Source organism: Mesoplodon bidens (assembly GCF_964165515.1).
Source record: "Mesoplodon bidens genome assembly, chromosome: 18".
NCBI classification, from domain to species: domain Eukaryota; kingdom Metazoa; phylum Chordata; class Mammalia; order Artiodactyla; family Ziphiidae; genus Mesoplodon; species Mesoplodon bidens.
In genome coordinates, this window is record NC_138175.1 from 28,888,652 (window position 1) to 29,177,009 (window position 288,358).

Sequence of the window (288,358 nt, forward strand, 5' to 3'; positions counted from 1 at the left end):
AAAAAAAAAAAAAATCAAAGGAACAGAGTCCATGCAATCAAATCCCTAGGCCTCTGAAAGGGACTCAGATCAAGTCAGTACATCCCTCTGAGTATCTCAGTGAGTTTATTATGAGCCACTCAGAAGCAGGCACCGACCCTGTCAGCCTCCAAGTACCCTTGATTTTGTTAGAAAGATTGGAATCTCATCCTGGGAAGATGAAAGACGCCCAGGGCCATTTTCTCTCAGTTTCTCTGGGTAAATGGTGAAGTCATGGACCAGTATCAAGGGAAAGGATTTAGCTCCCTGACCGAGTGAGCTAAGGATGACTTTTAACCTAATAACCTATCACAGGACCATGATTTCTGGGCACAAGCTGTAACCATGAGTACATGGGAACCTGTTGATGCTGTGGCCTTCTAAACTCGGCCTCATGTCTCCTGCATCTCTGCACCCAGCAGGCTTTGCTTTACCACAGAATCTGCCGACAGGACAAGCCCTGGGTTTGCTCCATGAGCCTGGCCCAGCCCTTCTGGTATGAACCGAGTTACCTTATTTCTCCTATAAATGTCTCTCGCTACGCAAGTTCTCAAATGCCAACCAGGGACTGCGTTCCTCTCAACTCCACCCAGCACCCCCTTCAGGGCAGCTTTCTTCTCCCTTCTGTCCAAGGGTAGAGGACCTCATCCCCCTACGCAGGGCTCACGTGCAGCTCTCCTATTTGGAGCTGGCAGAACTGCATGACGCAAGGAAAGGGAAAATTCACAATTAATTCTCACAATGAGAATGATGAACAAGAGGTGAGCCAGGGAGCAAATATATATTTAAACACCTTGCACCTTCTCTCTTTTATGGCACTGTTATATTTCTATCTACAAGATCTAGTATCAAAAAAAAAAGAACCCTAAATCACACTTTATGAAAAGTCCTCAGAATACTCTTTTTAAGGCACTGTTAAAGCAAATTGTTGGTTTTGTTTAAAATATAATCAACACATATAAATTGGGCACAACTTGCTAAATCAAGTCCCCTGCACTGCTTGCGTTCTGAGACTTTCTTAGTAAAGCCCAATTGAAGGTGAATAGATGGGACTAGAGGAGGGAGACAGCCCCTTAGGCTACATCCTTAATAGATATAAGGGGATCCAACTGATGAACAGCAGGTGGCCCCATTATCTATCTATTAGCTCTTTACTACAAGGAAAGGCAACAATTAGTATTTTTAAAACCAGAGGATTGTGAGGGTAACCATGCCCTGTGACAAGAGAGTTTCCTCCCTAGAAGCAAAAAGTACCTTTGGAGACTCTGGGGATCTTAACATCCTCCTGGGAGAGCCCGCCTCAGGAGCAGTCCATAAAACCGGTAGAGCCGACCATACCCAATTTCTCGTAGCCCCAGCTGGTTCATTCAGGAACAAACACTCGTCCTCACGTCCTCTCTAGTTTAGTCCAAGGCTTTGGGAGAAACAGGGCCAATGATGGGGGACAACCTCTGCTCAGGGACCACACATCCACGGTGCTGATGCCCAATGTAATGAGACCCATGAGCTGGCCCGGCCAACTGGCTTCATGAGTGGGAAAGGGAAGGAGAGAGGAGGCTGTCCAAGCAGGAGAACCAAGCACCAGAGAAGGGAAAAGAGGGGCTTAGAAGTCCTCTTGAAGAGGAGAGTACACAAGGCCAAGCAGTCACCTCGCAGTGCTGCAGCTACAGAGGGAGAAGGGGCCAGGTCTGCCCTCCCTCGAGCTCCAGCTGAGACCCTGACAAGGTTCATTTACCAGGCTATCGTTTCCTAGGCCTATGTTTTCATCTCCAGTGGGATTTCAACAGAACAGCAAACCAATTAATCCTGGGATCAGAGCAAATAATTTGGAGGATGGTCTTGGACCCCCGGACACCAAGGCCCACCTTGGTGAGATAAGAGGGAAGAGGACATGGAGTGCCTGGTATTTCACACACAAATCTTAACTTACCAAGGCTGAGACTGGCTTTCACATTCACATAAAAATGTGAAAAGCAAACTGTGACCCTGCTACAGGGAATGTTATATCTAAATAAAAGCAACTCCCAAAGGCTTCATTTCCTTGCTCATTTTGGGTGAATTTTTAATCATTTAAGGTCAACTTTAACCAAATCACAGATGCCTATATAAGCCTATAATTTTCTGGCCCAAGCACTAGTGAAGACATTTCCTCCCACACAAATAAAAATTTGAACAAAATTTCAAAGGAAAAACAAAACAAAACAATGAAAATAAAAGAATGTGAAAAGAAATACAAATCAAAGAAATTTATTGGTGTTGACAAAAATACATAATACAAAAAAACAAAACAAAACTAACACAACAGAAACAAAACCAGAAACTCCCCCCACCCTGGTGAGCCCACAGGCCTGAGGTACTGACAGCGAGCAGCCCCAGGAGCCCCTTGGAGCATCGCACTTAATTCATGAGGACCTCCATCTGCACCAGCCTCGCGTTGGTGTCCCCAGATGTCCGGTAGGGTATCATCCCAGCAAAGGTAATCAGGGCTCGGGCTTGGCTGCGGAGTTGCTGAGAGAAAGGAGAAGAAGAGAAGAAATCCAGTTACTTTCCGAGTCAGGGCACTGTCCTGGGAACCACCACCCCGGCCTTCCATTTTCTACCCCTTGGGGTCAGGGCAGATTCCCGGTGGGTGGATGACAGTCTCACCCTCCACTACCATGTTCCTCCAGCATGGTGCAGAGTTAGCAAAGCTCGGCTGCCGGGGCCTCAGTTCCAAAGCCCTTCTGCTTAGCAAAAGATGGATGGGTGTGCCGGGCAAGCTGCCTCACCTGACACGTCTCACCAGCTGCTGACACGGCCCTGTGCTTCAGACTGCCTGCTCTACTTCTCTGAGCCTCTCTCTCTCTCCTGACTGGTTTCTGTCCACCTGTTACCACGGGGTCCTGAGTTTCTTTCTAGGACCCTCATGAAGCACCTGCACTACCAGAAGCAACAGTCGTGCCTAAGTGAGGCCCATTCCAACTCTTTCCTCTCCTGCTTCTTCCGCTTTCCTTCCTTTCACTCCTTACATTCCTTCCTTCCGGACAGAAGTGCTTGGCCCTCTTTTCTCAGGCAACAATATTTATGAGATTCCTAGATTGCTCCAGGAAGGAAAAAGATTTAAACTCAGGTGTTTCCAACAACAAAAATAGGAACCTTCACTCCAATTTCCAACTGATAAATTATTGAATAAAGAATAAAGAAACGTAAGAGAACAGCTTCAGGTTGCCCCACATTGAGGTGTGTTGGATGCCTGTACCAGCAGGAAAGGAAACCATATCTGGAATAGAAAGGGAGGGTCTACATACATCTTTTGGACCAGTAATGAGATTTTTAAGAAAAATTCAAGGGTCACTTACTAGGCTTCTTAAGGACCATTCAAGAAGAGAACTGAAAGGTAAGTGCCTTTTACCTGATATGTGAAGTAAACTGGCAAGTAAAGGTCCTAATTAATGTCCAAACCAAAAGAAATTTACTTTATGATGAGAGTATCCATCAGATTTTCCTTGAAAGTGCAAAAATGTGCTTGGGTTCTCCTGCCTAACTTGCAGCTACTTTACGTAAGCTCTAGGGGTATGCAGGCCAAGGGACCCATCCATTCCCTGGCAACAATGCACCTTAAACCATGAGGCCAATTCTTGGGCAGGCAGCTTTTACACATAAGTCTTTCCTTGACTCCACCCATCCCTTCCTTTCATTACAAAGGAGAGCGGTGGGTAAGAGGAAGACAGGAGAGTGGCTTTATCCATCATATGTAAAAACTAAGTGCCTAAAAAAGAGAGACTAAAACACACAGCGTGTGAGTCCAGCTGGTCTTCAATCAGTTCCCTTCAGATGTGGAAAATGGACCTGCCAGGCCGCCAGCTCTGCTCTCTGTGAGCAAGCCCTGCTCTGACCTGTAGGCAGTTCAGAGAGTATCAGAAATGCCCACCACTTCAGTAGTTGTATTCACAACAGCACCGCTGCCAAGGCCCCAGCACAGCGAGCCCACTGCTGGCACATCTCCGACGTGGGCTCTTGCCTGTCCAAGGGCAGATGGCAGACCTGCAGCTGCCTCTCGTGCACACACGGATGGGCCTATCACGTCGCAGGACCACTTCCGAGCACTGCTAGGTATGCTGCTAAAAGTGAAAGTTCCCACCATCCCTCACAAGGCAGAGGCTCTGACAGTGACAATGCCTGTAGGGGTCATAGCGGAGAGAGCCCTCAGATATCCATGGAGGCGGGAGATAGATTTTCAAGGCTCTAGTTTCTTGATTGCCAAAATCAGGTATGGCTGTCATACACCATACTGAGAGACTCACCAAACATTCAGTGGAAATGTTAAGGGAAAGGTAATTCTAAAACACCGCCTGTTTTAATGGTTTAATTGGGTCAAACACCTTTCTTTCCCCTTTTGTCAAATCAACTGTACACCATAAGCTGTTGGAATCCCAGGGTTCTATCTACCTGGACTCTGCGTGACCCAAGCAATGCCGGAGGCCCCACAGGCAGTGGAAAGGGCACTGGCCCTGGTATCAGACAGGGCTCCTTCACCTACCACCTGAGGGGCCCACAAAAGCAAGACGCCTCCTGACCCAGGCCTCAGATCCCTCAACTGTAAAATGGGGATAACGACTGTCCTAGGCACCTCTCTGGAGCCACTGTGAGATGGCAGTAGAAACAAGGGTTTGCACCGAATTGTTGACCAAAAGTAAGTATGGTTTTCGGGAAAGTGCTGAACTGAGACTCGTAAAATGACCTTCTATTTAAAAATGGGCAGGAATTCTTGTGGAATCAGTATAAATTAGCATTTTGATTGCTTTAAAGGTGATATTCGCTGACTTGGCACATCTTTGTTTTTTAGCTTGAGAAGAGTAGCAACCCCATTAATGTTCGATTTCTTCCGGGAGCCCCCGACACAAACTTTACCCAGCTGCCAGGTAGTAAAGAAACGAGCAATTTAGGGTCATGAGCAGTGGTCTCATGAGGTGCAATGGACAGAAAACCAGAAAGGTGGTTCTCAGCGATGGTTCTGGCCAACCATCTGGCTGGGATCTTACAGAATCACGGTCCTCGATGACTCGCTGCGGCCTGGATGCCGACGATGGACTTGTCCCCTTGAGCCTCTTAAACTGTGTGAACAAGATGTTCATGGTGGCGAGAAGCACTTCTGAGAGGTTGTGCCTGACCTGCACAGAGGGACACACATGAAGTAAGGAGAAAGAACCAAGCCCTGGGGCCGACCACAGGTTGGGGGAGGGGGGAGCAGTGCTCCAGCAAGGCCTGGTCACATCATATCTCCACAGCTGCCAGGTGGAGCGCCACACAGCCACCAAAAAGGAGCTGATGGCATTGAAATGTCAAGCGTGAAAGCAAAGCTCAGGCAATGCTACTCAGAAGGTCAGGTAGGTCACTCTTCTGCTCCCTTCTTTACGCCCGTCCTCCTAGGCAGGGGTAGTGAGCAAAAAGCATGCCGACTACGTCTGGCCAGCAAGAGTGATTAGCAAAAGCCTGCATTTCAATGTCAGTAGGCAGGAACGCACACACTGGTTCTCCAGTCCCTACCACTCTCCACTATCTCAGACCCGCCAGACTGTCTCCATGGGACCAGCACAGCCCAAGCAGAGTCCTTGGGAGTGTCTATGAGGACGGGCCCTGGTACAACACTTCAGTCCATGAAACACTGAATGATGTAACCAGGGGAGGGCAAGAAACAACAGAAGGAGTGGCTAGGGGTAGAACTGCACCAGGTGTGAAGGGACGGTTGGCGAGAGGTAAGACCTCCTGAACTGTGTGTACCACAGCAGGCAGCTGCCTCACCACATGTGCAGAAGCCGGCCTTCCTTCTTCCTCTAGAACAGAAACATGCTTTCATAAAAGGAATGCGCTTACTAATGGTTTTAAATTGAAACACTGTTAGGAACATCCCGGAACCAGGCAGCTGGCCCTCAGTGCCTGTGGTTTTAGAGAAGAGTCTTACCCTAGCTGCACATGGGAATAACCAGGGGGGTTCTAGGCTGCAGCTCAGATCAGGGAAACCAGAATTTCTGGGCCTGGGCACAAAGATTTTTTTAAAGGTCTCCTAGCAATTCCAGTGTGCAGCCCAGTTGAGCACCCTTGGGCTAAGCAGTGGCAACATGCTAGAAACCCTGCAGAGAGACAGTAGCTCTGGGGCTCTTGGGCTGATAACTGAGTCCATGGTCACTGCACCTGCTTCTTGAGACAAAATGGTTCAGAGAAGGGAAAGAAGGACGTGAATCATGATGCATATTTCATGTACCCAATGGAACTACTTAGACAAGATCAGAGTTAAGCACTGACACACCCTCTAGAACAAGTGCATAGTAAAGAATCAAACCAGATCCCACAGGATCAACAAGAAACCTGTTTCTCCCAAGAATATGTCTGGTCTCTAAAGCGAGTGTATTTTCTGAGTCAGGAACTCGGACAATAATCTGATGGGGATATGTGTACTCACAGAAAAACCAGCCCAGGATACCTGAAATTGGACTCGTCTTAGAAAACTCAGTCTGGATGGTGACTGTAGTAGGACTGTTAAAGTTATTGGCTACGTTAAAACAAAAGCTTTCAGTAGAAGTGGGGGAAAAAAGAATTTTATAATTCAGGAAGAAAAGGACTCACCTCATCACTGAAATTTCTGAAGGCAGCCACTCTCTCTTCCACACTTTCCTGATTCAGGGGCACCAGCTTCAACCGATCAATTATCTATTTAAAACAAAACCCATCGGTCCCATACGACACAACCATCACAGTCATTTCATCTCCTCAAACACAAAGTCAGCATCTAACACATTCATAGTGGGCTTCTTAATAGGAAATGCTAATCCCCTTATTCAAAGGCTTTGATTCTAACTTGCTGACTGACTCAATTCCTATCCTCATTTTCTGAGGCAGTTTTACAATTCAGAGATTTCAAATTACTCTGAGAAACCTCTCTGTTTTTAGACTAAAGAAGAAAGGAAGAGAAAAAAGAAAAAGGAAAAAAAGAGCAACACAGGAAATCCCTTTTACATTCACAGGATCATACTTGTCCTTCTTCACTTAACAGGCATACTGGTGACATTTCCTTTGTTTTAAATGAATCTCACGAAGTGTTTTGATTTTTCAAGGGCATACATTAGCCTGCACTTCAAACACCCCTGCTGAAACTTACATCAAAGGCTCTGTCAATATGCCCACTGTGATACTCGTCAAAAAAGGTGATCAAGTCCAACAGAAGATAGAACGTGGAGTCCACAAATTTATTTGCACTGATTCCCTGAGCCCTATACCTGAAGGACAAAAAAGAAGGAAGGGGGGTACATTAGGAATTTCTGTGCAATCTATAACTTGAGGATAGCATCTAAAAAATGTCAAAACCTCTTAAACTCTCTAGATGAAGTGAACTAAGGAGTGGAAAATAGTGTTTCTTTTGAAATGGCCAAGCATTTGATGGCGGGTTTGACAGAAATCCATCTATAAATGTTCTGTGTGAAGCACAGTTCTCTTGCCTCAGCCCCCATCTCAGCAAGCATCTCCAACCCAGTTTTCACTGGGTCACTTTATTAGGCGTATCTGCAGAGGGCACACAAAGTGACAACTATTGCCCCAGCCTGGGAGTTACACTGGTTAAAGTATGATAACTCCTCGAACTCATGGGAAGGAAGGTAGCTTCTGAAACACTGGCCACTACATCTCTAAGAATTTCCCCATCCATCCATCACTAGCTTTGTTCCAAAATGCCTTTGAGATGGCTGCTAATGACATATAGATGAGTAAAATGCCTAGAATTAAACCTCATGTACAGGATTAAAATGTTGAGATACCCTTTCATACTCTTCCTTTTGGCAAGAATGTTCACCAAGTGACAGTGCCAAGTGACAGTTGGTTATGACGTGGAGGAACAGGAACTCTCAAACTGTCAGTGCTGGTGGGAGGGTGAGTGAGTAGAGCCATGCTGGGGAACTCTTTGGTGCTACGGTAAAGCTGAAGATGCGTCTGGGTGGGCGCTGGGAGCCCCGGGACCCCCCGGAGCCAGCCCCGGCCTTACCGCTCCGCGACGGAAAGCGCCATGTTCTTCAGCCTCTCCTTGTTGGACTGCGGGGCACTGATCTGGGGGACGACGGGGCTGAGCAGTTTGTTCATCAGCTCCAGCACCTTGTCAGCATTCTGTTCGGTTTTTTAAATTAAGAAAGGAATCAATTAAAAATAATCAGTAAGAGGAAAAAAACTAAACAACCGAAACCGAAGAGGGAACTTTTGTTCTGTATCTTGATTTGGGTGGTGATGACACAGATACATACCCGTGGGAAACCCATCAAGCTGTTCACTGAATATGTGTACATTTTTCTACTTTTTAATTAGACCTCAATCAAAACACTTTTAAATGAAAAGAAAAATGAATTATAACCCTCTTTTTGCCCACGTTGGTCAGTTGATAAAAGGAGAGAATGTACTCTTCTTCAGGCCCTAACAGTCATCGGTATTCCCCGCATGTTCTCACAACGAGCTACTTCCTCCAGTTCTCTCAGAACCCCTCAGCTGTGGTTTTATTCCCTGACACACACCGGTCACAGTGTGTGTGCGGCTGCCCGGAGGGTGAGCACCAGGCATCTTCATCAGCAGCTTCACCACCCAAGCATGATGGGCACTTCCTCTGCTGCCAAGGGAGACTTTGCTCAGTGCCCGCGGGACAGCCTTTCAATATGTCACTCTTGTTTGGCCAGAAAGACCTTATGGGCAGAAATAATTCTGTAAAATGGGAATTTCACCCTAACTGGACTATTAACTGCCTAAGCACTAGGAGAAAATGCCTCAGCAGGGAGAGGGGGACAACAATGGCACCATCAAAATGTTTGTGCATTTAATGCCGAAACGCTGATGACAGATCTATTAAGTGCAGAAGAAAGAAAAGAGCACATTTTACCTTGGCAAGGTCATAAAGCTTTGCTGCTTCTTCAAACAGTCCTTTATTTTCTGCCACGGAAGCAACTTTGTTGATAATAGGCTTTGTGTCACTAGTAAACTTATCTATGACTCCAGGCTGACAAGACAAATTATGGAGGGGAGGAAGAGAGAAATGGGGGGACAGAGCTGTTATTTTAAACACAGAGAAGCAACTGAGATCCGAAAACTACTTTAACTGAAAATACTTGCCCTGGGCAATGCACGTATTTCATCAGCTAGACTCTGGCTTTCTTGAAGATATAAGGTCCTATTAAACATATGAAAAGGACCAAGGAAACTACCCATGAAGAGGCAGACTCAAAGGCAGCACAGAGGAGTCACCAGGAAGACTGTGCTTTCTAATTCTCCAAAATGACCTAGAGAATTGGTGAAATCACCAATGATTTTAATTTTGCTGATGAGTAGGCACTAGGGGGAAAAACCAGGAGGCTCAGAGAAAGTATCTGAAAGATGTAGATGGCAAAAGAAATCCAGTTCTGAAAAACTATATGGCAAGTGGTGTCAGGATACTTAAAAAAATAAATAAATAAATCTGCAACATCACTCAACAGCAACCAAATGGTCAAGAAAGTATGAGAGAGGCCTGAGGTACCGCAAAGAGGGCAGACTGTGTGACGCCTGACTGGCCATCTGATTCTCCATCAGCCCTGGACCAAGTCGGTGCTCCACCACCCTGGCAGCACAGGAGATCAGTGAAGAGCATGGGCTCTGGGGTCAAGAAGGACTGGACTCAAATTCCAGCTCACTTCCTTACTAGCTGTGTGATCTTGAGGAAAATAACCTCTCGTCTCCACTTCCTCCCTTGAAAAACAGATGACGGTTCCCACTGTGTTGGGTTCTTGTGATGATTAAGTGAGAAAATACATGTCAAGCATTCAGCACAGGGGCCTGGCAGTTGTCACTGCTCCATAAGCATGGCCACTGTCACCAGCACTGTCACTGGTCTTCTTCTTCTGAAGAATGCCACTGGTCTTCTTCTGGATGGTGTGAGCAGTGGGAGGTCATCTTGAGACTGCTGGCTCTAAACCACCCATTTTTACAAATGAGGAAAGTGAGTCCCTAAGAGAGGCATGTGGAGAGTGCCCGAGTGGGTCAGGAGGGGTCTCTGATACCAGGGCCTCCGCCCCTTCTACATTGCCCAATAGCCATGATGGGTCTTAGGGAACTGCTAAGGCTCATGGGAGCAGCTGCATCTCTGGGGTCAGTGTAGAGTTCTGAGCCCTCAAAAACTATCTTTTGAGAGAGGTCAAGTGCATTTGTAACTTTCCCTTCTGGGGAGAATAGGTGCGGTAACCAATTTCTTTCTTGCTTATTTTCTGAGCCAAGAATGGCAGAAATGTAGCCTTCTCAGCTGAAAATATGGCAGGTGTGAACAGATGAGTATTCTGAACATAATAAAAAAACTATCTAACCACAAATTTACATATTTTAAGGAGAAATGTAAGTGTATGTAAAATCAAGGTCATCATTTGGGGCCTGTAATTTTCATTCTTTGTTTTTAAAACGAAGCAACTTCATTCAGATTTGCATCTTCAGTACCTTGAATCCTAAAATCTAACTATTCTTTGGACAATTATAAATCCCCAACTGCAAACGAACACACCTCTGGGGTGCACTTAACCCACCTTTCTACTTCCATCGTTCTCTAGTTTCCCAAGAATCATATCGAACTGCAGAGAAAAAAAAAGTTTACTCAGTTTATTGGACGAGGATATACACATAATCCACAATTCTTTGAAGACAAGAGAGGAATAGGGGAGGTGGGAGAAGTCTTGCACAAACTAGAGAACAGTGAGACTGAATCAACATTTCCATTATCAGAAACCAAAGGAAACTCTAACACCCCCCTGCCCCCAGCCACATCCACCGAACTCATATTGAGGTGACCATCCAGTATCACATCAGCATGAGAACTTGTACACTGGAAATCATGGGGGCGTGGAGAAAAGTTAACAGGCATACCTCTCGACTTTCTATCACCAGCTCGCTCACACAACGCAGAAACATGTTTTCTCCTTGACTGTCTTTCTCATCTCTAGAAGGGGACAAAATCAACCTGGTTTCTGGTGTGGCCCCAAGGTCTCTCATTCTCACAGTGGCAGAAATCAAAACCAGCTGAAGTAAATGGTCAAAAGCCAGTCTAACCTGAGGAAGTAGAAGTACTGAAGGGCCTCTCTCGGGTCCGTGGATTCAAACTTCCGGGTGTAGAGAATAAGTAGCCGCACGAAGTTCAGCCTCCGCATGCACGGAGGGTCGCCAGGCTCATGGCTGACTGCACCGACGGGGACAGAAATGGTCACCACACTGCCCTTCTGACCCACGCAACCGAGAGCTATGGGAACTGAGTCCAAAGACCCAGTGGTGGCACCTACTCCTGCAGCCCAGCCAATGTTTGCCAGTGTGAGCTTAGGCCAATCCCCTTCACCACCCTGTCCTCAATTTCGTCCCAAGTACAGATTGGAGAAAGTGGCATTTTTTAGTAAATCACTAGTATGCTGGTCTCTGAATGAAAAGATGGTGACAACTGACCATTACGGCATGTGCTCTGGAGTGAGTCTGCTGTGCTACTAAGGAAGCTGCAGCCATTCATGCACAGGTATCTTCTCTCCCTCCCCAGACTCCCACCCCATGCAGGTAGGCACACAAGATGGCTGGTTGCGCCTTCCAATGTCTCCAGTTAGAGCCCTAATGGGAACCAGTCTCATGACTCTAGGGACTGTTTCTCCTGAACCACCCTCCAGGCGACCTGACTCACTGGTCACAAAACTAGCACTTAGCACAGCATTTTATCTATTAAACACCTCAGGGAATACTAATGGAGGGGGGGAAGGCAAGAACCCTCATACTAATCATCTCATAAGCCCAACCGTCTACAACACTCTAAAATGATTGGTACCACTTGCCCAAATCCCTGCAGCTATGTGTCCACTGCCACCCGATGGGGGGATGTGTTATGGATGTGCCACTGCCAACAAATACTCACGGAGCTGAGCGCTCTGTCCCGAGGATTTTAAAAGCAGCTTTAGCTCAAAGAGCACCAGTGCCACGTGGACAGCATGGCAGCGCAGCCGCTCCATGCGGAAGAGAAAGGCAATGGCAGCTTCGAACTGCGCGGTCAGGAACAGCACTTGGAAGTAGAGGAAGGGCTGATGGTTCACCGTGAAGTGGGACTCGCCTGCCCGGGGAGAGGAGGTCAAGCTGATTCAGAAAGAGCCGGCCTCTGCTGGGAGCCCTGAGCCCAGAAGAAGCCCTATGTGCTCAAAGGACTTGCTGGGCGGGACAAAAGCACCAGCCTGAGCCTGAACGGATGCGGGGGCTCTGGACACAGTGGACGCCACTCCAGCCGTGGCCTGCTTCCACGGCCTCCGGACCTCACAAAACAACTGGTGAGCAGGGGGCTGTGTTGTAAAACCCAAACTGCTTGCATTAGTTGGGAGAGAAACAGAGCACAGGACCTTAAAACGGAATATAAAAGGGGCTGTTTCTCTCCTTTATCCTGATAAAAGTCACTCAATAAGGACAGGAATGATTTCAAAGCTTTGGTACACTCAGATTCACAGATATCTGCGTTCAACACTGCGGACCACTAGTTGGAATCTCCTTTTCTTCCCCCAATTTTTAAACAGTGAGAGAAAGAAAAAAAGAAAAGCTATTTCTCCCTTGTTTGTGCTCAGATATAGTCACTGTGAGGTCTCTGAGGAAGCAGTAGCCAAGTCCTCTTATGTCTCTCCCTGAGCCAGTGTCTGCCAGAGCAGTTCAAAGAACTAGTGGAAAGAGTTTACTGTCAACGACCATGTAAGTCACATACTCTGTTTATGGCCACGTGCGTGGCCTCTACCCAAATTTGAACTTGTTATTCTGTTGTGTTGTGTTTTGAAGATCCAGAGGGTTCTGAAGGAGAGACAGAGTTCAGAGATGAAGGATTTTCCCAGAAAAAAGCTAAGCAGTGACCTTAGGTGGACAAGAGAGGGAAGGTAGTTATGTTCAGGGTATCTTACCGTAGTCTTCCAACAACTGTTTCTGGAACTGAGAGAGAGTGAGCCTGTCTTGTGGGGAGCTGGTGCCGTCATCATCGAAACACACCTGGTTCAACTAAACCCCCAAGAGAAATACAGGCATTGGTACAAGCTACTTCCTGTGCCGGGTGTGGACTTGTAGCCGGTTAGCTGCCACGCTCGAGGCTACGCTAATGGCTGTGTTACTGGTTGCGAATATTACACAATAAAAATGGGCCAGGAGGGCTTCCCTGGTGGCGCAGTGGTTGAGAATCTGCCTGCCAATGCAGGGGACATGGGTTCGAGCCCTGGTCTGGGAAGATCCCACATGCCGCGGAGCAACTAGCCCCGTGAGCCACAATTACTGAGCCTGCGCGTCTGGAGCCTGTGCTCTGCAATGAGAGAGGCCACGATAGTGAGAGGCCCGCGCACCGCGATGAGGAGTGGCCCCCACTTGCCACAACTAGAGAAAGCCCTCGCACAGAAACGAAGAGCCAACACAGCCATAAATAAATAAATAAATAAATAAATAAAATTAAAAAAAAAAAAGAAAAGAAAAAAAAAAAAAGTTTAAAAAAAAAAAAAAAAAAAAAAAATGGGCCAGGAGACAGGAAATCCACTAGTCCAGTCACCTTACTGGCATTATACATTAAGCAGTAACATCTGTGTACAGTGTGTGAGCAGGGGGAAGGGGAGAATGCCCTACTGGGCAAAGGAAGCAGCGCCTGCCTTCAGCCACAGGTAGTCCTCAGTTTTGTCGGCCACCTCGCTCTGGTTGTCGGTGATGTCACATCTGCCAATGATACAGTACACAGCCCGTTTGTAGGGGTCCGTGTTGTTCCTGAGGGCCCTGCGGTAATGCAGTCGGAGCTTGTTCTCCGTAGCTGGGGACAATCTAGAGACACAAGGGAACACACAGACACATATGCTAAAGATCCTCACGGGCATCTGAAAGCACCTAGGTCCCAACCACACAGCAGAGTCACGAAGCCTTCCTTCACAGAGGGTAACACTGTCCCACCCATACCCACGGGCACCATCACTTTAACCAGACTTGCAGCTACCAGCACCTGCGTCTCTGCCCACTGGCTTCCTCAAGTAGTGGCTGGCAGAGGCATGTGAGAAGGTCTGGGGAATTAATCCTCCACCCACCTCCCTGGCAGCCCTCAAGCAGTGATGGGCAAGAGTGAGTCATCCCTTAAGTGCCTTAGCCCTGCTCTGGCTTCTCCACTCCCTTATCCCTGTGAGATCACCTCCCAAATAAACTCCGTGCACTCAAACCCTTGCCTCAGGGTCTGCATCTGGGGGAACCCTAAAACACTGTCCCTACTTTACACTCTCTTAACATGAGCAAGACAGGGCTTATGGTTTAAGACAATCTCTGGACATGGCATTACTGACACTGCCAAAAAAGTAACCCTGGTTTTCCACATGTATAACTGGGGTAACCACCATTATTTCTTCTACATACATATATGTAAATTTAAACTGGGTTCGAATATGAACTTAAGTCCCATTACATTAACAAAAACCAGAGAAAAATGAATGCTTAGCAGTTCCTTAATGCAAGAGAACTAAAAAAAAAAAAAAACAAAAAAAAAACTTACTGAATTAATTCAATGATTATATCTCAAGATTGCTAACTTCTAACTCTGGCCTTTGAGTATGAAGCATATATTGTCATTTGGGTCAACCAGAAAAGCACTAAATGTGAACAAGTGAAGTGTAATACAACAAAGTTTCATTTAATAAAGCATCCTTGATGTGCCTGGGACTTTGTAAGTGTACACATGGTGTCAGAATGGGGCTCTTTTAATGTTTTCAACTGTTATTCTACAGAGTTCTACTTGCTTTCTAAACTTCGTTTTTCTCCCAAGCAGAAACTTATTTGGAGCCATGCACAAGGAAAAGAGAGCAACGCCAGTGGGGGCCACCCTGCTGATTCCACGTGGCTTCTTCTGGATGCACCATCTCATTCACCGTACCTTCTGTCCTTGCTGTTCATGTACTCCTGGAACCAAGTTTTAAACTCTCCCAGCTGGTGCTGCGCTCGGTTGACCACCTGTGAAGCGGCAAGCATGTCTCCACAGCGCAGGCAGTAATAAATTAACGCCCACACAGGATGGCCTTCCACCTCTCCATCCTAAAAGAGGAAAGGTTTAACTGATGACTTTTGATGTGCTGGCCCTCAGCTAAGCCCTCTTCTTGTATTAAGTCACTTAATCTCACAACTCCACTAGGCAGGGACCATGAATGGCCTCCTCCTCTCTGTTTTACAAACCAGGAACCTGAGGCATGGGGATGTTAAATAATTTTTCCAAGGTAAGCTGGTAAGTGGCAGTCTGGCTCGAGAGCCTTTCCTCTACAGCACTGTGTACACAGGCTTCAAAGTGGGTTCTCCGTGGAACCCCAGTACCCACAGCAATCAGGTGACATGTTCTTCTGTGATAATTTACAGATGTGTACTCAGGCTAAGGACGTTCACTGACCAATAAGAGACTATCATCATATTTGAGTTTATAAAATGTTAACCATTAATGATTAACTAAATGGATTCTGGCACTTCCATTCACCTGTTGTTAGTTGTTCACTCACTTAGTGAGTATCTTTGTTTTGGACACCGTGCTACGTTATGCACTGGGGAATCTAAGAAAGCAGCTCTGTTCCCACTCTCCCAGCACTAGAGCTTCTCTCTCCTAAAAGTGGCTTTGTCATCACCTACACAGCAGCCCTGTGGTTACTCCTCTCTCTGCTTCTCCCCAACTCCTTCAGAAAAGTAGACCTCAGACTTCCTTTCTTGGCCCCTCCACCCTTCCCTCGGCAGGACTCTTTCTTAAGCCCAGATCTGATCGTGTCACTTCCTCACTTAAACCCCTTTGAGCAATTTACATCCCAAGTGCTTAGCCTGGTGCTCAAGGCCGTCACCAGCTGGCCCCAAGCTGGTCCAGCCCTACCACACACCCGATACACCAGATATTCTTTCCTGCCTCCACGCATTTGTTCACGCTCCTCCTTCCTCCTGGAATACCCTTTTCCCAGACCCCTGGCTGGCAAGCCCTTACTCTTCAAGCACAAGTGTGGGCCTCACCTCCTGTATGAAGCCAAGAGCCTGCAGCCCACCACCCTTGGTACACAGCTCCAGTTCAGCACTTTGCACAGGGTCTGTATCTGACTGTAACTACACTGTGAGCTGAGAAGGAAAGGCACGTTCTAGGACCCATATCTAACTCTCTTCTTCCAGCTGTTTGAGCCAACAATCTCAGAAGTCAGCCCTGACTCTGCCACATCCAAGTTCTTCCACAGTCCTATTGGGTCTACTTTCAAAACATGTCCAGAACCCAATGACGTCATCCCCCTGCACCCTCCTCCACCCTAAGCTGAGCGACCACCATTATCACCTGGACTCCTGCACCACCAGTCTCCCAAGGTCTCCTAGCTTCTCTCCCTGCCCCCTCTGGTCTCTTCTCCATATAGTAGTTCCCACACATAACCTCATTTAAACTGAAAACGCCTATCCGAGAGAGACTGCTCTGGGAAAGTAACTGATCACATAGAGAAAGATGCCAATACCTGAAGTCCAGGCAAGGGAGCTGGAAGTTTAATGTTCAGGAAACTTCGAACCAACTGGTAAGTCCCAGGTACCCCGCCCAGCTGGGCCTGATGCAAGTTGCCAAAGACAGTCACAAGGGTGTAATTCTTATAACTGGAAAAAATTTAAAGGCAAAAAAGGGAGGTTGAAAACACATATTACACATTATCTATGTCCATACCCACAACAGTAGACTGTGAATTCCACAGGGAAGGGCCTGGATTTCAACCTAACATAGAAGAGGAAACAGTGCATGCTTAATGAAGCAAACTACATTATTTATTCATTGGGCAGTGGACCACTGTGAAGATTTCTCATCACTGTGGATACTCAAAAGAATCCCTGGAGCAATATAATAGTGGACTTCAAATGCATTAAGGGCTAATGTGCAGAATAATAATTGCTCCAGCTCACAGCCTAATGCTCTAGTGGGATCTTTTCAAATTTTTCATTTTGAAAAGTTTTAAGGAATGCTCATATATCCTTTACTTAGATTTGCCAATTGTTAATATTTGTATGCATGTTTTTTTCTCTCTATATATATGTAGATATACACACATACACAAACACACTTTTTTTCTGAACCATTTGAAAATGTTATAGAAATATAGAAATCAGGGGCTACCTCATCTGTAAATACTTCACCGTGTATCTCCTAGTTAGGACATTCTCCTACCTAACCTCAGTACTATCATGACACTAAAAAATTTAACATTAATGTACTGTTATTACCTAAAATATAACACATATTCAAATTTCTTAATAACATCCTTTATAGTTTTTCTTTTTTTTTTTTTTAAATCCAGGATCCAGTCAAGGGAAAGCATGAAATTTAGCTGTCATACCACTTCCATTTCCCTTAATCTAGGGTAATTCTAACACTTTTTATATAAAGACACTGACCTTTTAAAAAGAATCCAGGCTACTAGCTACCTGGTAAAATGTCTCACAAGCTGAACAGTTTCTCATGACTTGATTCAGGTTCAACTTTTTTGCCAAGAACCCTACCTACAGAGCTGATGCTGGTACTGCCACAATGAGGCAGGTAATACCATTTTGCCCTTCTTGGTAACATTTAATTTGATCACTTGGTTAAAGGTGTTGTCCACCAGATTTCACCGCTGTAAAAGCACCTCCTTTCCCCTTTGTAATTAATAAGTACTCTATGGGGTAATACTTGGAGGTCATGTGAATAATCTGTTCACCAATAATCTTTCGCCCAGTAGTTTCCACTGGTGGTCCTTGCTGAACCCATTGTCACATTGGTGGTTGCAAATGATTTTCTATCATTTCCTGTTTATTTATTTGCTAGCAGGCTTCTTAAAAACCTTTACAGTGTTTTAAAATTGCTTTTATATTAAGATTAAATGGTTCAAGTTATAGATACCCAAACATGAGGTTAATACATTGAAGAACTTTCTAAATATGTTTCTTGTCCAAAACAAAACAGACTGCCTCAAAAAGTCAGGTGCTTCATATGTTCAACCACATAATAATATTAATATCATACCACATTAAGTATAATAACCAACTGAGAGAGACAGGGTGAGAGTGAGAGAGAGAGAAAGAGAGAGACACACACAGAGAAAAACACCTAACTGTCAATTACAGAAAACAGACTCAATGGAAATTGATGTAGTCATAAAAAATGATACTGACAAAAAATTTTTAAAGCTGTACACATTTGGATCATAAGCTGTGTAAAAGATACATAGCAAACAAAATATTCATATGTCCAAAAAGGTGGCAGAGGTGGTGTGGGGGTAAGGAAATACAACAAGGTGCCAGGGGCCTCTGGGCGGGGGAGAGGGGACTGCTCCCTTTTTCAGGTCCTCTTTTTGGCATCTTCCAAAATTTCTATAACAGTCATGTAGTATTTTCATAATGAAAAATGAACACAATTCAATTTAGCAAATGTAATGAGTTCGCCATCACTGGAAGTATTTAAAAGCAGAGGTTGGAAAAGAGATTACAGAAGAGTCCTGTAGCAACCAGGACAAACAGATGCCCACTATGGTCTCTTCAAACTTGAATGAAGACAACTCACATGCTGGAAAGGGCCTCAGAGCCTAAATTCCTTGAGAGCTAAGAAATGTGTACCTTGCTTCAAATTTGGAATGTGGCAGGAAACAGACCAATGCTATGTTTTCTCAACATTTTCAGCCTTATACCCTGAAAATAATTTGGGACCAGGTCTACTTTGCCACCTGGTGTATTACAACACTTGAAATACTGTATGTACGTTACACTGTCAGTGGATTAGCATCAGAAAAAAAAATTTTTTTAGTGAGTACAATTATCTGAAATATTCCCTTTATCAAAAGGGACAACAAATCTTAAAAAGGATGCCATCAGAGAGTGATGCTACTAGAGTGAAAAAGAAAATAAGCATACAATAGTTGTGCACAGGAAACTCCCAAATAGCTCCAAGTGCTGCTAAAGGAATTAATGGAACAACATAATTCCAAAAAAACTAAATGGAAAGAATAATAAAAGAAATGGGATAGCTTACATATATAAAACCGCAGCCTAGTACCACTGGTGAAGTCAAGCAACAACGTTAAGGATGAGGTTTATTGAAGAAAAAGCAGTCATGAGCAGTCATATACGTACACACATTAAAAAATAAAATCCTAATGTTTTTTATATACTGTAAGAACTTCTGACTCATATTTTGCTGACTTGTAGCAAATAAATACCACTATATACATTAGGTTCTTTGTGGCTGAAGACTTAGAAATTTACATTACAAAAATTTAGTGAAAGCCTGATATAATACTTTATGAACTCTTTGTGCCCTGTGCCAGAAGCAATAAAAAACCATTTGGAGCTCCAGATTTTTCTGAACAACAGAATGGAGGCTAGTGAGTTTAATATGTCTGATGGTGTTCATCTCATGTAGCTATAATATAATTAATTTAGTATTTGGTACAAAAACCTGTTCTCTCTCTCCTGTACCAGGTCTGAATTACCTTGACTTCCTAATGAAGTATTATTTTGTTGACAGAGGGTGACCACACTACAAGGCCATTGGCAGCTGCATGGGCTCAGCAGCAAAGAACTGCAATTGAGCAAGTGTATTCAGCTTGGCTTTCTCTTCTCACGCTAACAGAGAGAGGCCCAGCACCCTGTCTCTGAAATAAAGAGGGTCTGTTGCACGCTCATGACAACCCCTGCTGGCCAATTCAGAACAAGGAGTGTCCACAGGGAGTGGATGAAAGGCACGGGCCCTACCAATGAGGGGGACAATAGTTAGGGCACAAGGGCACAGCCACAAACCCCTTGGTGACCAACTCCAATTAGTGAGGAGATGGCAAAAAAAAAACCCAGGCACATATCAGAGGCATTAGCAGCTGGGAAGGATCTGGACTCACAAGGATTAACCAAGTAGAGCCAGAAGGAAAACAAAGGATCAAGGGGCCTTCCTAAGGTTTGAAGGTGGTAATGCTGGGTGGGAAAATTAAAATGCCTAGAGAAAACAAAGAGCCTAAGCAGTAATGGCTGAACCACAAGAGGGACAAGGATCCTGACCCAAGGCATCGTGCTCTAATAATCGTGACTCTGTACTGAGGGACAGAGAGTGGACAAAGAGAAAAAGAAAAGCCTAACAGTGCTCAATGCTCCCACTCAAAATGATTTTATATCGGTGCATAAATAGATTCTGGTAGAGAAGTGTTTCTGAAAACAGTCTAACACCTCTCAGACTTGCTCAACCTTGTTTAAATTATACCAGCTACAGAGCACTTAGCTTGAGGACTACTTGAAACCCAAGAACGGCTGCCTCCGGGGGATTTTAAAGCCAGCCTCTGTGCTGCCGTTGCCTTACCTCTGCTCGAGGTATCCCAAGGCCTGCCTGACGAACTCCATGCGCACTTCCACGCTGTTGCGGCTCTTCAGGGCATCAGTCGCCGGTGTCAACAACACGTCTGTCATTTGTTTTACCATGGTCCACATGTCAGAGATGTTCTGCACATAAATGAGACCGCATGTGACAATGCTGTGGGGCCGGAGAAATTGCCTGGTTCTTCACGGCAATCCGACTCAAAGGCAGGCAGGACATGGAGGGGGAAGAGGTTAACGTCCTGTCTGAGGCCCTCAGGCTCAAGCCCAGTACAGAAGACGCACCTCTTCCCGGCCAGCTGCCAGGCTCCCGTCTTCCCTGCGAGCAGCCCCCATCCCGAGCTGGTTTTCAGATCAATTACTATTCCAGGTCTGACATAACCACCTACATAACTAAGACAACATAAAACTAACAAGAACACTGAATCTCAGTGGGTTATCCCTTAAGAGAGAGTGAATACATTTATAATCATCCAAAGCTCTAGGAGTTTAAACTCAAGTAGCTGCATTTCAGTCCTTACAAGGTCACTGGAGTTAAGGCTTAAAATAAGAGTTTAACCTAAATAATACAGGTTCTGTCCTCCCAGAGGCTCTCCAGGGGCCACTGCTCTTACCCCACTGTGTGAGTGGCACAGCCTCCTTTTCTCCTGCCTGTTCACTCCCTTCAAAAGACGCCTTCCTGTGGCCTCCCAGGAAAGGCACTGGTGATCTCTCCTGTGTGTTACCACCACACAGCTGGACTTCCTCTTCCCAGAATCCTCCTGGCTGTAAACCTCTCCTAAAAATGTGTTCCCTGAACCCTTTGCAAAATATAAAGTTAAGAATCCTTGGAAGACAGTAGCGACTAAAGAAAAAGCAGGTTTACACCTTTTCCAAAGAAAAAGAGAAAATCCCGTTTTCACTGTTTCTCTCAAAAATTAAAAACTGTAGAAAATCCACCCTAAATGTGACCCTTTTTAGGTGGTGAGATGGTAGATAAATTCTTATTTTCTTTAGATTGGTTTGTATTGCCTTATATTTACTATTAAAAAAAAATAAAGCGGTTTTGAAGGAAAAAAAAGTATGTACGAGTGCTTGCTTCCATTATAGCCTTTTCTCCTTTCTCCCCTCCTCCTGGCCACCTACCAATCTATCCATCCCCTTTTTAATTTTTTTCCCCCAGCGGGAGAAAACTGGCCAAGGATAAGAACTGAGGGACAGGAATAAAGATGGGGACTCAGAGAGGAACAGAACCAGTGGCTTTTAAAGACCCCACCTGAGTCAAGTTCAAGGGGCTCACTGGTGTGAAAACCGCACCACCTTTACAATTCACATCTCATGAAAGAGCCTGTTAGTCTGTCTAAGGAGGGAAACTGGCAGGGAGGAGCTGGAGCCTGACAGGACTTCAAAGCAAACACAGCTTTGCTGGGCCTTTTGCAGATGCATAAAGATACGTATATTTATATATATAGGATCATCATCAAAAAACCACCCCAAAATTATGTAAAATAAAACTCTGAAGAACAGTTAACATCTTTTTCCAGGGCATAGAGTTTCTCTTCAGCACATTTCTGCCAAGTCAGCAAACTGCTAATCCCATTGGAACACCAGACCCCACATGTCTCCTCGGGTCAGCTCTGGGCGCTACCTTATCATCCAGCTCTGTGACGGAAGCACAGAGGTCCACAAGGTTAGGCTGCAGGTGTCCGTTGACAATCTTCTCGTTATAGATATAAATCTGAAAGGAAAAGCAAAGTAAGTCGCACAAATTCTATTTTCACCTTTTCTTTTTAGAACCCCTTGAAGCAGTTCTGAAACCAGCTTCTGCCCAATGGTCAGAAGTTTTCCTTCCTCAGAGTGGCTGAGCTATCCACACTGCCTGGAGGGCAAGGCCTCCGGCCAGCTTCCCAGTTCTGTGCCTGAGCTTCAGACAGCAGCATCAACTCCCACCAAAGCTAGCCGCTAGCCCAGCCTTCCTAACATCTGAGGAGTGGGAGCAGGGTGGTCCCGGGGGTGGGGTGGGGGGAGTCCCATGGGCAGTTCTGCATTGCTCTGCCCAGCAGACCTTTATCAGTCCCAGAGAGCAAGGACCAAAGTGGAAGGTCTCCTGCTGCTGCTTCCTAGGAACCCAGGGAAACATTTGGTAATCTTTCTGGCAAAAGGACTGAATGGCCCCAGGCCCAGGGCTTGTGGACTTAGTAAGGACTGTCAGGTCGCAGCCCTCCACGTGTTTTAGAAGAGCAGTTGCTGCCCATCTGCAGTACCCGTTTCGAAAGAATCCCAGCTCCTTAGTAAAATTTTCTCAAGAAAAAGGAACTATGTGACATTCAACAAATGGAAAAGCCAATATTACTTTGGATTTTATTTTTAAAAAACCAACACAATGATGGTAAAAACTAGTCAGTTCTACTCTTTGCATCTGAAGTCCTTGCTCTACCGAGGACTGAACAAGGTAGTGATGTTAGACAAGTCAGGACCCTGTCGAACCTTACCTCCCTCTACTCTAAATGGGGGAGAGTATCATGCAGCCTTCAGGAGTGTTATAAAGATTAAATGAAACGGTTTTTAAACCAGAACGTGGTGTTTATTCCCTCAATGAGCATTTATGAGGAGCCTTCCCTGGGGTACTGTGTCCAACATGGGATATAAAGATTCGCTCTCCACTGGAGGGGATAGCCATGTAAACAGATACATGACATTCCAGTGTCCTGAGTGCTAGTAAACCTTAGTTTTATGAAGTTTTAGTCTCCACAGACACAGAAGATACATGGTTTCTCTCCTCAAAAGCTTGTAATTTCATTAGGCCTGAATTCTGACGGTGCCTGTGGCAATGGAAGTCAGTCACATAATGAAAGTGAAGTTTAAACAAATGTAGATGTAGTGTGGGAGAAAGAGAGAGATCTAAAAACTGGAGAAAAAATAAATGAAGGCCAGTAGTAAAACATGAAGGAGTTGGAAGGAGGGGGACTTATGTGAGGGAAGCTGATGTGGCTGGTTTCAGATGCCTAGAGTTAGAACTGGCAGTGGTACGCTGAAGGAGAGAGGCTTAAAAAGAACATCTAGAACACTTTTCTCAACAAGGGGTACACGAAGGATCTCCGATAATACCATCAGCTCACCAAATAATTCAGTTAAGGCACCCCCCCTGACAAAAGCACAGGGTCTAGCAGTTTCTCCCCTCCCCCTATTCACCTCTATAGCCACCATGTGTTTCTGTCTCCACCTACCCCACCCCACCCCACCCCAGCCCAGGTTGGACGGAAGAAAGGAATTGGGTGATGCTGAGGGCCACAGTGGCACCAATCACGGGAGGGCTTCCCTGGTGGCGCAGTGGTTAAGAATCCGCCTGCCAATGCAGGGGACATGGGTTTGATCCCTGGCCCGGAAAGATCCCACATGCCATGGAGCAACTAAGCCCGTGTGTCACAACTACTGAGCCTGCGCTCTAGAGCCTGTGCTCCGCAACGAGAGAAGCCACCGCGATGAGAAGCCCGCGCACCGCAAGAAGAGTAGCCCCTGCTTGCCTCAACTAGAGAAAGCCATGCACAGCAATGAAGACCTAACACAGCCAAAATAAAAAAACAAAGAACAAATGAATAAATAAATTTATTAAAAAAAAAAAGAATCACAGGAGTTGGTCATGACAGAACAGATGTTCCTTGGTCACTGCTGGTGCAGGACAATTTAAAGAGGATGGAAGCCCACTACCCTCAATTCAAGAAACAAGACTGTTTTCCCTTCTTGATACTTTGTGCAGCAAAGTGGCAAATTAGAATAAAATATACAGGTGGCCAGCACTGCTTTATTCAAAAAGTCAATTCCAGGTATGTACTGTCCTAAGGGCAGTTTCAGTCAACAGAGTCCCTGAGCTTTACCACAAAGTGTCTCAATCCATACTCAAACTATTGCATGGTCATGATATATCACAAGAACCACAACTTTCCAAATATCATAAGCTTCTCCAGGACAGTAATATCAGGTAATGGTGAGTACACTATGCTTACCAAGGCAGAAAAGCATTTAGAAAATTTCTCTTTACAACAGGGTGAAGAAGCATTTCTGATAATACCATTCGCCGACCAGGTGATCAGTTAATACAGAACTCCATTTACTCAGCAGTGCAGTTACTCAAAGCTTTACTGTACATGGGCTGTTGCCAAATGCAAATGAGATGCCTTGGTCAGTGTGTGAGGCAGATTTCAATTTCCCTAAGTCAAACCTGAGTCATTCTATTACCCAATTTGATAGACTTCTCCAGGGACCTAGATGGTAAAATATTAACGTATCCTCTGAACGAAAACCCAACTTGCTTTCAGGGTTGGACTTTCACATGAAGTCTGTGTTCTCTTTTACTTCCCAGCGGGCTCATAGAGGATTTTCCTGGATTCGACCTTCTTTGAGAACACACTCACCTGCCGGGCATAGGCCATCTCGATGCTGTCCAGAGAGCTTCGACCAGGGGGTCCCGCATCACTGATGTAACTTGGCTGCAGAGAAATACACATTCAGAATTGGTTCAGAACAGCATTCAGTCATGTAAAGAAAAAAAAAAACTATAAACATATGTTTGTCTTTAACAAAGCTGTTTCTGTTTCCTAGTCAGACTTCCTCAAAATGATGATTTTAGGGGCTTCAATAGAAGGCAACTCCCTTACCATGATCACATGAGAAGGGAGCAGGCATGGGACTCAACTCAAAAATAACAGGAGGCTGGAGAAGCTGTAAGGATATCTCAGTAACTGTTTCTGGAAAGGTACCTCTTTGTAACATTCGGTTTCAATCCCCCAGTCCACCTCATCTTCCCCCTCCATGTCTTTACACCAGTGAGGCTGTGGTGTATGTGGGTCTCCTGTTTCCATCACTCATATCAGACAGCTGAGGAAATGGAGTTTATAGGGTCACAATACCAGGATTCAGACATTTCCTATCTAGAGTCCACACTAAGACAACAGCTACTGATGAACTTTATGCATCTGAAGATATGAAGCCAGTCTAGTTGGGCATTCATTCATTCAGCGAACATCTGCCAAGTGCCTGCCTGCCACATGCACAGTGTGTACACATCCATCTCCACAGGGATGACAAGACAGCCCACAGAGGCTGTTCCCAAAGAGCTTACCATCTGATGGGGAGAGTTAGACACCAACATATGGAAAAAATTCTTAGTCCCTTTTAAGAAAGACTAAAGTTAATTTTTAGCTAAGTTTATTCCCTACTGTAAAAAAATATGGATCAAAATCAGGTATGTTCCAATTAGGTATATTAGGCATATTCTTAAATTTCCAATATTAGTTTGTACTGTAGCAAAGATCAAATTCTTCAAGCTTCTCTCATTAAAAAAAAAAAAACCAATGCTCTATTCTCTAAAATCTAAAACAAAGCAGTTTAAAGTAGGTTTCCTGGGAGACACATGGCAGATAGCAGCAAAACTTCCTAGCACCACCAAAGCTGGTAAAAGGGATACCAGCATGAGCATGCACTGGGGCAGGACAGAGAATAGGAAGAAGCAGGAAGCAGAAAGGTGGGTTGTAAACCCTCAGGTTCTGGAATGAACACTGGACTGTCAGGACACCTGACAGGAGGACTGCTCCACTCCCTTGCTTTGGCGTCTAGGCAACGCACATATCCTTGGAGCCTCAGGTTCCCTTTGGTTGATGAAGGGGCTGTCCTAGACAATCTCGAGAGGTCCTCCCCAGCTCTCATTTTCTGCAATCATTGGTATTAAAAGAGCTTTAAACAGTTTATTGTTCAAAATATCGAATTTGATCTCACTACAGTACAGTAAAAACCAATGTATTGGAAATTTAAGAATATAGCTAATATACCTAGTAGCATACACCTAATTTTGATCCATACTTGTTTATAGTAGGGAATAATCTTAGCTAAAGGTTAACTTTAGTCTTTCTAAAAAACGGACTAATAAAAACTTTTCCATATGTTGGCATCTTACTCTCTCCATCAAATGGTAAGCTTGGAAGATGCTGCTGCTTGGCTGACCCAATGACCATTTCACACCCCCACCTCTCACTTCTACTTGCTGCCACTTCCCACTCTGGCATATGGAGTTAAATATATCCAGTGGTGTGCTGGTAAATGTTTAACAACTGGCTTGGGAAAGGGGACTTGATTTGTAGCGTTTGCTGGTTTCTGGTGTAAATATTCCCAGCATGGCAGAAATCAAGCTATTCCAAGTAGTAGCAACTAGACGGCAAATTTCCTGAAACTCTAACAATAGGTCCTCATGAGCTGACCCCTACACACTACCCTTTCCCAGCCTCTACTGCAGCTAGGAGTGGCCATGAACCCTGGTTCTAGCCAACCGGATGAAAGCACAAGCCTGGTAGTACATTCTGGCTTAGTGCAGCTTCTGCTTTTCCTGATAAAGGGAGAAAAAAGAGCCTGGCATGGCCTTTCAGCTTTCTCCCCTGAATGCAAACAGGCTGTCTAGAGCTGCAGCAATCAGCTTGTGAGACCGAAGTAAGTGGCCGTGCTAAAAATGGTGGCATACAGAGACAAGGAGGTGCCTCTGATGGCACTGCAGAGCTACTGAATTAAGGCCCATACTCTCCACACCTGCAGACTTGTTAGGTGAGAAAAATAAATCGCTATTCAACCTATAGAAACTCCAGTTTTCTGTTACTCACAGCTGAAAGCATTCATATCTGAAATGATAGAAAACCATCAGGTTATAGTAACAACAGCCACACTTACTGAGCAACTACTATATGCCAAGCACTGTCTTAATTTCTGTGTATTCACTCCACAACCCTATGAGATACATACTTTTATTACAACAATTTTACAGAAGAAGACACCAAAGCGCACAGAAAGCACCTTGCTAGAGGTCACTCCAATAGGAAGTAGTGGAGCCGTGGTTTGTGCCCACAGCCTGGGGCCACACTGCCAGCCAGGGCAGCCCAGGGTAACTGCCTAAGGATGGCCATCGAAGAACAAGAGAGAGTAGCAGTTAGAAATCCTGGCTCCATTACTCACTAGCTACGTGATCTTGATTGAGTATATTGCTTCTTTTGAGCCTGGGTTTCTTTAGCTGTAACACAGGGGCAGCAATGGTATCTACCTCATAGATTTGTGAAATTATCTTAAATTAAATGGGAAGAAAACAGTACTTACTTCACAAGGAGTAAGTAGGAGTAAGTAGAAAGAGCTCACTGTCCAACATTTGACCGGTAAACGCTAGCTGTTACCACTTTTTAAATAAAAAATAAACTATAATGAACACGGGACTAAATCAGATGTTGAACAGTGGATAGATATGGACACTACAGAAACATAATCTAAGATATTTTCTTTGTGCTGGCTGGAAATTCTCATCTCACTCCTCTACAATGAAAACATATTCCTTGTAGGAAAAGAATCCCCCACCAGCTCATTTTCCATTTCTGGACTAATTCTGAGTGTTCTCAGTAACACTGCATTTGAGGACTGTTCTATAATGTGGCCATCTTTCTGGAACAGAACTCTCTGAAAGCTGATGATCCCCAAGTCTTCTGAAAGAACAGAGCACTAAGCCTGTTAGTTCCAGTAACCTAACTGGGGGGAATAAACGGGGAGGAGAGGGGGAATGGCACTCAACACTTCTGCAAGGACACAGCTGTTTCAGCTAAATATACATAAACAGCCTTGAGAAATATTTTCCAGTACTACTAAAAACCTAATTTTAAAAAGTAGTTGGTTTTTTGGCCTTCAAATTTCCATTTAAATTAATTTTGCTTAATGCCCTTGTTTTCAAACATACCTTTCCTTCATTTGCCCTTGGCCGAGCCTCTATTTCACCACACACAAAGTCAGTTATCCATCAACAGGATGTGTACATGCACATTCCTGAGCAGAGGAACCAGCAAACATTCAATGGAATTTCAAAGCCAGGAGCTGCTAGAGGGCTGGGAAAGGAGACGCCGGTATGCTGTGTGGGAATAACATTCCAAACTCTTCAGGTTTTCTCTGTATTGGGGCCTGATCGGAGCACAGTGGGGATAACAGGAGCACAGAATCAGAGACCAGAAAGGCAGGGAAGATGGGTAGGCAGGGCCAGAGAGAACAACAAGGGGCTCACCCAGGAGTCTGGAGATAATGTGGAGAAACAGCAGTCTCTGGGAGCACAGACATGAGAAGGGTCTTCTCAGTGTACCTGGTGTTCCCCAAACAGCCATTTTCTAAGTGAACATTCCTGAACAGGCAGGATGTGGTTGGAGAGTGGCAGGAGGGAACTGCAAGCTTTTATTAAGCAACTACTTTTGTACATAACATATCCAGGGATAAATAAATCTCTTTTCCCAAGGAGAGCACATTCTAGGTAGGGAAAAAGGAATGTAGCGCTCACTTCTAGCAAAACAAGTACAGAGTAAAAAGAAAATGTGATGATATTACAGAAGGAAGAGAGTTTTTAATTTCCAAGTGGAATGTTTTGGCTTCATGTAAGCAAAACAGAACCAAAGTAATTAATGTACAATAGTTGGCTACAGTATCCGTACATAGAAGCCCAGTACTACCAGAAAAAACACCGACTGGGTACCAGAAGACCCAGGTTCTAAACGCAACCCAACTGTGTGACCTTGGGTAATGACATCTAACTTTTCTGGAGCATGATTCTCCATGGATAAAACGGGAAGAATACTTGGGTCATTTATACAATGAAATCTATTATGGCCACTAAAAAATGACAGACACCTACATGTACTAACCTAGAAAAAGCTCCAAAATAAGTTAAAAAAAATCAAAACATAATGCTAAGTAGTAGCATTTATTATATAAAATGGTGCCATTTATGGAGTAAATTGATAATAAACTGATCAGATGGACATATATGTATAAATGTGACATAAATACCTGAGAGGGAATTGGAAGGATAGAATGTCAGAGGTTATGCTTGGGTTGGGGGTAGAGGAGAGCAGCTGAATTTTCACAATCTCTATCTCTATCTCTACCAGTAGAATGCTGTGCTCTCTACCAGTAGAATGCTGTGCAAGAAGGTGTTCATGTGACATATCCTGATGTCAAAATGAAGGGCCCGTTGAGTTGGGTTCTTTAAACTTCTTTTTGAAAGAGCAGCTGAGCACTTTCTATACTTGAAATCCTACTCAAATTCCAATATGTGAAACAAATCAGGAAACTACCAGGGAGCCATAAAATACAGCTTGGAATCATCTAGTCTGGGGTTTTCAAACTCATACTGTCAGTCTATATTTTTACTGTATTCCATCAAATCTAATACACCATCAACTGTAAGGCATCATGTTATTTATGTACCATTAGGAAAGAAAAATGCGGACAAACTATGACACACTACTGAATTTAAGGCACATCTTGATTTCAGAGATGTTAAAATATAGAAAAGATGTGTAACTGGGAATTGGTGAAATATGGTATTAAGTCAGTGATCAAAATTAGAGACTACATTCAACACACGCTGTTCACACATCACATCATTATCTGTAATGATTAAGCTACAACTTAGCTTTTCTACTGAGCCTATTGCTTGCTAGGCTGAGCCATTTTCCAGACAATACATTAAAGCAACATCCACTGACTATGTCTAATATCAGTACAGCCACGACACACTGAGGCTAGATAAAAATTTACTTTTAAATGTTGCCTAAGATATATCAAGGATTCTCAACGATGCTCAAAGCCCGTAGTGTCGTGCAAGGAGCGCAGACTGGGGGTGCTCTTCCCCACAGGCCAGACGCAAGGACTAGGGTATGGGAGTTCTCAGACAGGAGTCTCTTTCTTGCTTCAAAGCACATCATTTTTATTCAGACTACAACCTGGAAAGTTATTAACAATCTTTCGATTCCTACCTTTCTTTAAAAATTATACCTTTTTCTTCAATGATATCCTAAGGAAATTAACTTCCCAAATTGAATTTATGCTACTGAAGCATCATTTCCCTTATTAAAACTTGCCAGGAATAGATATTACTAATGTGTTGTTGCTCTTCTGTTATTGGAAGGCTTGGGGGAAAAATGTTTCAGGAACCACCATCTCCTAGTTCATTTTTGCTTAAAAATAAAAGCCTCAAGCCTCTCTTTATATTAAATTAACCAAATTTGGACATTTTCCTTCAAATATAAGGTCAGCTCAAAATGACTGGAAGCCTCTTTCCTAGCTAATGACTGTCTGGATTCCAACAACCTTATTCTTTTTTTTTTTTTTTTTAAAGATGTTGGGGGTAGGAGTTTAGTAATTTATTTATTTTTGCTGTGTTGGGTCTTCGTTTCTGTGCGAGGGCTTTCTCTAGTTGTGGCAAGCGGGGGCCACTCTTCATCGCGGTGCGCAGGCCTCTCACTATCGCGGCCTCTCTTGTTGCGGAGCACAGGCTCCAGACGCGCAGGCTCAGTAGCTGTGGCTCACGGGCCTAGTTGCTCCGCGGCATGTGGGATCTTCCCAGACCAGGGCTCGAACCCGTGTCCCCTGCATTAGCAGGCAGATTCTCAACCACTGCGCCACCAGGGAAGCCCCCAACAACCTTATTCTTGACAATAAAGTGCCCAGGAAAGAATGGTTCAGATGGCAAGTCATACTTTAATTATTTCTTCTACTTATGTCCTGAGATTTTTTTTTCATTCCTAGTGACTTTATAGGTCAAGGGACACTTAAAAAGGGGTAAATCCATATTAAAATGATAAAAATAAACGTAATAGTGTGTAGCTTACCAAATACCAGCCAACCACCATAAACAGTGCTGCAGTGTGCTAAGCGTGCACTCTATACCAGCTCTGGGCCAGGCACCTTACACACGTTCTACGTTCCTTCCAACGGTTCTTCAAGAGAGGCCTTTTACAATGAGGATGAGAACAGGGAGGTTCCCGGGAGAGGCCCGGGAACTTAGGCCTGCCGAATTCCAAAGCCTGTCTCAGGCCTTCACACTCTGCGGTTTCTTACAAAGAGGGTAGAGAAGGTGCCTGCCCAAGTGGAGATAATACCACCTTTCCATCATTTTGAAGAAAATTACATGGAAAAAACCTGTAAAAACACATGGTTCTTCCACATATCCACCAGAATGGTTGAATTGAAAAAGACAAAAAATACCAAGTGTGGCAAAGGTATGGAACAAAGAGAATTCTCATAGTGCTGGTGGGAGGGTACACTAAGACACCATTTTGGAACAGTGTTGAACATATGTGCACCCTCTGCCCCAGCAATTGCCCGCTTAGATGTGCCCAATGGATGTGCAAACGTATGTTCACCAAAAGACAGGTACAAGAATGCTCTCAATAGCACTCTTTATAAAAGCTAAGAACTGGTAACTATCCAAATGTCCATCAACATCAGAATGGATAAACAGATTGCAGTCATACTATTGGGCCATGAGAATGAATAGCCTTCAACAACATGTAACAATATACAGAATGTTAAGCAAAAGCCAGAAACAAGAGTACATACCATATGACTCCATTTACACAGAGTTTAAAAACAGGCAAAATTAATCTATGACATCAGAAGTTAGGACAGTGTTTCTCTTGGTGGTGGTGGTGGTGAGGGGTGGTGAATGAAAAGGCACAGAACGGGGGATGCTGGGGTGCCGACAATGTTGTTTCTTCATCTGGGTGTGTTCCCTTTTGGTATATTCATTGAGCTGTATACTTAAAAAGTGCATACTTTTCTGTATATATGTTATACTTCAGGAAAAAAGTTCAAAACAGAAACAAACAACAAAACCTACAAGGTTCCAGAAATGGCAATTCCCTGGATTATCTGAAGAACCATCTGCATCATTTGTCAGCTTTTTCAGCAAAGCTATCCACTCTGCTAGGTGTCACAACAGAGAACAGCAAAAGTATCAATAACTCCCTTCCAAGAGGGAGGACTCGAGGTCAAGGAAGCAGAGTCTACTAAATAGACTAGTCTATTTTTAAGACAAGAGCAATCAAGAAAGAATATCTCATTAGCAGCTTATAATTACTTCCAAATCCCAATACAGACTACAACCTATTAACACAATTTTAAAAATGAAGTTTATAAAACCATGAGCTGTTCTACTTATCTGCCCAGACTCACAAGAAATTGAGAAAGAAACATTAGGCTGGCCAAGGATTTTATACATTAGCTCTTTTTTCCCAAAGACTCTCCTCTTCTTTGAAATCTTTGAGTCTAAGAAATGTGGAACAGGGTCATTAATGAGTAATTTCCTAAGATAAATGACTTTAGCATGTATTTATTTTGCGGGCTAATTTAATAGAAAAACTGGGTTTTAAATCAGGAGCACATTTGTGGATACAGGATGTGTGAAGTTACCCTGCAGGCATGACACACTGCCAAGCAACCCACCTTTGACCCAGACTTCAACAGAACGATGGTCTAGAAGCCAACAGTCCTGGATCTCACCAGCACATTACACATCTCTCTGAGCCTTAGTTGTCCTATCTCCCATGAGAAAAGAATGCTAGCTAGTTAAGAAACAACTTCTGGGGAAAAGATTTATCAGGAAGCACTGGCAATATTACTTGAAATGTCTAATGCTATAATTTTTGTGACATTATAATTTTTAACCTGCACCTCCAAATTATCTGAAACTACTTACTTTAAAACAATAGTAAGGGGCGCCCATTATGGGTCAGGTGCTTTATGTTATCACTAATCTTCCCAATAATCCCATTTCACCAATGAAGACATTAAATGTCTGCAGGGTTAAATAACTTGGATGAGGTCTCAGAACTAGTCAGTGGTGAAGCTAGAATCTGAACCCCAGGGCTGTTCTCTCCCCAGCACCAGCGTGGTAAATGTGTGGTTAAGTCACAGCTCCCACTGGCACAAGGGCAGACATCACTAATCAAGCTAGACACTCTTTTCTGCTGATCCCAAGATGCAGCCTCAAATCCCTCTCAGGAAAGATCTCCAGGATAAATAAGTGAAAAAAGCATGATATAGAACAGAGCATATAGTAAAATAACTTTTGTATAAGAAGGAGGGAAGATAATATATTGCCTTGTATTCATATAAAGAGACTCTGGAAATATTACACAAGAAAGTAATAACAGTGATTACTTCCAGGGAGAGGCAAAGCGGGGAGGGAATGAGCTTCTGGGGACAGGGTACTTTAGTTCTCGAGTCATATGAATACACTGCCTTTAAAAAAAATTAGATTTTAAAGAGGAGAAACCCCTCAACTTAGCACCACCACCAATCAATGAACACTGGCAATTAAAATAAACCCTATTAAACATACCCACTCTAAAATCACACTGTTTCAACATATCCCTAATACTCTGGTTAGCACAAAGTTAGCTAAGGCCAAATGATTTATTCAACAAATATTTCTAGAGCATCTAATATGTTCCAGGGACTCTTCTAGGCACTGGAGATATGAGTAAACACAACAAACAAAAATCCTTACCTTCATGGAATTTACATTCTACTGTGAGAAACAGACAGTAAGCAATATAAAGACATAAAATATATACAATGGTTTAAAGTGAAGAAGTGCTAAAAAGAAAAATATAGCAAGAAAAGGGGATATAGAAAGTGCTGAATGGGGAAAGGCTGGTTTCAGATATCAAGGCCCTGGAAGGCCTCACTGAGATGGCACCGGGTAATATTTGAAGAAAGTGAGGGAGACAGCCATGCAGTTATTTGGGGGAAGAGCCTTCTGGGCACAAGCAACAGGAAGCCCAGAGGACCTGAGGCAGGAGCAAGCCTACACGGTTCGTTCAAGGAACCTGTGACAAGCTTGTCTGGCTGGAGCAGCAAGAGCAACAGGGAGAGCAGAATAACTTGAGCTGCGAGAGGCAACAAGACCAGGTCAGGTAGGGACTTAGAGGTCATGGTAAAGACTCTGGCTTTCACTCCAAATGAGATGGGTGTCACTGGAGGATCCCAAACAGAGGAGTGGCATGATCTAGCCTGTGTCTTAATAGCGTCACTCTGGCTGCTGTGCTGAAAAGACTGTACAAGGGCAAAAGCAGGGAGAACAGCGTGGTTGACAACCTCTAAGATGACTCCCAATAATCCCCACTTCCTGGGATCTGAGCCCTCGTTTAATCCTCTCTCCTTGAGCATAGGCTGAATTTAGTGACTTACCTTGATCAAAGTAAAGCGACAGGATATTACTTTCAATATTAAGTGACGGAAAGACCGTGATTTCTGTCTTGGGGGGCCTTTAGCTCTTCCTTGGATCCCTCACTCTTGCTCCAGGGGAAGCAAACTATCATGCTGTGAGCAACACAAGAGAGACCCACATGACAAGGAACTGACGTCCCTAGCCAAGAGCCAGGGAGGACCTGAGGCTTGCCAAGAGGCACGTGAGGTAGCCTGGGAGTGGATCCTTCCCGAGTTTAGCCCTGCAATGAGTGTTGCCTCAGCCAACGTCTTGACCGCAGCCTCAAGAGACCCTGAACTATTTCTGGTAAATGCAGCTGAGCTAAATGATTGTTTTCAGCCACTACGGTTTGGAGTGATTGGTTACATAGCAATAGATAATGGAAATAACCAGTTAGGAGGTTAGTCCAATAATGTGAACAAGAGATGATGGTGACTTGGACCAGAGTGCTAACAGCAGAGGTGGTAAGAAGTGGTTGGATTCTGGGTATATTTTGAGAGTAGGGTTAAGTGGATTTGCCAACATGTAAGAGAGTCTAGGTGAGAGAAAGCGAGGACAAAAATGAATCTGAGGTGTTTGATCTGAGCAAGTGAAAAACTGCAACTGCCCTTTATAAAGATGATAAACTCTGTGAGAAAAGAAGGTTGATGCCAGGAGGGAGTTGAGGGCAGTTGCTACCATGACTCAATTCTAAACATGTTTAGCTTGATGGCTCTGAGACATCTGAGTACAGCCAAGAAGGCCACTAGAAAAATGAGTCTGGGGGTGTTTGGGGCTGTGATGTAAATTTAAGTCTTCAAGTACATAGATGGTATTTAATACCACAAGCCCAGATGAGATCAATGGGGCAGTAACTGAGGAAAAAACAAGAACAGGCCAAGGACTGAGCCCTGGGACACAAAAACACCTAGGGGTCAAGGAGTTTGAGGAAAATTCAGCAAAAGAGGCTGAGCAGAAGCAGCCAGACATGTTGGAGGAAATCCAGGCAAACATGGGCATCTGGAAGGCAATGAAGAGAGGGCTTCAAGGGGGAGACAGTGATCAACCGTGCCAGGACTGTCAGTAGTCAAGCAGACAAGCATTCTCTGACCTCACAGTTTTCATCGCGGTTTACCTTCTGGACTCAACCTACCTCGCTTTCTTGAGTAAAGTCAAGGGCATCTTCTCCCGATGCCAGCAGGGTGTGGAGAATCCGCTGTTTCACTTGCTCCCACTCAACCAGCATTGACTCTCGATGGTACTCCTCAGCCATGCCAAAGGTCTGTTGGAGAGGAGCAGAGAGAGATGACCCAAATGAGAAGACAAAGAACACGGTTTCCCTGGAAGCGCAACGGAAATTCAAAGCCCTCCAGATCTGCCATCTTTCCATAAGTGGAGCAAAAGCAATCTATTTTAAATTATCCTTAAAGAATTTACTGACAACTGTTTGCAACATGACCTATTTCATCAAGTCTAACACATTAAATTTTTTTTTAATTGTGGCAAAATGCACTTAACAATAAAACTTACCATGTTAACCCTTTTTAAGTGTACAGTTCAGTGGTATTAAGTTCATTCACACAGCTGTGCAAACATCACCACCATACATCTCCAGAACTCTTTTCATCGTGCAAAAATGAAATTCTGTACCCATTAAACAATAACTTCATTCCCACCCTCCCCCAGTCACAGGCAACCACCATTCTACTTCTGTCTCTATGATTTTGACCACTTCTAGGTACCTCATGGAAGTGCAATCATACAGTATTTGTCTTCTTATGTCTGGCTTATTTCACTTAGCAAAATGTCCTCAAGATTCATCCATGTTATAGCATATGCAGTCTTGTTCCTTTTTAAGGCTGAATAATACTCCACTGTATGTACACACCACATTTTGTTTATCCATTCATCTATCCATGGACACTTGAGTTGCTTCCAATTTTTGGTAATTGTGAATCGTGCTACTGTGAACATGGGTGTACAAATATCTCTTCAAATTCCTGCTTTCAGTTCTTTGGGATACATACCCAGAAATGGAATTGCTGGATCAGATGGTCATCCTATGTTTAATTTTTTGAGCGATTGCATAATGTTTCCAAAGAGGCTGTACCATTTTTCATTCTCATCAACAGTGCACAAAGGTTCCAATTTCTCTACATCCTCTCCAATACTCACTATTTTCTGGGTTTTTTTGATTGTAGCCATGCTAATGGGTGTGAGGTGATAATTCATGGTTTGATTTGCATTTCTCTAATGAGTAGTGATGTTGAACATCTTTTCATGTGCTTATTAAGATAAATATCTTCTTAAAACCTCTGAAATTAGGCTACATATTACAATTGATAGCATGTCAAAAGCTTAAATTGAAGTACTTTTTCTTTGTAGTACATAAAATAATGACGGATTATAAAGTCAATGGTATCTTAAGATTTAACGAGCCTCTAAGATAAGACAAAAAGTAAGATTCTCCCAGTGTCTATTTTTTTAAGAAACAGTAATATTTTCATATGAGGAAGCAAATCAGTAAAAGAAAAAACAACAGAGCCTTTTGCAATTAGGTTTCCTATCAGTCTTCTCAAAGTCACTACTGAAATGTCTGGCAAACCTCACTTCTATCTGCTGGTGACACAGCAGGTTGCCAAAACAAAGGCACTCAGAAGGAAAAGAAAAAAGAGAAAGAAGGAAAACAAAGAAGAGGAAGGGGGGCTTCCTTGGTGGCACAGTGGTTAGGAATCTGCCTGCCAATGCAGGGGATATGGGTTCAAGCGCTGGTGCGGGAAGATCTCCCATGCCTAGGAGCAACTAAGCCTGTGCACCACAACTACTGAGCCTGTACTCTAGAGCCCGCGAGCCACAACTACTGAGCCTGCGTGCCACAACTACTGAAGCCCATGTGCCTAGAGCCCGTGCTCCACAACAAGAGAAGCCACCGCAGTGAGAAGCCCGTGTACCGCAACAAAGAGTAGCCCCACTCACCACAACTAGAGAAAGCCCTTCACTGCACGCAGCAACGAAGACCCAATGCAGCCAAAAATAAATAAAATAAAACTAAAAAAAAATCTAGGAGTGGTCAAAAAAAAAAAAAAAAAGAAAAGAGGAAGGGAAGAGGGAGGAAGGGAGAACACACACACACACAAAACAAAAAAACAAGAAAAAAAACCCAAAAAAACAAAAGCAAAACCAAAACTCCTCTGAGGAGGAGATTAAAGCAACTTACAGAGACATACTGAATCATAACCATTCTTAGCCTATTATTCTTCAATTGGCAGACCAGGTTTCCCATCAGCTTAAGCCCACTTCTCAAATACAATCAGATTGGCATCTAATTAGGCAGCACCAAGGGAATGAGTATTTAGTAATGCCTGCTTTATTTTGGCAATGCAGATAATTTATACTGATAATATTCATATATATAAGCTCTGGGAAACTATCAGAAAAATCATATACTCCTTCTACAAATGGGATGTTTGAATGTGGACCAATATTTATTAAAATGTGAAAAAGAGAGCAGACACCCACAAAAATGATTAGGAAGAGGGTTGGCACATCTTGCAAATTTGATTTGGTCCATCTATCAATGGATCTCTTTTCTAATATGTATTGTGAAGACAAAAAAAGAAATGACTATCAAAAACTTTAAAAACAGTCTTTCATCTGGTTTTCTTCCCACTGAAGGTCAGGCAGAATGGACCACTCCAAGTAGCCTGGATCGAAAAAAACACCCGGAGAAAAATCATTTTCTCTTGCTACATTAGTGACCTTAAACACGAAAGCTATGCATTTTGAACAGAGAAAAGTATGCTGGAACAGAGAGGTGGGGTAGAGGGGAGGGGAAGAGGTAGTTTCCCTAGAAGCTATCCAGAAATAGTGCACATGTTGAACCACATTTCTTCTAAAACTCTTCCATTTAGTGGGCATCCACCTCCTTAACCTTGAACCTGTCCCAGAAAGGGAAAATAAAAAGAGGGCCATGGGGCAGGAGGACCAGGGCGGGTTGAAATAAGGAGGTGGAGGGCTGGTATACCATACAGCTTTCCAAACTTGCAATAGGAAGTGAGGCACTGACTAAGCGCTGCCACTGACCCAGGACACCACAGTGTCACAAGAATTTTTCTTAAGAGTAAGTCCTCTGGCTGATAAAGAATGGCAGAGCACTAAAGGCAATTGAAGAAAACACAATCTGTCTCAGAGACACTGTTGATGAGGATGCCAGGGGCAGGCTTCCAGCATCACGTAAGGGTCAGGGCGACAACAGTGGGAATTAACCATCCCCTGTTAATCAAGCTGCCCACCTGTGTGCCAAGAACTCCTGCTTCAAGAACACAGGAAATACTCTGAAAACTGGCAGCTTTCTGAGCTCAAATCCTCAGATGTATCTGAGAAATATGCCAGGCTACTCATTTAGAAACAGCTCCACAACCTGAACAAACAGCACTGTCGTTCCATTCATCGTTAGTGTGATAAGGAGCTTCAAATAAAAATAAATGGTCCAACATTAAAATTCTCTTCCCTTCACCATGCCACCCCCAGCTTATCTTAATTACATTAGAGATAATGGAATATCCAATTTGTGGGCTAATCAGGGATGATCAGCCACCCATCTGCCCTCTTCCAGTCTATTCCCTTTAGACCCACATCTGAACCACCAGATTAGGTGCAAAGAAGAATGTCAACTAGAGGAGCTAATGAGAGAGAATCAACAGAGCTACTCAAAAGAGCTAAGAACTAAGAGAAAAGGAGGACAGTGAGGGTCTGAGACAAGGTGAGAGACAGGAATAGCAGGGATAAGGAAAGACAAACCACAGAAAATGACAAAGCAGTGGAGAAACTATTATAAATTAAATCCGGGGACTTCCCTGGTGGCGCAGTGGTTAAGACTCTGTGCTCCCAATTCAGGGGGCCCCCAGTTCGATCCCTGGTTGGGGAACTAGATCGCATAGGCATACTGCAACTAAGAGTTCGCATACCACAACTAAGACCCAGTGCAACACCCCCCCCAAAAAAAAAGATTGTCATTGTCAAGACAGGCAGACCTCAGATATATTAAAAAAAAAATTAAATCCGAATCTTTCAAGTTATGTGGGGAAATATATCTCTTTGAACATAGTTAAGAAAGGAAGGCAGGGAAAGAACTGGGCAACTGAATTAAGAACAGGTGGGGAGCACTCGAACCCCATTTTCATAAAGGGAAGAGGGCAACCTGCTTTGACTTCACACCCACTTATTATTGAGCTGTTGCTGGCTTTTAGAAACTCTACATATGTTCTGATAATGTTGTTCTGTTTTTGCTGGGATGCACCAAATGGGAAAAGATAGTCCACATTTGTGGTTTTGTAGCTTGTTTTCTTGGCATTTCAGCAGGATATTGGCAAGTTATTCAAACGTGAAATTACCACCAATAATGCCAAAAAGCTGCTCACCTTTTTGTTTGAAAATGATTCTTGTTCAGCAGCAGCCTCTGGTGTCCAGACAGGTGAAAGGTTCCCCCCACCCAGGGCCAGCTCCCAACACCGGAACATCTCCCTCACAAACACACATGCACACATTTTGCACTGTGGTATGTCACTTAAATGTTTTGGCTGGCTGCACATTTAGTCTCAATATGGCACAACGTTCAGAGACTGCCAATTTCAGAAACACATTCCGCAGGGTAAATGGATTAATAAGGCTCGGTGGCATTCGACAATCCTAATTTAATTTCATCGGTCCTTTACAGCAGGAGAATCAATGTTGGTGAGTAACTCACTCCAAGTGTGAACCAAAAAAAACCTTAAAAAAAATATTTTCAAATCTGGATCAAGTGAATTTCTCTATTTCTAGGAATAAGTACTATTGCCAAAAATATAATTAATTAAATTTTAGGGAATTTTACTCTGATAATTAAACATATCAGTCATTTAAATAATGTCTCTGAAACATATTCTTATAAATTAGAGCTGGCAAACCCCCCTGCTGCCCTATCTCACTCATATCAGCCCTACTTAGACATTTCCACCTGTATGGAATATTCTAATAAAGCACACTGAGAAGCAGCATTTTTTTTTTACTTTCTTATTTTTTGAACCACATAAATAATACACAAATACATTTCACTTGATCTAAGGCTTACATAAGTAAACAGCAAAACAGAGATTCCCTTCACCCCTACTCCCTTGCAGAGACAGCTACTGCTTCCAGACTAATGTGAACCCTCCAGCCTCCTTCCTGGGAAAAGCTGCATTTTTAGAACCACCTCCACATGATCATTAACCTTCCTCCTCCCTCCCCAAAAGACTCTGGGGGCCTGAAAATCTTACTCCATAATGGAATGTATTGGAAAGATTTTGATCTTTTGTTTTTTTTTTTTTTTTTTTTTTTGCGGTACGCGGGCCTCTCACTGCTGTGGCCTCTCCCATTGTGGAGCACAGGCTCCGGATGCGCAGGCTCAGCGGCCATGGCTCACGGGCCCAGCCGCTCCGCGGCATGTGGGATCTTCCCGGACCGGGGCACGAACCCATATCCCCTGCATCGGCAGGCGGACTCTCAACCACTGAGCCACCAGGGAAGCCCAGATTTTGATCTTTTAATCCTTGTCAAACAAATGAAGATAACTCACATTAGTAAAGTAAATGATCTTTGACTGTCTGGAGGGAATGTTTGTTGCGAAATATTGCTGCACATATAATGGCTGTTCTGGCTGACTTATTTACTATCCTCTCGAATATCAAGATGTTTTTTGTTTGTTTGTTTCAAAGAGCTTGGAGAAACTGTTAATTTAAGAGGTGGTGTAGAAGGTCAAATTGTGTGATAAAAGGAAAAGAAACTGAGGAAAATTATCAATATCATAATTGCTTTTCTGAACTGCTGATTCAGTATAAACCAAAATACCATTTATACTGTAACAATGAAACCAAAGAATTGTCTGGCCCTTCCATTTTATGATTAACTTAATAATTAACCGACCAGCCCAGTGTTTCAGATGCAGTCACTAAATACACGTAGAGTTATGAGCATGGTATTTTCCTCAAAAATGGTTCCTGTAGGGCTTCCCTGGTGGTGCAGTGGTTGAGAATCTGCCTGCTGATGCAGGGGACACGGGTTCGTGCCCCGGTCCGGGAAGATCCCACATGCCGCGGAGCTGCTGGGCCCGTGAGCCATGGCCGCCGAGCCTGCACGTCCGGAGCCTGTGCTCCGCAACAGGAGAGGCCACAACAGTGAGAGGCCCGCGTACCGCAAAAAAAAAATGGTTCCTATAGAACTCCCTCTGGTGAACTATCAAGAGAGCTGGGCCTGGAACACAGAAACCAGCTTCTAGAACCTCCACGCCCCAGTATACACTGCTGCCCTCACAACAGTATACATATACATTTGGGTTCATTTCTTACCCTCTTGCGGGACTCTTCGATGGCAGACAGCAGGGCATTGTCCTTTTCATTCTTTAGGAAGCCCTAGGAAGGAGGAGAGAAATGACACAATTTAGGTTAAAATTAACAAAATTAACCTTCAAATAATCAAAAGCACACTGTAGGAAAAAGAAGAAAAACACCCGTAAGGATATCTGCTACCCTGCCTACTTTCACCCTCACAAAACTCTCTCAACTTGAATATGGCCCATATTATAGATACAGCTTTGGCTATGCAGCCAGTCACAGTGCCTGTTAACTGTTCCTCGGTCTATATTTCTCTGTTGTTTTCAGTTAATTCTTCAATTTCTTCCTAACATTGAGGAAGGCATCAGCCATCCCTTTGTTTGGGTGTTTTTCACTTGTTTGTCAATGGCTGGGATACCTGAAAAATCATTTATTTATGCTTTTCTTCTGGGGTTGTGCTACGTGCACTCCCTATTTCAGGCCTGATGACACCTGCTGCTTATTTAATACAGGTGGGGTGAAGAGGAACTGGCCCACAAGGCTGGTTTAATACACACAGGGTTAAATGTCTGCAAAATGCAACTTCATGATAACACAACAGACCTAGTTTTACATCATGGTTCCCCCATTTACTACTTGCATGGGTGACGATTTTAGACAAGTCATCCAGATTCTCTAAACCTTAGTTTATTCATATGTAAAATGAATATTAAATGAGACAATGTAATCAAGTGCTCGGCCCAAGGCTCAATACATGTAGCTCTAGCATTAGGATTGATTAGATCTGTTGGCGACATTAAAGAAAGATGCCCAGGGTGACTTCCTAGTTGCTATTCATTGTCCTCATTGCTCAACCGGAGATCCTGGGGAGGAGGACAAGGGACAGATGCAGACAGAGTGGGCTTCCATGCTGATGCCTTGCCATTCACACAGGGGTGAAGCTTTCTCCCCACAGCCTGGGATGTGGGGGCCAAGTAGGAACAAGGAAGATGATCCATTAACTAATAAGTAGTGATCGAACTCTTGGTTGTAATATGAAAGATTCTGAGTGACCCTATACATTAGATCCACCTACACTATGGAATGCAAGGTACCTGCGTGTCAAGCACACTATGGGTGTATTTATACATGTCCCAAAATCACCTGTTTTTTCAGAATCATGTTTTTGCTCTTTTTGTTTTAGGAACTCTTTGGGGGAATATAATACAAAGTAGAATTAAGCTAAAGTTTTTAAAGTGACATGCTAAATTTTAAAACATCTGACAGTTTTCTTGAAAGCTTACTGTCATGGTTAATTGATTAATTTATTGATCACTTATTTATATTTCAACAATTATAACATTTTAGTATATTTTGTTCAAACAGTCGCAGATAAGGCTGTGATTCTTAAAACAAAACAAAACAAAACAAAACAGGGGTAGGGGGCTGGATAAGAGTGGGGACATATATTTAAATAAAATATTACTAATCTTCACAGGATTCTCCACATCTGTTGTTACAGCCCAACCTGGGCAGTGCACTGGAATGGACAGAGACAATGGCCAGCAGCTCGGGGAACAGTTCCCTCATTGGCTCCTCCAGGGCAGTCCCTGAGGCAGCTCTCAGGCAGCTCTGAGGACATGACACAGAGGCTGCTCCAAACACCTCTACTGATATTCGGTGGTGGGGGTGAGGGGGTGGAGGGAAGCATCTGCCACTTGCTTCTAAAATAATGGCCTCAATAAACCAGAGCACATAAAGCTAGGACCCCACGTAATCCAATCAGAAGGGGGCAGCTTCTCACCACGTGTCTGTTTCTGGCCATTGCAAGGGAGCCAGACACGAAATCATGGGAAGGATTTTAATGGACCTTGTTCATACCCTTCGCAGCAAATGATTACATCAAGTCAACAAATCTTTATTATGATTTCCCTTTTCCTGAGCGGGTCTTCAGTGGCTAAAGCTAAAGGTTTTAGTGTCACAGTTTATAAACAAAGCTATAGAACTATTATCTTCGACTGCTGTTCCTGAACAAAGGGCATAAGATTGTGCTTTGTTGCACCTTTTCATGGCTGCTGCTGATTGTCAGGGTGGTGGTGATAACCACTGACTGACAAGGCCTGGTCTCATTTTTTTCTTTTTGGCTGGGTTGGCAAGGAGTGTGCCAAGTGCCCCACCCCCTCTCTGGGCTTCTCTGCTCGTCCCAGTGACCAGCCCATCCCATTCTTTTAACTGCATCTGCGTCTGCGTATAACCCATATACACATACACACAATTCAAACACAAATGCAAAGCAATAATCAGACACATTTGTTTAAAAGCAACATAATATTCTGTAAGAAACACAATTTCAAAATTTGTAAGAAATGAAATTTCAAGTAGTGGTTAAGAAAGAAAAAGAAGAAAAAAAGGCATTGCTTTGGGGGCAGATTACTCTCTTCTTTATAAACCTACCTTCCAAAATCTCACTTAATAAATTAAATGAAGTATTTGTGCATGAGAATCAAATTACAGATATCACCTACATATGAACAAAGATCATGAGCCACTATGCACCTCTACAACTGGGCTTTCTCTATAGCACAAACCAAGCCCACAAACTATAAAGATTTTGAATTTTAATTTTTCATCCTTTATTCCTTCTTTCATCATTTATTCCTTATGTAACCTATGTAACCTATGTAAAATAGTCCCCTCCTATCATATTTTATTTTTAAAAACAACGTATTAGTGACCTATCTTTTTTTTTTTTTTTTGCGGTACGTGGGCCTCTCACTGTTGTGGCCTCTCCCATTGCAGAGCACAGGCTCCGGACGCGCAGGCTCAGCGGCCATGGCTCATGGGCCTAGCAGCTCCGCGGCATGTGGGATCCTCCCGGACAGGGGCACGAACCCGCGTCCCCTGCATCGGCAGGCGGACTCTCAACCACTGCGCCACCAGGGAAGCCCAAGTGACCTATCTTTTGAAAAGAATCTTAAATAATATACAGTCAGAACAGTGCTGGGATCCGTGTGCCATCTAGTGGCAGTTAGTTTCTTGTAAAGAATATACACCTTAAGGAAGAATAACAAATTAAAGAACTAATAAGTTGGGCAAGAAAATACCTGCCTCAGCCCAAGTTTCCCACGGATCTCTTCTACTTCCCTTTTCCATGTGTGTGTTTCCTTTCCTTCCAGCTCCTCCTGTGAGGCCCCTCTCAGGCCCCTCATCTCAGAGACATATTTTTATAGTTTATCAGAAAATGGGTTTTCTATAGAGGTGAGCTGGGGTGAGAACAGTGTACTAGGAGGTGCCCTCACTCATTGGGTGGGGCTCCCTGCCACACTGAAGACTCCTGGTCAAAGCGAAGGCCCAACAGCTCACTTCCTACTTGGAGATGCCAGCCATCTAACTGACCCTCAGAGACCCTCATCATTAATATCTCCTCTTTTTGCCAACAAGTGCTCCCACCCAGCCCTTCTACTGCTGGCCCACTCAATAAAGAACATTCCGTAAACATCTGCAGGCCTGCTAAGTAAGATAACTACCCTTGACTTACCATCTGTATACTGCTCCTCTCTGCCAGAGTCCTGGAAACAGACCCTCTTCTAATGGGGTTTTGGTTTCAAGCTTTCTGTAACATATAATAGCTCCCATTCAAGAAGCAATTAAGGGCCAGACATTGCTCCAGGCAATTCAAAGACATTATTGCTAATCTTTTAACAATATGAAAGAGTAGACATGATCACTCCATTCTCCTCCCTCCCCCGCCAATCCCATTTTACAGGTAAGAAACAGATTTCAGCATTCAACTAACATGACAAGGGTTTCCGACCAGGAAGAGGCAGAGGCAGAATTCAAACACAGCTCTAACTCTCAAAAGACCAACTGTTTCTGAAATACTTAGGGAATAGTAAACTTCTAAATTTAGAAAATAAAGATAAATTTCCTTTTATCTCTAAAAGGATGGGAGTCCAGGAGGGGAGCAAAATATCCTTAAATTTGTTTTCTTCATCAGTTATTAGTTCCCCTTTATAGATGATGAAGTTGAAGGCTCAGAGAATACTAATTCTTATATCAGTACTAGTAAGAGCTAACACTTATATGGATATGGTGATTACTTTGTGCTAAGTGTGTTACACACATTTGGTTCATTGGTTTACTTTTAACCCAATGCTAAACTGCCTCTCAGTACTTAACTGGATGATCCTTTAAAGTATGTTCTTAAAGGGCTGTGTGAGATGGTTTCCAGAGCTTCTATCAACTCTAAAACACTGTGGTTTCATATTAAGATCACCTGGTTCGTAACTAGCCAAGTTCAGACTTAGAATAAAAATTTTCTGACCCCTTTTCTACCTTTTTCCACTCTACCGTGCAAGTCAAGATGAGCTAGACAGCTATTTTACACTTGCATATTTATTCCTTTCCTCCCCTACTTCACATAGTTAGGTGAGGAATGAAACAAGTTTGGGGCATTCCTTTAGAATGGTGTTTTTCAAAATGTGCGTCAGAACCCATAATTGGGTTATGAAATCAACCAGCATTTTTTAAATGAAATAAAATGTAATAGAGATATGTGGTATGGGTAAATACTGTTTTGTGAAACATTCTTTCAATTATATATACTTATTTGTACGTATGAAGTGGGTCATGGTGTTAAATGTATTTCTTACTATGGATCACAGACAAAAAAGCTGGAGAAATCACTGTTCTAGCCTGCCAACTCTATAGTGTTCCAAAATATTATTATTATTTATTGCTGTGGAACAATAAACACTGTACACCTGCACAAGCAATATCTCCAGCCACATGTTCCATCTTTAACAGAGGAAGTGGGCTGCCTTGCAATGTATGCTGTCTGAGAATAACCCAGAATGTAACTGCAAGGTAAGCCAACTCTCCTATCAAAACTGTAGTCACATCTCAGGGACCTGGCAGCCAAACTGGCTTTTAAATGGCTTGGGTTGAGAAAGACAAGTATGAAAAACTGCCTTATTTTAATTACCACGAAGACTCTGGGTTTCAGAATATAAATGACTGTAGAAAAAGTGAGTGGGCAAAGGATGTTTGTTTTTGTCAAATGGCCAAATTCTCTTCACTTATTTGCCTTCCAAAAGTGAAAGCTGTAAGAAAGAAGGGTCTCTATGAGAAATATTTTAGTATCCACTTTAGCTAGGAAAGTACGATGGCAAAAAGAGCCTGCATTGATTCTTTCACAGTTCTTTGCTTTCCACCAACAACAAATAAGTGATTTACTGAACAGTTATGTAAACGGTTTGAATTGAAGCACACACAGACTTCCTAATCATTAAAAAATAAAACAAAAAAGATAAAATAATTAGTCTAAGTTGGCCCCACAAAACAAAAGCCATATTTTACATGGCCCTCAAAACACAAAAGACCGTTCTAGGTCTCTTCCCCTTCAACAGACCAACTGGTGATCCACCCTGTCAAAATTTAAAGTGAGGCAGCCATAGCAGGCCTGACTTTCTATCAGAAGGTATCTGACATGAGACAAAAACACATGGTGAGTGCTATAAAAAATCTTGTCTCTTCTCTCATTTAATACATAAAATATATACAAATTTATAGGAAGTCAATAACCAACATTCCAAATCCAAATAATATTAACACAAGTAAGCAGTGACCATAGTTAATGGTCACTGTGGTTGGAAAAAACATTGCCAAGACACAAGCAGGAGCTAGGAGGGCAATGAAAAAGGAAAGAAAAATAAGCAGGGCAAAAAATAAACTTAAAAAACAGAATAATCAAGAGGGTCTGTTCCAAGATGAAACAAGAATTCCAATAAGCACTACAAGTATTCCTTAGAACTTTAGATAGTGAAATGGAGAAGTGTCCACTTTCTGTCAAGACAGGACTATGAGCTGTACCCATTATTTTGCTTGAGCTCATTCTGAATAAAATACCACTCCCTTAACCTCTCCCAAACCTTCTTCCCAATTTCTGAACGAATGACCTCTTCTGAAGTCTTCTCTTGGATAAAATTTTTACAAAGGTAAAACTACTACTAAAGGAGAAAGTGAGGAAGGACAAAGCAAGATACTGTTTTCAGATGAGCACAACAGCAATCCTGCCAGCACTCGAGCTGCTGGGCTTATCAGATGGTGTGGACATGCTTTTCATTAGCTCCCTTTGTGGTGCCTACAGAGAACCCTCAAGGAATTTTTCAGGTGCAAAGAGATATTCTTTACTGAAAGCCCAAAAGATGAACAGAGAAATTAAAAATTTAGGGCATTTTCAAAATTTGGGGAACATTCATATGGTTTTATAGCATGCCTGGTTATTTTATTAGATCAATATTTAATGCATTAAAATAAGAGTATATAAAACGTCAGCTTAAAAGGCCCAAGAGAGACTGAATCTACCTTTGTAAGAAATACAGACTAAATAGCAAATCCAAGCTTTATTCTCCAACTCAGATATTCAGAATAAGTTCCACTGCTTGTTTTCTACCAAAATTTTAATATTTTAAATTGTTTGTTCACAGATTGCATTAAATAAAATATTTTTTCAGACTGCATTAAATTTAAAAGATATTTATCTCTTTAAAATTTAATTTTATATATACATATATATATATCTTCAAAAAATACCCCTGCAGAAAGCAGTGCTAAGCTGGCAGATTTGACATTGTCAATTGTCACACATTTTTAATGCTGTTGTATGATTTCTCACTGTGCATTTATGCAAAAGCCTAGCCACCCTCATTCAGCAGGTGGCAGCAGACCCTGCAAGAGTGGCTGTGGAGTTTGTCCCACCATTTGCCAGTTCAGCAGACCCATCGGCCTACAGGCAGCTCTGGAGTCACAGGTGGCAGACCTTGGTGCTGTGTGAACACCAGGCCATCTGTCACTGTTAGGCTGCAGCGTCCCATTTCATACATGGTTTCTGCTACTGGCCTAAACAAAGGGTCACATAATTACATGATGGATTTGGGCCCATTAAGGCAAAGCAAATCACTTGCTCCCATATAATCCAAATTGGTTTACAAGATGGTCTACAAATTCTCACAGGCTGAAGAGAACTCAACGTGTGCAAAGAGATTCTAAACCCAAGAATACAGAGCTCTGAGCAGTGCTTCCTCCTGGGCCCACCTAGGGCTTTACCGGCAGCATTCTGACTCAAGTGTACTGGCTTGCTTGATCTCTTGCAGCCATGCCAACATAACTGTGACACAATTCCATCTCCCTGTGCCTTCTGGAAAAGCCACAAGCCTTCGAGAGAGCCACTCATGTAAGTCCACCTAATAGCCTTTGTGGATCCCTCCCTATTATCCTCTCCATCCCACAAAAGAACAAAAAGAAGGGTGGGGGAAGTGGAGAGGGAGAGAGAAGAGGAAGGGGAGTTGGGAGAAGAAAAGGAGCAAGGACCTCAGGCCTACAGCTTCAAGTATTAGCCTTCCCATCTTAGGAGAGGGAGAGGGGGAGATGGGGGAGGAGGAGGAAGAGGAGGAAGGGGAGGAAGAGAAGGGGAGGTGAGGGAGGAAAGAAAGGGGAAGGGAAGGAGGAGGAGGGGGAGGGAGGGGGAGGAGGAAATAACTATCATATAACAAACACCCAAACTTCCAAGATTTTCATCACTGGGTAAAGAAAGGATATAAGAAGTAGGACTCACTATGATCCAGAAGGAGAAGGTCAGCTTTGAGAATGGGGACATGTCATTTCTGTAGGGCACTGGTGAGGGGTGCAAGGATGTGCAGCACACCTCCCCCGCCAACACAATGTAGGCATATAACTACTAGATGCCTCTTCCTACTTCTACACCAAGGCGTCAAGCTGGGGCTGCTTAGCACATCTGGTTGCTGCACTTGGAGAATAAGGCCAAGGTTAAGGTCTGCAATCCTGTGAGGGCCATTTAAGTCTCTTGTACTGCAAAGCCAGTTCTGTCCCTTTTAGAGGGCCCAGGGCATCCCTGCTATCTATCTCTGGCCATCAAGGAAAGGAAAGCATCTGTCCAGCTCAGTTATTGGGAGACTCCATGGAGAGGGGGAGCAAGTAGTAAGGGCATAATATAAATGAGTAAAATAAAAAATGATGGCCATTTAGTCAACTAGGGAGAGAAAATGCTTTTCAGCAGAAATGCCCCCTCCTCCCAAATCCAGCAGAGCCCTGCAATAACCTTTCGGGGTTGTGTAAGCAACTTTCCCCTGCTGGTCACAAGAGGTCTGGGGAGGATGTGATTTGCTCACCACTGATACCTCACCACTTCCAGAAAACTAGCCAGAGCCTGCACCCTAGTGATGCCGCAGGATGTGCCATGCTGCAGTCGCTGGACCTCTGCTGGCCATCCTCTCTCTCCACTCCTGGGAAGGGGGCACAGGAGCAAGAAAACTAGAAACCGAGGGAGGGAGGGAGAGCAGCCAGCCAACTGCTCTCAGAACGCCGAGGTGGCCCCAGAGGAGAAAGCAAGGACAGCAACTCTGAGCATTTTATCTCCTCTCCCTGCCCCCCAAACCCGTACCCCTGCCCCACCCTGCCCCAAACCAGCATACTTATTAGAGCCACCCTTTGGGGACACTAGAATAGGGAGGATTCTAAAGAGAAAACTTTTCAATCTAGCTTTGCAAATGGAATAAACAGTGTGCCAAAGTATGTGTGGCTTCAAAAATCAGCTGAAGAACCCTCTCCTTACCCAAAGGTATGAACAGATCTAAAAAATATTAATCCCATAGCCACTCTTAGGTGATGGAAAGATAAGATAAAGAGGATACACTAAGGGATGATAAAAATGTTTTAATATGTCTTTGGGGAACTGATTTCCATCTTGGAGATGGATTAGTCCATGTTCAAAGAACTTTGAGTACTAAAACCACACTGCAATATAAAATGGGAATGCATCAATCACAGCCTTTATCATGGCCAAAGTCCCCTCCCACTGCCCCCCAAAACCACTCTAAAAGAACTTATTAAAAGAACCCCGTATTATTTAAAAAATATACAGGTTGCCTGCTTTGTCAGATCTATTGTCTTTTCCCTTTGGAAACAGGAGACAAAAGCAAGATTGGGGGGCCATGAGAAAGACAGACAGCAGAGTGTGTGTCTCTGAGGCAGTCAGGTGGGAGCTGAGTGGTTTTTGCCAGGCTGGTTTCCACAGCACTCAGGATTAAGCCTGAGTTCTACTTAGCAAGCATAAGGAACACCGTTAGTCAAGACAATGTTTGGGAACCACGTGTCATATTAATTCCCTGCTGGTACACGGTGTCAGTCATTTACACTGCAGTCGAAAATCACAGCTCCTCCCGCTATGCAGCACTGTTTATGCTGATGGGATTGGAGCACTGATCATCATGGCTGTCACAGAAAACGGAGCTTTGGTTTTGCTGCAGTTTCTTCTTATTCAGAAATTCTTTTTCAAAAATTCATTTGTCTGGAGACCACTAAAACAACAGACTTTCTCTTTTATAACTTCCCGTTGCCTTAAATGGAATTTGTCATGGTACGCCTTTGCTAACAGTACTTGGGATTTCACACTCTAATTAAGTTTGGAAGCGTTTTGACTTTGCCTTGTCAGAGCTGAGGGAATACTGCAGGATGCACTACCACTGTCACCATGGGTACAGAAAACATAAAACACTGCTTAGCTAAAATGGCAAATACAAGCAACAGGAAAGGAGAGGGCAAGATCACTTTTCAAACAGAAATTGGCCCAAACTTACAGGGAGCTAAAACCTTTCACCCAGCTCATGCACACTCGGAGGAGAAGGGGCAACCCTGCACTGTGGGACCTAGAGATAAAGGAGTGATCTGCTGGGAGGACATGTCAGAATGCCTGTGCCCATCCCGGAAGACAAGCATTTCGCCCTTCATGTGGAGCAACACAGTGAACCTAAAAAGCTTGACTTGCAGGATATATCTTGTTTTAATTGTTTGGTTATAAATGCATATCATCTACAACAAAGGACCAGGAGGACTCCAAGCACAGCTCAATAAGCCATTTCCAGTAAGACTGCGAAGGAACATCTCTGTGAGTAGGTTGCTAAAGCAAAGACAGACTTTGCTGTAAGCTCAATCCATTAGATCCATCACCAACCAGTAAGCCCACAGAGAGAAAGAGTCAAATGCAAGCAGAGGCACAGCACAGATTTCGAGCCTGATGGCCTAGATTTAGGCAAAATTGACTGCTTTCCAGATGTATGACCTTGAGAAAGCTGTTTAGTGACAGTAAACCTTGCCTTACTTGACTGTAAGATGAGCTGACTGCACCACATAAACTCTAAGGCCAGCTCCAGAGATTCCAACTCCCTGAGAAGTGGGAGCAGGTAAGAAATCAGCATTGTCATGACTATAGTTCACTTCTGAAATAATCCATACCTTCAAACCACACAAGAAATACAATAAACTTTGGTTTTGAAGGCAGCCAACATATATTTAATATTTAAAATAACCAAAGCCCACAGAGAGCTAGAACAAAAATCAGAATCAAAGACAAAGTATTTTCACAGGAATGCTAGTTTCATCTTGCCATAAAGGAGAAGCATACTGTCCTGTTTTCTGAAAATTCATCCTATATTGAAAGGAGTACATTTTCACAATCAAAAAAAGAAGACAGCAAAAAGCAACGATATTCAGAAGTATTAATAGAAAACAGCTATTTAAAATTTTATTTTATCCATATTTTTCACCAATTTCTTGAAAGCAACAATCAGAAGCTATCTAGATATAAGTGCTAATTAAGTCTTTTGTTCAGGAAAACCTCAAAATTTCTATCTTCTAACAGAATAAAAAGTAATTGTAAATTGGCAGGGCAGTGCTGCTAGAGGTATCTTCAAATTTGATTGAAGGAAAATGACCCGTGCGGTCCACCTCTTATCACAGTGTTCCTGGTGACGCCATTTTACTCCTTCCTCACTGCCATCTTAGTGCCACGAACGTCTCCTAGCGGGCTGGCCAACAGGCTTGCTTATCTACATTTTGGCACTGCCAGAGCATTCAAGGGTTTGGTATGAATATATTTTTTGCAGCAAAAAGAACCAACCCCTGACTCTTTACTACCAGCCAGGCTAAAATTTCAGATTGAAGAGGTTTAGGAATCCCCTACAAGTACCAGAAAGGAGAGCCTCTTCCGAGTAGCCAAACTTGAGTAGACCATGATGGGGTCAAACAAAATGGGAAGCAACTGGGTCTCTGCTATGTCCTCAGAGTACCTGGTACACAGCTTACAGAAAGCCAGAGAAAGAAAATAAGACCAAAATCTTCAACCAAGTTTTACTTTAAAAATTTCAAAGGAAGGCTCTGTGATACCCTTTATGTCATCCAACCAAACATGTATGCAAGCAAAGATGCAGTTAAAATGGAGTTCTAATTTGCTGCCCTAAAAGTCTTATTTCAAAGTGCAAGCCTTGTAAAAACCAAAGGAAAAGAATCCCTTTACATTCCATTATATAGTAAACAATTAATATATTAAATGTCCTTCTCAGGATTAACAATTATATGGAGATCTAGGCTCTTATGCTACAAGCATAAGATTAATGCAAGATTTACGGAATCTTTGTGGGATTCTAAACAGGGCTTAGGAAAACTGAGCCTTCTTATTTCAATGAAAAGACTGATGTGAAAATCCTCCTCTCCCCTAGTTTCAAAGACATCTCCTAATTAGAGAAAACAGCATTCAGTGAGCAGGATGAACAACAGCTAGTGCAACAAGACTTGGAAGAACAGCTGGCTTTATCAATTTGATATCAAGTTAAAAGGTATCTAGTTCTGTGAAGATTCAACTCCTGAAACAGCTACTAAAGCATTTTGGGCAAATTCTTCATGGTACAGTTTACTGTACTTACTATAAATTCCTCAGGGTTAAGTGCCTTTAAAAAGATAAACACACAAATCAAAGTTAAAATCCACTTGTTTCCTCTTAGTAACAGCATAAAGGAACAAAGGAATAAGCTGAGTCAAATCCAATTAATTTTAAGAATCAAGATTTCTAAGCTTACAATCACAAACAAGAGTTTTCCACAAGTAGCTTTGAAGTCACAACTATTAATTAAACAGAAGGCACTAAAAATTATCCCCATTAATGAGAATGAAAGCCCTCAAAATCTACTGATCTTTTAAGATAAAATCTTCTTTTGTTAAAACATTTTTCTTATATATTTTAATCAGCCATTATAGATCATTAACATGGAAGCATTTTCTTAAAAAAAACCCCAATAAAATCCAGCAATTTTCTTCATAAATGGAAAATAAACTATAAAAGACAGTGAAAAGAAGCCTGGACTCTCTTAAATATACCATATTTAGATTTCTTTTTTCTCTCAAGTGTCATTTTCATCTTTGACTACTGATAAATTCATACCTCTCATTAATTTAAATTACCAATGAATATTTAATTAAAAGCATGTATTAAAACCACTCACAAAACCTATATTTCAAGTATATATACATATATATATATATATACACACACCCCAATATATATCACACCTGGTTTCTAACACATACATTAAAAAATACATCTAACAATCTCTGTATTATACCTTTAATATTTGCAGCGTTCACTTTAAAGTCTATTTTGCCCATTCAACCAAAGACAAATTTTCAACCTCCCACCACTTTATGAGTATGAGAAATACTTACTGTAGACAAAAGGATTCCATTTTCTTTCTGGGAATGCTCTCCACCCTCCTACAGAACTCTTTTATGCAGTGTGCAATTTCATTTTCTGAGTTTTACAGTAACAAAGCTCTCGTGCCACAGAACCTAATGTAAATGAAATGGCCCTGCAGCTGCCTTCAGAACCCAGCTCACCTCAACCATGATACAGCTAATTGTTAAAAATGGTGGCTGAGACATTTTCCATACATTAAATTAAGGAGCTCTGATGAAGGCACTGGCATCCTCCCACTTCAGACAAAGGAAAATAATTTGCGACTGTACCAAGGCACGGATAACTGAGTCATCTCCCATACAGGGTCAGTGTTAGAGGTTTCCTCCATCTTTACAAAATGCAAACCACAGCTCATTGTCTCATCCCAGAAATCAATTCTCTGTAATGCTGCACTGGGTCAGAGTTTTAAAGGAATCTTAGTCATGGGTAAATCCAGACCTCCAACGCCGAGACAAGTGAAATTCTCACAGTTCCTCTCCCTTCCCTGAGCAGCTCTCTTCTATTCCCCACTTGACAGCTCCTCAAGTCTTCCTATTGTTAAGAGTACAGAAAGTCCCACACCTCTGAAGGGAGCTAAATCTCCCAACTAGGTGAGCAGTTTCCAAGTCCGTGCTTCGGAAAGAAGTCCAGACCCTACAGGTCCCATGATACAAATACATTCCTTGGGGTAAAAAGCTATACATCACTGTCTCTTTTTTTGTGTGGGGGGGGTACTTGTTTTTAAGGGAAGACAACTATCAAGCTGCTTTTTAATGCTGAATTAAAAGTATTTTATCTCTGATATTAATCAAGGTATTAAAAGTGGTATAGGCAACATTTATAATTTTATCACCCTCCAGATAATGCTTACGTGACTTGGGAAGTTTTTCATTTCACTTACACAAATCACATTCTCTGCACCAAAAACTGGAAGTATACTTAAAGCATTCATATCACACTCTTTTGAGGATGAATTTAGGATAGGAAAAGTAACTATCTTAATTTAAATCACCTACATTTGATAATACTTAAGAATCCACATTTTAAAGCCTTATGCTAAAGCATTTCTTGTGAGATAATTCCAGATATATCAAATAGCACTTTTTCCCTATAACAAAACATAAATGACTGAATTCCTTGGTAAAGCATTCTACGCACACACACACACTCACCTACAATCCCAAAGAAGGATCTGATTTTAGCAAAGAAAAATTCTATTTTAATATTTTACCTCTTGTAAGAATTCTACACTTCGTATGCATCTTTTCAAAAAAATCCTAAAGAAAGACCACACTACTTACTACTTAAAGATGAAGCCTGCAAAAATCCTGAATAACCAACTATTTAAATCTTTAAGCAAATGCTTCTCTGCCCCACCCAAAAGATTTTTTTTTAAGAAAAATGTAGAATAACAGGGCACAAATCTGAATAATTCTCAGAAGAATCAAGTACTTTTTCTATTGAATGAGTTAAATGCTTCTGAATTCATCTCAAAATTTTAAGCAAACCGAGACTTTGTCTTTCAGAGGTACTGCAACTACATGTTATCAATGTATTTACTAGGGCACAATAATCTTAATTTCTTTACGAAACATAGGCAATCCTACCTGCAGCTCTCAAATTTAAGGAGTTACAGACCAGTCGATGCTGTTGGTCACGCAGCTCTTCCATACCTTCTGTGTGGGATGAGCTCTGTTGGAACCAGTGCTCAAGTTTTTCCCACTTCGAACAGCCAGAATTGAGGGTGGGGGGAGGATGGGAGAGGAGAGAGAGGAAAGAGAGAGAGAAGAGAGAGAAAGAAGAAAATGGAAAAGAGAACACCCTGCAAATGCTGATATGACTGAAGAACTAAAGAGTCTAATTAGACAATGAGATTGCAGGGTCCCCTTAAAAAGGGTGCACACAGCCCCTGGGCGCAGCATCATTATTTGTGCTGCTCCACACAAATTCAGAGAAGTCAGCCATCAGTTTGAAAGCACAAACTGATGCGAGTAACAGTTTATAGGTTACAGGAGGGTATTTTATTGTTAACGGACTGTACCAAGTTAAGATTTAAGAGGGGGAGAGACAACATGTAGGCAAGGAATGCTATGATACTTTTTTTTTTTTTGACCCAAGCCACTGCAATTACTCTGATGTGAATTTTTGATGACTTCCGACATCTTGCATGGTTAATAATCGCTTCAGCTGTCATGTTTGGTTAATGTGGAAAATGCATTTGCTGCATTGTGATGCAGTGCTGTGGCCACAGATTTTAACACCAGTTGTGAAGCTGGTCCCTTAACTGAGCAGCAGGAATTTGCACATGCCATGATGCTAAAATAAATGGTGGTTAAAAGATTTTATACAGCAGCAGGCAGATTCTGCCATTTTAGCCTACAGAATTTGTAGATCCAACATCCACAAGCATCTCAGATCACTGTACCCTCATCAAGTGCACTGTCCTTCAAATAGAACAGTAAATTCACCATCTTATATGTTTGGCCTCTCAGTAGTTAAAATATTTCGATACTGTTTAAATAACTATTCAGATTAACTACAGCTTTGAACAGAACCGAGGTTATTTGCATTTCAGGAATATACAGCCAATGAAACTGTCAGTGACACAGGAAAATGCAGACCTTTTATTAACATATGCTCAGCTCAACTGTCACTTCTCTGTATAACATCTAGGGAAAAATATATGATGTGTAAATAATGAATATTCCCATACTACCGTAATGGTTTTTTAAAATGTTCCTCAGAAAGGGATTTGTTTTCCTCAGTGTTTTAATGTATAACCTGAAAATTAAAGACTACATCAAAATACTAACATGTGTTTTTTATTGTCACTAAAAGAAATTCAATGCAGCAAACAACTGTGCAATTACAGGAAAGCTTGTGCAAAAGCAGAGATGAAACCGCACTGAGAACCAGGCACCAGATGATTAAAGTCAGGCCAGTAAGGTAGTGGACAGTCATTATGGTACAGATTGCAAAAGAAAAATCGAGAAAAAGACCCTTCCATCTTCAAAAACAAAACCCACAAACCCTATGATGCAATGTGTTGGCTGCAAAACCCATACCTATACTGCAGAACCTGAAGGACACATGATTTGCCAATTTCACAACACATTTTTATACAAATATTTACTTGGCTACTTAGTATCTAGAATTTGGCTACTTAAGGTTCTTATTCATCTATAATAATCATTCTGGTATTTAAAGAAGCAGAACCAGGTTACAGACTTTGCTGCTTTAAAAGATAGATAACTAATATAATCAACTTGTATTTCTTACATCAGAACATTTGCCAATTAAATGTTCATAGTTGAGATATTTCAGACGTTTCTGCCCTGAACAAAATAAAACTAAAGGGAAAAAGAATGAACATAAGAACACACTGGTGTCTGAACAGTGAATAACAAGGAAAGAACGTATGTTACTAACATAAAAATCAACCCATGATTTCCTTTGTTTTATTCATTGTGATAGCACCAAATGCATAATTTGGAGGTGCATGTGTTAACAAGAGCTGTAAAGCTGAAGAGCTTTCTAGTTTTGTTTCTTCTCCTAACTTAAAATTAACTGCACCAACAGTGCTATTTGGTGCCACAGCAGATGTCACAGTAGTTGTAGCTAACATTCAACAACTCAAGCTTTTTTGTTCCAGACCCAATACAAGATAGCACTAGCAGCTCAAAACCGCACAAGGAGGGAGAGAGGGATTGTGTTGGGGGTAGCTTTGAAATTAACCAGGCTCAGCTTATGCTCCAATTACTGAACAAAAGACAATCCTGGGGGACCTCTCTCTGAACCAGTGCAAGAAGCAAACTCTTTTGTTTCTGATCAAATAAATACAGCATTGGAACACAGCGGATATGCAGCAATAGGAGTCTCTGCCTGGGGATGGAAGGGGCAAGAAAAAAAAGAACTCAAAGACCCCAGTCTGGTTACAGTCAAACCACTTCACTGACTGTTAAAACCTATTCCTGAGGGAGACATCTGAAGTTCACTACATGGGACTGAGAAAACCCCCTTCAATTACTTAAAAAACCCATGTCATGGAGCCACATTTTTCCATGCCACTATGGCCGAAGAAATACATTCAGCGGATAGATCTTTATGCTAGAATAAACCATAAACCAGCTCAGCCTCAGTCTTCCCCAATCTATGAATATCCCAAGGAGACCAGACGACCTGCAGAATATTCTGACTGCAAAGGACCTCGGAGCTGAGACTACTGAGAAGTGTTAACTAACCTGCCTCAGACTCCAAGCCCGAATAAGTATGTGGAGGTCATTAAAACGCTGGACAGAAGCCACCTTACAAAGGAGGTACTTTTCCAATTGATTTATCACTACATGAATTAATCCATTCCTAAATGCCTATTTGGTAGTACATTGTTTAATTCTGTGTTTTGGCTTTATATAGTCCTAAGCACCAAAAACTAAAACAAAGAGAAAAGGACAGACAAGTAGTGGACTCAGCACTTATTAATATAAGGGACATAAATGCGCCTGCTTATACAAATGCAAAGATGATGTCTGAGTCTTTCTACCACAGGGGATCGATACGATCTTTTCAAAATCCTCTGTACACTGCACCATTCTGAACCACAACGGCAGCTAATTTGTACATCAGATACACACACACTCTATGTAAAAAATGTAGACACCCAAGTGTAAAGACAGATGGATCTTACTACCACAATGACCAAAGTGTATTAGGTCTTTGTGTAGTTGAAAGATCTCCAAATTTCAGGTGAGGGCTTGAATTTTTAAACAGTATTCCATATAAAATTCCAACTAAGTATGCCTTTAGATAGTTCCTTAGAATTCACTGTAATGAGAATCATTAATAGAAGTTTCAAGTTTGTTGTTTTTATTTCCATCTCTCTACAGATTCTCCCAATTAGTCCATTAAAGAACTTCTTAGCAAAGTACAGGTATAGGACCAAGAAAGAACGAAAAAATTTTCCGAAAATAGTAGGAACACTTCCTCCAACTTAAGATATCCAGGTTCCAAAGACTCTCAGACTTTCTCCCTCATGTAGTTAACTGGTTTGAAAGATCTGAGAAGGTAAAAAAAAAAAAAAAGGAGGGGGGAAAACAGTTCCAATTTCCTTAAGCCCATGCTTGAAACACACCAAGGATGAGGAGACATTTTTTAAGGGGTGGCATTAGTACTCCTTTAAAAAAACAAACAAACCTGTTACCATTAACAAATAAGATTATAGAATAGAAAAAGGAAGCCACTGAAATTCTATGGTTCAAGTAGAATTATAATAATCACTAGGTGGGGACTTCCCTGGCGGTCCAATGGTTAAGAATCCATGCTTCCACTGCAGGGAGCATGGGGTCAATCCCTGGTTGGGAAACTTAAGATCCCGCATGCTGCGCGGTGCAGCCGAAACTAACTAACTAAAATAAAATAAAATAAAATAAAATAAATATCACTAGGTGAAGTTCAAGTGCACAACTGTAAAGCTCTAAAGTACATTAACAATATGCAGGGCTCTACCCAGAAATCAAACTTTTACAGAACGCTGGTTAGCTGTGTTCTGCCTTCTGCCAGGCTCACTGGGCTGCTGGGAAGATCAAGTAATATCACTGGTAGGTAAGTGCTTTTAAGTGTTAAAAATGAGAGGCCACGTGAGGTCGGGCAGTCACTGTCCCCTACTTGCTAGTCTTCTGAGGCACAGCTGGCTCCCAGTTCCCTTCCCAGCCTCCATCGCCAACCTCCTCCCGGCTCCTCTCTCCTTGCTGAGACCTTGGTCCCTTGCCCCATGCTATATGCTTCCTGTCCTGTACAGTCATTTGCCCTGCCACAACTCTTACCTCTAGACCAGTGGCTCTGGAAAATTCTGTCTGGAGCTATTTTCTGAGCCGTGTTTCTTATCCTACCTTTAAGTGTTTGAGGAGCATTTCCATGGTGATGTCTTGCCAGAACATCAAAAACTGAAACAAAATCTCAACTCTCAGTCTAGTTAACCTTCCTAATTCCTCAGCTTTGACCAACAGCACCAATCCTTCTCTTGCCACAAACCTTGAGTTATTTCTGAACATCCTTCTTAAGCCCATCAGGCACCAAGTGCGGCAGATGTTTTATTCCAAATGTCTCTCACACATCTTTTCCTCTCCGTTTTCTCAGCCACCAACCTGGTCCTGGCCATCATCACTGTGCCTGGATTACTGCAACTGCCTCTGAACAACACCGCAGCAGGTATCCTTCCACTGGCCATGCTAACTTCCATAAGTGTTTCCACACCCTCCCTCTTTCCGTGTTGACATTTACCTACTCCAAAACTTTTAACAGCATGTACTGCCTACACTCCACTGCTTGGCAGTCACTCCTTTCACATTTGATCCCCGCCTCACTGACAGACTTTATTTCTTAGCACATAACTTCTATTCTCACCTCCCTGACCTTGTTCAGGTTATTACTCTCATATCTTCTTTCACTTCCTGCAAGCTAAGCCCATTTAATCTTTCAAGGCCTATTGGGATCCTGACTATTCCAGGGGATCTTCCCCAATCACCCTTGAAGTCATTTGTCATTACCCCCTTCCTCTCCTCTGAACTCCGTATGGCATGTAGAATCTCATGTCATTCCCATTCAGTTTTGCCAGTCACTTTACACTGTCTTGGACAGTTTGACCCTATTATAGGAATGTTAGTCTGGGCTCTCCAGGTAGAAAACAATGAGCTTCTAGGGGGCAGTATCCAGAATTTATGTTTATTCTAATTGTCATCAGTGCCTACCATAGTGCTGTCCTTAATGGGCATGCAACAAAACCACTTCATTGATTTTCATTAGTGTTCACTAGGCCCCACCCAGGGAGATGGAAGCATCTACTTAAAGGGGAGCTAAATATTACTTTCGCTTATTGTTTGTTCTTTCAAATCTCTTCAGCTCCTTGAGATAATTGCAGCCTTAGGTACTAAGACAGATGCTGAGGTGGTTCTTGGCCCATGTGCAGAGGCACCAAATTCTTCTTTGTGACTAAGCAATATTACCAACAGTATTCAATTCCCAAAGTCGGCTTCCTTCTCAGTTGCATCTAGAGCCAAGGAGGTTCCGGGAAAATGAGATGGTCCTAGCCAAAGTCAGTGGTGTGGCATTCACAGCTGATCTGTCCTGACAAATCAGCTGAGAATGAAAAAGCAAACCTGCTAATTTTATCAATGACATTTCGCCTTAAGTATTAAGTGAGGACCACTAGATTTACGCAGCCACTAAAGAGTCAGAGGATGTCTGCACATCTTTTTTTAGCAGTAAAACAAATTAAGGTCCACTCTCTGTTGCTCATATGCAAACTTGTCTGCTCAGGGGTCAAGAAACAACAGGGAAAAGAAAGCTCTCTGCCTGAGAAGTTGATGAGTTCCTGCTGCCCAGAGCAGGGTTCTGCTTTGGTAAGCCTATAAGCCAAAAGGGGTGGGAACACGGTTTAGAAGTGGGCCAGAAACTTTAAGGCAGGTAGGTGAAGGTAATTTCAGAAGTAAGATTTCCACTTTAAACATGTTTTTGGGAAGTAGTTCCTCAGTAAGTGCAGTTACTAATGGGAATGGGCTAAAATGGGAGGAGGAAGCAGCTCTCCTCAAATATTCCTCCAGGGCAATTCACTGCAGTCCCAAGTTTCAGAAATTCAGAATGAAAGCTCTCTGTCAGTCTGGGTCTGGGTCTGGGTCTCTCTCTCTCTCTTTCTCTCTCTCTCTCTCTCTCTTTCTCTCTCTCTCTCTCTCTCTCTCTCACACACACACACACACACACACTCACAGCATCTAATCAAGCCTTAGTATTTAGATAAAGGAAACAAGAGATTTTGGCAAGAACTTGTAGACTATATGAAGAACTTCTACCTCAATAATAAGTGAAATAATACAGTAAATACAGACTCATTTTCGTTGTAGCCATAAAATTTCAGGGGTGACTCATTTCCCTTGTGGCATAGATTAAGAAAATAAGGCACAGAGAAACTCAGATTCTCACAGGTCCAGGTCCTGGGTTCAGGGCCTGAGTTCTCTGCACAGCACTATGGGACACTGTACCAACAAAACCTGGCCGGGTGTGTGCTTGATGGACTCTATTTCATGGAATCTGAAGTTCTTACATGGAGGATGATGGTGGATAGAAAAGAACAGCTTCTGGCTTGCTAGTTTTGTTACCAATGTACTTTACACAACAGATGTATTTCTTACCAGGTTGATTGTAAATAGAACTCTTTTAAACAACTTCTATTTTAAATTCAGTAGGGAAGCTGTTATTTGAAGAAATACTAAAGCTAAATATCACCCCACAATTTCTTTAATAAATGCAGATATTCAGAGTTTGGATTTGCTTCCTAAAGCAAGGTCTATCTTATTATTACTATTATTTTAGAGAAAAGACACTAAAACCTCAATTTTCATGCAATTTTTTTGCTGCATATTATTTACCATTTGTTATTAACTAGAAAACACTGATGAGGCCAGAAATTGATTTAAAAAAAAAAAAGACTCCTCAATAGAAAAGGATTACTAAAATTACTCAATCCTCAACGTAATTTAAACAAGGGAAAACCCGTATATATTTCATTATCTGGTCAGAATTTCAAATTCACTGACATATAAAATATAAGTTCCTGAAATTTTTCTATGAAAAATTTTCTATAAAAAAAAGAGAGCTAAAAATTATATGCAATATAACAACAAAATGAATTTGCAACAGAAAACATGGTGACTGATGTCCCATGGGATGTTGGTCCTACATGATGGGGTGGGAGAGGTGAGAGGAGGCCCTGCCTTTCATCACCCACCACTTTTAGGTCAGGACAGACAACCAAGGCAAGTTGGACAGGTGGCCTGGTCTAGGCCCCAGGAGCTTATGCTTCCCTGTAAGAACCTCAGCTCACGTTTCCATCTCAGTACTGCACCCTCCACATCTCTACAACAGGAACAAGAGGATCTGCAATTCTAAAACAGTTTTTTGAAAACTAGGCTGATTTTAAAATCTGCTCTTCCCACACCATTCTCTCCACCATCCTTCCAGCAGTGACACAGGTGAAAATCATTTAAAAAACAATGGTCCAGTTTTACTAACATGCTTCTTACATACTAAATCCTCCAGCAAACTACTGAGGTGATTAAAACATTTCCAGTTCTACTATTTTGCCATCTCACATCCTTAAGTCGATACTGGGACATTTCAAGTAGCTGAATCCCCTTCGGTAGACCTAAAACACTGAAGATCTAATAAAGATGGGGACTATATTATATCCACTTACAGTGCTTAACAAAGCATCATGCACAGGGTTAAGTGCTCAAATATATTTATTGATTAACCTATGAGTTGTTGAAGGTTATTATTCAGATGCTTGAGAGATGTTTACAGAACTGCAGCTTGTTGTCAGCCTTCTCCAACTGTGGTGCTTCTGGGCAAACTCACATTTAGAATTTAACCTGAAGTGTTCCTGCAAAGCTACCTATATATTAGTCACACTTAATCTAATTAAGTTCTATTTAAGCCTTACGGGTGAAAAACCATGTAAAGCTACCTACATATGATTTCTAAAGGCAAGAGGTTATTAAACCTAGTGGAAAGCATGCTGAAGTTGGGAGTCAAAAGAACTGGGTTCTAGGTAACCCTACACAGTTATTCACACCATGCCTCAGTTTCCTCATCTATAAAATGGGAAAATACTACCACACCTATATGAAGAACACTGTGTATATCTTCAACTGCCTATACAACAGGATTAATCTTCAAAGCAAAGAGAAGCCATTTCAAATGATTTTTAAGACACACAGGCTGCACATTTTAATACATTTTTTAAATATTCAGACTGATTTAGACATTTCCAAGGAAATACTTATTCTGCCTCTGTGCTTTCTCTCATGGCATCTGTTGTTACTAGCAGGTAAGGAAAAGTAAAATCTAATGTCATTAACAGTAGACCCAAGATCTTTAGTGCTCACTCAATGCAGGAGGGGGTTACAGAGAGAAGCAAATGAAAAGGTAAACAAAATGAGGATGAGAGGAGCTGAGGAGAAAGGTAGAGAAAATCAGGTTAATGAATAAAAACAACAAGTCCATCTTTCATCTCTCCTGGCTCCTAATGATGGCAGACGGTGTATTTAATCTGCTGAGAGACCAGATTTAAGGCCTTCTTTTGGCACAGTCCATCCATGAATTATTAACATTTGCAGAAGCAATAGCACATCCGCTCACAGTGATCAGAGAGGAAAGTGATGATTAACTAAAATGGGATTATTAATCCCTCCACTTCCCTTTCCTCTATCCCCCTCTCTTCTCATTCCCCACTGGGCTCTGACTGCTTTTTAGGCAGTGTATTTTAAGCTACAGCCTCGGTATCAGAGTCAATACCTCCACGGTAAAAAAATAATCAATGACCAATTATAAGTCATAGGTTTTTAATATATGTAAGTTTTTAACATATCTTATTGACCACTGTGTCCTTCATGAGTGGTTACAAATTCTTTATGGACTCAAACACTTAGAAGATAAACACACTGCTTTGCAGGCTGAAAGCTCAGGGTTGGTCCACAGGTGGACTAAGTATAAAAGTTGGCAGAGAGGGCTAGAAAAGGGTTTACTTATACTAACTAGACTTCTGTAATAACTTAACCCAGTGGACCTCATGCTGGAGGGCTTGTTCAAACACACATTCTGGGCCCCACCTCCAAAGATTTGGATTCCGTAGCTTTGGGGTGAGGCCTGAGAATCTGCATTTCTAACAAGCTCCCAGGTGATACTGATGCTCCTGATCTGTGCACCACACTTTAGAATCACTGATAAAGATCTTCTTTCCTGTTGTCAAATGCATTCAGGGCATGAGAGGAATGGAGAAGGAAATTAAAACCAACCTGAAGTAGAAAGTTAATACAAAGACAAAGGTGAGATTTGTAGCTCCTTTCCCCTCCTAACCCCCAAAGAAAATCCTGGAGGCCTGAAGGGCTCTGCAATGTTTGCTGCTCCAAAACAAACCCTATTCCATAACACTCCCCCTTTCCCCAAAATATGAGCTAGTAGGATGAATAGTTAACAAACGGTGAAGAACATATATGAAGTTGAGAGCTAGATTAATTTATAACTTCATTCCTAAAACATGAAAAGCAAAATCAAATGTGCCCTTTTCCTTGGTCATTTTCTTCCCCATCATCTTCTCTACTTAGGATTTGGCTTTAATGTATGATCAATCCTCAAAAAACAAATAAGTTGAAACAGCCTCACCCAAAACAGCTATGTACTATAACAGAAAAGTCTTATACACCCTCAATATCAAGCTGAGTCAGGCACCAAAAAAGTAGAATATTAGCAGAGGCTTTAGGCAAGGGCCAAAAATAAGGAAATGCACTTCAGGGTACCCATTAAAAGAGCAAAGCATGAGCAGGTTAGCCAGATGGATAAACTAAATTCCACCTCTTTGGGGTTTGCAAAGGCAGAAAACACAAGTAACAAGAGCATGTGAGGAAGAGGCCCACCTCTGGCAGCCAGTAGATCCAGCCTTTCCACCAGGCCCAGCCCAACCCCACACCTAGACTCACTCTACAGAGCAAGACAGCGTTGGTGGCTGCACGCTGCCAGGCTGCAGAAGCCATTCTTGACTGGCTTCTGAAGCCAATTCTTGAAGCCAGCCATGATTTCACAGCTGCCACTTGACTGCAAAAAAGGAGGTACACTCCCATTAGCAATGGCTGCTCTGGATGCCAGCCAGTCTAAAAGGCTGGGGGGGGGACGGGTGGTGGGGGGAAAGAAAGAGGGATACAAAAGACAGAAGGAAAGCAAGAATGAAAGGAAAAAAGGAGAAACGACAAAAAGAACAGACAAAAGAATGAAAGAAGGGAGGATAGTCCAAAGGAAGGAAGGAATCAGGGAGGGTGAAACAGAAAGCAAAAAACTGGCAAAAACAAAAACAAAAAATCTCCCCCCTAACCTGCTCTGATCCCTGACAGCCTAGTCCACCTAAAGTTTCAAATATGATATTTGTTCTGGTTTGCCACTTTGCATTTGCTTGGCACCAGTGACCTACTCAGCACAAACAAGGCTGATAGGCTCTAGTGTGACAAATCTCAAGAAACCCTGGGCCCCTTCACATAAAGGGCATCTGTAAAATATTATCAGCAGCAGCAACACTTTTGTTCAGTATCACTTTTTGTTCCAAAGTATATCCCAGATGGAAAAAGTGAGGTTTGTCCCCATTCAGTCTATAGTATTACCCTTCTAAGTAGCATTTTCATACCTACGACTGATTTAGTTAACCAGCAAATCTTTCACATGGAAAGGAATAAATGGAAATGTCACTTCAAAGAAAACAAGTAAGAAAAGGTCTAAGGGGAAAGACAGAACCAAAACATCAAGAAATTTGACCAGTGGCAAAAGAACTAGCTTAGCATCTTTGTGGTGGTGGTGATGATGGTGATGATGAAAAGGAGGAGGAATTTATCCAACCAGTCCACCCACCCCTTGATGCCTTCCTCAGCAAGGCATGATGATAAGGATACAGGGCAAGGTATTAAGAAGCATTGGGTTCAAGTTCCACCTTTGATAATAACTAATCTATCTTGATCTCGGTTTCTTCCGCTTCTAAATAAAGATGATGCTAACACCCATTCACCTCACCTCAAACACTGCAGTAAGGGACGAGACGGTGATGGACAAAGCCCACTGCAAAGTATTATATGAATGGAAAGATTATTATGGTGTGTCCCTCAAAGTTCACATAAAATTACTAACCTGTTATTTCCCCCCTAAAACTTCTAAATTAGGACAAAGTCATAGAGCTTCTCAATAACTATTTTTCCCAACAGTTTTTTAAATAATTTTTTAAATTTTTATTTTATTTATTTTTTTTTGACTGCGTTGGGTCTTTGTTGCTGCGTACATGCTTTCTCCAGTTGTGGTGAGCGGGGATTACTTTTCATTGCGGTGCGAGGGCTTCTCTTCGCGGTAGCTTTTCTTGTTGCAGAGCACGGACTCTAGGCGCGTCGGCTTCAGTAGCTGAGGTGCGCAGGCTCAGTAGTTGTGGCTCGCGGGGTCTAGAGCGCAGGCTCAGTAGTTGTGGCACACGGGCTTAGTTGCTCCGCGGCATGTGGGATCTTCCTGGACCAGGGATCAAACCCATGTTCCCCGCACTGGCAGGCAGATTCTTAACCAGTGTGCCACCAGGGAAGTCCCTTCCCAACGGTTTGAGGGGGAGAGTGAAATGACATAATGGTTGCTCATAAAATCTGCACATCTCAGATCCCTTTTCACACATTAGGAAGTTTTTTCCATTACAGAATAAAGGAAAAGACTGTATATTACTTTATAGGAATTGACCAATTCTGAACTATATGAGGGCCATTCTTATAGACTACCTCTAACACATGCTTCATGGACTAATTCCTCACTGCCCTGTTAAAATAAATCAATTTTCCTTGTCGTTTCCAAGATGTTCTACAGCTACAAGTACCTGGTCCAAACAATTCAACACTCCCAAAATGGTGGCAGTCAAGAAAGTACACTATGGAGCCATTTTCCAAGTTCTGTGAACTAAGGACATCTTGTTTTTGTAATTAGAGGGAAAAGTGAATTTTCCCTTCTAACGCCATTCAGTTCTCATTCACACCCTTAAAATCCCAAATTTAATGTTTTCTTGTCATCTAACTCCCTCAGCCCTCACTCACCCTCAATTCCAGTCAAGAGGTGTCCAGGTTGTGAAAAGGAGGGTAAGTCTTTCATAGGCAATGATTGTTTCCCTTCCAATCACTCTGAGCCCAGCTCCCTCCATAAGCAGGACACTGTACCTGCCCCTCAGCTAGATTCTAATTTCAACTTCACACTGGGAGAGTGGCACCAGGCACACGCTGAGGACCACTTATGTGGGAGTGCTTGCTTAGCTGGGCCCTACTCTTTGCACACCACCACCCCTGCCCAGTTAGTTCCCTGCTGGTCTTCTCTTCAAGATTCTGTTATGTTAGTTTGCATTTATTTCTAAGAGCCAGCTAGTCCAAAGAGTACCAATTTGCATGACTTAGGTATTAATGTTCTGCTGAATGTCAACTCCTCACTTTTGTGCTATCTCCTAGAAGTGAGTAATTTTGCTGTGCAGAAATTCCTTCCTGTATTCTGGAGCACACACCAAGTTGAGGGCTCTGCCTGTGTCTTTAAAAGCCAAACACACATAATACCCATAGGCAGCCAAATCACATTATAAGATGCAAGATTTCAACATTCCGGCACACTGCCAGAGCTTAATGGCCAGTCAGACGCTAAGTAAGGAAATGGGTCTGCATTAAACCTACAAATAAGTCAACAATCAATAGTTCAGGATTACAGTAGAAATTTGATGTGCCCTTTAAATTGCTTCTAGCATCATCCTTCTAACTCCAGCTCAGCTTCAGAAGCAAAACAAAACAAAGATGATCAAGCAAGAAGCTGAACCCAACCTATTTTTACAAGCACAAAGCCTTGGCATTTCAAAACTAAAAGCTGCTCCAGGATTTCACAGAAATCCTTTACAGTGTACCTGTAGGGCAGCAAAACTGAGAAATAATAGGCTGGGCTTTAGACAGTAAATTAAACTGACAGCTCAGCAAGCAGAAAACTATGGCAAAAAACCCAGCACCTGGAGATAAACGGAGGAAGCACGTTTGGCCTTCCTGCAAAACTCATCTTCCCCCCAAACCAGCAGTGTTTGTATTAAAGTTTAGAAAGCACATTCCAGCTTCTCCCTCAATCAACATTATTTTACTACTAAGCTTATATAAGTAAGAGCGATGCCCACCACATCCATTCTCTGTGGGCTTTGTACTCTTTATTTTGCTCTAAATGAGTGATCAATTATACCTCTATTTCCTATTTCTACCACCTTTCTCCTTCAAATATAACGTGGAAATTAGTCTACAATGAAGCTTAAAACCTAGAGGAATAAGGGAATAGTACTGAACTCAAACCCACAGAAGGGACTTCAAGTCTGGCATAATAGCCTTTTAGGCCTTAGGCTCCTCCTTGGTGAAATGGAATTAACAATAGCAACTGCCTCAGAGGGTTACTGGAAGGACTGAATGAGGAAACCCAGAGAGTGCTCAGTACAGTGTCTGGACACAATAAATGTTCAGTAAACCTTAGCTTTGCCTTCCCTATTTTAGCTGGGGTAAAACAGAAAACCGGAATTCAAAATTGTCTTTGGAGCCATGTTTCACTGTACCAACAAGTAAACTAAACAAAAGAAAGGAAGGGAGACAGGAAAGGAAGGGGAGAGAGATGAGGAGGGAAAGTGGCGGGGGCGGGGGGGGGGGGCGGAGAAAGGAAGAAAACATAGCTACTGAAACTAGTACTACCCAAAGTACAGCTGAAGAAGCACCCGTCCACAAGTAGTTTGTTCCCAGTCTGCAGCAGGTAAGTACAAAATCTGAGAATCAGCATTTAGAAACTTTTATAGCAACCTGACAAGAGTAATTCTATGTCCACTGAATTTAAAAAACTAAGGCTTACAGGAATTCCCTGGCCCTGGCAGTCGTTAGGATCCATGCTTTCACTGCTGGGGCCCTGGCTGGGGAACTAAGATCCCACAAGCCTCATGGCATGGCCAAAAACAAACAAACAAACAAAAAACAAAACCTAAGGCTTATATTCTGCATGTCTTTTATTTCATTTTTTTCTAGTAATTCATTTTTGCTGTATTTTATAAAAGTATCTCTCAGTCTGAGATAAACTGGGAAAAAAGAAACTTGAGAAACACGGATTATGTAAGCACCTTCTGAATACAACACCCATCACCATATTCCTTCAACAGGAAGACATGTGGGGCAGTGTGGGGCCTCATCACAGAGCCAAGTGCTACTGTGAATGCCTTAAACCTTCAAGGATTCACCAGGCCCTGCTCATTTAGAGACTGCTTCTGCTGAGACAGACTCATATGCACTGTGGATAACAGAGAACCGAGTAAGAAATGAGAAAGCACTCCCAGATAATATCATACAAGTATATTTTGGTACCTTGAGCAAATCAAGCATATTATAACCTTCCATGGCTGTCCCTAAGATAGTAAGACAGCTTTTTCTAATTAGACAATTTTTTTTAAATAGATAAAGGAGGAATGGAGAAAACTCTGCCCCACATCCTTGTGCTCATGTCATTCAAAGAAATAAATCAAATCAGGTAGTAATAAAAATCAGCCAGTGAATCCACACTCCCACTTACGTTCTGCTGACCTAATCCTCCCATTTGTGTTACAAACTAAATGAATAGCCTGGCTCTAGTTGTAAATGTGTTTTATAAGACAAAGGTTCTTTTTGTACAGTTTCTTGGAAGCTGTGTCACGCCCAGCCCTGCTCAGCAGATTCTGCTGCAGTGCTTCAAGTGCTGTGGTTTTCTGAAAAGCACAGGCGCGATTTTGCTGATGGTATCTCGGCCTCACAGCCACTCCATGGTGAGAAGCGGGGACTAGCCCTTCTGCCCTCCAGGATAACTGAAGCAGCGCGTGCACCGCTGCTCATCGTTAGCGTTGGAGACCAGGAGCTGCCTTCACCCTGAGCATGGGACTCACTCAACCTCTCCATATCTGAAGTGCAAGATGGAAGCCAACCATTTGCAAGACAGGAAAATGCTCAAAAAGGAAGCAATACACCCTGGTTCTGGGAGCTCTGCAGCAAAAGAAATTATAGTACTGGTCTTGTCAGTAGAGGACGTTGTTCATCCTACCTCCCAGCTTCTTTTCCTGGTCCCTGCCAACCAACAAACAGAAAAAAGCAAAACCAGGAGTATCTCCTGTCTGAACCCCTCTCTCAGTTCCTTCACAGAATGCAGATTTTTAGTGGAGACAAGGAGAACCTGGGCCCCAAAGTTTTATAACTAGGGAGCCACACTTTGTAACCACCACCAATGGAAGGAGCCACATCAGGCTGCTGGCCTGGGAAGCCATGGACTGAACACTGCGAAACAGAAATAAGAGATCACAGGGCGCTGTGGCAAGCAGATCAAAGTGGTGCACAGGGTCAAGGGCTGCCATCTGGGAATGACAGACTGGTCTACCGTAGTGCATTCGATATTTGACAAGGTTTTAACCCCCATTTAAATCAAACAGTTTAGCCCATTTCTGATTCCTGAAACCAAGCAATTTAAAGATACCAGAGTGAAGATAACAATATATGTTCCCCATCTCCGGAGTACTGGAGCATCAATAGATATCGGCAGGTTAAGAGAAGCTGGTAAAGAGGGAGGGGATGACTCAACTCCAGTTCAAAGGCACCAGGGCCTGGCCAATACTTGAAGCTCTATTAAATTGTTAGATAAATATTTTAGCCGTGGGCTTCTTCCAAAATACTCTTACAGAACCATTCCAACTTCTTTCTTAAGTTGGTAATTGATATTCCCCTGCTCACTACAGGATATAAGAAACCTCTGAGAAGACAAAAAAGCCTGTCATTTCCTGCCTGCACAGAATGCATTCAGCATCCATTTACTTGCTTGTTCTGAAAGCCCTGCATTCAGGAGTAAGTGTGAATGGTTAAGTAAAAAAGCTGAAATCTTATATCCTTGGCTCACATAAAAGCAGTTTTTCACATTTTCCACAGACGATGCCTTTAACAACCATTTCTATTCCAAAGTTACCATTTTTAATTCCATTCAGAGGACACTTTAATACAACTGCATACTTTGCCACCATACCATAATGTCTACCTTTCCCCTTATCACAAACAGGCAGAAAAATTAAATCATTTCAGTACTTACCACAGCAATCAGCATTAGACTACCTAATTATAAACACAAAATAGGATGGCACATTAACCTGCCTCTGTGAAGATACTATTTTTTCCTTTTTACATGTTTACTGGTTTTTACCAGCTCTGAGATTTACTCTGGGTCAGGGTTTAATGACAAGGAACAGCAAATAAGTGGGGGTGATGTGGGCACCGCAGTGTTTACCCAAGAGACGAAGCCTAGCACAGCTACTGCCCTGAACAAGAACACAGGACACAGTGTGATGTGTGTCTTTTCCACACGCACCTCAGCCACTACAACTGAATTCTGGCCTAAAATGTACCTGGTATTTGTTCTAGAAAAGGGTTTCTCTCTAACTAACGGGCTTTGGATCCAGTGGGAATTGGATTCATTTGCTAGTGAACCCAAGAGCATTACCTATAGCTTGTTTCAAGTCCAGGATAGGCAGCTGTTACAAGCTGGGAAAGGGCAAGATTCAAATATCCATTAAAGTCCTCTAAAAATTCATAAGAAAGGTTACCATGAACTTCCCACTGACTCTCTTAGGAGCAAGAGGAATATAACAAAGGAGGTCAATAAATCAAATGCTTAACTAAAAATCTTCACACTGTTAGATTCCATGCAACAGTCTCTTACATTTTTATATTATGTGAAAACATTTGAAGAGCAAAGTTTTATTCCTTCAGAGTCCATCAATTCAAAATTTCTAATCATCCAATTTGGGCTAGATCACTATTATTTGCAGAAAAGACTGCTCAAGCATATTAAGAGCAGAAACAATAAGGAAGATAAGTATGTTTTGCCTACTTAAACCATTTCTCAGAATTGCTATACAAATTATCAGTATGCAAATAGATGCAACTCTTATGAATGAACCTCATCTCTTCCTTAATTTACTAAAACAGTTTTGGTAAGACCTCTCCTTGGTACACACACTTAGCAGTTGCAGTTTCTAGGAATAGATGAAAATGACAACTACATTTCTTTAAAAATAATTCCAGAATTAAGATATTGTTCACCCATTCAGAATGCACCCTCCCTCAACTAATTCGAGCTAGGGAAAGCTTACTGCACCTTTCCCTCAATATTAATACTTTGCCAGTACTAATCCTGAAGAACTGCTATTAGCATACTAATCACTCTAAGAAAGTCTGAACTTCTTTTCAACAAACTGCCACAGGATTTCTGGAACCAATTCCCTACCAACAACTTGCCAGTACTACAAACACACAATTAGCACTCAAGACAACTACTTTTCCTCTTGGCTGTAATACACAGCTGCATTTAATCAGCAGTACCTTAATTCTGAAGGTATAAAATTAAAAGATAAACTATGAAAATAACAATTTAGGTGATATGGGATTATACCACCAGTGATTCATTTTTATGCTTACCAAAGCCATTTAACTTCTTCTGATTATTTGAAAGATAAGCTAAGAGTGGTTTGAGTATACTCTACGTTACCAAGGACAGAAAAAGGAAGGAAACAATGAAAATTTTATTATAGATATAGTGTGGTAAGTAGAACGAGTTTTTAACAAGTCAATTATTATTGCACCATTTTCTTATAGTTATTTTATCCTCTTTTTAAGACTTCTTTTTCTCTTTATTCATACAGGACAGATTTCCATCTGGAAATTGAGCATATTATGAAGACATTTAGTTCCATATAGGGTTTTTTTGTGTGTAGAAGGGACTACATTTTCATTTATCATGATTTAAATTGGTTGCTAAGTCAATTCCAACAACATAAAGTTGTTTACTTTGTGGGGGAACATTCAGAAAGTTTTGTTTTTTCCTAAGCAGTAAAGCCAACATGCTATATTTGGAGGCCATGGGAAGAGAGATCTGAGACTATGAAAGAGGTGGCATCTAGGAAAGCCTTAAGAGGGTCAGACTGAAATTATGGCTCAGACATTTTCAGAGGTGCTACTCCACGCTAAAGGAAGGGGGTGAGCAAAGGCCTAAAGTATAAAAGGAAAATGAAAGAGTTTGGTAACCTGGTTAGCTGAAGTAGAAATCTCTCTCTCACACACCCCCCAATTTAATCCTACCTATACTTACCCTGTAAACTAGAGTACTTAAAAATACTTAAAAAAAATCAGACTGTCTCTAGTTGGAAAATGTCTCTTGAGAAATCTCTTAAATACATTATAGAACATTAACCTGTTTGGAGAGAATGACTATGACTAAACTCTGGAATCAGACAAGGGTAGTCAGCCTCACTTTCCAAAGGCCTGAAAGAGAGTGCTGAGGATGAGATCAGATACTTGGTTGAGGTTTGCAGTCCCTGGAACAACTAGAAATAGACGTCTTATCCTGAAACTCCTCCATGAAACAGAGTTACGATTTGAAGATGTTTCATTTATTACAGTTAATTGACAGTTTTAAATTTTCTGGCACTGTAAGTATAGTGGGTTGAAGTGGGTACTGCCAAAAATATATGTCTAAGTCCTAACTCCTGGTACCAGTGAACGTGATCTTATTTGGAAATGGGGTCTCTGCAAATGTAATTAAAGTAAGCATCTCAAGATGAGACCACCTTGGAGTTAGGGTGGGCCCTAAATCCAATGGCTGGTGTCCTTATAAGAGAAGGGAAAAATGGATTTGACACACCTGACAAAAAACCTATGAAGATGGAGGCAGACTGGACTTATGCTGCCACAGATCAAGGAATGTCAGGAGCCACCAGAAGCTAAAAGAGGACAGTCTCCTCTTGTGCCTTCGGAGGGCGCTGCCAACACCCCAATTTCAAAGTTCTGAGCTCCAGACTGTGAGAGAATGCATTTCTAATGTTTTAGGCCACTAAGTTTGTGGCAATTTGCTGTGGCAGCCATAGGAATCTAATACAGTAAGTTCAGCAATAATATTATTATATTTTGGTTTAATGCCATTTGGAAATATTACAGCCTAACGCCGAGAAACTGCAGCTCCCATTTTTTATGGCCAAGCCAGGCTGTTTCTGCAGAGCCTTCTTGAAAAATACATGTAATCTAGTGAAAAAGCCCAGAATATAACTGAACTGTGTAACTGTGCACTTTATTACTCTATAATACACATCATCCATGGTACATTAGGTCTGTTCAGACCACAGTAAAAATGTGCAGTCTGCCCTCTATATTTTTTTCCAAAGACGGAAGTGAGCAAGTGGATCTCTGTGAGAGGAACCATACTTGCAAGCACCACAAAGTCACTCAGAATAGAGCAGTACAGTTGTTTTAGTACCATGTCCTCTTAACAGTTATGGCTCTTCAGCTCCATTACAAAAATGTGTAGGCCTTCTTTATGACCATTTCCAAAAATTAAATCAATAAACATTAAAAAAAAATCCACTAGCATCAGCCATACATATATTTAAGTGGGTTTATTTAAATATGTTACTTTTGCTGGCCACAGCAGTCTTTTAAAAATGCATTATCAATGCATGCCAACATCACTGTTTATGACAAACAACAAAAAACCTGTATTAATTTCAAGCTCCATTAGAAAAAGAAGGAAATACAATCAATGTTTACGAAACAGAAAAGGACAACCTATTCATGGGAAAATGTCTTTCCAAGCTTATAAGTAATGCAAACAATGGATGGTACAAAGTCTTGGACAGCACCTGTCAAAGGATCCTTCAGCATTTCCTTTTATGGATTTATAAGCTGACATAATAAATTCACTCTGACTGATACTCAGTACGTGGGATTAGGGTACGTTCTCATCTCAAGAACTGCACTGGTTGGAAAACAAAAGCTCATACACAAAAATCGATCAGATTTATGGTATGTGAATTATATTTCAGTAAAGCTGGTAAAAATAAATGAGAAAAAAAACGTCCATCAAAAAGTATATCTGGGGCTTCCCTGGTGGCGCAGTGGTTGAGAGTCCACCTGCTGATGCAAGGGACATGGGTTCGTGCCCCGGTCCGGGAAGATAGCACATGCCGTGGAGCGGCTGGGCCTATGAGCCATGGCCGCTGAGCCTGCGTGTCCGGAGCCTGTGCTCCGCAGAGGGAGAGGCCACAACAGTGAGAGGCCTGCGTACTGCCAAAAAAAAAAAAAAAAGTATATCTGGCCTTTTTAAAAACAAAAAATTGAAAATGTCCAAATTAACTCTTCCTGGACAACCAACACATTAAGAGAAGAATTAAAAGGAGGACCACTCCATGCTAAGGGCGAAAGCTGGCTTGGCTCCTATATTTGACTACTACACAGGAAGTCAGGGAAGGACATGATACTACTATGGGTACAGGAAGTTTAGGCATAGATCAGCTGAGCCACACAATACAACTTAAAACTCCAATCTCTATCAATCACTAGAGCTATCTCAGATTAGGCCAAAGACTCAGCCCTTTAGAAGTTAAATTTTCTCCTTTAAGCCTTTGCTGGCAAGAAGATGAAGTCAATAGAGGATTTTATTTTGAAATTAGTTAGTCTTAAATCTTTACTTCAGGTCTAGATGATCAATTCCCAATTAATCAAAACTTACCTTGGAGTGAACCACTTCACATTTTTAAAGCTATTCCAGAAAAAGCTCAACTGAGAGGTAAAATTTTGAAATGGAGGCATCCTTCCTCTCAAAGTTCAAAGGCTCCCCAGTGGTGCAGGACCAAAACTCTTAGCCATGCTCATTCCAAATTAAGAAACTCTCTTTCATGTGACCAAGCATGCATTGCTAGGAAGCCACCTAATGGGGCTATTGAAGGACAGTGTTCATGCATAAAGTAGAAGGTTAGAATAAATGATCATTATGACTCAATACATTTATAAACCTGTCATTAATATCTCAAAGCAAAAAATGTTGTACCACATCAGTTGGAATTCATGAAGTGCATCACTAAATGTTGCTGGGTATTCCAAATATGTATTACAAATATGCCAAAGAAAATCTAAAAAGCAGTTTTTAAAATAAACAACTTATTTGGCATTTTAAACATTAAAAACAACTCAAACAAACAAATAACCTTTCAGCAAGTGCCATTTCTTTCCACACTATTAGGAATACTTCCCCACATATATGGTGATTATTCAAATTATTTGAGCTGTATCTCATTCACTCACCTGTTATGGGAGTAAGTATTTGTTTCTAGGGCATCAAGCAGTTGAAATAGAAGGTGGGGAGAGCAACAGCTAAAACTTAAAAACAAAAAAAAAAGAGGCAAGTATACATGCCATTTTGAGATTACATGGAAAGGGCTTCCCTGGTGGCACAGTCATTAAGAATCATTCGCTTGCCGGTGCAGGGGACACGGGTTCCAGCCCTGGTCTGGGAAGATCCCACGTGCCGCGGAGCAACTAAGCCCGTGCACCACAACTACTGAGCCTGCGTCCTGCAACTACTGAAGCCAGCATGCCTAGAGTCCATGCTCCGCAACAAGAGAACCCACCACAATGAGAAGCCCACGCACAGAAACGACGAGTAGCTCCCGCTCGCAGCAACTAGAGAAAGCCCACGCACAGCGATGAAGACCCAATGCAGCTAAAAATAAATTAATTAATTAAAAAAAAAAGATTACACGGAAATAAGAAGGCATCTATAAGGTGACAGGCAAACATAATTTAGTATATAAAACTGGAAAAAAACTGGATTTTCATACTCTGGGAACATATCAATAACAGGGAAAATAATGAATATCTATAGTTACTGAACTCTCAACTCAAAGTTGAGGGTTTTAGGTTTCTCAAGTAGAATAAACGCAGTAGAATTATGGCCATTACTATAGATGGATTAAAACAGTTCTCGGAAGGGTAGTGGAGTAAAGAGCATTAATTCAAATTGAGCTCAAATAATAAATAACAGATCCATCTGTACTAGGATTTGCCTTTGTAGGACCTGCATCCTTTCATCTCAAAGGTAAATCAATGATAAAAATGGTATCCCACTATCCTTTCACTCTAACACAAGTCAGTGTTCCAATTCCTCAGAACTAAATGGATCACAGGACTTCCCTGGTGGTCCAGGGGGTAAGACTCTGTGCTCCCAATGCAGGGGGCCTGGTTTCAATCCCTGGTTGGGGTACTAGATCCCACATGCATGCCACAACTAAGAGTCCATGTGCCACAACTAAAGAATCTGCATGCCATAACTAAGACCTGGTGCAGCCTGAAGGAATGAATGAATGAATAAATGAATAAACAAATATAAAAAAAAACCCAACAACTAAATGGATCACAAGATTTTTCCTTAACAATTTTGAACACACACACACACACACACACACACTCACACACACACACAAAAATACCAGTTTCTGATTAGATTAAAATAGCAATCAATTGTGCCAGTGGCATGCTAGGTTAAATGAGACAGGAGTGCTCTATCAGACCATTTCCTGGTGCCACTAATGGAGCCAAATACTTCCTAGAAATCGATGAGTAGGTTTCAGTAAATAGTACTCTGTTTCCCCAGCTCTTTGCCAAGCCATACAAGCAAGATGTAGAAGAGAAATGTGGAAGACGAATAGTAAAATTATTTGAGATCTAGCAAAGAAAGCAAGGGAAACTTACAACTAATGTCTCCGTGCCTTGGATTAAGCCCAAAGAAGGAAGAGGAATCTGTGCTCATAATTACAATAATTTAAAAAGTGCAGGTCGGTAATGCTTTCCTAAATTCAGCCTTACAGAGCACCCTGAAAATAATCCAATGTTCCTCCAAAGCTGAGCCTCCCATTCTCTTAATATCTGAGGAAGAAGAGAATTAACAAAGAAATGTGATATTCCTAAACCAGCTGGTGAACAAAAGGCCAGGGTCTTCAGCCTGGGTTGCATGCTCAGGGTTGCACCTGCACCAGTCCTGGTACCTGGCAGCCCTTACCTGAATGTCTGTGTCCTTCACAGGCTCAAGAGGCTCAAAGGTGGTGGCTGCACTCAGACTCTCCAATCGCTGGGAGATGTGGGATATGTCAAGTCCCCGAGACCCGAGGAGAACTGACCTATATGAGGATATAGGGCAGGGAGAAAAAAGTAGAATTAGAACATCTAATATGCTTCCTAAAATACTAGAGAGTATTTTTAGTATGAAACTAAAAATTCTTATATACTGCCCAAACACTTCTGTATGGTTGTTTTATACCTTTCCAAAAAGATCTACCACCTGGGATAACAGACACAACGTTGCATTTGGTAGTAAGAGAGAGTTCTGATCATGCCTAAATTAGAGTGAGGGACCTGTCTAGGATAAATTGATAGCATATCAATAAAATTACAGGCTAGACTGCTCCAAACACTTTACAGTAAAGAAAATCGTGAGGTAGATATTATTCTCAATCCCCGTTTTACAGATGAGGTAACCAATGTGCAAAGAGGTTAACCAACTTATCAAAAGTCACAGAGCCAGGAAACAGCAGAGCCAGGTCACCAAGCTCCACAGCACAAACTCTTAACCACCATCCTATATTTACAGCCTCTATAAAGACAGATGTAGTAAACCACAAAATTTTAGAAGCTTCAGGAGAACCTAGTCTAAACTTCATTCATTAATTAAGGAAACTGAAAGTCCAGGGCAATCAATAACTTGCAAAGGGCAGGGAAACCAGAATCCAAGGCCAGTTCTCCAAAGCTTCTCTTCAAAAGCCAAATACCATGTGCAGTACATCTTCAAATTCCCTCTCTGCTGCCCAATCCAACAGTAGAGGAAGCTGTCACCTGACTAATAAATGCTTTTGAAGAGAGATGGGAACACTACAGCTGGCTTTATGTCTACTCATCTGGAGCAATATAACAATGGGAGAGCAAAAAAAAAATTATAGATTCTCACTAATATCTAGAACATTCTCTGGAAGAAAGAAACTTAGGGAAATTAATTGTTTAGACTGTTGCTTTTGGATTATGATTTAGTACCACCAAATCCCATCGATAAAGTCTGTGCTCATTCTTAGTAACTTAGAAGCTAGACCACCTGGTGGCATAAATAACCCTAACACCTATGGGTGTTACACTGAAGATGACCAATTCTGAACTAACACACTTACTGGAAAAAAGAAAAGACTTCTCATGCTTATTTCCATTCTACTTAGTACCACAGGAATAGATAATGTGCACCCAGAGGGCTCCACACTGTAGATTTTTGTCTCTTCCGTGCAGACTGGTCAGCTATGATGCCATCCCTGAGGCTTCCCCTCCAGGCTATCATTTCAAATAGATAATCTTGCCTCTCTCTTCTAACAATCCTTGATGGCTAACTTTCTAGTACAGTGGTTCCCAGTCCTGGTTGCACATTAGAATCGTCTAGACAACTTTCCTCCCAATGATTCTGATTAGTGTTGTGTAAGCCTGGAGCACGGGTATCAGTATTAGGCTCTCCTTCCCTTTTTTATAACAGCTTTACTGAGATATTATTCACATATCATACAATTCACCCATTTAAAGTGTAGAATTCCATGGGTTTTAGTATATTCACAGAGTTGTACAACCATCGCCACAAGCTGTTTTAGAATATTTTCATCACCCCTCCCTGCCAAAATTTCCCCCACTCCATAAGCAGTCATGGGAATATATCAATAAAATGCTCATGTCTCCACAAATCTCCCCCTAACCACTAATTTATTTTCTGTCTCTATAAATTTGCCTACTCTGGACATTTTCTATAAATGGAATCATACAATATGTGGTCTTTCATGACTGGTTTCTTTCACTGAGCATAACGTTTTCAAGGTTCATCCATGTTGTAGCATGTATCAGTACTTCATTTCTTTTTATTATTGAATAGTACTCCATCATATGGATACGCTATATTTTATATTAATGAACATATCATCATTTGAAGGACATTTGGGTTGTTTCCACTTTTTGGTTATTATAAAAAATGCTGCCATGAACATTCATGTGCAAGTTTTTGCGTGAACGTATGTTTTCATTTCTCTTGGGTATACACCTAGGAGTGGAACTGCTAGATTATATATTGACTCCCTGTTTAACCTTCTGAAGAACTGCCAGACTATTTTCCAAAGCAGCTACACTATTTTATATTCCCATGAGCAATGTACAAGGGTTCTAATTTTTTCCACACTCTTGCCAATACCTGTTACTACCTTTTTGATTATAGCCATTTTAGCCAACTCCTTTTTAAACTATTATAGAAAAAAATCTTAATATGAAATTAAAATAATAAACCCTGTACCTATCACCCAGCTTGAAAAACTAGCGTGTCGTAGCAAACTCTATTTTCATCTACATCACTACCTACTTTCCTCTCTCTACCACCCAGATTATTTCGAAGTAAATCCAAAATATTCTCTTAATTATTTCATAACTTTAAAATGTGTTTGTTTGAATGGAATACAAGTAAGTTCTCTACCTGCAAATAATTGATATGCCTCCAAATGTCTTTTAATATTTGAGTTGCCCCTCCATCTCATTTTTTTTTCTTACAATTTCTTTGTTGGAGACTCTAGATTATTTGTTCCATAGAGCAGTGCTACTCAAACTTGAAATGTGCATGTGAATCACCTGGGAAGCTTGTTAATACGCATATTGTTTCAGTAGGTCTGGGATAGGGCCTGAGGGTCTCCATTTCTAAAAAGCTCACAGCTGATGCTTATGCTGTTGATCTATGGACCAGACTCAAAGCAGCAAGGATGTAGTTTCCCACATAACAGGTTTTACTGATTGCATCCCCATGATGTAATTTAACATGTTCCTCCGGCCCCTCCTATCCAATTTCCTGTAAATTGAAAGTAAGTGCTAATGGTTTGATCAGATTCAGGTGGCATTATTATTATTATTTTTTGGTTCAATTACTTCAGACTTTTATCAAGAGGTATGTAATATCTGATTACCTCTTTTTGGAATGTTACCAGACACTGATGATCATTGCTTAGATGCATTAATTCCTTAGAGGTTGCAAAATGGTGGTATTCTGTCTCTATTAGCTGGAATATTTCCCCTCAGAGACACTCTTCATCAACTATGTGGTTACTCTGAATAATGAGTTGATTCTCTAGCATTCTCCAAAGGTGACTGATGAGTTTCGCTTGAGTATCATTATGAACTCATGAATTTAAACATATCTGATGTATTTCAATCCACTGCAGTTATTATCCTTATCATGGCCAAAATCATCTCATCTTTGGCCAGTAGAAGCCTTTTCAAGTTGGTTTCTGAGTTCTTTTGACATGACTCAAGTTGACCTACATAACTTCCTTGCCATCTGGTATGACAAGACAAGTTCATCTTGCCCCAGACCTGGAATCGGTCAACTCTCCAAAGAGCCCGTTACTTTTTATTACGAAATGGATTTTTAGAGACCACTATCTGGGCACTAAGATTGCTCATTGCTACGCTGTTTCTAAGCCTTTCAGTAAGCAGAGCTACAAATAGAGTTTTTACTTTTGTTTCAGTTTCCTTAAGATAAAATACATCACGAGTTCATACTGACATTTCCAATTCAAAATTAAAAACATAAAGTTTGGGTTTAACCTCATAGATTTTCTATCTGTATCTCCTTTCTCTCATACCCAAAGTCCTAGTTCTCAGCATCACCACCTTAACTACTTATTTGCTTTATCCTACACTATACACACAATAGTCTCAAAACAGCAGTATCAATCCCTCTACCAATAATATCATTATTGAAGACCGATTAAGATATTACTTGGAAATGTTCCTCTCTGAATGATTATGTCACCAACTGAATGAGCATTTATTTTCCTTCTTTAGGAATTCTTTTTTTGAAATTTAATTTTGTTTTATAATTACACAAAATATTTATACAATTCCAAAGTCAAATCTATAAAAAAAAGTCCATCTTCACCTTATTTTTTCCCTTTTCCTATAGATAACCCTTTGTTTGTTTGTTTACACCATTTATATATATATATTTTTTGTGGTACGCGGGCCTCTCACTGTTGTGGCCTTTCCCGTTGCGGAGCACAGGCTCCAGACGCGCAGGCCCAGCGGCCATGGCTCACGGGCCCAGCCGTTCCGTGGCATGTGGGATCTTCCTGGACCGGGGCACGAACCCATGTCCGCTGCATCGGCAGGCGGACTCTCAACCACTGCGCCACCAGGGAAGCCCACACCATTTATATTAATCACACCTTTTTATTTCCTGTATTTGTTGCTTTGACATCTAGGGCCTTGCAGGCACTGGAGTGACTGCCTCTCCCACAGTTAGCTAATTCCTAGAGGCCTGTAAGCGCATATAAGAACATATGCACACTAATCAATCCAGAGCCCATACCTCAACCACCTCCTTCATTGGGTCACTATCCCCTGCCCTAATCATCTCAGGGTGAGGTACCAGACAACTAGAGACAGCGCCTTTACCCTAGAGCCCACTGAGGCTATTCAAACTAGCCAATCCTAAGCCTGCTCACCCTGCCTTCCCAGAGAAACCTCAGTAAAGGCTCTTGCCCAGGTTTTCCCCTTGCTTCCTCTGCCCCCTGACTGACCTCAGTGCTCCCTCAGTGGCCCTGCATGGCATGCCCTGCCTCCTGTTTCCAGAGAAATGTGAGTAGAGGGCTTCCCTGGTGGCGCAGTGGTTAAGAATCCGCCTGCCAATGCAGGAGACACGGGTTCGAGCCCTGGTCAGGGAAGATTCCACATGCTGCAGAACAACTAAGCCCATGCACCACAACTACTGAGCCTGCGCTCTAGAGCCCGAGCTCCACAACAAGAGTAGCCACTGCAATGAGAAGCAGGTGCACCGCAACGAAGAGTAGCCCCCGCTTGCATCAGCTAGAGGAAGCCTGCACACAGCCATGAAGACCCAATGCAGACAAAAAAAAGAAAAAAAAGAAATGTGAGTAGAAACTTCTTCCTTCATGACAGTCATGTCATATCCATGTTTGCATGTCTTACCAAACCTGATTATAGTAAATCTCAGCTACTTTTAAACACCTTCCTTCTTTTTTTATTAGCAGTTAGGTATATAAGTTTTAAAAACAGCTTTATTGAGCTATAATTCACATACTATACAATCACCCACTTAAAACGTATAATTCATAGATACATTTATAAATGAATCACTTTGTTGTACACCTGAAACTAACACAACATTGTTAATCAACTATACTCCAATATAAAATAAAAATTAAAAAGAATTTTAAAAAATGGCAGAATGTTGATATGATAGGTGATGGGTACCTGGGAGTTTATTATACTGTTTTCTCTACTATTGTGTATGTTTTAATATTTCCATAATAAAAGTGTTAAAAGTAAGTGTAATAAGAGGGGAAAAAAAGAATCTCAAAAAAAAAAAGTATAATTCAGTGGGTTTTAGTATAGTCACAGATTTGTGCTACCACCACTACAATCGATTTTAGAATATTTTCATCACCCAGAAAAGAAATCACCCTACCCACCAGCAGTCACTCCCTATGTCCCCTAATCTACCCACTCCCTTGGCAACCTCTAATCTACTTTCTGTTTCTACAGATTTGCCTATTCTGGACATTTTCTATAAATGGAACTATACAACATGTAGTCTTGTGACTGGCTTCTTTCACTTAGCATAATGTTTTCAAGGTTCATCCATGTTGGAGCATGTATTAGTAGTTCATTCTTCTTTATTGCCAAATAGTATTCCATTATATGGATATGCCACTTTTATTTATCAATTCATCAGCTGCTAGACATTTCAACTGTTTATACTTTTTGGTGATTATGAGTAATGCTGCTATGAACGCTCATGTACAGGTTTTTGTGTGGACAACTGTTTTCATTCCTCCTGGGTATAAACCTGGGAGTGGAACTGCTCAGTCATATGGTAACTCTATATTTAACCTTTTGAGAAACTGCTGGACGGTTTTCCAAAGTGGCTGCACCACTTTACATTCCTACCGACAGTTTACGAGGGTTTCAATATTTTCCACATTCTCACCAACATTTGTTATCCGTCTTTTTGATTACAGCCATCCTAGTGGGGGTGAAGTGGTATCTTATTGCGGTTTTGATTTGCATTTCCCTGATGGTTAGTGATGTTGAGCATCTTTTCATTTGCTTATTGGACATTAATATACCTCCTTTGCAGAAATGCCTATTCAGATCTTTTGCTCATTTTAAAACTGGGTTGTCTTTTGGTCCAGCCACTAAGTAAAACAATATGGAGGTTTCTCAAAAAACTAAAAATAGAACTACCATATAATCCAGCAATTCCACTCCGGGGTATGTACTTGGCAAAAATGAAAACACTAAACCAAAAAGATACATGCATCCACAGCAGCACTATTTACAATAGCCAAGATATGAAAACAACCCAAGTGCCCATCCATAGCTGATAAAGAAGATGTGATACACAAAGTAGACTGTTACTCAGCCATAAAAAAGAATGAGGGACTTCCCTGGTGGTGCAGTGGTTAAGAATCCACCTGCCAATGCAGGGGACACAGGTTTGATCCCTGGTCCAGGAAGATTCCACATGCCACGGAGCAACTAAGCCCATGTGCCACAACTACTGAGCCTGCACTCTAGAGCCCGTGAGCCACAACTACTGAGCTCACACGCCACAACTACTGAAGCCTGCATGCCCTAGAGCCCACACACCGCAACTGCTGAAGCCCGTGTGCCTAGAGCCCGTGCTCCACAATAAGAGAAGCCACCGAAATTAGAAGCCTGCACACCGCAACGAAGAGTAGCACCTGCTCACAACAGGTAGAGAAAGCTCGTGCAGCAACGAAGACCCAATGCAGCCCAAAACAAAAAACAAACAAAAAAGAATGAAAATCTGCCATTTGCAGCAATGTGCATGGGCTGAGAGAACATTACGCTTAATGAAATAAGTCAGACAGAGAAAAACAAATATTGTATGATATCACTTACATGTGGAATCTAAAAAATAATGCAAACCAACGTACACACAAAACAGAAACAGACTCATAGATATAGAAAACTAATGGTTACCAAAAGGGAGAGGGAAAGGGGGAGGGGCAAATTAGGGGTATGGGATTAAGAGATACAAACTACTATATATAAAATAGATAAGCAACGAGGATATACTGTATAGCACAGGGAATTATTATATCCATTATCTTGTGACAACTTTTAACGGACTTTAATCTGTAAAAACACTGAATCACAATGCTGTACACCTGAAACTAATATAATATTGTAAATCAACTATACTCCAAAATAAATTGGGTTGTCTTTATTATTGAGTTGTAAGAGTTTTTAATATGTTCTGGATATAAGCCCCTTATTCGACATACATTGTAATATGCAAATATTTTCTCCCCATTCTGTGGGTTGTTTTCTCTCCTGATAGTGTCCTTTAAAGCACAAAAGTTTTTTTAATTTTGATGAAGTTCAGTTTATCTATTTTTGATTCTGTCACTTATGCTTTTGGTTTCACATCCAAGAAGGTCAGGAAGATTTACACCTATAGTTTCTTTTAAGAGTTTTAAAGTTTTAAAGCTTTAAAGACAAATACCATATGATTTCACTTATATGCAGAATCTAAAAACCAAATCAAATGAACAAACATAACAAAACAGACTCATAGATTCAAAGAACAAACAGGTGGTTGCCAGAGGGGAGGAAGGTGGGGGGAATGAGTGAAATAGGTGAGGGAGATTAAGAGGTACAAACTTCTAATTACGAAATAAATGCATCACTGGAATGAAATGCACAGCATGGGGAATATAGTCAATAATATTGTAATAACGTGGTACGGTGACAGATGGTAACTAGACTTATTGTGGTGACCATTTTGTAATGTATAGAAATATCGAGTCAGTATGCTGTGCACCTGGAACTAACATAGTGTTGAAGGTCAATTATATTCAATTAAAAAAAAAAAAGAATTGTTTCGGTCATTCTAGGTTCCTTGAATTTCCATATGAATTTTAGGATCAATTTACAAATTGCTGCAAAAAAGCCAGCTGGGATTTTGATACGAATTGCAGGTAATCTATAGATCAATTTGGGAAGTGTTACCATCTTAATAATATAAAGTCTTCCAATCCATGAATATGGACTTTCTTTCACCTGCTTTCTTAAATAAATGATAAAGTACTATACCCTTTCCTCCACCTTGCATGTTTATTTTACTTAACGATATGGCCTGGAGTTGCTCCATCCATGGCAGTGTATATTCTCATTCCTTTGTGCTACTGAAAAGCTATGCACATGTACCAATATTCAACCAGTCCCATATTGATGGATGTCAGAGTTGTTTCCAACTTTTGCTATTACAAATAATGCTGCAAAGAATAACCTTGTGCACACATCTTTTCATACTTTTGCCAGTGTATCTTTGGGAGAGATTCCCTGGAAGCGGGACTGCTGGGTCAAGAGTAAATGCACTAGCTATTGCCAAATTCTGTGCCACAGGCACTCTATCTCCACCAGAGATACATGAGAACATATCCAGTGCCCAGTGATTTTAAGGCATACCAGGGTTGGGAACCTTGGCATTTAAAAATTAGCTATTAGAATTATGAGAAGAGAAAGGATATCCAAGTGGCTGGTGCCTGGAGGAACTGTGGGCCTGTGCAGTGCATATGCAGAACTCCTGATGGGGGAGGGGGAGGGAGGAACGATGAAGGAGGCAGGGAATCTAGGGTAGGGATGGTTTTACAAATAAAGGCTGTACCAGAAACTTTCAGCTTCTAAGGGTGGAAAAATCCAAAGGTTCCCTGCCCCCAACCTGCCCCAATTTTTGTAAGCCAGGCAGCTTCTCTTGAGCACAGAGCCAGAGAGGCTGGAGTCAAACAGTGCAGTCCCAGGAGAACAGGAGGACAAAAGCTGTTCTCAGTCAGTATACATGGGGAGCAGAAAAAAAGTCAAGAGGCTTGAGTTAGTCCCACCAGTCACTTACTGACTGAAAATCCTGGGTGCATCACTTTTCCAAGCTTCCTTTTTCTCCTGCTAACATGTGAAGGAAAACCCTGCCTCTCTCACGTCTCAGGCTTGTGAAGACCAGTCAAGAGAGCACCTATTATATGCCTATGGGAACTGAAAGTGCCTTACAAACGTGAGGGATTCTCACTGCCCAAGCTGGATTTGAGTGCTGGTGTGACCGACCACTTGCTTATCTGACTCTCCTCAATTATAAAACAGAGACAGTAACACTTATTTCACAGGGTTATTTTAAGAGGAAAGTATATAATGCATGTAAAGTACTTGGCACAATGTCTGACAAACAGTAAGTGCTTTAAAAGGTAGGTTAGTACAAGCATAGTAAAGTTATAATCTGCTGTTTAACTCTGGGCAAATAAATGTTTATACATGCTTTGCTTGAACATGAAGAAAAGTGTGAAAGAATAAGTAAATTAAAAACACTGATTACCTTGGAGGGTAAAGTTAGAGAGAGAGAATGATTGCTGCATTTTTCTTTGTACACCTCTAGGTTGTTTGGTTTCTGAGCTGAATGGAAAAATCCAGTGAGGCATCTCCAATGAGAAAAAGGGGGGATGCAATTGACGATGTGTACCCAGGGAGGGCTTCACAGCTAGTGATAATATTCCATGTCTTAACTGTGCCATGTGCACAGGAGTATTCATTCATTTTCCTATTATTTACACCAGGAGTCAACAAACTTATTCTGTAAAAGGCAGACAGTAAGTGCTTCAGGCTTTGCCGGCCATACAGTCTCTGTCATCACTACTCAACTCTGCTACTATAGCACAAAAGCAGCATAGACAATACATAAACAAGTAAGTGTGCCTGTGTTCCAATAAAACTTTAACAGGCAGCAGGTTGGATTTGGCTCCTGGGTCTTAGTCGGCCAACCCCTGATTTATACCTTTATATATGTTATGCATATTCTTCTTTATGTGTGAAGGTATTTTACAATTTAAGAATATCACACATGTAAAAAAGCCAGCAAATCTGTTCCCTAAAATGAAAAATCCAACGAAGTCTATTTAAACAAATGAATTTCAACACAGAACAATTCACTCTTAGGTCTACAAGCTAATCTTAACTAAAATCTTGAAGACAGAAATTTTTTTTCAAAATTTATTTCGTGTAAGAAAATTTTCCCTATTCACTTCTCTCCTCTGCCCTCATCCTGTACTGAAATACTCACATCACACTTTATGTCTCTGCCTATCAAGGAGATGGAAAAATACAGTCATCAGCCCTTTGGTTTCTTTTTGAGCACCTGCCCCACCCTATATCCATTCTTTCAATGTTCCAACTTCCTCCTCCCTAAAATGATGAATTTAAGGTAGAAAGAGATGAGGAAGAATGGAAATTTACAAGAAAGAGAGCATGACTGATAATTGTTCCCAATAAAACATTTTCCCTTTTTGCTCTTAATAGGCTGTAAAGCTAATGTAATTAAGTTATAACTATAGCAACTCAGCTGGCATCACAGTCCTTTCGCTCCAGCAGCATTCTTTCACACAAGCAAAAGCCTGCAGGCTAAAGACCCGGGGTAACTGCAGGCAACCAGCAGCAGCAGCAGCAGTAGGAGCCTGCAGGGAGGGAAAGTTAGCAGAAATGTCTAAAGGCTGGATGGGGTGCTGGACGAAAAGGGTAGTGGAGCAGTTGGCTGCATTTAGCTACAAGGCTGGATAGTGAAAAATCCCTGCCAGGGTTCCCCTGATTTGCCTTTACCAATACCAACAGAACAAAAACTAACTAGTATTTTAATAAATAAAATTCTGGGGAGGCCTACATAAGAATTTCTACAACATCCTTACTGACTCAGCAGAGCAGCCAAAACATTCAGCTCTCAAGATTAGTTGGGAAAAAAAAAATGTAGCCCTTATACTCACCCCCTGTGACATTTACTATGTATCCAAAACAATGTCCCCACGTTAACACCAGCACTTAGGTCTTATCAAGTTTAAGGAATGAAGACTGAGCAGATGACTGACGATTCCCCATACAGTATTTCCCACAGAGAATCTTAGCCACTTTCCAGACCCAGCAAGGTCACCAGTAACAGCACCTCTGCATCCTCCCATGACCCTTCCATCAGGGCTAAAGGAGCATACACTCTGGAGTCAACCTCACTGGGTTTGAATCCTGACTCACTATTCACCAGCTGTGTGATCTGAGAGAGTTACTTGTCCTTTCTGAGCCTTAGCTGCTCATCTGTAATACAGGGACCACATTCCTACTATTTGTTGTGAGGATTAAGCAAAATCTTACTGATGCATAGTAAGTAATCAGTAAATCACATTTCTTATGAAAGAGGCGAGATGTTTTCCTGCCTCACCAAATAATAAGCTTCTTGAGGGCAAGGACCATGTCTAATTCATGGTTGTAGTCCCAGAGACAGCCCAGGCCTGGCACAGTGGGGATCCCAAACACATGTCTGTGGAATCGACAACCCAAAGCACGTTGTGAGGCAGCAGCGGCCACTGGCCAGTCAACCTGCACTTTTCTCCCGCTGCCCTCCTCTTCTACAATCAACTGGCAGCCACTGCATTTCCAAGGCCTTTTAGAAGCAGCCTCTGGGGTCGCTGACAGTAAGCAGATAGGATCACTCCTCACTTGGATGGCTTCTCATCACTAACTGCTCATCAGTTTCTTCCAAGGACTCTTAAAAACTGTGCTCATCACTGGGCCCTCTCTGGCTTGGAGGGTAACACTTATCTGTGTGACCCACATTTACCAATGTACTACGTGAGCCATTTATGACCAACAGTCAGTGAACCCAAGCAGGAACGACTGGGACGGTTTCTCTATGACAAAGCTCTTCACCCTTTCTCACCCTGATCACCTCTGCCTGTGATAGGGGCTCACAGCTTGGTCAGGCAGACAGGCTGGAAAACCCAGGAGGCAGGGAGACAAAGCAAGGCTGCTGACCTGTTTATAAAACCTCTCTTGAATTCCTGAGACTCTGGCTTGTATCTGTCTTTTACAGACTACATCCAAATTCAAGGCAGGAAAGAAGCAGATCCTGCCCCCGAGCCACCAAGCACCAGTGCTGCCTCCCCACCAGTACTCACGCCTTGACATCTGCTGTCTCCTGGGATGTGCGTGTGAGGGTACGGGAACGCAGGCGCTCGCCCGCCTGCTGGATCTCCTGTAGGTTCCGTTCCACATGGGGAAGCTCCGAGATGCCCTCGGTCTCAGCGGCAAGCTGTTCAGCTTGCTGAAGGAGCTCACCAAACCCCTCAGTATCCATTGGAGATGCAGCTCCTAGGTGGGGGAGAAAAAGGAAGAGACCCAAATCAAGAGGAAAGATAGGCTTCAAACACTGCCTGAACCTGTCACAAGCTTAACGAAACACTAGGACTTTTTGTAAACAGACAAGGAGACAGCTCATCAACAAGCAGGATTTGTTCCTGAACATAGCCCAAGAACAACAGTCCTGACAGAGAAAATGAGTCAGACTGGGAAGAAATAGATCATTTTTGTCCATACTGACAGCCCCAAGATTGATTTCTGCCACCAGAACAAATGCAAAGATATTAAGGCACAGATCAGAATTCCTGCCTCACTTCAGGCTCAAAGCCGACAAGGCAACAGAAGCCATGGTGGCAACCCCTGGGAGACGTAAAGAACCCTCACTCAAACTTCCTCTCCCTCCACCTGTCTTAGACAGAAAAACACCTCCACCCGCAGACGGCTGGCAATTTATATGGCCATCTCATCTCATATGATTCCCAAACAACTCCATGAGGATCCTGAGAAGACAGAGAAGCAACTCCAGTCCACAGAGCTCAGTTCTGTGCCTAGAATACTCTCTGCTGCAATGAGGCTGAACTGAAAGCAGAAGAACACAGGTCTTCTGACTAATCCCATTAGTCTCCTTCGCTAACATAAAAGACAGTCTTTTAAAATTCATGTCCAAGTCTCCATTCAGTCATTCTTCAGCTTTATCTCTGAGAGCAGAGATCCATGTCTGCTTATTATATATGACATGCAGAATATGACTTGTTAATATACCTACTACTTTTAGAGATACTGTTGCAACTAATAATTATACTAATTTAAGTAGCAGCTGGCTTCTAGATCATGAATATTATTAGCAAGATCACCTGTTTCTCCAACAACTGAGAAAAGCTCTGTGAACAATGTTGATATTTAATGCATACTACACATTTATGAATCTTCTATATACTGTACCATCCTTGTATAAGGTTCATAACTAAGAGAAGGAATTTTTACCTCCTACCACTATTTAAGTCAACAGAAGATAAACAGTATCAACATCATTTTTAAAAATTACATTGCTAAAAGGTTAACAAAATTATTTATTAAAAAAAAGAACAATATTCTTTAAATAGCAGCTCTTGATTATACTTCTCCCCTTTGTTTTAAACCCATGGCTTCTATTGTACTTTAGAAATCCCTGTGGTCTAGAATTGTAGTTACAATGTTAATGTAATATATAATTATATCTCAGCTATGAAGCTCAGGTTAATGTTAAAAGGGCATGGTTTCCACCATAAACCCACAGCAGCAGAATAAGGACTTTTAAAAATGAACATTAAAGGACATTAACTTTAAAGGCAAGGGCACAAGGTTAAAACAAAAATAGCTCAGCTGGAGTAAACATGAAGACATTTTGGTATTCTTTATAAAGTGCCAAGCTGACTTTAATCTTTAGACAAAAAGCCATATACACTATAACTCTTTAGAAACTCTAAAGTTTCTAGATAATCATTGTCATTTTTTTATTTTACCTAATAGAATCAAGCTGTAACTGGCCACCTCCACCTGTGAGAAAATGTGGATCACAGAATGAGAAGGGTATTCTCAGGGACAAGAAGAAAGAAGCAGAGAGTATAATTAAACGACGGCTCCTGCTTGATGGAGAAATGTTTTTCCTCAGAAACCTATAGGGCCAATGATGTTCTATGAACTACCAGAAACATGGTCACTCACCAGAAAGAGGAAAAAAAAAGAAATATGCTGCCTCTTACCCCCATACTTTTTTTTACTCTAAGATAAAAATAATTTGCCTAACAGAGCCAAGGAGAAGGAAATACATTTTTTCCTTCATAAGGAAAATTCTGGAACTCCCTGAATAAAACAAAACTTTTTTATGTTCAAAAAAAGAAGAAAAATAAAGGAAAAAAATATATTTATCATTTCACGTAACATTTCCATGTCAGACAAATTCAGACAAAGGAAATGCTCAACTTCTCAAATGACTTGCCCATACAAAGATTTAAAGTGATGGATTTGAGGGTAAGTAATAAATGCAAAATAAAAGTCATGATTTACTTTAATATGGTCCAATAAACATGATTTTTAAAAGTTAACTAAATAGAATTATTTTGACCATAGTAAAATAAAGGCTGAATCTCTAAACAACATCCTAAACTTAATATGCCCCAAACTGAGCTTTAACCTTTCATCTACAAAATCTGCTCCTTGGCCTGCTCCAGTCAGTTGCTTGGGCCAAAATCCTTAAGGGCCTCCCTGACTCACATCCCACATTCAAATAGGCCAACAAAGCCTTTCAAATCTACCGTCAAAATGCACCCAGAATCTACCTCTTCCCACCACATTCCCCCATCCAAGTCACTCTCACTTCTTCCTGGCTTCCCGGCTTCAGCCCTTGTCTCCTACAGTGTCTTTTCAATCCAGTGAAAGTCTGATCACATCCATCCTGTTTAAACTTCTTGTACAGTGAAGCCCTACAGAAGCAAGCCATCTCTTCTTACCTACTAGACTCATCTCCAGTCCTGTCCCCCTTCCTTTCCTGGGCTCCAGCCACCCTGGGGCCTCCCTGCTGGTCCCCCAGAGGGTCAAGCACATTCCTGCCCTAGAGGCTTTCTTTGTACTCCTTATTTCCTCTACCTGGAACGCACCTCTCCCAGATATGATCATGGCTGATTCCCTATCCCTCTCAGCTAAACTGCCAGCTTGCCTCTGATGCCAACCTAGAGCAAAATATTTAAGAGTGCAACCTGCAACCAACCACCCTCAGCACTCCCCCCCACCCCCAGCTAGAATGTAAACTGCACAAGGATAGGGTTTTTTGCCTGTTTTGTTCACTGAGGTACCCCAGGTTCTTAGAACAGTGCCTGGCACATGGTAGGTTCTCATCTGTTGAATGAATGGGAGTTTTATTCTTCCGTTTGTGGAGACTGTTCTTCTTGAAGGCTTCCTACACACTCTTGCCAAATCAGCACCCACTGGCAAGCAGAGACCAAAGCAAAAACATTTCCTTCCGACTACCAACTGATACTTAACATTTCTGAGGCTGCACAGCATAAGGCAGAGACAGTATAAATGGCAGGAATTCAGATCACACTTGGTCCAGACTAGTGCTTTCCCTCTAAATACCCAGACAAAAACCCAGTGATATTTTAGAAGAAACAGCCCAGTTTTCAGGTGAACAAATTCCAAACTAAAAGAACAAATATACATACAGGAAGAACTGTGCTATATAAGTTTAGAGTAGAAAATAAGCTTGTTCCATGTCTGTCTGAGAGAAGAGAGAAATGTATATGATACCATATTTGGGAAAAACTGGATCTGTCCTGCATTATAACTCAACCAGTGGAAACTGATTTACAAAAAAGTTATTAAAGTTTCCAAATGTATACTTTGATGTAGTCATCATCTTATTAAAATTTTTAAACGTATGGTTAATTTTACAAATTTAAAGATGATTTTTAACCCTTCTGCAAAATAAATATCAATTTAGCCACAAAACATAGGGGTTAAACCAACCGAATATCAATTTTGACCCAAGATACTGAAAACTGATCATGAAAATAACCTCACTAGCTTTGTCCAATAGTGAGAACCAGAATGATTAGCGGGAGTGGAGGTGAGAGGGTGAAGTCCAAGCTCCGTGTTGGGAAAAAAATCTGGCCAAGACACACGCAGAGACTGGATGCCAGCTGCACCCCTGGGGAGCTATGGAGGAGCCAGGAAGAAGCCACATGGAGAACCCACAGAAGTGGGATGTGCAACAGTCAATGCAGCAAAACTGGGGCTGGACAGGAAATGGCCAGCAAGGACAGACGGCATTAAGGTTCCTCTCTGTCAGCATGACTCTGAGCCTGATTGTTGAGAGGCCTCTGGAAACACCGAAAGGTGCTTCAGAGAGCATGGCAGGGTACCAGGGCCCTGAGCAACAAACTGCTCTCCGTGCCTCTTGGCAGAAGTCCTACTAAGCCTCCAGAGACCTCCTCAAACACCCGGGTAAGCCTTAAAATGAAGGGCAAACTTATCACTGCTGTTAGAAGGAAAGACTGGTTATCCTTTGGTGGCGGGGGGGTGGGGGTGGGGGACAGGAGGAGGCAGAAAGGAGGCTTCTGGGGGGCTGGTAACTTTGTTTTTTTATTCTGGGTGCTGCTTAATAGTGTGTTCATTTTGAGAACATTCATTGAGCTAGACTCATGATTTATGTACTTTTCTGATTGTGTATTGCACTTCAATAAAAAGTTCCCCATCAGGGGCTTCCCTGGTGGCGCAGTGGTTGAGAGTCCGCCTGCCGATGCAGGGGACGCGGGTTCGTGCCCTGGTCCGGGAGGATCCCACATGCCGCGGAGCGGCTGGGCCTGTGAGCCATGGCCGCTGAGCCTGTGCGTCCGGAGCCTGTGTGTCCGGAGCCTGTGCTCCGCAACGGGAGAGGCCACAACAGTGAGAGGCCCGCGTACCATTAAAAAAAAAAAAAAAAAAAAAGTTCCCCATCAAAATGAAGGACAACGACCCACTGTTTTTCAGAGGTTGCAAACACCCTGCTATATTAGAAATGGTGGGACTTCCCTGACGGTCCAGTGGTTAAGACTCTGTGCTTCCAATGCAGGGGGTGTGGGTTCAATCCCTGGTCTGGGAACTAAGATCCCACATGCTCCGCGGTACAGCCAAAAAATTTTTTTTAATTAAAAATAAATAATAGGGCTTCCCTGGTGGCGCAGTGGTTGAGAGTCTGCCTGCCGATGCAGGGGACACGGGTTCGAGCCCTGGTCTGGAAGGATCCCACATACCACAGAGCAACTGGGCCCGTGAGCCACAACTACTGAGCCTGCGCGTCTGGAGCCTGTGCTCCGCAACTAGAGGCTGCGATAGTGAGAGGCCCGCGCACCGCGATGAAGAGTGGCCCCTGCTCGCCACAACTGGAGAAAGCCCTCGCACAGAAACGAAGACCTAACAGCGAAAAATAAATAAATTTTAAATATATATATATATTAAAAATAATAATAATAATAATAATAATAAATAAATAGAAATGGTGAATGCTCTTAGTGGGAAGTTCCCAAGATCCAGACCTCTTCACCACACCTAGAGGATGCTGAGAAATTAACTAGGGGAAAAAAATTAAGGCCCACGGCTTTAGAGAGACAGCTCTCACCTAGAGCTAAAACCAAGGACTGGGCAGACTTCCATTTCCTCAAATTAGTCAGCATTCACCTGTCATTCAGTGTCCAAAAAAATGTCCCTTCCAGGCACATAAACATTCTTAACAAAGAGAAAAAAAAAATCTCCAAATGGCATATAGGATGAAATGAACTTAAAAAAAGGGCAGAGCAAAAATGCATCAAATAATTTTGGTTCACTTGCTATTAACATGTGTCTTAATTATGAAAAATATGACCATTTCCACATTCCCAATATAACCATGTTAAATATTTAATCAAGCCAAAAAAGAGTAGTATATTATAATAAGAAATATATTTGGTCTTTGTCCCTAAGTTCCTGGCACACAGCTTCTAAAACCCTTGGAATGTCCTCAAGTTCTGAGTCTTTTGTAATTCACAAGGAACCCCTTTTAAGCACACCTGAATTTATGCAAATGAGGTAACCTGGAAAGGCTAAACTAGGTGGCCTCAGGATGGGGCTGGTCACCAGAAAGACCAAGTGATTAGAGAGTTGGAACTTTCAGCCTCACCCACCAATCTCTGGGAAGGGGAAGCAAGGGCTGCAGATTAAGCTCTATAAAAACTCTTGAATGAGATTTGTTGAGTTTCTCAGTTGGTGAATGCATCCACACACTGGGAGAATGGTGCACCCCGGTTCCACAAAGATAGAAGCTCCTGAGCTAAGGGCTCTTCTGGACCCCGCCCTATGTACCTCTTTACCTGGCCATTCATCCTTCATAATAAATCAGTTGATTTACCCCTGGGATAAAACCCAAATCTCCCCTCATAATTTCCTCATCTCTAAAGAGGAGATGATAATGCTTACCTCCTTCAAGGGGTTGATGATACACAGAAAGTATTTTATTAACTCTCCTGATTTATGTCACTGTAAAATGCTATTTTAGCTTTTTCCCAAAGTTGCCAATTTGGCAACATTTTGTCAATTATAAAAGTCTCTGCTTCAAAAAAATCTTCTAGCCAATATATGATACTAAATTATGACTTATTTAATCACAGCTTCATATCATTCAGTAAGAACTTCTGGGAGACAGCTGCAATTTTTAAATGTACAATTTTTACATTCCCCACTATCAAATATGGTTTTAATTATAAATCCAAATTTCCACAATGAAGGTGTGATTCCAAAGAAATTTAGCATTGAATTTCAAGTGGAAATCTTGCCCTCAAACTTATTATTAATTAGACTGTAACAGGATTAAAACACAAGAACAGTGTTCAATGTCCAACACCAAGATTAATGAGGAAAGCCTCACAGGAGGTGTCAAAAGCTGAAGACTGGTCCTGCCCTGCTCTCTTCTTCTGAATACATAGGCTATGGTGAAATGACAGCATCGCTCCACTTTGTACTGTACCTGTCAGCTGTCAATTACAACACACATCCTAACAGACACTATTGTTTCAGATGCCTCTAGAAGAGGAAAACGATGAGTAACAACAACAAAAAAAAGTGCTGTTGGATAACTCTTCATAGTCCTGTGAAACTAAGTAAAAGAGTTAGACCTAATCATTATTCAGAAGGTAGACTTCTGGAGAAAACAAAGAACGACTTTTGCAAATATGTTCCTATAAAAGGGTTTCATCTTCAAGGAATTCATGGAAAAGACTCTGACAAGTACAGGTTTCTCGTAACTGACTATACTGCTGAACTGAATGAATAAGCATTTTCAGAACTCTAATGGAAAACTGATGAATTCATAAAAGTGCTAACAAAAGATCAAGATGAAAAAAATTAATTACATGGGACTGAGTGAACGGATGAGGATGATTATAATTTTTGTGACTTTCTGTTTGAATAAAAAAAAAATCCCACAAGGACTCAGAGGCAAAAAATATACAAATCAATTTTCACTGCAAAGTAAAGGAGCTGTTATAGTGGAGGATTACTGGACTGACCGTCAATATTATGACATAGTATGAGTGTGTTTCGTGTTTGGTAAATGCAATCATTGTTGCTTTTGTTGTGGTCATCTATTTACAATGCTTGGTGTCAGTTTATTTATCTCTTGTAAAAATAAAATACAGTGTGTGTGTGTGTGTGTGTGTGTGTGTGTGAAAAAAATTTTCTTAATAGCTGTTCTCTATTTTAAGTAATACAGATTTGTAAACATGTTGTAAATAAATGCCATTGGTTGAAAAAAATAAATTAAATAAATCTTAAAAAACACATAAAAAAACAAAGAACTAAAATAAATTACCCTAGACAGAAGAGAAGTTAAAGACCTGGGTGATTCAGTACAAGTATGGGCCTGGATGACTCAGTGTTTGCAGTAAGGAGTGTTTAGTATCAGCTTTCTTGATACATAAAATAACACTTGTATTATTTCACCTTCAATGAGCAAAGAGAAGCAATCTGGCATCACACAGAAACATAAAGTAACCACACAGCCTACCTTCTGACAAATTCTTGGAGTAGAACTGTGCACCCCATCCTGGCTTTGCCCCGCATCATCTCTCTGACCCTGGGACCGGCCCTTCCTCATCTCTGGATCCCAGTTTCACCACCGGTGAGAGGAAGGGGTTGGCTCAGGTGATTTCTAAGGTCCTGCCCGCCGTGAAGAATCTACAGACGTGGGATATTTTAATTCAGTCTTTAAACTCACTTAATGAATGTGTCCTTGGAAGGAGCAGCCCCATTTTAGCGGTGATGAAAAGTATCTGTATAAAGAACCTGAGGAATGATACAGGCCCCATATTACAGCTGCATAAACAGGGGCAGATCACCAAGTCTACCTCCAAAAGGCTTTGGCTCTGGTTCGTCTCTCGAAACCAACGGTTCTCAGTTGGGGGCAGCTTTGCTCCCCAGGGAGCACTGGCACTATATAGAGGCATTTTTGGTTGTCACAACTGAGAGAGAGAGGTGACGTGCTACTGACATCTAGATGGCAGAGGCCAGGGATGCTGCTAAACATCCTATGATGCACAGCACAACCTCCACAACAAAGAATTATTCAGCCTAAAACATCAATTGTGTCAAGGTTGAGAAACCCTGCTGTAAACTAAGGAAGGCTTCTTGTCCTGAGAGACATGACACCAGCATCACAGGCACCAGGAACCCCGGGAAATATATGCATACATTTTTTTAAAAATATAAGAGAAGCCCTACAGTTGTTATCAGATTCTAAAGTCTGAGTCCCCTGCCCCCGCCCACCGATCCCAAATAATCTTAAAACACTGTATATACAGAATTATACCATTTGAGTTTTTAATGGTGGTAGTCATTCCCGGGTATACCACACAGCAATGGAAAAGATCAAACTAAAGCTACATGGAACAATAGGGATAAATTTCACAGACATAAAAATGAACTAAAGCAGCCAGACACCAAAAAAAGACACTGCATGATTCCATTTATATGGATTTTAAGAAGAGAAAAAACTAATCTGTGGTGCTAGAAATCAGAACACTGGTTATCCAGGGGGTTGGTGGGGATGGGGAATGACTGGGAGGAAGCACAACAGAACTTTCTGGTACTACAGACTGAAATGTGTTCCTCTAAAATTCGTATGTTGAAGTCCTAACCCCCAATGTGAAGGCATTTGGAGAAGGGACCTTTGGGAGGTAATTAGGTTTAGATGAGGTCATGAAGAGGGGGCCCTCATGATGGGATCAGTACCCCCCTAAGAAGAGACACCAGAAAACTGCTTCCTCTATCTCCCACCCCTACTCCACACACACATTCACCCAGGAAAGTACATGTGAGCACACTTGAGATGATGGCCACCTACGAGCCAAAAAGAGAGAGGGTCTTCACCAGAACCCAACCATGTGGCACCCTGGTCTCGGACTTCCTCCAGAACTGTGGAAAAATAAACTTCTGTTGTTTAAGCCACTCAGGCCATGGTGGTTTAATATGGCAGCCGAAGGTAAGACACCAGGGTATTGGAAATATTCTATATCTCAATATGGGTCATGGTCACATGATTGAATAAATATATAAAAATTCATCAAGCTATACACTCAACATATATTAAGTGTATATGTTAATATATATAATACATATATTAAGGTTTGTTCACAGAGAGAATTTAGAAGAAATAGCAAGAAACATAACATTAGCATAGCAAGAAACTTAGCATTATCTCCAGAGAGAGAGCAAAGCTAAGATTTGGGAGATTTCTACTTTTCGTTGTATAACCCTCTGTCAATCTGAATCCTTTCCGTAAATGTATGTGACCTTTTCTGATTTTTAATAACTTGTTCATTTTAAAACTGCTCTAAACTCCCTGCCTCAGCATGTTTGTCTCACCACTGCCCCTGACTCCTTGATGGCAATGAATGTCAAATCCACACTCCCATCCTGCTTCTTGAACTCACGCTCCAAACCAGGAGCTTCCAGGCACTGCCTGTGCATTTCCACTCAAACCCACAAATGCCACACCCAGTGCACCTCAAAATGCAGTTATCCACCCATCACCACCGCCGCCACCAGACGTCCTCCCAAACCCCTTCACCTGTACCTGGGCTGCACTCTCTCAGGTTCTAACTCAACCTTCTCCTTGCATCTGTGCATGACCTCGGACTGTTTATTTATAGCTATTCTCCACTCTCCAGACTCAGAAACCAAAACAGATGCAGACACATTTTTGAGAGAAAGCACGCAGGTATTCCTCATTATCCACACTATTGCTCTCCCTGACAAAATCTCAGGAAACAAATACTACAGACTCAGATAACATGACATCCCTCACTCTCCACATCTCTCATTACCTAAACAGATTTAGAGAGCAAGAGATACTTTATTTTTGCAGCATCTTCAGTTGCTTTTTTTCCTTTTCCAGCTTTATTGAGATATAACTGACACACAATATTGTGTAATTTTAAGGCACACAATGTGGTTTGATAGACATAAATACTGTGAAATGATTGCCACAATAAGGTTAGTCTAACTGTTGCTTCCATCTTCATCACCATCACTTAAGGCCAGACTTCCCTCCCTTTAAGCCCAAGTTCTTGCTAGATGCAAGTTCCAGCCCCTCCCACTGCACATCACTCTGCTCACTGCGACCACGTTCCTCTTTCCACCATCACTTTCCTTATGTTGCTCCTGAACAAAAGCCCTCAATACCTTCCACTCACGGGATCCAGAGGAGGCACTGTTTTTGGAGAAACCCTGTGTACCAGTAATGTGATTCACTCTGTCCCTGACCGTCCTCATGCATACCCTGCTCTGTGCTCATGCCATTTTTCACAACCAGGAACATCTACTCACCTTCTACCACACTCCTGAGATCCAGCCAGGAACTGTACCCTCTAGCTGGGTGACCTTGGGCAAGTTAATTACTCCCTCTGGGCCTCACCTGTGAAGTGCAAAAATAGACGTACCTTCCTCGACTGCCACACAGTAACCACTCAAACATCAGCTATCGTTTTACCACGAATTCAAGTCCTACTTACCAAAATGCTTTTCCTCAATACCCATCTCACAGGACTCTCCCCTCATCTAGATTCCTCTCTACTCCATTTATTTATTTGCCTTACACGTTTCTATGTGGCCAGCCATCTGTTTTTGTGCTCCACAGGGTTTCTTTTTTCTTTTTAAAATTTTTATTTATTTATTTATTTATGGCTGTGTTGGCTCTCCGTTGCTGCGCGTGGGCTTTCTCTAGTTGTGGCGAGCGGGGGCTACTCTTCGTTGCGGTGCGCGGGCTTCTCATTGCAGTGGCTTCTCTTGCTGAGGAGCATGGGATCTAGGTGCACGGGCTACAGTAGTTGTGGCTCGTGGGCTCTAGAGCGCAGGCTCAGTAGTTGTGGTGCATGGGTTTAGTCGCTTTGCAGCATGTGGGATCTTCCCGGACCAGGGCTCGAACCCGTGTCCCCTAGCATTGGCTGGCGGATTCTTAACCACTGCGCCACCGGGGAAGTCCCTCCACAGGGTTTCTGCAGCCTCCTTACTTCACTCTGGAGCTCTCACAGAGCTATTTTCGTCAATATATAGTTGTTTATTTGCTGTTTTTGTTGTTTTTATGGGGGGACAAAGTGTTAGGACCTGTTAGTCCACCACCCTGCTGACATTCTCATTTACCTTATGTTATCATCTATTAATACCTAGTTTTCTTCTCCCCCAAACAGCTTAAAATTTAAAGTATTTTGTAGCTTTACCTTTTTTTAAAAAAATATATAACTCTGGGCTTCCCTGGTGGCGCAGTGGTTGGGAGTCCGCCTGCCGATGCAGGGGACGGGGGTTCGTGCCCCGGTCTGGGAGGATCCCGCATGCCGCGGAGCGGCTGGGCCCGTGAGCCATGGCGCTGGGCCTGCGCGTCCGGAGCCTGTGCTCCGCGGGGGGAGAGGCCACAACAGTGAGAGGCCCGCCTACCACAAAAAAAAAAAAAAAATATATATATATATATATATATATAACTCCAACAGTGCCCTTAAACAGTAGCTAGATCCACAATACAGTCACTAACTGCCAGAATAACCTTCAGCAAACCTTTCCCAAAATGCCTAATGACTCATTTTCTAAATTCCTGTGTTTGCCTTGTAAAGTTCACCAAAGTTAGAGCCCCATGTACGTGTGAGCACACTCGAGACGGTGGCTACCAACAAGCCAGAAAGAGAGAGGGTCCTCACCAGAACCCAACCATGTGGCACACCGGTCTTGGACTTCCAGCCTCCAGAACTGTAGAAAAACAAACTTCTGTTGTTTAAGCCACTCAGGCCATGGTGATTTATATGGCAGCTTTCCTTCATTCATTTAACAAATACTTATTGAGCATCTACCACATGCTAAGTACTGTTTGTTCAAAGCAATGGGGATGGAGCTATGGGAAAACCAGACAAATTTCCCCAGCCTCAGGGAGCTTATGTCTATTAGGAGACAGACAATAAAAAAGCATAAACATATAGACACATGATGCCAAGTATTGATAAGTGCTATGAGGGAGGTAAAACAGGGAAATGCGGCACAGTGGATGGTGGGACTGCTTTAGCTGGGGTGTTCTGAGAAGCTTCTTTTAAAAGGAAACCTTTGAGCAGAGACCTGATTGAAGTAAGGGGGTGAGCTATGTAGAGATTTGGGGGATGAATGTTCTTGCCAAGCAAGAAAACAAGGCAGAAGTGTAGTTTGCATAGTTGAAGAGCAGGAGGCCACGTGGCTGAAGCACATAATCATGGGGAAGGGTGGTGGGAGAAGGGGTTGGGACAGGGTCAGATCATGTTGGCTTCCCAGCACCAATGACTTTGGATTTCAGCCTACTTATGATGGGAGCCAGTGAAGGGCTGAGCCTTCTCTAAGGCTCATTCCCACTGCTGTGTGGAGAACAGACAGGGGGTGTGAGGGGACAAAGTAAGAACAGGGAGACCAGTCAGGAGGCTACTCTATCACTCAGATGTGATACCTGAGACCCGCGTGGACCAGGGTGATAGTGGCGGAAGAGACAAAAAGTGGGTCTGATTCATGGATACTATATTTTAAGAGTAGATTTAGTGTAGACATGAATTGCTGATGTAGAGTGTGAGAGGAGAAAAGAAGTCAAGGACAATGCCAAGGCTTTAAGCCTGAGTAACTAAGACCATGAAGGTGCCATTTACTGAAACAAGGGAGACAGGGAAGGCAGTAAGCCTGACATCACAGGGCTGACGTGAGGATGGCATTAGATTATAGAAGTAAAGCCCATGGCAGAGACCTGCGCACAGCCAGAGCTCAGGAAGTGATGGTTGTCCTTTTATTCCACTGTCATTGGTTCCTTCTCCTAGGATTTAGGTCTCTCCTTCCCTAAAATAATTCCTCATCAGTAGGGGAAACTGGGTGAGGGGCACAGAGAACTCCGTACTATCCTGCATGTGTTCTATAAATCTAAAACAAATCTAAAATAAGAAGTTTATTTAAAAAAAATTCCTCAACCCCATGTCCTCCTCTGGCTCCTACTCCCTTCATAAAGAGACGGCCATCCCCTGTCCCGCGTCATTCATTCATCACCACTGCCATCTAACTTTTGCTTGCCTGCCTCCCATTTCCTGAACTCCCTGGCAGTCACCACTGACCCAACTGCCAAATTCAATGGACTCTTCAATCCTTCCTTTCTCGCAGCCTTTGACACCCTGACCACTCCTTCCTTCCTGAAACTCTCTCTTCCCAAGACGTGGAGACTCCACCTTCTCCTGGTTCTCCTCCTCCTCCTCCCTCTCTCAGCCTCCTCTGCTGTGCTTCCTTCACCTACCGACCCCTCAAATGCCGAGCTTCTATCCTTGGACCTCCTCTTCTCACACTATATATTTCTCTGGATAACATCCACTTGAACTTCAACTACAATTCCTACCATGCCATTCATCTCCCAGATGGCTACAGACCTCTCTGAATCCGTTCACATACACATGTGCATCCAAGAGAACCACACACACACTCTTGAGCAGGCAGTGCCAGGAGGCTCAATGCTGCCCTTCCATGGACCTCGGAGGTCTATCTGGGCCCAGGCAAGGACACTGACCTATCAAAACAAAGGTGACTTCCGTATCTCTATGTCCAGCCCAGCTCTCCCCCAGGGCCAATATTTCCAACTGTTCACCTGACATCTACAGCTGGCTGACCAGTGGATGCCTCAAACTATACATTATCCCAAATGCTTCACTTCTCTCCCCTCTTAGCTGCCACCGCCACCACCACCAGCACCACTTCCTCCTCCTGCATTTCCAGTCTCTCTTGATAAAACGATTAGCACCAGTCAATTCAGCCAGAAACCACCTCAGGCTCCCTTTCCTCTCCAAACATCCAATCTCCAGGTCTATCTCCCAAACCTTTCGGAAAGTCGAACCCTCATCTCTTTTGCCCCCACTCTAACCTCACGCTTTTCTCCTGATTACCTCAACAGTCTAAGCCTTCTTGTCCCTCTAACCTACATTCCCCTTGGCTAGAGAGGTCTTTCTGAAACGTTCCCCTGGCTTTATGCCCTCAGCAACACCTTCCATCTCCTACAGAAGGAAGTGCTCGTGCGTTGACACGGCCAATAGGGGCAGCCTCCAAAGAATGGGCACTGCCACCCTTACCATCCTCATCTCTTACTGCCTCCCCACAAAGATACCCCAGCAATTCTCTACTCCTTGGGATGCCTCATGCTGTTTCCTCCCTTCACACAGTGGCACATACAGGTGTACACTCTGCTAGAACACAAACATACCCTGGCACATGGGAACTCCTGTGTACCTTGCAAAGTCAGCTGGGACAGTCCTACCTACCTCAAACCCCTCCCACACTATTCTCAACCATCTATTACTGTTCTTCCCCGGCCAGGTGAAGAGTTGTGATGATTTTATTCCCAAGTCTGTTTCTCTCTCTACATGGAGAATTCCTGTAGGGTGAGGTCCACCGACTGCTCAGCTTTGAATCCTCAGCTGCTAAGTTTGGTACAAACTTAAAAAAGTTACCGAATAAAATGTCTGCTGAATTAAAGTGACCTGTTCCCTGAACATACCTCAGATCCTCACCTCCAGGTCTTTGCTCTGACCCCTCCCTCTCGCTGGCACATCTATCTTTCTCTCTACCTTATTTTCTACTTCAGCCCATCAGGAAACAGGTTTAGACACTCAAGTTCACCACATCTCCAATGTTCCCACCTCAGGGTATTTGCACTTGCTGTTCCCCTTCCAGGAATGCTCTTGCCAGAGATACTCCCCTCTCTGATTTCAAACAGGTCTCTGTTCAGACATCCTTGTCCTCTTTTTAAAAAGGCCCTGCCACTACATGCTACCCCTGCAGGCTTACTGCTGGTGATGTGCTCCACAGAAACAGCAGCTCAGTGAGCACAGGTCTATCTCAGTCACCACTGGATCCCTAAGCCTCTAACAGTGTCAGGAACATGGATTTATTTTCTATTTGTTGAGCACCTACTGTGTGCCAGGTCTAGGTGCTGGGGATACATCAGGGAACAAAACAGATAATGTTCTAGAGGGGGAAAACAAACAATACACAGATAAATGAGTAAACTATAAGAACAACTAAAGCAATAAAGGAAGGTAGGAAGTGGGGAATGTCTCACTAGATGACCCTTGAATAAAAACCTGAAAGAAGTGAGGGAGCGAACCATATGAATATTGAATCGCAAGCACAAAGGTCCTGAGGTCGAAGCATGTCTGCCATGTGGAAGGAGAGGGTAGCAGAAAATGAAAGTGGGAAAGTAACAGTGGGTCAGATTATGTAAAGCCATATAACTCACTGTAAGGAGTTCATCTTTAAATGAGATGGGGACCCACTGGAGGGTCCTTCTATCTGCTGTGCTGAAAACAGGGGCCAGGGCAGAAGCCAGGAGACCAGATGGGAGACTATTTCAATAATCCAGGAGAGAGGTGATGGTGACCTGGCCCAGGATGCCAAGCATTGGACGTGAAGTAAGAAAGAAAGAGAGCAGTTAAGGATGACTCAAAGGTTATTGGTCAGAGCCTTTTACGTTACTGAGAAAAAAAAAAACAGCAAGAAAAGCAGTCTGGGAAGAGAGGTGGAGGGAACCTTGCTAGCCCTATCTTGAAATGTTCAGGTTGAGTTCCCTACAAATCATCACAGTGGAGATATTAAAGTAGGCAGTTGGATATAGGTCAAGGGAGAGGTCCAGGCTGGAGATATTCATGTGGGATCTGTTAGCCTAATAAACAGGTATTAAGAACGATGAGCCTCGAGTGAGATCACCACGAATAAAAAATGAAAATGTCCCAAACACAAATGCACAAAGAATAACTGAAAGAAAGAAGAAAAGATACGATGCCCAAGGGCACACTCTCACAGCCCCCAAACAGAACAGAAAGGTGACCCTTGCTGAAAGACATTTTGGTCTAAACAAATCATAACCTCTTCTCACACCCGACAGAGGGGCAAACCTGGACCAGCAGCTCTGTCAATGAGTCGTCCAAACTTGGAACAAAGACCCCTGCGGTCGGCTCCGTAATTTTTAAAAAAGAGACCCAGTAAATAAATGCAGGCATTGCCTTTGCAGAGGATGGGGTGCTGTGGGCCCAGAGAAAGTGCGGGCCACCTCCAGGTTCTAATCACTAGCATCTCCCTGCACGGGAAGGAGCATTCCGCTGGATGCAGACAGAGGAGATAGGCCAAGGCTCACAGGGTAGCCCCCCTCCCGCGAGGGAAACGCCTCCCGATAGAGTATCCCCGAGGAGCGAGCGAGGGAGCTGACAGGGCGCGGTCAGGAAGATATCAGGCGAAGTGGTGGCGGGGAGGGGTACCGATACAGCCACGGGTGGGCTCGCAGGGCAGGGGTGGGCGTGGGGGCGTGGCGCGCCGGCAGAGCGCTGTAGTGGGGCAGGAGGGTCGCCAGGGGGCCGAAGCTCCGCATTCAGAAAGAGGGCAGACAGAAAGCACTCCCGGAGCCCTACGCTACAATGGGGGGCGGTTCGACAGGGCGCTGTGTCGCTGGCGTCAGGCGTGCCGGCTGCCATGAGGCGAACGGGAAGTGTGAGCAGCACGGCTCCGAGCACGTGGACCGGGCTCCGCCCAGCCTCTGGGCCTTAGGTTCAAGGACCTGCCCCGTGTCGGAAGGACAGGGCCACAAACACCCTTACCTGGCGTTGCAGCCGCGTCAGCCGCTCAGGTCCGGGTGAGAGAACGCGGCGGCCGCGTCTCGCGCCGCTCGCCCGCCTTCCTGATTGGCCGAAACCGGCCTTCCCAGAAGCCCCCGCGCGGCGCGCCGCCAAATGAACTTTATGGAGACCCGAGGAGGAGGACACGGACATGGGCGGGGTTTGGGCGGGGCCTTCGACTGAGCTGTCGCTCCCCACACGCACCCAGCCACCGCCCTCACCCCTCCCACGCGGCTAGAGTCGGCTCCTGCCGGAGGAGATCCGACAATTGCCTGCGCGGATTTCTTACCCTTCATTGAACACCATTCGAGTGCCAGGCACTATTCTAGGTACTGGGGGCACAGTGGCAGGCACGGCAGCAAGATCCCTGCCCTAATGGAGTTCTCAAGCTGGTGGGGTAAACAAAATATAATAAATCACCTCCAGTTTGTAAGGAGGGCAATGACGAAAAAAGCAGTGTGATGGGAGAGAGAATGTGGTCAGGGAGGGCCTCTCTGAGGAGGTGCTGGCTGAGCTGAAACATGAATGATGAGAAAGGGTCAGCCTTGCAGAGTCTTGGCTGCAGAACATTCTAAGTAGAGGGAACAAATCTGAAGGCTCCACCGGGAAACAAGCCTGGTGTTTGAAGAATAGAAAGAAGGGGAGTATGACTGCTAGAGGATGATCCAGCTCAGGTGGGATAAGACTCACAGTTGGCTGGGGCCAGACTTTGCAGGTCCTTCAGGCCACAGCAAGAAAGTTGAAGTTATTCCTCATGCAAATGGAAGCCACCGGAGGATCTGAAGCCGAACTGTGACATGAGCTGACTTACCTTTATAGACGATCTCTCTAGCCCTCTGGGTAGAGAAGAGGGAAGCAGAGAGGAGCTGGGAGGCTATTTCTGTGTCCAAGACATAAGGAGAGTGGACCTTGGATTGTCACAGTGCCCACTCATGCAACATACATTAGTGCTCACAATATGCCCAAAATGAATGAGACCCAATCCTTACGATCTGGTGAGGAAGCAGAGTGTATTTCAATGTAATGTGCTAAGTGCATGACAGAGCTATATAAGGATGCTAAGGGTGTTTAACCCGGTCTGGTGGGTTGAAAGTCAAGGAGGCCTTCCCAGGGGAAGTGACACCTTAACTGAGCCATAAGGATGAATAGGGCTTAGAATGGCAGAGAGAGAGGAGGTTTTTCCTGGCCTAGGGAATGGTGTAAGCAAAGGTAGAGAGGAGAGAAATAGTGCTATTTCCACCCTCACCACACCTTTCCTCGCACTTCTGACAGATTCTCTCCTTGACAGAACTCTAGCCAGGCTCCTCTGAGCCCTGTTCTCTTCTAGGGCCTCAACCTCAGCCTGTAACAACTTGAGCAAAACAACCAACATAGTTTCTAACAGCTCAGGGCCACATCCTTAGGGGACCCTAGCCCACCAGAGAAAACTTAAGGCTGCCAAAAGAATTTAACATTTTTTCTTGCCAACACCTGAAGATAGGGTCCCTGTCTCCCAGCATCTGTGGGAGGTCAGGAGCCTAACCTCAGTGAGCACCAGTTAGCAAATCCAGATGAGTTTCACATGGACTGACACCTCCTTCCCACTTTTGGTAATTTTCCCCTAACTCAGCAGACCTCAACCCCCTCCCTATTCTCTGATTCTCCCTTTGAAATGCCCAGTCACCTCTGTACAAATCAAAGTTGAGTTCCATTTATGCTGGACTCTGTTCCTTACTGCAATAGTATATTGCTGATTAAAATATGTCCTTACCACTTTAACTAGTGTCCAGCTTTGTTTGTCTTTAACAGTTCACACCAGCATATTGTGGGTTCTGTATAAATGACTGATGCTGATTGACAATATACATGGGTGTGGCCTTTGTCTTAAAGCTATTAAATATAACCAGATCCTGCTGTGGTCAGACAATATCCACAAATATAACAGCATCTTGCACCTTAATAATGTTTTATCCTTTTACCTTGCTTTTTTCTATTATGTAAAGAAGAATTTTTAATACCATAGACAAATACTCATGAAACATTGCCAAACGGAAAATCAGAACATTTACCTTTTGGAGCTGAATACTTCCATATTGTAAAACCCAGCAATTCCACTCCTCGATACATGCCCAAGAAAAACTCTTACACATGTGCACCATGAGATATTTGCAAGAATCTTCACAGCAGCACAGTTCATAACAGGAAAAAAAAAAGACAAATGTCCATTAACTAACTAAATAAATAAATAAATTGTGGGTGTTATAACAATGGAATATTATTCAGCAGTGAAAATGAGTGTGCTATAGCTACAAACACAACATGGGTGGATCTTGGAAACATAATGTTAAGTGTGAAAAACAAGTAGCAGAAGACTATTAGTATAGTATGAGCTCTACCCTGGCTAGAGTGGCTGGTTCAGGGATGGGCTTATGACTCAACAGAGTCAAGAAAATTCATTCTCAAGATGTTCTGCTCACACAGTTGCTCTCTTTACCACTGGAATTGGAACTGTGAAGGAGTTTTCATAGGAGTCCTAACTCCCTGAAATTAAGCTTTTAGAACTTTAGTTATTAGCCATGAGGAAGAACCTACCTGGGAATGAAGCCATTACAAAAGAGAACAATGTAGTGATGGAGAGAGAGGTAGAATCCAATGACATTATGTGAGCTTCTAGATCAAACTAAAGCTAACCCTATCCCTGGAATGTTCTGTTGCATAAGAAAAAAAAATCCACTTTTTGCTCACTTTCAGCTAGGTTTTCTGTCACTTATAATCAAAATAATCCTGAAGGATGCAAGATTACTTGAATCCTTGCAGCAGCTCATCTAACATGCTTGTTACAAGGTCAGCAGGCCAGAATTCAGTAAGCTTTTCCCAACTGAATGTGGTTGTCCCTCACATGCTATATTTTTTTTTGTGGTGCACAGGCCTCTCACTGTTGTGGCCTCTCCCGTTGCGGAGCACAGGCTCCGGACGCGCAGGCTCAGCGGCCATGGCTCACGGGCCCAGCTGCTCCGTGGCATGTGGGATCTTCCTGGACCGGGGCACGAACCCGTGTCCCCTGCATTGGCAGGCAGACTCTCAACCACTGCGCCACCAGGGAAGGCCCAACAAAAACTCTTAAAATTTGTATGGAGACACAAAAGACCCCGGATAGCCAAAGCAGTCTTGAGGGAAAAAATCGGAGCTGGACGAATCAGACTCCCTGACTTCAGACTATACTACAAAGCTACAGTAATCAAGACAATATGGTACTGGCACAAAAACAGAAATATAGATCAATGGAACAGGATAGAAAGCCCAGAGATAGATCCATGCACCTATGGTCAACTAATCTATGACAAAGGAGGCAAGTGTATACAATGGAGAAAAGACAGTCTCTTCAATAAGTGGTGCTGGGAAAACTGGACAGCTACATGTACAAGAATGAAATTAGAACACTCCCTAACACCATACACAAAAATAAACTCAAAATGGATTCGAGACCTAAATGTAAGACTGGACACTATCAAACTCTTAGAGGAAAACAGAGGAAGAACACTCTTTGACATAAATCACAGCAAGATCTTTTTTGATCCACCTCCTAGAGTAATGGAAATAAAAACAAAAATAAACAAATGGGACCTAATGAAACTTAAAAGCTTTTTCACAGAAAAGGAAACCATAAACAAGACGAAAAGACAACCCTCAGAATGGGAGAAAATATTTGCAAATGAATCATCAGACAAAGGATTAATCTCGGGCTTCCCTGGTGGCACAGTGGTTGAGAGTCCGCCTGCCAATGCAGGGGACACGGGTTCGTGCCCCGGTCCAGGAAGATCCCATATGCCGTGGAGCAGCTGGGCCCGTGAGCCATGGCCGCTGAGCCTGCGTGTCTGGAGTCTGTGCTCCGCAACGGGAGAAACCACAGCAGTGAGAGGCCCGTGTACCACAAAAAAAAAAAAAAAAAAGGATTAATCTCCAACATATATAAACAGCTCAGGCAGCTCAATATTATAAAAACAAACAACCCAATCAAAAAATGGGCAGAATACCTAAATAGACATTTCTCCAAAGAAGACATGCAGGTGGGCAAGAGGCACATGAAAAGCTGCTCAACATCACTAATTATTAGAGAAATGCGCATCAAAACTAAAATGAGGTATCACCTTATACTGGTCAGAATGGGCATCATCAGGAAATCTACAAACAACAAATGCTGGAGAGGGTGTGGAGAAAAGGGAACCCTCTTGCACTGTTGGTGGGAATGTAAATTGATACAGCCACTATGGAGAACAGTATGGAGGTCCCTTCAAAAACTAAAAATAGAATTACCCTATGACCCAGCAATCCCACTACTGGGCATATACCCAGAGAAAACCATAATTCAAAAAGACACATGCACCCCAATGTTCATTGGAGCACTATTTACAATAGCCAGGTCATGGAAGCAACCTAAATGCCCATCGACAGATGAATGGATAAAGAAGATGTGGTACAAATACAATGGAATATTACTCAGCCATAAAAAGGAATGAAATTGGGTCATTTATAGAGACATGGATGCATCTAGAGACTGTCATACAGAGTGAAGTAAGTCAGAAAGAGAAAAATAAATATCGGATACTAACACATATATGTGGAACCTAGAAAATGGTAGAGATGAACCGGTTTGCTGAGCAGAAATTGAGACACAGAAGTAGAGAAAAAACGTATGGACACCAAGGGGGGAAAATGGCGGGGGTTGGTGGTGGTGGTGGGATGAACTGGGAGATTGGGATTGACATGTATACACTGATGTGTATAAAGTGGATGACTAATAAGAAAAATAAATAAATTAATTAAAAATTTAAAAACATTTTTAAAAGGAAGGAAATTATGACATATACTACAACATGGATGAACCTTGAGGACATTTACTAAATGAAATAAGCCAGTAACAAAAAGACATATACTGTATGATTTCACTTAGAGTAGCCAAAATCATAGAGACATAAAGTAGAATGGTAGTTGCCAGGAGCTGGGGAGTGGGGGTGGGAATGGAGTTATTTTTTAATGGGTACAGAATTTCAGTTTCACAAGGTGAAAAGTGTTATGGAGATGGATGGTAATGATTGCACATTATGAAAGTATTTAGCACCACTGAACTATACACTTGAAAATTAAGATGGTTAATTTTACGTTATGTCTATATTACCAAAATTAAAAAAAAAAAAGTTTTTAAGGTTGTGGAGCAACTGAGACCATCATATACTGCAGAGGAATTGTAAATAGGAACACACACCTTGGAAAACTGGCAAAATACATTAAAGCTAAATATACACATACTCTGTGATTCAACAGTTCTATGTATGTATATATGTATGTATGTATGTTTTATCTATCTCTTGCATAAATGTATACATATTTTCACCAAAGCCATGCACACCAATGTTCATAGCACCATTATTTGTACTAGCCCAGAAGTGGAAACTACCCAAATGTCCATTAAAAGAATAATGGATAAATAAATTATGGTGTGGTCACAGAAGAAAATATTGCAGTAAATAAAAGAATGAACTACATCCACATAAAGCAACATGAATGAATTTCACAGCCATAATGGTAAGCAAAAGAAGCCAGACCCAAATGTATGACTCCATTTATATAAAGTTCAAATGAGACAAAACTAATCTATGGTGACACATTGTCAGATCAGTAGTTATTCTGAAGGGAGGAAGGATTGTTGACTAGGAAGGGAAATGAGACAATCTTCTGAGGTCTGTTAATATTCTGTTTCTCAATCTGGATGCTGAGTGGATGGATATATTCACTTTTAAAAATTCATTGAGCTGAACATTTAAGATTTGTGTACTTTACCGCACATATATTATTCATTATACTATAATAAAAGTTTAAAAAAAAAGTAAAATATTCTCTTCACTGTAGAATATTCGATATTTTTGCTACACAGAATTCATATCACTTCCCTTCCCTCAACTATTTGCAGTTTAGAACCTTGTTTTATTTCTTTGGTATTCCCCCACAATCCCTAGCATGCGGTCCATGGAAAGAAAGCTAGAAATATTTCTTAACTGACAGAATTCAGCTCCACAATTGCGCCCTATCTTGAGCTGCTACTGCCAGAGATGGGTTCTTAGTGGGTGGCAGCAAATTGCATAATGCTTTGTGATCTGTGGCTGAGTGATTATCAGTATTCTTTAAAAGTCATTAAAAGCTTAAAAGGGAAGCTTCTTACTTTGCTCTTCAGATGAATTTAATTTCAGCTGCACAAAAGGCGACTTGACAGTATCAGACATGGCAAACAGGCTTTGACTAGAACACTAGCTCCTGTGTGTTCACAATCAGTTGGGTCTATATCCAGAAATCCTGTGCTAAGGATGCTGAGAGCAGGTCCAGGCTCAGTGGAGGAACGTTGAGATCATTTGGTGTATCAGTCAAGATGTTTGAGCTCCAAATAACCAATTGAATTTGGCCTGAACAATAAGGAAATGTGTTATTAATCTAATTGGAAGTTTGGCAGTAGATTGACTGGTTGATTCAGCAGCCCACAGTCTCCAGGGACTTTCCATCTCTCTGCTGTGTCATCCTCGGTGTGAACTCCATCTTGGAAGCAGTAAAGATGTTGCTGATCAAACAGGATAGACAGTTCTTACCCTATAAGATGGCTCATAATCCTTGGGCTCTGTCAGAGCTCCTGAGAGACACGGAACATTGAAAGATATTCTCTACAACTGGGATCTGTTAAAGAGTAAACAAAGGAAATTAAGACCACAGCAATCATTAACTGAGCTGTATGCAATAACTGTGCTAAGGGTCTCTGCGAGACTTTGCTCAGTTAATCCTCACAGCAACCCTTTGAGAGAGAGGCTACTGACAGCCTCATTTAAGATGCAGAAAATGAGGCTAGAGTTAAGTGGCTTACTCAAGGCCATATGGTGAGCTCAGCACAGAACAATGATTCAAACATGACTCCAGACTCTATATTCCATATTAATTCCTACACTTATCTCTTCTCTCATAGTAATAACACCCCTGTCCCTGTAAAAGGCACCATAGTTTAAAGGTGACAAGCATGGGGAAGATGTAAAGCAACCAGAATTCTCCTACATTGTTAGAGGGAATATAAACTATACAACCACTTTGTAAAACTAACAATTTCTAAAAAAAGTTAAACACACACCTACCCTATGACCCAGCCATGCTACTCCTAGGTATCTACGCAAGAAAAATGGAAACATTTGCACAAAAGCACTTTTAAAAAATGCTCATAGTGGCTTTATTCATAATAACCCCAAACTGGAAACCAGCCATGTGTCCATCAGTGAATGACACACCTGGGGTATGGCTGTAGAATGGGATACTATTCAGCAAAAAAAGGGAAGAAACTACGATTCCTGAATTGATATAAATGGATCTCAGAAACCATTGCCAGCTAATAGCCAGATATAAAAGAATACATACTATGCCATTCTACTTGTATTAAGTTCAAGAACAGGTAAAGTTAATCTATGGTGATAGAGGTGACAGTAAGTGTTCCTTGGAAGTACTGACTGGCAAAGGCACAGAGAACTTTTCGGGGTGCCAGAAATATCCTATCTTGATCTGAGTGGCAATACAGGTGTACACATATGTAAAAATTTATTGAGCTGTACATTTAAGATTTGTGCACTTTACCAGATGAAATGATCTCTCAATGAAAAGATCAATAATTTTCAAATTACAGAAAATGTGATTCACATCTAATATCGGCCTTGAACCTTGCAAAAATCCAGGGCAGGGCAGGGCTGATTATCATTGTGTGTCTTGTGGGAACCTAAACTCCGGGAGAATTAACTGATTTATCCAAGGTTACAGAGGGAGGTAGTGGCAGACCAGAGCCTACACTCAAGTCTTCTGATATCAAGGCCAGTGTTTTCTAGTCCACAAAAGACTCAGAGGTGAACTTAGAAGACTTCATGAACTATAGGAGCTATCCACTGGACTATTAAATGGACTTTCCTGCCAAGTTTCTGAATTGGGAAGGGAATAAATCCCACATTCTCATTAATCAGCAGCTAACACTCCGATGACATTGTGAAGGTGGTAGCATGTTTTAAACACCTGGTTGTTTTATTTGTTATTAAACAAACTGTTGAGTGAAAAAAAAAATCCTACACATCTCTTCGTTGCTGCTGTTTCAAAACAGCTTTGCCGACATCTATCAACTTTGTTTATGTCAAACTGCGCAATTTGTCACTGATGCTGAATTTGCCAAAAGAAAAGTGAATTTGATTGACAAGTCCCTAGGGCTTCTCTCTCTTCCTTTTCAACGTTCCAGATGTCAAAAAAAAAAAGTTGGATCCACCCCCAGGAAAGCTCATCTGCGGGTGAAAAATGCACCGAAGGAACTTGGGGGATATGGTTACAGTTTCTGTAGAAACTTTGCCTCCTAGAGACCCCATCTTCTTGATTGGTTCAAATTACCCTCCATTTTCAATTTCTGCCTTTCAATGGAGCCATCTGCTTTGAGGCCCATCTGTCAGGGGCTCTGTTGTGGTTGATTATTAAATGCATTTGCAGATGGAGGTTCAGGAGAAAAAAAGCCTTAAATGACAAAAGAAAATTGTCCCCAAGAATGAACTAGAAAACAGAAGCAGACTTCTAGCTATTACCACTCCTAGACATCAGAAGACTTAATCCTTCTTTGAAAACCCAGGAGTAAATTAACATCAGCAAAGGAGCATGGTGGACAATAGTGGATATTGGGTGGCATTGGGGCTTTCCACCACACCTTCTCCCTTCTTTGGTAACTATACCCAAGAACGTGCAGGTTAACTTTGGGGGGAATTACCTTTTTCACATTGTGACTATTCTCATAGGGATAATAACCATCTACCATGAAGGGTTGTTCTAAGGATTAAATTCGTTAATACATGTTAAGGGCTTAGAGCAGAGTCTTATATAGAGTAAGTGCTCAGTAAAGGTTACCTGCTTTTATTTCTGGCAGGGCCTGTTGCCACAATGCTCTAGAATTGAGTAGAGGTTTCTCCGACTCACCAGAACAAAGCTACCCTCTGCCCTCACCCCATGCTACGCATCACAGGACATAGCAACTGTCCATAACTTTCACCGAGGGCAGCAGCATGGCATGTTCCACTTTATGTCCACCAGGGGGCGCTCAGTGAGTGTTAGTTGAAAAAGGACCAGCCTGACCCCCCCCCCTCCCCGCCCCAGAGCCCGGACTCTGAGAATAGAGGCTCCAGCACCCACAACTGATCAACTTTGCTGGAACTCACAGAGTCTGAATTTCTCAAATAGAACTGGCACCCTCAGCATTTGGTCCAAACTAGGGCTAACAGTGGCATCTGTGGCATAGTGAGGCAGAACCAGCTCCTACCTGTGGCCCTATCTTGGTGGTCTGTGGTTCTGTAACATTCCTGGGCACTGGAAGCATTTCCTGAAGCAGCGATGTGGCCAGACCTTATCTTGCCTTGAGATAGAAGAGTGCTGAACACTTAGACTTCAGTGAAGCAATGCTAGAGTTTACCCTTATGAAAACCATTTCACACACACTCACCAGGCTACTGACCCTGACTGAAGTCTGTCTTAGATGTCTCATTCTTTTTTAGAGCAGAAAATAAAAATTAGTCCTCAAAAAGTCAGGGAAGAGGGCATTTAGGGAAGAACAAAACTTTCTTTATCCATCTGGCTGATAATGTAATTTTAATGGAAAATATGTTTGTTTACCTTTTTAATCTGTGTCTTCACAGCATTTACTTTTTGTAATACATTTGATTTTAAATGAGAAGGCTGCTCTTCAGTTTCAGTTTAAACTGGAAGGTTTGAAGGGAGAGTTTTTATCCAATATAGTCTCAGTTTTTCAAATCATCCATCAATTTCTATGATGTTTTTGTAAAAATGTATCCTGGCAAGAATCAACGTTTCTGTTTGTTTTTTTCTGAAATTAATTCCTGAAAGTAAAATTAAAATATGTTCATTTCAATGCAAGGCCTTGTATAGAATAAGTACGTAATAAATGTGTCAAGTGAATGAAAGAAATACAATGACCTGAGAAGAAGTGGGATAACTTCTGTGTTGTGGATTTGACTGGGCAGGACTCAGCACATTGTTTCATTTTACCCACAAAGATCTATCAGGATCTGTTGGCAAAGAGGGCTCTTTGTTTTCTGTCTCCCATTCAGCAAGCCAGGAATGGGCGTTTGACAACCAGAAAACTCCTTACTTGATAGCTGGATCAGGGTTGCTTTATCTCTACCTGATGAATAACCTTAGCATCATACTTTATACCCAGAAGGTGTGTAATTGATAATGATATCAATTATCATTATAATGAATTAACAGTTTCTCGATTCTCTGGGACTATGAAGCTGGGGAACCCTATTATCATAAAGGGAAGGTTAGGGGAAAGGAACTCATATGACAGACACTTGAGTTATGCTGTTTAATTTAATCCTTCCAACAACTCTTTCAAAGTATCCTTGTGTTTTAGAGCAGACAGGGAGCTGAGCAGAGGAAATTGTCTAAGGTCATGTAGCTAAGGAATCAGAAAAGGATTTGAACCCAGGTTGGTCTAATGCCACAGCTCAGGGTCTTGCCACTGTACCATTCTCTTTGTAGAGGAGCAAGGGGCTGCTGTTTAGAGAGAAAGAATTGAGCTGCACATCCCACAGCAGGGACTCAGAGGCAAGAGAGGGATGGAGCGTCATGCCTGTGGCACCTGAAGTGGGCACCCCCTTGCCTCACCCGAGCCCTAGCCCTGGCATACCCCACTGTCATTGGGGGAACAGGATTTCACCCTGCCCTCTGAGATGCTTCATGTCCTGGCCTCCCTGTACCATCATTGTTCTCAGACATTCCCACAGTGCCCTGGGCAAAAAGTCAGGGGATCCCAATGCTGCCTTTGGCCTGTTTGGGTCATGGAGGGGGGTGGGCAAATCACTTGCCTTCTGAATCTGAGCCCCATCATGTGTCAGGGAAGTCAATAATGCTTGTCTAAGTCCAACCCACCTGGCAGGATGCGATGAGACTCCATGGAAAGATGTGCATGGAAGTGCTTCGAAGACATTAGAGGCCGTAGGAATGTTCCAGATTCCTCAACTTCTTTCCAAACAAGATGTGATAGGGTGAGTTCCTGATAAATTAATTCATGTCTGTTTTTTTGTTGTTTTGCTTTGCTTTTTTTTTTAATTTGTCAGCATCCACTAACAAAGGATGAAAAGATGATTTGTTCCTTCTCCCTCAAAGGAAAACAGCGTAGAAGTTTGTATTCAATTCAGCTGCATAAAACAAAAGCCAATAATGATAACAACACCAACACCTAGTGGCCTGAACAAGCTAAGACATTATTTCTCTGTCACATAAGAGAAGTCTGAAGGGAGCCCATCCAGACAAGGTAGTGGCTCCTGAGTCATCAAGGACCCAGGCTCCTTCTACGCTGTTGCTCCACCATCCTTAGCATCCTGCCTCACTGTTCAAGGTGGTTGCTTAAGATCCAGCTGTTATGCCCAGGTTCCAGCTAGCAGAAAGGAAGTCAGGGACCTGAAGCAGCTCCTCATTCCCTTTAAAGATATATTCCTACAGTTTTATATCCACTTCCACTTACAGTCATTAGACAAAATTTGGTTACCTGGCCATCACTGGCTGCAAAGTAGGCTGGGAAATGTCTTAGCTGGATGTCCATGTCCCAGATAATTGCTGGGTTCTTATTACTAAGAGGAAGAGGGTGGATACTGGGGGCAAACCCATTGCCTCTGACCCATCATATCTTGGGTTCTTAAGTTCCAGATTCCTTGTCCAGGTGTCAGGTGTGTGTGTGTGTGTGTGTGTGTGTGTGTGTGTACACGCATGCATGTATTAGGAGGAAGGGTGCCAGCAGGGGAAAACACCCAACAGTGTACCATTATCTGAGACCAGTGGACCTCAAATTTTAGTGCAAAACAGAATCACCTGAGAAACTTGCTAAAACTATAGTCAGTAGGCAAAGAGTCTCGGGCAGAAAACTAGCACTGATCAAAAAGGACAAAACAAACTGGTTTTCATCAAAAATTAAAATTTCTGATCATCAAAAGATACCATAAGAAAATGAAAAGGCAAGCCAGAGACTGAAAGGAAATTTTCCTAATAGTTATCTAGGACAAAGGACATATGTCCAGAATTGTGCACTGGTCTCAGACTATCAATAACCAGTGTTGTGGATGGACCAGCCCTTATGGTTCTTATTATGACTGAAGACACCCTTCAGCTATAAGCATCAGGAAACTTTGAAAAAAAGAGGGTTTTTTTACTTACAAGATCTAGAAATTACACAGCACATCTGGGGCCACACAGAAATTACATAGCACATCTAAGATCAAGGTTAGAGAGAGCGAAAGCATGCATGGGCCTGGGGTTCTGCTTTTATTGGGCTTGGGGGTTGGGAGGTCTAGGTTTTCTTGAACTCACTCTTTATTGGTGAATTTTAAATATGCAGGCGGGAATTTTAAAGCACAAGAAGAGGAAAAAAACAAGTAACCCAAAGGTCAGTTGTTGAAATCAACCAAGATCTCTAAATATAAAGGCACCTTGGTAGGGGAGGCAGCCTGGCCATTTATCTTGCCATGCGGGTGGCAGTGTGTTTACTCTAAATAGTTGCCTTCGAAGAGTATGCCTCTTTTTTTAAAAAATTAATTAATTAATTATTTTATTTTATTTTATTTTTTTGGCTGTGTTGTGTCTTCGTTGCTGTGCACGGGCTTTTCTCTGGTTGTGAGTGGGGGCTACTCTTCATTGCGGTGCGCGGGCTTCTCATTGAGTTGGCTTCTCTTGTTTGTGGAGCACAGGCTCTAGGCGTGTGGGCTTCAGTAGTTGTGGCACATGGGTCAGTAGTTGTGGCTTGCAGGCTCTAGAGCGCAGGCTCAGTAGTTGTGGCGCACGGGCTTAGTTGCTCTGCGGCATGTGGGATCTTCATGGATCAGGGCTTGAACCCATGTTCCCTGCATTGGCAGGCGGCTTCTTAACCACTGCACCACCAGGGAAGCCGAGGATGCCTCTTTGAAATGGATTCCTGAGCGATCAAAGTTTGTCAGGCACTGTGTTACAAAAAAGAAAAAATTGTCAGGGCTTACACTACAAGAATATATAAAAGAACTTCTGAAAATTAATAATTATGAATAATAATTAAAAAGATAATCCAATGTTTCTAAATGGCCAAAAGACTTCAATAGGCACTTCATGAAAGAGCATATAAAAATACCAATAAACATGAAAAAACAGTCAATATCCTTAGTCATCAGGGAAATCTAAATTCAAACCACAATGATCCACTTCTTCATACCCACTAGAATGACTACAGTTTAAAAGCCTGATAATACCAAGTGTTGACAGAAATGTGAAGCAACTGGAACTCTCATATTCTGCTGGATGGAATCTTAAAGGCTACAACCATTTTAGAAAAGTTTGTCAGATTCTAATAAAGACCCAGCAATTCCACTGCTAGGTATTTACCCAAGAGAAATGAAAGCATATTGCCCACAAAAAGACTTATGTAAGAATGCCCATAGCAGCTTTCTTCATAGCAGCCCCAAACTGGGAACAACCTGAATGTCCATCAAAGAAGAATGGATAACCCAACTGTGGGGCATGCATACAATGGAATACTAGTCAGAGATGTGAAGGAATAAACTATTGATATACACAACAATATGAACGAATTTCAAAAACAGTGGGCTGAGTAAAAGAAGCCAGAACAAAGTATTGATATTTACTATAGGACTCCATTTAAACGAAGTTCATGAATAGATGAAACCAACATGGGATAGAAATCAAACAGTGGTTGTGGATGGGTGAGAGGTATTGACTTGGGGGGGCCGGGGAACTGCTAGGGTGATGTACATGTTCTGTATCTTGACTGGGTTGTGGGTTACATGGGGTTGTACGTCTGTCAAAACTCATCAAACTCTGCAGTTGAGGTTTTGCTCACTTTACTGAATATAAATGTAATTTAATCTCAAAAACTGAGTGTGTTTATGAATTGCCAGCCCTAGTCTCAGAGACTTTGATTCATGGGATCTAGGAAATTGACACTTTTCAGCTTAGGAATTGGCATTTTTATCACCCCCCTTCCTCAGGGTGCCCTGATGCCGGTGGACAGGATAGATGTGAGTTCTGGAACTGGAGAGGGAGGCATGATGGCCGTGTGGCTTGGAAGGGATTGGCTCCCTGAGTTCCAGAGGACCATAAGGTGTGGAGTGGAGGTGGGAAGAGGGGCCTGGGTCCACTGCACACAGTGCCCTGCTGGGGGGCGCTCGGGTGGGGAGGTGCAAGAATGCTCAGGACGTTGGTGCCTACTGCAGGGGCTCTGGGGGAGCAGGCAGGGCCCCATCACAGAGGCCTGTGGCCAGGGGTGAGGGTAGCTGGGAGAATATCTTTGTAGCTGATGGCCAGTGGAAGCACAACCCAGGGCTAGTGTTACCAAACCAAACTTGGGTCTGCTCACCTGCACGCAGTAAAGCCCATCTATTGACACCAGGCTGTGGTGAAGGAAAGTGCAGCGTTTATTGTAGGGCCAATCAAGGAGTCCAGGCAGCTAATGCTCAAAAGGCCCAAACTCCCAATGGCTTTCAGGGAAAGGTGTTTAAAGACAGGGTGAGGGAGAGGGTTGCAGGGTGTGTGATCAGCTCATGGACATTCTTCTGATTGGTTGGTGGTTAGGTAATCAGGAGTCAACATCATCAATCTTCTGGTTCCAGCTGGTCTGGGGTCTACGTGCTTGTGGGCAGCATGGAGTTAACTTCTCCCACCTGGTGGGGGTTTCAGTATCTGCAAAACAGCTCAAAGGATTTGGTTCAGAAAATTATCTATAGCCCTTGAAGAGGAATTGAAGGTCCTTGACTTTAATGGCTAAACTATTATTTTGTCTTGCTTACTTTGTTTCTGCATTTTCTCACTTCTCTGATTAAATTTATTCTTTGGAGCTCGGGGGAGGCCAAGGTGGCTAAAGTTTTTCTACAAACAGGAGGCAGGTAGAGGACATGGGGGTTCTGTCCCAGGAAGGCCCCATAGAGTCCTGCTTGGTTACAGTTTCCTCAACTGAGGAGGAAAAATTACTCCTCAATCCTGAGGAGGAACAGGTGTGGAACAAGAAAGGGAATAAAGTTTTAAATAAATAAATAATAGAGAGGTTAATCATAAACTCGGCAGAGGAACTCAGTTTTAGGGAGACTCCGTTTCACTAGGAATCACAGTAATAGTTAAGATATACTGAGTGCTTTACAAGTGCTAAGAGCTTTATATGCATCTATTCATTTTGTTTTCCCCATATTATAGATGAGAAAACTGAGATATCAGGGGAGTCAGGATTTGAACCCAGATAGCCTGGTTCCAGGGCTCACATCCTGACCCTCTGTGCTGGTCTCCCCCTTCCACTGACCCCCCACCACCACCCCACCTCTGTATCATTGCTTTCCTGGGCAACAGATAAATTGCTGTAGTAAGAGGTAGAAATATGGAGCCTCAAGAAATGACTGAGGAAGAGAAAAAGATAACTGAGGTTGGACTCCTCAAAGCCTTGGTGAATGGGAAGCCACAAGCCGCTGCAGGGCCAGGCAGGTCTTGCAAATGAGTGAAAGGTTGACACATTAGGGAGTGGTGGGGATGGTGGCACGACCACTTTAAAGGGGGCAGCCATTACTGAGATGGTCCCATCGGGGCCATGCAGGAACACTGGTCCCTGGAGACTCAGAGTTTTAAAGATTTTGATCATTCACATTCCAGTCAAGTGAAATGTGTGTGGGTGTGATGCAGCCCCAGGGTGAGGACTGCAACGTCTGCTCTCCCCTGCCTCCTGGGTCTCCTGGAGCAGGATGGACGGCAGGCCAGTGACCTTCAGAAGGTCAGGCCTCGGTCTTCTAAGGATGAGGATATTTAACTCCTTAAAAGCCCACCCTCTCCTGCATACTGAACCTGAACTTTCTGAGGCATCCAGGAGAGTCCCACACTGCCCTCCTGTCTGTGTGCACCCTTCCTTCCTGACAGTAAGTAGCTCCATCCCAGAATTTAAGCACCCTCTCCTCAGTACTCCTTTGCCCCCTGCCAGCTTTTCCAAAGGCCCGCATGTCTGCCAAATCTTAGGATTATCTGCCTCCCACTTTGTCCCCCCATGTCCCCCGCTGCCTCCTGCTCCATTTATTGGCTGATACTTTTTTTTGTTCCTTTCTTAAATTCCATTTGCGCCATCACGTGGCCCAGTCTTTCATCTCGTTCCATATCTAGCTGCAGCCTGAGCTTGGGCGTCTGTGGGCTTTGCCGCCAGATATGAAAAGAGGAGAGTTTAGCAGCAGTTTATGTTATATACTAACTTAAAGAAAACCAGGTCTCTGCATCTCCACATACATTTCCTGCCCCCTGCCTCTCCAACCCTGAGTTTTCCAGTTTAATCCAAGAGCTCTGCAGATATTTTTCTTTCTGGCGTAAACAACAGACATTTATTTTCTCACGGTTCTGGAGGCCACAAGTCCAAAATCAAGGTGTTGGCAGGGTTGATTTTTTTCTGACTGCTTTCTCCTTCGTTTGTAGATGGCTGTCTTCTCCTGTGTGCGTGTCTGTGTCCTAATCTTGTCTTATAAGGACACCAGTCATATTGGATGAGGGCCCACCTTCATGACTTCATGTTAACTGAATTATCTCTTTGAAGACTATCTCCAAATACAATCACCTTCTGAGGTATTGGGGGTTAGATTTGCTTTAACCTCACACATGCTTCTTATGAAACCTCGCTCATCAGTAGGTGTGAGCCAGGGTCTCACGATGCAGGATGTGGGCGTGTGGGTGTTCCAGACCACCCTACAGGCTGTCACCATCCTCCACCTGACCCTGGGGCCTCTGCCTCCCCCTAAGATGCCTGGCACATTGCACTCCACCCCTGGGCAGATGTGAGGGAAAAAAGCCCATCTCCTTGCACATAGCAGGACAATTCAGTGGTATGAGCTTTGCCCCAGAGCACCCCAGGGGGAGAGGTCAAGGATAGAGAGTCCCTGACAACACATCAGTGCTGGGCCCCCTTCTTCCCTGTTCTGTTTCCCTCTCGCCTTCAAAAAGTCACGTGCACAGAATTCTTGTCTCCAGCTCTTAATCAGAGAAGCCTGTGGGCAGAAGAGGGTCAGTGCTGGACTGAGCAAGGAGCAGGGCAATGCCTAAAACAGGATGGCAAGAAAGCCCTCTACTCCCATCACTAAATTCAAGACACTAAAACCCCATTATCATGGTGAAAAAATAGTCTTAATTGTCCAACAATAGAGACTAGGCTTGATAAATTACAGCACACACTTACAATGCATATCATGCCATCGTTAGCAGTGTCATACAGAGTCTGGCAAAATGTTGACATTTGTTGAAGCTGGGGGATGGGTACATTTCATTTTACTATACTCTCTACTTTTATATATGTTTGAAATTTTCCATAATAAAAGGCTTATAAAAAGGTGGATAAAGAAAATGCTGTTGTACTTGGAAATTATTCACTGTGTAGTTAAGTGAAAAAAGAAACTGGCTACAACTGCTAATCCAACTATTTAAAATAATAAATCTATACATACATTTTTAAATATTAAGAAATTGATAATTAAGAGAATTATATTTAAAAAAGAAATTGAAATGTACATACCCAATGACCCAGCAATTCCACTTCTGGGTAGAGAAACACACATGAGAAAGGAAATGGGTAAACAGCCTAAGTGTCTATTAATAGAAAAATCATTTATAAAATGGTACTATATTTGCAAATGAAGCAACTGACAAAGGATTAATGTCCAAAATATACAAGCAGCTCATGCAGTTCAACACCATAAAAGCAAACAACCCAATCAAAAAATGGGCAGAATACCTAAATAGACATTTCTCCAAAGAAGACATACAGATGGCCAAGAAGCACATGAAAAGCTGCTCAACATCACTAATTATTAGAGAAATGCAAATCAAAACTACAGTGAGGTATCACCTCACACCAGTTAGAATGGGCATCATCAGAAAATCTGCAAACAACAAATGCTGGAGAGGGTGCAGAGAAAAGGGAACCCTCCTACACTGTTAGTGAGAATGTGAATTGGTACAGCCACTATGGAAAACAGTATGGAGATTCCTTAAAAAACTAAAAATAGGACTACCATATGACACAGCAATCCCACTACTGGGCATACACCCAGAGAAAAACCATAATTCAAAAAGAGTCATGTACCAAAATGTTCATTGCAGCTCTATTTACAATAGTCAGGACATGGAAGCAACCTAAGTGTCCATCAACAGATGAATGGATAAAGAAGATGTGGCACATATATACAATGGAATATTACTCAGCCATAAAAAGAAATGAAATTGAGTTATTTGTAGTGAGGTGGATGGACCTAGAGTCTGTCATACAGAGTGAAGTAAGTCAGAAAGAGAAAAACAAATACCATATGCTAACACATATATATGGAATCTAAGAAAAAAAAAAAGGTTATGAAGAGCCTAGGGGTAAGACAGGAATAAAGACACAGACCTACTAGAGAATGGACTTAAGGATATGGGGAGGGGGAAGGGTAAGCTGTGACAAAGTGAGAGAGTGGCATGGACATATATACACTACCAAACGTAAGGTAGATAGCTAGTGGGAAGCAGCAGCATAGCACAGGGAGATAACCTCGGTGGTTTGTGACCACCTAGAGGGGTGGGATGGGGAGGGTGAGGGGGGGGGAGACACAAGAGGGAAGAGATATGGGAACATATGTATATGTATAACTGATTCACTTTGTTGTAAAGCAGAAACTAACACACCATTGTAAAGCAATTATACTCCAATAAAGATGTTAAAAAAAAAAAACACCTAAAAATAGAACTACCATATGACACAGCAATCCCACTACTGGGCATATACCCAGAGAAAAACCATAATTCAAAAAGACACATGCACCCCAATGTTCACAGCAGCACTATTTACAATAGCCAGCTCGTGGAAGCAACCTACATATCCATCAAAAGAGGAATGGATAAAGAAGATGTTGTACATATATACAATGGAATATTACTCAACCATAAAAAGGAATGAAATTAGGTTATTTGTAGAGACGTGGATGGACCTAGAGACTGTCATACAGAGTGAAGTAAGTCAGAAAGCGAAAAACAAATATTGTATATTATCACATATATGTGGGATCTAGAAAAATGGTATAGATGACCTTAACTGCCAAGCAGAAATAGAGACACAGATGTAGAGAACAAATGTATGGACACCAAGGGGGAAAGGGGTGGGGTGGGAGGAATTGGGAGATTATGACTGACATATATACACTACTGATACTACATATAAAGTAGACAACTGATGGGAACATACCGTATAACACAGGGAACTCTACTTAATGCACTGTAGTGTCCTAAATGGAGGGAATATATGTATATATATGGCTGATTAATTTTGCTGTGCAGTAGAAGCTAACATAACACTGTAAAGGAACTATATTCCAATAAAAATTAATTAATAAAAAAGGTACGATAATCATTCTTTGAAATATTTGGCAGCAGACAAAAAGAAAATTATCAGAACACTTAAGTGCAGGTACCCTTCTAAATACTTAGGCACATTAATGTAATCCTCACCCTATAAAGAAGGTATTATTGTCAAGCCATTTTATAGATAAAGAATAGAAAAATTAAGAAACTTGCCCAAATTTCATTGGGCCAATGGTGATCCTGGGGTTTGAACCCAGTGAGCAGTCATCCCGGCTGCAGAGCCCATGCTCTAAGTCATTATGCTGTTTCACCACTTGATGATGAGATGGTCCTATAAATATCAACAAATTTATCAGACCTAACATTTAGTTGCAGCCCTTCACATGGCAGGCACTGTTTTTAATAGGTGACATGTATTACCTCATTTTGTCCTCATGACAACTTTTTTAGGGAGGGAGATACTAACTTCTAAAATCTCCCTTTTACAAAGGAGACAATCAAAGCACTGAGAGGTTAAGTAACCTGCCCACGGTCACACGGCTAAGAAGCAGTAGAGACAAGATTCAAACCTATGTAATCAGGTTCCAGAGCCCACTCTCAACCCCTCTGCCCTAAGTCAATAAATCACAACAGTATGAGAAATACAGTTCAAACAAATTAAAAAACCCACAAGGGCTTCCCTGGTGGTGCAGTGGTTGAGAGTCTGCCTGCGGATGCAGGGGATGTGGGTTCGTGTCCCGGTCCAGGAGGATCCCACGTGTCACGGAGCGGCTGGGCCCGTGAGCCATGGCCGCAGAGCCTGTGCGTCCGGAGCCTGCGTATCCGGAGCCTGTGCTCCGCAACGGGAGAGGTCACAGCAGTGAGAGGCCCGTGTACCGCAAAAAACAAACAAACAAAAAACAAACAAACAAAACCCCACAAAACAATGTTTTCTAGAAGTCCATGTGTAAGCATATATTAGAGTAAGTACTCAAATGTGAAGTAGAAAAATGCAACCACAAAACTGAATTAGTGATATAAAATATATGCTAACTTAAAGAAAACCAGGTCTCTGCATCTCCACATACATAGAGAACTGTCTCGAATGATATTTATTACCCTGATGAGTCGTCATCTGGGAGGCAAGGGCTGCAGCCAGCTCCAGGAGTGGGGCTGGCTGTCTAAGGGGACTTGAGACCTATCTGTAATGTTCTAATTCTTTTTACAAGAAGAGTATATTCCTGTATTATGCATAATTAAAAATTAATAATGCCCCAAAGAGTCTACATGGATATATACTAAAATGGTACCAAGAACCATCTCTGGGTGGTAAGATTTTCTTAGTTCTTTTCTATAATTTATAAATTTTCTACCAAGAGAAAATATATGACTTCAGAAATCAAGGCAGCAGAGGAAGGAAGGGAGCAAAAAGAAACAAATGTATCATTATTGCCCCAAGATCATGCCCCCAACTTCTCCTCCTGGTCATCTCCAGTTCCTTCTCCCAGATCCACCAGGATGTCCTGGTCCCCAGCCCCTTCCCCCAGAACAGCTTACTTACTCCCCACTCACTGCTCTCTGAGCCCCACAGTGGTGCAGACTACATTGCCCCGTTTTGGATGGATATGTGGGCTTGGCCATGAACTTCTCCAGGGTGGGCCCTCCGTGCTGGCCTCTGACCTCCCTGCAGGCTTCACTCCAAGCCCTGGTCCATGGGCATCAATCAGTGTTGATGGAATTTACATTGTTCAGAGTCCTTCAAAATAGAAGAGGAGAGGATCCTTCATGTCCACCTTTCCCTCCCCACCTGGGAGCCCCTGTGAGTTCCAAGGGTCTTCTGACTACCCCTCCCACCCCCATGTGCCTCCAAGGGTGCATTGCCAAGTCCACTGAGCACCTACTATGTGCCAGACACTGTTCTGGGCACTGGGATTGGCCCACAGTGACATGCCCAGTAAATAGCAAAGACAAGGATTGACCCCAGCCTTCAGATGCCATATCTGATACTGACCCCAGATCCTCAGACCCCAGACCCATCAGTGATTAAATTCATGGTTTTATTAGAGTCCCCACAGCACTCACAGTTAATTTCTCCAAAGTCTACAGCAATTTACTTCACAGCCACCCTTCACTGTTCTTGGTTCTTCCTTGACCGAATAAACACTTAAGGTAACAAGCAGAAGAAATGAGGGAAAATAGGTCAGATCTCATCTGAACCTATAAAGCCAAGATGGGGATTATTATATTACTTCATGGGCTAAGTAAAAAAATTATGTATTTTAAACTATAAGACATCTTTCATGATAAATATATAATGGCTTATGAATGGTTTCCTTCAAATAATGTCCCTGTTTCCAAAGAGATAGAACTTTAATTCACAAGTTTGCTTGTCTGACTTTCTAATGTACACACCCTGCCAATTAACATCTGCAGAAAGCAAGGATTTTTCCGTTAGTAAAGTCCCTGGCCCCATGGAATGTGCATTCTGTTAGGGGAAGTTAGAAAATGACAGGTGCTCAGGAAAAAAATTAAGCTGGGAAGGGGGATGGGGTAGGTTTCTGAGGGGGAGAGGATGAGACTTGAAGGAGATGAGGGAGGGAGCCACTGACAAAGCATCCCAGCCAGGCACAGGGGACCAGAAGTGCAAAGGCCCTGAGGCAGAACATTTTTGACAGTCCTGAGGTACAGGACTAGGCAAATGGAACTGGGGGGGAGGGAGTCATGTAGGGCCTTGTAAGCCAACATAAGTACTTTGGTTTCTACTCCAAGAGAAGTGGTGAGCCATTGGAGGGTTTGGAACAGATGACATGTTCTACCAGGATTAGTCCGACAGCTGTGTTAGGAACAGACCAAGGTTCTAGCTGCACTCACTTGAATTCTCTTGAAGCCTCTTGAAACATTGTTGTTATTGCTATTAAGTATTATTCATATTAATAACAGTTGTGGAACTTGGCTTCTGTCCAAGACTGAGCTCTGAATAACCATTTTATCTGGGCCCAGAGGGACAGGGAGGTGGCACAAACCTGGAAACCGAGTTTTGGGATTATTCACCATCCTCAAGGTCAGCCAGCATTCAAAGTCACCATAGCAACAGCTCCGACGCTTCCTGACACTGAGGTCCACAGCCCTCCTTGCTGCTAACAGTCGCTGGAGGGCCCTGCCTTGGGCTTAGTGTATCGCTTTGTTTCTTCTGTCAGACAAATTTGGAAAATACTGCTTTAGTACAAGATGTTCCCATTTTATGGCATCCTACATATGTCTAATTATCTCCAATTGTACTATGAAATTCTCAAAAACATCTTCACAAAATGAATTCAACTGTGCCTGACTGTAACTTATAAATGCATTCCAAATAGGACTTTTGGTAGTAGGGAAATTGGGGACAAAGTCAATGTCCTAAAAATTCAAACTAAGGCTTTAGAAAAAAGGGGGGATCACTGCTTATAGCAGTTCATGCTAACCCCGAATTGTTTTCCCAAGGGCCTGTCTGTCATCTGTGAACTTAGAACTACTTTCTAGGATCTGAGCAAAGCAAGTCTGATTGTCTTAACTTTTTGATGCGCTGGTTGGTTGACCAGTAAGACTAAATTGGGATTTCCCGCAGAGTGCAATGAACTAAATTACCACCAGATGGCAGCAGACATCCAGTAAAAGTCAATCCCTTTTTAAACTGTAGTCCTCAGACTTGCAGCTATGAACCACAGAGCTGAGATCTATGGCATTGGGAGGGGGAGTACTTAGAATTCTGGGTAACCATAGCTAAATTATGTTGCTGATTTTTAAAAAACGTATCCAGCTTTCAACGTACCTACGATCCCCTGCCCCCCAACCCCTTCCCCCGGGGACTTACTAATGAACCAGTTCTCAAAAGGGGATTATTTTGTGCCCCAGGGGACGTTTGGCAATATCTGAAAATATTTTTGGTTGTCACACTAGGGGAGCGCTACTGGCATAGGGTAGGTGGAGGCCAGGGATGCTGCTAAACACCCTGCAATGCACAGGACGGCTCCCACAACGAAGAATTAACTGACCCGAAATGTCAGTACTGAGCTTGAGACACCCTGGATTACATAACAAAGTCCTGCTTCTGATGAAGTGAGACTGGGCTCCCTGGGTCTCTACTTTTCTGCAGCCTGGCCCCCTGTCCAGGGAGGAATCACTCAGTGATGCTGCAGCACTGAGTTGTGTGAGGACACCGGAAAATAGATCCCATCGCTGCCTGTCTGATCTTCTTGGATCTTTGCCTTTCATTATTCTGGAAAATTCTCAGCTATCTTCTTTTCAAATATCTTTTCTATCCATTTTTTTCTCTCTTCTCCTTCTGGGATTCCAGGTACACATATATTGGACATGAGATATTGTCACACATCTCTTGGATCCTCTGTACTGTTGTTCGTTTTTCTCCACTACTTTTTCTTCTTATTTAACTTGGGTAATTTATATGGCCCTCTCTTAAAGTTCACTCATTCTCTCCTCAACTGCCTCAAATCTACTGAGGAACCCATTGGAGTTATTCTTTTTTTTTTTTGGACAGTCCTATTTTTATTTTTATTTATTTAAAAAATTTTATTAAAGTATAGTTGATTTACAATGTTGTGTTAATTTCTGCTGTACAGCAAAATGACTCAGTTATACATATATATATTCTTTTTCATATTTCTTTCCATTATGGTTTGTCACAGTATACTGAATATAGTTCCCTGTGCTATACAGTAGGACCTTGTTGTTTATCCATCCTATATATAATAGTTTGCATCTGTTAATCCCAAACTCCCAATCCATCCCTCCCCCACTGGCCTCCCCCTTGGCAACCACAAATCTGTGGTTCCGTTGGAGGTATTCTTCATATCTTACTATTCTTTTTAATTTCTAATATTTCCATTTGCTTCTTTCTTAGAGCTTCTGTCTCTCTCCAGAAATTACCCATCTGCTCTAGTAAGTTTTTCATAGAGTTATTTAGATTCCTACTTTTGTAGTTCTAACACCTGGGTTATCTCTGAATCTGGTACTACTGACTGCTTTGCCCTTTTAGTGTGTTTTTTCCTCTCTCCTTTTTTTGTGTGTGTTTATAATTTCAGATGAAATGCTTGACACCCTGTGTAGGGGGTAAGAAACTGAAGTAAATAGTGTTTATGACTGAGGATGGACATGCCTCTTCTACTAGACTGGGGCTTGTGTGTGTGTGTGTTTGTGTGTGCATGTGACTGTGTGTTGGGGGACTTGAGGAATTTAGTCAGGAGTTGAGCAGAGCTTGGGTTTTGGTGTTGCTATGGTTCTCTTAAGTGCACCACCTGCTTCAAATTCTTTTTGTACTACCTTGTGCTGAGGGGGAGGGCTTGCTGAAAGGTTTCACTCAGTGTTCCTGTTTTGCCCTCAGTTTTGGGCCTGCCCTGTGCACCTGCCCCTCAGGGTGTCTCTCTCCACACGTTCTTCCGCCCCCAGTGGTGGATTTCTGCTGCTCAGTACTTACTGCTTGATAACTTGGTGGTGGAATCCAGGGGCGGGTTCTTGTGTCCTGGTCCAGCCGCAATCTTAGGCAGGCCCCCTGTCCCTTGGTCATGGACACAGAGTTTTCTCAGTGATTCTCCCCTCCCCTGCAGTAAAAGACCTTTAATGATTGGGGCCCAGGATAGTGTCCTGTCCCTTTCCCAGTAGTAGAGGGTTTTTAAATTTTCCTTTCCCTCAGCTTCAGTAGGTCTTCCCCAGGGCCCAAAGGGGAATGGGTTTGCTGCCTTTTCCCAGTGGTTAAGGGATTTTGTTTCTTAGGGGGAGAAGTGTCTGGGCAGGGCTTCAAGGCTGCACCCTCTGGTCTTACTACCTGTTCCCAATATTTCTCACAGGTCCCTGATAGAGGTCCATGGAGAAGGGCCTATAATGAGGCCCTGTACTCTCCTGTGGGTCCGTGGCTCCTGACGATTTTATACTCTCATACTCACCTATATTTGGCCTCTAGCCCTTGATTCGAGTTTTTAGAGTCATTGTACTCACACATGTGGTGGCTCCATCTTCCATCTGTCGCCAGACGGGAAGCCAGTGTTCACTTCCCATCTCTCCTCCTCTGTCTTCCCTGAGATTTCAGGGTCATTGTTGGCCCTGCAACCTCTGTGAACGAGTCAGAGAAAGTCAGGATTTTGAGGATAATCCATTTTTTTCTTTCTGTTAAGGTGGGAGTGGCATTCCTTAGAGCTTTCTATATCCCCGGAGGCAGAAGTCACCCCAGGGATTCTGAAAGAGTCAGTTTTCAGGTGACACTTCAGGGACTCACTTCAAGGTGGTCCCTGCTTGGACCTGATGTGGTCCAGGCTGCAGAAAGGGTTCAGAGGAATTGCTGGAAGAGACGGCCTCAGGGAGGGGCCTGGGAGGATACTGTGTAAGTTGAAGAAAGAATTGTAGACCTGTGGGAGGGTCAGTAAGGGCCACACAACAGTGCCACAGTGTCACCATGGCAAGTCCTCCTCTTTCCCACCCCAGGTACATCCTCGGTCTGTGCCCCCTCCATGTCTACAGGCGGCTCCACATGGAGGAGAGGGACACTGCACTCTGGTTCCCTCACATCCACTTACTGGAGTTGTTGACGGCCCAGAGACATGGAGCAGATGCAGTGTCCCCCTCAGCCCCTCCCAGGGCCCAGTCTACTGGACTCTTCCTGTCCAGAGGCCAAGCCACAGCTGCCCGAGTCACCTTCCTGCCAGTGGTGCCCTCTCTCATCCTTCTCTCGCTAATGAGGATGACTTAATTCCAGCCCAAGACAAAGACACTGACTTGGTCTCCAAAAGAACATTTATTTCCAAAATTGAGGCCACAGAAACAGAAATTCCCCCTCCCTGACCTCTGCTACTCCCATCAGATAATTCCCCAGCCTCCACAATAAGATGCCTCTTTGGCCCACAAACACCTTCTATAGAATACCCCTGTCTGGGGTCCCACAAACGTCCAAGGCCAGCTGAGCCTCTCGTTCACAGCTCAGCATGTTTTAACTGGGGTGGCTTCTTTGCCGCCTCCTTGGACAGGAGCTCGTTCCAGAAAGCCACTTCCTTGTCTTTCAGCTTCTCGGCTGCCTGGGTGGTGACGCCAATCTGAAGGTACCCTTCTTTCTGGTCATACAGTGGCCAAGGGGGAAGCCCCTCCCCGTTGGGATTCCTGGGAACAGAATCACATAGAAATTCCCCAAAGCTACTGTGTGGCCCCAACAACCCCCAGAGATTGTCAGGGATCCTCTGGCTTCACCTCTGCCAAAGGCTCATACGCCTCCAGAGACAGGAGGCTGACTATCTCCTGGGCAGCCTGTCCACTGAGGGAGCTCTCACGTCAGGGGTCACAGGGCAGGGAGTTTGCCCAGCACACGTTGAAGCTCCTCCCACCCAGCAGACACGCCCTGCCCCTTCCCAACCTTGCTCCGTCTGTGCCACCAGCTCACCCGTTGCGAGCAAAGTTGGCCCAAAATTTCATCACCATCTTGCTGAGATTGGTCTCCTCTTCTGAGGCACCATCTGTGGGGAGGAGACAAAGCCATTGCTACTCAAAGTGTGGTTCAGCGGCAGCAGCAGCCCTTGAAAACTTGTTAGAAATTCAGAAACAGAGCCCTTACTCCAGACCTACTGAGTCAAAACCATATTTTAAGAAGATCTTGGGCAATTCAAGTGCACTTTAAGCTTGACAGTTACTGACCTAGGTCGGGCTCAGTGAAGGGCTGTAGTCAATCCATAAACTGGCTGGGTCACAGGGCCACACCTCAGGGTTTCTGCTACAGTAACCCCACCTCCCAGGATACTCTCCTTTGGGTCTTTTTTCAGTCTCCTACACCTACACACATTTTCATAGAATCTGAAAAATAACCAAGCTGCAAGGCCCCCAAAGAGTCACCCAACCAGAAAATGCCCAGAGGCACTGCCATGTACAGTCCTGGGTTGTGTCACACACAAGTTGTCGGTAACTGCTGAGGGTTAAGACATTGAAGACATCTGTGAAAAGTCTTTCTTTAAAATATTATACTCTTAAGTGTATTAAAATATTAAAAGATATGAGTTTTAGATAGATAGATAGATAGATGGTTGGATAGACAGACACATATTAGTCCTGATTCAAGGTTAAGAGCAATTCTAACCTTACTCTCACATACCTTCTGATATGTTCTTGTGAGTGCGAAGTGAATGGTGGCTTTCTAGCCCTGAGCAGGGCCCTGCAGGTGACCCACCTCCTGTCTTACTGATGCCCAGGTCTGGATTCTTAGAGTGACCATGGATGAGGGCACAAGGATACACATTCTCCATCATGCACATTAGAGCAAGAGAAAGGTTGGGACTCTTTGTCCTTCAACTGTGTTATGGTGAATTCAGGAAACTAAGACCTGGAGAGAAGGAGGAAATTTCCCAAGGCCACCAAACCAAGACTTGAACCCAGATCCCCTAACTCCAAGTCTGTAGTCACCAAAGGGCCATCACCTTTCAAAAATGGAGCCCCGAAGACCGAGAAGAGCTCATCCCCATGGTCCCCTATCACCGTCTTGGGTTCCATGGCTGATGAGAAGCTTGGGTGATACTGAAACTCATACATGTAAGTGGGGGCTCCGGCATCTGGAAGACATGGATTCATGCACAGTTCACTTCAGCAGACGCACACCTGGATGGTATCGAGGGCTCCAGAGGTGAGTGGGAGGGGCGCTGTGAGCAATCAGGAAATTGGGGGCATGTCTGGTCCTGAGTGAACAACAATATTAACAGAAGTTGCCCGTTGTGAGAAGCAACTGTATGCCAGATCCTGTGTGTTCCTGCAGGAAGCCCCTGGTTATCAGCATAATAGAGAAAAAGATTTTTGGAAAAATTTCGTGACTTGATTAAGGGTGCATAGTTGGGGGAGGTGGAATAGGATTTGAGCCAGGTATTCATTGAATGAATAAGTGAAGATAGAATGAATGAATGAATGAAAGTTGAAACCTTGGGTAGATCCATTCAAAATAACTATAGTGGCACTAGTTCAACTCACATAAGCCCCTTCTGATGCATTCATACACAAGGACGTCTATATGCACACACTTTACACTATTATATTTCATTGCTAACAGGTTAGTCTTCATTCCCTTGGAGAATACCTGCAGCCTGACAGGTGTCTTCTATTATGCCCATTTTTGAGCGTTTCTGGTGTTTTTCACATGTATTCCAAGAAGAGTGAAGTAAATCCAAGTTGCTAGTCTGAAAGTGCAGATATTTAAATACAAGCCTATGCAGAAAGGGGACAGTCTATTCTTTGTGTCTCAGGAAACCACAATTCAGCATTTCCTTTTCCTCTGTCATCTCACAGGTCTTGCTTCCTGCTTGGCCCAGGGAGTGATAAGGTAGTGGCAGAAGGAAGAAGGGGCCGAGGGAGGGTACAGCTCCTCCCTCCTCCTCTCCCCTGCCCCTACGCTCATCACCCCCTCTCTAAGCCCCAGGAAGATGTCAGTTTTCCTGCTGATGCTTCAGCAGCGTTGCCCATCTTGCTCCTTCAGGGCTAACTCACGGGCCACCCGCCCGGGGAGCTCTGTGCTTTGCACTGATCATTATGCCCAGAGTGAGTGACTCTACCCGGGAAGGGTCAGGCCCCAAGTCAGACTGGCGGGGAAATATCACACTTTTTCCTTTCCTGGGGACAGAATCACATTTGGAAAAGGCAGAAAAAAGGAATAAGAACAAAAAGATCACATCTAATCCCACCGCTCAGAGAAACCTCTGTTAATATTTTAGCACTTATCTCACTTATGTATATAAAATTAGGATACTATTGTATGTTATTCATATGACTATAATAATTGCTTCATATCATTAAATATTTGCCCACAAAGTAGCTTAACAATATATGCCATCCCCACAGGAGGATGTAGAATAATCTATTTAATTGCCTCTCTCACCCCCCATCATTGCACTTTGGTTTAGCAAGAGGTGTTTTTTGGAAGAAACAATCCTTCTGTGGTCCCATAATCCACTTATTAAACAGTTGCTTCAAGGTCAAGCAGAAATTGCTGTAAGGAGGGGTTTTATCCTTGGCTCTGCCACTCAGAATTTTTAGAATGGAACTCACAACCCAGCCAGAGAGGAAAGACCTTTTGTGAATGAGAGAACTTAATTATGGCAGCATGCTGCCCAAAATATATTCTCCTTCTTTGTTTCCTTTTTTTTTTTTTAACTTTCTGCCTTAAACCTCTGAGATTTATTAAATTCCTACAACCACAACACAAGTCTTCAAAAGAAAGTAGGCACAGAGGGGCTTCCCTGGTGGCGCAGTGGTTGAGAGTCCGCCTGCCGGTGCAGGGGACACGGGTTCGTGCCGGGAAAATCCCACATGCCGCGGAGCGGCTGGGCCCGTGAGCCATGGCCGCTGAGCCTGCGCGTCCGGAGCCCGTGCTCCGCAACGGGAGAGGCCACAACAGTGAGAGGCCCGCATACCGCAAAAGAAAAAAAAAAAAGAAAAAAAAGAAAGTAGGCACAGAATTGAATAATAACATTTAAGAACAATAAGAAAAGCAGAGGGAAGGAAAGCTAGCGATCAAAAATACGCAAATTAAAAGTGTAATTTTCTTTTTGGTTAGGAGGGGCTTATGAAATTAGCAGCATTATTTTTATCTTTTAATTTTTTAAATTAACTAATTTATTTTTGGCTACATTGTGTCTTTGTTGCTGTGTGTGGGCTTTCTTTAGTTGTGGCGAGTGGGGGCTACTCTTTGTTGTGGTGCACAGGCTTCTCATTGCAGTGTCTTCTCCTGTTGTGGAGTGTGGGCTCTAGGTGCAAGGACCTCAGTAGTTGTGGTGCATGGGCTCAGGAGTTGTGGCTCACAGGTTCTAGGGCACAGGCTCAGTAGTTGTGGGGCACGGGCTTAGTTACTCCGCAGCAGGTGGGATCCTCCAGGACCAGGGCTCGAACCTGTGTCCCCTGCATTACCAGGCAGATTCTTAACCACTGTGCCACTGGGGAAGTCCCTATTTTTATTTTTTAATCTGTGTCTCAACTGAGAGAATTAAGAAATCCACACTCTTAGAAAAGGGAAACCCCCTGCACTGTGGTGGGAATGTAAACTGATACAGCCACTATGGAGAACAGTATGAAGGTTCCTTAAAAAACTAAAAACAGAACTACCATATGACCCAGGAATCCCACTACTGGGCATATACCCAGAGAACGCCATAATTCAAAAAGACACACGTGGGCTTCCCTGGTGGCGCAGTGGTTGAGAGTCTGCCTGCCAATGCAGGGGACATGGGTTCGTGCCCCGGTCCGGGAAGATCCCACATGCCGCGGAGCGGCTAGGCCCGTGAGCCATGGCCGCTGAGCCTGCGCGTCCAGAGCCTGTGCTCTGCAACGGGAGAGGCCACAACAGTGAGAGGCCAGCGCGCGTACCACCAAAAAAAAAAAAAAAAAAAAAAAGACACACGCACCCCAATGTTCACTGCAGCACTATTTACAATAGCCAGGTCATGGAAGCAACCTAAATGCCCAGCGACAGATGAATGGATAAAGAAGATGTGGTACATATATACAATGGAATATCACTCAGCCATAAAAAGGAAAGAACTTGGGTCATTTGTAGAGATGTGGGTCATTTGTAGAGACGTGGGTGCCTCTAGAGACTGTCATACAGAGTGAAGTAAGTCAGAAAGAGAAAAACAAATATCGTATATTAATGCATGTATGTGGAGCCTAGAAAAATGGTACAGATGAACCAGTTTGCAGAGCAGAAACTGAGACACAGAAGTAGAGAACAAACGTATGGACACCAAGGGGGGAAGTGGCGGGGGGTGGGGGGGTGGTGTGATGAATTGGGCGATTGGGATTGACATGTATACACTGATGTGTATAAAATGGATAACTAATAAGGAAAAAAAAAGAAAAAAAATAAACATAGAAATAATATTCATGGGCTTCCCTGGTGGCGCAGTGGTTCAGAGTCTGCCTGCCGATGCAGGGGACGCAGGTTCGTGCCCCGGTATGGGAAGATCTTACATGCTGCAGAGCGGCTAGGCCCGTGAGCCATGGCCACTGAGCCTGCGCGTCTGGAGCCTGTGGTCCGCAACGGGAGAGACCACAATAGTGAGAGGCCCGTGTACTGCAAAAAAAAAAAATGTTCATGGTGAGTATCCAAGGAAAATGGGACTGTGAAAGACTTTCTGTTTCTTTGAGATTATCTGTACTTTTCCTTTTCTCCACTTTACGAAATATAAAATCATTTTCCTCTGAGTGTTCCACTATGAAACCAAGATATGCTTTTAAAATGCAGTAATAGCACTGACCCTCTGCTCAACTGTGAGGCAGCTGGAGGGTTTCTAACAGCTCCCAGCGCCTTCTAATCTGGTTTTCCACCTTTGCTTCCCTCGGTGTCTCCCAACTCCCATTCCCACATCAGGCTCCCAGGTCGTGTCTGTGTTCCATTTCCCGGGTCCCATCCCCCCTTCCATCCTCCTTCCTCTCTCTACCCCTCCTCCCCCAGCCCAGCTCCATCCTCAGTCCCAGAGGCTGCTGCCCTCCTTCCTGAGCATGAACAAGCCCTCAGACCTCCTCAGAGGAGGGCTCTGACCTGTTCTTAGTGCTCGTGTCCCCTTGAATTGTAGATCTGGCTTCAAGCCAAATAATGACATTGCACCCAACTTCATGGTTGCCTCTTTTTATTCAGAATTTACACCCACCCCTACTTCCCAAGAGGAGCGAGGTGGGTACTAATGGTAAAATGATAGGAAGGAGAGTAAGAGCTCAACCAACACAGGACAGGAGGAATGTCTCCGTTGCAGCCGTGGCTGGAGATATGGCCCCAGGATGCTAAGCTGAGCTCTGAGCTTCCTGTGGGCCAAGGAGAGTTTGGCCATAACTTTCCACCATCTGATGCTGCACAGAGTAGGGTCAGTCTTGAATCCAGGTCCCATGACTAGACTGGCTGGTCTGCAAGGGGTCCCATCGGTAGCCACATCAGGGCCAGGAACACTTACAAGAATAGAGACACTTTCCCCTCCTGCTGACCCTCCACAGATGGTCACAGAGCCTGGATCCCCTCCAAAGTTGGCAGTGTTCTCCTGGACCCAGTGCAGTGCTGCCAACTGGTCCAAGTGACCCCAGTTCCCCCGGCTGTGTTCATCCCCTGTGCTGTAAGAGGACAGGGTGGGGTTGAAAGCAGAGATGTCACAGCAGGGCCCTCAGGACCACAGATGGGGCTGGGGGGTCTAGGTGAGCCTTCTGGAAGAGACTGGGCTTCCACAGCCCTGACACTGGGGTCTTCACCTGCCGCCCATCCTGCAGCATTGTTCCGCTGTAGTGCTCTATACATCCATCCCACATCTATTCATTGAGCATCTACTATTCTACAGTTCCAAAGGGAATTCCAGGAAGAAGACACAGCACGTGCAAAGGCCCCAGGGTCCAGTGAACAAAAGTGTGAGTCTAGGACATACAGCTACAGAGGGCCCTGAGGGCCTTAGTAAATCAATGTCATCTTGAGTAAGTTAGGAAGCCACTGCAGGGATGACATGATTCCGTTTATGTCTTAAATGATCACTTTGGCTACTGTGTGGATCAGACATGGTGTAAAATAGCAGGGTTATAAAAGTAGGTGTTATTACAACAATCCAGGGGAGACACAGAGTGCTTTGAACAGGGTGACTACAAGGGAGGAGGTGAGAAGTGGCTGGATTCTGAATATATTGTAAAAGTGGAGCCAAGAGGACTTGCTGGTGACTGGATGTGGGGTGTAAGGAAAAGAAAAGAATCCAAGTGCCCACAGGGTTTTATCCTGAGTAACTGGAAGGGCGGAGCTGCCTGCCGCTGAGCAGGAGGCCCTGTGGAGAAAGGAGGAGGGTCTGGGGGGAGGGGCATCAGGAGTCAAGGGTTAAGTTTGTCAGTGGAAGGGAGAGGCGCCCTCAGGTGTCCCATGGGGATGGCAGGAGGTAGTTAATGATGTACATGCTGGTTTTAAAGGAGAGAACCAGTGGGACAGAGAAGAAGATGCACACAGAGGCTGAGACGGGGAGGGGGAGGGTCCGGGAGGGGCCGAGAAGGAGCAGCCATGAGGGAGGAGGTGGCCAGGAGCCAAGAGAAGGACATTTTTCAAAAAGATTTGAGGGATGACGTGTGGTTACTGCCAAGGCTGGGCCACTGGTGACCTGGACCAGAGCAGTGTGGTGTCTGGTTGGGGTGAAACCCTGACATGGTAGAGGAGAGCCTGGGGGAGAGGAAGGGGGAATGTACGCAGTTATACTGTAACTGGGAGCAGCCGTGGGCCGTGGGGGAAGGAGATGAGGAGTCTCAGTGAAGGTGACACATCCCGGGACATGACTCGCCTGGGACAACCCTCCTCCAGCCCATAGGTCTTTCCAGTGAGATGACCACCCCTCCCCCAGCCCACCCACCAGCCATTTGAGGGTAAGAGGTCCTGGGGCTGGTATATTCAGAAAAGGCTCAGTAACTGTGCCTGCAGGAAGTCCGGTTCCTGTCCCCACGGAGACTCCATGGAGGAGACTCAAGCCTTCGCTCACGCATGTGCCAAACTCCACGAAGGAAATGGGGTGAGTGGGCCCTACACTCCTCCCCGTAGACGTGTCCACTGGAGTCAGGTGCTCGTTACAGCCTCCAAGTTCCAGCCGCCCGTTCCTCCACCTACAAGACTTTACGGAGCTCCCACGTGAGTCCGCTCCTTCCTTACTTCCCCGTGAGGTAAGACGTATAAGCCTCTAACTGCTGCGCCGCATGTTAACTGTCATCTTACAGGTATGCAACATGCTGGGCAGCACAGGTGAAAAAGAGATGAGCATTTCAGACGAGGTAACATTTGGGTTGGGCTTCGCAGGAATAATAGGAGTTTGTCAGGCAGATTAGGCATTTTACATGCAAGTAAGTGGACCAGGGTGGCTGGGGAAGGAGAAGGTAGGTAGAGCCCAATTACGAGGGGACTTGCATGTCTTAGTAGGGAACCTAGCAAAGATCCCTTTGAGGGCTTGCAGGACCAGAGTGGGGTCCTAGCACTCCCACACTGAGGGTCAATGGGCCATGAGGAGAGTCCAGTGTCTTACCTAAAGAATCCCCAGATGCCCAGGTGGTACTGAATGGTCACCACCACCACGTTTTCATGGGCAGAGAGGGCCAGCCCATCATAGGTTGATGCCCCGCCCAACATCAGACCTCCTCCGTGGATCCACACCATCACCTGGATGGGGAGGAAGCAACCGTACAGGGCATAGGAAGCAGAGCTGGGAAAGACCTCAAGAGGCTGTCTGGTTTGGTCATCTACCCGTTCTCCCAGCTGTGGCCCAGGCCACCACCCCACTCAGTGCACCCTGGCTGCCCCTGCCGGTCTCCCCTGCCTCAGTGCCACCTCCTGCCAGTGCTCTTCATGCTGAGAACATCATCATGGGAACAGCCAAGGCTAAGAGCATCATCTTCTCTCCAACACTCCCACCGTCCTCACTCCTGGACCCCTCACGCAGCTCAGCACACTCTGCATGCAACAGCCCTTGGTTAGAAGCTTATTTCAGCCTCACCTTAGTTACCTTTTGTGTGGTGAAATAAACTTCTCACGTGAATGGTGACCATGTCAAGAAGCACACGCCCCGGGTGGTACCTCTTCTTAATAGGCCTTTCCGCTGCCTCCTCTGTTCCCCAAATCTTACCCATCCTCCAAAGCCCAGCCTAAAAGCCACCTCCTCTAAGAAGTCTTCAATCATCTGATGAATATGATCTGAAAACCTACTAGGTGCCAGGGACTGTGGTAAGAATTGAGGATGAGAGTGGACATGACAATTCATAATGCATGGTCCTGAATTTAAAGAGTTCACATAGCAAGAAAGTGAGAATGGCTAAAATAATAGTATAATGATTTTGTTAATAAAAAAATCAAAGAACTCATACATGAACTATGTGTCAAGTACTGCTCTAAGCATTTAAAAATAAACCATCCACGAGATAGGGACTACTATTGTCCCATTTCACAGACAGGAAAGTTGAGGCACTTAACCACCCTGAGGTCACGCAGCTAATAGGCGGTGGAGGCAGGACTTGAACCCAGGCAGTCTGGCTCCAGAGTCCACATGTTGAGCTGCCCAGCACACGGCAGCCAATGGCCACGGTGCAGTAGGCTGGCTGTTGGGGCAGGAGGAGTTTCTTCCCTTCAACTCTAACTAATGCATCAGCAAGACTTGCCTTGTGTGCTGTGTCAGATACTGACATAAATCTTGATATTCATCATTGAACACTTGTGTGTGATTATCCCTGATTTGAGGAAACAGAGCCAGGTCTCTCAGCTAGTAAAAGGCGGAACCAGGACTTACACCCAGACCCTGCGGTTCCAGAGCCTGTGTCCACAGTAGAGGTTCTCCAGCTTCAGGTTCCTGGAGCCCCTGCTCCTCCTACATCTCTGATCCCTGCCCACCTCCGGGCAGAGGGACTGAGTGTGCAGTCACCTCTGAGTCCAGGCTGAGCCAGTGGCTGGCCAGCAGTGATTTGCTGAAGCAGCTAGTCCAGCTCTGTGCAACCCAGATGCTAAGATCCTCGAAGGCAGGGGCTGTGTGGTCATGGTTTTATGTTCTTCCTTTCTCTTAACCCCCAATTCTAGCTATGCATATGGGGGCGTTGAGTATGTACTAGGGGAATGAATGAATGCATGAATGAATTAATTAACAATTGTCCCCACCTCTTTGAGCCCAGTATGTGCAGGGCCACCTTCTAGTCACAAGTTCGCAGATGCCCTCCTCCACATCTGAGCACCATGCCAGGGGTGTTCCTGGGAGATGGCTGGGTGCTCACACCCCTCCTGTCTCTACCCCACTGACCCCTCCTTTCCCAGCAGACCAGCCCCACCCTCCAGCCTGAGTCTGGAAGGCTGCCCCATCTCTGGGCTTCCATTTATTCTGAAAATGCTGACTCACTGGGTCATCAGCTTGTGCCAAAGACAATTAGGAAGTAAAATTATCTACAATAAAATCTTGATAGTTGGCAAAGGCAAAGGAAAGTGCTTCTCTGTTGCTCCAGGCTCAGCACCCTCCACCTGTGACACTGAGACACTGAAAGTTTGTCAGAGAAGGTCTTTGTGTGCTGAGGAAAGGCCACACACAGGCTCCACTTGCTAGTGTGTGTGTGTCAAAGAGCGTGACTTGAAGATCAGGAGACTGGTGCTCTAGTCCTGCCAACCCTACTCTATGACCTCGCCTTCCCCTCACTGGGCTTCAGTTTCTCTATCTGTAACAGAAGGGTTGGGTTGTTGGCTTATCTCCAAGATTCCTCCCAGCTCTGACTTTATGGGAAATTATGTCTTAGCCACCCGGGGTATCAGATTCCTAATCTAACAATTAAGAGTAATCCTCTTGTCCATCTATTAGCATGAGAGACCTTAGACAAATTAAAATGTTCATTACAGATGTACAGCAAACTCCCCCAGAGGCCCTATGTCTGTCACTATGGGAAACTGAGGTGTGGAAAACCTGTGTTCCCCGATGTCAAGTTTGGCTGTGGTGGTAAAGAAAGCCCTGGGGCCCCTGGGGAACAGCCTGGGGACCCTGGAACAGCGTTGGTCCAAGACGCTCCAACCCAACACTGTCTTCATCCCCTTCCAGTCTACACCAGCCTTGACCATTTGTTCCCACTGCTTACCGGCAGCCTGCTTCTCTTCCTCAAGTCAGCAGGAGTGTAAATATTTAGGTAAAGACAGTCTTTGGAAAACGTGAGGTTAATGTTCTCCTTTCTGTTGGTAAAGAGCTCTGAGATCCTCAGCCCCGCCACTGGGTCTTGGGAGCACCTGGGAGGGGCAAGGAGAGAAAAGAATTCTTGAAGTTCAATCAGAGCTGACCAAGGAGATGTCTCCTGCGGTCAGGCCAGGTCTTGGCCCAGGAGAATTAAGCCTGTAAATAGAGTTGTTCTTACCAGATTCCAGACACTGGAATGCATAGGAGGCTACCTGGGGGATCACGATGGAGGGACCTGGGGCTCACCAAGGTCTCCCGGGAGAGTGAATAGTGAGAAGGCCTGGCACCTTCCCCTTCCAGGAGCCTTCAGGATGCCTTGTGTCAAGAAGAGGATGCTGCTTATATGCCTGGGAATGGATCGTTTCCTGCATGTCCTGGTCATGGCTGACTCTCTGCTGGGCTCTGCATAGTGAGTGCGGGGTGACCACGTTCCTCTACCAGGTAAACCAGGTGTTCCAATCCATGGGATACTTCCAAAAACCATGAGAAGTCACTCTATTGGTAGACATTTAAGGCATGCAACAGGTCAAGGACAAAATATTTGTGGTGCAACATTAGGATAACTTTATTCTAGTCCTGCCTCAGCCACTTATGTGCTGGGTGATCTTGGGTGAATCCCTTCTCGGCTCTGGGCCCCAGTCTGCCATGTCTAAGTGAGGGGAGTGATTTCTGTAAGGGTCTTGCAGTACTGACATGCTAAGATTCTATCATCAACCCATCTGGTCAAGTGCTATTTGTTGCCCATATAATGGATCTTAAAGATCCAACAGAGATAATTGGTAATATTTAATCTTCAGATCAGCTCCATGATATAGGTTCTACTAATATCCCCATTTTACATTTGAGAAAACTGAGGCACAGAGAGGTTACAGAACCTGCCCAAGGTCACACAGCCAGGAAGAGCCATTCTATGTAGTGCTTATGTTTCTGAGGACATTATAAGCAACACTTCCAGATTCCCAGAAAGCAGGCATGACTGCACCCAGTATGTCAATGAGGTAACTGAGGCACTGAGGTGTTTGGATGAAACAGCTGTCAAGTGGCAGAGTCAGAGCTGCAAAGACAGCCTCTTGATTTCCATCGTGGGGGAACTTTCCCCAGATCACCAAGGCAAAGGGCATATTATTCATATAAGAAGAAATTCAAAAATTAAAAAAGGGAAAGAGAGTTCAACATCACTAGTATTCAGATAACTGCAGAATAAATTTTTAAATTATATAAATAATTATGATGATAATTATTATTATTTTGCCTATCCAATAGTCAAAACAATTTTTTAATAATCCCAAGCATTGGCAAGGGTCTGGTGAATGAACGTTTTCATATATTAATGGAAGGAGTGTAGTTAGAACATTTCTGGAAGGAAATTTAACAAAAGGTGATACTCTTTTCCTCAGAAATGTCATTTCTTGGAACTTATCCCAAAATACTGTGAATGTGCATAAAGGTTTGGCTACATGATGTTCATCACGGTGCTAATTATATTATCAGAAACATCAAGAACAACTTAATGATCCCAAATAAGAGATTGGGTAAATAAATTATTATTCAGTACCCAGTGTAATATAATGTCAGGCTGTGATATTTAATGACATATAACGATGTTCATGATACATTTATAAATGAGCAAAGCAGGCATTCAAAGTATCTGTATCCTGTGATATAATAAGAAATATATTTTTGGTCTTCTTCTCATTTCTGGCAGAGCTCTTAAAACCCTTGGAATTTCCTAAGTGATGAGAGTGATAAATGTGTCTTTTGTTGTGTTAATGAGGTGATTGGGACCTTACCTAAGGATGGGAGCTGATTATCAAAAGAACCACATGTGGCTTCCCTGGTGGCGCAGTGGTTGGGAGTCCGCCTGCCGATGCAAGGGACACAGGTTCGTGCCCCGGTCTGGGAAGATCCCACATGCCGCGGAGCGGCTGGGCCCGTGAGCCATGGCCGCTGAGCCTGCGCGTCCGGAGCCTGTGCTCCGCAATGGGAGAGGCCACGACAGTGAGAGGCCCACATACCGCAAAAAAAAAAAAAAAAAAAAAAAGAACCACATGTGATTCCAGGTTTGGAATATTCAGATCCACCCCCCTGACTTCTGGGGAAGGGAAAGGGGCTGGAGGTTGAATCAATCACCAATGGTCAATGATTTCATCAATCCTGCCCATGTACCGAAGCCCAAAAGGCTAGAGTTAAGAGAGCCTCTAGGTTGGTGAACCAGAACTCTTCCAAGTGCCAACGTGCTGGGACCAGAACTCCGCAGGACAGGAGCTCCTTTGTGCCTCACATTATGTATCTCTCCATCTGTCTGGTGATTCATACCCTTTAATATTCTTCATAATAAACCAGTAATCTAGTGAGTAAACTAGCATCCTGAGTTTTATGAGTTGCTTTAGCAAATTAATGGAACCCGAGGAGGGGGTCATGGGAACCTGTGACTTATAGCCATTTGATCAGAAGCAGAGCAACAACTTGGACTTGAGATATCATCTGAAACAGAGGGCAGTGTTGTGGGACTGAGCCTTTAACCCATATAATATGACGCTGTCTCCAGATGGTTAGTGTCAGAATTGAGTTGAATTGTAGGACACCCAGATGGTGTCAGAGAATTGTGTGCTGGTGTGGAAAAAAGAAAATAAGCATTGGAATTGTGTGCAGAATCTTACGTGGTTACATTTTAAGGGATAAAATATGCAATAGGTAAGAGACTACAAAAACAGAATCTAAAATATGAACAGCAGTTCTCTCTAGGTAGTAGAAGTATATATAATTTTCATTTTCTTACCTTTACTTCCTCACTTTTTTGTAATAAGTATGTATTACACTTGCAATCAGGAAGTAAAAACAGCGAATATTATAAAGAAAAGAAAGAAGGGAGACAGGGAGGGAGGGAGGGAGGATGGCAAGAGTAGAGGAGAGAAAAGAAAGAAAAGGAGAGGAGAGGAGAGAAGAGGAAAGGAAAGGACAAGAAAAGAAAAGAAAAGAAAAGAAAAAAGCAGGAAGAGGCGGGACCCTGGAAATTCCCAGAAATGCCTTGCTGAGATGAAAAAGGTCTGAATCCATGCACGTAGATATCCCAGGTGTCCTGGGGGATGACTTCAACATCTTGGCCCAACATGGCCAGAGTGACCAGGGTACACCAACCAGTGCTCCACTCTTTACTAGGTAACAGTCACACCTGGGAGTTAGGAACGTGACTGGTCAACACCCCAAAAACTCCCCACCTACACATCTGGCTCACCTCACTCCTCAACTACAGCAAAGTTCAAGACAGGAGAATAAATAGAATCATTACTTCTGATCCCCCTCACCTGCTCAACTCTTTATTTTATTCCAAAGCACTTATCCTACTCTAACATATTACATTACCTATTGCTTTGCATATTTTTCAGTGTGTCTCTCCCTGCTAGAATACAAGCTGCATGAGGGTGGGATCTTTGTTCTGTTCACTAATGGATCCCAGGAAACTAGAACACGCCTGGCACACAGGAGGTGCTCCGTAAATATTTGTTGAATAAATGGCTCTAGAATGCTGTGAGAGTTCTGAAATGTTTGTAAGGATCTACAATATCTTGAGGATTCCAGAACAAAGTATGAGCCACTCATAGGATTGCCTTGGCTCCTTCCTGCATCCTTTTGAGGCTAACATCCCCACTGGAAGATGCCAGAGTCACACCTTGACTTACATGGGAGGGTAAGAGGTGGTATTCTTCACGAAGATCCATGGTTCTGCAGGCTGCGGTGGAGCAAGCCTCAAGGCTCCAACAGGGGGCTTGGCAAAAGGGACTCCCAGGAAAACGGCCACAGGCTGTGCAAAACCTTCTAAGCTGACATATTTCCCCAGGACTCTGCCCTGCGTGGTGTCCACAACAGGCGGTGAGGGTGGTTGCCCTGCTGGACATTGAGAGGAAATGAGGACATGTCAGTGGTGAAGGTGTGAACTGGACTCTGGGTGAATTTTGTTACTTTTGCCACGTGATCTTGAATGTCCCCTCAACTCTCTAAGCCTCAGTTTCTTCTTATGTAAGAGAGAGTGAAGCTAACTGTCCTTCTTAACTCACAGCGCTCTCTGAAGGAGCGAATTGGAATTGGAGGTATAACAGCATCCAATAAGACATAAATGCAAAAAGAAGAGCCACTGGGAATGAAGAAGGCATTCAGTTTCCACACTTAGCAGCATGTAGAAACAATCACTGGACGCTGGTGCCGAGCTGTACGCTGGATGAGAGGATGAACAAGAGCAGGCTGCTCTTCTCAGAAATCTGGCCTTATGTGGAGGATGAGCCACATACATAGCTGACCCTACTGCTGGGAAGAAAGTGGTCCATGTCCTGAGAGAGGTACCAAGTAAGGTGCCATAGGAGACAGAAGAGGGAGCGAGGCCTTCTGCCTGGTGGCTTCATGGAGGCAGTGACCTTGGAGCTGGGACTTGCAGTAGTGGAAGGAGTGACAAGGGGAGGTGGAAGAGGGTGCTTAAAGGTATAAACAGAGATGAGATTGTGCAGAGGTGAAGCTCTGCGATAGCAAAGTGCAAGAACTGCTTGAGGAAGAGCGATTGGCCCATTTGGGTCAGGAAGAGTAATGGGGGAGGAACATAATCCCGGATGAGACAGGTTCATGTCTGGGAGGGTCTCAAACGCCAGGCCAGTGATTCGGGCTTTATTTAGTGGGTAAATGAGCAGCAGTGAACCGTCCTGGAGTAAAAGAGAGTGACACAATCAGCTTGAAGAGGCTCCTTCTGCTGGCTCTGAGCACGGTCATCCAGAGGGAGCGACACTGGGGCTCAGATTCCATCTGTCCCTTCTCGTGGAGCAGACAGTTCTTCCTCACTGAGCTGAAATGCATCTCCCTGCAGCTGCCACATCAGTCCTGGTCCTACCTGCTCTGGGACATCCTGCACCTTCATGTGACAGGCAGCCTTAGTGACCCATGTTCATACCCATCCCTCAAGTCTTCTCTTGTCTGTCCTCAACAGCTTCAGTTTGTTTAAACATCCTAACAGGAAACGATTTCCAGCCTCTCATCCTCCCAATTGTTCCCCTTTAGATATACACAGAAGGTCAAACTCTCTCTCAAAGTATGTGGCCAGAACAGAAGAGAATAACCCAGATTTGGTCTTACAGACAAATCCGATGATAACCTTCAAGAGAGATGAAGTGGACAGATGTCCAAATGGCAAGGGCGAAAAAGTGGGCGATTGGCTGAGAGGTATAGGCAATCCTGGTAACGGCAGCAGTTACCACTTGTGTTATATGTAATGTTTGTATATTGAGCACTTACTATGTGCTGCATGGGCATTCCAGTTCCTTTAAACTAATCTTCACAAAAGCCTTGCTAGGTAGACATTAATATGTCCATTTTACAGATGATGTAACTGAGGAAATGGAGGCAGCCAGTATGGACTTTCTAAAGGTGGAATTGGCATGGCCCTGCCAGGGGGTAAACAGCAGTAAGGGAATAATCTGCCCCTAATTTGGTTCTTACTCTGCTCTTACCCTCAGTTCCAGGCCTCTCACAGTGTCATAGGCCCAGGAAGAAGATAAAACCCAGTGGAGCCTGGGCTGTCAGTGCACTGACAGCCAGAGCACTGGCTCTGGACTCAGGAGATAGAGAATTCAGAGCATGATTTTCCGGTTGACCTTGGCATGTATATTTCCCTCTCTGAGTCTCAGTTTCTCCATCTATAAAATGGCACAGATGCACTCTGAGGTCTCTTGCCGCACCCTTGTATTAACCAGATCTTTTATGTTCTGTATTCTGATGCCTTGACATCTGGGGCCTTGCTGATTCTGGAGGGATTGCCCCTCTCAGAGTTCGCCCATCTCTAATGATAGGAATGAACTTCCCCTTCAAGTGTGCCGGAGCCTATACCCCAACTACCTTCTTTACCAGGCCCTCCACATCTGGCCACTGTCATCCTGCCCTAATCACTCCAGGCCAAGTACCTGACAACTGTGGGAACTCCCTAAGCCCCAGAGCCCATTGCAATCGTCTGCCAATCCCAAACCTGCTTATCCTGCCTCACCTCTACCTTCCCCCCAGCAACCAAGATGAAGGTTCTTGCACCCAATTCTTCCTTCCTTCCTCTGCCTCCTGATGCACCAGGTGCCTCATCTTGTGGCCCACCATGGTGGTGTCACGCCCCCTCCTCTGGGGAGCTGTGGGTAACAAACTATCTTTTCAGTGGCAGTTGGCTCCTGATCTGTGGCCTTACCACACCTCAGATTGTCTATTAATACACTATATCTTAAAGCAACCCTTTTATTTATGAATTCATTTGTTTTTCTTTCTCCATTCCAGGCACTCTTTAGAAACAACAACCCATTTCAACCTTACAACAGCCCAGTGAGGTAGATACAGTTGTCACCCCCATTTTAGAAATGCAAAACTGAGGCACAGAAAAGGGACATCCCTTGTCGAAGAACACACAGCTACTAAGTGCTGAACTGGACGCGAACCCACACACTCTGACTCCAGAGTGGATATCAATATTCTGCTAACCCACTTTTGGCCATATCTGGACTAATAATCAAGGGGTTGCCTTGATATATGGAGCTTGCCAAAGTCCTCAACTGCCAGGGGCAAGGTTAGCTGGTTGCCCTCCTGCACGTGGCACAGCCCAGTTATCTTCCTCTCTGTCTCCTGTCGCTGGGGCTGGCTGGGCAGAGACTCAGAGTCCTGATAGCACGTGCTACTGCAGAACCCGGCCTGTCACTCCTTTGCCCTGTACACATCTCCTCTACCTTGTCCCCCAGGAAGATTTCCAAAGATGCCCCCGCTATTTGCATTTCAGAAGGACTCACCCCAAGCCATGGAAGTGGCGAGGGAGGTCAGGACCAGAAGGAGAAGCCACATCGTGGAAGGACAGCAACTTCTGGGCCTGCAGGTCTCTGTGCCAACAGAGGGCCTTATGAGTCCACCCCCCAGTTCCCGCCCCCCTCCAGCTCCCACCCCCAGCTCTGCCCCCGCCACCCAATAGCCTGATGAAGAGACAACAGAAAAGCTCTCCCCCTTCCCAAAGATGCAACGGGCGGCTGTTGGTGCCTCCAAGTTCCGCCCACCCAGAGTTTACCCTCTTTTATCAAGAGTCTGAATTAAACTCTCTGATTACAGGTAGCCATCTACTCATTCAACAACTTGTTTCATAAGTGTTTTTCCCTTCCTGGACTCTAACCTTAGTGTGCTGTGGGCTACCCAAGGCAGACACCAGCACACAGAGGCCTTTGGACAAGGGGAGGCTTTGGCCTGGGGTCCTCAGAACAACTTGAAAACTTTCAGAGTGACTCCTAGCTCCACAGCTGCCCAGCTGGAGAACTTAGGGCAAATCTCTTAGCTTCCCTGAGCTTCTATTTCATAGAGTTCCATGCTTTCCACTTTGGAAGCATCTTAAATTTCATCCCACTTCCCTTTAGATGCCTGGATTAACTTTTCAATATTCCTGCCAATTAACTCAGCCTCCTGTTGCACACCTCCAGGGTCAGGGAATTCATTACCTCTCCACGCAGGGATCTTTGGACAGAATGTTCTTATAGTAAAGGAACTCCATCTCTTCATAATCCCTGGCTCTAACCATCCATCCTTCCATTTATTCATTATTCCCTTTATTTATTCATTCTTCAAACATTTATCAAATGCCTGCCTCTGTGCTAGGTAGTATGGATACAAAGATACATTTAAGACATGTTCTAGTGCCCAGAGGAGCTCACCATGTAATCGATAAGATAGAAGGGGGAAGGGGTGGCTTGCTATGCAATGTGAAAGCACCAAAATAGAGGGATACAAAGTGCTCTGGGTATACCTGGAAGAGTGTCATTTACCTGATGGGGATGCAAGGAAGATGCTCAAAGCCTGTTTCATTGAATCATTAAGTGTCCAATAAAAGAGAATTCTCCAAATACACTGTGATATTGATACTTAGCTGGCTAAGACAATACTACACATTCACTCAAACTAGAGATGCATACCTCTACATATGGACAAGGGAATACAGTCATGATCCATTGTGAAGGAAAATAAAACAGGTTATAAAATAGTTATGGCTGCTTCGGGACACAGTTCGGCAGTTCGTCAAAAATTAAACTTAGAAAAAATAAAAAAAATTAAACTTAGAATTACCATATTTCATAGCAAATTCACTCCTAGGTATATACCCAAGCTAACTGAAAATATGTCCACTCAAAAACTTGTACTCAAATAGCAGCATTCTTCAAAAAAGTCAAAAGTGGAAACAACCAAAATGTCCATCAACTGATGAATGGACAAAGAGATATGATCTAACCACACAATGGAATATTATTCAGACATAAAAAGAAATGAAGTACGGATACTTGCTACCATGTGGAGGAACCTTAAAAACAGTATGCTAATGGGAAAAGCCAGACACAAAAGGCCAGATATTGTATGATTCTATTTATGAGATGTTCACAATAAGCAAATCCATAGAGACAGAACGTAGATTAGAGGTTTCTATGGGCTGGGGACGAGGGGAATAAGGAATGACTCCTAATGGGTATAAGGTTTCTTTTAGGTGTGATGAAAATTTTCTGAGATTGGATACTGGTGACAGTTAAACAACTTTGTGAATATACTAATATCACTAAACTGTACACTTTAAAAAGGTGAATGTTATGGTATGTGTATTGTATTTCAAAAAAATAAATATTTTAAAAATCCCATCATGTATAACATCCCATGTTAAAAAACAAAGTTCTACTTCATAAATTTGAAGATCTAATTGGCTTTTCAAATGATTCATGAACCAAGCGGCATCCCATCTAGCAAGAAGAAAAGTTTTTAAAGGCAGAGAGGAAGTAGGACAAGAAGTCATAAACAAACAAAAATGATGATTTCAGGCAGGGATTCCTGGGGAAGGTTGAAACTACAATTAAGTTAGGTACTAAATCTTCATTTGGTGGCGAGGGCTTAGCAAAAGTGACTGCATTTGGGGTCTGTTGTTTCTTTTTTTTTTAACATTTCCCCTCTTTTGATCAAATTCTTGGCTTAACTGAGAGATGTGATCAAAATTTAAGGCATCAGCACCACTCTCAGCTACCGGTCACAATTTTTGTGGATCCTTTGTGTGGTATCCATAGCTCATCATGTTTTTGTCTAATCCCTGTGACGGTCACAGGTCATGGCTTCAGGTTCATAATACTTAAGTGGTTATTCTCTTTCCTTCTTTTCTTTTTTTTTTTTTTAACATCTTTATTGGAATATAATTGCTTTACAATGGTCTGTTAGTTTCTGCTTGATAACAAAGTGAATCAGTTATACATATACATATGTTCCCATATCTCTTCCCTCTTGCGTCTCCCTTCCTCCCACCCTCCCTATCCCATCCCTCTAGGTGGTCACAAAGCACCGAGCTGATCTCCCTGTGCTATGCGGCTGCTTCCCACTAGCTATCTGTTTTACATTTGGTAGTGTATATATGTCCATGCCACTCTCTCACTTTGTCACAGCTTACCCTTCCCCCTCCCCATATCCTCAAGTCTATTCTCTAGCAGGTCTGTGTCTTTATCTTAGTGAGATCATTTTTGTGGTAGTTAGCAGCTGGGAACATGTATTTAAAACCTTTGAGAGAATACAATGCACCACAGAAATGATTACGATTGTAATTAGCAGGATAATTCTCAGTGTTTGGAGTGCACTCTAGAGCCATGGTCCCTAAGACCCAAACCAATCAAAATCAAATAAGTCCAAGAAAGACTCATTGAAGAAGTCACTTTTTTAAGACAAGTGGCTTGCTCAGTGATCTTACATAACTGTTCTTATGTAACTAAGTTACTTCCCCAGAAATGTTAATCCAAGTGCAGCAAGTGGTGTTGGCCAAAGCACAGATACCTCCTTGCTCAGCTAAAAGATAATCAAGGGTTATCCTATTATCAAAAACAACTTTGTAAAACAGGAATAAAGACACAGACCTACTTGAGAATGGACTTGAGGATATGGGGAGGGGGAAGGGTAAGCTGTGACAAAGCGAGAGAGAGGCATGGACATATATACACTACCAAACGTAAAACAGATAGCTAGTGGGAAGTAACCGCATAGCACAAGGAGATCAGCTTGGTGCTTTGTGACCGCCTGGAGGGGTGGGATAGGGAGGGTGGGAGGGAGGGAGACACAAGAAGGAAGGGATATGGGAACATATGTATATGTATAACTGATTCACTTTGTTATAAAGCAGAAACGAATACACCATTGTGAAGCAATTATACTCCAGTAAAGTTGTAAAGAAAAAAAAAACAACTTTGGCCAGAGTCTCAGAATTTTTCTGAGCTATTGCTTTAGTGGCAGATTCCATAAAACTTTCAAGAGTTAAGAAGAGGTTCCTGATCACAGCCTCATTTACATTTACTCCTAACCAGGGAAGTAGGGCCTTCCTTCAAAGGAAGCGGAATCTTGAAAATTGAATGCCTCCTGGTAATTCCCATTTAAATTTTTATCTCAGGATTGGAAAGGTGACAGCCATGGAGGCCAGTAAAAGGGTCTGAAGACCACACAGGCAGTTTTATTCTGGTTACCCTTTCCTCATGTACTTTTCTTTGCATAGAGCCTGGACACAAGGTTTCCCAAGTTTGGGGCTGTTAACCAGAGATAAGGAAATGGACCAGGGTGACCCTGGCATCACGGACAGATAAGAGTTTTTTAAATGACAAATCCAGCAGTCTGAAAACTTACCCCCTTTAGCAATGGTCTTGGAGATATGGATAATGGCATCATCTTTCTAGGCCAATGCCAGAGTAAAGGAAAGAAAGAGAAGAAAAAAAAGTTTTCATACTTAGTTAAAGTATGAAGTCCCGATCCTACATCTTTGGTGGAAGAAGTCTACCTTGATGTCAGCTGCTCCTCTCCAGTCAGTTTGATTTGGTGGCCTCCAGCATTTGTACAGGACCAGATGACAGGTGGAGCCTTTTTCAGCTGTGGGATGTATATCTAAGGTTCAAGTTCCTGAAGTTTGGCTGCTGTCTGAGTAGTAGGAGGAAGACCTGGGTCCTTCCAAGGAGATCCAAGGGCAGTCTTTGTTCTTAGTGATTCTAAATCATAAGGGTGGGAGATAATTGGAAACATTAGTTTGGAGATTTGTAGCCAGATATTTGAGGAAACTAGAAGAATTCAAGATCCAGTCCAATTAACAGGTATATAGCAAAACCTCAAAGGCAATTATCAGGATTATGCAAAAATAATTTTTCTCTCTACAACCATCCACATTTCTTATTTTCCAAGGATAATCACAGTAAAAGTTAATTTGTTTGTATTAAATTTGGCTTGATTATTTACATAAGTGCAGCAAGAATAGTTGACCATATATGTTCTTTTTGAGACTGCTTCATTGGCACTTTTCGTAAGGAATCTCAGACTGAACTATTAAAAAGCCTCTAAGGCCAAGAACTCACCATCAGTTTTTACCTGCAATACCTATAGTTTGGGTAAATTCCTCTCTTCTTGAGGTTCCTGGGTCTGCGAGGAAGTTACCTGCCTTACTCACCTAGTAAGGTTGCTGGGAACCCTGTAAGCAAGGTACCAGGCTGATTTTTTTAAGCAGTTCCTTAAAGTTGTCTGGTCAATTTGAGCCTTTATACATCTCTCTCTTTTTTTTAAAGGGAGCTGGGGATTTTTTTTTAATTTTTAATTTATTTTCTTTTATTATTTATTTTGGTTGCACCGGCTCCTAGTTGTGGCAGGTGGGCTCCTTAGTTGCAGCCCGTGGGCTCCTTAGTTGCAGCTTGCTGGCTCAGTTGCAGCACATGTGCTCCTTAGTTGCAGCTTGAGGGCTCCTTAGTTGCAGCACGTGTGCTCCTTAGTTGTGGCCAGCAGGCTCCTTAGTGTGGCATGCAAACTCTTAGTTGCGGCATGCATGTGGGATCTAGTTTCCCGATCAGGGATCGAACCCACGTTCCCTGCATTGGAAGGTGAATTCTCAACCACTGTGCCACCAGGGAAGTCCCTACATCTCTTTTAAATATGACATTCTAGTCAAAACTTTGGTAATATGTGACTTCCCTGGTGGTCCAGTGGGTAAGACTCCACACTCTCAAGGAAGAGGGCCCAGGTTTCGATCCCTGATTGGGGAACTAGATCTTGCATGCATGCCTCAACTAAGAGTCCACATGCTGCAACTAAGAAGCCTGCATGCCTCAACTAAGACCTGGTGCAGCCAAAATAAATAAGTAAATTAATTAATAAAAAAACTTTGATAATCTATCCAATGTTATTGTGTTCTGTTACAAGGAGAACAGACTCTTATTGAACTTACTGAAACAGCAAACTATATTGGCATGGAAAGAATACTCAAGGGTTTCTGAAATTTGAAGGGATTGGGTAGGGAGAAAAAGTAAAGGTTTCGTTTTTGTTCACAAAGGTATAACTGATTTAACTTGTCAATAGCTTCAAGAGAAAGAAAACAGGTTTCCTTAAATCTGGAGAAACAAAACATAAGAAAACCAGCAATGTTTCAAACAAAAAGTCATCACCAAAAATTATAATGATCTTTATCAGTTCATTTAGTCCTATGTAATTAATTATTGTTGACCTTGATATTTTGTTAGCAATTTTATGAATCTAGTTTTTCCTTAGAGTTCTGAAAATTCTTACCCAGTTTTGTGGTATGATCTGAAAGTTATCAGGAATCTGTATTCTAGAGTACCTGCCAGAATCCTTTCTATGAATTCCTCTGAAAATGAAACACTTTTGTAAGAATGCTTTTGCAAAAGCATCAGAGTAAAACAATAACTATATGTAAATAACAAAAGACTTAAAATAGCCATGGTTAAAGATCTGATTAGAGTTCATTACAATGCAATTGATATGGAAATTTGGTTATTTCTGTGACACACACAACATTTTAAGATGATAACTGGAATTACAAGTGATAACATACTAGGACATCTCAGATTTTAGGAATTTCATGCAATTTCTGGAACACTGATAATACATACCAACATAAATGCAACATTAAAAAGTTTAGTATTACTTCTTTTCTGACAATGCTTCCCATGTAACTTAACATATTAAATAAACTGAATTAGTTTAACATCTTTCTTTTTTTAAAGGAGAGAGAATAGATTTTTTAAGGTGTTCCAGGAACCCTTCAAAAAATCCCAAAGTTAGTTTGAGGTCAAAAGATTTCATTTAGAATTTGATTTTGGGGAAGTTTGTCAAAAATAACAAAAGGTTTAAAAACACTCAGTCAAATAGGATCACAGGTCACTGTGACACAATACTTAGTTATCTACGTAACCAAAGTGACAATTAAAGACTTCTCAGGCAAATATAGAAGGTGATATACTCTGAGCAAAACTTAGCTCTTTTAATACTGAGAGGACTAGTTTTACCTAAGTAATCAAAGACAACACAGAAACATAGGTAGATTATTTTAACAAGCCTCAAGATCTTTGTTTTCTAGGCAGATTATTTTAAAAGGTAAAGAAAAACCTTTCACAATCTCTTATGAAGAACAGACCAATAGTCCAATAAGACTGTCCTTTTAACAGTGAGAAAACCAAATTTTAATTTTGTGCCAGCTTACTTTTGATATTAAAACTCATTCAACTTATTTAAACATTTTAATATACATCTAATATATTTTTTAGGAACATAAATTTTCATAGTAAATTTCTCAATGTGGCACAAGTTATGTTTACTAACAATCCCAATAAACTTAAACTAGCTTTTATTTACTAAAGATTATTTTAGATCATATGAATTTGAGAAACATTTGGGCTAGTTTCTATTATATTTCTGAGAGTTTGACTTATATAAGCACTTAATTTTTCTTAAACCAATTAAATAGAGCTCTTTTTACAAATTAATTTTGGAAATGCCATCTAGAGGTAGAAAATACACACACATCTACAGCAAGCATATTTACACACATAAACATACAGACAGATGCAAAGAGACTTTATAATTTCATTTTTAAATTTAAGTCAGGCCAGCACAGTAAGAGGCAGCTGTATCTTCCCTATGCTCACACTGCTTTCACAGTTTCATTTAGCAAGCCTGCTTTTGTCCAGGCCAGACCAATATTGATATCAGAGGGAGTTAAGCAACCAGCATCTATAAAACACAAGACAATCCCAGAAAAGCTCATGAGTTCTTGGCTAAGGGCATAGGTTATAGCTGAAATGAAGCTGCTGGAGACCAAAATTCTATAAAGGATGCTCATTTTCACTCATTCTAGCCACTATGGCAGGCCAGTAAGGGGGAGCCCTGTGTTAGGAACGGGGACTTTGTGACAGCATTAGAGTTAGCCCTTAGAGAAGATTGCTTCTATGAAATTTGACTTCTTCTGGGATTCTTCCCTTACTTTTATCTGGGAAAGAATCATGGGCCATAGGAGCACCCTAATAAAGAGCACTCCTAATTCTATCCACATGGGACAATCCAGGTGGTCCTCCTAAGCAGAAAACAAGGCTGTTTCTAATCACTAACCACACCACATATACACTCAAACACAAATTCACACACCTGTCAAGGAATAACCATCCAGCCTTTTGCCCTGGCCATCTGGCCTTTCTAACCTAGGAACACAGCCCTAGTTCTTAGCCTATGAAGACTGTAGGATGCTGTCTTAGCAAAATACAAAGAGAAGGGATGAATTATTCTCCTAATCTCACTGTTCAATCACATACCCAATTGTGACACCCATAATTTCAAAAACAGAGGCAGCCCCTTCCATACCTTGCTGTGAATGGCTGCAGTCTGGATGCCCATTCCTGGCTCATAAGGACTCTGCAGAAGTGGGTGAGGCTGAAGCCTACCAAACCTGAAGCCAAACCTCAGTTTCACTTAATGTGTATAATCTTTTGGCATCACATTAGCTATAAGTAATACAGCTCTTAGGTTTCAGTGGCAGTTGATTGGGATTATCACTTTTCCTTTGGGGAACTCCCTAAGGTTTCCCATATGAAACTAAATGATCTGGAAAGTAAAATCCTAGGAACTAACCCTAACTCCTAAGCAGTTGGGCAGGTCTTAGGAGAGAAGACACCTGTGGGGCCTCCAAATTAGCTACCCCCAAACCTTTCCATCTCCATCAATTTACTCAAAAGCTATATGGAGAGCATACACCAAAACAAGCACTGGACAAGTATGAGCTTGTGTCCTACTAGGCCCATTACTGGGCTTTGTCTATGATGGAGAACACTGCACTGGGAGACCAGAAATCTGGGAACCCCACTGGGTGACATTCGGGCATCTGTTCTGGAAAGGGAGTGGTGAGAGGCAGGGGTGGCTATGGGTGAGGTGATCTCTCACGCACCACCTACCCTGGATCAACATTCTGTGAATCTAGAATTATATGGCATTTTCCAATGCAGCCTAGACATATGCAGTGTTTCTGGAACCTCAGTATTCTCATAACAACATCATGTTTTTTTGCCATATCAGTATACCATCTGTACTACTATTACCAGGTTTCTTTAGATTAATTCTTTTTACTTTAACAAACTTGTTCAAAAAAGTTTTTACACCATTTCCATAAAGGGAAGACCTGTATAACTTACTATGTACTAATAGTAAGCATGGAAAATGTGTCATTGTATTTTTAAAAATTAAAATAATGGTAAAAATAAAAATAAGTATATAGTAATAAGTATATAGGTAATAACACCTCTAATTGATTTACAAAAGTGTACACCTGAAAATAAATACTCATTGGGAAAAGTGGACCAATGATGGTCAGTTAGTAATATAAGGGCAGGGACAAACTTGTCCACCATATGACCACCTGTTAGGTGATGAGGCATTGGCTTCATCAAGGGTCATCATTACTGTAGCCATTTCCTTGAGCTTCAGGGACCTTCTTCCTTTTGATACTTAAATCACTGGGCAGAAATCACATTATGTTCACACCTCTCAAGGCCTTTGATGCTCTGTTGTAATTGTGTTGCTAGACACCCTGGGGTCAGTCCAGTCCTAGGACTGACTGAGGCAGAGTACCTGTGGAAATTTTGGCCTGGGGGTGGTTCCCAGTGGGGAGAGAGTCACTCACCATGGGCACAAGTGGTCACCCTACATGGTACAAACAACTAGTGCTCATGCTGTCTCCAAAGGGCAATCACGTGGGACTGCCTAGTTTAGCTCCTGTTGACTGAGAATGTATTGAGAGAGGGGAGTAAATTATGGTTACAAATAGGCTCAGAATTTAGTGGCTTATTTCTTGTTATATAAAGAACTTGGGTGTGGTTCAGGTCAACAAGGTGGCTGTCCTCCATTCAGGGATCAAACCAGGGGGTCAGCAAACATTTGCTATAAAGGACCAGATAGTAAACATTTTAGGCTCCGCAGGTTATACGGTCTCCATGGAACTACTCATCTCTACTGTTGCAGCAAAAGCAGCGTGGACAATATCTAGGCAAATGGGCATGACTGTGTTTCAGTAAAACTTTACTTTAAAAACAGGTGGTGGGCAGGACAGGAATAAAGACGCAGACATTGAGAATGGACTTGAGGACACGGGGAGGGGGAAGGGTAAGCTGGGATGAAGTGAGAGAGTGGCATGGACTTGTATATACTACCAAACGTAAAACAGATAGCTAGTGGGAAGCAGCAGCATAGCACAGGGAGATCAGCTCAGTGCTTTGTGACCACCTAGAGGGGTGGGATAGGGAGGGTGGGAAGGAGAAGCAAGAGGGAGGGGATATGGGGATATATGTATATGTATAGCTGATTCACTTTGTTATAAAGCAGAAACTAACACACCATTGGAAAGCGGTTACATTCCAATAAAGATGTTAAAAAACAAACAAACAAAAAAAACAGGTGGTGGACCAGATTTGGCCCATGGGCCATAGTTTGCTGACCCCTGATCTAGACAGTGGTGGCTTTGCCATCTTTAATTCATGGCTTCTAATGTTGTAGTAGGTGTTAATTCTAGTCCAGCTGGAGTGGGGAGGAGCAGGAAGGAGTGAATATTGGGGAAAATTGGGCCAGGCCTGGACCTGACAGTCCTCACTTCCACTCAGGTTCTACTGGAAAGAACTTAGGCACACGGTCAGTCTAATTGCAAGGAAGGCTGGGAAACATGGTCTGGTTGTGCACCTAACAAAGCAGGATGGATTTTAATGGACAGCTAGCAATTCCTGCCACAATTAATAGGCATTAAACCATGGATTTGATATTACAGATTTTTTTTCCTAATTCATAGCAAAATAAACATGTAACCATTATATAAACCCTTTAAAGTTTGTTTGTACACCATCTAAAATGACCTTGCATAACTCTGGGAATAAGTACTACACTTTGGTAAACACTGAGTTTTTCTGTTTCTTTGATTTAAATTACAGTAGCCTGATTGTAAATCCAGTCCCTACTTGCTAGGACTACTCTATAAAGCTTTCCTTCAGCCTTTTAAGAGTCAAAAAGGAAAAAGGGTGAATCAGAAAGACATGTAAAAACTTAGACCTAGAAAAGTTAAGATTGAATTATATTCTGGAAAAAGTTCAAATTATTATTACAGATTTTTTACAGACATCTGGGCAAATACAGTGACCTCCAACTACAGAAGTGTTTTTTGTGTTTTTTTTATCCTGGAATTGTCAAAATATATACATATATATATAAATGCTCAAAACTTTCCATGACTTCTGATCATACTGGGCATTAAGAGGTGAACAGAATTTGGAGGAGAAGAAAGGACATTAGCAGCAGAGCAAGGTGGATTTGAAGGCTTCCTGGGGAGGTCAGCAGGGGCTGAAAGGTGAATAAAGGACAGAGGGCACGAGTGCTAAGCTAAGGAGAACTGGGTTTCACCCTGGACAGACAATGGGGAACCATTGCAATGGTAATGACAAGATAACAAGGGTGTTTCCAAAAGTAGAATCTGGTAGAAGCAGGTAAGCCGCTGGAGAGGCCAAGAGGGTTACTCTGAAAAGGAACCTCCCAAACACTCACTGGGAGGGTGGAGGGTGAGCTCTCCTTTCCAAAGACAGATAAGTTCTCTGCAGGTGAAAGCTTGGTCTTTGGGGCTCCCACAGGCCTCAGCAAGAATAATGACATAAGCGTTTCCAAAACGCTATATGGCAAAAAGTTTTGCCAAATCCCAGGACCTATTGATGTGAGCTCTCAGTTCTCACTCTGAAAGGTCACAGGAGCTGCGGGCAAGTTGTAACCTACTGAGATCCCCTGAATCATTGTCTGTTCTGTGCCTACTTGTCCTTCTATGGTAGCAGGTTGGGAACACATTGAGGGGCGGGCACAAGTGTGTATGTGGGAGGTTGAGTCAGTCCATGGTTCCCCCAACCCATCACAGAGGTTTCAAGTACCCTTCAAGCTACACACATATAAAATGTCATTTCAATATACAATAAGCATGAACATCAAGACGTGCAAATTAAAACCAGATACTCAAACTGTACCTGTCAAGTTGGCAAGGAATCATCTCACTACTATTTTAATGGTTGTGCCAGTATTGACAAGAGTGTAGAAAAACAGGAACTTTCACTACTGATGTGGGAGATAAATTAGTACAGCCTTTCTTGGGGGCAATTTGGCAAAATCTATCCAAATACTTAAGAAGGGTATCTTCATTGCCCTAGCTATTTTCTATTGAGGAATAATTCTGAATGAGCCCTAAGATGTCTGTATCAGACTGATTGTTCACCTCAATGATACTGATAGTAGTAAAAAGTATGAAATAACCTATGACCAACGATAGTAAATGGTTAAATAATTTATTAAGTATTTCTACTATGGGATGCTATGTAGCAGTCAAAAGTGTAGAAACATACATAATATTGTTTTTAAGTGTTCATTAAAAAAAGCAGTTTGGCACTTGCTATTAAAGAAGGAGGATAAAACCCTGAATTTTCACTCTCTCCCCCAGTTTTTCTAAAAGGACAGTAAAATAAAGTCTGTAAAGGCACAAGCCCATGTGTCCAAAGTGGAAGAGGAGACGATGGCAACAGCACTCTGGAAGCTGAAAGATGACAGAACAATGATCACTGCTTTTAGGGCAGAGAGAGTGAAAGTTGATGCATGGGGAGGAGGGAGGCCCCACAAGATGGATGCAGAATGGAGACAGTAGACAACACTCTGGATTAGAGGTGCCAGGTAGCTGTGAAAGTGTGGGATGCAGATACCCCCAACTTATGCACATCAAGAGTGCAGCTCTCGGGCTTCCCTGGTGGCGCAGTGGTTGGGAGTCCGCCTGCCGATGCAGGGGACACGGGTTCGTGCCCCGGTCTCAGAGGATCCCACATGCCACGGAGCGGCTAGGCCCGTGAGCAATGGCCGCTGAGCCTGCGCATCCGGAGCCTGTGCTCCGCAACGGGAGAGGCCACAACAGTGAGAGGCCCACGTACCGCAAAAAAAAAAAAAAAAGTGAAGATAACTTAAGGGACCTATAGGACAACAGCATGCAGAATAACATTCACATTATAGGGGTGAAGAGAAAAAGAGACTCACTTCAGATCTAAAGATGCACACAGACTGAAAGTGAGGAGATGGGCAATCTCTGTAATTTTTGGTTTCCCAGCACATGGAGATCAGCTTGGTGCTTTGTGACCACCTAGAGGGTTGGGATAGGGAGGGTGGGAGGGAGGGAGATGCAAGAGGGAAGAGATTTGGGAACATATGTATATGTATAACTGATTCACTTTGTTATAAAGCAGAAACTAACACACCATTGTAAAGCAATTATACTCCAATAAAGATGTTTTTTAAAAAAAGTTATATTTACATCCTACAACAAGTCTATTAAGTCTTCAATAGCTTTATGTCTAGAAAACCAATGTACATACCTTAATTTAAAAATGCTTTATTGCTAAAAAACACTAACAATCATCTGAGCCTTCAGCAAGTCATAATCTTTTTGCTGGTGGAGCGTCTTGCCTCGATGTTGATGGCTGCTCACTGATCAGGGTGGTGGTTGCTGAACACTGGATTGACTACAGCAATTTTTAAAGATAAGACAACAATGCAGTCTGTGCACTGACTGATTGAATGATTTTTCTGTAGCATGAATGATTTCTCTGTAGCATGCAATGCTGTTTGATGGCATTTTACCCACAGTTTGACTTCTTTCAAAATTGCAGTCAATTCTCCCAAACCCTGCTGCTGCTTTACCAATTAAATTTATGTACAATAGTATCATAAATCCTTGTTGTCATTTTAACAATCTTCACAACATCTTTACCAGGAGTAGACTGCATCTCCAGAAGTCACTCTTTGGCTCATCCATAAGAAGCAACTCCTCATCCGTTAAAGTTCTATCACGAGATGGCAGCAATTCAGTCACATCTTGAGTCTTCACTTCTAATTCTAGCTCTCTTGGTATTTCCATCACATCTGCAGTTACTTCCTCCAGTGAAGTCTTGAGCCCTTCAAAGTCATCCATGAGGGCTGGAATCAACTTCTTCTAAACTCTTGTTAGTGTTGATATTTTGACCTCTTCCTATGAATCATGAATGTTCTTAATGGCATCTAGAATGATGAATCCTTTCCAGATGGTTTTCAATGTACTTTGCCCAGATTCATCAGAGGAATCACTATGTGTGGCAGCTATAGCCTTATGAAATGTATTTCTTAAATAACAATACCTGAGAGTTGAAATTAGTCCTTGATCCATGGGCTGCAGAATGGATGTTATGTTAGCAGCATGAAAACAATAACAATCTTGTACATCTCCATCAGAGCTCTTGGGTGACCAGGTGCACTGTCAATGAGCAGTAATGTTTTGAAAGGAATCTTTTTTTCCTGAGCAATAGGTCTGAACAATGGGCTTAAAATATTCAGCAAACCATGTTGCAAACAAATTTGTCATCTAGGCATTGTTGTTCCATTTATAGAGCACAGACAGAGTAGATTCAGAATAATCCTTAAGGGCCCTAGGATTTTCAGAATGGTAAATGAGCACTGAATTCAGCTGAAAGTCACCAGCTGTTTTAGCCACTAACAAGAGAGTCAGCCTGTCCTTTGAAGCTTTGAAGTCAGACATTGACTTCTCCTCTCTAGCTATGAAAATCCTAGAATGGCATCTTCTTCCAATATAAGGCTGTTTAATCTACATTGAAAATCTGTTGTTTAGTGTAGCCACCTTCACTAATGATTTTAGCTAGATAATCTGGATGATTTGCTGCAGTTTCTACTTTGGCACTTGCTGTATCACCTTGTACTTCTATGTTATGGTGACAGCTTCTTTCCTTAAACCTCATGAATCAAGCTCAGTTAGCTTCAAACTTTTCTTCTGCAGCTTCCTCACCTCTCTCAGCTGTCACAGAATTAAAGGAAGTCAGGGCCTTGCTCTAGATTAGATTTTTTTTTTTTTTTTTTTTTGCGGTACGCGGGCCTCTCACTGTTGTGGCCTCTCCTGTTGCGGAGCACAGGCTCCGGACGTGCAGGCTCAGCAGCCATGGCTCACAGGCCCAGCCGCTCCGCGGCATGTGGGATCTTCCTGGACCGGGGCACGAACCCGTGTCCCCTGCATTGGCAGGCTGACTCTCAACCACTGCGCCACCAGGGAAGCCCTAGATTAGATTTTGGCTTACGAGAAAGTTGTGACTGGTTTGATCTTCTATCTGACCACTAAAACTTTCTCCATATCAGCAATAAGCCTGTTTTGCTTTCTTATCATTAGTGTGTTCACTGGAGCAGCACTTTTAATTTCCTTCAAGAACTTTCCCTTTGCATTCACAATGAGGCTAACAGTTTGGCACAAGAGGCCTAGCTTTCAGTCTATCTCAGCTTTCAACATGCCTTCCTTAGTAAGCTTACTCATTTCTAGCTTTTGATTTGAAATAAGGGACGTGCAATTCTTTCTTTCTCTCGAATATTGAGAGGCCATTGTAGGGTTTTTAACTGGCCAAATTTCAATATAGTTTTTTCTTGGGGAATAGGGAGGCCTGAGGAGAGGGAGAGACAGAGGGGAATGGTCCATCGATGGAGTAGTCAGAACACACATTTATTAAGTTTGTCATCTTATATGAGCATGATTCCTGGCACCGCAAAACAATTACAATAGATCAAAGATCACTCATCACAGATCACCATAACACATATAATAATGAAGAATGTTTGAAATATTGTGAGAATTACCAAAATGTGACATAGAGACACAAAGTGAGCAAATTCTTTTGGAAAAATAGCACCAACAGATTTGCTCCACACAGGGTTGCCACAGACTTTTAATTTGTAAAAAATGCAATATCTGTAAAGCATAATAAAGTCAAGTGAAATAAAATGAGGTATGCCTATAAACGAGCCCAGATAGATAGATAGATAGATAGATATAGATGATAGATAGTGGATGAATGGATGGATGGGTAGATAAATTCACCTCCTATCAATCATCCCACTCTAAACAAAGAAATCTGTTTCCTACAGGTCAAGGTATAAAAGCGGTTCCCTAAGCCTCAAAGTTGTGCTCTAGCAACTGTGACAATACCAGCCATGCTGCCCACTGGGCTGGCCCTCTCCCCGCCCTGCACATTTATGGTCAAGCTTCCACACACCTTTGCTGGCCTTTATCCCCCCACCCATTCTTTAGGTTCCAGTTTGAGACCCAACCCATCCATGGAGCACAGCAACCTCTTTGCCCGGGAATTCCCTTGTATTTGGACATAATCAAGTGACAGGTTTTTCTCTCCCCACTCCTCCCTTCCCAGGGAATAAAATGAGGTGCACACTTACAAACTTTTAGCAGAGCAGAAGGGCTATGGCGGGCTGGGTCAGTCTCAGCTGTGGGAAGGGGGTTCATCTTGTAGATTTGTTACCTGGGGCAGTGCCAGGCACGGCAGCTTCCCAGGTACAGGTCCTGAGCCCACCTTGCACCTTGTTCCACCTCTGCCAGGAGGGAAAACCCATGACTTTCAGCCAAGACCAGAGGCTGGGAGGGAGAAAAATCAGGCTTTGGGGGTCATGCAGAAAGGTCCGGAGCCCAAAGGGCCACTGAGGCAAGAGTAGAAAGAATAGAGACACACAGGGGAAGGAACTACTTTCTGCCCATCTGAGGCAGGCTCCTAGGGACTTGATGGGAAAGTAGAAAAAACAGGAAAGAAAAAAACTGCTGGCCCCAAACTCTGTTCTGCCTGGGAGTCATTTCAGTCTTTTGAGGTAATGAACTGTACTTTTCCCCTTTCCAAATCTTACAGGGAAAAGGGACAATGATCAATGGTATAGGTTTGTAACTTAACTATTTTGTATGGTTTTCTTTTCCTTCTAAGTTCTAGGGTATCATATCACCTGCATCCCAGGATCCCTGAGGGAAGGGAATTTTTTTCCCCCTTTTACATTGCTGACCTCTGCTGGATGAGAGGAAATTCACAGGTGAAGGCTGATTTGTCTCTAAAGTTTTGTTTGGGTTTGATTTAGTAATTCAAATTCAAGATTGTTTGAAAAAAATAAAGGATTTTTCTGTAAATAAATAACTTTTAAAATTTACAACAAGAAAGTGTTAAATATTTTATGTTTTTACAATGATGAAAAAGCAGAAGTGATTGTGAAATACATGTACCTGTATTGTTGATGAGTGTGAAGTGATGTGACCCTACGGAATTGAATTTGTAGAACGTAAGGAGAGTAATTTTAAAAGGGCCCTTGGGGTGTCCCTGGTGGCGCAGTGGTTAAGAATCCGCCTGCCAATGCAGGGGACACAGGTTCGAGACCTGGTCCGGGAAGATCCCACATGCCACAGAGCAACTAAACCCTGTGCGCCACAACTACTCAGCCTGCGCTCTGGAGCCTGCGATCCACAACTACTGAAGTCCACGTGCCTAGAGTCCGTGCTCTGCAACAAGAGAAGCCACCGCAGTGAAAAGCCCACCCACTGCAATGAAGAGCAGCCCCCCCTCTCTGCAACTAGAGAAAGCCCAGGCACATCAACGAAGACCCAATGTCACCCAAAATAAATAAATAAAATAAATAAATTTATAAATAATTAAAAAATCAAATCAAATCAAAGGGCCTTTGATCCAGTTGGTCTTCTGCAAATCCAGAAGCCAGAAGTAATTTTAAAAAGTAAAAGTACTCACCTTTTGGCCGGAACTGCCATCTTCCAGTAATTCTCCAAAATGACCAACACAAAGGGAAAGAGGAGGAACACCTGCTGCATGTTCTCTAGGTCTTTTAGAAAACATGGAGTTGTTCCTTTGGCCACATACATGCGAATCTACAAGAAAGGTGATACTGTAGATATCAAGGGAATGGGCACTGTTCAAAAAGGAATGCCCCACAAATGTTACCATGGTAAAACTGGGAGAGTCTACAATGTTACCCAGCATGCTGTTGGCATCATTATAAACAAACAAGTTAAGGGCAAGATTCTTGCCAAGAGAATTAATGTGCCTATCGAGCATATTAAGCACTCTAAGAGCCGAGATAGCTTCCTGAAACCGGTGAAGGAAAATGGTCAGAAAAAGAAGGAAGACAAAGAGAGAGGTACTTGGGGTCAACTGAAGTGCCAGCCTGCTCCACCCAGAGAAGCACACTTCATGAGAACCAACGGAAAGGAGCCTGAACTGTTGGAGCCCATTCCCTATGAATTCATGGCATGATGGGTGTAAAGAAAATAAAAGACCTGGACTGCAAAAAAAAAAAAAAAAAAGTAAAAAAGTAAAAGTACTCATTCCCAAAGTTACTCATCAAATTATGCCCATAAATATCCAGGAACACACTATTGGCTAAAGAGATTGTGATATATCCACATCAGTCAGATATGAAAGCTGATTTTTTTCTTCTAGTTTTGTTGAGATACAATTGACATATAGCACTGTGTAAGTTGAAGGTGTACAGCATAATGATTTGACTTATACGTATCATGAAATGATGACCACAGTAAGTTTAGTGAACAGCCATCATCTCATACAGATACAAAATTAAAGAAACAGAAAACCTTTTTCTCCTTGTGATGAAAACTCTTAGAATTTATTCTCTTAACAACTTTCTTTAAACATACAGCAGTGTTAATTATATTTATTATGCTGTACATTATATCTCTAGTACTTATTTATCTGATAACTGGAAGTTTGTACCTTTTGACAACATTCATACAATTTCCCCTCCCTCACCCCTGCCTCTAGTAACCACAAATACAATCTCTTTTTGTATAAGTTTGCTAGTTTCTGTTCGCTCGTTTGTTTTTGAAGTGTAATTGCCCTACAACACTGTTAGTTCCTGTTACACAACATAGTGATCTGTTATTTCTATATATTTCAAAAAAAGCACCATGATAAGTCTAGTTACCATCTTTCACCATACAATAACACATAATTATTGACTATATTCCGCACACTGGGTATTTCACATCCATGACTCATTTTTTTACAGCTGGAAGTTTGTATTTCTTAATCTCCCTCCCCTGTTCTTCTCTTCTCCCCAACCCCCACTCCTCTGACAACCACCTTTTTGTTCTCTGCATCTACGACTATGTTTCTGTTTCGTTATGTTTGTTCATTTGTTTTGTGTTTTAGATTCCACATATAAGTGAAATCATATTTGTCTTTCTTTGTCTGACTTATTTTGCTTAGCGTAATAACCTCTAGGTCCATCCATATTGTCAAAAATGGCAAGATTTCATTCTTTTTTTATGGCTGAGTATATATATATACTCAGCCACACACACACACACACACACACACACACACACACACACACCACATCTTCTATGTCCATCTATTGATGGGCACTTAGGTTGCTTCCATATCTTACCTATTGTAAATAATTCTGCAATGAACATTGGGATACATATACCTTTTCAAATTAGTGTTTATGTCTCCTTTGGGAAAATACCCAGGAGTAAAACTGCTGGATCATATGGCAGTTCTATTTTCATTTTTTTTGAGAATTCTCTATACTGTTTTGCATAGTAACTGCACCAAATTTACATTCCACCAACAGTGCCAAGGGTTCCCTTTCCTCCACATCCTCCCTAACACTTGCTATTTGTTGTCTTTTTGATGACAGTCATTCTAACAGGTGTGAGTGATATCTCATCATGGTTTTGATTTTCATTTCCCTGATGATTAGTGATGCTGAACATCTTTTCATGTGCCTGTTGGCCTTTGTATATCTTCTTTGGAAAAATGTCTGTTCAGGTCCTCTGACCATTTTAAAATCAGGTTGTTTGTCTTATTGATGTTGAGTTCTATGAGTTCTTTGTATATTTTGGATATTAACCCCTTATCATATATATCATTTGCAAATATCTTCGCCCATTCAATAGATGGCCTTTTTGTTTTGTTGATAGCTTCCTTTGCTGTGTAAAACCTTTTTAGTTTGATGTAGCTCCATTTGTGTGTTTTGGCTTTTGTTTCCTTTACCTGGGGAGACAGATCCAAAAAAATATTGCTAAGACTGATGTCAAATAATGTACTGCCTGTTTTCTTCTACAAATTTTATGGTTTCGGGTCCTACATTCAAGTCTTTAATCCCTTTTGAATGTATTTTTGTATATGGTGTGAGAAAGCAGTCTAGTTTGATTCTTTTGCATGTTGCTGTCCAGTTTTCCCAGCACCATTTATTGAAGAGGCTGTCTTTACCCCATTGTATACTCTTGCTAACTTTGTCCTACATTAATTGGCCATATAAGTGTGAGTTCACTTCTGGACTCTCTCTTCTGTTCCACTGATCTATGTGTCTTTGTGTGTGTGTGTGTGTGTGTGTGTGTATGCCAGTATCATCCTGTTTCGATTACTGTAGCTTTGTATCAGAGTTTGAAATCAAGAAACATGATACCTCCAGTTTTGTTCTTCTTTCTCAATATTGTTTTGGCTATTCTGTGTCTTTTGTATTTCCACACAAATTTTGGAAATACTAGTTCTAGTTCTGTGAAAATTTCCATAGGTATATTGATAGGAATTGTGTTGAATCTGTAGATGCCTTGGGTAGTAGGGTCATTTTAACAATGTCAATTTTTCCAATCCATGAGCATGGTAAATCTTTCCATTTGTTTGTGTCATGTTCAATTTTTTCATCAGTGTCTTACAGTTTTCTGAGTATAGGTCTTTTATCACCTTAGTTAGATTTATTTCTAGGTATTTTATTCTTTTTGATGTGATTGTGAATGGAATAGTTTTCTAAATTTCTCTTTCTGGTAGCTCATTGTTAGTGTATAGAAACACAACAGATTTCTGTATATTAATTTTGTATCCTGTAATTTTACTGAATGCATTGATGAGTTCTAATTTTTTTTCAGTGGTGTCTTTAGGATTTTCTATATATAGTATCATGTCATCTGCAAACAGTAACAGTTTCACTTCTTTCTTTCCAATCTGGATTCCTTTTATTTCTTTTTCTTTTCAAAGTTCTGTGGCTAAGACTTCCAGTACTAAGTTGAATAAAAGTGGTGAAAGTGGGCATCCTTATCTTGTTCCTGACCTTAGAGGAAATGCTTTCAGCTTTTCACTATTGAGTATGATGTTACCTGTGGGTTTGTCATATATGGCCTATATTATGTTGAGATTTGTTCCCTCTACATCCACTTTTTTGAGAGTTTTTATCATAAATGGATGTCGAAATTTGTCAAAAGACTTTTCTATATCTATTGAGATTATCATATGATTTTTATTCTTCAATTTGTTGATGTGGTGTTTCACAGTGATCAATTTGCAGATATTGGACTATCCTTGCATGTCTGGCATAAATTCTGCTTGATCATGGTATATGTTCCTTTTAATGCGTTGTTGAATTCAATTTGCTAATATTTTGTTAAGGAATTTGCATCTATGTTCATTAGTGATATGGACCTGCAGTTTTCTTTTTTGTGATATCTTTGCCTGGTTTCAGTATCAGGGTGATGTTCGCCTTCTGTAATGAGTCTGACTCAGGTCATTTCAAATTCCTGCTTCTGCCCTGGATCTCCAAGCATGTGAAATTTTGTGTGTGCCCTTAAGAGTGGAGTCTCTATTTTCTACAGCCCTCTGTCTCTCATGAAAGTTAGACCCTGGCCTTCCAAGCCAAATGTTCTGGGGGCTCATCTTCCCAGTGCAGGACCCCTGGACTGGGGAGCCCAGTGTGGGGCTTTGACCCCTCACTCTTGAGGGGAACCTCTGCAATTGTAATTATAATCCTGTTTGTGGGTTGCCTATGCAGGGGTATGGATATTGACTATATGACATCTCTGCGCCTCATACCCATTTCATTGTAGTTCCTTTTAAAATTAATATCTTTAATTATACAAGATCTTTTCTGCTAGTCTTCAGGTCATTCTCATTGATAGTTGGTCTGTAAATAGGTGTAATTTAGGTGTGCCCATGAAAATAGGTGAAATTGGGATCTTCCTACTTTGCCATCTTGGCCATGCCCCATAAGAGCTGATTTTTTAAAGACCTTCTGGCAACTTGGAAAATACATATGACACATGCTTAATGCTCAGCAGTTCTTATTCAGGGTGTGCACTGAACATGTAAAAACTGAAAATATAGATTCCCAAGTCCTACCCAAGAAGATTATGCCTAAGTTGGACTGGGTGTGGAAGGGCACTGGATTCTGGAAAAACCCTCCAAGTGTATCTTCTACTTACACCCCATATAAAATTCTGAATTAAATGAAAAAAACCTGGATGTTTTTTAAATTTGATAAAACATTTGATTGCATGTGGACAGGAACAAGGAGGGAAGAGGGCCCTGTATCTGGATGAAGTGGATACATGCTCCCTCCTGCAAGGTACCAACCAAAATAAGAACCATATCTGATGACACTAGGACTGCAAGCAGTATATAAATAATGTATAATTTCATTTAATATAATAATATTTAAAAATATGAGTTGAGTGATATTTTTCTAGCTGTTAGTTTTGCTAAATACCAATGTAGAAATTAGCCTTTTGCAGCTGCAGAGGCAACTGAATTTCCAGCTTGCTTGTATGTGGCTCAGTCCCTCTTTTAACAGCCATAAAATGGCCCAAACATCACTGATCCACAACTCTCAAAATCACCTAAACTGGGCTTCCCTGGTGGCGCAGTGGTTGAGAGTCCGCCTGCCGATGCAGGGGACACGGGTTCGTGACCCGGTCCGGGAAGATCCCACATGCCGTGGAGCGGCTGGGCCCGTGAGCCATGGCCGCTGAGGCTGCGCATCCGGAGACTGTGCTCCGCAACGGGAGAGGCCACAACAGTGAGAGGCCTGCATATTGAAAAAAAAAAAAAAAAAAAATCACCTAAACTAGAGATAATCCAACAGCTTTGGACCATCTGCTGAGGGAGGCAGGCAGCATGGCAGGAAGAGTCTTGCGCTGGAGAGACAAGAGACTCAAGGCCTGGTGTTGACTTGCTGCTAACTCACAAGTGATCTTGGATGAGTCCCTTCACCCTTGCAGATTACTGTAAAATGAGAGGTAAGGGGTCCAAACTTAAACATCTTCAGGGGGCAGGTAATATCAGTGAGTGAAATGGGCCAGGACCAAGACAATGGAGAATAGTGAGGACTGGGGAAAGTTGAGAGTTCATGCCTTTGTAAAGGGATAGCCACTCCTCAGCTCCTGCAGATTGTTTTATCAGGGTTGCTGAGAACAGTTATTAAGGTTGTGCACTGCACAAGGACACTATTTCAGAGGACATGTCATTCATATCATAGATGTAGATATTTTCTGTAGAGGGTTTTGAGGAAAGGATACCTTCTAATTTGCACGAAGGTGATATATGGACTTTCAGAAGCCCTAGTTACCATGTGGGGATACAGTTCTAATGTTGTCGGATCTGTTATTGTTTTTGAGAAGCTGGAAATATGGCTTTTAATGTGAAATGTCCCTAATTTAAAATTAGGTGGAAACTAATTCCAAAACATATCTGACATTGTGTGAGCTAACCAAAACTCTTCTGGGGGTCAGATTCAGGCTGGAAGTTGAAGATCTCTGACCCAGAAGAACTGTAAGTTACTGACATTTCAGAGGCCCTCCTATTCTATGTACCTTGTGTAATTTTGAAGGAATCAGAAATAAATAGTAATTACCTGGGTAAATTACATGGATGTAACAAGAATTATATGGATATAAAAAGTAAAAGTGCATCCTTTGAATGATGGTATGTATAACATTCTCCCTACTTATCATCTGGTTAACTTTAATTCATCCTTTCTTATTACAAATGTTATTTCTCCAGAGAGAGCTTCCTAAGACTTTCGCCTAAATTAGGTTCCCCTCTTACACTTTCTTAAAACAGCTTCCTTTACTAAGTGAACTCTTCAGCTTTATATCTTAAGATAGTCACTTGTGTGAATGTTTGCTTACTGTCTGTTTGCTCACCATTTGGTGGAGAGTATGTCTTTGTTAACCGTTGTCTCCCCAGTGGGGCTATTGCTGGTACATATCAGGCACCCAATGTAGATTTATTGAATGATGGATTAGTCTCCACCTCATCAGTAAAACATCCTTTCTTCTTGGTATCTCTGACTGAACTTGCTGCCTGGTGTTTGACTTCTGCATTTCAGAACTTGGAGGACATCTGGTTTCCATTTCTGAGCAGGGTCTCTGGTATGTCCCTCTCCCCGACATAACTCCTGAGCCAGAGAAGAGAGCCAGTTCAAGGCAGTGATGTTCAGGACATCCATGCTTGGTTTGTGGCTAAAACCCACCTAGATGGGGGTTGGAGGACACATAATTCAGGTAACACACACCAAGTATGTTAGAACGTTCACTTCATCTTGGATGCTGGGGTAGAGGGGGAGAGTTTTCAGCCCATAATTAAATTCTGCTCCCTGTACATATTTTGCATTCTTATTTTATTTTATATGAGTAACAAGATCATTATGATGCCAACTAAAAGGCCAGCCCTCCTGCAGATTTATTGAAGAAACCTCGTAGCTTTCCAAGGCAAACTGCATTTTTTGACGTTGAAAATAATTCTTTAAAGATCATCCCCAAGTTCCCAAGACATCAGCTAAAGCAGTTGATTCCATAAAGTAGCTAAACACAGATGAAGCTAATGATTGTGGGAGAAACCGCAGAAGGAGAAGGAAAACCAGAATCACACAGATAACTTGTCAAGGAGCAAAAGAGAAAATGAAAGGCAGGCGCAGAGAAAGGAAGGTTAAGAAAGAAAGAGAAGCAAGGAGAGTTCTGGAAGAGGACATGATCAGGGGGAGGGTGTCCGTCCAAAACTCCAGCCCCAGCTCTTTCAGTCTCTGTCCCACGCTCATGTTCAAGTCCAGCTGTAAGTAATCCTCGGTCTGACCATAGGCCGGCCACAGGGGCAGGCCTTCCCCATTAGGATTCCTGGAAGTGAGAGATTTTCAGCCTCAAACACCCGGTGAGATTTTTCATCCTCAAACACCTGGTTACGGAGGATGTTGGGAGGTTCACTTACCCAATCCGAGCAAAGTTAGCCCAATATCTCATCATGTTCCTGCTCAGCCGTTTCTCTTCCTCTGTAGCTCCTTCTGAAGGAGATAAGCACAAAATCCCGCTCTCATAATGATTCGCCAGAAGCCTAAGGGGCCTCACATTGGATGAATCACTTTCACACCTTTCCTCCCATTTCATCCTTAACAGCCTACCAAGTCACTGCACTCATCGTGTACTTGCAGATACTGACTTGCCTGAGGAATCATGGCCCCAAATGGTGGAGGCTGAACACACATCTTCCCTGACCATCCAACGCTCTTCCTGCCCTTTCCACGGGACCGCAAGTTCCTTGGGGACAGAGACACCTCCCTCTCTCGATCAGTCAATCAATTATTGTACTTCTTTATTTGAAAATGTAACACTGCTTAAAGCACAAAATTCAAAATGCAGGAAGTATATCTAATGAAAGTAAGTTTCTCCCTGTCTCTTCCCTCTAGTCACCGAGTTACCAGCCTCAGAGGCAACCATTGTTACCACATTCTTAAGCGTACTTCTGAAGGAGTCTAGACATGCACGAGGGTTTAAGCAGACACTTTTAACACACTTGGTGCTACAGTGGACACACATTATAATCTTTCTCTTTCACTAAAATTGTATCCAGGAGTTAGTTCCACATTGCTGCCTATAAACCTTCCATTTACTGTTCTTTGTTGCTCTATAAATATATAATACATATATATGTGTAAATATATAATTCATGTATCCAGTACTGTATTGATGGGTCTTGACATTTTTTCAATCTTTTGCTCGTAAAAGCAATGTTTTAGTGTGTGTGTGTATATTTTTGCACATGTGGAAGTATAATTGCACAAAAAATCCCAGAAGTTGAATTGCTGGGCTAAAAACTACATGCATTTTAAATTTTGATAGAGTTTTCCATTGACATATGAGGTTGTCAATTTTCCCCCACCTGCTCAAATACATTATGTAAAATGTTCTTCCCAACCTTGATCTATGAAAAATGAGTCCTTGGTCAAGGTTAGTTTTTAATCCTCTTTGCTATGAGCGAGGTTGAATGGATTTTTATATTTAAAAGCCACATGTTTCCCTTTCCATAAACTATTTATATCTGTTACCCAGTTTTTGGCTGGGTTGTGTTTTTCTCATTGATTTTATGAGCTCTTTAGATATCAAGGAATTTAACCCTTTGATACATACATATGTTGTTCATTTTTTCCATTTTTGAGAGTCCATGTGCCCATCACATAGTACAGGTTCAGTGATGGTTACTGAGTAATAATAATAGTAGTATTTCTTAAGCACTCACCATATTATTTATGAGAATTGTTTCATTTAATCCTTATGACAACCTAGGAGGTAGTTCTGTTAGTATTGGCATTATAAGATAAGAAAGAATAAATAAAACAATGAACAGACCACACTGCACAGACACACTCTAGAGGAGAGGTTCTGTCCTTTTCATGGAGAGGCTAGCATGAACTGGTTAAGAGCCTACACTGTGCAATTTTTTAACTAAATAGTTTAGTCATAACTCCTGTGTGTAGTTCCTATGCTTTTTAAAATTTTGATAACCTCATCTGATTGGCTTATTATTTTAGGAACTGAACAGGTCATAAATTCAGGAATAAATGAGCTAACCTCACCAGAAACAGTTCACAAGCATTTACATTAGATCACCTGGATCCAGACCACTTTCAGCTGCAATTATGAAAAATGTGGTTCTTGCCTTTGAAAGCCCTGAATGGCAGCCTCACGGGAGCTCTGGGAAGGGCAGGGAGGGTGAGACAAGGTGTCAAAGAGAAGGAAGTAAGTGGGTTGTTTTTTTTTTTTCCAAAAAAATCAGATTGCATGAGTGCCCCCAAGTGCCCACCCCTATAGGCTTTAGTCCAGAGAAAAACACTCATCAAGCAAATGTTGGCCCCTCTTTTTCATGGCCCCTTTTTCTAAAACTATGAGTGGAGACATTCTCCAGGGAAAGGTTGTGTCTGTAAACCACCCTGCCAGTCCTCCCAGCCCCTGCATAGTGTTGTGGTTGGTGAGGCTTTGCGCTAACCGTGGAGATTCTCATCTTCTCCCCAACTCATCCCAAGCTCATGTTCCTGCAAGAGCAGGAGCCCCTGAAGCCAGTTTCTTACCAAACATGACAATGTCGCCCTTCAGGAAGGCACCTCCAAAGACAAAGCAGATTTCATCAGTGTGATCAGCTTTGACAAAAGGTGGCTTCTTATCCTTTAAGCACTGGGGCCGATGCTGAAACTCATAGATGTAGACAGGTGCACCAGCATCTGCAGAAAGGTAGGAAGGGTTTGTGGCAGGCATGCATGCAGTGGGCAGTAGGGGCTGGCCCTGCATTTCCGTTCATCTAGTCTGGGATCCACAGACTCGTGGGTGGAACAGCCCAGAGACAATGTGAGGCTAGTGTTTCCTGTTACAGTGGCCCTCATGCCCCTGGAGATAGAACTCACTACCCCTCAGGGCAGCCTGAGAGGGCAACAGTACTACTTCTCAAAAAAAAAACCCTTTATACTGATCCGAGATCTACCTCCTTGTGACTTCCTTTGTTTGACCCTGGTTCAACTGTCCGGGGAAAAAAGGACAAAACTATTTCCTACTACCAAGATGCTCTGCTGCATCCTATGTTTCTTCACCTCTCTTCTAAAGGTCTTTGCTCTGTAATTTCCCCTCTTTTTCTGCATCATCAGTTTTTCTCTATTGGATCATCACCATCAGTAGCAAACATGCTTACAGAGTCTCTCATTAAAGCACACACACGTGTGCACACATATGTGCACACACATATGGGCACACACACACAGAAGCACACACAAACATATCAATACATACTCTTGATCTCAACTTCCCCTCCAGTTACTGGCTTATTTCTCTAAATCCCTTCTAGCAAGCCTTACAGTGAAGTTGCCTTATTATCTCTGCTTCCTTTCCTCTCATTTTCTCTTTTAATAGAAGTATCATGTATGGACAATAAAAAGCACGGATTTTAAGTGTACATTTTGATGAGTTTTTACAAATGCATGCACATTCATGTAAACACCACCCCAAGCAGGATACAGAGCATTTCCATCAACCCAGAAGTTCCCTTGTATCTCCTTCTAGTTACTCTACCAAGAGAAAACCAGTTTTTATTCCTATCACAATTGATTAATTTTGCTTGTTCTTGAACTCTGTATGGAATAACACAAAATGTACTCTTTTGTATCCGGCTTCTTTTGCTCAGCATAATGCTTTTGAGGTTCATCCATGTTTTGCCTGTATCAATAATTGACTCCTAATCACCAAGTAGTAAGCTACTGCATGAATATACCATAAATTACTTATCCATTCATCTGATGATAGACATTTTGGGTTCTTTCCAATTTTGGGCTATTATGATTAAAGCTGCTGTGGCTATCCATATACAAGTCTTTTCTGTGGTTGAGTAACAGGGCAGGTGTATGTTTATAAGAAACTTACAGTTTTCCAGGGTGATTGTAACCATTTCACATTCCCACCAGAAGTTCTGAACATTCCACATCCTTGGCAATACTTTTTGGTATGTTTGAGTTTCTAATATTAGCCATTTTAGCAGGTGTAAATGGTTGCCTCATTTTGGTTTCACTTTGCATTTCCCTGATGACAATGTCGAGCACCTTTTCATATGCATTTTGCTTTCATTCATCCTCTTTAGTGAAGTGTCTTTTCAAGCCTTTTACCCATTTGTAATTGGATTATTTGTCTTTTCACTACTGAACTGTAAGAGTTCTTCTATTCTGGATATGAATTTTTTGTCAGGTTTGTATTGTGAATATTTTCTTCCAGTCTGTGGCTTGCTTTTGCATTTTCTTCACAGTAATTTTTAAAAATTCACCAACATAAAAGCCAGCATTTTAACAATTTCAAAGTGTATAATTCAGTGGCTTTTAGTACGTTCAGAATGTTGTGCAACCATCACCACTATCTAGGTCCAGAACATTTTCATCACCTCAGACAGAAACCCAGACCCATTCAAGCAGTCATTCCCTCACTCACCCCTCCCCTTAGCCCTTGGGAATTTTATGGTGCTATAGATTTGCCTACCCTGGACATTTCACATAAATAGAATCACACAACATATAGCCTTTTATAGGTTTCTTCCACTTAGCAGTTTTTCCAAGATTCATCCATATTGTAGCATGTATCAATATTTCATGGCTAAATTATAATCCATTGTATATATATACACCAGCTTTTGTTTATCTATTCACCAATTGATGGACATTTGGGTTGTTACTTCTTTTTGGCTACCATTAATAAGGCTGCTATGAACACTCATGTAAGATTTTTGTTTGACCACTTATCTAAACAATTTTTTTATTGGAGTATAGTTGCTTAGGAGTGTATTTGCTGGGTTGTTGACACTTCTACGTTTAATTTTTTGAGGAACAGCCGAACTGTTTTCTACAATGGGTGCACCATTTTACATTCCCATCAGCAGTATATGAGTGTTCCAATTTCTCCACATTCTCAACAACACGTTATTTTCTGGATTTGTTGTTGTTGTTTTTTGTTTGTTTGCTTATTGTAGCTACTCCAGTGGATGTGAAGTGGTATCTCGTAGTTATGATTTTCATTTCTTTAATAACAAATGATGTTGATCACTTTTTCATGTGCTTATTAGCCATTTATATATCTTCTTTGGAAAACTGTCCATTCAATCATTTGCCCATTTTTTATTTGAGTTGTTTGGGCTTTTTGTTTGTTTGTTTGTTTGTTTACTTGTAAGAGTTCTTTATATATTCTGAATAATAGACCCTTATCAGATATATGATTTGCAAATATTTTCTCCCATTCTGTGGGTTGTCTTTTCACTTTCTTTATATTGTCCTTTAATGCACAGTAATTTTTTATTTTGATAAAGTCCAATTTTTTCTTTTTTGTTTATATTTTTGGTGTTATATCTAAGAATCCATTGCCAAATCTGAGGTCATAGAAATGTACCCTGTTTTCTTCTAAGATGTTTACAGTTTCACCTCTTACATTTAGGTCTCTGATCCATTTTGAGTTAATTATTTTTTTAACATCTTTATTGGAGTATAATTGCTTTACAATGGTGTGTTAGTTTCTGCTTTATAACAAAGTGAATCAGCTATACATACACATATATCCCTATATCTCCTTCCTCTTGCATCTCCCTCCCACCCTCCCTAACCCACCCCTCTAGATGGTCACAAAGCACTGAGCTGATCTCCCAGTGCTATGCTGCTGCTTCCCACTAGCTATCTATTTTACATTTGGTAGTGTATATATGTCCATGCCACACTCTCCCTTTGTCCCAGCTTACCCTTCCCCCTCCCCATGTCCTCAAGTCCATTCTCTATGTCTGTGTCTTTATTCCTGTCCTGCCCCTAGGTTCTTCAGAACCATTTTTTTTTTTAGATTCCATATATATGTTTTAGCGTACGGTATTTGTTTTTCTCTTTCTGACTTAACTTCACTCTGTATGACAGTCTCTAGGTCCATCCACCTCACTACAAATAACCATTTTGAGTTAATTTTTGATTATGGTGTGAGGGTAGGGTTCGATTTCATTCTTTTGCATGTGTTATTCAGTTGTCCCAGCACAATTTGTTGAAAAGACTATTTTTTCCCCATTGAATAGTCTTGGCAGCCTTGTATAAATCATTTGACCATAGATATATATAGGTTTATTTCTGGACATTAATCTGTTTGTCTATTCTTATGCCAGTAGCACACCACCTTGATTACCATTGCCTTGTAGTAAGTGAGTTTTAAAATCAGTAAATATGAGTCTTCCAGCTTTGTTCTTTTTCAAGATTATTTTGGCTATTCTGGGTCCCCTGAAATTCTGTATGAATTTTAGGATCAGCTTGTCCATTTCTGCAAAAAAGGAAGTCAGAATTTTGATAGGAATTGCATTAAATTTGGGAGTATTGCCATCTTAAATCTAAATCTTCCAAACCATTTATTCTTTCATTTCTTTCAGCAATGTTTTATAGTTTTCAGTGCACATATCTTGTACCTCTTTGGTTATATTAATTTCTAAGTAATTTATTCTTTTTGATGCTAATGCTATTCTAAATGAAGTTGTTTTCTTAATTTCATTTTTTGATTGTTCACTGCTAGTGTGTAGAAATAAAACTGACTTTTGTATGCTGATCTTGTATCCTGAAACTTTGTTGAATTTATTAACTCATGGTTTTTTGTGGATTCTTTAGAATTTTCTACACATAATATCATGCCATCTGTGAATAGAGACAGTTTTGCTTCTTTCTTTCCAATTTAGATTCCTTTTAATTTGTCCTCGCTAGAACTTGAATAGAAATGGTGGGAGGAAACATCTTTATCTTGTTCCTGATCTTAGGGAAAGATTTCAGTCTTTCACCATTAAGTAAGATATCAGCTGTGGGTTTTTCACATAAGTCCTTTATCAGTTTGAACAAGGTCCTGTGTATTCTTAGTTTGTTGTGTGTCTCCATCATGAATGTGTGTTGAATTTTGTCAAATGCTTTTTCTGCATCTAATAAGATAACTGTGTGTTTTTCCTGTATTCTATTAATAAGGTATATTATATTGATTGATTTTCATATATTGAACCATGCTTACATTCCTGGGATAAATTCCAATTGATTATGGTATACAATCCTTTTAATATGCTAGATTCAGTCGCTAGGACTTTATTGAGGATTTTTGCAACTAGGCTCATATGGGATATTGGTCTATAGTTTTCTTTTCTTGTGATGTCTTTGTCTGGCTTTACTATCAGGGTACTACTGGTCTCATAGGACGAGTTACGAAGTATTCCCTCCTCTTTCACTTTTTTGAAAGGGTTGAGAAGGATTGGTTTTAATTCTTCTTTAAATGTTTGCTAGAATTCAACAGTGAAGACAACTGGTCCTGGGATTTCCTTTGTTGGTAGGTTTTTGCTTACTGATTCAATAATTTCTTTTGTCATAGGTATATTTAGATTTTCTATTTCTTCTTGAATTGGTTTTTGTAGTTTTTGTGTTTCTAGGAATTTCTCAATTTCATCTACCTAATTTGTTGCCATACACCTGTTCATAATAATCCTTTTTATTTCTATAATGTCTGTAGTAATGCACCTACTTTCATTTCTCATTTGAGTCTTCTTTCTTTCTTGGTCAGTCTGATTAAAAGTTTGTCAATTTTGTTGTTTTTCTTTTTTTTCAATAAACACTTTTATTTTTTTTTATTTTTTATTTTTAGTTTTTTGCGGTACGCGGGCTTCTAACTGCTGTGGCCTCTCCCGTTGTGGAGCACAGGCTCCGGACGCGCAGGCTCAGCAGCCATGGCTCAGGGGCCTAGCTGCTCTGCGGCATGTGGGATCTTCCCGGACCGGGGCACGAACCCGTGTCCCCTGAATCGGCAGGCGGACTCTCAACCACTGCGTCACCAGGGAAGCCCTGTTTTTAAAATTAATTAATTTACTTTTATCTTTGGCCGTGTTGGGTCTTCATTGCTGCGTGCAGGCTTTCTCTAGTTGTGGCAGCGAGCGAGGGCTACTCTTCGTTGTGGTGCGTGGGCTTCTCATTGCGGTGGCTTCTCATTGCAGAGCATGGGCTCTAGGTGTGCAGGCTTCAGTAGTTGTGGCACACGGGCTTAGCTGCTCCACGGCATGTGGGATCTTCCTGGATCAGGGATAAAACCTGTGTCCCCTGCATTGGCAGGCAGATTCTTAACCACTGCACCACCAGGGAAGTCTCTGTTGTTTTTCAAAGAACCAAATTTTATATTCATCCATTCTCTCTATTGATTTTATACTCTATTTCATTTATCTCTGCTCTAATATTTATTATATTCTTCCTTCTGGTTGGATTTACTTTGCTCTTATTTTTCTAGTTACTTAAGGTGGAAGGTTGGGTTATTGATTTGAGAAAGGGGGATGGAAGAAAGGGAAGAGGAAAGAGAGAAAGAAAGAAAGAAAGTAGGAAAGAAAGAAGGAAAGAAAGGAAGGAGGGAGGGAGGGAGGGAGGAAGGAAGGAAGAAAGAAAGAAAGAAAAAAAGAGATAAAGGGAGAAAGAAAGAAGGAAAGAGAGAAAGCAAGAAGGAAGGAGGGAGGGGCCTCCCTGGTGGCGCAGTGGTTGAGAGTCCGCCTGCCGATGCAGGGGATACGGGTTCGTGCCCCGGTCTGGGAGGATCCCACATGCCGCGGAGCGGCTGGGCCCGTGAGCCATGGCCGCTGGGCCTGCGCGTCTAGAGCCTGTGCTCCGCAACGGGAGAGGCCACAGCAGTGAGAGGCCCACATACCGCAAAAAGAAAAAAAAAAAAAAAAAAAAAAAAAAAAAAAAGAAGGAAGGAGGGAGGGAAGGAAGGAAGGGAGGGAGGGAGGAAGGAAGGAAGGAAGGGAGAAAGGAAAGAAGGGCAGGTTTCAGAAATACACTAACACACCTATGGTCAATTAATCTTTGATAAAGGAGGCAAGAATATGCAATGAAGAAAAGGCAGTCTCTTCAGCAAGTGGCATTGAGAAAGCTGGACAGCCACACGTAGATCAAAGAAGTTAGAACGCACCCTCACACCATACACAAAAATAAACTCAAAATGGCTTAAAGATTTAAATATAACACATGACACCATAAAACTTCTAGAAGACAACATAGGCAAAACATTCTCTGACATAAATCGAAACAATGTTTTCTTAGGTCAGTCTCCCAAGGGAATGGAAATAAAAGCAAAAATAAACGAATGGGACCTAATCAAACTTACAAGCTTTTGTACAGCAAAGGAAACCATAAACAAAACAAGACAACCTACAGACTTGGATAAAATGTTTGCGACTGACAAGGGCTTAATTTCCAAAATAAACAAACAGTTAATATAACTCAACAACAACAACAACAAAACAAACAACCCAATCAAAAAATGGGCAGAAGACCTAAATAGACATTTCTCCAAAGAAGACATAGGCATGGCCAACAGGCACATGAAAAGATGCTCAGCATCACTAATTATTAGAGAAATGCAAATCAAAACTACAATGGGATACCATTTCACATCGGTCAGAATGGCCATCATTAAAAAGTCTACAAATAACAAATGTTGGAAAGGGTATGGAGAAAAGGGAACCCTCCTACACTGTTGGTGAGAATATAAGTTGGTGCAGCCACTATGGAAAATAGTATGGAATTTCCTCAAAAAACTAAAAATAGGGCTTCCCTGGTGGCGCAGTGGTTGAGAGTCCGCCTGCCGATGCAGGGGATGTGGGTTCGTGCCCTGGTCTGGGAGGATCCCACATGCTGCGGAGCGGCTGGGCCCATGAGCCATGGCCACTGAGCCTGCGCGTCTGGAGCCTGTGCTCCACAACGGGAGAGGCCACAACAGTGAGAGGCATGCGTACCGCAAAAAAAAAAACCAAAAACAAACTAAAAATAAAGTTGGCATATGATCCAGCAATCCCACACCTGGGCTTATATCTGGACAAAACTATAATTCAAAAAGATACATGCGGGGCTTCCCTGGTGGCGCAGTGGTTGAGAGTCCGCCTGCCGATGCAGGGGACACGGGTTCGTGCCCCGGTCTGGGAAGATCCCACATGCCGCAGAGCGGCTGGTCCCGTGAGCCATGGCCGCTGAGCCTGCGTGTCCAGAGCCTGTGCTCCGCAAGGGGAGAGACCATAACAGTGAGAGGCCCGCGTACCACAAAAAAATAATAAATAAAAAATAAAAAAATAAATAAAATGATTAACTATTTAAAAAAAAAAAAAAAAGATACATGCACCCCTATGTTCATAGCAGCACTATTCACAATAGCCAAAACATGGAAACAACCTAAATGTCCATCAACAGATGAATGGATAAACAAGATGTGGGGTGTATATATATATACTACTTAGCCATAAAAAGAATGAAATAATGCCATTTTCAGCAACATGAATGGACCTAGAGATTATCATACTAAGTGAAGAAAGTCAGAAAGAGAAAGACAAATACCATATGAGATTCCACTCATATGTGGTATCTAAAATATGACAACAAATGAACTTATCTATGAAACAAACAGACTCAGACATAGAGAATAGACATGTGGTTGCCAAGCAGGAGGGGGGTGGGGAGGGATGGAGTGGGAGTTTGGGGTTAGCAGATGCAAACTATTATATATAGAATAGATAAACAACAAGGTCCTACTGTATAGCACAGGGAAGTATATTCAATATCCTGTGATAAACCATAATGGAAGAGAATATTAAAAAGAATATATATATACACATATATATATCTGAATCACTTTGCTGTACAGCAGAAATTTGCACAACTTTGTAAATCAACTATACTTCAGTTTAAAAAATAAATAAAAATAAAAATTGTTTAAAAAGAAAGAAGGGCAGGTTTGCTTCCCCACGAGTAATCTTCTCTTTCTGATTGCTCCACTACTGCTTAGAGTTAAGATATTTGGGAAGACACTTCCGAAGAGGAAGGAAAGTGGAGTCCAGGCCCCAGAAAATATGGAGGGGTAGAACTTTTCTACATGGTCCTGAAGAAGGTGAAGGAATATAAACAACAAGGACTGATCAACATTCCTGAACTCTGAAAGGCAGGGAAACTGCAAAGGTCAGCATGCAGGGCTATATCCCAGACAGCCTTGGGAACTCCCTCTCAGCAAAGGAACAGAGGGCAGAGCAGGTGGACAGTCAGCAGGCAACAGGGATCCCTGCAGCCACCAGCCTTGCAGGAGGAGCGGTGCTAGGAGACTCAGCTCTGTGATATTGAGCTGTGACCAGCCCAGGGATCACAAAGAACACATCTGCAAGCAAATCCAGGAAGCAATTTCGTATATCAATCAGAGAGTGCTTGTTGTAGAAATATTCATTAGCCACAAAGTATAAATACTGGACAGGGATATGCTGTAAAACATCATGGTTGCAAGAGATCTAGGTCAACAGCAATAGCCAACACACAGCAACAACAGTCAAACATTTGCCTTTGCGGGCAAAATTCTGAGTGCTTTACATGCATTGTCTCATTTAATCCACGCAGTGACCCTATGATGCAAGTATCAAAATCAGCCCCATTTGACAGGTGAGGGAACTGAGGTTTAGAGAGGTTAAGTGGTTTGTCCAAAGTGGTGGAACCATGATTCCTTCACAAGTCTATCCGCATCCAAATCTCATTCTCTAATCACAGTATGCGCGCCTCTCTGAAATATTTCAGAAACAGCCACCCGTGGGCAGATCTGGCTACATTGTTTGTGTGGCCCAGTGCAAAGTGAAAAATGTGAGGTCCTTTTTCAAAAACTCGAAGAATTTCAAGGTAGTGACAACAGAACATTTAACCAAGTATAGGACTCTTCTAAGCCTGAGGCCCTTTGAACTACACAGGTTGCACACTCCTGAGGCTGGCCCTGCTCCTGGTACCAGCACTGTCTCCAGACCTTTGCTCTTTGATCTAAGCGAGTTGGTCTCTTGGAGTTACCTCTTCTATGAAAAAAAAATTGTTGTGTATTTATTGTTGTTGTTGTTCAACAACAATTGTTGTTCAGAGGATCACACAAGATACAAAAAGAAAAGCATGCTCCCTGGCACAGAGTAGGCCTTCAGTTCTGTCAGTTCCCTCTGAAACCCATTGCCAAGTCCTTTAACAGAGCATCCCATGCTTTTTTGACCTGACACCAGGCTGCCTCCCAGTTTTCAGTCCTTCAGTGTGGCTCCAGCACAAATGCCAGAGGATGGAAGGGAAACATCATAAAGTTTCAAGGTCTGCCACATTGGTGATGTTCTTGGGAGTCTGGTGCTCTGGGGAACACTGGGAAAAGTTACTGCACCTCAACCCCCTAACACTAAGACAGAGGCACAGCCCTTCGCAGGTTTCTTTGGGATTTGGAGGCAGCGTATACCACGCCAGGGAATGCTGCTTGGACACATTCACTGGGTCCTCTGAAGGCCGACTGCTTTTAATCAGACCCAGAGCAAGTGAGGGCTCTGCAGCAGGTCCAGGTTCTGGTGCAAGTTCCCCTGCGTGGCCCATAGGACCAGCAGACACCTTGGTGCTTGAGGTATCCAAGGCGGGTACATATGCCATGTGGAGCCTCTGGCGAGCCCCAGCTGGGCAGTCACAGTGCAGACCCCTAGGGTTCTGGTGCAAAACTATGGCTTCTGCATGAGAAAACTACTTACCATTTGGAAAGTACTTCCTGCCTTGCTACTGGGAGGAAGAGAGACTGTGTGCCCTTCTGGTCCTCCTGCAGCTTCCCACACAGCCTACTTCCCACCTGCTGGGACCTAGCTCAAGATACCTTCTCCTCTTGAAATGCCCTCCTCCTCAAATGTTCCCCTTTGCTAAGGCCCAGATCAATGGCCTCCTCCTCCATGAGGCCATCTCCAATCCAGCCTGAGAAATTCCTCTGTCCAACATATTTTAAATATCTGAAACCTTCATCTCAACTCTCATCACCAGACAACCAAGACTCACCAAACATCCCCTCTAAGCCTTAGGACCTGATGGATCCCTTGCCTTAAGTCTGGGCCACTCTGCAGCCACAGGGCTATTTCTAAAGTGGAAGTCAAAGCATGTTTCTCTTTTTCTGTTCCCAGCCCCCAGAATAAACTTTCTATTCATTTCATAGCATGAAACAGCTGCCAGTATCCTCCCCTGCTGCAGCCAGCCTCTTCCACTGATCTTCTTACACTTCTCTGCTCCTAACTGGTCCTCTCAGAGCCTCTGGCTCCCCTCAGTCCTGCTCCTCCATTAACCAGACAAACTTAATTCATCCTCCAAAGCCTTCCTCCCCAAGGAAGTCACCTGCTCCCTCCTGCGGGCACCACAGGGCCTCGAACACATCTCTGCTCTGGTGTGTACAGCACTGTACCAAAGTGCCCGGTCATGTCCGTCCACCACAACAGTCTCAAAGTCCCTCAAGTGCAGGGGGAGTGCCTGCTTATCACCGCACCCAGTGCCTCGGGAAGTTCTGGGGCATGTGGATGGATAAGAAACATTTGTTCAATAAAAAATGAATGAAATGAATCTGCCTCAAAATACACACTGAATAAATGTTTATGGAAAGAAGAAAGGAAGGAAGGAAAGAAATCCATCTCTATATCCTAGTGTCTAGGATAAATATATCTCTAAATCCCTAGTGCAGGGAGTGAGTGAGTAATGGTCCTTGGTATTGCTAGAACGTAGTACAGTGCCTGGCTGGTATGTAGGTATGTAGTGAATATGGGTCCCTAGTCCCAGGTGGTTTTCAGAATTCAGAGCTTTTCCGTTCATAGACAGATAATTCAGTACATATGCTGCATATTATGTGATATGTTTAGGGGTGGGAGGACAGGGCAGCACCCCAGCCCCCACATTAATATGCCCACAGAGAAACATATGGTGGGATAAAGTGAATGAACGTATAGCAACAATAAAGACCAATGGCTACGTATCGGTCTAGGTCAATTTTGGCTGCCATGTGAATTACAAGAAACCTTTGGGTTGTCAGCGCGATTTGGATGTTGAGATTGTGGATAAGGGATTGCAGAACTCTGCTAGTAAAGATCTATTAAATGAATGAATGAGGAAGATCTGTACACCCAGAGCTACCCCTGTGTGTGACCCAAGGAGGTCTGTGAAATGAATGGATCTTGGAGAGTCAGGCTCACTTACCAGGATTGAGTATATCAACTGCAGGGCGAGGGACTTGTTGGAGCCCCCGAGGACCTCAGGAAACTCCTTCTGTGGAAAGAAGCAGGTGCCCCCTCTGTGAGCACAGCAGGTCATCTGAAGGGAAACTGGTCTCCCTGAGGGCCCAGGCACCCGCCTTTCAAAGGGGAGGCTGGCAAGAGCAGGAACCCTTTCAGCCCCCAGGGGTCCACGTGTAAGGAGCAGCCTCAGTGGGTTGGTTGAGCAACGAAGTTTCTTCTCCTCACATTTGATAAGAGGCAGCCATTCCCCGTCATACCTGCAGTCTTGTGGGAGCTGAGTGGCTGCCCTGTGGAAAGGCCATGTTATGGACTGAGTGCGTCCCCTACAAAATTCCTATGTTGAACACCCAGAATGTGACTGTATATGGAGAGAGGGTCTTTAAAGAGGTCTTTAAGCTAAAATGAGGACGGTAGGGTAGGCCCTAATCCAGTCCAATTGATGTCCTTATAAGAAGAGGAAATTTGGACGTGCAGAGACTCCAGGGGTGCGCACGCATAGGAAAGACCTTGTGAGGACACAACAAGAAGGCGGCCACCCACAAGCCAAGGAGGGCGGCCTCAGAGGAAACCAAACCTGCTAGCACCTTGATCTTGGACTTCTAGCCTCTAGAACATTGAGAAAATAAATTTCTGTCATTTAAGCCACTAGTCTGTGTTATTTTGTTATGGCAGCCCTAGGAACCTAATACAGGCCACCACTTGGCTTCAACAGCAAGTTAAAAGAGAGGTTGAGGGCTTCCCTGGTGGCGCAGTGGTTGAGAGTCCGCCTGCCGATGCAGGGGACACGGGTTCGTGCCCCGGTTTGGGAGGATCCCACATGCCGTGGAGCGGCTGGGTCCGTGCGCCGTGGCCGCTGAGCCTGTGCTCCGCAACGGGAGAGGCCACAGCAGTGAGAAGCCCGCGTACCACAAAAAAAAAAAAAAAAAAAAAAAAAAGAGAGGTTGAAAATCTCAAAACTAGTGGTTTATTTATTGCTCTCTTTCTAAAGACCTTTGTCATTAGAGTCTCAGAAGCCAGCAGTTGGCAGAGGCAGGCAGCTTAGTGAGGCTGCAAACAGGATGGTTAAAAACACAGGGGCTGCTTGGTACAGAGTAAGAGCTACGAGCAATTATTTTTAAAATGACCCTTCCCTAGCCAATATCACAGCTTAAAAACATGAGGGGGTAGAAGTAGTATTCACTTGTCAAATGAATTTCTCTGGTATATTTTCTGCTGAAAATCTTGGGGTAACGAGTCATGACAGATATTTAAACATATCTGTCTTCTCCCAGAGTCACTGAAATAATCCACAAGTACATTTTAACTACAAGAACCCTCTCTGTACGTTCAGGAGCTAGGATTAGTTTTTGGAGATTTCCTATGGTCTCAAACAACCAGCAATGGTCACACAGAATGACAGCACCCATACAGCCTCTTGTGCATGCAGACCTGGGCACCAAGTTCTGGTCTCCCACTTGAATAATTCCAAAATCTATCATTTACTTAGCACTTAGACTATATGCCAGGCTACCTGATGTGTACCTGTGAGGTGGGTAATAACATTAGCCCTATTTCATAGATGAGGGAACAGAGGTTCAGAGAGGTTAGGGAGCTCCCTAAAGGTCACACAGCAGGTAAATAGAGAACTCAGCATTTACAGGCAGAGCCTAAATACACAAAATTTATACACTGCTGTCTCCTCTCTAGCTAAAAGACTTAGGAAACTCACATTAGCCTCTTTGAGTCTCAGTTTCTTTAGCTGCAAAATGGGGATAATAATGCCTGTTTGCAAGTTGCACAGACAACATGCACTTGGCTTATGGAAGGCACTCAGTCACAGTGGTTATGGTGGCATGGCTATTATCAGTAGCAGCTGCCTTCCTTTTTCTAGCACAGATCCAGAAAGCATTAAAAGACCTAACTTAAGCCACATCCTGTGACTCAGTTGCCTCATTTACAACGAGGGAAAAAATCCCCAACCCTACTTACCCCGAAACATTGCTCTATGTGTCAAATTAATAATTACCAGAATATGCCTTTAACAGCTCAGTGAACTCAGGGTTCTGATTCTGATTCTAGAGTGTCACCAACTAGCCTTGTAACTCGACAAACTTCTGTATTTCATAACTGCACTTCCCCCAGCTTGCAAGGCAGAGGTTGGTCTGCAGAAATGAGCTTTGATATATTAAGAATTGAGCACTCTGCTCTTCTGAGGACAGATGAAAAGCTTATTTTGAATGGGGAGGGTCTTCTCAAACTACAGGGTCAAGAAATCATGGCTCCTACTCAGCATTCAGGCCTCAGCTCAAATGATCCCTCCTCAGAGAAGCCTTTCCCGACCCCTGCTTCCCTCCCTAAAGAAGCCTCCTCTTCCCAGTCTATGTCCTTCATAACACTTAGACTCTCTGAAACCATCTTTTCAATCTTGCATGTCACCCGTCTCTCCCCTTGAGAATGTAAGCTGGCAAAAAGCAGGAACCATGTGACTTGCTCACTGCCGAATGCTGGTTTTTTATGAGTGCAGGGCACATAGTAAATGCTTGGTTCATCCTTGTTGAATGAATGAAACAATTCAGTAATTTTGCAACTTGCACTGCCTTAGAGAGCATTCTTGGAAATCAAATACCAGAACCAAGGCTGGACATGAGAGTGTACAGGACTGAAGTTTTCTAAATTTGTATGAATTTCACCTTTGAGGTAGTAGCAGTGCTTATTTGAAACAATCATTTGTAATGTTTTGAACAGAGTTCAAATGGGTCCAATCTTCTCTTATTTTTTTGTAGAGTTGTTTCTTTAAACCTATACGAGGAGCAGGGTGGACACTTGCTACGGCTACCCCCAATCCGCAGTTCTCTTCCTTCAGAGAGAGGAAAGATGAGAAGTACACCCAAACTGCGTACTTGGGTGATGGGCTCCAGCCCTCACAACGCTGGGTGAAATCTATGGGCGTACCCAGTGTGAAGCAAACAGCTGCTTCACTGCTGAGGGAGCAGAAGGAGGCGCAGCAGGAATTCTTACCATGGGCAGCAGGAAGCCACACTTGTGGTTATTGACTCCGATGATAGAAGGAACTGGCTTAAATGATTTTTGAGCCAACAGGTCTAAAGGGTCATGAGGAAAGAAAAAGCCATCAACCACTCGAGTGAAAGACTTGGTTTTCTGAAATAAGGAAGAAGAGAAAAATCGGCACCTGTTTCTCTTCACGAAATCTGCTGTCCCCAAACCCTAGCCTACCTGAGCCAACCCACTATAGCAAAGGGCATTAAGAAGGGAAAAATAAGTCACTCTTGGCCCATCCCAACACATCAGTGCTGCCTGGCCAGCTCTGCCATTCATTTAGGCAAAGGGGCTCAACTTTTCTGGGCCTTAATTTCCTCATCTGCTAAATAGGGATAATAAGAGTAATAACCTAAGAAATATAATAGCCCTGCACAACGGTTCTCAGAGCATGGCTCCTGGATCAGCAGCGTCAGCATCGCCTGGGAACTTGTTAGAAATGCAAATTCTCATGCCCCATCCCAGACCTGCTGAATACAAAACTCTGGGGGGTGCAGCCCAGCAAACAGCCCTCCAGGGGATTCTGATGCATGCTCAAGTGTGGAACCAGCGGCCAAATGCAATGGGCAGAGTGGTGAGGGGAGGGGATGGCCAGGGTAGTGTGGGTTGGTGTGAGCATCTTCCTGAGGCATCTTCCTCAGCACTGGGCCTTAGATCTGGATGGATATTTCTTGGGTCTTAGGAAGCAACACCTGGCTCTATTCATGATTTCTTTTTAGGTCTCTGTTCTGGGAGTAGGGGTAGAAGGGAGCACACAAAAGAGCTTTCACACTATACTGGGTCAAGAACTTATCACCCATTTCCTGGACCCTAGTAAAACTCACAGCAGATTCTCAATCCATGCCAAATAACTATCTAACAAATGTTAGAATCGAACAGGTAAGGATCTCATTCTCTCAAGGACTACCAGAGGGTCTCAAGATTGGAAGATTAGACATAAAAGACCATCCAGTCCAATGAATCATCCAGTGATTGAAATTCGTCAGCAGTCATGTAGACCCTGCTTGCATACCTACAGAGGTGAGTATCTCACTGCCTTCTAAAGGAGCTGGTCCTTTTTCAGACAGCTGAGTCTTTAGAAAGTTCTTGGTCATCTCAAGCCAAAATAGCTTCCCAGCTTCCAGCTCTTGATCTGGACTTTAGTTTCTAGTGGCCTGTGGAGCAAATGTGGTCTCTCTTTCCAGTGAGATGCCTTCAATGATATAGAGAAACCTTTGTATTTTGTTGGGTCTTATCCAAGCTAAGGAGCACCCTGGCTTGTCAATGTCCTTAAATTACCTATAAGGGTTCTATATGCCACATTGCTTTTTTACAGCTGTTATTATGAATCCCCAACTCCCATCTGTCCAAGCCCCAAATCAAAATAAATAAGAGAGTGGTAGGATTTGTCTACCACTCCATTCAAAGGGCAACACTGTCCCCAAACTCTCCCCTCCCTCTTCACCTGGTTGATGCTCAGCAACTCTTTGGAGGATTTTGCCCGCAGGCACTGTAGCAGGGCCACGGAGTCTGACACGTTGCAAGCACAAATATCTGCAACCATCTGCAACCATTTCCAGAGAAGGAACAGGTCAGCGCACAGGACTGAAAGCCTCCAGGAAAATGAAAGTTGGAAAATGTCCTCAATCCAGCCCTAGGCTGGTGCTTTATGTATGAAGTCCAGCCTGTTGCCTCTCCCCACCCCCATGTGCCCATAATGGAATGCACACATTGAGGACAGGTTGGCACTGCATCATCCTTACTCTCTTGCCTGACCCTCCTTGTCATCTTTAGCAATCACCAGAGCTGGATCGATCTCAGCTTATCAGCTCTGATCCAGCCCCACCCCAGCCTGGAACATCTGAACATGCCCTGAGCACCCTTTTTCTATCTCTACACCAATTCCATTCATTCTTTGAGGCCCAAGTCCCATCTTTTCCAGGATATTCTTTTAGACCATTGCAGCCCCCATGAGCCCCTTCCTCTTCTAATCCCCTGTTACTCCAAGTGACCTCACCTCCTCTACCTAGCTCTTTGCTAAACTCCTTCTTGCCCTGTCATTGGACTTCCCACATGTGTAGAACTTGTCCCTTGAGAGTGGTGGTCCTTACTCTTCTGGGAGTCATGGATGCTCTGAGAATCCAATGGAAGCTACAGACCTTCTCTCTGGAAAATGCACAAACATAGAGTCTCCATACAACTGTAGGAATTCTAGGACCACTTCTCAAACTTTCCATGGATTCCAGGTTAAAAATCCTTGCCATAAAAAGATTATAGTCTTCTCAAGTTATTATATGTCTTCTCCACTTATAAACCCATGGGTCTTAAAATAGAGCAGGGAAAACAATGAGCACTCAATATGTGTGTGGCGAATGCACAAACTAAAAAAAGCTTGATATATCATGTTACCAAAATCAATATTCCCTGTGTATTGAGGGTATTTTTTTTACCATATTATAACTTTATGTTCCCACTCTTGGTGTAAGTTGTTATTTTCTACAAGGTGTTTAAGAAAATGCACCACTAAAGTGAATAATACCCAGGAGATGGCTCCACAGTCCAGGGCTTAATTAATATTCATTGAATGAATCAGCTCATTTGTTAACTCATTCATTCAGCAAACATTTATAATCACCTAATATACACCAGACATTATGTTGGGACATGAAAGATATAGAGACCTTGGTCTCTAGGTCCTCTTATCTGGTACAGCACTAAGACAAGATGATAGATGACAAATATCTAGGGCATATGCCTCACTTCCCCCTCACAATCTCATGCCAGACAGCATTTATCAGTCACAACATTATTTCACACTGAGCTGGAAACAACCTCAGAATCTTCCTTAACATAGTACTCTAGGTGGAGTAGATTTAGTACAGGAGAAAAGCCGTACATAATACAGAGGACTGAATTATATATCACAAGCAAAGAGTAATGGATAAGATGTAAGAACTATTACACATACGCTTATACACACACACGCACACACACACTCATGCACACCAGCAGTAGTGCATTGTGTACCTGGACCCATTTCCTATTGAACCAGCCCTTCCATGGAGCAACAAGGATCACATTGGCCCAACATCAGATCCTTTGGCATGGTCAGTAAGGATAGCCAAGCACATGGTCTATGGACACCTGACCACATTTCTCTCCTGACCAAGGAGAGGAAGCTGGAGAAGAGTTAACAATATACCTACATCATCTTTCCTCTCGTAATCAGGGGCCTTCAGGTAAGGGATGATGGCCACCCCACTCTCCATGATGGCTCTGTGGAATAAGCCTTTGGCCATGGGGGACAGAATCTGGAGAGAGAACACAGGAGACCCAGGAAAAGTTATCCAGGGGGATCCCCACCTATCACACACAAAACCCAGCCCTTCATTAAAGAAAACTTCCCAGGAAGCCTTCTTAAGAGCTCTAAACTTGGAAAAAAAGTCCTGGTTTGGGGGTTTCAAGGACTAGCTGCGAAGGTTTGGGCAAGTGTTCTAACCTCTCTGAGCCCCAGGTTCCTCATGAACTTGGAGGTCAAGCATTCTGCCATGGGAGTGCGAGCTCCTTCACCCCCCATCCTTGAAATGAGACTGAGCCCCTAATTCATGATGTATTTGTGAGGCTCCAGGGAGGCAATGTGTTTATAAGTGTTTGTTCAACATGTAAGCAGCAATTAGATGTGAATGACTCATTGTCCTCATTTTTGTCACCTCAAAAATGACGTGACACCGAGGCTCCTTCAAGTCCCAAAGAGAAGAACTCACAAGGCTGGAAACACTTATAGCTCCTGTTGACTCGCCAAAGATGGTCACGCAGTGTGGGTCCCCACCAAAGAACTCGATGTTCTCCTACCCAGGTCAGGGCAGCCACCTGGTCCATGAAGGCCCAGTTCCCCAAGGCGTGCTTGTCCCCTGTGCTGTGGACAAGAGGCAGGGTGAGAATGCTCCATTGGCCGCTGTCTGCTTCTCACAGCCCAGGGAGTGGGTTGCAGAGGCCGTGGGCTGGTGTCAGGGCATCGCCACCTCAGCTGGAAAGGAGCTGAGTCAGAGGCCTGGGGCAGCTGGGAAAACCAGGCTTAATTCTCACCCTCTGCTGGGATTTGGGTTTCCTTGAGAATCTGATGATAGCTCCACACCCCAGAAAAATGCACAGACGATCTTCTATGTGCAATTCAGGGTAGTCATAGGCTTCCCTGAATCCATGGATTCCAGAAAAGTCCTGCTCCTGAGAGTTGGTCTGCACCAGGAAGCAAGACCTCCCTGGGCACAGGGGTTCCAATGAATGACTAAATGAATAATAATGATAATAATAGCAGCTGTTGCAGCATCATGCACAATGCTGTCCCAAGGGCTTTATAGCTGATGCTCCTATAATCCTCCCACCCTGTGAGGTAGGTGGTTTGGCCTTTCTCCTTTATCCCTCTGGGTCCTCTCTTCACCCTTCTCCACCCTGTTCTCAAAAGACTGATCTTTATGAACTGCGGCCAGTGGGAGACACCAGCGGGGGTTCAGGGTGGGATACTAAGGGACTGGGAAGTTTATTCTGGCACCCCATGCCCCACCATCCTCTGCTGGGAAGTGGTTTGGGCAGTGGCTGCATTTCTCTGCAGCCACAGCTCATGTCACCCCCACGCCCATCAATGATATCTGCAAGCATGTTCTAAGGATACTGATGGATTCATCGTTTCCTTCTCACAGACAGGAAATGGAGGCACAGAGAGGTTAAATCCCTTGCCCAGGAGCTAGAAAGTTGCAGATTTGGATCCATGCTCCTAACCATGTTCCATTCTGCTGCCCCTGCAGAATAGCCTGTTTCCCAGGATGAGTGGACAATTAATGGGGAAACAAGGGGAAAAACACAGAATCAAAGAAACGCCTAGACCAAAACATTCGTGTGGTACCCACCATGTATAAGAGTAACCCCAGGATCATAGTCTACTCCTCCTCTGTCCTCTAGTCCCCCACACCCCTCCTCCCCTTGGTTCCCTTTCTCTGTCCATGACCCCTGGGCTGGCCCTGACTCTGCCTTCTCTCTCCCCCAGCCTCCGCATCTGGTCAGGAGCCACGTATGCCCTGCCAATTTTACCTCCATTCCATCATAGGCCCCACATTGGTCCCCATTTCTCCATTTCTGTTTATCCTGATTCATAATCTGGTCACTTATGATCTGGGTGACCTTGAGCAAGTCACTTAACTTGCTTTGCCTCAATGTTCTCATGTCTGAATGGGGTTAATATCGGTGCCTGCTTCACATGGTTGTTGTGAAGATTGACGGTGCAGGCACACAGCAAGTGCCATGTATATGTTAGCAATCCCTCCAGCCTGCTTCACCCCATGACCTGCGCCTATGCTGTACAGCAGCCTCCCTACCGGACTCCCCATCTGAAGGCCAGGTGCCCCTAGCCCAGCCTGCACTCTGCTCTGGAGTGACCTTCCTATTATACTGCTCTGTAGGGCACTCCTGGGTCCCTCCTTCTTTTAGAAAAAAATTTTTTTTAATTAATTAATTAATTTATTTTTGGCTGCGTTGGGTCTTCATTGCTGCGTGTGGGCTTTCTCCAGTTGTGGTGAGCAGGGGCTACTCTTCGCTGTGGTGCGCGGGCTTCTCATTGCAGTGGCTTCTCTTGTTGCAGGGCATGGGCTCTAGGCATGTAGGCTTCAGTAGTTGTGGCACGTGGGCTCAGCAGCTGTGGCACACGGGCTTAGTTGCTCCATGGCATGTGGGATCTTCCCGGACCAGGGCTGGAACCCATCTCCCCTGCACTGGCAGGCGGCTTCTTAACCACTGTGCCACCAGGGAAGTCGCTTGTCCCTCCTTCTTTATCCAATAAAAATCAGTCGCCGTGCACAGCCTAATATTCAAGGTCTTTCCCAGTCAGGCCTGTCCCTACCTTTTCACATCCATCTCCGGTTATATCCTCACCTACCTGTCTACTAGAACTCAGACATTATAAGCAATTTTTGGAAAACTTTCTGTCGAAGCCATCTTAGTCAGAATCCTAATGTACAGACCTGCTAAAAGTGTAATCAGGGCACCCCTCTCAGGCCTTCTTGCCTCCACCGCAACCCCATAGCCACCTCCCCGTGCTATGTGCTCAAAGCCCAGTTTGCAAATATTGCTCTAGGCCCAGGTGCTGCTACATTTCTTTCCAACTTCCCAGCCGTTGCTCAGACAGCTCCTTTTGCCAAGTGTGCTTTCTCCCAACCCCTCCTCCCCAAACCCAACCTCATCTTTAAGGTGCAATTCAAATTCCACCTCTCTCAGGAAGCCTCGCTGGTTTCTGGCAGCTCCCTCTGTTTCTACAGCTCTGTCGCCTCTCACCCTCAGAGCATTACTCATGTCCTGCCTGGTAGGGTATTTGTGTCCCTGTGTTATCTCCCCCATGACACTGAGAGCCTCTCGAGGGTAGGATTCACGCTGGACTCCTTGCCACCTTCCCTGCAGTTTCTGACCGTGGCCTCTCACTACTCCTTTGGCTCACACTGCATCCTGGCCAGGGCTTAGGTTCTGCCATGTTCTAAGTAGGATAATGAAAGTGGCCAAGAGCCCCAGCTCTATTCTGTGACCTCTTCACAGAGTTGCTTCACCTCTCTGTGCCTCTATTTTTCAACTGTAAAATGGGAATAACAACAGTATGTTTCTCATAGAATTATTCTGAAGGTGAGCTATAATGGATGCATAGCAAGTGCACAGCATCATGCCTGGCTCATGGTGAGCACCTGAAACATGTTCGATGTTACTGGGGGAAGGGAAGCCATGCAATGGAGTGATTACTCTCAGGTGAGCGCCTGAGGAGCCTTGATGTGGGCCCTATGGCAGAGACTACGAACTGCTCACACACCCTGTTTCCTCACCTTCCAGGGCACACATCCCCCTTGCAGCTGGGTGTGGCTATTATGACTGAGTTCTACCAGTTGTATGTGAACACAGTGATAATCGCCACCTCCAGGCTGACCCAGAAAGACCATCCTTTTCATGCTCTTTCTCCATCTGCTGTCCAAGTACAGCAGATCCAAGAGGATCTGGGGCCCTTGAGGAGGGCAGAGCCACAAGATGGAAGGAGCCTGGGTCCCTGATTGACCACATAGAAGAACATCTGTCAGTCAGAAACATTTGATTGGATTTTAGTTGAGTAAGAAGGAGATTTTTATTGTTTTAAGCCACTAAGACTTGGGGGTTTACATGTTATAGCCGCTAAAATTACCTAACTAATTTGGGCCAAGTTTGTTCAATGTCACTAAAGGCTCATTTCTCTTTAGGTTTCTGGGCACTGAACCTCCTGTGGCTGCTGTCCTGCTGCCCCTTGGGGATCAGGGGTGTCAATCACTTGGGGAGACTCACTTGAAGAAGCCGAATATTCCTAGCCGGAACTGGATAGCCACAATAAGCACGACCTTGTAGGAAGCCAGGGCAGACCCGTCGAAGATGGATGCTGAGCCAGTCTCCAAGGCACCCCCAGGGAGCCACACCATGACCTAAGGAGGGGAGAGGAACTCTCCAGTCAGCCCACCAGGCACCCATATCCCCTCCCCATGCATGTTGGGACATTCTTTCTTTAGGGAAATATGAATGTCTCACTTTCCTTTCCAAGCAGCATCAGAGGTTTTTGTCTTTTGAAGAAGGCCCAGGATTAAGCATGTGGCTTCTGGCATATGAGTGCCTGGGTTTGATTCCCAGCTCTGCCACTGACTAGCTGTGTGTCTTTGAGCAGCTTCCTTAACCTCTCTGAGGTTTGTTTTTCTCATCTGTAAGATGTGAAGAATCAAAGTATCTCATTTATGAGGTTATCATTAGGTTTAAATAAAATTCTTCATCCAAAGTCCATAGAACAATGTTGGTATATTTCAAGTGCTCAGAAAATGTTAATTAAATGTCTTTGAACTTGTTCACCCACAGGAGGATGGAAATCACTGTAAGCCATATATGAGAGGAAAAGCTGCTTTTCTAAGACTTTTCCCTACTTACAGAGAAAAGAGAAGAGAGGAGGGAAAAACGGGAAGAGAAGTATGGAAGCTTTACTATACTGATTAGAAAAACTGGGACCAGGAAACATCAAACATTCAAATGGTATTATCACAATTTATATAATTAATAATAAATCCCTCCTCTTCTCTTTTTTAAGGTCATATTAGTGACTACAACTCTTGGGGCAGGAAAAGAGAAGAAAGCCATGGAGGAAAAAGGAGAGCTAGACAAAGCATTGGCTTTGACACCCGGATCTGCCACTTACTGTGTGTATAACATGGACCAAGTCACTTATGCCCTCCTGTGGCTCAGCTTCTTCATCTGTAGAATAGGTCCAATAATCCTCACCCACTGGGTTATTGTGGGGGTTAGATGAGATAATGAACTGTGCCTGGCACATTGTCAGCCCTCAATAGGTGTTGCTGTTACGATACAATAGAGCGAATCTCCATTGCAGTGGCAAGGGGATAGAGGGTAATAGAGGCTGTGGTTCAAAATTAGGTGGTAGAATTACCTTCTCCACTCACTTGTACAGCCATCTTTCACATTCTTAAGTGAAACATTTCACATTATTACCTGACTGTCTTCATTGAAAACAGAAAATTTGAAAAAGGCATTTCTCCTCTTTAAAACAGGATTTCCCAAGCTGAAAAATCAGAGTCCTCTGAAGCAGTCTTTTCTAAATGTTTACAGACCATTAAATACCCAACAGAGGGGAAAAACAAAACAAAATAAAAATCAAAGATCAAGTCACTGTCAATAAGGAAGCAATCAGAAAAGGAGATAAAGTATATCTGTCATTAGAATGATTTTTTAAGGAAGTTATTGACATGTCAAGTGATTGCATTTCCCTTTTACCCAGTGGGGGCCTAGATCTGATTCCAGACATCCTGCCACTCCGCCTGGGTCCCAGGCCCAGAACCTGCCAACTGGAGCCCCCAACAAGGCAGGCCTCCTTACGGGGAGTTTGGAGCAGGTGTCCGCATGGGCCGGTGCATAGATGTTAAGGTACAGGCAGTCTTCCGACACGCTGAGTTTGGGATAATGCACCTTGAGAATGTGTTGATCTGAGAATAGCCACTCTGAGTTCTGGAGGCACCTTGAAAAAGGGAAGGAGAAACCCCCAGAGTTGCTGTCAGCAAACTTCCTTGGGAGGGACCAGTTCTTGTGACAGCAGGGAGGCCTAATGGTCTCCTGTGCCTGAGCAGAAGAGGCATACAGCACTCTTGGTACAAAGTCTAATAATACCCCAACCCCTACGGTGGCCCAAACAAACAAGCTATAATTCTCTGTGATCTGGTTCCTGGGTAAGAAAGCACATCATACAGAATAATTATACCATTAACCGCCAGCACCCACACATGCCTACCCCCATCACAATAATCCAGACACACACATAAAGACTCAAGGTGGTTCAACAATTCCCCAAGCTGTAAAAGGTAGGACACTGGGTTGCGTATCAAGGGTTTTACTCTGGCAGCTCCCCCTTCTGCCCCTACAGGAACAAAAGGACATTTCCGGGCCTTCTACCAGGAACCAACTGAGGTAGGCAAGCAGGGAGATTCCTGCATTCAGGTCTTCGCTTAAGCTCGTACCTCTGCCTGGACTGCTCTCTCCCCAGATCTTCTTGCTCATGTTCTTCCCTTTCTTTCAGATTCTGTCAAAATGCTACCTCCTCCAAGAAGCCTTCTGAAATTTCTCCAGTTAGACCCTATATTTCAATTGTTGGTTCTCAGTGGATATCAGTTGAATGAATGAATGAATGAATGAACAGATGAGATTCAGCTTATTGTCTTTGGTCTCTGGACCACATGGGGTCTTCTGTGGCTTAGTGAGTTTTCTGGCACCAGGTTACTCCTTCTGCCTGGGACCCCAATGCCAAGAACCAACATGGCCCAACCTGAGGGCTTCACAGAATCTGAGAGTCAAAAGATTCTTGGCGATTTCCAAGTCTCACCTCCCATCCAATGCATGAGACACCTCCAAAATTTACCTGTGAACTTCTTGCCCATTTAAGCTTGAAAATTTGCAGTGTCTGAGAGCTCCTGCCCTCCCAGCTCCCCTGGGGCACAGAGACACTCTCATGTATCCATTCCACTCTAAAGCCCTTACCTAGTCTGACTGTGGAAACTAAGCCTGGGGAGAGGTCACATGAAAACGCTTCAACAACCCCTTCTAACCAAAAGACTCAGTAAGCCCATCACAGTGGTTCCCAAACCTGACTGGTCCTCAGACTTCCTAGAGAGTTTCTTTACAATCCAGTTATCCAGGCCCAGCTTTGGAGATTCAGATTTAGGAAGTTTGGAAGGGAGCCCAGGGAATCTGCTTGTTCTAAACCAGACGGGGAGCCATGCCATCACAGAAGCCTCACCTACATCTGACCCTCCACATCCTCCCACTGGGCTGCATAATCTTTATCATGTGCTCTGCCCCTACGCCCAGGTCACAGGCCACCCATAGGACCGAGCCAGCTCTTACAATTTAGGGTAGGATGTAGCGTTTTGGAAATCATTCCAGAGCAATGCAGGCTCTGGTTTTGCAAATCGCAGGAGTCCTACAGGGGGTGCAGCATAAGGGATCTCAAGGAACACGTTCACAGGCATGTCGTTTCCCAGCACAGTAGCTTGCTTCCCCCAGACCCATCCCAGCCTGGTGTTCCTCACTGGCCCTAGGGAAACACACATGGAGGAATCAAGAGCTGGCAGGGAAGAGGCTGGGAATAAGCCAGACTCAGAGCTCCCCACAGTGGGATGCTCTTTCTCAACCCAGAGGCTGTGCAAGTATCTGGATTCCTTCTCAATGAACCCATGTCTACTGCTCCTTCAACATTCCCTTAGAACTCATCTGCATCAGAGTACCCACTTAATTTCTCCTAGGAGCACAGCACCAAGCCATACCATCTTCCAAAATTTAATTCAGGAACCCATCTCCCTTCTGCTGCACACAAACTTTCCCTTACTATGGAACTGATACACACCAGCCTTTATAGATCCTAGGACCCCACAAAAATCTTCTGGCTCAAAGTTTCCCACATTTCAGTCATTTTTATACCCACCAGCACAATTGCTGGCATGTCTGTGTATCACCCGTGTGACAACTGGCTTTTATCTTTTCTTAAAATTAAATTGAAATAAACTTTTAAAAGTTTAGAGGAACTCTAAACAATAACATCTATGGAATTGTGGTTTTGATGACTTAAGTATATGCTTTTGAGTACACATGAAAATACATATGCAACAACGAACATAAAAAATTCTCTTGCAGATGCCACCTGAAATCAGCTCATCCACATCCAGGGGTATGAGGATAATTCTTAGGGAGAAGGACAATGCAAGCTTCTCAGTTTCTACATCAAATATGGAGCCTTGAGAAGTTAGCTGCTCAACTATTTACTTAGCAGGACCCAGATTTCTTGGCATTATCTATTCTAATGTCATTTCAATAGTGACAGTCCTCCCTGGGCAGTTGGATTACAGAAGCACAGGCTCCATCCCACGCCCCCCTCCATTGCCTAGGACAGAGGGCTCTCCAAGCTCCCAAAGGTGCGAACAGCCCAAGGACAAGACAGGGTCTTCTGTGCTCTACCCACACCTGAGAAGACCCTGGCTTAGGGCTCTCAGTAATACCAGGACATTGGTCAGGTGCCCTGAGGTTACTACACAGCCCTCCATGGGCCCCTAGAGACTCCTGAGAAGTAAATTCATTTCCACCAGGGAAAATCCTCCAAGGTAGGGAAATTTCCTATCCCATCTCCTGAGGAGCCATCCTCTCCCACTGGGTGTCTCACTCTCGGTGGCAGCTGCAAGGACCCAAACAGCCCAGATCGGGGTCTGGCCTGGGTGCACCCACTCCCCACTCATCTGGTTGGCCCGCCTGAAATCCCTGGACATCCGCGGCCACAGCTGGCCTCAGGGATCTTCGGTCAGGGACAAGAAAGGGCTTCCGGTTAGGAGACAAGTGTTGAGCAGGCAGACACAGGACACAGGCTCAGTGAACAATAATAGCATCAGACTAAGATTTTTGGAGGAATTGGCCAAGCAAGACTTTTCTGTTCTGATTTACATAAGAAGCTGATGATTAACTCTTGAGCGGGGGGGGGGGGGAGATAATTTGATAGGCTTTGGGCTCACAGGATGGTAGAAGCAGAAAGTACATTTGGGTTCAGGTAAGCCAGAGGCATCAACTCAGATATCTATAGAGGCCAGGAAGGCAGCAAACAAGCTGTGAATGAAGCTGGCCAGGAGAGACAATAGGGAATTGTGGGGACTGTGGAAAACTAGACAGCACATGCTCTGTTTAAAGGGGCAATGACTTCTCAACTCCAGTAAACATTTGCCTTGTGACAATGTAGGTGGGCCAAACCAGAAGTCTATGATATCTCTCAATTCTTAAATGTGATCTCAATTAACAAAAAATCACCATGTGAGCCCAACACAGCATTTCTACTGGCTTGAGTTGTGTCGTGGATGAAGACTCCGCAATTCTGATCTAGACCCAGGCCCCCCATAGTAAATATAAGGAGACAAGCCTAGGGAGTGAAGTTATTAATATAAGCAGTTCTGTTGGGGCCTGTCCTCAGCATTCCAGGATCTCATTGCAGTACTGGTGGGTCATGGAAGATCCGCCTCAGGACCTAGGAGCATCACCATCCTGCCCCTTGCAGGCTCCATGCCTCACTTAGGGTTAAGGGCCCAGGATAGAGCTTCCCAAGTATTTGGGGCTGGGCAGGTGGAGTCAGAATTATCAGGGGCACTTGTTGAAGAGTGCGTTCTTTGGCCCCACCCCCTGGAGATGTGGGGAAGGAATTTAACAACAGCAACAGTGGGTTTGGGAAGCATCAATCTAATGCATGGGAGGTTTCCCAGAATAGTCACCTCCTAAAAGAGGCAGGGGAGTGACAAACAGGGCACAGAACTCTGCACAAGCAGGGAAGGCCTTCCTCAAGGTCAGAGCAAGGGGCTGCCTCATGCACTTTGCTCAAGTCAGGTGCTCCATAACTTTTGCAGATTTGAAGTCCTCCAGTAAATAATACCTTTCTTCCCAACTGCAACTCCATTTCTGATATGCCACTGACAGCACTAAGAATTATGGAAAGGGGACTTTGGTGGAGTCTTATGTGAGGGTTTGATCCTTAATTCAGCAAAAAAATCACATATAGTTCAAATAAACGTTGAAAATCCCTCAAATTGCCTCTGAAATCCAGCGAACACCTGGAGAGCAGTCCCTATGCATGATGAGAACCACGGACTGGGGGTAAGGAAGAAAGGGACTGCCCATTTCAGACGTCTGAATGTTCAAACTGCCCACCTTTGAGGTGACTGTAAATCCCAGGAAGTGAATGGGGGGTGGGGTGGGACTATCTAAAATGTTTCCAGCTTGTCTGCAGGGTTTACTCATTTTGGTTTAACATTAAGCATACAAGATCCAGCAATCCCACTCCTGGGCATATATCCAGACAAGACTACAATTCAAGAAGATACATGCACCCCTATGTTCATAGCAGCACTGTTCACAATAGCCAAGACATGGAAGCAACCTAAGTGTCCATCGACAGATGAATGGATAAAGAAGATGTGGTACATATATACAATGGAATAAATACTACTCAGCCATAAAAAAGAACAAAGTAATGCCATTTGCAGCAACATGGATGCAACTAGAGATTATCATACTAGGTGAAGTAAGGGAGAAAGACAAATAACATATGATCTCACCTATATGTAGAATCTAAAATATGACACAAATGAACCTATCTATGAAACAAAAATAAAACCAGGGACATAGAGAGTAGACTGGTGGTTTCCAAGGGTGGGGGGAGAGGGTAGGAGTGGGAGTTTGGGACTGGCAGATGCGAACTGGTATATATAGAATGGATAGACAACAAAGTCCTACTGTATAGCACAGGGAACTATATTCAATATTCTGTGATAAACTATAATGGAAAAAATATGAAAAAGAATGTATATATGTATAACTGAGTCACTTTGCTATACACAACATTTTAATTCAACTTTACTTCAAGAAAAAATAAATTTAAAAAAAGAACATCCTGAAATTGCAAAATGAACTATTAAAAAAAACTATTTGCCACTAAAAAAATTGAGCATACAAATATTTTTTAAATTAGTTTCTGCTTTATAACAAAGTGAATCAGTTATACATATACATCTGTTCCCATATCCCTTCCCTCTTGCGTCTCCCTCCCTCCCACCCTCCCTATCCCACCCCTCCAGGCGGTCACAAAGCACCGAGCTGATCTCCCTGTGCTATGTGGCTGCTTCCCACCATCTATCTACCTTACGTTTGGTAGTGTATATATGTCCAGAGCATACAAATATTTTAATGCATTTAATATTTATAGACATGCTTGTTGTAACAGGTTCAAAAGAATTATAGCTGTTTAGACATCAAAGCACTTAGCTCATGTCTGGGCTGTATAGTAGTAGGTGGTCAGTAGTGTTTGCTAAGTCAGAATCTAAACCTTTCTTTTCTCTGGGCCTCAGTCTCCCATCTTATGAAAACTGAGCAGACGTTTTAGGATTATAAATTCTAGAGACCCAAGTACGAATGAGGTTTCCATTCCTGCCTGTGATGCCAGAAGAACCCAGAGCAGTATGGAGAGGCAGAGAAGTTTCCAAGGAGAGGAAGAAGGCTGCTGACAGGATAAGTGATTGGCTCTTAGGCACAAATTTTGCCAGCTCAGAGTGCATCTTCCCTGGCCCTGCCAACCAGGATCTTCAATGTCCACCTTGTCTACAATCTTGAGCCTTCTTAGACTAACTCCCCACTCTGGCCCTCCCTCACTGCCACCAAAAAGATTCTCCTTGCCCTATAATTCTGTCCCTGCATCCAATCAGAAATCATATTAATTCTTTATACCACTACTCATTCAACAGTTTTGAAAGTGTCTTCACATGTACTGTCTTATTGTCACATCTCTCCCCACACATTTTGGAAGTCTTTCTTCTCCAGCTTCTTATCCTTTAAAACCCAGTTCAACTGCCACCTCTTCCAAGAAGCTGTCCTAGGTTCTCCTGAACAACTCAATGCTTTGCTTTTTCCGCCCCTCCTGTTTCCTAATGAGTTGTGTACATGACTGCCTTTCTCCTTGAGAAGGTCTTTTCCATTCATGTATCCATCACAGCTTTTTCCGTGTACCCTGGTGTTTCCCCAAACACAGCCAATGACCTCCTAACTTTACAGTTTGTATCATTCCCACTACTAACTTGACTATCAATTCACTTGATATTTTTCTTTAAATTGACCTTTCAAAATTGACCTTTCTTTAAACTGACCTTGGCCTTTAAAATTTTATTTAAATTGACTTGTGGTGAACATGGAAATGCACAATCCCAGGTTTGGCACTGGGAGAAGCCAGCCTTGAACCCTGCACAACAGGTTCTGACATTGCCCTGGAATAAGGAAGCCCAAACAAAAGGGGAACAAAAGGCCTGGAGTTTTTGCCAGCATTCATGGAAAGCCTTTCCTAATAACAGCATCAGTATTCAGAAAGGTTGCCTTTACATAAAACATTAGCAATTTGCATGTTACATTTATTAAAAGGGATATTAAAAGGAATGGGTATGTGAGCTACATGGGAATTAATTACAATGCCATTCATAATTTATTCCATGTGCAATAAAGAACTAATCAGATTTCATGTGTGTTTACCTTCTGAAGGATAACTGCTTGTGGCTTATTCTAGTTTTTGTTGACCTTCTCATTATCGAAGAAATCTTTAATATCTAATGCAATGGGACAGTACTTTAAAAAGCGTAAACCAGTACGTTTTGCATTGTCATACTGCAAAATCATTCCCATTTCCCCTGGCAGCCATTACGGTGAAGCAGGAGGGTGTGGTGCAGAGGGTCTCAAAGTAGGACAAAGAGGATAGTCTGCCCCTCCTGCACTGTGGACCTTGGGAAGGAGAAGGAAACAGAGGTAGGGAAAGCAGAGGATGCCACAAGTTGCCTTGATTCCCCCTCTTAGACTTAAGTCTCGAAGTGGGAGGTATGAGAGGTGGGAGAGTTTCAAAGCAACCTTGGATCTCCAGGAGGAGGCTGCCACCTGTGTGCCCACACCTGTGAGTCATCCTGCAGCAGCCACAACAAAATAAAAGAGGTTAGACAGAGAAATCTCAGGTGATGCGCCCACTTCCCTCAAACCTGCTATTCCTTGGAAGGACCCCAGATATGGACTTGAAGGGAACTCAGAGGTGATTGAGAACCTGGCTGGAGCTGGAGGGGGAAGAGGGCAGGGGGCCTATAGAGGTGCTTCCCAGGCTTGAAAACAAAGTGGAACCACAATTTGACCTGGGTGGAGCACAGTGCTGAGTGCTGGTCAGAGCCAAAGTGGGGGACTGAGTTAGCAGGGGAGGACCCACAGACTTTGATCAAGACAAGGGGACAGACCACAAACTCACCATGTTAGAATTCATCATCCTCCCAGGAACCTGGTGCAGAGGGAAGTTGCTGTGGAGACCACCAAAACAAGAGGACTTTCATAAGTGGGTCCAGGCTCCCTCTGCACTTCTACTCATATGGTCATATATGTTTCCCCTAACTCATACAGCCAGACTGCATCTTGGAGAGGAGGAGGGAGGATGGGAAGCAAATCTGAGAGGCCATGCATTTATTTGAAAAAGCTTATGTTACTTAAACAGACTGTTTAAAGTATTGAATAGGATGGAGTTTACCAGATTAAACACAATGTAACTTTCTCCCATTAACTGGAGGGACAAGGGTGTTCTCTCTTTGTTATAAAGGGAAATTAACAAGATATATATACATATATATCTTATTAAGATAAGATAATTATATACATATATCTTATTAATATATAAGATATATAAGTATATATATCATATATATGTGTATATATAAGATATATATACATATATCTTACTAATATATATATGTATGTATGTATATATGAAATATGCTACCACCAAACTGAGTCTATCTTTTCTGCAAAATCAGTACTGAAAGAGAACTGTAGAGGATATGGCTTCCTAATTGCATATCTTCTATTTGCTGTTCTGTCTAGGTCACCTTTGATTATCTCAGGTGTCCCCTAATGTACAGGAACTCCACTTTGGGAGACACTAATATATGTCAGGAAACAATGGTACTAGCTTTCATGTATGGAATGCCTTGTAGGTGCCAGACCCAGGGCTAAATGCTTTGCAGCCATTCCCTAATTTAATGCAATGATTCCCATTTTGCAGATGAGGAAACTGAGGCTTTGCAAGGTAGGATGAATTATCAAGTATCACAATGCTGAAAAGCAGCACAGCTGGGACTTGAGCCCAGATTTCCTGCCTCCAAGCTGCAGGCTTTGCCATTTAGAGAAGATGGAGTAAGAAATGAGGAACAACAATAAGATCGGGAAGGTTGGCTGACTTCTGCAGTTCTTGGACTATGAAAAATCACTTAATCATCTAGGAAGCTGAGTAACCACTTGACATCACCTCCTAGGACTTTGATGTCCCCATCAGTAGCACAGACCAGTGGCCTGGATGGCCCCAGAGAGATATAGATCTTTGATGGGCTCTCTCTGTTCTCCAGATTGCTCTGCTGAAACCCTGAGGGAGAAACCAAAACGAGAGAGTACCTCAGTCTGAGGCATGGCTTAAAACATGCACTAATCTACCCCTGCTGATAGGTAGTGGAGATCAAAGCCCACTTTCCGATTCTCATAAGGGGAGGCTGAAGGAACCCTGAAGGCATCAGAGCAACCCTGTGGCCTTCAAAGTGGAGACTGGCCTACAGGTTGACAAAACAAAGGGAGGATGGTCTGGGGATGGAATCAGGTCACCAGGCAATGCCCGTCTCATCCCACATGGGCCCAGAGCTGGACCTTTAGAGTTTCCTTCTTATAATCTTCCTTCAAACTCACTTCACATTCATGTTAAACCCAAACACTGGCATTCCAGATAGATGCCTCATTACACCCCATCCCTATAACCCCATAACTACACCCATCACTGCACCCCCATCACTGTACACCATGACTTTGTTAATTACACCAGTCTTTGTTAATTACATTTTCCTCTCCTGGATGTTTTGCCTTGACTTCACCTGATGAAATCCTACTTCTCTTTTAAGATCTCATGGAAATACCATCTCCTCCATATAGATCTCTTTATTCTCAAATGTGAGATTCATTTTTCCCTTTCCTCCTATATATTTTGTTGATGTTTCTATTATATTATTTATAATACTCTGTCCTTGTTCTATAGCTGGTTTAGCCACAAATAATGATGATGATGATGATGATGACGATGACATTACTCACACTTGGTCACATAACCTCAGCCTACTTCTGATTTAAGTCATAGCTGCAGTGGACAGTTCTGTGCAGGCTCAGCCTCATCTTGCATGGACAGCATGCCACTTGAAGCATGGGTGGGCCACGTGACTTTCTATTCTCTGCTCTAGGACCTTCTCCCCTTTGTCTTTGTTCAAGTGAGACTGGAATTACAGGACAGTTAAAGCCCCCAGGAGTAACCCTGTGCTAAAGCATCTGGAGACATTCTGTGCACTGCTCAGGTGGCAGGAAGTCCCAGAGAAATTGGTCTCTTCTTGCTCACGGCAGTAGTCTCAGTAATACACACTGATCTTGTGGTTTCCTCACCTCTCTGCCTCAGGCTCTACTCTCAGGGAACCAAACTAAGTCAATTAGTACTAGGAAGAGACCTAGGAAGGAGACCCTCAGTGGGATTCTGTAACTGGATCGTTCACCAGTCAGACGGCATCATGTCACTAAGACTCTCTCCAGCTGGAGGGGCAGCACTAAGGTATGGATTGACTCTAAGGTATAGAGGCAATGGTAATTATAAGGATTGTGGTTTGGGCTAGCTTTTAAGTTCCTTGGAAACCTAAAAGAAAATGACAGGCTCAGCTATTAACACAGAGTATGCCATGAAAATTGGAAGGCTTTCTGTCAGTTCTGAAAGATACCTTACCTCCTGGAACCATAGTTAGATCATTCTGAAAGCTAGACCCAAAATTCAACCATAAGAGTGAGAGAGCTACAAAGGAGGTTGAATGTGCAGCCGTGAAAGATCCACTATGTTAAAGTCAGGTCCCAGATAAGAAATGATTAAGACGCCGAGACATGGGTTGGAGACATTTGGATGTGTACAGTTCAGAAATGACCATCCAGATTCTCTTAAACTCTCCAGACTAGCAGCAGCAGCTCTCTCCTTCTCACTAGAAGAGGGCATAAGTGATCTATGACCTGTGTCTCCTATGAAAATGCTTTTCCTCGTCAAGATCACCCTGCTCCATGCATTTCCCCAAGCTAATAGCTAGGGGCAGGTTTCAGCCTAAACAAGGAAAACAGCTCCTTCTCTGGGAGGAAATGGCCTTCTCACTGAATTAATTGCATGACATGGCTAATATGTCCTGGTAGGAACTGAAAAAACATGTGTGGGAGTGACTCTTGGGGGTGGTGGACCTGAGGCATGGGGCAGAACATAATACTGTGTGGGAGAGAATTGATTAATACAAAAGCACGTTCTCATGACTCAGGATATATTGTCCGGAAAGAATGCCTCAGGCTGGTCTAATATGCTGCAGGAATGGCTCCTTGAAGCTTGGACATGATGACAGCCTATAGTAAATGAGATGGGAATGCTAGAATTGCCATGGCAGAGTCCTGATGAAGAGATCAGAAAGCTAGGGATTGTGGGTCAATTAGAATACCTTTATTTCCTAAAAGGAGGGAACCCACCACCTGATGATGTTTACCACAAGCACCCAGGAGCTGTCTTCACAAGGGCAACAAGGAATGCGCTAGTGTAAAGGTCACCAGCATCTTTGAGAAGCCTGATGGTGACAGTCCTTGTTAGGTCAGGGTTGACCGTAATCAATTCTACCATGAAAATAGGCTTTATCCAGATTCCGTGTGAATGAATCTGAAATAACAGAGGCCAGGTAGTGCTACTTAACCACTACAGATAAGGAAGAAATAATTACCTTAATGGGCAGCAAAGACAAGGTGGCAACCAGGGTGCCTTAGCCCATAGAGATTTATGACAGTGGATAACAGACAATGGTATTCCTAGAAGATAGATGGGCAGCCAATTTGAACATTATTTAACTTGTAAAACCAGAAAAAGTCAAGAGCTGGTGAGCAGAAGTTTTATGTCAGCCATAACAATGAAAAATCATAATACCTTACCAGATATTTCCAGATCTAAACCATTTTTCAAAACCTATTGAGCCCACTGAATAAAGGATGTTGGGTCCTCTTAAGGAAGAACTATGCAATGTTACTACCAATAAGCAATTCCCCAATCCTTCCCTAAAGAAATTTGTAGCCAGGATCCAGCTCATAATGGGAAGTTTTAGATTCGGTCACTCGACGCCCATGGGCTAGGATTTCTTCTCTACCAGGACCAGTAACATACCAGGAGATGCTTCTCAAAGGGCATAGGATTGCTGCAGCTGGCCTGGCCTTACTCCAGAATTCCAGGGACCTGTATGATGATTCTCCCACTGGAGCTTGACATAGACTCTATAGAGTGCATCTTTTTCTGTCTCTGACATCTCCAACATCATAGGGCTTGGCAGATCCTATCACTCAAACAGCAGGCAGCCTTTCATGTCACCTGGTATTTGGGGTGAAGCCACATGCCTCGGTATAAAATGTCATACCTACAGAACCCAAGGAGGCCTAGCTTCCTTCCTTTTGTTAGGAATTTCAATTTAAATAAATTTGTCTTTTACTTTTGAGAGAAGATCCTCATATGCTCCTAATCACTGGATTCCTAAAACCTTCAGTGAAGTGTCCACTCCCTGAATTTCCACAGGATTTATCTCCTACCCTCTGGAGCACAAGGCCTACAGAATGCTAGCCACCCCTTGCTCATCCTGTCCAATCAGCATGAAGTTGTAAATTTAATGGGCGAGTATGATGTTCTGTGGGATACCTGGCAGTCTAGATGTCTTTGGACTATATTATGACAGACAGTGGAGACTTAGCCTTATAAATGAATATTAGTCATCCTATGAAAATGTGAACTTTTTCTGATCTTCTTTCTAAATTGGAATGGAAAAGACTGCATTTTCTAAATCAATGGCTACATACCTTGTAGCTGAGGCTTTATTAGTGTGCTCAAGCAAGGACACCACATTTAGCACAGCAGCTATGATCAGGGTTACTGCTTGGTTTACTCTACTGTAGTCTTCGGTCATTCTCCAGGTTCCATTCAGTTTCTACAGATGCTAGACAGTTGAATTAAATGGATGTGTGAGAGGAACTACCACCCCTGTATCTTTTAGTCCCTTAATGGTGGCACTAATCTATGCCATATCCCTCCTGCAGGATACAATATTGTTTTTTATTTCCTGTTTTGGCCATGGAGTGGGGCCTCCTGGCTTCTTGCAGGTCACAGGTTTCCATTTGGCCTTCCCTCCTTCCCTTTGTGATAGCTCTAACTCCATAAACCAGGAACCCAATGTGGGGGATTACCCCAATTGCCAAGTATATAAATCCCAATTTATGTACTTGGGCACTTGGAGAAATGACCACTGAGTGGGGTCCATTGACCCAGTGGGCCCACTATGAGCTGGAATTTAGCTGGAACTCCATTTATTACCTGTCCCTCTATAGGCCCCCACTCTGATAAGGGCATCATGATGACACTTTGGGTCTCCATATATTAATGTCAGTTCAAACTCTGCGTCCAATAATCTTGGAAATGTTTGCTGACAGAGTCACCCAAGTAAATAGCCATAAGTCCTTTTCGAGAAGAACTAGGAAATTGTCACAGTATATACTTGCCATAATTTTGCAGAGCCCTTTTTCCTAGGGACTCAGTCACCTTTTCATTCAATGAATGACTTCCAGATCTTAATATTGCCTCAGATCTACCTCTCCTACCAGGGTATGGACTGCATGAGGGCAGGGACACATCAGATTTACCTTTTACCATCAATGACTAGCTTAGAGCCTGACAGAGCAAGTCTTTAATAAATGTTAAGTTTAAAATTATGAATGTGCTTTTCTATCTAATTTGATAGTTAAAGGGGAGTTTTACTCAAATGTGGCCTGGAATAATCCAAACCCAGAAGAAATATTTGAAGTGATATTGGTTGAAAAACTGATGAAAAACATCAACCCACATATCTAAGAATCCCAACATATCCAAAACAGGATAAACACATGCACAAAAATTACACCTTAGCACATCACAATCAATTGCTAAAAACCAAAGCTTAAAAAAATCTCGTCAGCAACCAAAGAATAAAATACATATTGGATTCCACAGGAAAACAATAAGAATGATGGTTAGTTTCATTAGAAAGAATGGAAAGCAAAAGATAACAAAATGATGAAAAAAAAGCATTGTCACTGTAAAATTCTTTACATAGGGAAAATATCCTTCAAGAATGAAGAAGAAATAAGTACATATTCAGGAGAGAATATGCTACTGGCAGACCCACACTGCAAGAACGACTAAAGGATGTTCTTCAGGAGATATGGAGTGACATCAGAGAAAACGGACTATGGAATTCCAAGGGCCCATCCCTCAACAAAAAACATATATAGCAAATTCTATGTAACACAGCAGAATGCACATTCTTCTCAAGTGCCCGTGGCACATTCTCCAAGGTATACCATTTGTTAGGCCACAAAACAAGTGTCAATAAAATAAAAAGGTTTGAAGTCATACAAAGTATCTTCTCCTACCACAATGGAATGAATGTAGAAATCAATAACAAAGGAAATTCAGAAAATTCACAAATATGTGAAATCTAAACAAGACACTCTTAAACAATCAATAGGTCAAAGAAGAAATCACAAGGGAATTAAAAAATACTTTGAGATGAATGAAACCAAAGTACAACATACCACAACTTATGGGGTGCAGTGAAAGCAGTTCTCAGAGGGAAATTTATAGCTATAAATGCCTACATCAAAAAAGAAGAAAGATCCAAAATAGATCATTTAATATTCCACTTTAAGGGACTAGAAAAAGAAGAGCAAACTAAATCTAAAGCAAGCAGAAGGAAGAAAGTAACAAATATTAGGGTGGAGATAAACAAAATAGAGAATAGAAAAGCAATAAAGAGAACCAATGAAACTAAAAGCTAGTTGTTTGAAAAGACCAAGCAAATTGAAAAAAAATAAACAAAACAAAACAAGAAAAACCTTTTCCTAGATTAATCAAGACAAAAAGAGAAAAGACTCAAAATACTAAAATTGGTAATGAAAGTGGAAACATTACTACCAACCTTACAGTATATTATTCAGGCTGAAAGAAAATGATAAATCAAATATAATGCAAATGTATTATGGAGCTCTAAGATGCACAGAAGTAAAATATGTGACAAAATAGCACAAATGGGGGAGGTGAAGATAACTATGTTATATTAAGTTTCTTACACAGTGTAGTTAAAAAACTCAATAGCAGAGACCAAATAAATAAATAAATAAATAAGAATCATAGAAAATACTCAATTAATCTAAAAGAAAATAGGAAAGGGGAAACCACAAAAACAGCGAAAGAACTGATGGGAAAAAAAAATACAAAACCAATAGTCAGATGATAGACTTTAACCTACCCATGCTAGTAAACATGTTTAATGAAAACAGACTAAGCACTGCAATTTAAGACAGATTTTCAGTACATTCAGTACAGTAGATTTCAAGATGAGAAATATCACCAGAGAAAAAGAATATCATTTTTTTTTAGTGGATGAAAAAAAAATACAGTAATCAGAAAGATATAAAAATCCTAATTGTGTATGTACCTAACAACAGAGGCTCAAGATACATAAAGAAAAAATGAACTAGAGGAAGAAATGGAAAATGTTATAATCATAATTAGAAATTTTAACACAGCTCTATCTATATAATTAATAAAATAATCAGAAAAAATCAGTAAAGATATAGATTTGAACAACAGTATTAAGCAATTTGACCTAATTGACATATATTAGATGGACAACTACAGATTATTATTTTCAGGTGCACATGGAACATTTACCAACATAGACCACATGCTGGGCCCTAAAGCAAGTCTTAATAAATTGCAAAGTATTAAAATAATACAGAATATATTCCCTGACCATAATGCAGAAATCAATTAAAAAAATATAATTAGAAAATTCCCAAACACTTGGAAATCAAGGAATACACTTCCAAATTACACATGGGTCAAAGGAAAAAATCACAAGGACCAATTAGACAATGGAGTTCAGGGGTTGGTGGATTTTAGATAACATAAGTGTATTGACATAATCTATAGGAGCATGCTTACTTGGGTGAGACTGCTGTTGATTGGTTGGCACTCAGAAGTGTGTTTATTAAAGTAAGTTTCCCCCTGATGGGTTGATTTTCAGAAGCTAGGAGCTAACAACAATTTGATGATTTGCAAAAGCACATTCCCTGAAGCAAGTTGTCATTGATCAACTGAACAAGTTTAAAACCAGTTCTGGTGGTGACTTGTTACCATGGCTACACAAAAATCAGTCTGTTAGTAAATCTGTTAGAACATGTTCATTTTCAATATGAAAAATCAATCTTTTTCTACTAATGAAAATCAGAAAATGAAAAATTTTAATGCTAATTATAAAAGCATCAAAAAAATCAAATACTCAAGAATATATTTAATGGAAGATTTGAAAGACATCTGACTTAAAACTACAAAACACTGCTATAAGAGGAATTAAAGATCTAAAGAAATGGAGAGGTAAATCATATTCATGAATTCAAGGATTCAATATTATTAAGATGTCATTTCTCCCCTAACTGATCTATAGAGTGAATTCAATCTAAGTGTAAACTCCAGCAGTCTTTTTTTTTTTTTTTTGGTGTAAATTGAAAAGCTAATTCTAAAACTTATATGTAAAACCAAAGGACCTTTAAAAATGTTGGGGGACTTACACTACTAGAAATCAAGACTTACTATAAAGTTAATTTGGTCCCTACCTCATCACACACAAAAATTAATTAGGACAGATCAAAACCTAAATGTGAAAACTAAACTATAAAGCTTCTAGAAGAAAATGTAGGAGAATAGTATCATGGTCTTAGAATAGGCAAAACGTTCCTGAGAGAGGATACAAAAAGGTACAAATCAGAAAAGAAAAAAGTGGACAAATTGGACTTCATCAAAATTTAAAACTTCTGCTCATCAAGAGATACCATTAAGAAAGTGAGAAGACAACCCACAGATTGGGAGAAAACATTCACAATATATATATCTGACAAAGAAATAATATCTGGAATGTATAAAAATTCTCACACCTCAATGACAAAAAGACAGATCACCTAATTAAAAATGGACAAAAGACTTGAATAGGCATTTCATGAAAGAATCTATCCGAATAGCTAATAGGCACATGAAAGGGCACTCAATATCATTAGCCATCAGAATAATGTGATTAAAACCACAGTATCATTACTTACTACCAAAAAGTTTAAAAATAAAAAATCTAACTATACCAAGTATCGGCAAGGATGCCCAGTATACATTGCTGTGAGGAGTTAAAATGGTAAAAACCACTTTGTAAAACTGCATGACAGGGGGCTTCCCCGGTGGCGCAGTGGCTGAGAATCTGCCTGCCAAAGCAGTGGACACAGGTTCGATCCCTGGCCCGGGAAGATCCCACATGCCGCGGAGCAACTAAGCTCGTGTGCCACAACTACTGAGCCCACGTGCTGCAGCTACTGAAGCCCGTGTGCCTAGAGCCCGTGCTCCACAATGAGAGAAGCCACTGCAATGAGAAGCCTGCACACCGCAACGAAGAGTAGACCCCGCTCACCGCAACTAGAGAAAGCCTGCGTGTAGCAACGAAGACCCAACACAGCCAAAAATAAATTAATTAATTAATTAAAAAAAAAACTGCATGGCAGTTTCTAATGAAGTTAAATGATTGTACTCATAGTTGTTGGACCAATGGCTTCAACAGGGAAGGGAGCAGGGAGCTCACAGCCCCTAGTCTGATTTTCCCCTAGCCTTGAGCATGGGTACTTTCCGTCCTATGCTCCCACTTTGAGCTTCAAACCATGACATCTAACCCCAGGAAGTTGCAGGGCCATGTCAAGGGAGAATAAGTGTTTCAGCCCCTATCAGAAGGAGGGGGTAAGGATCAGGAAGGAGCCCTTGGTAGATTTTGTCCATACCTACCTATATCCACAACTTTGGCATTAACTCTTCTTCTACAGTGACTCAGAGCTTGGCCATGTGATTTGCTTTGGGCAACGAAACAACAGCAAATATAACACAAGCAGAGATGTGAAAAGTGTTTATATATTGGGATTTTCCTTTTCTTGCTGCCCTTTGAGACCCTGCCATCCCCATATGTGAAACAGTCGGGCTAGCCTGCTAGACAATAAGAGTCACAGGCCCAGAGTCCCCATTACTCCAACTGACAGCCACCCAACCCACACAGTCAGAGTCTCCTAGTTGATCACAGATGCATGAGTTAAGTCTAGCTAAAACCAGCAGAACTGCCTCAGTAAGCCCAGCCCAAATTGCTGACCCACAGAAACACGAGCTGAAAAAATGGTTATTTTTTTAAGCCACTATGTTCTGGGATGGTTTGTCACATAACAATATATAACTGAGGGCTTCCCTGGTGGCGCAGTAGTTGAGAATCTGCCTGCTAATGCAGGGGACACGGGTTCGAGCCCTGGTCTGGGAAGATCCCATATGCAGCGGAGCAACTGGGCCCGTGAGCCACAACTACTGAGCCTGCGCGTCTGGAGCCTGTGTTCCGCAACAAGAGAGGCCGCGATAGTGAGAGGCCTGCGCACTGCGATGAAGAGTGGCCCCCACTTGCCACAACTAGAGAAAGCCCTTGCACAAAAAAAACGAAGACCCAACACAGTCAAAAATAAATAAATAAATAAATAATTAAAAAAAAAAATATATATATATATATATAACTGAGACATACGTTGTTATGTAGAAGTTGGAGGCTACCATAACCAAAACCTAAAATTCATGAGACAGAACTTTATGTCATTAGCATGCTCTTATTGCTTATGATAAGGTAAAGAAAGTGTGTGGCAAGGCAGAAAAAGAATCGATTCCTGCCAAGCATTTCAGTTCCAGACTATTGTTTCCAGAAGGCCAGGCCTCAGAGGGAGCAGAGAAGAGTGGAGAAGAGTGGAGAGGAGAAATCTATGAGTCCTAAACAGAGGGGGTCTGCATCGTGCTTCCCAGCTGGAGGGCAGTGACCTGAGCCCCAAGGTAGAATGGTAATATGCACCCAGGCACAAGACCCCACAAACCGAATCCCATGCCCCAAATATAACCCACAGAGGGCATGGATCTTCTGGGCCTGTAGGGCCACTGGGTGATGGATGTTGAACCCTATGTGAACCAATGATTGAGAAGTAGACGGCCGTGCAAGCCTCTTACCGCAACCCATTCCTTGGCACTGAATTCCAGGGATTATCACCCAATCTCCAGAACTGGGTAGGGGGTTAGGGAACTGAGAAAGAGTTCAGGCTAAATTCTCTCACCATTTGTGTAGAGTGAGGTCTCTGCATGCTAACTTAGCATTATAAACAATAAAGAACATTATATTTTTGTACTAAGTGTGGGGTAGTTACATAGCAACATTCTCTTTTACTCTCAATGACTGCTGTGGAAGTCAAGCTTTAGAAGTTCAGCTTCTAGGGCCTCCCTGGTGGCGCAGTGGTTGAGAGTCCGCCTGCGGATGCAGGGGATACGGGTTCGTGCCCCGGTCTGGGAGGATCCCATATGCCGCGGAGCGGCTGGGCCCGTGAGCCATGGCCGCTGGGCCTGCGCGTCCGGAGCCTGTGCTCCGCAACGGGAGAGGCCACGACAGTGAGAGGCCCGCATACCGCAAAAAGAAAAAAAAAAAAAAAAAAAAAAAGAAGTTCAGCTTCTTGTCACTGGAGGAAATTAATTATTCAAATTATTTATCAGTGATCATATTAATATTATACAATCATTATGTAACATTTACTGGTTTTGTTATTATCATGGCTTTCACTGTGTAAAGTGTTTTACATACATTGCTTTATTTAATCTTCCTACAATTATATGAAATGGGTATTATTACTTCCATTCTATACAGGAGAGAATTAAGGCTTAGGGGAGCTAAGTATTTAGTTCCCTGACTTCTAAGCCTGAGTTTCACCCCCTATTCTACACTGCAATTTGTTTTTAGAGGCAATGACTATGGCTGCACAGATTCCAAGAGAATTACAACTAGAAGGGATCTAGAGATGACCAAAGCCAACCTTCTAATCAGAGCCATGGGGCCATCCAGGATTATAGGGGGTAGGCTGAGACCAGAACCCAGGTCCCTGACTGCTGACCACTGTTCTCCACGCAGATCCAGGGTGCCAACCTTACAATATGCAAGCACTGTGGACCAAAAGGGTGGCATGCATTGTCTCATTTAATCCTCACGACAACCCTGGGAGATAGGGTTTATCTTCATTTTAAATCTGACAAAACTGTGGTTTCAAAAAGTTATTATCTTGCCCAAGGTCCTGGATGCTGAATGGCAGAGTCAGCATTTGAAAGTAAAACTCTATTAGAAAGCTTGTGTTTCAGTTCCTAATCTGCCTGCCCAGGGTGGGTGGTACTCATCCCAAGGGATGAATTCACAGAGGTGGATTTTCAGCTGGTTGGGGTCACGGGAGCATTCCCACATCCCTGTGTAAGGCCCGGCCTGCTCACTCATGTTCAAAGAGCTCTCATTCTGCTCTTCTCCAGCTTGTGTCTCCAGGGGACTGCTAAGTGTTCCGCTTGTCTGAGGCCCATGCCGAGAGCATCTAACTACCACAGACTGCTCCCTGCTGTCCTCTGTGGGAAACAAAGCACTTTGCTTGGAAGCAGGGCAGGGGAGAACCAGCAGGAAGTGGGACACGGGGGCAGTGATCTGTTCTTTATTCTGACCAAAGGCCAAGACACTTCCAAGGCTTGGGGGGGCAGGAGTTTTCAGGGAAGGGGAAGAAATGGTCCTGGGACCCTTTAGGTGACTCAGGGTCTTAGAGGGGGTCCAAGGTGAAGGTTTGCTTTGTCTTTCTTAGGAGATGTCCATCAACACTCAAACTGAAGGGATGTGTCCTATGGAAGCCAGCTGTGATGATTAATTTTACGTGTCAGCTTGACTGGGTTAAAGGATACCTGGATAGCTGATGAAACATTATTTCTGGGTGTGTCTGTGAGGGTGTTTCTGGAAGAGATTAGCATATGCATCGGTAGACTAAGTAAAGATGATCACCCTCACCAGTGTGGGTGGGCATCTTAGAAGTGGAGAAAGGTCAAATTTACTTTTTGTATGAGCTAAGACATCCATTTTCTCTTACCCTCAGACATCTGAGCTTCTGGCCTTTGGACTGGAACTGGGACTTATGCCATCAGCTCCCCTGGTTCTCAGACCTTCAGACCCAGACTGAATTACACCACCAGCAGACAGCAGATGGTGGGACTTCTTGTCCTCCATAACCATGGGAACCAATTCTTAACAACTACTCTCCTCTTATATATCTCTCTATATCTATCCTATTGTTTCTGTTTCTTTGGAGAACCCTGACTAATACATCTGCCTTAAACTGAAGAGGGACCAGGCAGGTGCTTGGATGTAGCGATGCGCTCCCAGAAACCTCTCATTTCCCTGATGGAAGGATCCTGAGAGAGCATTTCCTCTGAGCCTCTCAACGTACCACAGGGGAATCGAGACCCAGCATGGGGTAGTTACCTCCATGTTTCCTTTTGGTTTAAGAGGTACTTACAGATGATAATGTGTCTTTATCATTAGGCTTTAGAAAGTTAATTTACTGTGCATAGCAGCATTATTTGTAAAAGTAAAAAAGCTGAAATCAACTCAAAATTCTGACATCAGTAGAATAAATAAATGTATTAGTAGGATAAATAAATGTGGTCTAGCCATACAATGGAATACCATACAGCAATAAAAAGAATGAACTGCTACTATATGCCACGAAATAAATCTCTCCCAGTGTCAAACTTAAAAAGTCAGACACAAAAGATTATACACTGCAGTAGTCCCATGATGTAAAGTTCAAATACAGTCAAGCTAATCAATCTATGGTGGCAGAAGTCAGAATAGTGGCTGCCTTGGTGAGATGGGTAATGACTGCAAGGCTTCTGGGGTGCTAGGGATGCTCTATATTTTGATCTGTGTGGTGTGGTTGCATAAGCAAAAATTTGTCAAAGTTTGATTTGTATACTTAGGATTTGTGCACTTTTCCACATACATGTTATAGGTTATACTTCAATAAAAATGTAAAAGCAAATAGTGGATATTTCCTGAGTGCATGCATGTAAAATCATGTGTAGATGCATCCAGGAACACTGAAAGGTGGGCCACGAGATGTTGAAAGTGGGTAGATCTTCAAAACAGGAATTGGAGTAGTTTTTATTCATACTTTTCTGTATTGTTTGAAACTTTATTTGTAATGAGCAGGTAGTATGTTTATAATCAGAAAAAAATGGTTATTTTTATTTTGGGAAAGACATAATTGAAGCAAAATAAAGGCAAATAACACTTGAGAATAAAGGAAGAAGCCTCCAAATAAAGTATATGGCTCATGGTAAACACTTAAAAAAAAAATCAGTGGAATGAATGTATAACCCCAGGAGGTTGTTTCAATAGACCAGCAAATTGAAATTCAGTGAGAAGCTCTCTGAAGCCTCATCTCTAATTATGGAGGAAAGGTTTTACCCCCATAATGAGATATGTCCTTGGGGGGTACCCAGGGCCCAGGAGCCCCTGCCCCAGTCTAGCCAGGTCTCCACCACCATGGAGAAGCTGGGGGCTTCCTGGGAAGAGAGTCTGAGCAAGGAGACTGGGGGCGGGGTGCCAACATTGAAATTGTCACACTCATAACCACGTTCCAAGAGAACACTGTGTACCTGGCACTGTGTAGGTACTTAAGTAGGTAATCTAATTTCCTCTTCTCAGCCATCCTATAAGGATATCTTAATGGCTGCATTTTGTAAATGAGGAAGTAGAGGTTTGACCAAGGTCCCATAACCGGTGTGACAGAACCAGATGAAGGCTGAGACGGAGGTTCTGTGGTGAGGGCCTTGGAGGCACCTCATATGACTCAGTGTGGATCCAAATGCACCAGATTTGTTTCCTGCCAAGCCCCAAGCCTGGTCAAGCACAAAACAGGCTTGCCCTGCCGTTCTGAAGATCCTCATACTCAAGTACCCACCCTAGGTCCAGACGCCAGCATCTCAAAGAGCCTGAGCACCTGAGCCTGTTGCAGGGAAAGGACAGCTCAGTTAGGTGGAGCAGAATAGACAGGTCCTTTTCAGAATAGATACAGGAGTTGAGAGTATGTTCTTTCATTGGCATTATGATGGAAGGTTTCCTGGAGAAGGTGTCCAAATGAGGATGCCTAGAAAAAGCAGCTTGTACTGCTACACATCCTTATGAAATGGGAGCTGGGAGCACTGAGAAAGTTGCTGACTAGCCCCCTCCTCTGCCTTTCCAATTAAAAATCTGACTTGGAAAGGGGACCCTGGACTCACATAGTAGTTTTGAGCTAAGAGCCAATCAGGACTCTGAGTCTGTAAGTTTTAAAACTGTGTCTCCTGAAACACTGGTGTGTCAGAAGAGCCTCTGGGGCCACAGAGAATGGATCTATGTCACACTCCCTCCCATTCCCCTTCAACGGAGACTCTCACTTTTTAATTGTTTTATTAGATTAAAGCAGTGGGTCTCAACCAGGGGCAATTCTGCCCCTCTCCCTAGGGGACATGTGAAAATATCTGAACAGGTTCTTGGTGGTCCCAACTTGAGGAGTGCTACTGGCATCTGGTGAGTAGAGGCCAGGGCTGCTGCTATCCATCCTGCAAGACAGCCTCCCACAATTATCCTCCCCCAAGGTCAATAGTGTGGAGGTTGAGAAAGCCTGAACCAAACCACATGATATAGCCTATAGCGATTTCACATGATTCATATTGGGTTTCTATAGATTTAAATTTAAGAGAGGATTCCAAAGTATTCTTAAGTATTGCAAATCATTAATCAAATCCAAACTCCTGATTGCACAGATGGCAAGAATGTGGCCCAGAGAGGATAAGGGGATTTTCCAAGGTCACACAGCAAGTAAGCATGGATCCAGACCTGAAACACAGACCCCCTGCGTCCCTATAACCCTTCCTGTCAACACAGAAGCCTCCAACCAGACTCATTTCTCCAACCACAGGAAATGGCTTCTTTCCTATTTACTGCTCTAATGCCCTGCCCCAGGAGAATGTTTTAGAGAGAGCTGCTTCCCACGGAAAACTTGGAATGACATTCATCCAGGACTCAAAAGAAAATCTGTTTGCTTAAAAAGAAAGAAAAGGCGGGGGGGGGGGAAATAACCTTATTACTAACCTAAATGTCCATTGACAGATGAATGGATAAAGAAGATGTGGCACATATATACAATGGAATACTACTCAGCCATAAAAAGAAACGATATTGAGTTATTTGTAGTGAGGTGGATGGACCTAGAGTCTGTCATACAGAGTGAAGTAAGTCAGAAAGAGAAAAACAAATACTGTATGCTAATGCATATATATGGAATCTAAAAAAAAAAATGGTACTGATGAACCTAGTTACAGGGCAGGAATAAAGATGTAGACATAGAGAATGGACTTGAGGACACAGGGTGGGAAGGGGAAGCTGGGGAGAAGTGAGAATAGCATCAACATATATACACTACCGGATGTAAAATAGCTAGTGGGAAGCAGCTGCATAGCACAGGGAGATCAGCTCGGTAGTTTGTGATGACCTAGAGGGGTGGGATAGGGAGGGTGGGAGGGAGGCGCAAAAGGGAGGGGATATGGGGACATATGTATGCATATGGCTGATTCACTTTGGTGTACAACAGAAACTAACACAATATTGTGAAGCAATTATACTCCAATAAAGAACAGCCTTATTCCCAAACAGCCATGCAAAGTAAGGCCAGCTGCAGGGAATTAAGTGAGATTAATACTCACTCACATTGATCAAGAGAGAAAAGGCAGGTAAGAAGCACATTGGGAGGGACGGGGCTTTGCTCTCAAGGAATAATAACTTTGACTCAGATGGACACGGAGGCTTTCACTCTGAAAGAAGGAGCCCAGGACCATTCCACAATAAAGCCTGTGCAGGGGTCTGCAATAGTCCAGGGGAACTTGTCCTCCAGGAAAAATGAAATTGCAATGCCACAGCTACCTCTGAGGGCTGAGGACACATAGCCTACAGCAGCGCTCTCCTTGTCAGAGCTGGGAAGAACCCTGGAGAACATCCAGGGGGGAAGAAGCAAGCCAAGTTGTGCAGATTTGGGGTGAGGAACAGGAGTCAAGCTTGCCCTCACTCTGCAGCCAAAAGCCAACGCAGTTTGCATGCCAACTTGAATTTAACCTGCACACACTCATCTTAGTACTAGGACACTTAAATTCCATCCACCCAATACCTCACCCAAGTTTTGTTCAAACACTTCTCTAAAAAGTGCATCGGGCAAGTGCTCATTTAATCTCACATCCTCATTGTGTGATGGGGAAATTGAGGCACAAAGAGAGGAAGGGGTTTGCTTGAGTCAGGGGAAGTGCTGCTCACCTCTCCATACCCAGGCAGGGAGGGAAATAAAGCCAGCAAGCAAATACCTTGTGGGCACCCTATTCAAAGTTTTGTTAAAAAAAAAAAAAAAAAAGCTTCACCACAGAGCTAAAATAAACTCCTACAGACACAAAATACACAAAGCTGCTGACCATACAGTTTGGAAAGCAGATTCCCCATCCTCAGTGAGGAAGCCTTCCCCTTACAAAATACATTGAGCCTAGGCTCTGGCCTCTCCAGATTTCCTATTTATTGAGGCCTCAGTTATTTCCCCTGGTGTGCTGTGTGCCAGCAACAACGGCTGCAATCACCTGCCAAGACCTGGATTCCCTCAGCTTCCCTCTGATGGTTTCCATGGCAAACACTTCCACCACCCATTTTATATGTAGGATTTAGGCCAACCCAAGGGCTCTTGGAATTGGTTTTTCTGACCCCACTAGTGTTGACCCTCTTTTCCTCTTATAAATCAATGGATTTTATTTTAATTTCAAGGCTTACAATGACATTGCAGCTGTTCCGGGATTGTCTGTCTGTCAGCACGTGGCTTCAGCAGCCAGCCGCAGCCCAAATTCCTCATTCTTGTTCCTTGCAGCAGAGGATGATAGAAGCCTTGGTGAGGACTGTAATGAGGAACAGGAGAGTTCACTTTCAAATGGAGCCCATCCCCTTTGATCTTAACCTTTTTGATTGTGCCTGTGGCTGCCAAGCACCACTTTAATCCTTCACCTGCCAGAAGCCATGGAAGATTTTCAACATCCTCTGCTCTATTTAGAATGAAACAGAAGCTTCATCACCTGGCAGGCCAGGGCACCAGTGGCAGGGAATGAGAAATGTGCGCTCTACAATGGTGACTGGACACTGTGGGAGGCGAGGATCAACGGGACATGGAATGGGCAGTAGAAATTTTCTTACATGCTGCCTTCTGTCCAGTTTGGCCAAGTCCGCAGGAGGGCTGTCTTCCACCCTCAGGTGGGAAGTGATGGCACAACCTCACAGGACATCAGAACTGACCTCCTGAGGACCTTTCCATAGGACACGTGAAGGCAAATGAAAGAAGAGATCACTTTGGTTTTACCTCTTAGTTCTAACATTCTGTGAAATCATTGTTTATTTAAACCTTCCTGAGAAGATATTCACAAAGGAGTGGGGTTATCAGAGGCATCATCCACAGATGTCAGAGGCCTGGACTCAGTGGGGGTTTGAAGGGGACTCAGGAGAAAAAAGTGTGGTCCTTGCCAGATACAACCTCACACCCTCTGATTTACAGGAAAACAGAGGGCATCATCCAAAACTCCATCTTTACCTGTTCCTGAAATGCCACCCTTGGTGATTCCTTCTTTACAACACAAATGTGCCAGAGAGGGTAAGGGGTGGTAAAGCTCAAGACCCTCAGATGAGGAGATAGGTTTTTCAGACCAGAAGAGTCCAGGTCAAGACGGAAGTAGTGGGAGGAGAGGGAAAGATGGGAGAGGAGCGATGAAAGAAAGATAAGGAAGAGAATGCAACAAAGACTAACTCTGCCTCTTTCACAATTATGACAGGGTCAGCCTGGGGAAGGGTCATTTTACATCTATCTAGTCATCAGTCTGAACTAAGACCCCTTAGGACACAGAGCCCTAGACCAGGACCTGTTTTAAAGGTACACAGAGAAGTTGCAGACCTACTGTACTTTCAGACCTGAAGCAAGAACCAAGTTCAACTCCTGAAACCTAGGAGGGGCACTGAACTCCTCATGCAGGTAGGAGACCAAAGTCAGGCTGCCAGACCTGAATCTGAGCTAAGGAAAGCTATTCTCCTGTCTGGGGCTGTGGCCCATCCTAAACTGCTTATCTGAGATGGGTCTGGACAGGCATAGAACACTCTGGCAACCAGGACTTGTGATCTGCTAACTCAGTCACTTAAATTTGCAATATCCATACCGAATGAAACTTCACACAGACACAGACAAACATAAGGTCTGGATCTGAACTGGGGGCCCAGGGAGCTGAATAAAAGCAGCACATACACACATACACAGACACACACCAACTAAAGAGTGATGAGCACAGAGAGAAAAAAACCAAAAACTCATACACACACAAACAGCATCACAGAAAGGTAGCCAACAACCTCAACAAATCTGAGAATACATATTAACAGAAGAAGGAAGAAGGGGAGAACAAAGAAAACACTGACAATCAAACCAAAGGCAGTAAAAGAGGGAGAAAAAGGAAAAGCATGCAAAGTAGGAAATATAAAATAAGACTGCAGAAATAAAACCAATTTAACAGTAATCTTAATAAATGGAAATGTCTTAAACTCACTTATTAAAAGTTGGGGGTTATCAGATTGGACTTAAATCTAGCTACATGTAGTTTATAAAAGACATACCTGAAACAAAATTTTAAAGGAATGAAAATGAAAGTGTAGAGAAATATGGTATTTATGCTGAAAAACATGAAAGGGATAAGGATGGACGCTCTATGATTTAAAAATTCCAGCAAGAAGTTAAAGTAACCATGAACTTGTGCACACCCAATAACATAGCTTCAAAATATATAAAGTACAACCTGACAGAAAAATCAGGGGAAAACAAGTTTTCTGATAGAAAACTATGGGGAAATTGAAAAATCTGTACTCATAGTGAGATGATTTGAACACAGCACCTGCTAAATAAGGAACCCAGACTCACTCACCCCAGAGTGAGGCCTCTCATGGCTGAGCCTGAGGAGAATTAAAAAAACAAAACAAAATGAAAAAACCCCTGAAGAATAGGAGGTTTCGGTCTTTAATTTCTCTATGGAGATGAAGGATTGACTTGATCATGAGAAGGGTCCAATCCAACTCACTGTGGTTTCATTGGAATTTGAAGCCAAAGTCCAAGATAGCAATGAAATGTGGCTGTGCTTGTGTTTTCTCTCTGTTAACCTATTTCCTACCAGTCCTGGAAGAGGAAGGGCACCAGGATGAGTGAAGAACTGAATCTGAAGTCTGGTAGAACCAGTCTTTCCTGAGGGCAGAGTGGGGAGAGAATTTATGAGCTTTGTAGAAAATATGAGAAGGCCAAGAGACGAGGATCATAAAGCACCAAGTGTATATTCACTCTAAGATTATAACTCCTCCATTTCCAGGCCTCTTAGCGTAAATTAATTACGCTATCACCACCAACAGCTACTAGATGATTACACAGGCACTGTGTAAGTGTGCTATATGCATTGTCTCTCCTAATCTTCACAAAAAACCATTTCAAGTAGAAGTTTTTATCACTATTCCTATTATACAGAAAAGGAAACTGAGGCTCAGAAAAATTCAGTGACTTTCCTACAGTAACACAGCTAATGAGTGACAGAGTTGGGATTGAACCCAGGTATGTCTCACTGTCCTTAACCATTACATGACACTTTCTTGGCTGTTAAAGTGAAAATACTCACCTGACACAACATAATAGCAACAAATCCCTCATTCTTCAAGTCTCAAGTCAGGCCTCCCTTTGGTCCTAAGCAGAAGTCAGCACCTCACGTTTCTAGTTCATACCTCCGCATACATCATTCTAGAAACAGTGAGCACTGCAAGAGTGGCAATTTATCTTGTCCTTCCCTGGATCCCCACTGCTACCACTATGTCTGACCTAAAGAGGCTATCAGGATATTTTATTAAACTGAATTGAAAGGACTGGCCAAAAAAGCCGAATTCTATCATAACTAAGCTCCACGCAAATGGAGGCACCTGGTCACTTGAGTCTGAAGTTTCATAAGCTTTCTTTCCAAACAGTTTGCCAAATGAGCCAGTTGCCCTGGACAAGAAGTTCTTCTTACTACAGCAGCAAAGTTCTGCCCTGCCCATGCATGGCAGTCCCCAAGCCCCACATCCAGGCCTCCATCACACAGGTAACTTCCCCTGCAGACAAATCATGGATGGTTCCCAAGGTGGTATCATAAAACAAGGGGAGTTTTGTGGTTGGGGTCTTCTAATTCCTAGTTTTCCTTTTCTCCAGGATACCTTAGTGCCCCACAAAAGATCTGAAAATCTGATGTTAAACATGATTCTTCCTCCTGTGCCCAGACCAAGCCTCAATTCTCCAGGAAAGCTTCTCTATACTGGTTCCTCTGTGCTCTGCAAGAAGCTTCAAACTGTAGGTAAGGTTAGGATTTACTATCTAGCTGCTGATACAAAGCTTTGTGATTACAAACCATACCCTCAATACAGAGGAGAGAACGCAACAATTAATTGAGAAGTAAGAGGAAAGGGAAGTTTTTATTTATTAATTGCCTGGGAAATCTTTTGGTACTTTAAATGTGCTATTTCAGTTAATCATTGCAACAACACCCCCGAGAAGTATTATTGATTCCATGTGACCTATGAGAACATTGCAATTCAGTGAAGTTAAGACCCTTGTCCAAGTTCACAGAGAGAAAAAGTGACAGTCTGGATTTGAATTCAGGACTGTCTGCCTCTAGGGGCATACAGCCTCAGACTATACAAACTCTGTTACAGACAGTCAGTGGTGGGGTCCCTCCAAGGATCACACACTCCCTAGGCACCAGAAGAGACACTTGGGCTTAAACAAGACAGCGTCTTACCGAGATCATTCTTGTTTTCTGGTGAGAGCATTTGAGGAGAGAGATGTTGATTGATGCGGTTGTAATAATACTTATTTGTCTGTAATTGCTCCTTGAATTCCAGCCAAAATGGGACACACTGAGATGCAGCTGTACAAGATGTCTGGATTCTCCCACACAGCAAAGAGTCGGGAAGGGGGTGGTCAGGAAAAAGGCTGAGTGGGGCCAGAAAGATCTCCATTTAATGAATATTAATTGCATCTCTGCTCCATACCAGACCTGGGGGGGTGGGAAAGGGAGGAAGAGGAAAGGCATGAAGTTGAACAAAATGTAGTTCCTTTAGTTCCTTTGTATGTCAGTTAAATGTTTCCTTAAAAATGCAAACATTTTTAAAAAGAGTAGTCTCTTCCTTTGAGGGAAATAACAGGCACATGAACAAAAAACAGAAGCAGGATTTGATTGACATCATAATCAGGGTGTGCTGGGGAGGCCTAGAGAACGTTGCTCCCCAGGGAGCTGGGGAAGAGTTTCCACAGAGGTGAATTTTAAGCTAGGTCTTGCAGGTAGGTCTTGTGTGGCTGTCCATCAGGTGCAGAGAAGCTGAGAGGTGGGGAGGTAGTCCAGGCCGGCGGGGGGACAGCCTGGGGAAAGGCTGCCGGGCATGGGCAAGCATGGAACACAAGAAGTTCAGTGTCTGATGCCTCCACTGTCCAGCCACGTGCTGGAGGAGAGACCTTAGGCCAAGTCACTTCTTTGTGCCTCATCTGTGAGATGGACAGAATAATAGTTTCTACCCAGATGGTTGTGGAAAAGATGAAATGTTATTACATTTTTAATGCCTAGAAGAACTCCTGGCACATACAGATGCTTAATAAAAGCTAGTTAATTTTAATTACTCATGTGATGATGACAACAATGATGATACAGAACAATGATGAGAAATGAGAATAGGATATTAGGTCAGGGCCAAGTTATTGAGGGCTTCAAATGCTATGGGAAGGAATGGAGAATTTCATCCTGTGGGCAAGAGGTAATTCTCCTGTTTCAGAATGAAACTGCAGGAGACAGAAGATTTCTGCACAAAGTGCTTCCACAACTGTTACTTTCAGGTGAGGCTGCCATTGCTTTGACAAGGACACTCCCCCGGGGTGTGGCAAGGCCGGCTCCTTCATCCCAGGGATTCTTGGGGTGGGGGCAGGGGGAGAGATGACACGACAAGCCTCCCTCCCTGCCCCTGCCATCTAGTCCTGTTCTTCAGGGATGTGCTGTGTAGAAGGTCTGCGGGATTTGTGACGACATCTCCAGGCCTCCTGGGGTTTGACATACATCACACTCCACAGGAAAGTGCCCGTCCTCCCTCTTTCTGCTCCACTCACTGAGCATCCCCACCCACCATCCCCGAACAGCTCTTGGAAAATGGACACGGATGTTCCGCTGTCCCATGAAACCTTCCCAGGCCATCAGAGGTCTGGTGTTGACTAGCTGGCCTCCTGTCTGGACTTGGCTTTGGATAAATGTCCCTCCTTCACCCTGCCCTGCCTGGTTCTTTGCCAGTTTGCCCCCTCCCACAGCCGTTGTCCATCTACCCCTGAAATTACCCTAACTCTCCAGCCTTGTTCCTACTCCTTCAAGCACGGGGCCCCTGCTTTCTTCCCCTTTCCACCTGAACACTGGCACTTCCCGTTCCTGCTTCTCTTCCCATCTTGCCCAAATCCTATCTGTCAGCCTCCCATTGGAGACTTCTTGTTCCAATAATGCCCCCTCTAACTACTAGAGTCCACACTGATCTTTCCCTTCTTGCTATGTGTATATTCAGGATGCCCCCCCATACACACACACACAGTTTAGTCTATCTTAAATCTTGTATTGGCCATAAGCACCTTGACTTGTAGTCTGATTTCCCCAAATCGACAGGGTGCCCCACAGAGACCTCTCCACCTCCCCACCCGCATGGGACACAGGCACTTAGCACTGGCTACAGAGAGATTCCCCTTCTCCCTTCAGGGACGAAGGCTACACCCGTTCTTCTCTTTCTCTCCATTCCAGACACAAACTGCTCAAAGAGAACAAAGAAAGATGCTCATATTTTCCCAAAGAGAATGAAATGCAAAGAGAATCTAGAACAGGGAAAAAAATGTTCCACATTTATAGATATGAGGAGGGAGGAGAGGTGATGGGATTTGTAACAAAGCAGCAAAGGGTGACTTTCACTTGCCTGGGTTTGGGTCAAGGCTGTATAGCCCACTGCCCTCTGAAGGACACTGCACTCACTCTTCCCTCCAGAGCCTTGGGTTTGACTAGGACTTGGGGAGCCTGGATGGACAGCCTCATTCTCATGTACTTGTCCTCAATCCATGGGGGCTGGGGGTGGAGGGCTGGAGCCTTCCCTCCACCCCCTTTCCCATAGAAATAGGACAGAGAATGAGGGCGAATTCACTGATTCCAACCCACTCCTCACCGTCATAATGCATAATGCAGCAAAGCCAACCTGTATCTAGAGGTTAAAATAAATCAAACCAAATGTGAAACAGGAATGACTTCAGTAAGACACCAGGGAGAACTGGCAGACCACTGTGGTGGAACACACAGAGGTGGCAGAGAGGAGCTCTGGTGTCTGAATGGCAGAGAAAGGTGACCTCAAGCCAGCTGCCATAGCTGATGATGCACACATGCCTGGAGACTGAGGGACCTGATCTGATCATCTCCTGAGTTCTCTTCTAGTTCTGAGATTCATGAATAAAAGGGTCTTACAGGTGGAGCAAATGGCTCAGAGGTGGCTGGCAGCAGATTTGAGGCATGCACCCCCTATCTTTATGTCAGCTGCATTCCCCCATCCTGGGAAGTCAAGAAATCTGGATTCAGGTTCCTCTGCTGGCCTTGGAAGTTCATTCCCTTCTCTGGGCTCAGTGCCATCATCCTCAAAATGAGAGGCTAGAACAGATGATCTCTAAGGGGCCCCCAGCTCCGCCTTCCAAGACAGTTTGAGGGCTTGCTGTGTGCTGAGATGGGGGGACACGCTGCCCACATGAGTGCCCAGCCTCCGCTGGTCACCCAGTGCACTACAGGACCCTCACCTCTGCTCCCTCACTGTGGGCAGGCCGCAGCCTCAGTGGGCTCTGACATGCCAGGTGGACAGCAGTGGCATCAGGCGTGGGATGGGAGTCACCTGCCACCAGCTTCCCCACTTCAGAATACAGGGAGCAATAGCCATGTGCCCTGCAGCTGGGCCCCCTCTACCAAGTCACTCTCAGCTAAAAGGCACCCTGCAGCCCACTCCTCTAAATGCACAATGCAACTAAATCCAACATCTACCAGCCCAAGACCACACACTACAGTCACGTGAGCCAAGGTACCTGCTTACCCCACACCTGCCAGAGGAGCTCCCCTATGCCTCAGTGGGGAAGCCCTCCACCTCATCTCTCCAAGTCGTCTCTGGCAGGTAAAGCTTCAGCCTCTCGGACTCTGCCCGTCCACACTCATCTGCCCCTTCTCTGAGGGCCTACACCATGTAGTGCTTGAGCCCCAGAAATACCGAGTGACATATGCTCTGTCGAGACACGTCTGCCCCTTAGCATGAACCTTGTTTCCTCAACCACGACATAACCTCCATGAGTATCACGTGGAGTCCAGGAGCTTGGAGAGATTACATAAAACCAAAACTTCCCATATACATAGCATTTGGAAATTAAATTAGAGTAAAAGTTATGCTGCAAAAGAATCCTCAATATATAGTGACTTGAAGAACACAGGAGTTTATTTCTCTTTCTGAAGAACCATAGCTGATGCTGCTGGTGCTGGGCTCACGTTCCCTCGGGTCCCCTTACCGGGCCCATGCCCACCAGCTTGGCTTCCAATGCCAGCACCTGCATCTTTGACAGAGGGCTGCTTTCGGGCTGCTGACATTCACTCTACCCACCAACACAGAAAAGACTGGGAAGTGCCTGGGAACTAATCCCCCACTCTCCGCCACCCTGAGACTGATGGGTGTGGGGATAAACATGGCCCAGCTCCCTTACGCTTGGCTAGCTCTGAAGGCTGAGTTTTACACTGTTTTTCAGAACTTCCCCATGGAATTAAGCCCTGGTCATCCACTGTGGTAGTTGGCCTTTATTGGCTGCCTTCTCTTCCCTTTGTCACCTCCCCACTCACCTGCAGTGCTCTGAGCCCTCCCAAGCAAACCACAGGCACTCAGTCCTATTCTTAATACAGGGACCCAGGTTCCTTCCAGTTTGTTGTTCTGCCACCCCTTCCCCGCCCCAGCATGTTGTCCTGCTCTGCAAAGTCAAAGAGGTGTCACGGGCATATCCATGCCCTGGCTTGTAGGAAGGAAAAGAGAGGACGACCAGGGAAGCAATTTGCTACAAGTGAGTGAGGTAGAAGTTGTACCCACCCCTTCCTTTCATGTGTCCTTAGTGACAACTTAGCTGCAAGGGAGGCTGGATATGTGCCCAGCTTAAAATATTAATCTGGATAGGAGAAATGGTTGCAGTGGGCACCTTATATAGTCTCTGCTACAGAAATGAAAAAATACCCAACCATTTACTGGACTCCAAAACAAAGGTGCTCTGCTTATCTTCCATGTGCTGCTTTGTTGAGTCTGTACAATACAATGAGTGTCACTGCTGTCATTTACAGATGGAGAAACTGAGGAGTTCAGTATCTTACCTGAAGTCACACAGGAGCAGTAAGGGGCAAAGTCAGGATCTGAACCCAGGTCTGACTGGCTTTTTTCTCCTCTGTGGTTATTCTGCTTTTTATCCCTATAAATGCATTTTATTTGGTTCCATATCCTTACTTTGAAGGTGACAAAATTGGGGGCCAGAAAAAGGCAGAGACTCACCACAAATCACCTAGAGAGCAAAAAGCAGAATTGAGCCAGAACCAAGGGGTCCTGGCTACCAGCTGGCTGCCTTATCCATAGGGCTTGCTCTGGGCTGGCAACTTCCAAACAGCTCCTGCTCTGATTCAGACCAGTGCCTATGGGGCTGCTGGGGAGAGGGATGTGTATCCTTTGGACTTACTGAGTCTAGAGCCCAGCCTTAAACCACAGTAGCATCTAAAGTTTCTAAATAGAAAATCTACCAATCAAGGTGGTAGTGATGGCCCAGTATCCCTTGTTACATGAACAGCATCCTCTGTGCTTAGCTCATAGGCCTTAAACCAGCTCCCTGCCCTCTCCCAGAAGGAGAGGGATGCTGGTTCCTTTGGGCCTCACTGTCGGCATGCAGGAATTAGACAGTGGAGAGGGATTGGGCCATAAGGGTCCCCAGATCCTCCATGAAGTCATCCCCTTGCTGTCGTCAGTGTCAGTTGCCTAGCAACTGCCTTTGGCAGATGGTGGCACTGAGAGCGTGCCAATCTCTCCCACAGCTAAAAATACATTCCGACGACAACGGGTCTATTTTAAAAGATACAATGTGCTCCCAACATCTTCCCTTGTCTGCAAAGAACTGTGCTGTGCTGGGTCTCTGGGCTTCTGATTTGGTCTGACGGTGTGGAAGGGAGTATTCTAGGAAAGCAACTCAAGGCCAGGCACCACAGGGGTGCTTAGAAAATTGTCACGGAGGAGGATGAGGGAGAGGAAGAAGAGGAGCACGAGGAAATAGTGGTGTGGGAGGCAGATACCATAGTTGAGAGCAAACCCTGTAATTTGGTCATATTCTTTCCCTACTCAGGAGGGTGGAGTTAGGAAGAAAAACCATAGAATCACAGAAGCCTAGCGCTGCAAGGGACCCAATCCCATTTCCCAGTTGGGAAGGCAGAGGCCCTGAGAGATTGAAATGAGAAGAGTTGGCTCTTTGCCCTTGTTCGGGGTGCAAGGGCTGGGGTTCCCAGGTGTGGGCATGAGACCTCAGACCCTCGAACTCCTCTTGCATTCCTGTTGGCAAGTTTGTCACACCACCCCTCACCAGGTTAGCCTTCCCATTTAATCACCATCATTTGCAACTTTCTTTTGTACAAAGAGAGTAGTAAGTCCATTTGTGCATTCATTAGTTCAACAAATATTTATTAAGCACCTACTGCCATATTGTGCCAAGCCCTGTAGATACAGCAGGGGACCCATATACATGGTCCCCACCTCCTGTTGCTTGTGGTCCAGCAGGTGAGGCTGGCACCGAGCAGGTAAGCACAGGGTATGCCATGCTACAGACATCGAGGCAGATTTGGGCCGAGGCCTACTTACCAGCTCTGCAACCAAAGCATATCACTTAGGGTTGCAAGATAAAATACAGGGGACCCAGTTAAATATGAATTTCAGATGAACAATAATTATTTTTCAACATTAGTGTGTCGCCAGTATTGTATTATCTGAGGTTCAACTTTAACTGGGCCTCCTGTAATTTTATGTGCTATACCTGGCAACCCTACACTGAATATCACTACTGTTAAGTTTTCTCATCTATACAATGGGAAAAATAGTATCTACTTATAGGGGTTATTTTGCAGATTAAATGAGAAAACATATATACATCTGTGACTGACAGATAAGTTATTTCCCCTCCTCTCCAAGCAGGGCTTCCCTGGGGTTTTGCCCTGGCCAGCTTATTAGCCCAGCTCTCCTCCCCCTCAGGATCTGGCAATAAGTGAGGGGTAGGGGTAACCCTGCTCTGTCCTAAGGCTGAGCTGGGATGAGGGAAATCTGCTGGTGGACAATGACTTGCCAAAGAACTAGGAACCAACCCGGCTTTGCTTGGAGTGCTGGTCAGGGCCAGCAATTCTCCATTGCCTGGGGTGCTTGTTAAAAATACAGATGCCAGGGTTGTACCCAAGTTTTACTGAATCAAGATGTCTAGGGAAGAACGTGCCTTTTAAGCAAAATCCCTGGTAACACTCTGGACTCTAAAGTTTGAGAACCACTGGTCTGGGGTGTGGGGAGAGATGCTGTCCCTTAGAGGCAAGGCCACAGCAGCCTGTTTTGCGATTGGGATCCTTGACTGGATCCTAGAACAGGAAAAGGACATTAGTAGGAAATAGGCTGAAATCCGAAAAACATCAGTAGTTTAGTTAATGGTATTGTACCCATGTTAATTTCTTAGTTTTGATCATTATACCATAGTTACATAAGATGTTAACATTAGGGAAATCTCAGTAAAGGGTATACGGGAACTCTCTGTACTATCGTCACAACTCTTGTGTAAATCTCAAATTATTTCCAAATAAAAGGTTAAAAAAAAACTGCTTTAGCTCAAAGCCTGCTGTGGGCTTTTCCCCAGACCGGTGGTGCATCAGAAGGCCCAGCCCGCATGCTAAACCGGCTTGAGTTAAGCAAGTGCAGGTAGCTGAGAGCCCCTACCCCAAGGTTCTGGGAGAGCACTGCTTTTCTTCCCTGCCATTCACACTGGGGCTTAAATGTCAACCTCAATGAATTACATTTTAATCTGTCTCTGTTATCAACCTGGCGAGGTCCTAATTGGATGCCAGGCACACTGCTGAAGGGCATGCATAATTCATCAGCTGGGAGGCCAGGAAGGCCTTTCATCATAGGCCAGGGAAGGAGGAGGGAGAAAGAGGGGAAGGGGGAGGAGTTAGAAAAGGAAAGAGAGCAAGTAGGGTTGGAGGGGAGGAGAGAGAAGGGACCTGGCACAGTACTAGCCACTCAGTCTTTCAGGCTCTGCTTCAGGGCCACCTCCTCCAGGAGGTCTTCATTTGCAAGACTCAGGCCCTCCTTCCCTTGGTTGCCCATAGCACAGGACACACCTCGGTTACACTTGACTAATCGGAAGGTCCTATGATGTTTACTTAAAAGTCTGCCTTCCCTAGACCTTGAATCCTCTCCCTTTGGCGTGATATCTGACCTGATGACAGGTCACCCCAGTCTGGCAGAGTCCTGGCACACAGTGAGTGTTTGTTGAGTGACTGAAAGGTAGATTCTAGCTCAGGACATACAAAGAAACTGTCTTAACTTGAGCTCCTTGGCTCTGCCACCAAACTTGCCCCAGCTGTGTCCTGTTCACCAAAGCCACCCTTCATTCTGTCCGGCCTCCTTCTCCTGTCAGCCACCTCCCAAGGCCAGGGACCACATAGAAAAGCAAACACTGTTATACTGGAACTGAAAGGGAAAGTCCGTATTTCTCTGGGCATGCCTCACGCTACACAGTCAAGCGCACAAATCACCTCCCCTCCACGCTTTCCGCAGTCCTCTCCAGGTGGGCTTCCACTTGGCTCAAACTGCTCTTGTCCAGGTCACCAACCAACTCCATATGGTCAAAGCCAAAGGGCACTCCTGTCTTCACCTTGACTGACCTATCAGCAGCCTTGACCCCAACCACCCTGGCACATGACCTTATCTTGACTCTCAACACCACATACTTCTGCCTTTCCATTTTTCACCTTAGCCACTTCGTGCCCACTTGCTTTGCTGAATCTCTCTCATTTACTCAACCTCTGAATGTTGGGAAGCCCCAAGGTTCACTCTTCAGAACTTTGCTCTTCTCAGGCTACTGTTTATACTTAAATAATATTATTCAGTTCCATGGCTTCAAATGCCATCAAATGCTAATGGTTGCTAAATATATATGTCCACCCTTGACCTCTCCCTTAAGCTCTAAGCACAAGTATCCACTTGAGTGTATTAGTTCTCTATTGCCAAGTAACAAACCTATTCCCAAATGTAGCAGCATAAAACAATAAAGATGTATTGCCTCATAGTTTTTGTGAGTGAGGAATCCGTGTGCCACTTATCTGGGTGCCTCTGGCTCGGGTTCTCTCATGAGGTTGTAGTCAGGCTGTTGGCTGGGGCTGTGGTCTCATCTGAAGGTGTGATTAAGAGAGGATCTTCTTCCAAGCTCACTCTTGTGGCTGTGGGCAGGATTCAGTTCCTTGCAGGTCACTGGACTGAGAGTCCCTGTCTCTCACTGGCTGTTGACCAGGTATCTCCCTCAGTTTCTTGCCATGAGAGCCTCTCTCTAGACTGCCCACAGCATGGCGGCTGCCTTGCTTCACAGAAAGTGAGCAGGAGAATAAGAAAGAGTACCCAACACGGAAACCATGGTCTTTTTGTAATCAATCACAGAAGTGACCTTCCACCACCTCTCCCCAATTCTGTTTGCTGGAAGTGAGTCACTAAATTCAGACCACACTCAAGGGGAAAGGGTTACTCAGGGCATGAACAGCAGGACACAGGAATATCGGGGGCCATTTTAAACAGGCATCTCAAATTAAACATGTCCATGAGAGAACTCCTGATTTTTCCCATCCCAAACTTTCTCATCTCCAAGTTTTTTCTATCTTTGTAATGAGTGCAGCAGCTTTGGAATGGAATGTGTTATCAACTGGGATAAGCTGGAACTACATCTCCCAGAATCTCCCTATTGCAAGGTTCTGGGAAAGAGTTGGCCGGACTGGGAGCTTGAACCAGATGTGGAAGGAGGAAATGAAGCATCAGCCATTATTTTCAAAAGATCATGGCAGTCAGATATGCTGATGGGCAGACACAGAGGTAGCTGGAGCATCCCAGGTTGTCCTCACTCTGCTCTCTGTCCAGATTATCTTCCCAACTGCTGGCCTTGCTGACCAACAGCTACCCAAGGCCCACCTCCAGATGTGTGGCTGCAAGCCCAGAGAGGCAGAAGAGGAACAGAGACAACAGTACCTCAAAGCCCTCTCCATGAACTCCCCTCATGGCCTCACCTTGCTTGTTGGATATGCTTGATATCTTGGGTGTGCTTCAACTTATCCACCTACACCAGGCCTGCAGGACTGTTACTGGCTCTTTCTCTGATCCTCCAACTCCCCTTCCCCTTCCAGACTTCACTTCCCTGGTTCCTCCCACTATAAGACTACAATGAATTCCTGTAATGAATGCCTTATCCCTTAATGCTCATAATGCTGCCTCCTTTTTATCTCAATTGAAGTATCACCTCCTCAGAGGGGACCTTCCTGAATTCACCACCCTGTCCATGTTAATCCCCCTAGACCTTTAGGTTCTAAGTGAACTAATAAGCAACAATCTTTACTTCCTTCCTATGTCCCATGTACTGCTCTATGTATCAATACTTTAATTGTGCTACCATGGATCATTTTAACATCAGTCCTTCAAAAAAGGTGTATTTATCCCTACCTTTTGATAAGGAAATGAATGCACAAAGAGGTGATTTGCCCATGATCTCACAGAGAACTAACAAAACAGAGAGTACGAGGGGAATCAGAACCCAGTTCTGCTTGACTTTCAGTCTGTTCTCTCCTTCACCTCTCCTTACCTGAAGCCGGAGTTGGGAGTTTCTCCATCTCTCAATCTCAGTATCTTCATTTATAATCCGCAGATCATACATCAGAGACTGATTATGAGCACTAAAGATATCTAGGAAACTTTTATCCCTTCCCACTTCCCCTGCTACAGATCTCAAAAGCCAAGGTCAGCCTCTCCCCCAGAGTGGGTTCCCAGAGTGGAATCAAGGATGCCCAGGATTCCAAGACAAGGTGGAAGACTTCATTCTGGAGCCTTGGCAGCGCCCTTCCAGAGCCCCTTCCTACCCCACTCTTATCTCAGCTAATGGTCTCTGTTGGGCTGGTAGCTCAACTCTCAGCCACACACAGAATCAATAACAGAAGTCCCCAGACCTCGAATCAAATGTCTCGCTGGGCTGTGTTTATCTGCAGAGGCTGAGTGACTCCCAGGTGGCAGGGCTCCCCTCCTTCATGGCCTTTGCCAGCTTCCAGGCAATTCCACCCTGTGTTCCCCTGCAGAAGATCTGGGCTGTGTCAGGCTTTCAAGGTCCACTTGGAGTTCTTCTGAGGTTTGTTCAACAAGTGAAGTCACAGAGTTGGAGAAACAGTCTCGTACTCCAGCAGGTCAAAGGGCTACAGAGAAGCCAGTGTCACTATGATTTGTTTCATCATGGACAAAGCTCAGAGTGGTTTTATCTGGGGCTCCCTGGGGTCTGTCTTCAGCCAGGACTCCCTGCCCAACTGCTCTGATCCTCCCTCTCCCTGTAAGACAAGGCCCTTTTGACCCTTTGACTCTCAGCTCAGAGCACTGCCCCCTCTTGGTGACCTCACTTTGCCTCTTCACCTGGTGTACAGGTCAAAACCAACCAACTACTAACCACATGCAGCTTAAACAACCCCTGTGAATGGTTTTATTTAAGATTTCGGAAAATCACTACTTTTTCATTAATTTAAACATTCCCAAAATGTTTTCTCATCTGTTGTCTCATTCTGTCTACCAGAAGCTATTAGGTGGGTTTAACATAAAGCAGCCCCACTGTAGAACTGTGGAAATAATCAGAGCTGGCGCATTTTGAGGCCTTCCTCTTTGCCAAGCACTTTCCATGAGTTAAATACACTGATTTCCTTTCAAAAGCAGTGGGAGGTAGTTACTGTTATTACCCCTGTTCTCCAGAAGAGAAACTGAGGCTCAGAGATATTTAAAAACACAACTGTCATTGCCCTTCCACTCGTAAGTAATGAAGCCAGAATTTGAACCCTGGTCCCAACTCCAGTTAACTGCTAAACCGTACCCAGTCACAAAGGAGGGGGTGGGAGAGGCTTGTCCTGATCCCCAACACAAATGCTTCTCAAATTTTAATGTACAAATGAATAGAGCTCTAGTTAAAATGTATTAAAATGAATAGCTTGATTCTGAAGATCTGGGGGCGGGAGCCCAAGATTCTGCATGTCTAATAAGCCTCTAAGTGATGCTAATACTGCTGATCCAAAGACCACACTTTGAGCAGCAAGGCTCCACATCACACTGTGCCCGGGAAGTACCTGCCACCCTCCCTCCCACGTGAGATCCTCTTGGGTAGGCAAGCTCTTATATTAAGCCCAGCCCACTCATGCTGTTGCAAGTGGCAGAAAACCTAATTTGAATGTTGGTTTAAAACAAAAAAGGAATTTATTGATTCATGTAACTGAGAAGGCATGGCTTCGAGTATGGCTGCATCCAGGGGTTCTGATGATGTTTCAGGACCTGGTCCCTTAAAGCTTCTCAGTTTTGTACTTCCTGTTGGCTTCATTCCCAAGCTCCACATTGTGATACAAAGGCTGCCAGGGGAATGAAGGCACAGTGGCATGGTCTTAACAAGCTGAAGCTCAGGCTGGTGAGCTAACATCCCTGCTGGAATAAACAAAAGAGCCAGTTAAAGGAAGCTGCTGAGTCCCTCTTAGTGCTGTCGCCAATATGGGAAGCTCCAAGTACCCCATCACCCCACACCTGACCTGGGTGTCCTTGAAGTCTGAGCTGGCTAGTGATGCCAGTGCCACTGGGCAGATTTGAGACTCACAGCTAAGGAGCAGGTAGAGGTGGACTGGCCACACCCTGATGTGTAGCACCTTATCATATTCCCTGGGTCACTCTTGTCTTCCCCAACTGTGCCAGGTGGATTATTGGTCACAATCCTTCTCTCTCCTGTGGTAGTATTATACATCCACACCTTTGCCATAGCTGGGTGGGTGATAACTTCCCCACCTCTTGATTTGGGGATTGGCCACGTGACTTGCTTTGGTCAATGGACATTAGAAGATGTGAATTGAGCAAAGGCTGGACACCTGCTTGCCCAGTTTGGCTTACTGTCTTGTGTTATGGTGACCATGGAGTAGCTGCTGGCCCATGGAGGAGGAGCGTTATGTGGAATGAACCTGTACCCAACCTGCAGCCTAGAGTCCAGGGTCCAGCTAGCCCAGCTGAGTGGCAGCTGACCTGCAGAACTGAGAGCATGAGGATAAATAACTGTTGTGTTAAGGCAGTGAGGCTGAGCGTGGGGTGGACTTGTCACACAGCATCATTGTGGTGATAGCTGATATACCAGCTTAATGATTTACCCTCAAGAACAGGACCATAAATTCCTCTTGAGCTCCCCCACAGTACCTAGTACATGCTCAGGTAACAGAAACACCAGGGCCCCTCTAGTCTAATTTCCTAATCTGTCAGACCGGGAAGCTGAGGCTCAAAGAGACAAAAGGATTAGTTTAAGGTCACACTAAGTAGGTAGCCCAGCAGCCAGTACTAGAACCCAGGTCTGCTGACTTCTGAGCCAGTGCCTTTCCCCCATCCCCTCTGTCCCTCTTATTTCTTTATTCAGAGCCTGAGACAACATGGTCCTGACCTGACAATGTCTTGACAATCATGTCTCAAGACTCAGAGGTCCCACTTGACTACAACTTTACATCATGGGATGGCCTTAGAGCTCGAGGCCCTTAATGGTTATCCAGGATCTACTTCCCAGCCACAGACTGCAGGAGCACAGAGGTAGGTTATGATCAAGGTCTGGGCACAATCTGAGACATAAGTGACACAGGCAGGTCCACATGCTCATGGGGTCAGTCTCAGGGCATGTGGCTGGTAGTCTCTGTACAGACCACACGAGAGAAATCACAGCAGGGACCAGGGCTCACAGAGGCTGTAATTGAGGAGGGGAGTGGCTCAGAGTGGGCACTGGAAGGGAGCAGATAGGGGTCCATCAACTCCTGGGGACCATCTTGGATCAGCCCCAAGGCAAGGCCTAGTTCAACTGTAAGTTACTTTCCACCTCCTGGGAAAATCGTTCTCCAGCAGACTCACTGAGGGAAGTGGGTACCTAGCCCACAAGCCCGGTTGGCAGACATGTAGGACAGATGGGCGGCTGACAGCATCCCTCTCTTGCCCCCTCCTCAGAATACTCCGAAGGGGGAGTGAGCAGCAGGCCTGCCCGCACATCTCCTCCCGCCTGCATTCACACAATCTGGCTGCATCTCTTACGTGAACCCCACCTCAACTCATCTCCCCCACCCACCCTAGCCCTACAGGCCTCCACTCCCCACAAGCCCAAGTTATCACCTCAAAGTCAGGGCTGGGACTAGGGTGAGGCAGGTGAGGCACAATATTTATGGCCGCATCAAAATTACTCAGCGATCAAGATAAATAATACTTTTGTGTGATATTTTTTAAAATCAAAATTAATGCAAAAAAAGTCCACAATGAGCAAAATATCAAAAATTTACATAAAGACAGTCTCTGACAGGGTGAGGATTGGACTGAGGTGAAGGAAGTCACGTCGTATAAATACAGGGTTAGATATCTTTATTAAAAATTTTGGTATAAATTTTGGTATTTCATGTACAGTAGATACTTTGCATTACCTTTAAATTTTAAAATATTGCATTATTAGTTATTTTAGTTACTGATTTTTGGCCTCCACTTAAATTCTGTGCCCATGGCAATGCCTCACTACCCTCACCCAGGTCCTGGTAAAACCCACTTGTGTCCTGTCCCTCACCCTCCTCAGCCCCAGCAGTGGCTCCCCAATTGTCAGGGTGCAAGCAAAACTCCCTGTGTGCCCTCTAAGTTCTCCTGGTTGGGCCCCTGCCCATCTCCACCCTAACCCTGGTAGTCAGCTGGAACATACCTGTATGGCCATAAAGGTTGTTTAAATATCGGAATACTTCCTCATCCCGAGCACCAGCACCCGCACCCCAAGCGTCCCCTGCCATCCTGGCTCCTCCCCCAGGACCCTATCAAAATTCCCCACAATCCAGCAACCAAAGGACCAATGTCTGACCAACTGGGGACCCCCAGATCCTGCCCAAGCAATGTTTTCAATAGTCGCCTCTCCAGCCTCATCCTACGCCAAGCTCTCCTGTGCTCGGCTCCAGACACACTGCCTTCTCCCTGTCTCTCTGCACGTGTGTTCCCTCTGCCTGGCACCTGCTACCCTCCCTTCTTTGCCCATTTCTCTCTGACACATCCTTCAGGCCTCACCCCAAGTGTCACTCTGCAGGGAAGCTGTCCCAGACCTTTCTGACCCCCTACAACAGACTCTCTTCATGCTGTGTGTTACTTCCATGGACTTATTCAAGATATATTTTGGAGAGTGAAGTGATCCAACTTGTTGATGGATCAGATATAGGGTTTGGGGGTGGTAAGGGAATGGGAGGAGTCAGGGATAATTCCCGGGTTTCTGGCATTGGCAACTGGGTGTAGATTTAACATATCCCAAACTAAACTACTGCTCCCCCTCCACTGTAATAGGTAGGTGCCAATTCCAGGTTTCCAGTTGCCCAGTTCAAAAACCTTGTCTTTCTTGAATTGTACACTTTAAATGGGTAAATTAAATGGTATGTGAATTATATTGATATCTCAATAAAGCTGTTTATATACATATATTACCTATACACTTATGGGATATAGACATATATCAAGAATCTGATCATTTCCTTCACCTCCACTGCTACTACCCTGGTCCAAGCCACCACCATCTCTCACCTGAACCACTGCAACACAGTGGCCAGAGGGATTCTGTTAAAATGTCAAGCAGATTAGGTGATTCTTCTGCTCAAAGCCCCTCAAGGGCTCCTATCTCCTCATTAAAACCACATTCTTTCTTTCTTTCTTCCTCTTTCTTTCTTTCTTTCTTTTCTTCCTCTTCCTTCCTTCCTTCCTTCCTTTTTGTCTGCGTTGGGTCTTCGTTGCTGCGCGCGGGCTTTCTCTAGTTGCGGCGAGCGGAGGCTACTCTTCGTTGCGGTGCGTGGATTTCTCATTGCAGTGGCTTCTCTTGTTGCAGAGCATGGGCTCTAGGTGCATGGGTTTCAGTAGTTGTGGCTCACGGGCTCTAGAGTGCAGACTCAGTAGTTGTGGCGCACTGGCTTAGTTGCTCTGTGGCTTGTGGGATCTTCCCAGACCAGGGCTCGAACTCGTGTCCTCTGCGTTGGCAGGCGGATTCTTAATCACTGCACCACCAGGGAAGCCCAAAACCACATTCTTTTGATCAGAGTATTTAGTCCATTGACAGTTAAAGTAATTATTGATAGGTATGTACTTATTGCCATTTTAATCCTCATTTTCCAGTTGTTTTTCTAGCTCTTCTTTGTTCCTATCTTCTTTTTTTGGTTTTTCCTTTTGTGGTTTGATGATTTTCTTTTGTAGTATTTTTGAGTGCCTCTCTTTTTGGGTTTTGTGAATCTATTGTAAGTTTTTGATTTCTAAAGCTACATTCTTTACAATGGCTACAAAGTCCTACACACACTGACCTCTCCTTCTTTACCCTTGGCCTCACCACCTCTACCCTCCTCCTCACTCACTCGTAGCCAGCCATACCAGCCTCCTTACCATTCTTCACATGTACCAGACATGTTCTCACCTCAGGGCCTTTGCACTAGCTGCTCCTCCTGCCTGGTTTGTAATCCCTCAGATATCTGCACGGCTCACTCCTTCACCAGGCATCACTGACAATCCTATGTAAAATTGCAGACCAACCCCAATATTCAATATTCAACATTTTATAGCATTTACCATCTTCTAATATACTATATTATTCACTTATTTGCCATATCTATTGTTTATTGTTCTGCCTCACCCCCTACTAAAAAGTAAATTTCAAGAGGATATGAATCATTATTTTGTTCTCTGTTGTGTTCCAAGCATTTAGTGGACACTAAGTAAATATTTGTTGATTAAATAAGTGAATATGCAAAATGTGTCATTATTACGTGGTATGGAGAAAACTCTCGCCCCATAGTAGGTGCTCAGTAAATATCTCTGAATTAAATATTGGTACAATATTGACCCACAAGCCAGACTTAGAAATGTGTCCCAGAGCATGAGCTTAGCGCTTAAATGAGATCAAGTAGAACCTGACCAGCACTGTGCTTGAGCCATAGTAGAGTCTCAATAAGTATTCATTTACTACAATTTTGCTTCAAAAATTATGTTCTCCATCGGGGAATACCATCCCTTCTCTTTCCATATATCCAAAGAAAATCTATCCATCCTTCAAGGCTCAGTCAAGAATCACCTCTTCCTAGAAGTCTTCCAGTTCACTGTCTCCCAGCTCCGAATTCTACACCGGTATATTTTTAAAAAATCAGGCAGCCTCAGGTTCTCTCTGAGTAGATGTCTGTGTGTAGCTGCTGTGTCAGTGCATCTTCCCATGTACTCTCCTAGTAATCTGTTTCAATGATTAATGCCTTTTCTTGGTATACCCTCCCTTCCATACACACTCCACCTAGTCCTCCTGTGACCACACGAAATATGAGACAGGCATGCCTGCCAATGCTCTCACCACAAAGTTATCAGGAATAGAACTTAATAAACAGGAAGCAACATATAAAAACACTGAGTCAGAGAAATGACACACAAATGCTGGAACTGCCTTTGCTGCCAAAATTCCAGCCTGTATCTACAGGTCCTTCATGGTTGCCGATGAGGAGAGCCCTCGTTCTTGGGTCTTCTTTACTCCTGACTTCAGTCAGCATTCTCTCATGTGGCACTTCAACTCTCATGCCTCCTTGGGGCCTCTGTCATCTCCAGTCTTCCAGAACCTCTGGTACCTGGGCTGTTGCTTCTGGACCAGGCGCTGTAGCATGCCTAACTTCCCATGATATTTGGAAATCTACATCCTGTGCCTCAAAGAACCAAGAGAAGAGAATAGGAAAGGAGAGACCTGGCGTTTGCTTTCACAATGTCATCTTTGCAGCTCTGCAGGCCAACGTCTTCCCTTTCTTAGTGGATTTGTTTGCAGTACTTGCTGAGAATCCATTTGAGAATCTGCTGGGGTCTCTCTGCCAAATCAGATAACTCCCCCACACCCACCTTCCTGGCAGTGATGCTATGTGAAAGCACCTGCAAGCCGGAAAGCAGGGCTGTCCCATGGTGTCTCTTTACAGTTGCATCCAAACATATGTTGTGTTTCTCCATCTGGTCCCTAAGTCAGAGAGCCAGGCAGGCCTGGGAGATCTTCTTTTGTGTCTCTTTGACTTTTAGTGGTAGGTGTTCCTTCAATCCTGGCTGATCACAGAGTGACACCAATATGGATCAGAGAATTGGCAAATTCAAGGAAGAGATGCCTTTTGAGAATAGGCATGAGGCTATGAGAGGCTCCCAACAGTTAGAATATAGTTTTTATTTTAGATAAGGGGTTACTCGAAGTTAAAGAGCACTTTAATGTAGGAAATATTTTTGAGTATGTATTATATATAAAGTATTGTACTTTAACTTTTACTGAGTACTTGCCATGCACAGAGTACTCTCCATATGCTTCATACATATTCATATCTGTTAAACAATTTAATCCTCAATTTAAGGGAGCAGTGTTATTACACTCACTTCACAGATGAGGAAACTGAGGCAAAGAGATGTTAAGTATGGCAGCAAATGGGCTGCAGGAGTCCAAGCAGACACGAGTGGCATCAAGAAGGGCAGAGTGGGCTTCCCTGGTGGTGCAGTGGTTGGGAGTCCGCCTGCTGATGCGGGGGACGTGGGTTCGTGCCCCGGTCCGGGGGGATCCCGCATGCCGCGGAGCGGCTGGGCCCGTGAGCCGTGGCCACTGGGCCTGTGCATCCGGGGCCTGTGCTCCGTGGGGGGAGGGACCGCAGTGGTGAGAGGCCCGCGTAACAAAAAAAAAAAAAAAAAAAGAAGGTCAGAGTAAGATAAACTCCACAAGAGAGGAAAACGGAGAGGGCAGTTCCCTTGCTAGAATCCCCTCTTGTGCCTTTCCTTCCTGGAGAACTTGACATGTTCTTCAAGATTCAGTCCTAGGTCTGCACTTTTTGGTAAAGCCTTCTCTAACCCCTACCGCCAGAAGAGATGAACACTCCCTTAGCTGATGCATCCTGCCTGGGTCACAGCATTGCCCAGCCTGATCACCCCACGTGACGACTGCTTCCATATCTTCTCCCCTCCCTGGCTGTGAGCTCCTGGAGGGCACGGGCAGACTGCGCTCCCAGGGCCTCCCCAGCACAAAGCATGGCACAGAATAAATTCCGTTGAATGATACGGCAGTGAGTCAGGCTTACTTAAAGGCCTCCATCCTGAAGTGACCCATGTCACTTCCACTCACATTCCATGGCCCAAAGCAAGTTACATGCTTCTGTCTGCACTTTCCACACCTCAGACCTTGCCTGGCCAAATTCAGCTATGCCAAACAGACCTCCACAGGGACTGCCAAATGGATCAGTGACAGACAGGTGGAGAGTGGCCAAACCAAGTCAACATATCCACACCTTGGGAACCCCCTTCACAAAAGGGGCACTTCTGGAAATGTGGGAAAGTTGCAAATGAGGTTGGTATGAAGGGAAGGATTCTGGACACAGATGGAGGAGCCTACACAAGGGCATATTCCTATCCTGCTGTTAATTCTCTGTATGACCTTGGGCACAGCCCTTTCCCTCAAGGGTCCTCTTCCTCTCCATCAGTATAATCTTGGGCTACAAGTTCATGGTCTCCATGGTTATAAGGTTGCATGATCCTGACAGCCAAGGAATATGCCTCATCGACATGCCCAAAATATTATCTATCCCCTAGTTTGGGAGCCTGATGGATTTTAGCAAATGTAGCAAAACACTACAGAGAAACAAAACACTACAGAGAAACAGATATTTCTTTCCCATCTTTAAAAAGGCTGTTTTTTTTCTGACCCTCACCTATTTTGTTTCCTTCTTGAAGACTGAGTCCCAGGGGTGAATAAGTTTTGTCATCTCCAAATTCAGAGAAATTTAGATTTCATGGGGTGAGGAAAAGGAGAGATGAAGCATCTCTTCCCTGTCATCACAGGAAACTGCAGCACATTTCAAAAGTAAGACTGGCTTCTGATTATTAACAATCAACTCTGGCCCACAGCCTATCTTGCACATTAATCTTACCAACAGATGCAGACTTGCACACACAGTCTCTGGCTCTGTGCTGAGCTCCAGCTTCTCTGGCCAGTTCTCATGCTGAGATTCTCTAAGGACAGCCATTTCTGTTTGGGCAACTATGAAATCATCCATTTGTCCTCTCAAGGGAATGTTGCTACCCTAGGGTTTAAGGGGGCAATCGGTCCCTAAAATCTTGACTAAGGAACTTAAGAGATTTGAAAGGCAACTTAAGGTATGTACTAAGATTCTTTTAGTATTAAGTGACAGAAACACCAGCTGATACTGACTAAAGCAAAAAAGGTAACTTTTTTTTTTGTTCGTGTACCTGAACAGTCCAGAATGTGTGTGTGGGGGGGTGCCTACTAGCTTCGCGAATGACTGGATCTAGGTGCTTGAGCAAGATCATTTGGAGTTTCTCTCTCTCCCTCTCTAACCTACTTTCCTCAATGCACCCTTTTACTCTCAGGCAAACTCTTTCCAAGCTTGACAAGATTCTATCCTAGCAGTTCAGTTAAACAACTCAGTGGAAAGAGATTCTGGTTGCCACTGGTTCCAACAAAAGTCTCAGAAATGACTCGTTGCATAATTTGAATCACATGCCCTTTACTCAACCAGTCACTGTAGCCACCCCATTCACATTGCACAAACTGAGTATAAAGGTATCGTTTCCCAAAGAAAAGACAACTTCAAGACCTGGACAGAATGCATGGAGCATTCAGAGGACTCTCTAAAATAAATAGTAACAGGTGGATAGGAGAATAAGACCAGAATTCTCAGTACTACTGAACCAGTTGTGAATTACCTTTTTTTCCCCTCTGGTTTTCCTGCACCTGAACACAGTTCAGCCTGAAACCCAAGTGGGCACCATGAACAGAGAGCTCTAGGAGAACTCTATAATTCTAGCTCAAGGAATAGAGAGGAAAACTCCAAATTCTCAGATACAGGTGAACTGAACACCACCAAAACCAAATTACATCTTATTGACATTTATTGATTCCCTGTTTTTCCCAATCAAAAGCAGCATACACATTCTTTTCAAGGGAACATTAAATATTTACCAAGATAGACCATATCCTGGACATAAAACAAACTTTAACAAATTTAAAGTAATTGAAATCATATGAAGTATGTTCTCAAGCTATAACAGAATTAAACTGGAAAACAATAAGATAAAGATAAGAGGAAAATCTCCAAGCACTAGCATATGAAACAATACACTTTTAAATAATACATGGGTCAAAGAAGAAGTCTCAAGAGAAATTAGAAAATATTTAAACTGAATGAAAATGAAAATACAACATATCAAAATTTGTGGGATGCATGTAAAGCAGGGCTTAGAGAGAAATTTATATTAAGTACTTAAATTAGTAAAGAAGAAAAGTCTCATATCAGCAGTCTAAACTTCCACAAGAAACTAGAGAAGGAAGAGCAAAATAAAACCAAAGCACCCAGAAGAAAGAAAACAATAAAGGTAATGCATAGTGAAGAAAATTGAAAAGAGAAAAATAATAGAAAAAAATGAATCAAGCCCAAAGTTGCTCTTTTCTTAGATGATTGATAAAATTGAAATGTGTCTAGGAAGATTCACAAGGAAAAAAGACAGGAGACACAAATATTAGAATCAGGAATGAAAGAGGGGATATCACTACAGTACATTAAAAGAGTAATAAGGAAATACTATAAACACGTAAATTCACGTAAATTCAACAATTTAGATGAAATCAAACAATTCCTGGAAAACCACAAACAACCAAAAATCACTCAAGATAAAACAGACAACCTAAATAGTCTTATAAATATTAAAGAAATTGAATCTGTAGTTAAAAACCTTCCAAAAAAGAAATTTCCAGGCTCAGTGGTTTCACTGGCAGATTCTAAAAAATATTTAAAGAAGAAATAACACTAATTCTACACAATCTGTTCCAGAAAATTGGACTGAAGGGAACATATTCCCATTTATTTTATGAGGCCAGCATCACCCTGATATCAAAAGCATACAAAGATGGTGGCAAAAAGAAAACTACAGATAATATCCTTCATGAATATAGAAGCAAAATTTCTCAACAAAATAATAGCAAGCAAATCTAGCAATATATTAAAAAGAATAAAAAATATAACCAAGTGAGATTTAGAGCAGAAATATAAACCTGGTTCAATATTAGAAAATCAATCAATGTTATCACCATATAAAAACTTTAAAGGGAAAAAAACACGATCATGTAATTGATTCAAAAAAAGGATTTAACAAAATTCAACTCCAATTCATTATAAAAACTCTCAGTAACACTGAAATAGAAGGGAATTTTCTCAATCTGATAAATGACATGTATTAAAAAAAAAAAACACCTAACATTACATTTAATGGTGAAGGTCTAAGTACATTTCCCTCAGATCAGGAACAAGGCATGGATGCCCCACAGATGGTTATAATCAAAAGAGACTGACAATACAGAATGTTGAGTCTATGGACCACCTGGAACTCTCATGCACTGCTGTTGGGAATATAAAACGGTACAACCATTTTGGATATGTGTTTGGCAATTTCTAATAAAGTTAAACATACGTCTTTCATGTGCTCCAACATGCCACTTCCAATTCAACAGAAATGCATACATATGTGCACCTAAAATATGTACAAGATTACTCACTGAAACCTTAATCAAATAACCAAAACCCAAAAATAACTCAAATTTTTTCAACAGGAAAACAGATAAACAATGATATGTTCATACAATGGGATACTAGTTGGCAGTAAAGGAAAGAACAACCTAGATGAATTTCAGTAACATCATGGTTGGCCAAAGAAGCCTGGCACAAAATAGTACACACTGTGTGATTTCATCTATGCAAAGTTCTAGAACAGGCAAAACTAAACTAAGATGATAGAAATCAGAACAGCAGTTGCCTGGGGGGTGAGAAGGTTGACTAGAAATGGGCCCAAGGGAACTTTATGGAGTGATGGAAATGCTTTATATTTTGTTTGGGGTCCTGATTTCACAGCTGCTTACAATTGTCCAAACTTATAGAACCGAACATTTAAAAGTCGTGCATTTCTACTGTATATAAATTACCTCAATTTAGTAAGAAGAAAAGAAACCCTTTACGAATATAACACAACTTTCTATGAATCATTTTCACCCCCATTCCCCTATGCCCTCCATTTGAGCTTCCCAACAACCTTAGGAAGTAGGAAGATTGGCTTATTTTATGGATGAGGAAACTAGGAGAGGATCAGAGTGAGGAAGTGTGTCCCAGGAGCATACAGCATGTGCCAGAGCAAGGACCAGAGCCCAGGTGTTAGGACTCCACGTCCAGTGCTCCTTATGCAATGCCTTGGTTTTCAATCTCTGTTCCCCCTTGCTCTCAAGCATTGCAGAGATGACCACAGGCAGGTGACTGTCAGCCTCCATAACTCTCCACTTTCATCCTTTCTTTTGCTTTAGATTTCATCTGAAAAGTTTGAGAATTGCTGATATTATAGATGCTAAAACAACCGTAAATGTCCAGGGGCTCCCCACTTCCTTGGCAGCCTCTGTGGTATGACTTGCAAGACACTAGAATCTGATTTTCACTCTGGGCTAAAACAGTGATATCTGCCTGAAATAGTACAGCCTCCAGGCACCAGCTATTACATCAGTGTATAAAACAGAAAGACCAGCTGGAGAAGAAAGTCTTTAACCATGGTTCTGCCACTGTGTGCTGTCAGCCCAGTCACCCACTCCCGAGTCTTGGTTTCCCAATCTTTAATACAAGAGACCTGGACTAGGTAAGTTCTAAGTAAGTATCCTATGCTAGGGTCTAGAGCTGGAAGGGTAGCATTCATCTTACTCCAAAACCTCCCACATGAACACTATCAGTCCCGACACCCCACCTGAGGATTTTCATTCCAGAGAAAAATCTCACAAGTCATTAAGCTGACAGGGACCCTCCTCCATGTATAGCAGTATGGGACCTCCAGGTTAAATCATCTCCCATTCCCCCGCCCAAGGACATTTCAAAGGAACTGACACCTTCTATGTGTCATTTCTGGGCCAAGAAACTGGTATTATGAGCACTTGGGTCGCAGTCCTAGTTCCACTAATAGTTGACAATGCAACTCTTAAGCAAGACTCCTCCCCTGTATGGACTTGTTGCCTCACCAATAAAATGGAGTTTATGGCCCCAGCCTACCTCCCTGGATAATTGAAAGGACCTAAGGAAGTAAAATAGACAGGCATACTTTGAGCAGAATAAAACTCCCTACCAAGACAAGGGGCTCTTATCTTTGGGGGAGGAAAGCTAGAGCCATTTTACCTTCTAAATCCATGTAGTCCAGAACCAATCCTTTTTTCCCCCGTGCCTGTGTAGTGCCACTCAGACCACTAGATGGCGGTAGCTATCACTTGCAGATTCAGAAGGAAGGGTGTGGGAGAGCCAGGGGACCGCCTGCTTTAAGAAAACTAGGCCAAAGCAGGCTCGTTACATCACTTCTAATGGAAGCAGCCAGTTCAGTCTGGATCTTTCTTTATTGCAGGGAACAGTGCAGAGAAACTTCCTGGTTCCTGCGCATTTCAATGCTAATTATTTGGGCTGAAATCACTCTTTATCTCCCAGGGATAGGTCCAAGTCTCTTCCCTGGGTACAGGCCTTTCTCCTCCAAGGTCTCTTGTCCCCCTCCCCATCTGCCCCATGCCCCACTATCAGCCCTATGCCCCACTCTCAGCCCCATGCTTGAAGTGCATTTCTGTCCTGGCTTTAAATCTCAATTTAGTTCTTTGAGCACTCATGTCTACTTATAGCCGGGGCAACACAGAGTAAGTGCAACCCAGGCCCTGCCCTCAAAGGAAAAAAGGAGAGCTACAGACAGCTTGAGTTCAAATCCACCTCTGCCCCTCACTAGCTAAATGCATGATTTTGAACAAGTCATTCTAATTCTGTTCTTCACTTTCCTTAATTTTAAAATGGGATTAATAATAGTCTTTTTAAAATCACTAATCCTGGTTTTTACAGCTCTTGGAATAGGATTTGGCACATTGTAGGCAATAATAGTGATTCATTGAGCACCTATTGGGTATATTATCTGATTTAATGCCCATATCAATGGCTCAGAGAAGTTAAACAATTTGCCTAAGGTTGCACAGCAACTCAGAAGTAAAGACAGGATTTGAACCAGGTTCTATCTGACTCCAGGAGCCTTGCCTTCTGCTGCTCTTAAAGGGAGAAAACAAGCAGCCAAACATAGGAAATGGAGAGATGAGTGAATCAGCAAACTACACTGTCAGTCCCAGGGTACCCGCAAATCAGCTATCCTGAACTGTGCCATTCAGGTCTCAGAGATCTTGTCTGGATCATCCCTAGCACTCCCTGGGGCTTTGAGAACTGGGGCAAGACCCCTCTTTGGGCTGCAAATTTTTTCATCTATAAAACAAGGCAGCTTGATAGATCACTTTTCTGCACGTGCCTAGTTGTCAAAATCACCTGGGGTCTTTCTTAAAAGTATGGATTTTTGGACCCCACTTCAGAGATGCTAAAATAGAATCTCCAGGGGAGGGATCTGAACTTCTGTATTTTTAACAAGTGACTCATGATTCTCAGGACCAGGGAAGTTAGAAAAAAAATTCTAGGTCCAGATGATCTTAGAAGTTCTCCCAGCTCCGTCCATATTGCTTCACGGCTACTCAGTTGGGCTCCTGATCTGTCACCACGAACACCACAGACCCTCTCCCTTTGCCCTACCATCCAGTTCCCTGAGCATCCCACCCTGCATGGATTTGATTACTCCTTCCTTCCTGTAAGGCACTCAGCTTCTCAAGGGAACTGAAGCTGTATAAATAATAAATGGAATTTACAGTAGCATTTGGAATTCACTTAAGCACTGGAAACACAGTTGCAGTGATGTCTCCTCAAAAATCTTTTCATTGGGTAAGAAGGAATAAAGATAGCTTCTCTCTTGACTTCCCTAATATGCAAATCAGGATATTTTGACAAGACTTGATTCTAAATGTTCACAATGTCCCTTGGAAGGTGTCATTTCCACTGCCAGAACAGCCATACCCTGCTGCCCCAGTATGATATACCTGGGAGCCCTAGGCCAGACAACATTTTAGGCCAAGGACAGGGTTACTAGCCCCATGTCCTGGTCAAAGGCCTTGTGGAAAGACTGAGAAAGATGCATAAAGTCAACCCCAGCCTCATAAAACCAGATTCTGCTGTAAATCCCTTCAGTCCTTGCTATTCCTGTTTGCAGAGTCTTCAAATGGTACAGTTGAGCAATACTGGCTTCTCATTTTCCCTTCTTTCTGCTACAGTCCCTATCTCAGTCTCCACAAAACACTGATACCACTGACTTAAAACATATCCGAAATTCTTACTGTTAGGCCAAGTCTTTGAGTTAAGGAAATGTTCTCTGGGAGAGTGAGTACCCTGGGCTGGGTTTCAGAAGACTGGTGTATCAGTCAGCTGTGGCCATGACAGTGCCATGTAACAAGCCACCCCAACACTCAGTGGTTTAAAACAATCATTTATTCTCACTCACACATGTGTGTGTTGGCTGGACAGCTCTGCTGATCTCATTCAGTTGATCTCAGCTCAGTGGAGTTTGGCTCTGGCCTTGGGTTTGGTCCAGGTCTGCTCCAGGTATCCCTCAATTCTTCTAGGACCAGAAGGCTAACTGGGGCATGTTTCTCTTATGGTGATGGCAGAAGCCCAAGAAGGCAAGTCCACAGCGCAAGCTAATCTCAAGCCACTGCTGGCATCACACTGGCTCACATTCCACTGAGTAGAGCAAAAGGTAAGGACATACAGTCTGCTCAACATGAGGCCAGAGTGAGTCAGAACACAGGCAGTGTGTCTGAAGGTAAAAATGGAAGAAAAATGTTGAGTACGCAGGGGTTACTCCCTGCAGGTGAAACGACACAGGAGAGGGATCCTGGAGAAGCTGGAACCAGTCTTTATGTGGAATTCACTCAAGCAATAAAGGCATGGCTGCAGTAATGTCTCCACGGGGAGAGGGGTGGTAAGGAAGGAGAAAATGTAAAGCAAAATAAACCCAAAAAATAAAACAACAATCTCCAAGTATGCAACACACCACTGCCTGGACTCTGACTTTCTCAGTGCCTTTTCTCCCCATCTCCCAGGACAAAAACCCACATGAGAGGTGCCTGACCTCTTCTTTGTCACAATTGGTTGTTTGCTTTAGACAAATCACAGCCTTATAAAAGATCAGACTGGGAAGGTACTCTGGATAACCATCTTATCCCACCCCCTCAGCTTCCAGAGAGGAAAAGGGCCCTGTGGAAGGTCAACAGGCAAGAAAGAAGCAGAGTGAGGAACACTGCCTGTGCTTGAGCAATTTTCCCACTCGATACACCTCCAAACAGCCAGGTAATTAAGATTTCATGAATTCAACAAACACTTACTTAGCACCTACTCTGTGCCAAGCACTGTTCTAGGTGTTAGGGATAAAGAAGTGAACAAAACACTTCTCCTGAGGCTTCCATTCTACTGAGGGAGGGGGCACAGACAATAAATACCTAAAAAGTAAATCCATTGTGTGGTGATAAGTGTGATGATAAAAATAAGCAGAGTAAGGGGATTTAAGTGTCAACACTGGGGTTGTAGTGAGAGGAGGTTGGTGTCTTATACTGGTGGTTAAGGAAGTTCTTATATATGAGATGACATTTGATCAGTGCTATGGTCTGAATGTGTCCCCCCAAAATTTACATGCTGAAATCCTAATCTTTAAGGTAATAGTATTAAGAGGTGTGGCCTTTGGAGGTGATTAGGTCATGCAGTGGAGCCCTCAAGATTGGGATTGGTGCCCTTAAAAAGAGACCCCACAGGGCTTCCCTGGTGGCGCAGTGGTTGAGAGTCCGCCTGCCGATGCAGGGGACACGGGTTCATGCCCGGGTCCGGGAAGATCCCACATGCCGTGGAGCAGCTGGGCCCGTGAGCCATGGCCACTGAGCCTGTGCTCCGCAACGGGAGAGGCCACAACAGTGAGAGGCCCACGTAACGCAAAAAAAAAAAAAAAAAAAAAGAGACCCCACAGAGTTTCCTCACCCCTTCTGCCATGTGAGGATACAATGAGAAGTCTGCAACCTGGAAGAGGGCCCTCACCTGACCATGCCAGCACCCTGATCTTGGACTTCCAGCCTCCAGAACTGTGAAAAATAAATTTTTGCTGTTTATAAGACACCCAGTCTATGGTGTTTTGTTATAGCAGCCTGAACAGACTAAGACAATCAGGGAGTTGAAAGAACCAAGGAGGCAGTTGAGAAAATATCTGGGCCTTTTCAGCAGAGGGATCCACAAGTGCAAAGAGTCAGGAATGAGCTTGGCATGGAGCGAGGTGAGCAAGGGGAAGTAGTGGTCAAAAAGGTCAGCAAGACAGCATGGGGATAGGACCAGGTCATAGAGGGCCTTGGGGGCTGTGATGGTTAATTTATGTGTCAACTTGATTGGAATATGGGATGCCCAGATAGCAGGTAAAACATTATTTCCGGTGCATCTGTGAGGGTATTTCTGCAAAAAATTAGCATTTGATTCAGTAGACTAAGTAAGGAAGATTCGCAGTCACCAATGGGGGCGAGCATCAGCCAATCTCTTAAGGGACCAAATAGAATAAAAAGGAAAGGAAAGGCGAATTCCTTCTCTCTTTTCTTGAACTGAGACCTCCATCTTCTCTTACCCTCAGACACTGGTGCTCCTGTTCTCAGGCCTTCGGGACTTACACCAGTGGCCCACCAACCCTGTGACCTTCAGCCTTGGACTAAATCATACGACTGCTTTTCTGGTTCTCCAGCTTGCAGACATCAGACTGCGGACTTCTCAGCCTCCATAACCACATAAGCCAATTCCTATAATAAATCTCCTCTTTATTTCCATATCTCTGTCTCTATCTCTATCTCTATATTTATATCCACCTGTATCCTGTTGGTTCTGGTTCTCTGGAGAACCCTGACAGGAGCCATAAAAGGACGGAAGACTTTGCTCCAAACATGATAGAAAGCACTGGAGGGTTCTGAGCCAAGGAGACACATGATTGGACTTTGGTTTTAAAAGATCACTTTGGCTGCTGTGTCAAGAACAGATTGTAAGGGTGGAGGCTAAGAGTCTAACTGGGTGGAAATTTCAGTAATACAAGCCAGCAGTGGTAGTAGTGGCTGGGACCAGGGGTTGGCATTCTTGGCGATGAGAAAGGGTCATATTTGGGATTATTTTGGTGGTGAAGCTGAGAGGATTTCCTGGCTGATCAGAAGTGTAGTATTAGATATCAAGGTCAGAAAAGACTCCAAGATTTTTATCGTGAGCAACTGGAAATGGTAGTCACCATTTTCTGAGTTGGGGAAAGTTGCAGGAGAAGCAGACTTGAGTAGACAAATCGGAATGTATGTAGAAAAGGCAGTTACTTCCTTTGCTTTCTGATTGCTTGTGTTTGGCCTTACACAACTCAGCTACCCACACCCAGGGCAGTTTAAAGGGTTTCTGTAGCCAAATACACCCACGGTGGCACTTTCCTCTGATAGATGTAGTGATTTCCAGTAAATTCTTGGTCCCAGTTTGGGATCTCCAGGAAGCAGACTCTGAGATGAAGTTTAGCATGCAGAGGTTTTTTTTAGAAAGTACTCTTGGGATCAATACCTGTGGAATGAAGGGAAGGAAGCAGATTGGGCAGAGGAAGATGTTCAGCTGAGATGCAGTGTCAATGGAAGTGTGGGGAGTTCTGAAAATGAGAAAATCCTTCAGAAGTGCCAGAGCTGGGGTGAGAAGCCCACTCTGAGAAAAAGTCACTCTCTTCATCGAGGCAATCCTAAAAGGGCTGTTGCTGACATCTGTATTCCCAAGACATGGCCAGCAGCTGGGGAAATACATTCTTTATTCCGGAAGGAGGATCTGGCTGGTGAATCAAAATGCCCACCACATTTCCTCATGTCAAACACAAGGAGGCAAGCTAGTTTCTTTACGTCCAGTTCTTTGGTACTAGCTCCTGGCTGGTGAGCTAGTGGCAAATCCATCTGAGTTCACAGACTTTCCAACCGGTGGTGAAACAGGAGAGTATCTTAACAATGGAAATGAACTCAGAGGGAATTCCTGGTGGAAGGATGCCACCATGGAGCCATGGGCTATCATGCAGCTGTCAACCCAGACCCCTGGTAACATCTAGTCACATCTTTTGGAGTCTCGGTTTAAAACATCAGTTTTTAGTATGTGAAAAACTCAGGAAGTTAGGTAAAAATTGTGAACCAAGCACAATTTCCATATTGTCCTTCTTATCCTAAACGCTTAGAAAAATAAACATTAAAAGAATCATAAACGTTGATGATTATATAAACAAATAAAATACAATATAAATAGACTATATACATGTTTAAAATATATTCACATATAATAAAAATCCATAACAGTATTGAAAAAAGAAGGTGCCTCCAATGGGCCAAAAAGTGTTAGGAATCCCTGAAAGGACAAAGTAAGATAGGGAGGACTGAAACAGGAAACCATACCTCAGTTGTACAAAGGAGAAAACTTCTGCAAAAAGTGGGGGAAGCAGCGCTAGAGGCACCAAAGTCAGAGGCAGCAGGAGGGCCCATGGGTGATCAATGGGGTGACTGTTACAGAAGCAAATCAATGCCATAAAAGAAAAATACTAAATTTAACAATCTGAAGAGCTAAATTTAACATGAAGAACTAAATTCAACAAACTGAAGAACTAAAAACCCATGGAAGGAATCAATAAAATGAATGAAAAAAGATTTTAGAAAAGTCTAATTGGTATTCTCATGTGAGGGGATATTGCATATATACAAAGTAATCAACTAGAAGTCTTGGAAATAACAAATTTGAGTATTGAAATAAGAAACTCAACATATGGGCTGAATATCAGAATAGATAAAAGTAAAGAGCAAACTACTAAACTAGGATATGGAAGCAAGGACTTCTCCCAGAACAAAGCATGGAAAGCAACATAGATGGAAAGTAAGAAAAAAGTAGAGAAATGGAGAAAGAATCCAACAGTGACAAAATCCACCTAATAAGAGTTCTAGAAAGAGGGACTAGTTAGAATGAAGATGTATTCAAATAAGAAGTGAAGGGGAAATGCTGAAAAAAAAAAAAATGGAAGTCTCCAGATTGACAGGGCCATCAAGTGCTGAGCAAGTTAAATTTGAAAAAGATCTGCATTTAGGTATCTTATGGACATTTTTACAAGATAAGAAAAATTCTCCATACAGACAAAACTGATTCCTTGCAAAGGAATGAGAATCAAGTGTCATCAGACTTCTTACTGGCACCACCGAATGCAACAGGCAACAGAACAGTAGTCCCAGAGATCTAAGGGAATTTATTTTTAACCTAGAATTTGATGTTCAGTAGAACTATCTTTGAAGTAAAAGGGGAAAATAGAGATATTGTCAAACATGCCCAAAAGAATTCTTAGACAGGATGGAACCATATAAAATTAAAAAAAGGAATCAAAGAGGGATTACCATATATTGTATCCAAATATGGGATGCAAGTCATGTTAAAAAAAGGAACCCAAAGAAATTAACAAATTTTACTAATTGAAATACATGATGATATTAAAACAAAATGATTAATATTTTGTAACTAAAATCCCAAACTATATCAACATGGTAGTGTTGGGGAAGAGAAAAGAAAGAATAGTAGGAGAAGGGAAGTAGTAAAAGGTTTTAGTATTTTTCACTGAAAGGATGTAGGTAGTGATTAATTCCAGATGTCATTAGGCCTCTCAAAAATGCACCCAATCTATTACAACTAATTGAAAGTATACAAATGGGATGAATAACTTCCAAACATTACAGAAGAAAAAATAAAATTAAAATGTATTCAATAATTTTTTTTAAAAAGGAGAGGAGAGATAGGGATTAAAAAACCCAAGAATTTATGATAAATAAAAAGCACAAAAAAAAGTCAGGAATAAGCTCAAATATATCAGTAATATCAATAAGTATGAGTGGTTTAAATGCCTACTGGATGACAGAGACTTAAATTAGGTTTAAAAAATAAAAGCCTAGGCTTCCCTGGTGGCGCAGTGGTTGTGAGTCCGCCTGCTGATGCAGGGGACACAGGTTCGTGCCCTGGTCCGGGAAGATCCCACATGCCGTGGAGCGGCTGGGCCCGTGAGCCATGGCCCCTGAGCCTGCGCGTCCGGAGCCTGTGCTCCGTAACGGGAGAGGCCACAACAGTGAGAGGCCCGCGTACTGCAAAAAATAAAAAATAAAAAAAAAAATAATAAATAAAATAAAAGCCTATATGCTGCTTGTAAAATACACCTAAAGCAAAATGACAGGGGGAGATGAAAAGTTAAAGGATGAAAATAGCTATGGCATGCAAATACCAATAAAAACAAAGTAGGTAGAGCTGTAGTAATATCAAACAAAATAGAGCTCAAGGGAAAAAAACAAGAAAAGGAACTAGGGGGAAGAGATAATTCATATTGATAAAATATAACATTTACAGAAAATATATATCAAAAAATATATGATATATCTACAAAAATATATTTGTAGATTGATATATCAGCCATGAACTTTAGGCACCCAATAACATAGTTTCAATACATAAAGGAAAGATAAAAGTTATACAAGGAAAAAGTGATAAGCAACTATCATGGTAAGAGGCTTTGTTACTCACCTCTCAGAAATCACCAGATAAAGCAGCTGTAGATCAAGTATAGATAGAGAGGATCTGAATGACATATATATTATAATTTGAAGTGTGGTTTAACGGATAAGATGTTAATAAAAAGAGACTGCTCATTATATCAGTTATGCAGGGAACATTCAAGAAAAGGAAATCATGTATTAGGTCACAAAGGAAATCTCAACAAATCCCACAAGAAGGAAGTCAGACAGGTTACCTTCTAGTTAAAATGCAATAAAATTAGAAATTAATAACAAAGAAATGGCCAAAAAGTTCTATGCATCTGAAAAATGTTAAATATCTTTTAAATAATTCTTAGGTTAACAAAGAAAAGTTAATATTATTATTTAGAAATGAATGACAAGGAGAGGCCATATATCAAAACCTGAGGTATATACCTAACCTGGAAAATTTACAGCTTTAAAATGAAGTTCTCAGAAAAGAGAAAAAAAGGAAAAAAAAATAACTAAGCATTTCAACTCTAGAAGTTAGAAAAAGAAAAACAAAATAAATACAATGACATTTGAGGAAGATATTAATAAAGAAAAAATGCAAAAATTAATAAACTAGAAAACAAATCAACAGTATAGATTAATAAAACTAAAAGCTGGCTCTTTGAAAAGACCAATGAACTAGAATAATCTATGGCAAGACTGAGACTTGTGGGTAGGGTAGGGAAGAATGACAGAAAAGTACAACGTCAAGAGTGAGAAAAGAAACATACTAGACAAAGCATATTTTAAATTAAAGAGAAAGTATATGCTAATTTACACCAAAGCATTTGAAAATCCAGATGAGTAGGATAATTTTCTGGAAAACAATAAATCACAAAAATTGGCTCAAAAAGAAAAAAAAATCATGAAAGACCAATAATCATAGAAGAAATAGAAATAGTCATTAAAACTCTACCCTTTTAAAGTGCACCAAAGTGAGAAAGTTTACAGTTTTGAATGTCCTACAAAACATTCAAGAAATCCAGAATTCCATGCAATTCTATTTTATAACCCAATTCCAAAACTGGACAGGGAAAACAAATACAGAAGGGGAAAAACCAGAAGCCAATATCATTTATGAGTGACGATGCAAAAATCCTAAACAAAATATTAGAATATCAAAAACAGAATTGCATTGTGAGCAGGTATATAAGAATGAAACACTAGAACATCATCCATGTTTCTGACTAGACTGAAATCATCTCAACAGATCATTTCAATTGATGCTGAAATTTAATAAAATTTAGCATCCATTTCTGATTAATAAAAAAAAACTGACTTAATAATGTTTTCTACTATAGACCTACAGCACACATCAAAGTTAATGATAAATTACCAGAAACAATCCCATTACAGTCAGGATCAAGGCAAGGATGCCCATAATCTCTGCTACTTTTCAGTACTGTACTGAGGGCTTGCTTGTGGCGAAAGACAAGAAGAAACAGAAATAAATATACTGCTGAACAGAAAGAGACAAAATGGTTAGTATTTTCAGTCAATATAACCATCTACCTGGGAAATCCACAAGAACCAAAAGCCTATTTATAATCAAACATGAATTCATCAAGGTGACAGATATAAACACACAAAATTAATAACTTTCATATTCCATAGCAATAACTAATTAGAATATGCACTTTATAACCCTATTCACAAAAGGGAAAAAAAGAACCTGAAAAATATCTCAGACAAACTTAATTAAAAATATCAGCAGAAGAAAGGTATAAAGCTTTAGGACATGAACAAAAACCTGAATAAATATGAAACCTGCAATATTGTTAGGTAGCGTAGAAATTAAACACCTGTCTTTTAAAGCCCCATTTCTCTAACACTAGGACCAGACTCATACAGCAAAGGCCAAAACCAAAAACTTGCCTTTTAAGTCAAGCGTGCAGGGCTCTGTAGATTGAAGACTTTGTTAGCAATTGGGGAAATTAAGAAAATGTCTTTTCAGGGAGCAAAATGAGGTTGTGCACTGGGAACAGAAGGGAGCAGAAAGACTGGGGGACATGGAAAATAAAACTAGCAGAATTAATAAAGTTCACCATTGTGGGCCCTGACCAAGGTGAGACCCAGGAGTGGGAGGGGGGAGGTCTCTGTCCCCACATATACCCCACAAAGCCGTGGTGGCCAAACAGATGGCACAGCACATTTTTAAACCACTTTTTAACACAGTCACTTTTTTTGCCTGCTTGCTCTTTATTCCTCTAGTCAAAAGTTCCACCAGCTGTCACTGTCTCAAAGAAAATGTCAGGGGTGTGTGGCTGCCTGTGCCTCTCTTCAGCTCAGTAGGGGAGAGGGTCCCAGGGACCTCAGCTCGCTGTGGTCCTGGCTGCAGAACTTGTGAAGCGGCTCAGGGGTGGGCCCCTCACCAAAATGAACCCACCAAGGAGGTCCATAGCAAATCCTTCCCCCACAGTAGCCCTTTCCAGGTTGGAACATATGTACTTCCCAAAGCACTTTCCCTCTATTTCCTTGTCTCCTTCCAGACACCTCTGTGAGGTCAATATTATTTCCATTTCAAAGGGAGAACAATGGGGAAGCCTGGCTTCCAGGCTTTCAAGCTGTGTGGCCTTAGAAAATGCCCTTTCCCTCTCTGGGCCTCAGCTTCCCCACTGCAAAATGGAATGGACCAAAGGTCCTCCAAAGTCCTTCCAACTCTATGGCTCTAGACCACCACTTAGTATCAGGAAGACAGCACTGATCCTTCTCCCTGAGTGACAGCTCCTGCTGCCTCTCTGAATCCTTCCTTCCGCTCCAGAGAGCCCACTTACACACCAAGGAAATCAGAACCTGGGAACTGGAGGAAGCTACCAAACTAGGTTCTGTTGCTTTAGCACTTTTTTCCGTCTCCAAACACCCATCAGTAACCTCTTTAAATGACAGCCAAATAGGGCAGTTGGTTTCTTGCTTAATCAAAACAAGGAAGAAAAAAAAAAAAACTTGATGAGTAATTTGCTGAAACTAATCTCTGCTCCACCCCAAACCTTTTGAAATTACACATTTAAACTGATTTAGAGAACTTTAAAGATGCATTTAAAATTTCTTTCCTCCTTGTTTAACTATATAATTGTTTTCACTCACAGTAATCTTCTCTCGGAGGCGTATGCTTGACTTATTTAATAAATCCTTCACATTTGAACTCATCCATTAGCAATAAGGAGCCTGACACTCCATTACCGACAATAAATTTCACTACCATTAAATAGCCACATACCACATGGAGGAAAGGAGACACTCGGATGTCCTTGCCGAGCCAGGACAGCGTTGGAGCTCAGCCCCAGAGCCTGCTCCAAGTCTGCCTCTGGGTTCCTTATTCCATCTCTGGATTCTCCTGGGAGTCGAGGTATTGATCTAGCCAACCTGGAGGCTGACCCAGAAAGACAGAGTAGGATGGGTACACACATCTGCTCTAAGGCTCATCTTTGTCATTACAGAAGGTTTGGGACTGGGGTCCAGGCAATAGAAGCCTGTGGCTAGTGACCACCCTGGGGCCAAGGAAGGGAGCAGGCAAAAGAGCAGTGGCCAGGACTGCCCTTGGGCTTAATACAAGGCCTCAGCCACCCAGCTGGCCTTGACACAGAGCCCCAGTCCTCCTGCACATCGTGCACACGTCACAGCTGATAAAGGAAAGTCAAATGTGTTTATCACTTTCCTCCACCGTTGCCAGCTGGCTGCATTCTCAGGGGGCACTGAAGCTTAGCTTACAAGCTGATGGCACCTCTGCTCATTACCAAAGGGCGGCTTCAGCATGGGGAGAAAGAAGAGAATCACTGATTGGGGAACCTTCGAGTCAGAGCTGAAAGAGACCTCAGAGGCCATTGATTCCAGGAGTTCTCAAGCTCTGCTGTGTGTCGGCATCACCTTGAGAGATATCTGAATCTTCAAGGAATGCCCAGGTAATGCTAATGCAACCAGAGGTGATCTGGTTTACTGGTTCTCAACATTGTCTATACAATATAATGACCTGGGAAGTTTTAAAAGTACCAATTCCTGGGCCTCATTCCATACCAGTTAAATCAGAACTTCTGGCTATAGGCCCAGGACATCAGAATTATTGAAAAGCTCCCCAGGTGATTATAATGGGCCATCAGGATTGAAAATGACTGATATGGGCATCTTACAGAAAAGATACTATGGCCCAGAGAGTGCTTAAAACTTGCCCCACATCCCACAGCAAGTAAGAGAGAAAGCTGTATAGAATCCAGGTGTTTGCCAGTCTATCGTGAGCTCTCTGTGCATCCTGTGATATGTGAGGGTAAGGAACATGGCCAGTGTCACCCAGGAAAGCTCGATGCCCTGAAATAACAGCCACCCTGCAGGAGATGATCCTTCAGGAGATCATGCACCTAAATGGTGTCAGTGCTGCTGATCTGGAAACCACACTTTTTGAGTCCAGACCCCTTTTATAATGCCTCCTCCTTCCTTTTGAATCTCAGCGCTCACCCATCAGACATCAACCCCTAGCTCTCGCCAGTCTCTGCGCAGAATGAAGCCATGGAAATGAGCACACTGTCTTCTGCACCTTAGCGAGGGGTCCTAAGTGTCGTAAGTAAATGGTAGATTCAGTAAATGTGTTTTCTGCCCGGACTGTGAGTGCTTTGAGGGCAGCTCTGAGCCCCTTTCTCCTGTATTCCTTGGTTTGGGGCTAAGGACCGCCAGATAGAAAAGGTTCCACGTGGCCTTGGGCAAGTCACTTCCTTGCAGGAGTCTCATCTGTAAAATCTGAATGCTAATACTCACTTCCTAGGACATCATTTAGATTCAGTGAAACACCAGAAGTAAAGTGCCAAGCCCAGAAGGGATGTATAAAATGTAGTTGACTATCTCAATTTCTATACAGAGACGGCACATCAAGGGAGGTGCTGAACTTGGATAGCCTGGGTTCCAACTCAGTCTGTACCACTTCTTAGATCTTAACCTTTCTGACCTTGACTTCCTCTTCTGTATGATAACAGCAAGTGCCACAAAGGATTGTTGTGAAGGTTAAATTAGAAAGTACATTTAGATCACTTAGCACATGGTAAGCACTCAATAAGCATTAGCTATTATTATTACTGCTGACCCCAGCCTCCTTCACAGTCAGCACAGCAAATGCTGGGAGTCCTATCCCCAGTGGTGGAGCACCCTACATGGAACTCTCCACCTTAGGAAAGAGGCACACACTCATTTGGCTGGGTGAGGATTACAAAGTGTGTCCGTGAGCGAGAGAGAAGCCAGCTGGATTTACAGCAACCCTAGCAGGTGGCCCAAGTCCTCAGGGCAGCTGGGACACAGCGCCCTTCCCATAACAGGGGGGCATCCTCCTCTGGTACCCTGTGGAGGTTGTCCATGCCTCTAGCAGGATGCTCATGACATTCAAGTCAATCATTGTCTTATCCTCTGACCAAAACCCCACAGGCCAGGCCTTTTTCTTACGTGTGTCCCTTTTGAATCCTGGGATACGGTAGGCTCTCAATGATGTTCATCAGGTAAATAAATGAATGAATAAATGAATTCATGCTAGAAAAATCTGTTGAACTTAGTAGTCCTAGGGATGTTGGGTTGAGCCATGAGGTTCTTGGGAACACAACAGAGGGAACACAGGACAGGAATCCCGCTAACAAAGGGCAGTGACCCACTCATCTCAGAATGGCCAGCCCTGTCTGGGACAGGGGCACTTTGGGAAAGGAAGGAGCCCACATGATAGAGGATTCTGCTGACAAAATTCTCTAACTCTATGTCTGGACCAAGGAACTTTCTCCAGGGCTCTTAGAACAGGGTATGTAAACTGTGGAGAAGGGTTCCTGGAAGGAAAGTCAGGGGAGGGCTTAGGAAGGTTCCCAGACTTCCCAGACTGATTGCCCGAACTGGGAGCCTCCAGGCCCCAGAACACCTGGTTAGAGCTTAAGAGGCAGAATGAATGCTGCCATTTTACTTTGTTGGTCATTTCCTGTCATACGAAATCTTGAATTTCCACTAAACTGCAATTTAATATTTTAATATGGTAGCTCCTCCACCATAGCAGTGGTGCTGAGTTCCAATCCACCTATTTCCCCAAGTGGGCAACATAAGGTCCCTCCTACCACTTCAGGTGGCCCCAGCGCTCCACAGATCAGGAGAACAACCAAGAGAAGCCTTACACCAGGAGGATGGATGGGTTGGAATGCAATGCTTTGGAGTGATTTCAGAGTACACTAGGTTGCAAATGAACAGCAACTCGTGACTCTTGAATGAACAGGTCTCCTTTCTTAGTAAAAGATTATTTTGTCTATCTCCTTATCTCCTCCTTTAGAAGAACAGAAGGTCATATGGATCCATAAAAGCCAAAGACTTGTAGGTAATCAAAAGAAATGTGGTCAACTGGTTTTCTCCACTGTGCACTGAGCATGAGGCAGGAGCAAAATAAATGGATTCAGGAAAGGTCTAGATGGAAGGAGACATCTCTCTGACCCTAAGGGCTACTGGGGATTTATGAAAGAGAGGGGGCCTTGAAATGAGCTCTATCTCTTCCCAGGCTCCTTGGGGTCAGGACCATGTCATCTTCAGATTCTTATCACTGGCAGTTTATGTAAACTTGTTCCCTGACCCATAGTGGGTGCTCAATACTTGTTCGATGAGTATCCAGGATGGTCTAGAAATGACTCATAATTGAAAGAGTGTCTTGAAGAAGAGGTAGACACTTTGCCAGGGACAGGCAAACTACAAACTGCAGGCTAAATCAGTCCCCATCTGTTTCTGCACAGCCCACAAGGTAAAAATGATTTTCACACTTTTAAATAGTTGGGGAAAAATCAAAAGAATAATATTTTGTGCAAAGTAAAAAATCAGATGAAATTCAAATTTCTGTATCCATAAATAAAGTGTTCTTGGAACACAGCTACATCCATTCATTTATGTATTGTTGATAGCTGCTTTTGCATGTCCCAGTGGAAGAGTTGAGTAGTAGTGACAGAGACCATATGGCCCACAAAGCCTAAAATATTTATTATTAAGCCCTTTACAGAAAATGTTTGCTAGCTCCTGTTCTAAACCTTTAAAATATGTAAAGAGCTGAGAGGGAGTGAGAGAAAGAGAAAGAGAAGGAGGGAGAGAGAAAAAGGGATTAGCTTGGTAGAAGAGAAAACTACGACTCAACTGAGTGTGTCTTAGTCCATTTGGGCAGCTATAGCTAACAGCCATAGACTGGGTGGTTTAAACAAAAACATTTATTTCTCACAGTTCTGGAGGCTGAACAGTCCAATATCAAGGTATTGACAGATCTGGTGTGTGGTTTGCAGATGGCCATCTTCCTGCTGTATTCCCACATGGCAGAGAGCAGAGAGGGAGAACCAGCTCTCTCCTGTCTCTTCTTTTTTTTTTTTTTTTTTTTGCCTCTCCCATTGCGGAGCACAGGCTCCGGACGCGCAGGCCCAGCCGCTCCATGGCACGTGGGATCTTCCTGGACCGGGGCACGAACCTGAGTCCCCTGCGTCGGCAGGCAGACTCCCAACCACCGCGCGACCAGGGAAGCCCCTCTCCTGTCTCTTCTTATTGGGGCGCTAATCCCATCATGAAGGCCTCACTCTCAGGACCTCATGTAAACCTAGTTACCCCTCAAAGGCCCCATTTCCAAATACCATCACACTGGGGATTAGGGCTTCAATATAGATTTGGGGGGAACACAAACATTCAGTCTATTGCACAGAGTTATCCTAAGAGGATATATGTGGCCTTGGAAAGGGACATTTTTTCTCACTCTGATGGATACCTACTTCTGAGATATTTTTAGGGATTTCAAGCATTAGGACAGGGAGTTAGCAGATGATCTTTAAGCCCCTTCTACCCCTGAGATGCCCTCAAGGTCAGAGAATTCCAAGGTAACTCTGGTCCAGGGGTCTCTGATGCCTCCAGGCTCTCACATTACATTCTCTCTGCACCACCAGTTCTGTGGGAAGCTTTTCTGGTGCCAATAAGCTAGAGAACCCACTGATAAATGCATCTATCCATCAAGTAAGCTTAGCTAGATACACATGAGGCTGGAGATTCAAATTTTATTCTTTAAACCAGTAGCTGACGGCAATTACTGACAAGAAAAGTTATTTCTGATTCACCAAGTCTCAAAGCTTTTGTTATGAGTCACTCTTCCAACAAAAAGTGATGTTGCAGTTATATATGATCTTCTTTTTTTTTTTTATATATGATCTTCTGTGGCCTTTTTCTATTGAACCATATTGATCTATTTCTCATCTGAAGTCATAAGGGCCTGATATACCTGCAGTCTGACCTTGCATCTTAAAAGGTCCTACTAGCCATCTTAACTTGAAAGCTCTCGTTTTGGTATAAACATGGGCCTGCTTCTGATTGAGGCACTGTCCTGGGTACAGGCACCGAATCTGCTCTTTAAAATTATTCTACCTAGGAAAGGTTCTTTCAGGTGAACAAATAAAGTAAAGCCACAGGAGGAGCAAACAGAAGCCCCAGAAGGCTTAGAATAACCTCAGGGAATCAAAATAGCTGGAGAACAGGTTGATGTGATTAACAAAATTTTCTGTCATCTCAGAAGGTATGAGTCAGGTTTTACTGTAATAATGCCATGTAACAAACAATCCCAAAATCTTAGTGCCTTACAACAATAAGCATTCATTTCGTAATTATGGGTCAACTGTAGTTGGCCATTCTCAGCTAGGCTTAGTGGGGTCCAATAAACTAGATTGGACTCATGCTTTGGGATGTTTCAGATCTACTCTCTGCATCTTCCATCAGGGCTGGAGCATGTTATGCAGAACAGAAGCTCCAAGAGGGCTGCAGAAACTCACTAAGCCTCTTTAAGTCTCAGCTTGGAACTTGCACAATACCTCCTCGCACATCTCGTTGGTCAAAGCAAGTCATATGACCAAGCCCAAAATCAATGGGACGTGGAAGTATATCAGAGCCATGGAGAAGCCATGGCCAGCACATAAAGGGAAGGAAGAATTATGGACAAATAACACAATCTAACACAGGGGGTGACCTGAAGTGACTTTACTTCCCAAGCTTTGCTGAAACTATAAGGAAGTCAAGATCCATTTTCTTTCTCACTTAGAGCTCGAGGACTGTGAAGGAATCTTGGTTTGATGATGGAGGACATGGGTGGTGTGGACCATTGTCTGAGTACCATTGGTCCCATCTACCCCTGGAGATAGGGAGGTTTATGCAAGGTGAAGCTGTGCCCTCTAAAACTTAAAGAAAAACCATCAAGCCCACATGAATACATTTTCTCCTATCTCCACCTTCTTGCAGGATTCTGTTTAACTGGTTAACTCTGGTTAGTTGGCTTCCAGTTTACCGAGATTATATCTTTTTTAAACATATTTATTTATTATTTGTTTATTTTATGTATTTTTGGCTGCTGTCAGGTCTTGGTTTCGGCACGCAGGATTTTCATTGAGGCACGCAGGATCTTTCGTTGCAGTGCGTGGGCTCTTTGTTGTGGTGCACAGGCCTTCTCTCTAGTTGTGGCATGCGGGTTTTCTCTTCTCTAGTTGTGGCGCACAGGCTCCGGGGCACGAGGGCTCTGTAGTTTGTGGCATGCGGGCTCTAGTTGAGGCGTGTGAGCTCAGTAATTTTGGCATGCAGGCTTAGTTGCCCCACGGCAACTAAGTTCCCTGACCAGGGTTCAAACCCAGGTCCCCTGCATTGTAAGGCGGATTCTTTACCACTGGACCACCAGGGAAGTCCCCAGAGATTATATCTTGTAAGTGTTTTTACCACCCACTTAGCAAGTGGTGTTACTTCTGAATAGCCAGGATAATGATAAAATAAACAAAAGGCTATAGTCCTGTTCATGTGCTTACTTCTTGACTGTTTACAAAATGATTATACTCACATTAGCTCCTTTGACACAATCAACCATCCCATGAAGTGAGAACAAACAGAAGATAATACCTACTTTAAAAGTGCTGATATGAAGGCTCAGAAATGGTGGGTGATGTGCCCAAGTTCAAAGGCCAAGTATTAAGAGCTGGAACAGACTTAAGATTTTCTAACTCCTTGCCCAGTACTCCCTCCCCTCCCCTCTGAGGAAGAACAAAGGAAGCACTGAGAGTGGGAAGCCATTGATTCTCTCCTGGCCAATCCAGGGAGACCTCAGGGAAGAGGTAGGTGTCAAAAGCTATTGGAAGGAAGCTGTCAGAATGGCACAAGGGGAAATGTTTTTATACCTTCACACAAAACAAGATCATCCAAAAACCTTACAACTACCTCTACTCATCTAGCCACTAGCCCACAGAATGCCTTAAGCAGCCTCCTAGGCTGATGCTCCATTTCCCGTCTTGCCCCCAGAGGTCTCTTCTCCATGCAATAGCCAGAGAGTCTGCACAAAACCGTCCAATGGCCCCCCAACTTGCTCACAATAAGGCTCTCTGGTCTAGCCATATGCTTTCTCTCTGTCCCCCCTCCTACTGCCTCTCTCCTCTCCAGCCTCACCCACCTCTGTGCTTCTCCTTGAGCACAGCAAGCATCCTTCTCTCTCAGGGTCTTTGCACTTTCAATTCCCTCTACTTAGAATGCCATGCCCCCCAATAAACCTATGGTTCACCTTCTCACCTGATCCAGTTCTCTGCCTGATTGTGCCCTCTTTGGAGGTGTCTGAACACCCCACCTAAAATTCCACATCTCATCACTCTCTATATTTTCACTGTATTTTGCTTTTCTTCATTGCATCTATCACTTTGTGATAATATATTGTACATGAAGATGTTTGCTTCCTTACTGTCTGTCTCTCCTGGAACAGAAGCTCCATGAGAGCAGAGAACTTATCTGTTCACTGCCTTATCTAGCAGCTCCCTGAAGCATGAATGGTATATGGCAAATGCTCAGTAAATATTTGTTGAACTGATGAATCAAATAAATGAATAAACTGGTTAGCTCTTTCTCCTCCAGCTACAACCCACTTCACCACCTCACCTATGGGAGGTACGAAACTTTCCTAGAACTGCTCGTGGGCTCATGCATCCTTCAAGAAGAGCTGAGCCCCAAGACACCATCAACAATGGCCTGGCCCCATTTCAGACCCTCTCAGTGGCTGCTCTGACAGCCTTGTATGATCACAAGCCTGGAATAGAGGCTTGACGGTGTCAAACCGGGGATCAGGAGGCGGCGCCATCTTGTGTCCCTGGAGCAGAGGTCTTGGGACAAAGCCCTGAAAACTGGCATCTAGTCCAGGAGCATGAAACAGATTGGATTCCTCATGATGCTCTGCGGCCTCCTTCATGGGGATGGCTTCCTTGAACCAGTGTCTACTTGGTGTGGGTCCCCTACAGTCTCTTGCTAAGGGACCCTGTTAACCCTGAGAGTCTCCCTGAGAACAGAAATACATGGCTTTGCATTGTCCCAGGCCCATTTTATTGAGAGCAGATGAAGACCCATCTTGACCAACCCAGGCAGAGGGGAGAAGGTCCCCCAGAGCCATCCTTGGTCCTCTCTCCATTAAGGTCTATTATGCCATTATTCATCAATAGAAGACCAACTCCCACCACAGAATTTTAAAGAAGAAAAGAAACACATGTTACATGGTCTCTATCTCTCTCCAGCTGTCAAGGTGTACCTCTCATGCTATGAGAATAGTCCACTTCACACATAGAGAAACACCAGCCATGTGACTTGGCCAACCAGCTAAGCCTTCACTTCTTAAGAGCTTCATCTACAAAATGGGAATCAGTCTCGCCAGGCTGTTGGGAAGTTGCCCAGAGATCTGAGTTTGAGCCTTTAGTCAATCTCTATTTCTGTAACAAGTAGCTCTTTCTACTTTAATTTCCTCTGTTATAAAAATGAGAATGCTAGTTAATTATTAAGGTTGCCAGCTCTAAACATCCATGAAATGTCATCAGATTGTTCAATTAATTTGATAAACCTACTAAAGATTTTCTTATACAATAAAATATACAGCATATTAGAAGCATCATTTTAATTAGTAGACCATATTGTATAATTACAATATATATATATACACTGCATTTTGTCAAATACAAGTGTGCTAATACACCTCAAAATTATAATGCATGCCCCACATAATAAGGCAATGATTCTCTTCAGTACACACCTCAGAGACTTAATTTGATTTGGAGATAAATAAAGCATGAAGCTTGCCAATCTCTCGAGGTTACAGTGTTTTAAATACCAATTGCCGTGTAAAATGGATTTGGGGACTATTACATCAATCCAGGCCGACCAAAGGGGAAGAAGACACCATTTCAACAATATTTCCCTTTCCTGATGCCTGCATCAGTCTAGCTGTGAGAGCAGCATGCGCCCAGTCTCAAAGGGAGTGTTGCAGGTTCACCACCACGACCCGCACGTAGCTAGACCAAGAACAGGCTTGCTTTGGTGGCAGATCTGGGGCCAACAAAGGAAGAGTTTTCCAGGGTCAAATCTCCACTGGAATGTGAGCTTCATGGGGGCAGGGACTGAGTCTGTTTGCTCACTGTGTAGAGCTGGGCACAGAGGTCATCAATGATATTTGTGGAATGGAAGAAGTAAGGAGCAATAAGACTTTAAGAAGATTCCAGGAGGACCCAAGCAGGGGATATTGCCCAGAGGAGTCATGCATTCAGTGGGGACCAGGGATCTTTAAGGTCTATATGAACCCTGAGATTCTACCTAGACCTGCAGGGATGTGTGCAAAATGGACAGCAGATGGGAGATAAGACAGCCCCTCTTTTCATATAGGTTCAAAGAGACATGATTATGGTGTTGGCTGGTTCACATCTGGCTGGGTGCCTTTCTCCTATGGAAGAGGGACTTTGGGAGACAAATTTACATCTGTCTGAGCTGCTGGTGAAATGAATCACAGAATTCAGCATAGGGTGGGAGAAGCTATAGGCAGGGTCAAAGAAGAATCAAAGCTTGGACCCTATATTAGTTTCCCAGGACTGCCATAACAAAGCACCACAAATGGGTGGCTTAAAACAACAGAAATTTGTTCTCTCACATTTATAAGAGGCTAAAAGTCTAAAATCAAGGTGTTGGCAGGGCCATGCTCCCTCTGAAGGATCTAGGGAAGAATCCTTCTTGCCTCTTCCCAGCTTCTGGTGGTTGCCAACAATCCTTGGCATTACTTGCAACTGTAACACTCCAGTCCCTGCCTCTGACTTCATGTGGCCTTTTTCTCTGTGTCTCTGTGTTCCTCTGTCCAAATTTCCCTCTTGCTAAAAGGACACCAGTCATGGGATTAGGACTCACCCTAATCCAGTATGACCTTATCTTAACAAATTATATTTGCAAAGACCCCATTTCCAAATAAGGTTGCATTCTGAGGATCCAGGGGGACATGAAGTTTGAGGGGACACTATTCGACTCAACACAGCCTCTGAGGACTCCAATGGGACACTCTCCATGCATGGAGCATGGACCTCATAGCCTAGCCTCTCCATCGCTGCAGTGTCTGCCCTCCTGGGGCTCTCTCTGACCGCTTCTGCAACTAACATGCTGACCGCTGGGGGGCGCTGTGCCTACTTTAATCCTCCCCTCCTCCCCCCCAGAGTTACAGATGGTTCCCTCAAGCTCAGAGGGAGGGTCTGCCTTGCTCCTGGCCATTGCCACAGGGCGTAGATCCTATAAGACTCCCACCACCCAGAGTGACCACAAGGGCATGAAAACGCCTGAAGTCATATGAACCTAAGAGAGGGAGACCACTGAGGACCGCATCCCTTCTTCCCACCTTCCTGAGTGTTCTAGCCGTTCCTACTGTGGAGTCCTGGCCCCTCTCCACGGGGGGCATGGTTTTGTTCTTGCTTGTCTCCATGGACAATCCAGTAAACCTCAGTGTCTGGGTGTCATGGAGCAGGGCTACCCCCCTGCTGCTTAGGCCTGAAATGGAAGAGGAGAGAGTGGGTGGAATTGGAACACAAAAGGACTTCTCCCTCCCCCTGGTAGCCAGTGGAATGCTGTTCTCCCGGTTCCATGTGATGACTGAATTGCCTTTTCACTGAGGGATGAACAGACCTTGAAAAGGCAGCTAACGTAAGATAATGGTTTCAAGAAAATGCAGCCTATCAAAGGGACCATAAATGAAAGTGGGGTTAATGGTTAATGGTTATGCTGCTAAGGATCTAGGGAGCAGCTCCCAATTTAACACTAACAAAACCTCTTAGGCACCTATTAGTGCCTGCTCCTGTTGCCTCTCTCAACAACCCAATAAAACTGGCAGGAATCAGTCTCCCCACTTCAGATGGAGATGTGGATCCTTGGAGATCGTAATATGAACTAGCAGGAAATGGCTTCTTAAGAGCATCCAAACAGCCTCTCTGGTTTACAGATGAGGAAAATATGATCCAGAAACGGTGACACATTGAACCAAGGTTACACAGCTAGTAAGATGCCCAGCTGGAATTCAAACCTAAATTTGTCTGGCTCCAAGTCCAGTGCTCTTTACATGACAACTGTGTGATGATTTGGTCTGTGGTTTGCTCAGGTTCCCACAGTTAGTGGGTATTGGAGTGAAGACTTCAACCAGGTCTTCCAACTTCTGGTCCAGCCTCCTTCCCACTGCCTCCCGTGGGTCCTCAGTGAGAACTTTCACTCAGTCTCCCCCTTTTGCTTCACCCTCATAGGTGGTCACTCCAGGACTGTCTCACAGGAGCTGGGACTCGGTGGGTCCATGCAGGATCGGAGGTCCCGTGACCAAGCACTCGCTGGAAGGGTAAGTCCTGATCTTTACAACACAACCAGGCTATGTTCTCAAACTGGGTCAGAACATTTGTTATTTCACATCAACTCTGAACACTCAATAGAAGAGAAAAAGTGGGACGCTTTGGAACTGGCTTTCCTCTGTGCCAACAAAGTGCCATTACTTTAACTTCATTTGTGTGGTACAAATGAGGAGATAAATGTCATGTTCCAGCCAGTCTATTAGTGGGTATCAACTGCAACATGGAAAGATTGTACAGTCTGGCTGGGTAAGGAAAAGGGAAGAGCTGCACCCAAGGATTTCAGCTCTTAAATCCCTGCTGCCTGGGATTTCTGAATTATGAAGCAAGATAAAAATGCATATGGTACATTACACACCTACAGCCAGTTGCCTTTATATTTTTTTAATTACATACAAATTCTAGTTGGGTAACTTTGGGTATGTCCCTCAACCTCTTTGGGCCTCAATTTTCTCATCTGTAAAACTGAGACAATATCCGACCTCCTTGCTACACTATGGATTTTTGTGTGAGAATTAAATAAGAAAATGAATAGGAAATTGCAACTGTTCCACACATTATTAATTATGCATTACGCATCATGTACACTCAAAATAATTATGCACCTAAGTAATTTGGATGCATGTTAGAAGTGTGAAATTCAAAATAAAATATATTGCCTTTTCACATCCCTGATGTAACTAATCCTGTGAGACCCAATAGAAGGGAAGGAATCTTTAAACCTCCATTTTTTTGTTTTGTTTTAATAAATTTTTTTATTTTTGTTTTAATAAATTTTCATTGAAGTATAACATATCATATAGAAAGTACTTGATTAATTTTCCAAAGTGAACATACTCACCATCAGCACCCAGATCAACAATTAGAATATTATCAGCCCCTTAGAAGCCCCTCTTATACTCCCTCTCACTCACTACTGCCTCTTCTTCCCCCAAAGTTGCCATTACTCTGACTTCTAATATTATGGACTAAATTTGACAGTGTTTGAACTTTGATCACATATTATTTACTCTTTGGGGTCTGGCTTCTTTCAACATTTTGTTGGTGGAATTCATCACACTGTTTTGTACAGCAGTAGCTTATTCATTTTCATTGTTGTATAGTATTCCATTATGTGAAAAGACCTTTATTTATCCATTCTACTGTTGATGGACATGTGCACTGTTCTCAGTTTGGGGTTAATACAAATGATGGTTCACAGGTATATAGATTTTTGTTGTAGATATAACTGGGAGAGGAATGCTGAGTCATAAAGCAGTGAGTGTTCAACTTGATCATATATTGGCAACCATTTTCTAAAGTAATTGTTCTAATCTGTACTCAGACCAGAAGCATATGAGAGTTTCAGTTGCTCCTCATCCTTACCAGCACTTGATTTTTTTTAATTGAGGCAACATTGGTTTATAACGTTATGTAACATTATATTTCAACTTCTGTATACACTATTACATACCACCAAAAGGTTAGCTTCGGGCTTCCCTGGTGGCGCAGTGGTTGAGAGTCCGCCTGCCGATGCAGGGGACACGGGTTCGTGCCCCAGTCCGGGAGGATCCCACATGCCGCGGAGCGGCTGGGCCCGTGAGCCATGGCCGCTGGGCCTGCGCGTCCGGAGGCTGTGCTCCGCAACGGGAGAGGCCACAGCAGTGAGAGGCCCGCGTACCGCAAAAAAAAAAAAAAAAAAAAAAAAAAAAAAAAAAGTTTAGCTTCCATCCATCGCTGTACAGTTGACCCCCTTTACCCATTTTGCCCTCTCCCCACCCCCACTTCCACTCTGGTAACCCCTACTCTGTTCTCTGTATCTATGTGTTTGCTTTTGTTTTGTTGTGTTTGTTCATTTATTTAGTTTTTTTTTTTTTTTTAATTCTACATAGTGAAATCATATGGTATTTCTCTTTCTCTATCTGGGAGAGGTCCACCCACGTTGTCGTAAATGGCAAGATTTCATATTTTTTATGGTTGGGTAGTATTCTAGTGTGTGTGTGTGTGTGTGTGTGTATACCATATCTTCTTTATCCATTCATCCATCAATGAGCACTTAGGTTGTTTCCATATCTTGGCTATTATAAATAATGCTGCAAGGAATATGAGTGTGCATATATCTTTTCCAATTAGTGTTTTCATATTCTACAGGTAAATACCCAGAAGTGGAATAGCTGTATCATATGGTAGTTATAAGTCTTATTATTTCAGCCATGTTGAAGGGTGTAGAACAGTATCTCATTTTTTTTGTTGTTATTGCTGTTTTTTTTTTTTTTTTTCGGTACGTGGCCCTCTTACTGTTGTGGCCTCTCCCGTTGCGGAGCACAGGCTCTGGACTCGCAGGCTCAGCAGCCATGGCTCACAGGCCCAGCCACTCCGCGGCATGTGGGATCCTCCCAGACCGGGGCACAAACCCATGTCCCCTGCATTGGCAGGCGGATTCTCAACCACTGTGCCACCAGGGGAGCCCTCATTGTATTTTTAATTGTCCTTTCCAGATGACTAATGAAACTGAGCACCTTGTCATGTGTTTATTGGCCATTTGGATATGCATTTGCCTATTCAGGATATTTTAATATAAATGGACCATACCATACGTGGTCTTTTGTGACTGACTTCTTTCACTTAGCATAATGTTCTCAAGGTTCATACATGTTGTACCACGTGTCTACTTTATTTCCCTTTATTGTTGAGTAGTATTGTATTGTATAGATGTAATATTGTATTGTATAGACATTTTATTTATCCATTCATCAGTTGATGGACATTTGGGTTGTTGTCACTTTTTGGCTATTATGAATAATGCTGCTATGAACATGTGTGTACTAGTTTTTGCATGAACATGTTTTCATTTTTCTTGGGTATATACCTAGAATAGATTTGCTGGGTCATATAGTAACTCTAAGTTTAATCTTTAGAGGAACCACCAGACTGTTTTCCAAAGTGGCCAAACCATTTTACATTCCCATCAGCACTGTATGAGAGATCGAATTTCTCCACATCCTCACCAACACTTATTAGCTGTCTTTTTTATTACAGTCATCCTGGTTAGTATAAGGTAGCATTTCATTGTGGTTTTCATTTGCATTTCCCTTACAACTAATGACATTGAGCAGCTTTTCATGTACATATTGACCATTCATATGTCTTCCTTGGAGAAATATCTGTTCAGGTCCTTTGCCCATATTTTGTCTTTTTATTATTGAGTCATAAGAGAGGGAAGGATTTTTAAAATAACAGAAATTACCACTATATCTTTGTTAAGAGTTGCAAGTACTTTTTCCCAGTTTTTTGTTTCCTTACTTTTCCCCCATTCAGAGTTCTTGAGTTTTTAATGAAATTTAATTTATCAATCTTTTCTTGTATGGCTTCTAGATGTTGAGCTGGAATTTGAAAGGCCTCTCCCTCTCCAATGCTATAGGGAATTCTTTTATGTTTTCTTTGTGTACTTTTATAGTTTCATCAAGCCTGTGATACCTTTGAAATTTTTCTAAATGGCTATCCAGTTATTCCAACATCATTTCCTGAATTGTCCATCCTTCACCCTATACTTTGGGATATCTTCTTTATCATATTCTGAATTGCCACAGTATTTGTATCTATTTCCAGATTTTCAGTTTTAATTCATGGGCATGTTTCATTCACCGCAACTACCTTGCTTTACTTATTGAGGCTTTATATGTTTTTATAAGGTAAGGTTATATATATATATACATATTATATATATGTTTTATAAGGTAAGGTTAGTCATTTCTCTTATTTGTGAATATTTTTCTTACTATTCTAGTTTGTTTATTTTTTCAAGTGAACTTTGGAATAAGCTCATTTGATTAACAACAAAACCCTGTATATGGTATTATGATCATATTAAATACATAAATGAAATTAGGGAGAATTGACTTTTTTTTCAGAATTGACATTTTATTTGTAAGTTTTCCTATCCCTTTCAGGTTCTTATTTTGTGTTTGTATATTGATCCTTCTTTTCTGATTATGTTATCTAATGATTTATCTATTTTATTGGTTAAAAAAACTAGATTTGGGATTAATTTATTAGTACTATTTATCTGTTTTCTAATTCATTACTTTCTACTTTTATCATTACTCATGATTTATTTCTGGTATCCTTCAATTTATTTTGGTATACTTTTTATAAATTATTGAGCATGATGCTTAACTCACTTTTTTTTGTTCTTTCTTTCGTTATTTAAGGCTATGATTTTCCTTTGTACATTGATTTAGCTGTGTATTAGTTTCCCAGGCTGCTGTAACAGAATACCATAAATTGGGTGGCTTAAACAACAGAAGTATATTGTCTCACGGTTCTGCAGGCAAGAAGCTGAAGATCAAGGTGTTGGTAGGATTAGTTCCTTCTGAAGCTGTGAGAGAGAATAGTTCTATGCTTCTGCCCTAGCTTCTAGTAGTTTGCTGGCAATCTTTGGTATTCCTTGGCTTGTGGGAGCATCACCCCAATCTCTGCCTTTATTTTCACATAACTTCCTCCCTGTGCATGTCTTTGTGACCAAAGTTCCCCTTTTTATAAGGACACTAGTCATATTGATTTAGGGCCCACCTTAATGAACTCATTTTAACTTGATTACCTCTGTAAAGATCCCATCTCCAAATAAGGTCACATTCTGAGGTACTGGGAGTTAGGACTTCAACATATGATTGGAGGGTGGGACACGATTTAACCCATAACAAACTATATCCCACCAATTCTGATAAAGAGTACTTTCATTATTGTTGTTTCCTAAGAGAGTCTTCCATTTCAGTTTTTATTTCCTCTTTGAGAGTTTAAGAGAGCCTTTAAAAATTTCCACATTGAAGGAGCTTTTCTACTTTCTATTTTGTTATCGGTGTTTAATGAATTATATAATATGTAACAAAATAGTTACAAAATGTTATCCAAACTACATCTAACTTTTAGAATTTATTGAAGATTTATTTATGGGTTAATATATGGTCAGCTTCTATGAAAATTCTCACAGATTTGGGGGGAAACAAAAAGTTTATCCTTTCGTTACATGGTTTAATCAGGTCTACCTCATTAGTTAGTTATTTAAGTATTCTATATCTTTATTTGTGTCCTCTTGGTCTATTCTTACAGAAGTAAATTATATTCCGCTTCTACTTATGTATAACTGCCTATTTCTTGCATCTATTGTAACTTCTGCTTTATAAATGTGGATACCATATTATTTGGTGTACTGATATTTACAAATGTTGTCTTAGTCAAATTCATAAAAACAGAGTAGATTGGTGATTACCAGGCACTAGCGGGGTGGGGGGGGGAATGGGGAGATCAAAGGTAGAATCTTTTGGTATAAAACGAATAAATTCTGGAGTTCTAATGAACAGCATGGTGACTATAGTTAACAATAATATATTGCATGCTTGAAATTTGCTAAGAGAGTAGATATTAAATGTTCTCAGCACAAAAAAGTAGCTATGTGAAGTGATAGATGTGTTAATTAACCTTACTGCAATAACCATTTCACATTATATATGCATATCAATCATCATGCCATATACCTTAAACTTACACAATGTTATTTGTCAATTATATCAGTAAAGCTGGAAGAAATATTGTCTTTACTGAATTATACCCCTTAGATTACAGTATACCCTTCTTTTTCATTTAATGATCTTTGTCCTGAATGCCACCTTATCTGTCCTGAACTCCACCTTGTCTGATATTAAGATAGCAACCTTTGCTTTGCTTTGTGTTTATATTTCTCTGGTATATATTTGTTTTTCTGTGTCTTTGTTTTAGATGTATCTCTTACATATAACATAGAGTTGGGTTTTAGATGTATCTCTTACATATAACATAGAGTTGGGTTCGCTTTGTGATCCATTCTGAAAATCGTTTATCTCAATAAAAATTTACTCTAGGGACTTCCCTGGTGGTGCAGCGGTGAAGAATCTGCCTGCCAACTGACAAAGGATTAATCTCCAAAATTTACAAGCAGCTCATGCAGCTCAATATCATAAAAACAAACAACCCAATCCAAAAATGGGCAGAAGACCTAAATAGACATTTCTCCAAAGAAGATATACAGATTGCCAACAAACACATGAAAGAATGCTCAACATCATTAATCATTAGAGAAATGCAAATCAAAACTACAATGAGATATCAACTCACACCAGTCAGAATGGCCATCATCAAAAAATCTACAAACAATAAATGCTGGAGAGCGTGTGGAGAAAAGGGAACCCTCTTGCACTGTTGGTGGGAATGTAAATTGATACAACCACTATGGAGAACACTATGGAGGTTCCTTAAAAAACTACAAACAGAACTACCATATGACCCAGCAATCCCACTACTGGGCATATACCCTGAGAAAACCATAATTCAAAAAGAGTCATGTACCACAATGTTCATGCAGCTCTATGTACAATAGCCAGGACATGGAAGCAGCCTAAGTGTCCATCAACAGATGAATGGATAAAGAAGATGTGGCACATATATACAATGGAATATTACTCAGCCATAAAAAGAAACGAAGTTGAGTTATTTGTAGTGAGGTGGATGGACCCAGAGACTGTCATACAGAGTGAAGTAAGTCAGAAAGAGAAAAACAAATACCGTATGCTAACACATATATATGGAATCTAAAAAAAAAAAAAAAGGTCATGAAGAAAATAGGCACAGGACGGGAATAAAGACACAGACCTACTAGAGAATGTACTTGAGGACACGGGGAGAGGGAAGGGTAAGCTGGGACAAAGTGAGAGAGTAACATGTACATATGTACACTACCAAATGTAAAACCAATAGCTAGCGGGAAGCAGCCGCATAGCACAAGGAGATCAGCTTGGTGCTTTGTGACCACCTAGAGGGGTGGGATAGGCAGGGTGGGAGGCAGGGAGACACAAGAGGGAAGAGATATGGGGAGATATATATATATATATATATATATATATATATATATATATATATATATAGCGCTGATTCACTTTGTTATAAAGCAGAAACAACACACAATTGTAAAGCAACTATACTCCAATAAAGATGTTAAAAAAAAAAAAGACTTTAAATAGGGAAAACAAAAAAAGGTAAAAAAAAAAAAAAAGAATCTGCCTGTCAGTGCAGTGGACACGGGTTCAAGCCCTGATCCGGGAAGATCCCACATGCTGCAAAGCAACAAAGCCCGTGCGCCACAACTACTGAAGCCCACATGCCTAGAGACCATGCTCCACAACAAGAGAAGCCACTGCATTGAGAAGCCTGTGCACTGCAATGAAGAGTAGCCCCTGTTCGCCACAATTAGAGAAAGCCCACGCACAGCAATGAAGACCCAACGCAGCCAAAAATAAAAATAAATAAATAAATTTATTTTAAAAAATTACTCTAATAACAGGTTAAATATGCTTGGTCTTTGTACTATCATATTATTTACACTATGTTGCTGTTGAATAGTTCTATTTTTTTTTTTTTTTTTTTTTTTTTTTTTTTGCTGTACGCGGGCCTCTCACTGCTGTGGCCTCTCCCGTTGCGGAGCACAGGCTCCGGACACACAGGCTCCGCGGCCATGGCTCGCGGGCCCAGCCGCTCCGCGGCATGTGGGATCTTCCGGGATAGGGGCACGAACCCGTGTCCCCTGCATCGGCAGGCGGACTCTCAACCACTGCGCCACCAGGGAAGCCCGAATAGTTCTATTTTTTTTAATCTTTCATTATGTAGTCTATAGTTATTTTGTGTCTTCTTATTCTGATATTTAGGAAGATTTGTATTTTTGTTCTAACAGCTGCCTTTACAAGTACAGTATTATTTTAATGCCCTTAGCTCTCTATTTCCTTAATTAGTTCTTCACCATAAGCAATAATGGAATAATTGTATTTTCTCTTCCCTTCCCTGTCATGTTTCTTAGCTTTCCCACATAGCTCAGAGATGAGGCCACCATTGATAATCAATAAGCATTGGTTAACTACTACTTTTTCTAAAAACAAAACCCAACAAAACACACAGTCAATGTCAAGAAAAAATTCTTCATTCTCTTTCTTCCTCTGCCTGGATATCCTATGCTGGTTTGTGTAGAACCAACCACTAGCCCTGTTTGAAAATAATTCTCCCTGGACATGAAGATAGGAATCTGAACCTTGGAAAGAGAGAATCGTTCTGTCATTGTAGGAGCTCCTGTCACATCCACATTCTCCTCTTTGATCCAGCTCCTGATTTCTCCATTGCCCAAGCTCTGGATACACATAAAACCAGTAATCAGTGGGAGAAACCAGGACTGGATCTCTACTAAGAAGCTGTTCCAGGGGCCTGGCCCTCATCAAGTGCAAAGGTTACAAGATCCAAAGGACTAGAGATACAAGTCAGGAAACAGATGTAAATTTTAGAGACACACCTGATTATCAGAATGAGTCCACAAACAATAAATGCTGGAGAGGGTGTGGAGAAAAGGGAACCCTCCTCCCATTGGTGGGAATGTAAATTGGTACAACCCCTATGGAGAACAGTATGGAGGTTCCTTAAAAAACTAAAAATAGAGTTGCCATATGATCCAGCAATCCTACTCCTGGGCATATATCTGGAGAAAACCATTATTTGAAAAGATACATGCACCCCAGTGTTCACTGCAGCACTATTTACAATAGCCAAGACACGGAAGCAACCTAAATGTCCATCAACAGAGGAATGGATAAAGAAGATGTGATACATATATACAATGGAATATCACTCAGCTATAAAAAAGAATGAAATAATGCCATTTGCAGCAACATAGATGGACCTAGAGATTATCATACTAAGAGAGAGAAAGACTAATATATCACTTATATGTAGAATCTAAAAAATATGATAAAAATGAACTAATTTACAAAACAGAAACAGACTTACAGACTTTGAAAACAAACTTATGGTTACCAAAGGGGAAAGGTGAGGGGAGGGATAAATTAGGAGTTTGGGATTAACACATACACACTACTATACATAAAATAGATAATCAACAAGGTCCTACTGTATAGCACAGGGAACTCTACTCAATATTCTGTAATAACCTATATGGGAAAAGAATCTGAAAGAGAATGGATATATGTATATACATAATTGAATCACTTTGCTATACACCTGCAATGAACACAACATTGTAAATCAACTATACTCCAATATAAAATAAAAATAAAAAAAAAAAGAATGAGTCCAAAGGTCTACATGACCTACTGCACTTGCCTTACCTACACATAGGGTGACTGCTGGTCTTGGTGAACAGTTTTGCTTTATGCCTGTTGAGCAAAAGTATTTCAGTTTTGATAACAAATTATAGACTCACCCCGCCTCTAAACCACACATGTGATTGACAAAGGTGCCAGGTAGCCTTGGTCTTCATTTTCATGGTAACTGGAAAGCATACATGATCTGCCATTGATTAGCTGCCTTTCTCACTAAGTTCAGTGTCCTCATCTGTAAAATAAAGACGAAAAGAGTGTGAGTTCATTGAGTTCAAAAGTCTCTTTTGTTAGTACATCAGAAGTGTACTTTTACATAGTTTCACCAATTTTCATTATGATCATATTATTTGGGTCATGGCTATTTTAAGAGTCAGAATCAAAATGGACAGAAAAGTGATCAGTTGTGTGATTATGTGCCAACAACAAGCACCATTATTATTGCAAGACATGTCCTGCCACTTTCTTTGAGGAAAAAAAAGAAAGAAAATTAAACAGTTCTATTGATTTTTAGAGTTAGGTTCATGGAAAGGTCTTTTTCCACCAACGCAGGGATGTGTCCAAGGTATGTGGTGTCCCTGAGGATAGCAGGACCTGCTTGACAGGAACTAGGATTCAAGAGGAATGGCTCACATGCTCACAAAAATCTCCAGCATAAGAGTTTCAGGCAAAAGCCAATATGTGGAGGCTCTGAGGGCCTTAATTAAAAGGTCAATTAATTTTTTCCAAGGTAATTTTATAGTGTGTATTAAAAGAATTCACCATCGTTCTCTCCATTTGGGTGGAGTTCAAACCTACTGGAGCACAGGGTCCTGTGTCTAAGGAATGACAAGTAACAAAAGACATTAGACAAAGGTAAGTCAACCTGACAGACATCCTGGTCCACCCCCACCTCCAACCTCTTTTAGAATCTATCTTTAAATGGGAAAAGTCTAGCAATAAGACTCAGAGCTTTGGATTCCTCTGTTACTTTGGGAAATTTTTCTAAGTACTTCAAGTATACATCTCTTCCCTTTCCCTTACCTGGAATGAGTTGTTCATTTGGCTAATCTCTCTCTAGATGCCCCCACTCCTCCAGACCAAGGATCAGCAAAGTTTGTCTGTAAAGGGCCAGGTACTAAATATTTTAGGTTTTGCAGGCCATATGATCTCTGTTGCAACTATTCAACTCTGCAGTTGAAGCCATAGGTAATACCTAAACAAATAGGCCTGGCTGTATTTTAATACAATTGTATTTATGAACACTAAACTTGAATTTGAGTTTCATGTAATTTTTATAGGTCATGAAATATTCTTCTTTTGATTTTCTTTCAACCATTTGACAATATAAAAACCATTCTTAGCTTGCAGGTTGTACAAGAACAGGGAGTGGGCCAAACTGGGCCCGTGGGCCATAGCTTGCCAACCCCTCCTCTATATCATGAACTTGAGGACAGGGATTCAATCATAATCATCTTACTAACTCCTATGGTTTCACTCAGTGTCTGACACTTAAGAGACAGCGAAAACTGTGGAGGAAGAAGTAAGCAATGGAGACCATGGAAAAGACAGCAGATGTATCCATCACATACAACAAAATAAGCCCTTCACATTGTTCCATATGGGTATTGGAAGGGAGGATGTGTGACAGCTAATAGTATTGCTTTGGAGTCAGAAAGACCTGGG

At 43.0% G+C, this 288,358-nt stretch overlaps 4 protein-coding genes across 5 annotated transcripts; 1 reads left to right on the plus strand and 3 right to left on the minus strand.

Annotated features, from left to right (window-relative positions):
• Positions 1 to 2,249: 2,249 nt before the first annotated feature.
• Positions 2,250 to 107,741, minus strand: NUP93 (nucleoporin 93). Of its 2 annotated transcripts, XM_081215922.1 has the most exons (22): positions 107,652 to 107,741; positions 90,810 to 91,002; positions 78,782 to 78,899; positions 41,749 to 41,811; positions 35,538 to 35,666; positions 24,762 to 24,836; positions 21,998 to 22,087; positions 20,357 to 20,496; positions 16,512 to 16,644; positions 14,927 to 15,084; positions 13,671 to 13,836; positions 12,945 to 13,038; positions 11,930 to 12,121; positions 11,092 to 11,218; positions 10,909 to 10,981; positions 10,572 to 10,616; positions 8,906 to 9,022; positions 8,030 to 8,148; positions 7,154 to 7,271; positions 6,622 to 6,705; positions 5,040 to 5,168; positions 2,250 to 2,526 (listed from the first exon to the last, which is right to left on the minus strand). In XM_081215922.1, the coding sequence occupies exons 2-22, from the start codon at positions 90,986 to 90,988 to the stop codon at positions 2,416 to 2,418; spliced, it is 2,460 nt and encodes an 819-aa protein (XP_081072048.1). In that variant the 5' UTR covers positions 90,989 to 91,002; positions 107,652 to 107,741; the 3' UTR covers positions 2,250 to 2,415. The 2 variants fall into 2 exon arrangements, with proteins under 2 accessions (XP_081072048.1, XP_081072047.1); XM_081215921.1 differs by lacking the exon at positions 2,250 to 2,526 and having other exon boundaries at positions 2,533 to 5,168.
• Positions 107,742 to 133,890: 26,149 nt separating this feature from the next.
• Positions 133,891 to 151,600, minus strand: LOC308605723 (liver carboxylesterase-like; the record flags this gene model as incomplete). The annotated part of the gene is made up of 9 exons (XM_081216010.1): positions 133,891 to 134,207; positions 134,485 to 134,557; positions 135,509 to 135,640; positions 136,156 to 136,255; positions 140,015 to 140,168; positions 142,088 to 142,221; positions 144,660 to 144,804; positions 148,432 to 148,639; positions 151,549 to 151,600. 9 exons carry the CDS (start codon positions 151,598 to 151,600, stop codon positions 134,024 to 134,026), a joined length of 1,182 nt encoding a protein of 393 aa, XP_081072136.1. The 3' UTR covers positions 133,891 to 134,023.
• A 17,153-nt stretch (positions 151,601 to 168,753) lies between these two features.
• Positions 168,754 to 169,344, plus strand: LOC308605453 (large ribosomal subunit protein eL21-like; the record flags this gene model as incomplete). The annotated part of the gene is made up of 1 exon (XM_081215493.1): positions 168,754 to 169,344. One exon carries the CDS (start codon positions 168,754 to 168,756, stop codon positions 169,234 to 169,236), a length of 483 nt encoding a protein of 160 aa, XP_081071619.1. The 3' UTR covers positions 169,237 to 169,344.
• Positions 169,345 to 175,657: 6,313 nt separating this feature from the next.
• Positions 175,658 to 204,455, minus strand: CES5A (carboxylesterase 5A; the record flags this gene model as incomplete). The annotated part of the gene is given in 14 exon segments (XM_081215486.1): positions 175,658 to 175,889; positions 175,981 to 176,053; positions 178,115 to 178,264; positions 186,687 to 186,834; positions 189,578 to 189,646; positions 192,613 to 192,753; positions 194,096 to 194,194; positions 195,837 to 195,941; positions 196,395 to 196,479; positions 196,481 to 196,546; positions 199,972 to 200,105; positions 201,556 to 201,694; positions 203,074 to 203,257; positions 204,371 to 204,455. Coding segments are annotated over 14 exon segments (1,710 nt in total).
• Positions 204,456 to 288,358: the final 83,903 nt, after the last annotated feature.

What these genes read in the sequence shown, in the direction of transcription:
- NUP93 (XM_081215921.1), bottom strand. Translation starts at nt 90,988, where the DNA reads ATGGATACTGAGGGGTTTGGTGAGCTCCTTCAGCAAGCTGAACAGCTT. An exon ending in ATGAACAGCAAGGACAGAAG is followed by an intron (nt 13,837 to 14,926) that starts GTACGGTGAATG and finishes TTGTGTCTCTAG; the next exon opens with ATTGTCCCCAGCTACGGAGA. An exon ending in TCAGAAATTTCAGTGATGAG is followed by an intron (nt 5,169 to 6,621) that starts GTGAGTCCTTTT and finishes CCCTCTGTGCAG; the next exon opens with GTCAGGCACAACCTCTCAGA.